At 29.8% G+C, this 288,358-nt stretch overlaps 3 protein-coding genes, 1 long non-coding RNA gene and 1 pseudogene across 7 annotated transcripts; 1 reads left to right on the top strand and 4 right to left on the bottom strand.

The window, feature by feature from the left end:
* Window positions 1–19,601: 19,601 nt before the first annotated feature.
* Window positions 19,602–25,888, bottom strand: LOC136976242 (uncharacterized). Of its 2 annotated transcripts, none has more exons than XR_010880900.1 (2): window positions 25,810–25,888; window positions 19,602–20,099 (listed from the first exon to the last, which is right to left on the bottom strand). It is a non-coding gene; the product is annotated as an uncharacterized lncRNA (long non-coding RNA). The 2 variants fall into 2 exon arrangements; XR_010880901.1 differs by lacking the exon at window positions 25,810–25,888 and adding an exon at window positions 20,175–20,457.
* A 30,493-nt stretch (window positions 25,889–56,381) lies between these two features.
* On the top strand, window positions 56,382–201,232 carry LOC136976235 (protein TMEPAI-like). 2 transcript variants are annotated; one of them, XM_067271459.1, is made up of 6 exons: window positions 56,382–56,574; window positions 56,729–56,761; window positions 87,784–87,813; window positions 153,112–153,492; window positions 196,096–196,316; window positions 198,132–201,232. In XM_067271459.1, exons 1-6 carry the CDS (start codon window positions 56,550–56,552, stop codon window positions 198,723–198,725), a joined length of 1,284 nt encoding a protein of 427 aa, XP_067127560.1. In that variant the 5' UTR covers window positions 56,382–56,549; the 3' UTR covers window positions 198,726–201,232. The 2 variants fall into 2 exon arrangements, with proteins under 2 accessions (XP_067127560.1, XP_067127559.1); XM_067271458.1 differs by having other exon boundaries at window positions 56,383–56,574; window positions 87,781–87,813.
* A 157-nt stretch (window positions 201,233–201,389) lies between these two features.
* Window positions 201,390–266,407, bottom strand: LOC136976233 (U3 small nucleolar RNA-associated protein 4 homolog). Of its 2 annotated transcripts, none has more exons than XM_067271456.1 (18): window positions 266,191–266,407; window positions 258,105–258,159; window positions 256,568–256,684; window positions 252,284–252,352; window positions 252,026–252,110; window positions 247,992–248,160; window positions 247,848–247,923; window positions 242,683–242,730; window positions 234,121–234,283; window positions 230,673–230,743; window positions 230,481–230,580; window positions 230,249–230,409; window positions 211,882–212,083; window positions 211,591–211,712; window positions 201,996–202,091; window positions 201,753–201,932; window positions 201,601–201,684; window positions 201,390–201,535 (listed from the first exon to the last, which is right to left on the bottom strand). In XM_067271456.1, exons 1-18 carry the CDS (start codon window positions 266,292–266,294, stop codon window positions 201,419–201,421), a joined length of 2,019 nt encoding a protein of 672 aa, XP_067127557.1. In that variant the 5' UTR covers window positions 266,295–266,407; the 3' UTR covers window positions 201,390–201,418. The 2 variants fall into 2 exon arrangements, with proteins under 2 accessions (XP_067127557.1, XP_067127558.1); XM_067271457.1 differs by having other exon boundaries at window positions 211,606–211,712.
* Window positions 253,524–255,138, bottom strand: LOC136976237 (uncharacterized; annotated as a pseudogene).
* A 7,446-nt stretch (window positions 266,408–273,853) lies between the features above and the next one.
* On the bottom strand, window positions 273,854–274,294 carry LOC136976356 (uncharacterized). Its single transcript, XM_067271603.1, has one exon. It carries the CDS (start codon window positions 274,292–274,294, stop codon window positions 273,854–273,856), a length of 441 nt encoding a protein of 146 aa, XP_067127704.1.
* Window positions 274,295–288,358: the final 14,064 nt, after the last annotated feature.

Genomic DNA, 288,358 nt, shown 5'->3' with positions numbered 1-288,358 from the left:
TCAGGCTGTCAACCGTCTTTAACATAGGAAGTTTAACATCAGTGGCCGGCTTTGCCAAGAGTTTGTTTGGCAACTGCATTATCATACAGCACAAAAACAAGTTCAAAATTGTTCAAAACCCAGATACAGGCTTGACTGTATAATATTTCATGTAGATGTGCAATTAAGTCAATACAAATAAAATTCTATTACTTCATGTTGTCTAATCAATCATTATTGAATTTATTTCTATATATACAAGTGTTTACAGATATTTGATGATGACTTTTATAAACCCATCTTCTGTAAGTGATAGTATAATAATAATAATTTTGTCATAACTTAAAAAATGTTGATTATTTTACAATATCTAAAACTCAAATAATAAAAAAAAAAGTAATTGGATTAGATTGCAGCCAAAAGAATTAATATACAGTACTAGGAAAGTCAACGAATATAAGACCAAAAATTTTATTTAGATTCATTTTACAATATTAATAAAAACATATTTAAATATAATTGAATATTTCATATTACAGTTTAAACTGGTTTTGTAGTCAGTCCTTTAATCATCCACCTTTACATAATGGCCAATTTTTGAAAGTACCAATTTCTTCTCCATTGACTTCAAGGAAAATGTTAGACAATGGTCGTAGTCAGTGATTTTCTGCACATTTTTTAAATTAGACATTAATTTAATGGTTAATTAATGTAAGGAAAAAATTTTAAATATTTCTAGAATATTGAAAAAGTGCAAATAATTGGCATATATCACAAAAAAAACCAGTTACAACTGGATGCACTTATTTCATATACTGTATATTAAAATTTACTATTAATGTTAGTTTATAGTAATCAGTTTAAAATGAGTAATAATTAAGTTAAAATGAGTAATATTAAATATAAATATTTATTTAAAAAATTTTAATATGAATAAAATTTGTTTTTGATTATCAACACACTCCACCCTTACACTACTGTTTGTACAAATTTATTCCCATATGTTTGTAGGTTATTCTAATCTGATTCGTAAACTGTATTAAAATGAATAATTATTACAATGTAACAATTATTATAAGTTATAATTATAATACACTGTAATAAATTTCACTTTGCATGATAGACACCATTCAATTTTGTTTTAGTTTCACTTTCATAAGTATTACAAAAACTTCTTTTTGTATTTTTTTACAAAAAATTTTTAAATTGAGTTTAGTACAAAACTTTAAAATCAATAACTTTCATTTTATTTTCTAAATTTAAACTCTAAAGGGAAATGTTAGAGAAATAGTGGCATGAGTAGAATTCAGATTAAAAATATCTTAAAGAATAAAGAAATGTCTATATTTGAATTTAGTAATCTTTTAATGCAAAAAATGATTATTTTATAAAATGGTAAGTTCAGAAATTAACAAATTAATATGGAAATGGCTTTGTGATCTAGAAATAGGATGATAAATTAGTAGTTTCAATGCTTAAATGTAAAGCTAAACAGTTTGTAGAAGAACTCAGAAATAGCAGTTTTGAAACTTCAAATGGATGACTCAAATAATGCAAAATGACAAATTGTTTTTGGATCAATATTTGACAAAGTTCTGAAAGTAAACTCAGATGTTATTTAGGATTGGTATGTAAGCTTCCTGTTTTAACCAAAGATTATAGACTAAATTTTATAATTTTGATGAAACTACACTTTTTTGTAGATCTATAATTTAAAAAAGCATTTAAAATTAAAAATGGGAATGCTGTTGGATAAAAAATGGATGTAGATTGTGTTACAATTTGTTTTTTGAGAAATGCACTTGTTATCATTATTGATCTGAGATTACCACCACTCCAAGTACTTACAAAAAAACCTTTTTTAAAATTAAAAAGTTAAACAGCAACAAATAAAACAGATATAAATTAGATTCATATAGTAATAAAGAATAAAAACAATTAACCATAGCACAAACAATGTATAAGTACATAAAATAAATTAGACATATTTTGTTTTGTATCCTAAGCTAGACACTGCAATATAAAATATATTTATAAAATTTCTTAAAATGTTTACAAATTATAAAAAAACAATCTTGTACTTCAGATATATTAGAGACATCATAAAACTAGATCTCCAGAAGACATACAATCTGTACAGCAAGGGCAAAGATAGGACATGTCCCAGGTAATACAACTAGGGACATGTAAAAAAATTTTGTCTGAAGGAGTAACACCGTGGAAATATTTAAAGGATAGGATACAAAATACTCCATTCTAGCCTTTAACAGAGGAAACCCCAACATTATAACCAAGAGCAAGAATAAGTATAAAGCACTGGCGTAAGAATTATTTGGCTGTTCATTTAAAGAGCTTCTGAATCTTGAAGGTCACAAACAAAGTATAAAAATTTTTTGTCTATGGATAAAATCATATACAAAACTCCTTTTAGTTGCCGAGAGAAATATTTAATTCAACACAGACATTTTCAGCCTAATTTACAGGCCATCTTCAGGCAAAACACGAGATTGGAACTAATACATTGCATAAATAGAATATAAAATTCAAATTAAAAATTTAAATAGCCAACGGAATAGAAATACGAATATAAATAAAATTAAGATAAAATACAAAAAATGAAATTAACCTAAAACCTGTAACAAAACTATTAATTATCACTGGTTACGATTCTTAGCAAATTTCTTAATCATGAATTTCCACGCCGAGGGGAGACTTTCGGCATCCCTAGCATTCAAACAGCCTTCTTCTAGCTTACTTTTATAAATTTGAATCTTCTCCGCGGTCATCGCTAATGTTGGAGAAGACAAGGGTTTGATAACGGTTGCCTCATTCCACTTCACCACAGATCCCTGTGCCTGTGCTATTTGTGATAAAATTGTTGCATTAGACTCCTTTCTGATATTATACTTATGTTCCTTGAGCCATAGCCCCAAGCTCCTGGTGGTGATGCCGATATAATGCTTTTTAACATCAAGTTGCAAGTTCTCATAGGGAATACTATAGACTCCTGCTTTCTCCTCTGCCTTTATGCTATCCTTATCGTTTCTCAGAATCTTGTATAAATTTGGGGCCCTTTTTATAACCATTCTTGATTCCTTTCGGTCCACAACCTCTTTCATAATACTATTCATACTCTCACTGTAGGTAAATTTCATGACTCTGGTGGGAACACTCTTAAATGCCCTATTCTTGATGTTTGCTTCATAGTTCCTAACTATTCCTATAATTGCGCTTCTTTGATAACCCAGGGTTTGGGCCATCTTAATTATCCTATCGACTTCATTATTTCTGTCTTGGACTCTGTTACAATATGCATATGCCCTTCTTATTAAAGCTCGGAAAGCTGCCATTTTATATCTATAGGGATCTTTGGATTGGGAGGGTATATACAATGGGCTATGTGATGGTTTAATATAGACGCTGGTGGGTAAATGGCCTTTGCTGAAGCGGAATAGTCAATCGTCCAAAACATTGTCCCCAACATTAGCGATGACTGCAGAGAAGATTCAAATTTATAAAAGTAAGCTAGAAGAAGGCTGTTTGAATGCTAGGGATGCCGAAAGTCTCCCCTCGGCGTGGAAATTCATGATTAAGAAATTTGCTAAGAATCATAACCAGTGATAATTAATAGTTTTGTTAGAGGTTTTAGGTTAATTTCACTTTTTGTATTTTATCTTAATTTTATTTATACTGTATTCATATTTCTATTCTGTTGGCTATTTAAATTTTTAATTTGAATTTTATATTCTATTTATTGAATGTATTAGTTCCAATCTCGTATTTTGCCTGAAGATGGCCTGTAAATTAGGCTGAAAGCATTTGTGTTGAATTAAATATTTCTCTCAGCAACTAAAAGGTGTTTTGTATATGTTTATCATTTTGCTGAGTTCTTTCTGATGTGGATAAAATCATTAAATGCACTACTCAAGAAAATGATGATGATTATCAGTTTGAAGAAATAAGAATATCACGAATTTCAGAAGTACAAGTCTATGTGGATAAAATTAAACATTTATAATTCATCATGGTCACTCAGTAATGATAAAAACATATTTTGATTTAAATAGCAAATTTCAGAAAGTAAAGCCACGATTGACATTTTGCCAGAAATCTTTATTAAGATATTTAAATAAATTGAAGTGAATAATTTTGATTTATATCAATGATACATTTCTACTTTCAAACTTTAAGAATTATTCTCAGTTTTTCAATTTGTTAATAAATTAAACAAAGTTCAAGCATAGGGAATGAAAGTTTTTTCATATTTGTATTATTATTATTATTATTGTTGTCCCTAGTGAACATCTATCATACAATTATAACTTCTGATATTATAAATATAATTACTTAAGTAATGTTAAAGTAGAGATGTTTTGTTTGGAAGTTTTTAGGATATAATTTTTTTCTGCAGAAAATACTTATTTTTCATTTATGTTGATAGATCTTTTAATTATACAAAAACATATTGTATAAAATAATACAATAAGTTTTTTAATATTGAATTCTATTATTTCAAAGCACTTAATAAGGTAATCTAATTGTCTTTAAATTTTAGAAAAGTTAAGTAAAGCGTGACAATTTAAATAAATAATGGAGATTTTACAAAGTTTTAAATGGGTGGAAAAATTAACTACTTTCATAAAACTAAAAGGTCATCTTTGGTACACACAAAAATATACCAAAGATGACCTTTTAAAGCAGTTTCCATTGCATTTTGTCATTTTTTTATTGATAGAATATTGATTTATGTACTTAAATTCCAAGTAAATAAACCTTGCTTAGAAACAACTTAAATATTTAAATTAATATTCTTTGTATATATTTATTAAATATATATTAAATAAAAAGTTAGATAACAAGTTTAAAGAATAAAAATGCTGTTTTTATTCTTCAAGCTTTATAAATAGATCATTCAACTATTCATTTTCAATTAATGGTGAAATGAGTCATTGAATTGGTCAATTTTTGCCAAACAGCAAATCTGATCCAAAATATTACCAATTTACTTTTATTCAAGTGAAAATCAAGTCAACCATACACTCAATATTTTTCCAGATTTGGATCAAAAAATTTTGAGAAATATCGAAGAATTGCTGGGTTGTGTCAATGAATATGTTTGACAATTCAAACAAGCTTATCAAATAATTCAACAAATCCTAACTTGCAACTCAAAATAAGATTGATTGCCACACCACAGAACTCAAGAAACTATTCTATCCCCACAATTAATGAAGTCACTGTATTATTTGATAGAAACCAAGCTGAAGAAAGAGATATTATTCTTAGAACAAGAGATGGAGGACTTCAAAGAATATCTCAAAATAACAAACTATACATGCCTTTGGTTTATCCATTATTATTTCCAGAGGCAGAGTTTTGTTGTGTTAAATATATCACTTACGCATTTACAGATGGAGAATAGGATACTTTACAAGTAAGTATAAATCATACCCAACTACTTTGATCCATTTCAAAGTCACACTGAACCAAAAAGTGGCAGGCTCGACAGAGACGCCACTCCATGGCTATTTATTCATTCAATAAAAAAAAATACAAACAAAACACAAATCATTGCGACACATAGGTAATGACGGGAGAGAAATTTAACAGGTTGGTATGGTGAATTACACACTGAAAACACACTAAAGACATCTATGCCAATGCATAATTACCAATTGCAAATAAGAGAAAATCAAAATAAATTGCACAAAATGGTTAAAATTTTTCAACAATATGTAGTTGACGCCTATACAGTTATGACTTTTACATATCTAGACTTTTTTTCTCAGATAACATCAGAACAAATTAAGAGCTGATTTATGTAATGGATTGTTGGATGCTATTGATGATAATATTTAACTGCAAAATATTGGTTCTCAATTCATTTTACCAAGTTCTTATACTAATCGACAAAGATATATGGTTCAGATATATCAGGATACCATGGCAATAGTCTGCAAATACAGCATGCCTGATTTATTTATTACAATGACCTGCAATTCTTAATGGCCTGAGATTCAAAATAATCTACTTCCTGGAAAATCAGCATACAATAGACCAGATCTATTGTATGTCGTTTGTTCAGGAAGCAGACTTTTTGTCTCCCAAAATTAAAGTGGTTTGACTCTCCAACAACTGCTCTCCCATTGCTCAACAAACAGATTTTTATGTTGCCTGGCAACATGTCTCCCACAAAAATTGCCTGGTTGTCACTATTGTTATTGGTTGTCACTATCAGTCTTAACCGATACTTTAGACTTTAATCATTGTTTATCATAGTGTAATAATTTAAATTGCTGGCATTTTGTTACTTCATTATACACTGGATGAATTACTATTAATTAATAATAAATTTTCAAGTTATATATTTTTAATTATTTTAACACATCCTTAACACATTAAAATGTAAGAGTCAATAAAATCAGAATTTCAACTAAATGTAATTTTAATGAATTACTCTGCTTAATATATCAGTCAGTTATTTCTACTAATATAGATGAGTCCCAAAGTGTACAATAAGCAAATTCTACTATGTTTATGTTAGTTGAGATATCGAAAAGATCCCTTATGATTTATTGTACAGTATCTTTTTTACTGTTTAGGAACACTTTCAGGTTAGAACTGGACAGTACAAATAAAAAAAAAATCACTTACGAATCTTAGGGTTAGTCCAATAATTAATGTATCATGTGTTTCTAACTTTTCAGTTAACTCCACAGACATTCATCAAGAAATAACCATTCCAAAATGGAATGTTCATATGCTATAACAGAATGTTCAAAGAACATCTGCACAAATTTGAAATACATATGTGCACACATTGAGGAATAAAATCTAAAATCTAAACTGCTGAAAAATTGAAGGAAGAACATACAATTGTCAAACTGGGATTAAAAAACATGAATGTCACCATGTTTTTTAAATCACAGTTTGGATAATAAAGAGAAGCATCAAAGCAGGCTTGCCATGCTATGATGCTTTTCTGTAACCATCTAGTCATCCAATTAGAGTCCTGAAATTTCTAGTGATACTCATGTTTTAAATCCCAGTTCAACAATTACACATTTTTCCTTCAATTATCCAGCAGTTCAAATTTTATTCCTTGACATGTGCATGTGCATATTTCAAATTAGAGCAGATATTCTTCAAACATTTTGTTATAGAATATGAGCATTCCATTTTGGAATGGCTATTTCCAGACGTAGGTGTGTGGAGTTTACCAAAAACGTTAGAAAAACACAATATATTCATTTGTTGGACTAACCCTAAAATTTGTGAGGTATTGTCCTAGTATCATTTCATTAAATTTTTATTGAAATTGCTCATATTTTGAATGATTTTTTTTTTTATAATCACTGATCTCTTTCTGTGATGTAATGATTTCAAATTCCAGGATGAATAGAAACAACAAAAATGGCCATTCCTATTCATCCCATGCAGTACAAGTCGTTTGAGATTTAAAGAAGTCTGACTTAGCTGTGAAATTTCTAAGTAGATCTATTGGTTTGTTTTGGTATATAAATAAAGATTTATAAAATGCAACAAAGAAGAGAAGAACATGGCAAGCGATATGAAAGGATGAGGTTGGATCAATAGAATTATTAAAAATATTAAATATTTATGTTGCTAGTGAAACTATGTTTAAAAATTATTTCATTCAGTTTAAAGATTCTTATTATAACATAAAACAAATAAACACTGAATGTGGATTTCAGAAAATAATTCTGAAATCCACATTCAGAAATTAACTTCTCAAAATAAAAACACTTTAATGGCCATATATTGTTTTCTATTTAGTCTTTCCAATTAAAAAATATTTACATTTATGAATGAATGTGTTTAATTTTCATATAAGAAATTCATAAAATTTCCTATATGAAAACTGTACACATTTTCATATAAGAAATATAAGTAAATTTTATCCAGCATTTTAATTTTTACTTACTGTATCAATGTCAATTCTCATATTCTAAAGATTTAATGAAAATTACTGTAACGATGATGATAATTTTTTTAACTTAAATTTTCAATATGCATAATTAATTTCTTGCCCAATTTTTATTTACCATGTTTAATATTCAACTCTTTTTAAAAATATTTCAGTTTTTATTGTTTACTTTTATTGCATACAGAAATAGAACATTTTTATTTTATTTTTTAAATATAATATATTTATTGATTTTAAAAATGATTAAAAAATAAAAAAATATATCAAAAAATATTTACATTCCATTTCTTTAACAGTTTCATTTTAGATTTTAAAACTGGTTTCTTTTTTAATAACAAACTTATTTAAATACCTTTTAAAGTTTTACTTCATTATAATACTTAAATTTAATATAAAATTTTTGAAAATTTCATTTTTATTATATTCAAATGAATATTAAAGTTAATTTGAAATATAAAAATTGTTTTTCAGCTTATTGCTAAAAAGAAAAATTTATTAGATTCCTCCTTCTCATTGAAAAATAAAATATATATATAATATGTATGTTTGTGTGTGTGTAAATTTTTTAATATACATAAACATATATTACTTTTTTAATATATTTAATAATTTAATAAAAATAAAGAAATTCAATTAAATAATTAATTGAATTTCTTTATTTTTCTCTTAATTTTTCACAAACTTTATACAATTTATATTTTGTAAACAGTTATTTTTTTAATTTTGAAGCTATGATTGTAAAATATGATAAATTTCAAGTTAAAATTTTAAATATGAGATACAAAACTGTAATGAAGCTTAAAATTAACTTTTCTAAAACTCAAATTTGGAATGTTTTTAGTTTAATATAGGAAAAAAGATTATCATTAATGATTAAATTAATTAGTGGCCTCTAATTGCTTCATTAATTTATTATTTCATTTTCTTAATGTCCAGGCTATTTTCACACAAACTGTTATTGTAAGAACATATGCAAAAAGTTAGAATTCATAATATGACCTGATCTGTTTATAACAAACTAATGTATTTGTGGATGATGATATTTTTATCATGCCATTTAGTTACATTATTTACTGAAGCAATATAAAAATGATATTTAAAAGTATCTCTGAAACTCAAAGATATCTTTGATCTAGAAGGGCATTTATGTTTAAGATATTGGGTGGCATGTTATTGAATTCAAATCAGCAATTTTGAAAGGATGCCCACCTTGTTAGATGATAAAGTTTTTATATCAGAATTGAATGTGGTATGATATTATATACCGGTGTAATTGGGCTGAAATTTGAAAAAATTGTAGACCTATTAATTCCCACTGTTGTCTGTCCATCTGTTCTTCTTAATCTCAAAAATGGAGTTAGATAGATGAAAGATGAAACAGATATAGAAAGCTTCTGGCATGATATTACAATAAATAATTTCTTGTTTTTTAAAATATTTTTTGAATCATTTAGAGTAGATGGACAAAATTTTACATAATTTTTTAACATTATCTTTTAATGACATAAACCACATATCATCCTAACCAATTAATCCAAACATAAATTACACAAAAGCAGTCATTTTACAGTGGTGCAAAATTATATGCCATTTTCTATTTATTCAATCACAAACAAAATAAATATTTATATATCAATCAATTTTTTTTGTTTGAAAATAATTGCAAATATATGCTTTGTCATTGAAATAATTATATGTTGTAAGTTCTTTAACATTGATTTTCTGCTACACTGATTTTGTGATGGCTAATTTCAATTCTCCAACTGTTTGGAATTGTCTTCCATTTTGATATAACTCTCCTAACCAAGATGCTCCGTACATTTTTGATACTGTTCAGGTCAGGACAGAGTTATGTCCAGTCAATTGCAATGATGTTTGATGCAAACCACTGTTTAATACTTACAGCAATATGCTTAGGAGCATTATCATGTTGGAATTTCCAATTTGCTCCTCCAATTTTTTTGCCAATAGAAAGATGTTTGCTAGCATTTTCTGATATGCTGTTACATTCATCCACTGATTTAGAAAGACAATTTCAGATTTTCCTTTCCATCCAAAAGCTGCTCAAATCATTACTGACCCATACTGTGGACACGCTTAGAATAAGCTTGCTCTTCTTTTCTGATGTCATGCCCAAAGTGTTGTAACCATCCAGACTATCCAAGTTGAATGTTTTTTCATCACTGAAAACAATTTCTAGTCAATCACTTGTCCAACTCATCTTTGTCTTTGCCCATTCAAATCTTGCTATTTTACAGTGATCTTTCAGAAACGGTTTGGGCTTCTTTTTTGAATATTTTAGATGAGAGGATGAGCAAAGCAATTTTTTAAGTGATCCATTTTGAAGCAGAATTCAGTTTGCAGTAATGTTTCTATTACTAGCAGCGTGTGAAATCATTCTTTTGTCAAGACTGGAGAATGAAGATGGCCTTCCACTTCATTTCTTACTGTGATTGATGTCAGGATTGTTGTATCTTTTAATGACATCTCTAGAGCATTGAATGGTAGCAGATATTTCACTTACTGACTTTCCATTTGAGTGTAAACCATCACTTGACTTCTTTCAAAATCAGTTTGTGCTTTTCCTTGAGGAAGTTAAAAAGTGCTCAAAGTTTAAGCTGCAACTTACACATTGTTTTTAACTAAAAACAAATGCAGTATTCACTTACCTAAATGCATTACAAATTTGTATATTCTTGTCATAGTAATCTATTTGCATATATCTGGTGTATAATTTTGCACCACTGTGAAATGAATGTTTTTGCGTAATTTATGTTTGTATTAATTGATCAGGATGATATTTGGTTTGTGTCATTACAAGATAACATTAAAAAATTATGTAAAATTTTGTTCATCCTAAATAATTCTAAATATTTAAAAAGAGTTATAGAATTATACTGGCATATAATTGTGTATCACACTGCATATAAAAAAGTATTCACTATATATATTAAATATATGATCTAGTCTATTTATAAATGGCAATATTTCTAGCAAGCCATTTTTTTCTTTGGTTATCTTATATACAAGTTGTTATCAGAAGAAAAACTCTGACTTTTGATGTTAAACTGATATGTATTGATGCACAAATTCACAAATTTTAAATTTACAGAATATGCAAGAACTTTCAAAAGCATTCATTTCTGTTATCTTTAGGCAAAAGCTTTTGAATGGTGTTTTTCAAAAATCAGATAGTTGAGAATGAATACGAATAGAATACTTAAGTTTAAATATATCAAAACATTTAACATTGAAAGTCAGAGTTCTTCTTTCAATAATCTTTACTGGTGTTCATTTTAAACAAGTTGTTGATGAAAAACACTGCTTTACAGTACAGTCTATATATAAATAGTCCATACCTAATAAAAATTGCAAATAAATACATTTTTTATTTTTAAGAATATTAAACTAAAATTATTAATTTTTACTTAATTATTACATTTTAAAAAAATAAAAGTTTAAATACTCTTAATTTTTGTTGAATATTAGGTTTTAATAAGTTTTTAAGTATTCTGAGCTTTAAAAAATAGCCTACATGATTTGCAGAAAAGTGATCATCAGAGAGAATTTTTAAACAATTTTTGTTTTATGAAATATAATAAAATATAGAATTATTTTTAAAATAATAATATTACTTTTAATGAAGATAAGAAACAATTTATCAAATTATGTATGATAAACCATTGATTTTTAAATCACAAAATCAATAGTACCATACATAATAAATTATCATCTACTTTTGAAAATATATGTGAATTAATCAAAATTAGTTATTGTAGCAGCAGAATATGTTAAAAAGTTATTCCTAGTTTAACAGACAGTAGGTTGAACTCTGCTTCAGTCATGAATAGCTGTATATGTATATGTTAGATTTTAATGATGATTGCTGTGTAGGGAAATTTATTATGCCTTCTGTGGTATGTGATATTGCATTCAATCAAAAACAAAACAATATAATACATTTATATGATATTAGAAATATAATATAAATAAGTTAAATTTAATATAAAATAATGTAAAAAAATAATTTAATATAAAATATAAATAATGAAAAGATAAATATTTAGCAAAACAAATATGGAAAAGTTTTAGCAGATTTTTGTATATTTAAATTGTAAATATAAAACTACATTTTTCAGTAAAATGAAGTAAATAAAAATATATTGAACATGTTTTATTAATTGTAGATGTATTTAAAAAATTCTATCTTATTTATAATTCATTTTCAGTTTTTTTTGTGTTAAATAAATATTTAGTTCTTGATAATAAATAATAATGAGATTTATAAAAGAAAATTCAATTGATGTGTTAAATTCTAATTAAATTATAATAAAGTAATTTAATTCCGAAAATATAAATAATTCTTAATTGCATTAAGAAAATAAAATTTGAAAAAAAGCAACTGTTATTTTTATGATGTTTTACAATATATTGTAATATAAATAAATAACAACTAACCCGTTTGTAAAGGTCGCCTTTGGCGGCCTGTGTCAAAGAAACCGCCCGACTGAGGTAATTGCTCCCACCTGGGGTCGGGGCCATAAACGGCCGGAAGGATCAAAGGTGTAGCGTCTCCACTTAAGGGACAATGTGTTGGCCACGTGCCGGCCAGCTTGAGAAAACAAGAATAAATAAAGCACGGACGCAAATGTGAGCTACGTCGGCGGGGGATAGGGCGGACGTCTTGGAAGGCTCTAAGAAGGGGAAGGAAGTGATTGGTCGCAGGAGGCAGTGCCAGAATCCCTTAAATTGGAAGGGTGGCAAAAAAGCGAGAGAGAAAGGGCGAGGGACCTGGTACGTGGCGGTCTCTAACAACAGGCAGACCTTTGAGGCGGATAGAGAGAGTGTTCTCCTCTTAGAAAGTCCTCTGGAGAAAGGTTGTTGTAGAGACGGACGGCCACGAGGTTAAGCCATCTCCGGAAGAGTGACTCGTGTTCCCAGGCCAGCTAAGTCGACGTGCTGCATCACAGCTTCGATACTGTAGTGTACGTAATGCTATTACATAGTGTATATCTTTGTAAATATTTGTAAATAAACTGTATATAACTAATTATCGAGTGTGGAGGTGTGACTTTCAACGGACCATCAAACGGACAATCTCGAGGCGTAAAGAACGACTCGGGACGGAACATTTGTAAAGATCACGAGACGAGTAAGAAGGATCTTCACTGGCGCAGTCTTCGACAGGATTATTCTTGCAAATCTTCAGGAGATTCTCGCAAGACGACAGGAAAGTACTGAGCCCACATTCGAGATTTGGATACTTACGGAAGGAAGAGTAGCCGGAAATCAAGGCGGAACAGAACTCAACATTGGTAAGTTGTTCTTGATTATTTGTATTCAGAATGCCGGGACGCGGAAGGACTCAAGGGTCAAAAAGGGGTATGCCATGTTCTGAGGATCAGGGAGGTCGGGCTGATCTTAGTCAATCCCAGGAAATGGATACGGAGCCGGAAAGGGAAATTTTGGACCCCGAGGTCGAGGTTACGAACAACCAGAATGAAATAGAGGGGCACGAGTCTGACGAGTTAGAGAAGTTACGCTTGCAGATTAGACTAGCCGAAATAGACTCTAAAAACAAGGAAATTGAAAGGGACATTAGAAAAAGCGAAATCGAAATGGAAATTAGAAAAAGCGAAATAGAGTTAGAAAGAGATCGTCTACGAAGTGAATCTAGGACTAGTAATAACTCTGAGCTGGGAGGTAACTTGGATAGCCTAGCTAGAAAAATCAGATGGGCGTTACCTAAAATGCCAGACAAGGAGGCGGAAGTACCGTCGTGGTTTCGGGCCGTAGAGGTAGTGTTACAAACGTACGATGTGCCGGAAGAACTTCAGGGGCAGCTAGTTTTAACGGTGCTATCGGAGAAATGTAAAACGGCGTTAAATAGGCTCACGGCAGACGAGATCAGGGATTACCAAACCTTAAAACAATTCCTACTAGACGAGCTGAGACTGTCTGCCGCTGAGTACCTCAAAGAGTTCACTTCCGCTGAAAAGGGAAGCAAAGAAACGTGGCCCCAATTTGCAGCTAGAATGGAGGATCTGTATCGGTATTATCTGAATAGTAGAGGCGTAGATTCTTTTGGGCAGCTAACAAAATTAGTGGTCTCGGATCACCTTAAGACTAAGTTAGATGCCGACACTAAGCGTTATGTTTTGTTGCAAGAAGGTAAAGGCTGGTTCCCACCGGAAGAGTTAGCCAGATACGCAGATAAGCATGCGGAGGCTGTGGAAAAGGGTGACGTTAGACTTATACCTGAACGCGAAAGGGATAGAACAGTCACTAGAACTGGAGGCATGAGCGCGAACAATGGAGGATCAAGAATGAGATGCTATGTCTGTGACCAAATGGGTCATCTCAGAAGGGATTGTCCTCGGAGAAATATTAAAGAGGAAGGACCAAAGCCTAAAGCAACGCGAGCGGTTAAAATAGACGAAACGGTAGAATCGGACGAGCAGCTAGTAGCTAGGGTAAAGGTGAACAGGGAAACGATCAGCGGAAACGTACCCGTTAGTGTAAACAAAAATCTCCTGCTCGCTTGTAAAGATAATAAATTTTCTGCAATAGTGGACACGGGGGTAGATATGACGGTTATTAGGAAGTCTGTAGTGCCTGTTTACGTGTCGCGGGCAGCGAGAAAGGTTAAGTTGATCAGCGCATTTGGGCAGCAGGTATCAGCAGTGTTAGCGACAATACCTGTAAGACTAGAAGGGAGGTCGAATAAAAAGAAAAATGATTACGCTCCAGCCTTGATAACTTGCGCATTAACTGACGAACTTAGCTGCGGTACAGATGCATTACTTTCGGCAGCCGATTATTGCGTTTTGAGGAGAGTCGAACGGACGAAAACGAATAGGCGACGGAAACCAGTCGCGAGGGTTACGGTTGCGAAAGAAAGCGGGGAAAATAGGACGAGCCCCACGACAAATAAAAAGAGCGATGCTAGAAAATATTGTAAGGCGGGTCATAGTCGGCAGGCAAGCGTTCCCCTTCGGCTAGTTGACCGCACGCCTCTTAAGGAACAATCGGTCCCTAGGGCATTGGTAGCGCGGGATAATAAGGCAAAAATCGCGCACAGAAGAGGGAAAAATCGTAATGAGATCGACGTACTATCCAGACGGGAAATCAGGAGCAATCCGGAACCCCCAGATCGTACAGACAAGGCAGTTTAGTTTCGGTATTAAGTCCTTCGGATAGATGTGATCAGTATCTACCAGGCGATTCTGAATGCAATGTGACGGGACAATTTGCCGAAGATGTTATTGACTGTGTAAAATATCTTTTTCTGTAAAATATTAAATACTGTATATTGTTAGTATAGTTTATTATTTGTAGTAACTTGATCCTTGTAATAAGAAAGGAGGAAGTGTAGTGTAACAAAATAATTTGTACGGTAAAGATTGCTGTGTGTCGCGGTAGTATTGTTTATGTCAAACAGGCTTTTGTTGAAGCGCAGTTTGAACCTTGTCGGTGGGAGGTGTAAAGGTCGCCTTTGGCGGCCTGTGTCAAAGAAACCGCCCGACTGAGGTAATTGCTCCCACCTGGGGTCGGGGCCATAAACGGCCGGAAGGATCAAAGGTGTAGCGTCTCCACTTAAGGGACAATGTGTTGGCCACGTGCCGGCCAGCTTGAGAAAACAAGAATAAATAAAGCACGGACGCAAATGTGAGCTACGTCGGCGGGGGATAGGGCGGACGTCTTGGAAGGCTCTAAGAAGGGGAAGGAAGTGATTGGTCGCAGGAGGCAGTGCCAGAATCCCTTAAATTGGAAGGGTGGCAAAAAAGCGAAGAGAAAGGGCGAGGGACCTGGTACGTGGCGGTCTCTAACAACAGGCAGACCTTTGAGGCGGATAGAGAGAGTGTTCTCCTCTTAGAAAGTCCTCTGGAGAAAGGTTGTTGTAGAGACGGACGGCCACGAGGTTAAGCCATCTCCGGAAGAGTGACTCGTGTTCCCAGGCCAGCTAAGTCGACGTGCTGCATCACAGCTTCGATACTGTAGTGTACGTAATGCTATTACATAGTGTATATCTTTGTAAATATTTGTAAATAAACTGTATATAACTAATTATCGAGTGTGGAGGTGTGACTTTCAACGGACCATCAAATGGACAGTCTCGAGGCGTAAAGAACGACTCGGGACGGAACATTTGTAAAGATCACGAGACGAGTAAGAAAGGATCTTCACTCTGTTACAAAGCTATACATCCACCAAAGCCGAATTATCGGTATTATTGTAAGCCATTAAAATAAGTGTTTGGTGATAATTTTTCAAGTTTAAATTTTATTTTTTATTATTGGAATACCATAATTTATTGTCTGTTCAAACTAAAAATATTTTTATTATAAAATATCTTTAAACAAACTTGTATTTTGAGACAGAAAAATTCACTTTGAATTATTTTGTAATTAAAAACAAATGTTAAATAAATTCAAAATATTTTACCACATGCCACTTACTACATATAATTCTTATTGTTACATTTTACAAATAAACTTTAGATATGTGTGTTTTAATATCTGAAACGTTAGATTTAAAATGATTTAAAAAAACATAATGTTCTTTGTAAAGTGATGCAGACAACAGAATGTAGTTGGCAGAAACTTTACTTGATTAAAGATTTAAAGTTGGAAACTATGAGTTTGATTTTCTCTCTCTTTATATAAATTTTGAGTTGATATTGTTGAAATTTGTAAAATTTTATTTAAAAAAAAATCTTCTAAATAAAGTTTTATAAAGTTTAAAATAAAATATCAACAGTTGCATTTTAAACAAAACATCATAGATACACATAAATTATCATTTTAAAAACTCAAAATTTTCTATTTATTTGTCTTCTGCAAAATAGTCAATAGAGAATTAAGTTCAGTTAATATTATTGTTTATAATTTATTTTGTTTCTGTAACTGAATTCAAATTTTAAAAATACATATTATTTAAAGGCAAAGAAAAATAAAAACTAATAGAATTTTTATTATTAATTAAAAGCTGAAGTTCCTACACAGATCATATTTCTATTTATTTCAAATTGAATTATATTATTTTTCATTTAATCCGTAAACTTTTAAATTTTATTTATTTATTTATTTATTTTTTATTTCATTAAATTCTGATATTTTAAATTCTAAAAGGTTTTAATTGTATTTTATTTAAAAAATTTTAATTTTTTTCTTTTTCAGAAAGCAATAAATATTTATATAACATTTTCAATTTAAATTACTTTTTAAATAAATATACTAAATTTATATCAAATATTTGTTTTGTGTTTTAACAACATAACTTTCTTCTTATCTATCAATTTAATAAATGCATTAAATATTAATCTTTTGCTATAATAAATATTCATGGAATATGTTACTCAAGTTTGACAATTCCATTTAATTCAACAAATTTATTAAAACTTAATTTATTTATACTTATTTTTAAAATTTTAATTACTAAATTTGTGACAGTTTACATTGAAATTCAGAAACCTTTATTTTAGTTGAAAGATTTAAATCAATATTTACTATTTTCGTTATGGCAAATAATCACATTAAAAGCTTTCCAACTCTTATTATGTATTTAGTGTATAAAATTTCTGGCGACGGTAAAACTTTACAAAGTTTTATGGGTAAAGAAAAAGTTATCTCTACTTAATCATTAATCACCGAGCATCCATACAAAAAGATGCAATAGATCTGGCGTAATTGCCATTTGATAAATCTCTTCTACCTTTAGGATTATCCTTCTAGCATCACGTGAACAAGGATGTAAAGATAAAATAGGAAAACAAATTACCAGTCTCTGTAGCACTTCACTCCATCAGTGCCATTTTATAGCTTTTCTGCTAAGGTAATCTGTAATCCTCCACTTACAATACAACAGTTGATTGGGAGGAATTAATTACTACTATAGTAGTATCAAACTTTTATACAACTTTGATCAGAAATTTGAACCGAAAGAGAATTTGCCGAATTTCCGACATAAAAATGAACATAAAAGCTGAAGACAATAAGTAGCCCACTTAAGAGACCCAAATTGTAGTAGAAGTTAATGGTGTGAATAACGATTCAATTTAAAGCTCGTTGTCGTTAATTTAACGTTCCAATCCCAACGATTTCCAGATAGAAATAAAATAGATGCGTCTATAACTTTGTTACAGCAGTAGCGTCTTTACTATTTTGTCTAGCCCTTTGATCAATTTGTAGTTTTATTTCTCTTGTGATAACGCTGCTAACTGTAAGTTATCTTCATTTGTTTCGTGTCGTGTCGCGTTTAAACTGTGTAATTAATTGATTTCCATTAAAAATAAAGCAATTTAATCAGATTACAGTACGTACAGTATTTAATAGCGAGCGCAAAACGAATAAAACGCTATTTGCACGAAGCGATGCGCGGGCGCGCGCACGTTTTAATCTCCATTAAAAGCAATTAAATCAAATTCTGCGTTGTTACCAGCAATTGATAAATAAACATGGATTAAACTAAATTCCCATCTAATTGTCAAGCTAATTTGAATTTTGAAAAGAAAAAAAATTACTTTTCTCACTAGATGGAGCCACGTTCTTTAGCTAATTTTGCTATTTCTTCCATTATCATTATTATTATTATTATTATTCCACAGTTGCGCGCGTCGCTTTTCAAATATGTCGCGTTTCGCGTCGTCTCGCAAACTCGACGCGCTTCGCGTCGCTCGAGCATATCGAATTTGTTTCACTTCTCCCAATGCGACGCGACGGACTTGCTATTACTTTCTAAGAACGGGCGAATAACTCGTATCAAAAAGGAAAAAAAAATTAGATTGGAGGACAAATTCCAATTATTTTATTCCAAGTTTAATGATTTTGTCTAGCATCCAAAGCATCCAGACAGAATAAACAACAATAGTAATAAAATCCAATTAGCGAAAACTGCATTATATAGTAAGGTGATTATTTAAAGGAGGTTTTTCTATAAATATAAAAAGCGCAAGAAACAAAAGAATCGAATAGAAGTTTTGTAATTCGATCTAAGAGATCCCTTTACTTAATAGAATAATAATTTTTAATTGACTAATTATTAATGTAATTTTATACTTAATGCTTTAATTAATTTCCTTTTAAATTTCTCTATTTCTCAGTTTTTCTTCCCTATTTTGTTTTTTATATAATGTTTAAACTACATTAAAAGGAAACTAATTATAATAATCGTTTATAAAATTAATAACTGTATTCGATAATTAATTAATTTAATTAAGAATAAAAGCCAATTACTTTGTTAAAATTAATTCATCAAACATTAATGAAAGTTTTCCCATTGTTTATTATTATTTTTTCTTCCCCTTTTTTATATTATGTCAATGGAAAAATATTAAAACTTTCGTGAAAAAAGTCCATTTTGACACATGTTTTTTTGAATTGGATTTCAATTGTTTCGTGATCGCGTCTGTGTGTCTGTCTGTGTAATGAAGTTTAATAAATATATACGATATGTCAAAATTGATATTTAATGTATTGAAAACAATGTATTAAAAAAAAAACTGTCGAGATCACGCGATCCTAGTTATTGGCGTGAGGATTTGAGACCGGATACGGAAATTAATTTTTTATACGAAAAAAAAACATTTTTGTCACAAAAAAAAGTTACCACATTTTCAAAATCTCTCGCGATACGTGAAATTTATTACTAAAAGAAAAGAAAAGCTACCCACTAAAACATTTAAAAATAGTTGCATTTATTTTAGCATTTAAAAAATCACAGAATATATGACATATATAAATAAATAAGTATATATTTACAAAATTAACACATCATAAATTATAAAAATACTCGGTGTTTTTTATATGAGACTAGCTGCTGAAACGATGCAGTTTGTTATTCATCGGAGAGGTTAGATCGAGTGAGAAATTCTTCTCGGATGGAGAGCGAAGAAACAAATGGCTATAGAAGCAATCAGTGGTGTTGCCGTTAAGAAATATTTCCTGGCAACTCCTGTAGTGTCGCTGTTGCACAATACCCAAGACAAACCCACTAATACTACCATTAACCCCATGAGTGGTTGCACAAATCTTTTCATCAAAATGTTCCATCCGTTCAGATAAAGTGTTTCCAGATTCCCAAATGTCATTTCTTCCGAAAAACAACGAATACTTCCATTTCTATTCTTTTCCGTTTCCATCTTGATATCTTCTAAGGAAACTGTATGATAAATCTGAAATATAAAAAGTTTAAAATTGCTGTTTTAAAAAAAATAATAAAAAAATTCATTCTAAATTCCCAGACTCACTCTGGTAAGTTCTAACGTTAAATGAACGGTTTTTAACTCCTACTCCAGTTTTAAATGGTTTTAAGCTGTTGCATAACCATAGTTACGCTTCCACGCTACGCATTGCACAATATTAAATATACGTCATTTGTGGAAAAAACAACCTTTGTGGAAATTTTGCGACACGATTTCGTACGAATTAACACTGACATTGCAACAGTTTCCTCTAAGTATAAAGGTCGTTCGTTCTAGTTTTTAATAGTCGAGGCGAGGAAAGTTCGCGGGCGTCATTAATACAGCTTTGTTTAAATGTACAGAGACTATATGAAGTGCGTGAGATCATTGTAATAATTATTTACTATTTATAGTTATTATAGTTTGTTATCGAAGATTTAATAGATGCGCTAACTTATTAATGATACAGATTTTGTGTAGCGAGGTATTAATTATTTAGATTAAAAGCCACGAATTGAAAGTGTCTATTTGTATTCGTATTTCCGTATTGGAATTATTTCTAATTGTAATAGGATTGTTGGAGAATTTTTATAATTAATGGACATTAAAGATTAATTCCAACTGTATCATTAGAATTATTTAATGTATTAAGGATTATTAGGAAATATTTGATTAAGGTAAGTATTAGGGCCTATTTACCAGTTACATTGTAACGATGCTTTTTAAGAAATTATTAGGGATTATTAGAAAACATTCGAACTATAATAGAGCTGGAAGGAAATTTTTTAACTGCATTAAGGAGTGTTATAACATGTAGCGGAATTATTAGGAATATTTTAATTACTTTTGACGAGAAAGCATTTATATTGGAGGTTTCTCTGTTACAATTGTTCTGTATTGTAGCCTGGTTTAATGTTTTTAAAACTATCTGATTTTAAAATCGCAAACAGTAAAAGAAAGTGCATTTTTTTAATGCATTGAATCATTTTTTATCCACTTTCAAATTTCAGAAATGAATTTATATGCTGTAATGCATCTTTTCTTAAAACGTGTATATTAGCCAGAAAAATAAAATTAGAGAAACATAATTACATCTTTCCAGTAATTCGCATTATCGAATTTAAACAGAGGAAAATGCTTTACTTGAAAATAATTAAAGCTTGGTTATTCGTATGACTCATCAAATAGTCTGAGTACGTCGGAGGCGACGAAGTGCGACAGACTGAGTGATTCACCCAAAAAAGGTCCTCTAGTACACGTAGAAGGGTTGATGCAGACGCGATGCTCTTCCGGCTAATAAAGTGACGTCACGCTGTTTTAATTATTCAAAAACATTTTATCTACATATTTTTCGTGGTCAATAAAAAAATTCTTAAAGCATATTTTTGCTGTTTTCTTACTCGAGAAGTTTTACAGTTAATTGAAAATTTCTCCTATATCAAATTTTATCTTTATCGTTATATATAGGCCTACATATATATATTTATATCAATTATATTTTAATTAGTCTGCATTTTATTATATTTAATTTAAAATAAACATAATAATAGTTAAGTTCTCTTTTTAATTGTGTAAGAAACTTTTTGATACATTAAAAAGTCTAGGCTATATACTATATTTTATAATATAATAGTACGCATGCATACATTCGTACATAGATACACATATAATTTTACTATTTATATATAAAAATATATAACTAATTCAAAGTTTCAATTAAATTATTAAATATAACTTTTATTAAAGTTTCTTTCAAAAATAGAGGGTGTTCCTATTACTCTCTATAACGGGTATTTTAAAAGATTCTTCTATCAATTATAGACTAAATATATTATGTTCTCGAAGTTGTTATCGATATCAAACAAGCATGTGAATAGATATAATAGATGTGTAGATAATTTAGTGTGTTCGAAACAGTTACAATCAGCCGGAAATGGGAAATCTGAATATCATGACAGTTATTTACATTATACAACAGTAATATATTTTATGCAATTTCAAAATATATAAATGCATGAATAGTTACGGAAATTTAAACAATTTAGCAATATGTAATGAATCACATTCACCATATTATAGCTAAAATGAAATATAATAAACAATTATAGGAAATTATTCCGCAAATAGTACAGATATACGGCTAGTTTATTCATAACAAAGTGCATTATTAATTTGATTCTAAATATTTTTAATTTCTATAATCGTTAGAATACAAGATTTCTAACGAGTGGTATATCATTAGAATTTCTTATGTATTCAAGTATAGAGTATGATATAGAAACATAAATGTTTACAAGCCTATAACTATGAGATTTATGATGAAGTATGATAGAAATTAGTATGTTTATAGTTATTCTAGCTATAAAACATGAGCATCTTTATAACAACTCATACTGTATCGGTATATTTACGAGTAAGAAAATGTCATATAAAGTGATATAAGAAGAGATAACATTAAACTGGGAGAACAGGTACTGTTGTTATTAAAATTTAATAGAATTCACTAAAGGTTTGCATTTCTTGTAAATTTTTCTTAAAAACAAACATAACTTTGACCTCCACATTTTTACACCCACAAATATATTTAAAAGTTTATTTGGCAACAACGCCTCTTTGTCAAACAAACAAATAGGAAGTTTTAATTAACACCTGGAAAGTTAAATACTTAAAATGCCAGAGACGGTTATAAATCGATTTGTTTTTTCCCCATTTTTTTTTTTTTTTATCTTTTTAAAACTTAGTAGAAACTTCCTTAATTGAATCAACTCTCTTCTCAAGCAGATGTAAGAAGGATTGATTTAGACGTCATCAGTCTACACTACATCTTTGACACATGCAGTTTGAAAGTTGCAAAATTACAATTTTCTAAATAGAGAAAAGTAGAAAGGATGTGGAAAAATTAGAAAAAAGAAAAGTATAATGTGCCATTTATTATTTAAATCATTGGCACTCAAATTCGTTAGACTTAATTTTTTATTTCTTTCCATCTGCATTTCAAAACTTCTCACTTCTGAAGTTGGAGTAAACATGATATACTGAAAGAATTATTGGATTAATATGTTCTTACTTTGTCGAGTCTCAAACGCAGACAGGTTTAAGTTAAATTCAACTTCAGTAAAATCAAAATTTTTAAGAATATTCGTGTTAAATTAACGCTTTTGAATGATCGAAATTGTTTAAAAAAAAAAAATATCTACTTTCCTTTTAAAGTAAAAATAATAATAATTTAATGTTAACATTTTCAAAATGTAAATGTACATTTTTCTCGTTTTTGTTATATAGTTCTTGCTAGGAATATTTTTAAAAACAGATTTGTAGTTTAAAGTAGCTATAAACTCTCGTATTTTCATGTAAAAGTACAGTTTATTTCGGTAGTGCCTGGGTTTGACATCTACCGTGTGGAAATTCAATTACTATAACTGCTTTAAGATATGGCTTTCAATAAAGAGAACGGGAGTTTTCAAACGTTAGAGCTTACAAACGGATTTTCCTGTCATTGGCAAACTTTGGATATTTCTGTCAAAAGCTCCATATCAAAGATGATTGAAACGTCAATTAGTATCGGAGGAAGGCAACTACATTAATTTCTCAATCAAACTAATGATTACGGTTTTCGTAACGTAAGATAAATGTTTCGTTTATGCCAACGTTTTCGGACAATTACTATAGTATGAAATATTGATTAGTCGTTTCTGATTGATTTTTATATTGTAGGCTATACGACCGTAACGCTAATTGGACAACTTTCTTCTTTATTAACTAACATATCGTTTAAGATTTGCTTCTAAAGTTGGTTAAAAGTTTTTAAAATTATGTATATATACATATGTAATTCTCATTTTGCATCCGTGTTAACACTTATAATGCTAGACGGTGGGTCAGTCTCGAAAACTATAGCCTACTTTTCTACCTAATATATATGCTATTTTATGACTACTTTTTAAAATATTTTAATGATTAATATGTTAGAAAATATTTCAAAAATTTTTCTTTGGAATAATTTCCAACAAAAGCAGATATCGTGAGAGGTAAAGGGTGTGTCAACTATCTGTAATGAAGTAATGCTATATTTCTATTGGCCTAAACGGCGTGACAAAATAGAGTCCAGCTGTCATTGCCTGACACGCAGCTTAAATTGTCTCAGGCATAACTTAACCAAGAGGTCATTCAGCAGGTTAGTTGCCCTACTTTTCTCTATGAAAATAGGTCAAAAAAAAAGTCTGTCGATTACATGTAACGCTAGGATTAGTCATGTGAGCAACAGGTAAAAAATACCTCGTTGTACGAATCTGGCTATAACTATAAATTTTTATATAACGAATTTATATCTATTTACGCTTTTATGAATGAATTTCTTTTTATAATACTACAGATTAGATTTTGTTTTGCGGTTGAATGACCTATTTAACGTTGATTTTTTATAGTTTATCTTTTCACTCGTGAATTAGTGTGATGTGGGTGTGTATTATTATTATTATTATACATAAACTTTTGTTTACTTTTTTTCTAGTTCTGATATATTATTTTCATTCCTAATAATGGTTCAGACGATGCATTGTTAGTCTTTCATCATTACACTGTTAATGTTTCAGACAAGAGCAACGTTCTTTTAATACAAAATGTAATAAAATGACCCAAATGTATAGGCCTATATAAACTTTTATCTTAAACACCATTTTATTTAAAAAAAAAAAAAATCTAAACTAAGCTACATCTAAAAATTAAAACTGAAAATTGAAGAAAGAAGGGGCTAAAACAATATATATATATAATATCACGAAAATCTAGCATCAACGATAAAACAAAAACATATCTTCTACAACTAACAAAAAAAATAGTTTTTGAAGCTTGATACGGAAAGAAATTGGTTAAATTTTCTAACAAAACTTTTTAAGAGAACAAAAACTTCAAAAACTGGAGTGTCTCTACGAGTGTGTGTAATTGGAGTTTTTGAAACTTTTCTGAAAAGCAACACTTAACATTTGGATTTGCAACTTTTTTCTTTTATCCTCCTGAAAATTGAAAATCATGATTAGTAGAATAAAAAGTCTAAAAATTTCATCGTCGTCTAAAAAATATACATAAGTAATTATAAATTTTTTGAACCTTTCTACGTAGAAAAGTTAATGTTTTGGTTTGTAAAATTTTATATCATTCTAAAAATCCTATATAATATCTTCTATATAAAAAACAATGTAAAAATATAATTTTTTTCTTTTCTTTCGGTACCTTATATATCTTTTAAGAAAAGTCTATAATTATTATAAAAGAGAGTAAGAATCAAAATTGATTGGGATGTCATACGACGAGGAGCAAAGAAAAAGAAACAAGAAGAAGAGAAAAAAAAGATGATAATAAATGAAAGAGAAAAATACAAAATGATATGTTAGAGACCAAGAATAAAGTAGTCTATTAGTTTCACTATGAATTCGTGCAGATTGCTTAGTTTTTTTTTTAAATTAAAAAAGCAACGTAAGATACATACGTACGAACTAAACATTGGAAGATATTTAATTATAATTTTTCTAAGAAATTAAATGGAGTTTAATTAGGAATAAAATAGTCACTTTTAAAAATTATTTTCAGATCGTTATACTTTTTTTGATGATTCGTTAACATTTTTTGTCCGATTTTCTTTATTTTTCTAGCTTTTTTTATGTTAAATTGAACTGAAAATATATGAAGAAAATGGCATGCTTACCAACTGTTACAGTCTTCTTTTTCTTTTTAATTTTTAATATAAAAAAGAATAAGTGATTTCAAAACTTTCCTGTTATAAATGCCGAACCGTGACGTCACTTACCGATGTCTGATAACGAATTACGTCATCCGCCCTCGCTGATAATGCATTTTCTGTCATTACCGGAACTTTAGGTTGTTCTGATAAGGATATTGTCTGTATGACGGAAGCCAAAAGTGAATTCCGGTGCGTATGCGACGATAAAATTGATCGAAAAATTAAATTTTCTTTTTGATAAAGATAATTTATAAATACGAAATTTGATTTTTCCAATTTTTTTTTTAATAAAAGAGGCGTAAAAAAAGAACAACTTTTGTCTCGATACCAGCGACGCGAAGCGACGCCATGGCGCGTCGTCTTCGCGTTGGCTGCCGCGTTATATTTTGCTGTTGTTTAATAATGATGTTCTCTCGCTCTATAATGATTGCGTAATTGTGATTTATGTACCGAAACGTATCGAAAGTTATTTCGATTTAATTTATTCGATGAAGACGGTCGAACGTTGTGACCTTTCGCTGACCTTTAGCCTTAATGACGCTCCAGAAGCGTCCCGACTGAAAATGCTCATCTACCTTTGGATTTATACGTCTCAAGGTTGCCTAGAATGATAAATTACTGAAGCATCGTTATTACCGAGCACTCACACAATAAAAAAGCTACCTTCATCCGGATCAAACTATTAATACCACATATTCAGACCTATTTCGACCATTATCCCCTTATAAAAGGGGATGAATAATGATTTTCTTGTGGTGAAGTAGGTACTGTTTATTCTAATTCTAGATTAAATTTTAGTAGGCAATTTTATATATAGAAGCTGATAATTTTATAGCTGAAATTATAATATTAGAGTGAATGTTTATATGTGTATATGAGCCCACTTTTTTACCTTGTATGTGAACAATTTTATTTTAATACATAAATTTAAAAGGTAATAAGATAAAGTGATTCAAAATTAGGAAATAAACTGCATTATTTAAGAAAATTTGGATAAAATTATTGAGAGGAGAGAAATAGTGCTAAAAATCAAACTTTCAATAAAGTAAAACAAATTATATATCATCAAATAAGGCTATAATACTAAAATCGCAAGTAGAAAAACAAAAATACGTCATTTAAGTTGCAAAAATATAAACTAAATGGTATTGATTATTGAGAGGAAAAATACTAAGGTAAATTAATATAGACTAACCAGAAACAATTAAAAGATAGTTACAGTATTATCAAAAAGGGCGTTGGGACTAAAATTAAACTTTAAATGAGACAACAAAAAACAATAGAAATGAAAAAAAGGCATTAAACCAAACGTATTTACAAATAAAATAATAACGAGAAATTATTTAAAAGCAGCCAGACTGGTTTAAAATGTTAAACCAAAATAAACTAAATTATCACAAAGAACGTAAAATCCGACTAATAACGTAAGATGAGTCATTATTTTTTAGAAAACGTTTCCCTTGATTTAGTCAGAATGAAATAAGGCATATTGAAAATTGATATTTGTTTTTAGGTAGAACGAACAGATAGAGTAATTATCATTCTGATGAACTGCCTTAAACGAATTTCAAATAGGATCAGAGTCCAAAATAAATTAAAGAAGTGAACAAAAGAATGTCAAGCGCTAATTAAATTATTTCTAAAACTAAAATAGATTCGCAGATAGATTCATGAGGGCACTTTTCAATGAAGCGGACCAATCGAAAATAGATAAATTACGTTTCCTTTCTTAAGTTAAAACGGCAGATAATATATAAACTTTATATTCCTGAACTACTTTAACATATTCTAAATAGGTTTACAATACAATGTTTGCCATTTTAATCGCGTTTCAACACTCATAAGAAAGTCTAAACATTTATATATTGTCCCATAAAATGACAAATTTGTATTCCGCTAATAAAAAAGTTTTAAACCTTATTCGTGACAAGAATCGAAATTAACTCAGATTAAAGATAAGTTGGAAGAATTACACTAGATTTATTAATACTGGAATTCTGTTTAAGTGTAAAAAAATGCAGATAAACAAGCATACTCCTACTAACCTTATCTTGAAATACGTCACAACTATGTCGGAAAAGATAATTTATAAATAAATAATTTTTAAAATAAATTTTACAAACGTCCTGCAATAATATTAGAAATGTTATTTTTGAGTTTTAATTACGTAAAAATTGTTTTATTAAGTTATTTAAAGTTATTATTTATATAATTTAATAAATAAAGTTATTGTAGAGTCTCTAGAGTTTTGGATAATTGTAAAAATATTCACTTGAGAATGAATAAACTTCTAAATTACTTATAAATAAATTTTAGCGATAGGAAAAATGAAATAAAACAAAATAAAAAGCTAAATGAAGTCATTTAAATTATCGCTAAACGTCGTATGTGATAGGCGAAGCGTACGTTCTTTTATTTATAAACATCCGCAAGATGAATAATTTCATACGTGAATATGACTTATTGTAAGACGTCTGTAAACCATTTTTCAAGAGTTTCTGTTGCCGCTGTGTTTTTTAAAAATATAACCTCTTAAATTTGTATACGGATCTTAAAAACTTAAAAAAATATATCATTAAATTAGTCTATACGATGTTTTATTTTCGATCTTACAGGATAAACTTTGTACCGATGAGAATTTTATTTATAAAAGAATATATTCTTTTCCATTATGATAAAAATACATTTTTTTAAAATGGTTATTATTTATATAGAAGGAAGTTTATTCTCTGAAGAAATCGGGATAATAGAACAAATAATTAATTTTTAAAAATAATTTTTCTTTCTATTTCTTAGGAAACACTCAAGCAAATGAGAGTTTTAATTTTTGAACCCTTCGAGAGAATGTATTTATTTTTCATAGTCTATAGTCAATAGAAACTTTCGTTAACGTGATTAAAATATCAAAAAGACAGAAAATTAATATTTTACAAAATGTCATTTATTGGAAAACAACTTTACAAAACACGTTTTTATATCCTGTTATTTATATTTATTTAATGTAAAATTAGTCTAAATATTTATCTACTGAAGAGACGTTTCTAGACAGTTGTAAATTCCTTATAAAGCATACATTTCTGTATATTATTAGTTTTTTGGCATCCCTATTACTTTCTGACGAGTGATACTTTTCTCTAAGGACCTATCCTGGCAGGATGACATTTTCTTATTTTTCCCAAGAAGTGTAATAGGAACGCTTCTTGGGAAATAAACATTCTAAGAAACATAGCTAGCAACAATTTCCCATTATACTTTCTCGAGAATAAATAGTTTTCTGGCATAATTTCGTAAACGGTAAGGTTTTTAAAACGAGAAACAAACGTACAGTGGGTGATCATATTATTACAGCCACTTGTTAAAACTGACAAATAATCAATAATACTGTAAACATTTCAATACAAAATTCATAATCAAGTCTTATTACAATTTTTTTCGTCCTAGCACATACAAGTTTCAAATTAGTTGATTATTTTATCGTTAGCAACAATAATCATTAATAGCACGCCATTTTGCGATAACGCTGTCATTCAACAGTTTGTCACCATCTGCTTAATTCGTAGTTTTTGTGTTTTAAAAACGTTGTTTTGTTGACTTGTTGTGGGGGTAATATTGTTGTTAAGGTATGTAATGTGTAATATGATGTTATAATGCTTTATATAAAAGTTGTTACAATTATGATGTTTTCATTATTTTTAGATTATTTTAGTCACGGGAAAAGTTAATGATCTCACCTCTGGGAAAATTAATAAAATTAAAACTCTCATTTTAAATACTGAGCGTTCAAATAGACAAATTGCATCAATTGCAAGCGTTTGAAGGGCTTCTGTTGATAGAATTAAGAAGAAACTCGACACTAATGTGGATTTAATTTCGAACCTAAAGGGGAAATGTGGCCGAAAAAAATTACTACACTCAGAGATAAGCATCAAATAAGAAATATCTGTATGGAGAACAGAAAGACACCTCTGCAATTGTTGGTAAAAAAGATTCAGGATGCTAATATAAATATATCACTAATGACGACTCGTCGTCGTCTTAAAGAACTTGGGCTTGCGTGTCGGCATCCATAAAAAAGCCGCGCTTACGCCTACTATGATGGCAAAGCGATTGCAATGGACAAAAGATCACAGAAACTGAACTGTTCAAGGTTGGGAAAAGGTAAACCTATGGTTTTGTACCAAATTATAAATTAAATGCCTTTTTTTAAATCATATTTTGAAGGTTTTAACGACTCTGCTGATTTTTTCATGTTTGTTTCTCTGACGAGTCTTCGATTCAGATTCTGTCTGATAAATCAGAGTTTGTAAGGAGACGAATTAGGGAGAAGTACCACGGTGACTGTATAGTAAGAAGAGTGAAACACCCTCTAAACATTATGGTGTGGTCTGTCGTCAATAGCCAAGGTACTGGCCACTTGTATAGTACATTGTAGAGGGCACAATGAGACAAGACCAATATATGGAGGTCTTAGACACCAAGATACTTCCCCAAGTTGAGGAATGGTATCTAAATGGTGACTTTTTGTTTATGCATGACTCTGCTCCTTGCCACAAGGCTAAAAAAGTCACAAAATACCTGGCAGATAAACAAATTGAAGTTTTGAAATGGCCTGGAAACTCCCCAGACCTTAATCCTACAGAAAACTTTTGGGAGTTGCTAAAGAGAGAAGTTTTCAGGGATCTTATCACCAGCAAGCGGCAATTGATAGAACGTTTAATAGAAGTGTGGCATAGGAATGAAGAAATAAAAACAAAATTGCTTGAAATGCATACAAAGTAATCCTAGAGAGTTGAAGCGGTGATTGCTGCAAAAGGCGGTTCAACAAACCATTAAACATATTTTTCTACATTTATTTTTAGTTCTAGAAATATAAACATAAACACCTGATTTGTATTTTTATTTTATCAATAAGACCCCTTAGAAAAAAGTAAATAAACAAATTTAGACATTTTTTTTAGTTTCGTGCTTTTATTATGATGTAAGTTGAAAAAATATATTTTTTACGTTGTGGCTCTAATAATATTATCACCCAATGTATATGCACTACTGGAATGCATCGTTTAGACCCACAACTAACAGAAATTTTGTTCCTTTATGCTAAATTATCCAGAAAACGGCATCGCTTACTATAAAACATCATTTTCTTTAGCTAGTAACATTTTTCTAATTCTTTTATTATAGAAAAAACAATTTTCCTTTCGAATCATTTTTTCTAGTTTCGAATTCCAACATATTTTTTATGTCTTGATACGTTTTTTATGTTAACTAGAACATTTTTCCTTGTCTACTAACAATTTTTTTAGTTTCTTAGGAGCAATTCCGATACATTTTTTTTATTCTAAAAAGATACACACACGATAGAATTTTTATATATATATAAATTCACCAAAGCAAATTATAGTAAAAAACGCAGACAGCATAAAACAACAACAGAAGTGACATGTGGATACTTTTCACTAGAAAAACGATCAGTAACTGGATAAAGAGCGAGTCAAGGTCAATGCCTTCAGACGGATCAATATCGACTTACAGAAGACTGTTGGGACTCACCTGAAATAACGGATTTCATTTCTGACAGTCTACTTCCATTTATGAATCTAGAAATGTTAAAATATAGAAATTTCTAGAGATTGATGATCCCTTCTCAAATTTTAAGCTTATTTCAACTTCACTGAACAAAACTTTTTGTATTCTTTTTAATTTTATTGTTATTATTATTATTATTATTGCTATATAATCTTAAATAACAACATTGAATTTATAGAAAAACCCTATATAATTTTTACTTTTTAAATACATATTTTAAACTTTTCTTGTTGTGTTAAACTGCTACTTTCAAAATAAATTAAATTAAACATTTTTTTTTTTTTTTTTTACAATTTAACATTAAAATATTTTATCTTTTGTATAAGATTGTAACTTATACCATTGTAAAAAGATTATTTCTCATTTTGAAATGTCACCTAACACAGAAAGGAAAAAAAATGTTCTTTTTTATAAATAATTAAAATGAGTAATAGGCCTATATAGAGGTTAAGGAAAAAGAACATTTGTGAAAAAGTTGTTAAGTGGAAATTTAACAAAAAAAAAGTTTTTCTACTCTGGTATGATTCCTAATTTTAATTAAAATTCCTCGAGTCAGAAAGATAGTGTATAAAAGTCTTGAAGGTTAAAAATCTCAGAAAAGACTCAAACTTGTGACCTCGAAATTCCCAGTCGTGCATGCAACCAGTATGTGCTGTTTAATTTCGAATTTCAACCATGTACTTTTTTTATTTTGTGTAAGTTCGCTTCGTGTCTGCAAGATAAACTACGTTATTTTGTTATTTCGATCTGGAAGCATGACGTCTTCTCTTCTGTGATTTATTGTTTTATCTGTAATGATGGTTCTGTCAAACTTTTGTTGATTGCTGTATTCAATCATTATATTTTAATGTACGTCCTTTTAATGTTCTTTGCGAAGTTCAACGTTCCTTCGATGTGCTTGAAAAGTCTAGAAAGGTGTGTTAGTCTGCTTTTTCAAGGTTGTTTAAAATCACGTTGTAGAATTCTACTGAGATACAAACCTACAAAATTAAGCACATTGTTTTTCCGATGGCTGATTTTTTAAGCTTTTGTGTAGCCTTTTTTATTTTTTATATATGGTTATAAATCTTTATTGTGAATAATTAATTAAATTATCTTCGAAACGGTTCGAATATTAAGCATTAGTTTTAATATTTAAACATTAATTGTGGAAAAAACTGCACGTGAGAATATCTATCTCTGCAATTATAGATACACAAGAAAAAGAATGTCAGTTTCTATAAATAAAAATTAACATTTGAATACATAGAAACGAAAAATATCAATTGTAATAATAAATAATAATGAAGATCTACGTGGAAACGAAGAACGTCAGTTCCAACAAATAAAAATTAACAATGGTAAATATATAGATATATATACAAAAACTAATATTAAGTTTTAAAATGGAAAAATATATTTTAAAAATTAAGAAAATTTATCTTAGTAATTAAAAAATAAGAATGAAAAATATAGATTTTTACATGGAAACTAGAATGATTAATTTTCGATAATTAAATTCGGCAATGGAAATATGAAAAACAATTTAACTGATAATTAATTTAAGTTTTCATTTTTGTGTAGAAATGACTTTACCAATAGAAATCATCTTTAAAATGAACAGAAAGAAGAGCTTAAGTTCCGACAAAAATTAGTAAGATTTTATATGAAACAAATTATTTTGTTAGAAAATAGTTTCACCATTTCTTTTTCAATTTTACATATTCTGCACAGGATGAAGTCTTACGTAGGCGCTGGCAAAGTAGGAAGAGATGTAAATAATAATGATAGGTGTTACTGATCTGTAGGAAAACATGGAAAAACATTTCATCTAAATTGTCTACAGTTTACGCCTTTAAGTAAACATGAGTGAGCCTACGCCAATTGTTTACAAATTTTTACCTTGAGAAAATTTCATTTGTTGTTGATATAATCATAAAAAAGTATTCAGAAATTATAAAACCCACATACTGTACTGTACAGTACGTGCTGTACACCAAAAATATTATTTCGACCGATAGTCGTATAATAGAAATTTTTTTAAAAATTTACTTTTTTGATTTTCTTTAAGTAAATGAGTTTAATTCATTGTTTTCCGTACGCAAAAGCACAGTTTAAACTTAAAAATAATCCAAGATCGGTTTAAATCTGTAAAATTTACATAAAGAAATGAAAATCCATTATAGAAAAATGGATTTGTTTATAAGTAAAACGCATCGATGCATTTATGGTTTTAACCTCATAAATGCAATTCTGTCTGCAAAAACCTATTTCTTCTTCTATCTAAACTTTCCAGACTCGATTGCCTAATTCCGTCTGGACATGAAAAGTTTGTACGATAGTTTAGTTGATCTTTACAGAAGAAAACTTCACTTTGACTAAATTTATTCTCGTGTCTGATATATTTTAAGCTTGATTTTTCTTTGTTGTTGTTGATCTTTCTAAAAGTTAACATCATTTGGGAATGTTCTTTCTACTATACAGACGTCTAAACTTTATATTGTGTGTGCATTTTATTAAAGCTACTTTTAAACTTTTAAATAAATAAAAAATAACAGCAATAATAATAATAAATATTAATAAAAAGAGACAGACTTTTCTAGACATAATAATTGTCTGATGGACTGAAAATTAGTATGATTTTATTATTTAAGTTTGAAAGCCATTTATTCATAAAGTCAGATATGATAAAATTTATGATCTGATCCATTTTTATCTTGAAGAATTTTAAATTACTATAATAAAAATTGACTTTTATGACTTGCTAAAAATTAAAAAAGATCACATTCTCATCTTTATTAAAAGCGTCTTTTAGAAAAGTCGTGTGTATTTATATATTTTAAGTGACAATTTTATTTTTTATTTTTACAAAGATCTAGTTTAAAGATTGCCTTATATTTATTTTTATTCAACAAAAATATTTTATTTTTTGTGTAGATTGACTGATAAAGTTGTAGTTCTACTACATTTGTAATTTATAGAATAGAATAAATAGTTTTACTGTAAATTTTGATAGAATTTATAAAAATAAAATATTTTTTATGAAGTTATGTAGTATTTTTCTTCCTAAATTAGTTTTTCACGATTTTACTATAGACTACATTTGACAGTGAATAAATATAAAATATTTAATTGCTTAGTTAAGCTTGATTATAGGATATCATAGTTCTCTTTAAATTGGATTATTATGCACCTTCACATGAATAATAGCATATGTGCCGATTTAAAAAAATGCATTCATAACAATTTTGTAAATTAATTTTTTTTCAAATAAATGTATATTTGCTTCTTTTTCTGCGTTTAAACAAAATGAAATTCGTCTTAAAGTAAGTTACATTGTAAAAAGTTAATTTTAGAATTAAGAAAAAAGCTTAGTTAAACAACTCTATAATAGTTAAGCATGCAATAAAAAAATACAAAGTTAACATTTTTGAACGTTTTAGTTTTTGTACAGATGTCATATTATATATCCTTTCTTTAAATATTATCACCCTTTTAAATTTGTGAAAAGAAACTTTTGTTGAATTAATCAGATCAAAAAATCTGCCGTTCTAGTTCCGGTTGAGGTCATGTTCAGTGGCAAGGTTGATGGTTTCTAGTCACAGGAGCAGCTGCCAAAATCTACTATAACGTGATCTTTTTAGGAGGCAGATCAAATCTCACGACACGACAATTAATGAAAAGAGGTTATTTTAACCAATTCATTTTTCATTTGGGCGGTCACTTCCTTTCTGTTCTAGCAATAGAGAAAAGAAAAGGCGGATTGTCTAATTCTTCAGGGTGAATACTTTATACTTTCCTTTATAGTAGTCCTTAAACAACCCATCTACAGTAAAACTATTTATATTCTAACGGGTGTGTGTGTGTTTGTATGTATCTTCTAGGATATATCTCTTTTTTTTTTACATAGAAACCATGTTACGCATATATAATATGTAACGTGGTATCTATCCAAAATATCAGAGAAAAATTGGCAAAATTTCACCAACATCGGATTTTTATATTGTTATCTATATCAATAGATAATATTCTAGGCAACTTCGATTTATTTTACCAGGAAAATAGTCAAAGGTTGTGATAAATGCCCCTTCAGCAACCGACAAAAGAAGTCGAATCTATAGGGACTTTTATCGACGTGTGACAAATACATCTGCGCACATTTAAATGTGTTTCCACGCTTTGGACTTCCATCCTTTCTGGATATACGCGCACCTCCAGGGGAGATCCCGACATAAGAGGTTGCATACACATCTGTCACGTGGGTGGTCCGGTGACTAATATCATTCGATGGGAAGAACGACCTTGGTAGAGCTCGCAAACAACTTTCTCTACTCAGACCCGGAAGTACGGTTTTGTCGTTTGGTTGTCCTTCGGTTTGGCTTTCTTATATGCATAACTAAACACTCCCCTATGAACTATAGCTCGTCTTTTCTAAATACAATCTCCTATAAATAAAATACAGGAAGAACTTTGACTTTAGTATTATTTATTTATAAAAGTTGTGTTATCGTCGGCAATAAAACTTAGTTACATTTCCGTCAACACTCCGATTGTAATCTGTCTGGCAAAACAGGATGATGAAGTAAAGATAACAATGAAACGTCGCGTCGCTTAACTTAGCTTTTTCTATGACGTATTTTACAATTTTTCTAATCCCTCACTCGCACTAAATCCTTCTTTTTCGCATGTTCCGCATAAGCATTCTAACAAGAAAACTGTCACCTTAAAGGTCTTATATATCAAACAGAGTCATCCCATAAGAGTTTTCTATCATTATCGAAAATAAAAACTCCCTTTGCTACCATTTCGTATGGCACCCATCTGCACATCGCGTTACGCCTTCTCTATCACGTTAAATAGATTATACCTCTTGACAATGATAAATTCTGTAAAATAAACGTGTCGGAATAACGACTCTATCGGGTACAGTTCTAATATTTTAAGATTTATTTGTTTTTTGCTGTTTTGCAAAATGGACGAGCGATCTTTTAACACGAAAGTTTAGTTTAATAGCGGTTTTTTAGGACAGAGGATACTTTTACGCCGAACTTGTTAGTGGAAAAAAGCAAAGTTTTTCTTATATTCTCTCCCACATCAGTAACTTCTGTTGCTTTTATCGATCTACCCAACTATTTCCTATAAAGATCGGCTATCTTAGTCTATTCCTTTCAAGTCAGCAGATCGTTTTTCCTTGGCATTTTCTATGTTTACAATACCAAGAAGCTAACATCTTTACTCCTTTATTGATCTTGATTTCGTACAGACTAAATCGTTAGCACTGCATACGACTTAACAACTATTCCATTCCTGTTTTAGTGGCCCACTATCCCCATTCCTGTTAATTTATAGTCTTCTTTCTACCACTTTTCCTCCTATCTCTATTACTTTTGCCAGCATTATATACTTTTATAAATCCTCCAAATGAGCAACTTAATTTTTTTCTTTATTCCGTACTATGGAATTCTCAACTTACATAAAAGAAAATGGGAAAAATATAACAGTAGTTTGATATTTAAACTTTCATTTAATGCATAAAAATAAAATAAAATTTCTTTATTTTTAAAGTTGAATAGAGTTAAAAACTTTACCATGTCTGATTTTATATTGAGACGTCTGGACAGAAGTTTCATAATGTTCTCGGTTTATATTTTAATAATAAAATACTATTAGTAGGTAGTACTGAACTTTTACAGTAAACGTCATTATCTAGTTTCTGTTCAATAATTCATCTTAACGAAGATCAACTATTCAAAAGTTTAAGTTAACAAATCATTCACCGTATATCTTTCTAGACGTTTGACAAACTTTTGTAAATAAATTACATACGAATAAAACGTTAAGGGAATACTTTTAAAAGGATTAAAAACTAAAACAACGCCGTTAAAACCCATTACAATAATAATAATAATTAGACTTGAATAATTAATTAATTTGTAAAAATAAAAAAAATTCCGACGTCAAATAGTCTGGTTTCTCGTTAAAAATAATGGTAAATTGCCAAAGTTCTTTTACTTTGCCAGAAGAAGAGAATAAAAAGATATCAAAGTATAAAAATTTATATAATTGTTACATTTTAGTAACAATGTTAATAAAAGTTACTAAAGATTCTTTAAGTAAATAATAGACTTTAATGTCCCACAAAGATAAACGTCTTTTTAATCTGAAATATTTTAAATTTTAATCAATTAAATATAGGCTATTATCTTTAAGTAAATTAGTCTTACAAAGATATTCATATATTTTTAATAACAAAATTTTAAAAAATTATACATTATTCTAAACTTTAAATAAATATCAAACCAATAATGCTATTATACTAATTAAATCAGGCAAAAATACAGTAAATGATATTGCGTGATTTAAATCATACCATTTTGAACACTAATTATGAATTATTTATATGCTAACAGCAATATAGATTTTTATACTGTCTAGATCTGTTCGCACTTAAAAATGGTTCCTGCTTTCAAAAAAACTAGATTGTGGTGGTCGAGATAATTTCTAAATCTATCACCGTCGGTGGCTTTAGTATTATTATATCTACACATTCGAGTGACTTAAATAAGGTTAATATCTGGAGTGTTCTTAAGTTGGATGACTTTAGACAGTTTCCTTTTATAAAATTTAAGAGTGCGGTTATTGTACCGACGCGCAAAAGTTGGGATGTTTAGAAAGGTTTTTGAAAATAAAGCTCAAGTTTTGAAAAAAAAACAAAAACAAATGTTACAAGAAACTAGAAAATGTTTAATTTTGTATTCTAAGTATAGGGGAAAGTCATAATAAAACACGTTTGACAAGACGAAGAGGCAAAGCGTGCGACTTGGCTACCTTGACAGCCATTATCTGTATCTACCACCAACACGACACATAACAGACATGTGTATTGTCTAGACATTTTAACGAGTCAGGACGTTATATAATAACATCGAGCTGGGTTATTTCCGGGTATTTTCTATCAGCATTGCTTATATTACTGGAACTCGGCTAATGAATTTAACGAAAAGTTAGTCAAACTAATTTGTTCTTGATTATAAAAAATAAACAAATAAAATAAACATTGGATCACTTCACTTTCAAAAATTAATAATTAATATATAAATATCTCTAAAATAATCAAAATGATATATTTTTTTTTAGAAAATTTGGTTTAGTGATCTATTGTTTAGAATATATAAATAGGTCTATACTAATACGCATCATTGGATCGGTATCAGTAATAATTTTAAAATATTTTGAACGTTACGTTTATCCGTGTACCGTACCGTATGTAATTGCACACGATGTTTTACTAAAAACGATTAAGATATTTTAAGTTTTGTTAGCAGAAAATGCGTTAAATAATTAAACAAAGTTTTTCGTATCTAGAAAACAAAGTCAGGAATATCAAAAAAAATTTAAGTAACGAAAAAACATATTATAAATTATTAGTGTTATTTAAATATTTTAAAAAAATGATACGTGACTATAAATTCAATCCATTAACGCGTATTAAATTTTGCATTCTATAAAATCTAATATGTGCCATTGGATCTTTATCCGCCATAAAAAAATTATATTATATTATATTAAAAATATATTATATAGACACACCTGAAAACAAGTATTTTACTTAAAATAAACAACATATTTTTATGTAGATACGAAAACTATGGTAAATAATCAAACAATAATATTTTATGTTGGAAAGTATACAGTTTGGAAAACAAAAATTCAAACAGACACATTTTCAATGTTAGAACTATAAATTTGACGTAAATAAGAATATTTTGATGGAAACCACTCTTCTGTTTCTTGACAGATCCGTTTTCTTCAAATACTTTTTTTTGCAATTCTCATTCGACCGAAAATATTTCCGACAAGACTTCAGTTTGTCAGATGAAAAGCTGACAGTTTACTGTTTGCATGTGTTTGCTTGGGAAGAAACAGAATTGAATAACTTGTCATATCAAATGATGTATGACTCCGAGAAGAGAAGGTTTGCCATAAATCAACAAATTTTCCAAATGCTGCATTTAAATGATAAAAAAATCTGTTATTATTTTATGAGAATTTCTACTTTCAATAGTGTTTTTATAAGCTGCATTTCTTCTATATGAAATTTTATAATTGTTTTTGCCTTTACGGAACTTCTAACAGAAGAAGAAGTTAAGCTAGAGAAATAAATATCATATTTATAGCTATTAATATATTTTTAAATTACAAAATTAAAAAATTTAAGTTATTAGTATAAGTATAATTTATGTTCAAAAGCATTTCTTGGTTATTAGCATATGTTAACACTTTTATGGTCATAAATATTGTTTAAAAATTTAATTTTATATCTTTAAGTGACTGTCATTTTATTTTATGACATAGTAAAATGAAAATAATTTATAGTATATGTACTGTACTGTACTTATGATATTATAAAAGAAAGAAAATTCTCAAATTTACTTTAAACTCTTGAAAATTTAAATATATTAAATTATGTGTAACAAAGGAATAAAATTACTTTCACTCGTTTCATTATAATTAAAAATGTCTATTTTGAAAAAATCTGCAAATTATGAAACCATAAATTTCTGTTTCATTAGCATTCACCATTTTGGAAAAATGGTTAATGTTAATGCTTATTCTTACAAATTATACAAATTAAAATGTCTTACTATTAACTTCAGTAGTTTCAGAAAGAAAAGACAGACTATTGAAAATGAGGAAATAATATAGCTTAAGTTATATTTTTGAAAATAAAAAGGAAATTTATGAATGCCATTTTTATCAATTATACAATATAAACACGCTATTTTATTATTATTGGTAAAGATTATTAAAGCAATTGCGACTTCATTTAAATGATTGTTAGTGTGGATTAATGTGTAAAGAAAAGAAACCGATTTGTACAAGTAGTTTATAACTTGTTAACATTGAAACAATGTCCGAAAAATTGTCTTTTGAGTATCGTTACAGTGGTTTTATTGTTCCTATTTTCTATCCAAGTGCTCTTGAATGCCCTATTTAATTGAAGAAAGGATATTATAACACGATTGAATACCAGTTTCATTTGATGAAATCTCGTGATTTTACCAAGAAGGCACATATCTAATCCAGTCAAAGGAGAAACATCCAACAGGATTTTTTTTTCTTTTAAACTTGTAGAGTTATTTAAAAGAGGAGGTCCACAGTGACATAGAGACCTGTATTTTGATGGACAAGTCGTGTACCGTGTAACTTTCTTCTTTCCGGATGTTAGCCAGCTAAAGTCAACACCAAAGCTTGACTAAGTCAGTAAAGGAGTGATTAATGAATAGATGCGTTAAAACTATTTTCGGTGTCAGCATCTTCAGTTAGCGTCAGGTTCATCTTTTGCAATTAATATAGTAGCTTCTCACCAACACTTATATCTAGATTGTCAACAACGATAATGGAAGATTGATAATGAAAGATTCCTCAATTTGAACATTTCTATATTTAAATGGAATCCTAAATATTTTAATTGTCTTGCAAGATTTAAATAAACTAAAAAATAATGTATTTTTTTAATTAAAGAAAAAACATTTTGACATACGCACATACAACGTATATGTAAACTATATAAAACATATAATTTTATAATTTAACTTAGTTCGATGTGGCATAAATTGTGATTTTAACAGAAATAGTTACTTCTGAAAATAGGTGCTTTTGTTCATTTTCTTTCAATAGTAAATTATTTCATTATATAGTGTACAGAAACTAAAGTTTTAAGACCGTGCTTTTAAATTAAAAACTGAAAAATAAAATTTCTAATTTAGAAATTTTCCACATTTATGACTATCATATTAGAACAAGCACACTTTTCAACCAGTCTTTACTAATTTTCTTTAGTTTCTATATCACAAAACAAATTCAAAAACAATCAGTTTTTATCATTCAAACATTCAACAGCTTGTAGTAAAGAAACAGAAGTTTGTCTTTCAATCTTCAATCTTCTTTTTTAGACAAAGCCCTGACAATAACTTCGATTTAGAAATGATGATAAAAAAATAAACTGATATTCGCATTTAGTTCAAAAAAGTTTTATAAGGGAACATCTCTGAGAAAAGTTCAATAATACTTTTCACGAGCAAAATGTCAATAAAGTTTCTATCCTCCAAGGACATCATCTAGATCGGGTTTCTTTTTCTTTATTCTGTTGGCGCCTATTATAGGATATCGCTCCTCTCACAGGACATCAAAAGTCATGATTTTCCAAAGAAAAATATAAAAAGTCTTTACAATATCTGATCTAAACCGAGTGGAAAATATTTGAAATCTCTTTAGAACAAGATGAAAAAGTTAGATTTACCAGGATTTGTCCATTGTTTTGGTCTTAAAATAAAACAACTTCGATTTCGAATTTATCCATCCTAAATAAGCAAATTCTATTCTTTGAGATGTGTCTATTCGATATAACGAGTTTCACTTTACAAAGACACGACTTAAATTCGATAATTTTTTTTTTTTTTTAAATTGCAGAAATATCTATATATAAAAATAGTTTTGAAAACATCTTCGAAGAAGAAAAGCAAAAGCTAAATCCGATTTATAACTGAAAATGTATTACATTATATCGGATGACATCCGTATAAGATCTAATCCTTTAATAGGCCATAATCTACGAAAAGAATTTTTTTCCTTAACTTTTAAAATATGAAGTAAATTTATAGTACAACATAATTAGGCTTATTACAAGGGTCTAAATTAAATTTAAAATATAGGAATATATTTTAATATAAAACTATAAAAAAAATAAGCTTTTTATCTGGATTTAACTATAAGTAGATTTATATGACAACAAAGATTATTGATGTTTTTAAAATAGGCTTTATTAACATACAATTAATCATTACAAACATTTAGACTAATAATTTAAATCGTTTAAACATTACATTAATAAAATATTTTTTTTTAAAATTAAAATATCAGTCAAAAATAAAATAAATTTACGTCCATGTGATTTAATTGGTTGCTTTTGTTTATTTTTAAGCATATATTCAAACGAACCATTTGACATCTTTTAATTTGATTTAAAGCATTCTTTAAATCGTATTATATATTAAATTTTAAACAGTAGAATTTTATCTTCGAAATCATAATCAAATACTGTATACTTAAACGGATGTAATCGCTTTATTTCTTATATATTGAAATTTACAATACGGTAATCCTGAGGAATTAAGCTTTGTTCGCCTAGACGCTTCTCTTCATCATTTGATCCTCTTCATCAAAACAATCACTCAAACGAAGAGATAAACTTTTGTTTATCCACTGATAAGGTCTTTGTGTTATTTCGAACATGTCTGAATTATCTAAAAGGAATTAAAAATTTATAGATTTTCTAAGTTTGAACGACTTCAAAGATTAAAGATTTGGATTTTAAAATAAAGATGATTAAATATATTGCTTTAAACATATAAATATATTTTCTTTAATTGTTAAGATTCTGAAATAAATTACACCCATTCTTATCTCATTGGTTAATTTATATATACTTAATCGCATTGGTTAAATTTTTTATAAGATAGTTTAAACACGCCCACATCTGGTAAAAAGTATATTTTTAATATTGTTTTTGTATTGATTAACTTAAACAAAGTATATTGAAGATTTAAAAGTTTATATAAAATATTTAATTTAAAAAATGATTCATTTAATATTAAAGAGTTAAATTATTATAAAGATATAATTAGTATCAATAATTATTTTTTTTTTTTTTATATACGCGAAACAAACCACGCCCTATTATTCCTGTTGGCGACGGAGTTTTTAAAATGACCAATCAACTGAAAGGAAGATTACATAGTGTTGTTGAATATTTTTAAAATTGTTTTTAACGATTTTTAATAAATAAAACGATAAATTATGGGTTACTTTTGAGAGATACGTCACCGAATTTCATCTATCAAATAATAATAAAGTCAAAACAGTCTAGAAAAGTTTTACAAAAAAAAATTTTTAACTAATTTATTTAATAGATCATCATTATGAGCTTGCGCTATATTTATAAATACTTTTAAGTTTTCCTTCATTTTAATGAGCTAATCGTTTAACCATGCAAACAGAGATATGGTTGAAGTTTACGTTATTTCCAGACAGTCTTTATGGCTTTTCTTTCTTTACGATGTTTCCAGACGTTGAATTTGTAATGATCTTCGTCCTTGAAATATTACAAGCATAATCACAAATGGCGTATTTTAATAACCTATCGTAATTAAAAAAACATTATTGGACTATCTCCGATATAGTCTACACTAGCATTTTTATCTACAGAAAATGGACATAAATCATTTTTATGCATTTATATTTTAACAACTTCAGAAAGACACTCTATCCTATTATTTATTAAGAAAAGTTATACAAAAGTTTTTGAGAGAAACTCATGAATTCATCTTTAATATCTGAAACTTTTATATGCAGACTTAATTATAGAATTTAACACAGACAATAAAATTATAAATTCTATCAGTAAGATTTTTCTGATTTTATTAAGTTGCGAGATATAAAATTCATTTTTTCTGATCAAGATATAAGCTAACAGTACTTCAAAGAAGTCTAGAAATCCTTAAGCTTCATAAATAGTCTATTTAAATCAGGGTCTCAAACTTAAACGCAGCAAAGAGCCGGTCAAATACATGTATATCAGAGACGGGCCGTATTCAATATTATTCGGAAAAACCAAAACATACTGTAAACTAAAAACAAGGCTCTAACAAAGGCCTTTTGTTTCCAGGTCTTTACGACTTATTTAACAGTTAGAAATTTGATTTTTTTTTCTGTTTTAGTCCCCGCAAGATATTAGAAACATTGGTTTTTAAAAAGAATCAACAAGGCCGTGGACCGCCAGATTGCGTTCCCTAATTTAAATGAATGAATGTATGCAAAATCTATGCATTAGATTTATAAGGGTTATTGCACTATATTAATCCACTCGAATGTTTCTTTAATGTCTTAATATATTGTAAGAGACGCTTCTAAATATTATAAAACTTAAAATTCCTTTGGATTAAGAAAGGAAAATTATAATTTCAGATTTATGTTGTTAATTTTTTCAGATTAAAATGAATCATTTTTAGTCTGAATATAAGCTTAAAAGACTTAAATTATTTGAAGCTCCATAGTCTTTAATAACTTTTAATTGATATAAGTTATTAAGAGACAAAAGAACAGTTCGAAATTTTATATTTTAAGTAGGTTAAATAAATCATATTTGAGAGCTCTATGAATTTTATTGGAATGAGAAAAACTATAATTTTAAGTCTGTATCAACTATATACAAAATAAAATATTGACAAAATAATAAATTTTATATATCTTGAAATTTTCCAATTAAAAGTTTATTGCTCAAGAGACAAATTACTCTTCACATTTACTTTTAGTCAGAGTGAGAGTATAAAATATCTGCAGCTTGACATCATTAACGTCTCAATAAAACAAGAGATGGAATGAAAATCACATTTCTAGCAATATAAATATTATCAAAGCAGCACATCATTGCTTTCGCGTTTTAAAATTAACTTCTCCTCTTTTGATTCCGATAGACAGATGGGAGGAACGGAAAGTATTTTTCACGATTCTAAAAGTGTACTTGACATCCGTCCACATAAACTTTAACTTGGACATCTCCTGCTTATTTTATCATCGTCTGTTTTGTCAACAGTTTGTAAAACTTCAAGCTAATTAGCTTTTCCTTTGTCCGATCAAGGAACCAGTCTGGCAACGATAAAGCACGTTTCTTTTCTTTCCCCATTTTACTCCCTGCCAAAACGTCTTTCGATCAATGGAACAGAGTGTACAGAATAAGGTAAAAAAATAAAATAAAACAAAAAATTGCACGTACGCTTGTATATATATATATATATATATAAAAGTCTTTTAAGAAAACTTAATAAGATGTTCTGTGATACCCTCCTTCATTTTTTTTCTTTTAAATCAAAGAGTATCTTTAAATACAGTAATAATAAATTAATTAGGATCAATAAGGAAGTCTTAAACAGGCTCAATTTGTATGAAAATAATTAAATTTTTAAGCTTAATATAAATTTCAAATATTTAGAAAATGTTTACAATTTCAGTTATTTAACACATTATTAGATTCTACACTCTAATAAACCTAAAAAATTATCTCTAATTAACAAAAATTTCAAAGGAAAACGTAATTCTTAATTTTTAAGTTAATTAACACATACATTTCTTAAAAAATATAAATATATTTTTTATTAAAATTATGTTTATTAGGCCTTTTTCATACGAGTTTGAATTGATCAAACATTAATATTCCGAATACAATATAAATCAACAATAATTTATGATTTATATAAAATATTTACTGTTAAAAATGTTCTTTGTTTCTATATTAAAAATATAGTAGGCCTATAATAGAAACTCTTTTATTATTATTATTAAAATTGACACTTAAGTCAACTTCAATCATAATTTTTATAATCTATATAATTTTCAAGATAATATAAAAATAAATCGACCATAATTCTTAAATTCAAGAACAATATTTAATATAGAAGACGATGATCTTCGTTTCTTTTTTCATGCTGTTTTATAATTGTCAAAATTTAATCTTATTTCAATTAAATGACGCATTTTTTTAGAATCTAAACAATATTCAAAACAATATGATTTAGCACAAAATTTTAAACAACATAAATCAAGACGCAGTCTGATATAAAATTCTGAACAATATAAATCTGAAGCAGTTTGTACTGCATAGCACGTATTGAATGAATACAGCTTATTATAAGTGAATAAGCGTATTAGTCAATTCATAAATATTAATTATAAGTTATTTTAATTTATGTGTGACTAAATTAATAAGTTAAAGAATAAATTAGAGCCCGTTTAATCAATTTAAAAATTATTTTTAGTCATCTATTCCTGGAAATTTATTAAATTATCAACATCTACATTCGATTTAAAGCTTTAAAAGTTTTAAATGCCTTTATATGATTTTGTCTAGACGTATATATATATTTATAGGATTCTTTATAATTTTATATTTTAAGAAAAAAGTAGTTAATGAATATTACACAGATGTACTGTACAGTACAACAGACGTGTATTTATATCTAATTATTATGGTTAATTCAAAGTTCTGAAGATTCAATTTCGCACATTAAATAAAATCTAAAATATTTTACAATTTTAAATAGTTATTTTTGTTTAAAATTCTCTAAAATCATTTAAAAATCTTTTAAAAAAATTAAATAAATATTCGCTGAAATAATAATAAAATAAGTGAAACTTAAATTTGATTTATAAATTAAGAAAATTAAAATTTCTAAACTAAACAATATGAAATTTTAGGTGTTTTTAAAATAAAACATTCAAAAGCTTATAAAATTTTCTTACATGTTTTTGTTGTATGATAAAAGATAAAGAATTTTTTTAAATGCTCAATCTTGTTCTAATTTCAAGTTTAACGGTTGAAAATATTAATTTAAAAATAAAGAAAGAATGACAGGAAACACTTAACCATTTCCTGTTTCACTCAATCTCAAAACCACATCTCCATCTTACAAAGTCAGTTTTCATGTAATATGAATAAATTTTCCAACAGAATAAATTAGAACAATGAAAATATAATCACACTTAATTTATTATGTTTATAGAAAATAATAAATAGAACTACAGAATCTAAAATTACTCTCTATAATAGGCAAATATCGTTTCTAACTTACATTCGACCTATTTTCTAGATCTTGATCTGAATCTGTTTAATTATCAGTTTTGCCCAAAGGATCGTTCTTTAGATTCATTATTTTCATCTTAAAGCTCACTCTTTGTTATTATCTCCTCCTTCAAATTTCATTCATTAAGCCGTTGTATGCAATCATTTATTACCCAGTTGTCATTTTGGGTTCGCTTCCAATAGTTAAAGTCACTTTTCTTTGTTTTTCTTAACATTAATCTTCTTTTTAAATTCTTTTTGTCTCCCTATTTTTTCTCTTCTTAACGATATATATATTCTATATAATACATAAGAAACAAATCTTCAATTAACTAACATTTTAACAACCAATTTTTATGGGCTAATAACTTAGATTACCATCGGCTGAAGATAAAAATTGAAAGTTTTAAGGATAGTTCCACCTCTTTTAATTGCATAACGAATTTGCTATTGTGAACAGTCTCATACATACGAAAATCTCTTCTATACTTTAAGAAAATCTTGTTATTTATGGCCTTATAAGAAGGAAAGAAAAAAGAGAAAGAGGAAGAGAGAAAGAAAATAGTTTTCTAAACTTAAAAGAATTGTTTATATAAATTTTTGCGGCACGATGAGATTTTTATCCACTTAACCCCTGTTTTGCAACCCCCTTTCTCTATTATTCGGGTCCAAATGAATTCAAAAGTGAGCATTGTAGCTTAAAATACAAAATTTTAAAACTTATTTTATCAGAACAATCCTTAAGGCGATGATAAATCTTCCGGAACATCAATTAATCAATGTTGACCATTTTCTTTCTATAATTTGACATCAAAGGATGTTTTGGTAATACAAATGGAACTAAATCGTTCCTTAGATGTCACGTTATTAATAACAGTTAAGATATACCATACTGAAATTCACTGATTTCTTTTTCTTATGTCTTAAAAAAACTTTCTTATGATACTTAATCCTTTTTTCTCCTAATTTCAAAAAATTAATCTTCATCTATTTTTGTTATTGTACAGTACATTATAATTTTTTTTACTCTTTCTATTTATTCTTATAAATAAAATTGTCATCAATTTTTAAATATGATACGATGCAAATTTATTTTTATTCTATTTTGATGTTTTTTAAAAGATGATATCTTAATCATATTCATTCGTAGTGAAATTTAATATACAAGATAGGTTTGAAAATTTGTAATTGGAACTCGAAATAAAAATCAAATATGATAAAAGTCAAATTGCATGCGTTCTATGTTTAATTTAGTAAGTTTAACGATGTTTTATTAAAGTTGATCTATCAGCTTATAAATCTAGCCTATATCCTGTCATTTTTATTTATTTTTTATGTATAACATGAGATTACTCGACACACACTTTTAGTTAATTTTGTATGAATTTATATAATATAGTTTTTATTGATTTAATGGCATTCTCTTAGTTATATGTATAACATAAATTCTTAATAACGCATTAGAAATCACGTGGACTAAAGCAGTTCTCTCGTTTACGTATGAATATGTTCCAAAATAACATGGCAAAATTAAGTAACTTTTATAACTTCTTTTTGTAGCTAAAAAGCTTATTCTTAAAAAATAAGACGCATATTTATATGAATCTAGAATTTGGAATTTATTAACAAATAATTTCCTTGTTCTTACATGAATTTTATTTGTTCAATAATAAAGTTAGGCGTTGAAATTTATATATTTTATTGTTTTAGACAATCCATGAGACATTTATAATAAGTTTTAACATCATTATTTTATAAATAAAATGAAGATCTTTTAAATGACTATAAAGTAAATTATCCATGAAGATATATACTGTATATGTATTACTCTTTATGTTATTGTTTTGTTATTGCTTTTCGTGAGCCATATATGAAGTTAGTTGTCATTAATTGTAATTTTATATCTTTGTAATTGTTATTTATATTATAAAATTTTATAACTTATAATTTATATAGATTTTTTCCTCATATTAAATATATTAATATACTTCAATAATTGTTTAATGTTATTTAGTTTATTGTTGTTAAATTGAAAGTTTGTTATTAATTGTTTTGAATATCGTTATCAATAAACGTTTTAATTGAAAATTCCAATTGTTATAATTAATAATATTGATTCATAAAGTTTTGGAATATTTATTGAGATCTGTTTTTAGTACTTTTGCTTTAATATGCTTCTCATTATTCTCATATAATAATTTTTATTCATTATTTATATATTTATAGGCCATATATTTTCATATAATTTTTATTCATTATTTATATTTTTATATATTTTATGCTCGTAAATATATGAACATATTTAGTTTTTATCAAAGATATTGGTGATTGAAGTTTAAATTTTTATATAAAATTTATGTGTATATTTTAATAAAAAGCCATAAATTTATGAAATATTTATTCAAATGGCATTAAGCCAGACAAAAGATAAATATGATGTAAAATATCATTATTTTCAAGAGATTCAATTTGTTGTTCGAAATAATTACAAAAATGATTAGATTTAATTAATGTTCCTTAGAATGGTCATTAAACAATATATTAGAATTGTAGAAACGTTAATAGGAATGTTAATGTGTTAATTTAGTTCCGGTATCTTTAATGAAAATGGCATTAAAGCTAGATTTGTATGAAAATCTAGAATTTTCTGTTCACTCCGATAAACTTTGCACAACAGTTTAATGATTGAAATGATGCAGAAAGTCACACAAAACTCGACAGTGATGCTTTTGCCATTATAGTAATGATCCAAACAACGATGCTAACTTTTCAAAGTTTGCAAACAACATAATTGTTGACCTTCAATGCCATATTTTTGCCATTATAAGGATCACACACCGTGTTAAACTTATTTCAAACCTCGGGCTATGCATTTTCTTACGCTCTTACATACATAATCTCCCAAAAAAATAAGAGTAAAAGACATCTCCACTACTCAATTTAAGCTAAACAAGTTTTGAAAATATTAAACAGGCATATATAATAAGAGTTTAAGTGCTTATTTAATCGTGATTAAAAGCATAGAAAGCCTTGTTAAGGTAAAAGAAAATTCATGAAGAGTTGCATATGTAATACGATGAAGCATAACTAATGATCCTATTTTAGAACGAATAAAAATAATTTCAATGAAAAATAGCTATTTTTAAAATAGCTAGAGGTCAAAATTTAATTATTATTATTTCTTCTCTAAAATATTATTATATTTTAATAGAGGAATTATCTTAAAAAGAACATTAAATTTCTCTAAAAGAAGATTCACGAAAGATTTTCTATAGATAACAAAATTTGGAAAAAATAGATAATATTTTGTTAGTATGTTTGTATGTCTGTCCGTGTTTGTAGATCTATATAAGAGTATTTGTCTTTGTTGTCTGTATTTATGTTTATGTCTTTATGTCTGTATAGGCTACAAAGCCTATATATCTATCTGTTTATGCGTATATTTTATATGTTTCTATTTGTGTTCAAGTGTAAACATCACAGAACAATTTATATACATAAATATAATTTAATATATTTAAAATTTAGCGTAATATCTAATAATTTATTTATACATTTTTACATGATTGCATAATTTTAAAAATTCTACAAACTTTGCAAATTGTAAAACTAAGCTTTAAAACATAAAAATGTATTATTCTTAAAATTTAAATTCGTTTAATTTACAGATTATAATTACAATAATAGTAATAATAATAATAAATCGAATTTCATACAAAAAAATAAGTAAAGTACTTCATTAATGAATAATAAAAATATAACATTTAACTTAACAATTGTTAAATGTTATACATATAACTTAACAATTGTTAACCGTTGTGCCGTATAATACAATATATATAAAAATATACATTAAATTATATTAAGATTTATAAAAGTTTATTTTTTAATATTTTAATAGATTAAAAATCAATAATAATTTTCCTATATTTATTAATCAGAGAAATATCATAATTACTTAAATAATTTATAACTATTTTATTTGAATTATTTAACAAAAATAATTAAAATTGCATCTAAATAATTATAAATTTATTATCTACATACATACATTATATTAAATAAATAATTTATAAATTTAAAATAGTTTATTTTATATGTTTAGTGAAAGAAAATATATTTTTTACATTTTAATTTTTATACTACAAAAATTGACAAAATTTATATTTTTGGGGAATATATTTATGATTTTATTTTCTGTTACATTCAGATGTTTTAACAATATCAGTATAAACAACAAAGATAAAAGATGTGACAAATAATTCTTTCTGATAGGAGTTTATTTATTCGTGAATGAAAAAAATAACTTTTAAAATTTTATAGTAAACAAGAGTTTTTAAAATGTTGAGAAAATAAAACAGGAGGGGGTAAAATAATTTTTTAAACTAAAATTCTAAATTTAAAAATTAAAATTACATTTTAAAATTTTATCAATTATTCATTTCCTTAAAAAAATGAATGATTTATCAAACAGGGGGAAAAAGCTTTTATTAAAACTTTTATTTAGTGTTTTAACATATAGTTAAAACACTAAATAAAAGTTTATGATTCTCAAATTTATTAGTAATTTTATAACTTATACTTTTTATTTAGCTATAAAAATATATTTATGTAAATATAAACATTTCTAAAAAAATTTTCATTTGGTTGAAATTATCCAATAGACTATTTTTTGGATAGAGTTTCGAACATATTTGTTGTGCAGGAATGACAAAATATGGATTATCTAGAAAATATTTTAGTTTAAACTTAATAATTGAGCATCCCTTCGGGACTTAATTTATATCTATATAGCCCATATGTATAATATTATGCCTATAGGCTATAAATTTTAAATATTTTTAGGTTAATTCTATATAAAAATTATATCATAGTTGAAGAAACATATAGCAATATAGCATAAATATAAATTTAATTGATTAATATATATAACTATAAATTATTTAAGTAACTTTAAAAATTACCCTGACAAATTAGTTAATAATATTCATAGACTAATATATTCAGACAACTTTGTTCAATGCGGTGCTACATAAAAAAAATGATAAATATTCTATTATAAACGTATCTTAAATAGATTTTAAAAAAACAAAGTATTGTTTAAAATTTGAATGTTTAATTGATTCGTGATATATTTTATAACATCTTCAATATAAAAATAAGATAAAAATTTTAAAAATGTATATCATTAACCTAACTAATTGAATTATCTCAATTTCAGGAATAATTTTTAATTTGGCGGTTTTCTAAGTTTTTAAAATTTCTGGAATTTAAAAAAACGTGTTTTAAAAATAGAAAAATAAAACAAATTTATTTACATTTTGATTTATACCAGTTTATTGTTGACTGAAATTGTTTTATTAATAAGAGAATCAGAAATTTTAAAATAGTGAAAAATTTGTATTCCTCCTAGAGAAGATAGTCTTTGTGTATTTAAATTGTTTACTTCACAGTTATGCAATAAAAATTAACCTAGTATCTAACCTAAATAAATAATCTAGTTTTAAAAAAAATGTTAAATTACAGAAAATTTATTAACGTTACGCTTCCATAAACGTGTAAAAATGACAACAAATGTGTCATATTCATAAACATAATTCTCATAAATATGTATGTATTATTATTATTTTTATTTATCTTAGCTGTTACCTTTTCGAGTATATTCGTAATGTTTTTTTAACTAATAAGAATTTAATTTTGTTATTTATAATTAAACAAAACTGTAACTTTGGTAAAGTACTTGGCAACTACTCGATTTTCTCCTATTTTTGAATAATTAAAGAGGAAAAGATGGTAAAACCACTTAGGAAGATTAATTTATAAATTATATTAATTTAAATTTTGTAATATTTGTATAATTTTTATTAGGATATGTAATTTAAATTATAAATTCAGGTTAAATAAATAAAAGAAATTCAATTTTCGTATTAAATTAAAAATTTATATAAGTTTAAATAGTATGTTGATTAGCTTATATTTTAATGGTATATAACCGTAATTAAATGTAAATATGTTAAAAATTGAAGTCTTGTCGTTTTATAAATTCACTTCTTATAAGAAATAACTTTATACTTTTGAATAATTTATGTTTTTGCTGTTATAATGTTCCTAATGAGGAAAAATGAATCATGAAATTATATTTTATATTAGTTTAAAATGTAAAATTTAATATAACATATTAACTGCATGCAATAAACAAGTTATGATGTTTATATTTTGATATTTTTCTTAAAGTAATGAATATAAATATTGTAATAGTTCAAAAAAGAAGAAAGCAAACGTAATTAATCTACAATTTTAGTGCCGAAGTTTTTAAAAAGAAATCGAGGAAATTAAGGTATTAAAAAAGGAAACCAAATCAGTAATGATGAAGCAATAAGTGTATCATGAGATTAGATTTTCATATTTTCTTAAGAATGATATAGAAAACTTCTGCTTATCATACGAAATTAGAAAAAAACAAAGTTTTTGATGTGTAGAAGATATAATAGATACTTAGTTCCCTAGTGAATTAGTTTATTTTCTGATAGCTTAAACGTAAAAGAGCGCTTCATGTATATGTGATGCGCTTATACATATAAAGAAGAAAATGTAAATTCTTTAATTCGCAAATAGTCAGAAATCTAAGAGTATCTAACCATTAAAAACATTCTAGTTTTATTATGGTTTGGGGCTGTTTCGAAAAGCGTTCGATGGCTTTACTTTGTGATCGGAACCACGAATTCGAACTAGTATGACAAGGTTTTGACGACACATCTCCTCCCATAGACTGTTCGTGACCATTTTCCAGATAAACCTTGAATTTTTCAACAAAAATTTGGCACCGTGCCACACATTCAAAATGCTAAGTAAAGGTTTTTTCATTTTATTTTGTATATATTCATTTTTATTCATTAACTAATATTTTATTTCTGTTATAGATCAAAAATGCTTTTACTTGTCTGTACGCATTAATATTGTGGTCAAAAAACCCATTAGATATGAAATTTACAAAAAATACTTGTTATACAAAATATGTAGTTAACAAGTAATGCGTATAAAATTAAAATATCAGTTGTTAAATAGTAATAGAATTTTAAAATTTTATTTCATTTTATTTTGAAATTTAACGATTTAATTTGTAGATTAATAAGTTAAATGACTTATTGTTTAGAAAAATGTAATATTAACATATTGACTACGGTAATATATCTCGTAAAAGTTTATTTTTATATAGTTTAATTCATATAAAAATTTATTGTTCAATTAATTACGCAAAATTATATGTATTTGCAACAAGTTTTGTAATTATATTTATAATGAATTATTTATTTCATTAAATTTTTAGAAAAATTGTTATTGTATAAATTTTATGCAAAGTTTTATTATTAAACTCGATTAAATTTAATAGTAGGCCTACTTCATATAATAATAAAATATAAATACACATATTTTATTTTATTTGGTAGTTATTAACAGTATTTTTTTTTTTTTGCCAGAAAATGTTAAATATTTACTTCTTTTATAAAAAAATATTTAACGCAGAGATTCAAAAATTCAACTAATTTAAAATTAATACAAAGCTACATCAAAAATATGAAAGGCGGCAGCAAATATTTATCTCATTCGAGTGCATTAACGAAGATATTTACATATAAAATTAATTAAAAGGATGTTTATAACGCTTTAAAACTTTATTTTGTAACAAAATTAAATTCTTTATTATAATTAAGTTGATCTCATAGACCGGAATTTATGATAAAAATAGTGTTAAATTGAAAAAATCGATCTTTTATATTTTTATATAGAATTATAGAATGAATATCAAAACTCGATTTAGACGAGTTAACTAATTACAAGTAAAGTATTTCAGTATAACCAGTTTGGAAATCGGTCATAAAAATTTCAATTTTTATTCTTCCTTCTTGAATAAATTAATGTGTAAGATTATATACATTGGATTCACCAATGATGTTCTCGAATATCTACTAGGAATTTAAATTTAATAAGCGAGTCAAAGACCTCTATAAATCTTTTCTTATTTTATTCTTTTAGCAATCTGATCATACAAAGAAACAAAATAGACCTACACTATATGCAAATAAAGTCGCTTATGTGGAATAAATTTAAAATTTCTAGTCTTAAATCTTAAAAAATTTATAGAGTATATAATTAAATATGTTTCTATTATTTTGAAGCTGCAAGAAATGTTTCGAATTCAATTTAATAAAGAAAATGTTTATATTTTTGTAAAGATTAGATTATTTTATATATATTCGATACAATTTTAGAATAGAAAACGTGATAAATATATCTAAAGTTACAGCTTATAAAAGGTTTTTGCGGCGATTGTTCCGCGATGAAACTGGACACCTTTTAAATCAGAAATTGCAAGGGGGGATCGTCCATTAACATGTAAATTCGAAATAAATTTTAATAATTAATTAAAGTAAAATATGGGAAAGTAAGAATAATTAATCTCATTCGTCTTTTAAATTTAATATACCTTTCAAAATTCTCTTTTATTTTTAGAGCCGATATTCTGATTCGTCTATGACGAATTGTTCGTGATCTTCAGACTGTAAACTACGTACGGCTTTCTTATTTCCGTAATGATTAAGCACCGTAACAGAAAATGTCTAGGCCCTTTATTAAGATAATATATATATATATATATATATATATATACGAGGCCCTTTAAATTGGCCTTGGAAGTCCCCTTTTATATAATTAGTTTAGCGTTTTACGTAAGTCTACTGTTCCCCGTTTCTAAGCGCCGTGGGAGCCGAGTGGGGGTGTGTTGTTACATCCCTGGCTAGACGGAATTAATCCTACGAGTTAAATATCGATATTTTCCAGATGAAAAAAAAGAGAAAAAATCAGACATTACGTCTTCCTCATTGCTACAAAAATTGCGTTAAAAAAAAGAATTTTTAAATATTTTATACTTTTTCCTAACGTGATAAATACTATATATAATTATAAAAGCTATTTATTAAACTTTGACCCAATAATTACATAAATAAAATTAATAATTCATATTCAGTATCTACGAATAATTTATTATTAATAAATTTTATTAAAATTAGACTCTATGCAATTTTTCCACACATCACATAGATTATTGAATCAAAAGATTAAAAAAAAAAAAAATAGTCAGAATTTAACATTAGAGATTTTTTATAAAATAAACTCGGTATATTAATTTAGGATCTATTTATTTTTTTTACAATTTTAAATTTCGAAATAATTTCCGTTTTTATTACGAATTATTTATCTTCGACAACACTTTCGATGTCTACATAGTCTAGACGAGACGCTGATTGTCTGCGCAGTTCGTCTGCGCATGGGAAGAGATGGCGGTGGACATGATATGGTTGTGTTGAGTTGTGCGAAAATTTGAACGTTTATATGAGTGTAAAACGGTTTCACGTTTTGTTCAGCACCACAACTGACTATTGGGGGAGTCGTTATTTACATCGAAATGCTATTGTGCTTTGGTTTAATAGGTAAGACGATCGTTCGCATAAATCGTCGTCTGTCTGAATCGCGACTTCCGGTGCAGACGATAGTTATCTTCCGGTAACCAAAAAGGTTTCATTTTTAGTAAGTTTTCAATGTAAAAAATCGTTGATTAATAATAATAATAATATTTCTTTCTAGCTATACTTTTGTGTGAAGCTGACTTTGCTTGTGGTGAGTACAATTTTTATTTTTTTCTATTCTCTCAGCCACGTCTTCAACTGCGTTTGTTAGGGTTAGTCAAGGAGACGTCCTTTCCCCTCTCGTCTGTCTCCTGCGCCCCCCTCCGGACAGACGAATCGATTGAGAGACGTTCCCTTTCTGCCCACGGGATCCACTCTGTTCTACAGCGTATAAGGCACACAAAAAATATTACATATATATATATATATATATTATATATAATACATAAAATAACTTTACATGCATATTTTTGATTATTGTTATTAAATGAAAATCCTTCTCGGTTTGTGTAATTTACATATTTTAAAATTCCCTCGTGGCACGTTAATAAGAGATGTACGAGAAATAACACGTGTGTAAAAAAAAATAATTATCATTTATGTTTGTATTTCGAATTTAATGTTAAAAAAATTGTTGAAATTTATATATAATTTTGAATTCATTAACAAATTTATCCTTGACAATATGACAATTGTGTTGAAAAATAAAATTTGAATTATTAGAAATTGACATAAATAAATTATCCTGTATTTTTTTCACATAAAGTTTATAATATAAAAGCTTAACATCTAAATTAAAAAAAAGTGGTTAATCATACATAATTTTTAAATACCGATTACATAAAAAAAATATTTTTATTAATCGCAGGAATTTCTGTTTTAAAGAATTATTTTAATAATAAATTTTTAATAAAAGAAATTTTTGTGTGAAAATTTAAAATGGGTTGTAAAATAAAAGAAATTTTTATTTATAAAATTAATAATAAACTGTTTAAAATAATTGAGAGTGAAAAAATGTAATTAGTTTCAATGCACGAATTTATTAGAAGTTTCCGTAATTAAAAATCTTAAAATTGATGACGACAATGTTTATTTAGTAAAACAGATTTATTTAATACTAATTGATTTTTCTGGAATTTATTAGAAATCAGACATGTGATATTCGATTTAAAAATTAGTAGGGTTTATGTGTGTGTACACACATATATATGAACACTACTAATTTGTATTTTTAATTGAGAATTATGAGTGTGTTTATTGTTTAAAATATAAAAAAATTTACAAAAATCAAAAATGATATGTTTTGTATTTATTATTTTTGTTTGTTGAAGATATTTTAGCATACTAAATACATTAAATTATTTAAATTTTTATTACTAGTAAATTATTTTTCTAGGATATTTATTATTCCATTTTAGTTTAAATGTCTGAAATATTGTATTGTTTATATAAGATAAATTACTTATGACACTTTAAATTTTAATATTAAACATATTCACATATCAAGATTTATTTTATACATTTATTGAGGATTAAAGTGTTTTTTTTTACCAATATTAATTTGATTTATGAGTTTAACACATTTTTCATTATAACTTAGTTTAAATGTTTAACAAAGTTTAAACTATTTGTATATATTTTATATTAAAGCATATTTGTTTATAATAAGGAAAATTTATCATTTTGTTAAAAATAAACTATAATTAAATTGTCAGAAGAAAATCATTGATTAGTAATCATTAGTGCCATTTAATTATTGTAACTTCTATTTTATAATAATAATTTTGAATTACAGAAAAGATTTTTGTAAATAAATGCCAGTGCATTATTGATTTTATGGTTTAAATATGCAAATAATAATTAGCTTAATGAATTTTAAATTAATTTTATTAGTTGTTTATTGACTTTGAAGCTACTAATAGAACTCCTCTTTAGTTTTGCAGCTGCAGAGATCTGTTTAGTGAAGTGACTAGCTCTATGCTAGGAGGGTCTGGGTCACATCCCAGTGGAGATTGTTCAATTTTCATACTTCCCCAAGCAGCTGTGTGGTCCATCCAGCTTTTCTTCAATAGTTAACTGGCATATCTAAAAGATAAAAGCTGGCTGGAGTAATGGCATTGACTATGTCATTTTTTTTCTTCCCTCTTTGACATCAGCCATGTTTTTAAGTTGGCTGAACCCTTTTCATTCTTGTCATCCTACATATCTAATTCTTTATTTTCATTTTTTTTATGTTTTATAATTTTCATTATTCTTAATCAAAATTTAAATTTAGATATTTTTGGTAATTTAGTTTATAAACAATTGACAAAAGAAATAGTAATTCATTTATGTTAAGATTAAAACTCAGCTATAGTAGTTTTCTTATTTCTTTAATATTTTAATTGTAAAATAAAAAAAGTTTTTGCAAGTGTGATTTTCATATAGTATGCAATTTATACAGTATTGCAATTTACAGGTTATTATTGATAAATACTTTAATATAATAATTTTAAAATTGATGTTTAATTTATAAGTTTTTTACTGTTTGCAGTAATTTAAAATGCATGAATGCATATAATATAACTCTTATTTTTATATTATTTAGTTTTTTTATTTTTATAGTGACAAATTTAAATTATTGATTTAATGTTTGTAAGATTTTCAATTACACATTGTTTGTTATGCTTATTCTTAAGTTGCTATTTTAATTTTTTAAAAGACAAATTCAATTTAACTAATAATACTTCATATAAACTTTGTGCTTTACATGTAATACAATTTATAATTTTTTAACATAGGTTATTAAACTTTAAACTTAAAATGTCTGTTCATATAATGGGATATTATACTAATGAAATAATATGTATTTTGTTTACATTAAAAATTACTACTATATTATTATAACTTCAGATTAAAATTTCAGTTTTTTTAAAATAGTGTATATTTTAATTGGAAATTTAGAATTATTTAAAATTGTAAAATTAAATATCATTATAAATAAAATATTTATTTATTGTCATTACTATTGATCATAAATTCTACCTATTTGAACCTGTAACCGGTGTGTATGAAGTTTATTCTTCCAAAACAAACGTTTTCCTAACCCCTTCTGGGTTCTTCAGGTAAAACTAGCTGGATCGAAATTGGAATAAGAAAATTTGAAATAATCCGAACGATGTTAGTTTTCGAATGTCCGGTTCGTTTGCATATTCAGTCACGTGACATGTTGAAGAAGAACCCAGAAGGAGTTAGGAAAACATTTGTTTTGGAAGAATAAACTTCATACGCACTGGTTACAGGTTCAAGTAGGTAGAATTTATGTTATTCAACCTGGTGTGCGGTTTCTGATTTGTACTATTGATCATTTTTGGATTATTAAAAAAAATGTTGACGACAAAAACTGAAAATATACACATTAAGTTTTATGGCCTTAGATTAAATCAAGCAATCTACAAGGGTAAACCCAAAAGTAAAGTCTCCTATTTTAAAAAAATATAAAGAAACGTTTATTTTCAATAATGTTCATATCATTTTAAAGTTTGAACATTTATTTATTTTTCTACATAATCGCCATCTCAGTCGGTGCATTTTTATAGGTGCTGTGGCAGTTTTTGTATGCCCATGTCATACCTACTCACTGCCATATCACAAGACCCATCTTGCGCACACCTTCCAATATTGCAACTTTTTCGTTAAAATCTTATGAATGGTGCTTTGGGAAACTCCAAGAACCAAAATGCAGTGATCATCCAGAGTGATTTTCTAATCTTCACACATGGTTTGCTCAACCTTTGTGACTGTCTCGTCGAAAATTGACGGTCTCCTGCTTCTTTCTTTATCATAAATTTCAGTACGATCAGCTGCAAACTCCCTACGTCACTTGAGGATGTTTTTGACATCTATGCATGACTCATCATACACTTCCGTCAATTGGTGATGAATTTCAATTGGTTTAACAGGATATGGTGGTGAGCTGGTATGACATGGTGTACCAAAATTGCTACAATGCATACAAAAATGCATCAACCAAAATGGTGATTATGTAAAAAAGTAGATAAATGTTCAAGCTTTAAAACGATATGAACATTATTGAAAATAAATGTTTCTTTGTATTTAAAAAAAATAGGAGACCTTTTGGGATTACCTTCGTATTAAATGAGTTTACTTGTTTCAGATTATTTTGGTAATTTTGCATTTTCAATATATGTAATAAATAGTATATTATGTTGCTTGATCAATATATAAATTAAAGTTTCATATATAACATTCTGTAATTTTATACAGATATTATGATGGCACATATCTCATAAAAAATTGCTGAAACAAATAAAACTTTTGCATAATTTGCCCCACTATATATGTCTGTGGAGCTTTCATTGAAAACATGACACTTATAAGTATGTGGCTTACAATATACCATCTCAAACATTACAGTGTTTGAAATGGTATAATCATTTAGGTGTAATTATAAAATAAGTGAAACAAAAAACATGGAGAAATTTTGATAGATGAAATTTAGGAAGATAGGTATCAACTGCCTGGAAAAAATTGTTGTTTGGTATAATATTTATTTTCTGTTTTTATTTATCAAATAATGATTGTTTAAAATAAACTGAAAAAAATTAAATAGAAAATAATTTTAATGTTCATAATATCTAATAGCATGTATTTGAGAGTTGATTACTCTGCTCTTATCTGCTGTAAACAACTGTAAGCTTAGTTCAGATAGATATTTACTAGCAAAAGAAAAAGGAAAATGCAAAAAATGATTTATCTTTGCATAGCATATTTGATTCCCAATACTATTTTGTAAAATGAGAAAACCAAATTTCTCATCATATGCAAATGATAGCAAATGTCATTAAAATAAGATGGATGCTGATAACATCAAAATGTTTTTATGCTTGTGTTGTCCTTTTATTTATTGAAAAGAAAATTTTGAAAATTATAATTGCAAAAGTGTAATAATTAGAAAATATATTTTTTTGTAGCAATTGTTTTTTAATTTCTCTCTTTTTCATAGATCTCTGGAAATTTGTTGTTCCAATTAGTCATGAATATTTTTTTCTAGCAGAAAGTTTAACATGTTAAAATATGATTGCAATTTGCAAAACAAAAAATTTGCTGCAAGGAAAATATTTACAGATGGTTCAAGGAGGGCAAAAGGAGTTTGTTATGGGATCATGTGGGATCATATGGAAGTGACTCATACATTCAATAAAGGAAGAATTAACGAGATTAGAAAGCTCCAGAAGGAGAAAGAACAAAAAATAGGGAAAGCTACTAAAAACTACAAAAACTACAAACTAACTAAAATATACTATGGTATACAGCCACAGAAGAAATTATGGCTTTACATTGATTATAACATTGAAAGGACATTAAATAACATCATACCATACCGGGATAAAGTTATTAACATATTCGCAACTAATAACCAGTGTGAAAATACAAATAAACAAACATTTTCAAACTTCTGAGTTTCATTAGAAGTTTGAAAAGTCAGAAGTTTCTTCATCAGGTTTTCCAACAGTTAATATGTGGAATATCTATAAGAATGGCCTGTTCTCTCAGGCCATACTCATCCTCTATATCCCCAAGTGGAGTGTCTGAAATGGTTAGAGGCAATGGAAATATTTTAAAATAATTTCACTTCATCATGCATAAATTTCAGGGAGATGGTTTTGTCGATGGCATGGCAGGCTCTGCTTGCAAGGTGGTTTAGCCTTTTCATTGAACCTTGATTAAACAGAGGAATATGCATGTGCAACTTTGGATTTTTGTATTTCGGAATAGCCCTTTGAATCCATCTTTGAATGTTATATTCCAAAAGCTTATAGACATTCCACATATTAACCATTGGAAAACTTGATGAAGAACTGAAGGAGTTTGAAAATGTTTGTTGTTTGTTTATTTGTATTTTTGCATTGTTTATTGGTTCTAAGTATGTTAATTGAAAGGACATGTTAAAACAATTTAAAAATGTATAACTTGAGACCTTACTTATTTAATTATTATTAATAATTCATCCAGTTAGTAGTTGGTAGTAGTAAAACTGGTAGTAGTAAAACTGTTTTACTACTAACTTCTAGAACAGCTAGCATAATATATAACAACAAACACAACCAAATATACAGTGTTACCTTGTATTTCACATTTAATTTGTTTCAGAGGATCATTCAAACTATGAATTGTTCAGTGTCTGAATTAATTTTCTCCATCAGAAATAATGGAAAGTAAATTTGATCCATTCCAAACAATACTCATTTTGATAAACTTAAACTGCTAGTACACATAATTTAAGGTAAAAAAAATAACACAATTAAATGTCCTAAATAATAAATAAAATATGTAAATACTGTATAATAAAATGAAAACTGTATTTATTATAACTTAGTATGGAGTTGTGATGTCTTGTTTCTTAAGGCCACTATGCAGCTTGCTTGGCTTTCTCACAAATAATTTCTCTTGAATTTAGCATTCAAACTCTGGAATGTTTGAAGTAGGAGGTACCACTGTATTAGTAATACCAAATGATCTGCCAGATTTTTATTAGACTATTAGCCTATATTAGCCTTAATATAGCTTAATAAAAATCCATTATATCATTTGATATAGCTAGCATAATAGCAGAAATTTTAAACTATTGTATTGTGAGAAAATAATAATTAAAACAATTAATTTAAAATACTGGTTAAGACTGATAACAATAACTTATAATGATTTCATGTCCTCAACCACATGTTGAAACTGCTAGAACAAAAAGAATACTTAAAAAAGGCCTATTTACCCTAAGATAATAAAAATAATTGAATTCTGATTACATTCAAAGTTTTTATCTAACTTGTCAGCTTTGGGACCTGCTAATCTCAATAACATTAAACAACTGATAACATTGTCCATGATTGTAATAAGTTGGCTCTACTGTATTTTGTGCTTTGTTTGTAATATGATGTTAAGTAATTGAACCATGTGAGTAGGAAAATTTTACTGATCAGATAGATTTTGGTCTGTTATAAATGAATAGATAAAGTTTATTTAACAAAAAGTAGTCATTGATCTCCATTTGGGATGAAAATATGGTTTCTAAAAAGTTGTATTGCATTTTTTCAAGTTATGTTAAAATGCATAAAAAATGAACAAACAACAAATGAACTTTTTCTTCATATATTGCTCAACAAAATTAATATGATAAATGCACTGGTCTTTTGATATGATATGCAGTCAAACCTTGATTTACTACCATTTGTTTGCCTCTGAAATAGGCACTAAATTGGGTGTAGTGCTAAACCAAAGAATATTGATTATATATAGTAATGGGTCTGTAAACAAGTTTGAGTTTGTAAGTTATGTGATTTGGTGGTGGTGATGTCATTTGTGATACAAAATCATACATTTAGTAATTTATAGTTACTGAAGGGTTATCTGTTTTCCCTAATACATATTATTTCTTGTTTAGTAGATACCTTGAGTGTACACTCAATTTACAAGGTTCTAAAGGCTGCAGTTTTGTATCTCCTGGGGCTGTTGGAGTTAGGTGATATGAAAGTAGCTCAGTATGTTGGCTTGCAATAGACTCTTGTAATTATTTTCTTATGTCTTGGCTCAATTTTCAGGTCTAAGTGGTGGACTTTTGTGTTGCTGAACTGATCTAAAGCAAGGGTTAAGTCATAGTTATTGCTAAATACTTGTAGGAGATCATCCAAATTAGGTTTGTTTTTCCAAGTAATAAAAATGTCTTCTATGTATCTCAGACAATCGTATGCATGGAAGGAAGTCCATTAGGATTTGCTGTTTGATGAAACATAACCAGTTTGCATAAATCTCCAGATAAGAGGCTTTCCATTGGGACTCCCTGCTTTTATATGTGTATTATATTGTTGAAAGCAAAAAGAGAGGAGTAACATAGTTAATGTGATAAATTCAGGATGTTCTGATGGTGTTTCTGTGTGTCCTGTACTATAGTGAATAGGACATCCCTTAGTGCAAAGAAGCATGCTTCAAAGTTTTATTGAAGGGTACAACAATGTGATGTCCAGCACTAAAAAGTGCTCTGTGCTTGATAATTTCATTGATTTTAACATGGATGTGAGTTCCAAAGAGTTGGCTGCAGTGTATTAGTGAACTCTGAGAAAATCTTGTAGCAGGAGATGGATTTTTCTTTTTAAATGGATTGTTGAAGGATGGGCATTGTCAACTATGGGTCTTAGCTGTTGGCCTGGTTTATGGGTTTTCCCAAAGGCAAAAAGCCTCAGGGTGTCTGGGGAGGAGATGTAGACCAGCGATTCTCAACCACTGTGCCGCGGCACTTTAGTGTGCCGCAAGATTTTTGAAGTGTGCCGCCATTGCAAATACCCATACATAAGCGACGTCAGACAAGTGGTTCAATTAGTTCTACCTACCAAGGACGCGTTTGGAAATTGTAACTGGTGTTACCGGTAACTGCCGGTAGTTACCAAGGAGTTTAGAAAACGTGACTTAAATAACCAACTGCGTTTAAAAATCAGTTATGACGTCATCATTTGTCCTGCGGTACTTACTGAAGTAACCGTGTGTGCCGCCAAATTTTTAAATTTTTAAAAGTGACCGTGATGGGAAAAAAAAGTTGAGAATCACTGATGTAGACAAATTTCAGGTCTAGTTTTCTTGCTAACATAGAATGTGCAAAAGTTCCCTTTACTCTGGAGCTTGTTGATGTATTCATGTTTAACTTCTGTGGACTCAATTCAGTGTTTTGAGAGTTTAACATACATGGATCACTTTAATAATACAACATTCCTATTTTTATCAGCCTTCATTAATGTAATATTAATTTCTTTGTGCCTCTTCCACCTTTTCACAATGTTATCCTATCATTTTCTATCTTTCTCATCACATACAGTTTTTCTTAAGATTAAATAACATATGTCAGCGGTTCCCAAAGTGTGCGCCGCGGTGCTCTAGGACGCTGCAACCTCCTCCTCACAGGGGTGCTGTGAAATGTTATAAAATTTTTATAATGTGTGGTATGACTTCATCTGTTGATTATGGGTAGTTCAGGGAGTATAAATATGTTGGCCACATGGTGATTACACTTTAGAGTAACTTTTAAAGAGTAATGTTCTATTATGATAGCATAAACCATCTGTAATCTAAAGTGTCAATTCTTATTAATTTGTCTAATGTATCAGTGTGAAATATATTCCATGTTATGTTTGTGTACTTTTGTATTTAAGGAAATGGTTGATTCAATACAAAGTAAAATAATAATACAGTAGAGAGTCGAAAATCGGAATCAATTGGGGACTGGGGTTGTTCCGATTAGTCATTTGTTCCGATTACCAATTATGTACGAAAAAATACATTAACCTGTCCGATGTTTAAATTTTTCTCCATTGCGTGTCGCTTCGTGTTGAATTTTCATCAATTTTAAGCTTAACGAAAATTTTTATAATAATAATCGAGGCTATCGTATCATTAAAAATTATTTCTGCATTTTGTACAAACAAAATAAATATATTGAAGAATATAAAAACATGAAAATTATACTTTAGAAGTAAATTTAGTATCAAAAACGTTCGATTCAGCACGACACAGTCTGACTGAAAATCGTGCCGATTACCGGCGATTCCGATTACCAGGGTTCCGATTAACGACTCTCTACTGTATTATGTTTGCTGTTATTATTTTTTATTTTTAATTAGTTTTGCACTTAAATCTAGCACTTAATAATTTCGGTTACTGATGAGGAGCCATAAAATGTAAGTTGGCTCAAAATGCATCTATTAGTGTATGTAATCAACCAAAATAAATATAATTAAACCCTATGTTTTAGATCATTGAATTACTGGTAGCATTCTTATACACCTGCAGATGCAGGATTATGAATTTTTAAGTATTATCAAATTGAAATATTGCCAGTGATCCTAACAACAAAGGAATTTTTTTTAAAATTCTTAATTTAATTTATATTATGTCATCAAAGTGTAGATTGCTCTGCATTTCAAATCTAACTTTGTTTGAATTTATGTAAAAACGTTTTTTTTTTTAAATTTCTTTTATCAAATATATATCTCATTTAAAAGTGTAAAAAAATTTTTTTTAATCCTGACTAGACCCCAAAATGGCCAAAAACATTTGTTTTCTTGTTTTTTTTTTCTAATGTTTATTAAACATTGGTGCTGGAAGTAGTATGCAAAACCATCTAGTGTATTTGTTGAACTGTTTTAGCTTTCGGAATTTAAATTTCCATTTGATTAGAATACTAATATTTGAAATATAAAGGAATGAAGTATTCTGTGAAATTTGCTCAAATTTTATGTAGACTCTGTAATTTGATCTTTACGGTTTTCATGAGAAAGGATCACATCTTGTTTGTAAATAAAATTTTATGAGCAAATTTTTTCTAAGTAACAATTATTGAAGAATATTGTTCTTTGATTATTGAGAAATATTTTCAGTTTGCATTCTATATTTTTAAATTTCAAAACAACATGGAAGTTATCTAGAAACATTTAAATACAAAAATGTTTTCTAAAACTTATATATTCAGATGATTTAGAATGAAAATTTATTTTATTGTATTGCCAGATTGCCAATAGCATTTTCTTTTATTTATTTATTTCTCTCTCTCTTGTCACTAAAGTACTCTGTTTTTTAGTGAGTCATTAAGGTAATAATCAACTGAAAGCATTTCAAAATAAATGTAAATACAGATAAACCGCTTAATTCAAAAAAGTTAAAAAACTAATGAATAAATATTCTAATGCTTTTGTTAAAAGAATGAAATTATTTTTAATATTGGCAGATTATATTCTATCAACTTAGTATTCGTGTTATATGTCATTGTCACAAAAATGATAATGATATTTATTCTTTCTCCAAAAATAAAATATATGACAATAATGATATTATGAGAATTTTGATGATTACGAGATTATGTGCAGATTATGATTACTGTTATGTTTTTTGATGAAAATAGGCTATTTTATAAAGTATTAATAAATTTTATAATAAAACAATAAATAGTTTATCTGTTCCAGTTTTTCTATTCAAATTTTAATGTATAACTCAGAAATGGGATTTCTGAGTTATAAAAAGAATTGCATAATGGGGATTCCCATTATGCAATTTTTTTTCTAAAAAATTTTTTTCCTGAAATTTTAACAGTATCTACAGAGTAGGATGACCAGACATTCCGCTTTACCTGTTTGTTCTGCTGGAATATCTAAATTTTCCATTTTTCAATCGGAGAATAAAAATACAAGACAACAAACTCGGCAAATAGACCTCATTGCCATCTGACAGTCCATCTATAATGTACACTTACATTTATGGAAGGCTATGTATAATAGTGGAAGTGTGTGCTGAAGTATATTGCCATGCCATGAAATTATGAGCTATAGTTAGCAGATTTCCAGAACAGTTTATTTCCATGCTGGGTGAGCAGTCTGTGCATGAGAAACTTGAAACTAAAGGTGTGTTCAGAAAACAGTGTGCAGGAACATTTTATATTTAATGCATGGGCAAGCCTGATATTTGCCAGAGGCCTCAAAAATGACATTATACAGCAAAACCATGTTAGGTAGGAAAGAATCACATGCAGGAACATCTTAAGTTGTTCAAATTCTGTGGTCCTATCATTTTACCCATAAGATATTTAAAAATTTCCTGATAAAATCACATGAGATGTTACAAAATATGTCCTATAAAGTAATTTTTACCCCTTAAAACAATCATGTCGGTGACCAGCAATGTTTCCAGAAGCTGCATGAACACAGATTCCATAGTTTTGAAAGAAGGGTGGCTAATGTTTGATATTACTAAAGTAAGGAATTAATGCCAAAATTTATGAAGTTTAATTAGTTTAACAGCCCAGTGTTAATGAACTTTAAAATTGAAAGTTTGAAAATTTAGATTACAAATGAAATTTGTTAAGTTTGATACCAGTTTCAACAGTCAAATGATTTATAAGTGATTTTCCCATCCATTTAATGTTTGGAAATTATGTTTTTTTTTTTTTTTGATTGACTGACAAATTTCAACTGTAACAGTTTTGAATTTGAAAATTATTCCTTCTCAAAATATTATTAAATTTATTAATGTGATTGGTTAGAAAAATATAGTCAGTTGACTAATGGTTGTTTTAAAAACAGTATAAATAAGCACTTTCCATTTGGTATCTTCTACTTTCTAACAAAGTTCTGCATTGTCTTATGTCTTATCATATTGTAAGCATATATATATATATATATATATATATATATTTTGTATACCATATTGGCCTGAATATTATGTAATGTTTTTCCTAGAATTTTGCAGGCTACTCTAGATCAGTACTTTTAAAACTTGTAGCCACTACATTTCATTGCATCTCTTCTGTAATCAATTATCTGGATTAAAAAAGTATTTTTACCATTTCTGCCTAAGATGTTTTCCTCTTATGACATTTTCCCAAGCCAGTCCTTTCAAAAATGTTTTAACAGGGTTTTACTATAATATGATGATTGATTGATGATGATAAATTCTATGATAACTTGTGCTAGTATTTACAAGAAGAGGACAATTTGAAAACATAAATAACTTCAGCTGGGTTGCTTTGAAAGAAACACTGACTTAAGGTTAGTTCACACTGAGCAAATAGTGAAAGTGAATCTAAATTGAATTATTATTAAATTATAAATAAAATATCAAAAAGAAAGACTGTTTAATATGCACATCATAGATTTAATGAAGGAATGGAAAAAGCCCAGCACTGTCAAGAAAGTTTAAAGTTTTAGAAATACAAATCAAAGAAGTTGTCTTTGAAAGCTTGACACCATATTTAGTTTAGAAGGTACTATTTGATATATTAGAATGACTGTTTTATTTTCATTTGCAGCTCATTATAAATATAAGATGATTGAAACAGAAAGATGGAAACTTAAATGTCAAAAATGCAAAATGGCTGTTGGATTATAATTTTTTTTATTGTATTACTCATTTGTTTTATTTAGCTAATAATAACAATAATGAATTCACACTCAACAACCTTTTAAAAAACCAGTAATAGCAATTGAAAACAAACGTTTTCGACCGTTAACTCGGTCTTCCTCAGGTTCCAAATATTGAGATTCGTTACAAGTTCAAAAGTCTTTCAGAACGCATTCAAATTTTCGAATAGAATAGCTGCGCGTTCGTGTTGCCATGGTATCATACGTGTTGTTGACAAACATAATACGTGTGGCGCAAAAACAAAATGTAATTACATTCCATATATAAACGAAGGGATAGGGATGTACTGTACATTAAATAGAGCTATGGGGAACGTCCCCTTCGTAACAAAACTTCCAAGCTTGAGAAATGTTACACGCATCTTTAGAATTGATGCAGGTTGTGCGCAGTCCAGCTTTGTATATTTTCAAAGTTTCCAGGGATCGCAGATGGTCCAATCGGTGGGAGAGTTTAATCAATTCCGCGTTTTGCAGATCAGCAGTTATGCCCGGGGTCGAGGCATACGCGGAGAGGGCAGTGGTGCTTCTGTTGCGGTCAATATCATACTTATGCTCGCGTAGACATTTGTCCAGCGACCGCTTCGCTGGACAAACATCTACGCGAAGCGGTCGCTCCCGCTACACTAAACCGAACACGTCCCGCTACACTAAACCGAACAGCATTGAACATGGAAATTTTACATGTGGTCGATGTTTGGCACATGATTTGGTTCCTTTTTTCATCTTCAAAAATCGTTCCAGTCAATTTTTTAACGTGAAGAAGAACCCAGGAGGGGTTTTGAAAACATTCGTAGTGACTGATATTGTATGTTACGCACCAGTTACGGGTTTTTCGTGAGTAACATTTTATTTTATACACCTGGTGTGAAGTTGTTCGTCATTAACTGTTTTCTATAATTAGTAAACATGTCTTCCACAGGCACAGTATAGAACAACCATTCTCAATCAGTAAAGTGTTTTCAAGCATGACTGCTTCAAAATGGGACACTAAAGGTTATAAGAAGACCATCAATACATCAATATTGTTGTACAGTACAACTTCCCATGTTTGACAACTAGAACTGAGGATAGCACTATTTAAGCTTTTAAAGCATTTTGCTTCATTAACAGCACTGCTATGTATTAATTTACTTCTGTATATTGGTCTGGCAATTTTTATTAGTTTTATTTCATTATGTACCCTGGTTGTTAAAAATTTTATAATTTTATATATTTCAATTGTGTTCCATACTTGTGCACAAGGAACAATTTTGAATAGTGTTCTTAACCATTTGTATTCCATTTTTCAAATAGTAGCATTCTGTTCTCTGTGAATGATGTTGCCTGAAGAGGATAGCTATAAACTGTCAAAAGTACTTGGGTAAATAAATCTTTTCTGTAATACCAATAGACAAATTGTGTGGTTAATTTGTATTATTTTTTGTTATAATAAGTTATACAACATCTTTCTTTTTTCTAGCAGTTTCTTTAATGTAACTAATGTTTTTGGCTATTTTAAATGGCCACCTTTGGGTTAAACAAAAATAGAACGTCAGTTATAATATAAATTAGAACATAAATGTCATGGTTTTATAGAAGATTTGAATAGAATAAATAAATACAGAAATAAACAAAAATAAAATTGTATGTTAAAATTAACAAGCTTAGTACAAAATAAAAAATAATAAACATCACTTAAAACATAAAATTTATAAAGACACATTTATAAATTCATAGTCACATGACATTCTTATAGGAATGAGTGAATTAATCCACTTCCTTTAGGGGATTGTCTAGGAGTGATTTCCAAGCTGTGGATAATGAGTTGGCATCCTTGCTATTAATGCAATTCTCTTTAAGAGATTTCACGAAGATTTCTAATGTTTCTGGTGTTCTTAGTTTGCCATTGTCATACGTTGGTATTATAATCTTAGCTTCTTCCCATTTGGCTGTTATTCCCGGATCACTTGCATATTAGGCTAGAATGATATTAAACTTATTGTTATAAGTATTGTACTTGTGCTCCACTATCCTTTTTGTTAACAATCTGTTTGTTGAGCCTATTGTTAACTTCCTGTTGGTATTAAACCTATTGTTGTCTAGTGGTACTGACTATGCTCAGGGTTTTCTGGCTTTGTTGCCTCTATCTTTGGCATTGGTAAGAAGTTTATATATCGATGGGTTACGTTTGTATGCTAAATCTGCATTGACCTTCTTGGCTATGATTTTATAAGTTTGGCTCAATCTAGGGTCAAAGTCCAACTACTATGCATTTTCTTTGTTGTTTTTAGAGATTTTGTATTTACTGCTCCCATTTCTATGTTGCCCTGTATCTTGTGAGTTAGCCTTTCTGTTAACTTACTGATATAACCATGGGCTATGGCAATGCATTTAATGTGTTTTATTTCTTGTAGTGCATCCTTGATGTTAAAGCAATGGGTAAAAATTCTTTGAAGCAGCGCTCTGTATGCTGATATTTTATAAATATATGGGTCGTTAGATGTTGAAGGGATGATAAAAAAAAGATTGTATGTTAGGTTTATGGTACACCTTTGTAGTTATGCAACTGTTTCTCAAATGTATTTGGAGGTCGAGGAAATGGACTGTCCTATCACTTTCTTCCTCTAACTTTAACATAAGCCAAATGGGTTGTTATTGAATGCCTGCAGTATTCTATCCATATCTGGCTTAGATCTCAAATAATAAGGATGCCATCGATGTAATGCATGTATAATATAATTTCTAAGTGAAGTTTTCTAAAACCTGGCTCTCTAACTTTCTAACTATTAATTCACAGATCTCCAGATAAAGGACTATGCATTGGGACTCCTCTTTTTTGAAGCTAGGTTTTCTTGTTGAAAGTAAAAAATGATGTGTAGCGCATTAGGTGGGCTAATTCCAGGATATGTTTGTGGTGTTTGGGTCTAGATAGTCAGGTACTGCCTGAAACAGGAAGTCTCTCAGGACACAAAAACATGGTTCCAATTTAATGAAGGGTACATTGCATCAAAATCAAGAATTGTAACACACAATCTGTTAAAGCAATACCTTCCAATTTAGCATTGAGTTCTCCAGTGTTCAAAACAGTGTAATCTTTTCTTTTAAATGGTCTATTAGGAGCTCATGCAAACTCTTTTCAATGGCTGGCGTTGGGGATCTTGATTTGTCTACAATGGGCTGTATTTGTTTGCCTGGTTTATGGGTTTTTGCATAGCCAAATAGCTTTGATATTTATACACTTTTGTGAGCTAATCCATGAATAAAGTGAATAAAGTCCGAGTTATCCATGCCTTGCTATTTGCCTTCCATTGTACAGGGAATTTGGACTTTATCACATTATTGCTCTTAAAGGCATGGGAATTTTCAGCATTGTAAGCTAAAAGTGGTTTGATTTTGAAGTCACCACTTGCATGAGTGCAAAATGAAAGTGGGAACCTGTCCTTCGTGGGCTTATGTCTGGATAGTGTTTTCTCTTGTTGGGTTATGTACTATACATTTGTCTAGGCATTTTTTTCCCCCAAAAAAGACCAGTTTCTTAAAGCCTTCCTATACCTTATGACACTATGAATGTTACTTTGTTGATGAAACCTATCAAACCAACCTCGGCCCACTTTAAAGTCCTGCCCATCTGCACTTGTACTGGGTGTCTGGGTCAACAAGTCACTGCATAAATTTTTAGCCTGTTCATAAATTATAGCTTCATTAATACTGTCTCCAGCAAGTTGCTTTTCATTGATCCTTATTAGAAGCAGTTTTTCAACTTCATCTAAAACTTTAGATCTTTGTTTTGATATCACATTCACTTCCTTAGCCAATTTGGCAGCCCTAAATGCTTTGTTCTTTTTAATAATTGTAGAGATAGTCAATTTTGCCACATATTTTTTAGCAATGTCAGAAACACAAATGCCATTCTCATGTTTTGCAATAATTTCTTTCTTTAATGCTACACTAAAACGTTTTCTGTTGCCACTATCACTTTTCTCTTTCTTGAGTGCCATATTGATTAAATATATAAATCACAAAACTGAAAGAAGAAGTTTAGCACAAACACTTGGAAAAGCAATGCTTATCTCATGCATGCCTAACAGCAATTAAAATTTGGCAGAAAAACTGTTATGTTCGTTATCTGAGACAAAATTTTTGCAAAATAAAAGTTTGTTAACGATTTGGTCATTAACTAGGGCATTTGTTAACCGAGGTTCCACTATAATATGTTTATAGCTGTGCAGATGTAATCTTATAACATTTTCTCTTCTTCAGTGAACACCAACCTTGATACATACTTTGGTGAATACAAAATGGTTTCCAATTCATCTTTGCCTTTGCTTTCTGCACATATCTAGGAAAAAAGATATCTTGAAAGTCAGTTGGCAATTCATTACTGTATTTAAGTTACTTTGACCAGGTAGAATGTGTTATATTATGTTAGCAATGTGAGACAGTTTTGCTGCTTCTAAAATAGGCATCTTATCATTTATCACAGCTCTGACAGCCTCCTTGATTCTGTTTACTAGTGTCATTCCAATGTTGGTCTTGCATTTTCTGTTTCTTGCCATATTTTCTGCAGAAAATCATAAATACATAGTTGATATTCCAAAAGCTACCATGGGCGATTCATAACTGGGGCACAGGGGGCATATTGTCCCGTGTCCCAGTTTTGAGTTGCCCACTGTGTCCCTTCTGATACTTAGGAGAATTGCACATAAAAATGATATTGGAGAATTGAACTTGTACTGAACCTGCACAATCACTATGATGTAAGAAATGTCTGCTCACCTTTTTACTATTCTCTTGCTGAGGATTTTATGCCCACACACTTCAGAATTGTTCATAAATATTGCAAGAAATCCATGACAAATGGTCAGCCACCATTCACTCCTCACATAACATGTTGGCCATACTGTCTTTAGCATCACCTGTTATATGGAGAAAGCATGCCACTTTCACAAGGATATGATAAGAATCCAAGCCAAAGGATTTTATATAATGTAAGGGAGACTGGGGCAGAGTGGGCAATCACTCTGTCCTAGTCTCCCTTAATGTTTGTCATTTAGTAATAAATTTAAGATTATAGCAGTGGCATGCTGTGACATTTGATGATAGGGAAGCTGTGTTTCTGTAAGAAGCCGACTTACAGGAGCAATCAATTAATTGTGTGTCAGGATCCGTTTGTATTCGTTTGTTTGATAAGCCAGTAAAAACCGAATACTTCTTTAAATGTATTTTTAATAGATTATCTGACGTACTTAATAAATAAGAAAGTTCAATATAATTACCTCTGTTATTAGATTCAATAAATTCCCTATGCCCTCTAAATGCCAATTCTTGCTTTGAGAAAAAACATATAACATCTATTAATTTAGATATACCTATTAATTGTAATTATCTCGTTATAATTTTCAATATTTATTTTATATTGTCTACCAATGTTAAATTCTATTCCTCTTTGATTTCCAAATTGCTTCAATTTTACGAAAGAATCGTCATTCATCATAAATTTTATCGTCAAAATGTCGAAATTTTCTGTTGACGAATTTATATTTAATTTAGGCATTGGTCTTTCTCTTTTAATAATGTTTTCTTTTTCATTATACGGTCTTGAGCCAAAACTTTTTTAAAATAAATTTTTGAATCACTAGCCACGATATAAGGGCTAAAATTAAAGTTATCAGAAAAACTTACTTGGTAAAACAAAATGTGTGATGAATATACATGCCTAGTACAAAAAATTCTTCAATTGTATGAATATATTAAAGAACTTATAATTAAATATAACTTTGTGAAGAAATGTACATAAAAATAACAAAATATTCTTTACTTTTTCAATCTTAAAACAATCCACTTAGTGAAATAGCTCCCTACGAGTGGCTAATGAATGGAATCAGAGACATCCTGGTATGTGTGCGGCGCGTGCATGCACGCGGTTGCCAAATCCCAAGGGTGCCGATACTGGTCAATGTTGTCAAATGCATCGCATCACTTGTCGCATCACTTGTATATCTCAAAGGACGTGACAGGGCTGTTGTGAATTTTAAACGTTTCTCACCATAGCTGTAAAAATCTAAATATGTTAAACTTAATAGTCATTTGTTTTCTAACTAATTCGTTTTAATACCAGGTGTACACGGAAATCAGTTCCCCACTGTACTGAGCTAGTGATCGGTTCGGTTAAGCTTTTCTTTAAGTAAAATTCTGGCTCTTTCAGCAGGGTTTTATTTATGTCCCCATTTCCTAATCTCTTAATTATTTAACTACTTCTTAGTAGAAATAAGTCAAAACCAGTTACTTTGTACTTGAATATCTGTAGTCTTGGGAAAACATTGGAAAGACAAATTTTTATGACAAACGGATATATAAATTGTAAATTTAAGGAAAATAAATTCTAGAGCTTTTTTTGTACCTTGTATGTCTCATTCATTAAATTTGGTTGTAAATGATGCTGCCAAAGTAACAGTTAATTTTTTAACATTGTACAAGAATTGTTCACGTTTTTTCTGCATTCCCTTACAGATGGGACATACTATAATCGTAATATCACCGGTTTAACATTAAAACCTGTAAGTAATATAAGATGGGAGAGCAGACTAAATGCAGAATAAATATATCAAATATTTTAATGGATTTTTTTTTTAACTCCTGTCAACTATACAGAACTATCATAAAAACATGCCAGTAAACTCCTATTGGTTGGGTTAAGTTATAAATCTAGTCTAGGGTGGGCAACCTTTTTTATAACATGGGCCAGAATAAATTTTACGTTTTTTCCACGGGCTGTAGAAGTTAATTGACGCCTTCTTGTGACTTGTAATTTTTTTAGTCTGCAAATATGAAATAAATAAATAAAAAGTTTACTACATTTATTTCTCTTATCGTTTTTGAAAATTACAAAGAATTGGAAAAATAACTAATTAATAGTTATTTTTTCAATTTAATAATCTATTAAAGATCTCGCGGGCCGGATAGAAACTATTTGCAAGCCATAGCTGGCCTGCGGGCCGGGGGTTGCCCGCCGTTGATCTAGTCTACTCATGATTCACATAATCGGGCGACGGCGGCCGAATATCTAGCAGGCAGGCTACAACCGGTCAGGGATATAAAATTGGATGCTTTATGCGTGTATTGTTTCTACCAGCTAAACCGGGTGAGGTTGGTGCTCTGTAAACCGCACGTGCCAATGCCTATATAATCTGGCTGATTGGAAACTGACCCGGTTTCGACATTCCTTCCGCCACTGAATTATTCGAATATACAATAGCAATCTTATCATTTTTTTTTCACATGTAGTATAGAAATTTGTAAAAGATACATAATGCAGTTATAAGAAAATATTAATTTTAATTAATTCAAAGTACGTTAAAATATGAAAATTTATATTTTATAAAATACAAGGGAAGGTCATTGGTAGGTGGAAGCGGCGCTTCCATCACTTCCAATGATGGCACGCCACTGGATTATAGCATGTGTGTATATGAAACTGATTTCTCTTTTCTATTGTGAATAACATCAAAATAGATATTTTATGTAAGGTTGTAATCATAAAGCCATTTAAGTGGTAATGGTTTTGAAAATGCTTCCTTGTTTATTTGAACTTTTTGGTTTGTTATTGTGCATAACAATAAATTATAAAAAATAAATAACAGATAAATTTTGGCACAAGTGGATCAATAAATAATTTTTAAAGAATTTTTTTTGTTTGTATATACAAAATGAAATGACAAAATCTTCTTACAATATGAAAAGAATATTTTAAAGAGGGGCTTGTTAAGTTTATAAATGAGCTTGTAATATTTTTCAAAGTAAAATAGATTCCTGAATAATTTTGAAAAAGTCTGTTTTATTTACAATTGTCAGTCTTACAGTTTTTAATAGTTAAATTTCAATAATAACTTACTTCAATTTCAGTTATTATTTGTTACAAGTTGAAGTTGGCCTGAACTGCTCTTAATAGAAATGCACTTGATGTTACTGTTCATTTTATACCTAGAAGTTATTATCAATAATGCATAATTTTATTTCATACAGTGATTCCAGTTTACCAGATTTTTAAAAATTTTAAATTATTTGGGTTGTGGAATTATTACAAATATATTGGGTCAATTGAGCAAAAAGTGAGAAATGCTGGGTAGGCCATCCAATAGCATGCTGAAATATTGCTTTGTTTATCCAATTACTATTTAGAAAATATTATGCAAAGATTTATTTTACTATTATATACCATATACACCTTATTGCTAAGAATCATTTAATACTTTAAACCCACTTGGGGGTCGCGATCCCAAGGAGGTCGTGAAAAACATTTGGAGGTTGCAGAAAAATTGATGACAGATCAATTTTTTTTTATAAATTTACTATGGATTCATGTTTAGAAATAGTAGAAATAAAAAATGTATAAAATAATTTTTACTTAAATAAATTGCACATATAAATAATAAAAATAATATGAATATTTTAATATGAGACTGAATATAACATTCAAAAATTTGTGTGCTATTCGGGAATCTCTCGAGCTTCCACTCCTCGCCTGAACTATGATAGAATGACGTTCGGAACTGAGTTTAGTAAGCAAACATTTGAATTCTTTTTGACTTAGTGTGAAAACAGAGTATCCACTACTACCTGAATTAGCAATGGTAGTTCTTTTACTATTTGCAACTACTTATTTATGCAAAATGGCATTTTCGGTAATGACCAACATCAAAACAAAGCAATGCTCTCGTCTTAGCAACATAGAAATCACTATGAGATCTGCACTGACTGATATTAAACCCAGGTTTAATTTATTGTGCCAAAATAAGCAGCCTCACCCATCACATTAAATTTAAAATATGTTTAACTTAATTAATTCAGTTTACTAATGTCGAAACATGTACGTAGAATATTTTGTTCAAATATGTACCAAAGATAAGTTATTAATTTTTAATAATACTTTTAGTATTATTTAGTATTATACTTTTAGTATTAAAAATGAATCTGCTATTAAAATTATGAGTGTTTCAATGCAATTAAACAAAAAAAAAATTAACTCCTTCTAAGTTTAAATTAATCTCCCCTCCAGGATGTTTTTCTACACATATGCATTTTTCAGGGGGTCCTTTGAAATTTTTAAGCGCAAAATGGAAGTCGCAGACCAAAAAGTTTGAGAAACACTGCTTTAAACTAATGTTTTCAACCTGATCAACAGACCATCAAAATTTATAAATCTAGCTTGACTGGCAAACATTTAAACTACAAGGATGCCACAGGCTTATCATCAGCATGGAAATATATAATCAAGAATAACTCGTAAAATCTGATGCATAGCGTGCCATTGATGTAATTTTATATCATATGTTATTATATTTGTATTTTATTTTATTTTATATTGTATTTTATTTTATTTATATTGTATTTTATTTTGTTCTACTCTATTTTGATTCATTCAGTTTATGTATTTAATGGATTAGTTATATTATTTATATTTTATTGTTCAAACCATTTTAAATTTAAATTTCGTATTGGTTCAATTGTAGAACAATTTAAACGTTCCAGTGATAACCTGATGATGGCTTGTTGATCAGGTTGAAAATGTTAGTTTAAAGCAGGGGTGAGCAACCTTTTTAATCAACGGGCCAATTTAAATTTTAAAATTTTTTGGTGGGCCACACATAAAGTAACACTTATTAATAATTTACAAAACTTTATTTATAATAAACATTAGAATAAAAAAATATAAAATTTAAAAAAAAGTAAAGATTTCATATACAAATTTTAATGCAAAATAAAAACAAACAAGAAAAGAACAGAAAAACGAATTTACTTGAAATTTTTAATGAGAAATTTGGCACTGTTTTTTTGATACAAGCTGATCAATATCAGCTGGAATTGATCAGGTAGCTACACGTATGCAGCTTTCTAATCGTGCATCACTCAGTTTTGATCGGTGGTTATTTTTGAGTAATTTCATGGTTGAAAATAATTGTTTGCAAACATACGTACTTCCGAACAGAGATATCATTTGCTTTGCATTTTTCGTCAAAAGTGGAAATTTCTCAGGGCTCACATAAGATTTATAAAAATTTTCGATGTTTACTGAGAAAAATACATTTTTTAAATCGGTATTATTCTGCATGTCAATCACTTCTATTTGAAAGTCTTTGGGAACTGTATCCACATCGATATTAAATGGCGAGGAAAACATTTTCGTGGAAACCGCTGTCTTCTCAGCTTTGAACATTTTGAATCGTAATTGAAATTCGTTGATTAAAATGTCTATATATTGTGCGTATTTTTGAGAAGTAGTAACGTTTTCTTTTTCTAAATGCGGAAAGTGAGACACATTATTCTGCAAAAGATGCTGTTTCCACAATTTTAATTTGCGCTCAAAGCCCTGAATTTTATCATACAAATTGTGAATAAACTGTCCTTTGCCTTGAAGTTCCACATTAAGATCATTGAGATGCTGAGTCATGTCGATAAGAAACCCAAAATCGCACATCCATTCTTTATTACCAAAATGAGGAAAGGCATATCCAAGAACAATTGTATTTCGCTTTTTAAGTTGTATACTCTTTTTAGCATTGCACCTCTACTAAGCCAACGTACTTCGGTATTAAAAACCACATCTCCATATTCAATTTCTAAATCTTTCAGGAATTCTTTAAATTCACGGTGATTTAACACGCGCGACTTTATAAAATTGATTAGTTTAATTATTGGTACTGTGACATTTGGCAAACTCAATCTTTTCGCGCACAAATTTTCCTGGTGAATTATGCAGTGGTTAACGAATATTTCCCTTCCTGTGACCTTCTTAATGTCTTGAAATAGCCTTCCCGATACTTTTACCTCCATGCTTGACATTGCTCGTGCTCCATCTGTCGATATACCAATAATCTTTTCTAATGAAATTGAAAAATTTTCCAACACAGACTTTAGTTCATCGTACAGGTCTTTGCCGGTTGTAGTCCCTTGCATTGGAATCAGTGTGAACAATTCGGTAATATTAAATTTGGTGTCAATACCACGTAAAAATATAGCCAGTTGTGCTGTATCGCTAATATCGCAACTCTCATCAAGTGCCAAAGAACAGTATTCGAATTTTGCAATGTGTTCACGAAGCGTTGTTGCTATGTTCTCGGACAAGTCTTCAATTCTCCTTGCAATGGTGAATCTTGATAAACTAATGTTTTGAAATAATATTTATTTTATCAGGAAATGCTATTTCTGCAACAGCAGTCAGACATTCTTTTATCATCTCTTCATCCGCAAAGGGTTTCCTTTTTTTTTTTGCCAGTATTTGACTGACAACAAAACTAGCCTTCACTGCCGTATTTGATAAAATAGCTTGATTTTTAAAAATAGCCTGTTGCTTTTCCAAGTTTTTCTCCATTTGATTAAACATATCTATCCGGAGTTGTCCTGTTAAGTTTTTATATTGTTGTTCATGTTTTGTATCGTAATGCCTTTTTATGTTATATTCTTTTAATGTCGACACAGTCTCTGAGCATATTAAGCATACAGCTTTATCTTTGACGAAAGTGAAAAAATAATCAAATTTCCACTTTTCTTGGAAATGCCTGTGCATCCGCAACCTTCCATTTTTTTGTTTGCTTTTCCGACATGCTATTATGGATTAAAAATTTGAAAGTTAAAAAAATTTGTAGGAAAACTTAATTTTGAATAAAAAAAAACTCTAATAGTACCTTTTTGACAATAATATTGCACTCACGCCTTTCAAGAAACACAAGAATTGCTAAAATTGCTAGTTAACAGCTTACCAGTCTGACTGATTGTGTGACAGAAGCAAACACAAACAAGCACAGACGCGGCGTGTTCGTATTGCATGTTTAAACAAGTTGCCGACAAGTGAGTAACTCGTCACAAAAAATTGTTTCGGTTTAGTATGTACTACCATTTTATTATAATTAATTTTATAATGATATATTGATGGGAGAAAGTCGATAAATAATTTCAATTTTAGAAATGCTTGATAAATAAATTCAATTTTAGAAATGCCGCATAAACATGTTTAACGGGCCGCAAGCGGCCCGTGGCCGTGTGTTGCTCATCCCTGGTTTAAAGTATTAAATGATTCTTAGCAATAAGGTATATATGGTATATAATATTCAATGAGTCTGAGTGTATGTGGAATTGATTTATTTTACTATTGTCTAATATAATTAATATAAAACAAATTTCTACTGGGACAGTGTAGAGATTAAATAATGAAGCAAATTTAAAAAAAAGGTAATGATGTCATCTTTTGTTTTGATTTTTATTAGCAAAATGGTTTAGCTGAATTGTCTGCCATCTGGGCTGGTTCTAACCTGACTATAAGAAAGTGTTGGGGCTACAGATATGTGAAAGCTCTAGATGCCCTAGACCAGTTCTCATTCTTTTTCCTATCTTCCTATTCTATCATTTTCCTATTTTGGGTAGGTACAGGGAAATTATTTTGAAAAACATTAAATTAAAAAGATACTTATGTTGTTTATTTAATTTGATCCTTATGGTTGATGTTTCACTGCTATGTTTTTAATATTTGGATATAAATTTGTAAGTTTTAGTCTTATGTCTGCTCAAATACATATATCAATTCTACTTCTTTCTTTTGTCACAATTTTATTGACTATACTAAATCGACATTCAACCAAATGTAAAGTTGGAAATCATAACAGTATTTTAGCCATTTCAGATCACATGTTCTAGCTGTATTTGATAGCCATAATCAGGGGTGGATCTACGTAGGGACTAGTAGGGACTAATAGGGCTTAAGCCCTGGGCCCCTGAGTGTCAAGGGCCCACAAAATTAAATTCTTTTTGTTAATAATATTTCTTTTTTTCTTATTTTTTTATATAAGATATAAAGTTTGTAATTCAACACCATTTCATAAATAAATATGTTTCAACTCTGATTTTGATGTTATTAAAAATGAATTTTAAACTCCAATTTAAAGATTCGTAATCTAACAAAAAATGGGGCCCCATTGGACTTCAATAAGCCCTAGATCCACTCCTGGCCATAATTCAGTTAGTCCACCTCTTTCAAATTTATATTTGTACTTATTATTACATTTTAATTCAATAATTTGTTCTTGGATATTTTCACTGATGGGATTCTATATCACAGCTGAAAGGATCCATTATCTGTGACTGAACAATGAAAATGAAAATAAATCTGAAAATTGGCTGCTTAGTTCTTTCAATTTCAATAAATATCGTGTGTGTTTTTTCTTATTAATTTGTTCTGAGAAATGCCCAATTATTTCTATTAACTTGGGACTTGCAGTTAAAATTCTTCTCCTTCATATTGATTTGAAACAACAAGCCTAGTTTTTCATTTTCAAACTAATAATAGAATAAACACACTTCTTCAAACATCTTCAAACTGATAGAATAAACACACACAACAAACCAATACCAGCGAATAAGAAATTAATAAATAAATTAATTTGATACCAATGAAACCGTGTTGTGATTTATGTTGCTTCATGCTGACACAATGAAGTGACTTTTTTTAAAACACTTGGCAGGTTATTCATCTTTATTTAGTTAGAACGCAAAGCTACAAATTGCGTTTCGGGCATTTGCCCCTCCTCAGCTAACTAAATATTAAATTAAAACATGAGAAAACATACATATATACACGCGAATTAAACATGCTAACATTGCATAATTAAAAGGTACATACCTTAAAAGTACAAATTACAGACTCACAGACAGCAGAAATAATGGATTACATTTAATACCATTGTTCACATGAAAAGTAAACCAATTGACAAATAATAAACTTGGCAACGTGACATTCAAACCTAGCAAACTTCAATGTTGAATAAATGACATATAAATGATATATAAAAAAAGGGGTCAAATTTATAAACAGTATATAACAGTAAATGTTTTACCTGTAATTTATATCCTAAATTATTGCCTAAAGTTACACAATGACTATCATAACATTTACAGACGTATCTCTCGTACATCTATCACGACGACGTAATCCGGTATGCTAATTTACATAAATATTGGGAATCAAATTCAAATTGTACAATAAAATTGTCTACATGTTGAACAACTATTGTTGTTCAACATTTGAACACCAAATTTATGATTGTAAAATTCCAAAGTATTGTAGGTAAATATTTCTGTTTGTAGACAATTTTGTCTTCTATATAATAATGTATCCTTTGCATATGTATATTTTCAATAGAAATTTAGTAAAATTGTTTTTTATAATAATCTTATTACCATCTCAGAGATTTTCTGATAGTGTTATGCTCAACATAAACAAATCCATTGGTACTCATTTATGTTGTTATAATTATGTTGGAAGAACAAAGAATAACAAAACATATGGACTAGCTCCAGGATATCTTTGTGAAGTTTCGATTCTTTGTGTTTATGTAATAAGAAATCTCTAAGAGTGAAGAAGCATGGTTGGAGGTTAATTGAGTGGTATAGAGCTGTAAAATCTAACACTGAAAAACATGAACCCTATTAGATAGTTGGTGTTTTTGTAATTCAACAATTAATTGTTCAGTGTTATTGATGGAGAAGCTGTAGGTTTTTAAATGTTCTTTAAAAAGGTTATGAATGGCAGTTTCTAAGATGAGCATGGTTGATTTGACCTTATTAATAATGACATGTATGTTGTTGCCTAGCAATTTAAAATTGAGAAATGACTTGCAGCAATGCATGAAACTGCACTTTCTTTCGAAATGACTTTTAAACATAAAATGACCCATGAGTTATTTGCAGAAAATTATTACGCTTTTGGGTAGAACTTTTTCATCTTTATGAATACTTAAATACTAGATGATGACTAATAAATAGTATCCCTGAAGATTATGTAGTTCTGTCCAAAAGTATTAGTAATAGTTCTTTTAAAATGAAGAGAGGTGAGTTTTGTCAAAAATCCTAAAAATTCTGTTAAGCAAATTAGGTATGCTGTATCAAATGGCAATATTTTAAACATCTAGTGTTTGCCAGAAATGGGATACCCAGGCTAAAAGTCAAATTTTTCAAATGAAACATGGTAATTTTTAATTTAGATTTAGATTAAACTTGAAGAAATAAGACAATTTTGTCTCAAACATTTTTTTCTGAAAACACCTCTAATGACTGTAAGATTGTTTTGAAAGTGTGATGCATGGAGAAAAATGATACTATGAAAATAAGAAAACATATTATGTTACAGAATATTTTCATTAATGTACTATTGGTGTAGGCAAAGCATAATTAAAATGTCACAATAATAATGTAATTGATGCTGAACTAACAAAATAGTATTTTTGTTCATATAAACTCCTTTTGTGCTAACCTATCCAATCTGCAAGAAAGAGTTTGTTGCTTGAAGAACTCTACAAGACATGGATACATAGATCACTATGACATGCTTTGATAAGTCTGTAACTGAAAACAAAAACTGATATCAAATGAAAATGTAAATTTGAGCATAATGTTTACATTTGTTGACACTGAATATTCAGCCAGCTGAAAAATATCGTGACAAAACAACATAAACTCTTCCTTGTAAAAGCTTATTTTATCACACTTTCAAGTTCATTTTATAGTCAAAGGAATGTTTTTAGAAAAAATGTTTGAGACAAAATTGTCTTATTTTTTTTTTACTTTAATTCAAATCTAAATTAAAAAATGCAATATGCCATTTAAAAAAAATTTGATTTTTGGCCCAGATAGCTGATTTCCATCCAGTATCAGAAGTTGAAAACATCACCATTTGATAGAGCATACCCAATTTACTTATCAAAAGTTTTAGTATTTTTGATGACACTAGCTTTCATTTTAAAGAGGATGTACAGACTGTCTGTGTTACTGTGTTTGGTATAATTGATTTCTGTTGATTCTAATAAAGCAGAATATTTAAAAATTTATTGTTTTTGATATGTAGAGTGTCATACTCCTATCATAATTATTGCTTAAATCAAGCTGATTGAGCTTGTATCAGGTGGGGACCCTATTTGCTTCTTTCCAGTAGACATCCATGCCCACAGAATACCTATAATGCTGTTATAATACAGTAGAGAGTCGTTAATCCGAACCTCAGTAATCCGAACGATTTTCAGTCAGACTGTGTCGTGCTGAATCGAACGTTTTTGATACTAGATTTACTTCTAAAGTATAATTGTCATGTTTTTATATTCTTCAATATATTTATTTTGTTTGTACAAAATAAAGAAATAATTTTTAACGATACAATAGCGTTGATTATTATTATAAAAATTTTTGTTAGGCTTAAAATCGACGAAAATTCAACACGAAGCGACATGCAACAAAGAAAAATTTGATCATCGGACATTTGAACGGACAGGTTAATATATTTTTTCATACGTAATTGGTTATCCGAACAAATCACTAATCCGAACAACCCCAGTCCCCAATTGATTCGGATTAATGACTCTCTACTGTATCAAAAGTAATTATTTTTTATGTTCTAAATATAAAGATTCCAATAAATATATTGAGTATATTCCTGAAATTGGTAAAATTCATCACTATTTTTATATATCATCTTAAATGGTTGTTATTTCATTTTTTAATATTGTAAATAAACAAGAAGAGTATGTATTAGTTTATCGGTTGTTAGAGATAAACATAACTGACATTTGGTTTTTTTTTTTTTTTTTTTAAAAATATTGATTTTTAAATGATTGAACATTAACTGTGGTTTTCATTTATTATATTAATTTATATGAAGATAAAAACAGTGATTTAAAGAGTAAAAAAAAATTGCATTAATGATGAAATCAGTCTTTGTAACTTTTAGAATTATCCTACATTTTTTTGATTAGATAAGGAGAATATTTCTAAAAAATTATTTGATGGATCAAATGTAACTATTAAAAAAGTATAATTTTTGCTTGTAATCAATTTTAAAATATTTTAGGAAAGAGAATAACTAATTTTGACATTATAAAATATGGTTTATCAGAAATTGATACATATTTCCTCAGTTAAATGCTAGGTTTCAAATAAACTCTGGTCTTTGACTAAATCCCAGGGAATAAAGGTGCTGTTAAATTAAACCCCAGGTTGAAAAGCATGGGAGGTATGTTGAAGTACTGCACTGCATAGTATAATGTAGTGACAGGTAAGGAATATAAGTAAAATTCTACTTATTAAAATTATCTAGAGTTGGATAACACTTTCTACTCCAAGGTTCATTGAAACAGTTTTGAAATAAAATTATAAATATTGCTGAATATTGAGCAGGGGAGAGTTGCAATTGAGTTTATAAGTCAAGAGCTTATCAGCTGAAGCTTAATTAGGAAAACTTGAATTGGAAAGAGAGAGAGAGAGAGTTTGAATGTGAAGATGGTACTCAGGATCTAGATTCTGCTCACACAACATACAACACATAAATACAGTTAATAGTTTGATAGTTTGGAAAATGTACAAGTAGTTAAAGGTATTTCTTTCAGTTTTTATTCACTTGTCTCCTGTTGCAAGAGGGCCTCAAAAAACCTAGGTCTTCAAATAATTCTCAGGGATTAAATGTTTTAAAAATAAACTTCAGGGTTTAATTGAGGAAATACAGTATGCCATAAATATAAGAATTTGTTATAATATAGTAACCAAAAAGGTTTTGAACCATTTAAACTTCTGTAATTAAAAATATTTTAAGTACAAATACTAAACTATGCTAAATATCAATTAGAACAAGAATGGCATATTCCAGCTAACATTTCTTTAATGTTGTTCTACGTTTTTGTGCTTTCTACATTCTGTTATTGTATAAGAAAAGGTAGTGGTTTAGATATGCTCCTATCATCTGTTGCAGTGATCATAAACTCGGATCACCAAAAAAAGAATTGGTTTTGAGAAACAAAGGCAGTTTTTGAGTCTAATAGCTGACCCTGAACATCACCGGCTGGAGAATATTTGCTGATAGATAGGACACATTATGTTCAATAACACATGTAATAATTAACTTTATCTTACTTATTAATGCAATACGTTACAAACTGATTTGTCTTATTACCCAAAATGAACATCAGTTGGGATATGCCCTTCTTGTTCTAAGCTCTCAACTGTATTCATGCCTATACAGTCCATATAAAAAGTTTTGAAAAATTTGGAATTGTTTCGTTCTTATAAAGTATGCTTTTATTTTCCTTATTTATATTTCATTTAACAGAAACAATGCTTTCTGGAACATAAACATAAATTTAATTCTTTTTATTGAATTACTAAAATTTATGTAAAATAAATTAGTTACACATGTATATAAAAACTATTAATTTGTGATTATTAAATTTACCAAAAGAAAATATACTAAAATTGATTTTTTCTTTTATAGCAGAAAACGATGCTAAAGAAGGGTCCTCTATCAGTAAGTTTCTTATCATATTTAATAATAGTATAATTATCATTTCAACAAGGGTATTTGAAAAATTAATTTTAAAGGTGTTTTATATATGTATAAATTATGAAATTATAATAAACGTCAAATAAAGTATTCTATAAAATTAATTTTGACATAAGTTACATGTGAAATAGGACACACAATATTTCAAGATTATATTAAAAATGTATTGTTAAATTATTTTTAAGTTTATGAAATGTTTAAAAAAATTATATTTAACATTCAAGAGATATAGATTTAGAATGTAATAATTAAAAAAAATAATATATATATAAACATCCCAAAGCCCAATGTATTAATACTAAGTGAAACAATTGCTGCAATTAATCATGCTACTTTTTGCTACAATTAATAATTAGAAATTAAGTAATTTGGTATGAGAGGTAGATGTTAAGTGCCATCTATTTATTAACTGTAGCAAAAAATAGTCTGATTAATTATGGCAATTGTTTGGTTTACTAAGAAAAAGCTGGGAATATATTGTCAAATACATAAATCAAAGCAAATACTTTTAAATTGTTTGTAAAATCAAGTTATAACATAAGTTATAAGTTTGCTATTAAATATGATGATTATGCCATTATGATCTTATATAAAAGTTATTTCTTGTATATTTAATATAATAGATTTATTAAAAATTATTATAGTAGGGTTATAAATTTAGTAATTAATATAATAATTCTTTGAAATAAACAACAAACACTAACATCAAAATCCAGCAGAAGAAAAAATTTTACTTTGAACAAATGTTTTCATCCAGCTAACTTCAAGTAGGCTGCTTCAATCTCTGTCTTGGAAAGTGTTGTTTGAGCTCACCACCAGCTACCATCATTCCATATCAGACATTTCCAATTCTCTGCATGCTCCACAAAAATTGTTCTGTTCTTTTAAAAACATTATGATAATTTAAACATTTAGTTTAACTTTACTTTTCTATTCTGTATTTACCATTTAAACCTGAGGATGTCTGTTATATATAAATGAAAATGTTAGGCCAAGAACACACATGCATAAAAATTCTGGTTGAATAGGAAACACCACTGCCACTAACAGTGCTACATTTTATTAATTTTTTTTTCTCTCATATATCTATCCCTTTGTACCTTCCATTTTTTCTCTGCTGCCTCTGCTATAATTTAGAAAATTTAAATTAATAGACTTGTATTCCGAATTGAAATAATGTGTGATCTAAATACTATATATTGATTCTACTAGATGTACCTGTTATTTGAAATTTAGCACCTATGGCTGTCCATACACTGTATTTAAACAAAGTTTCTTTATACATAACACTTTTTTGTCATAAAGACACTGATGTGGTTGAACAGATTCAATAAAGTCTTCTATTTCATTTATTTTTCATTTTTTGGAGACTTACAATTACAGGACTAACCATCATTATTAGAATTTTTACAAAAAAAATTTTACGTTCGTAAAAGGTAGAGACATGCTCTATTCTTTTTCAGTTATTTTTCAGCTAAAATTTCAGAAAAATTTTTATGTTTTCTGTTTTATGCTAGATTTTATGCATGTGTGTTCCTGGCCTTAGTTGTTTACAATAAAAATTTTTTTTCTGCTGGACTTTGGTGTTGGTGTGTGGTGTTCATTTGAATGTCTATCAGTTTTTTTCGATTGTCTGTAATAATTTTTGTTTGATACTCATGCAAAATATTTTACTTTTAGAAGATGCTTCATAATTGCAAAATATGAGTGATTATTAATTTGTCATTATTTGATTTAAGAGTGTATTCATTCCCAAATTTCATGAAAGTTGTATTCTGTAGAACTTTAATCAACTCAAATTTTATGTTATGTTGGAATTTTCCTAAGTGCTTATGCATCAGCACTTGGAAATATATACATTAAATTTGATTTGAAGAAGAAAATGTTTGATGAACATAAATTTAATTATTTATTTAACTTTGTTTACATTTTATATGCATGACAAGTTATAAAAATGTGATTAATGTAAAACAGACATGAATTACAACATGAAAACAATGAATGTTGTTAGTGCTTTTTTTAAACACTTTTTTGCTACTAATTGATGTAATTTTTTGCTATATCATGTGACCTTTGTTATAATATGCTGGTGATGCAATTTTTCATTAGATGTTGGAATCCTGAAGGTTCTTTGGACACTAGAAGTTTTTGGTAAACTGTGTGCATTTTATTTTTTTGGATGTTATTTATTACTACCTGAAAGTGTAAGAAACATGTTAAAGATTGTATTTTATTACTCAGTTTCTTACTTTTCCAGGACATATTTAATTATAATTGTTTTTCATTATTTATGCCTTGGATAGCTGGTGGTGTTGGGTTTATGCTGGTGACTCAATTTTGCATTATCACATATAATTCTAAAAACATTGCTTAAAATGAAAACAATCTTTTATTCTTAATTTGTGTATGAAAACAAAGATGAATTGGCATATTTAATTCAATTATTTCTTTTTCAATTGTGACTGCAAGAGTGTAAAGGAACATAGCTTATGGACTTTTGCTATCTGTTTTGCTGTCCTAGCTGGTTTTTTGTTTTCTGTGGGATTCAAAATATACACATCCACAAGAGCCGAATTATTGGGCTAGAGATAATCGGGCTAGAGCTCTAGCCCGATAATTCGGCTCTTGTGGATGTGTAGCTTTGTAACGGGTTAGTCGTTATTTATTTATATTCAAAATATATTTTCATGATTTAAGTTTGCACTGGACATCAGAAGTTTACGTAAAATTGAATTTATATAAATCAGAGAATAGCTATATTTTTAACAAACTTTTTACATTAATTGCAGACAAAAATACATTAGTACATACATGAAATGCATGGTATATCAGAAAATAGTAATTGAAATAAAAAAAAAAAGTTAATAATCTATTAGTATATGTGGAAAATTTCTAAGCAGCCACTTTACAATACACACAATAAATATCAAACATGGATAATGTATCTTAATAACTCCGTTAAGATGCAATTTGTAATTAATGTTTTTCATTGAACAAAATGATAAGGAAGAATTTAATAAACAAAAAAATAAAAACAATATTTTAAAAATAATGAAATATATTTTATTGAACAAAGAATATTTTCTAGTTAATTAGGAGATTTGGAAGAAAAAATATAGTTTGAATTAAACAAATTGGAATTAAACAAATTAAACAAATAATTTCAATTTGCAACCGTAAAATAAGGACAGTTAGTACTGACCGAGTGCAATCTCTCATTACTCTGACTACATGAAAGAAAAGTTCACTGTGACAGATGTTACCTCGTGTGTAGGATATTGTGTGCTCTCTGCTTTGTTGATATGAAAGCTTTCAATAAACTAATACTTAATTGTTAATATTGTAATTTTAATAATAAATTTTCTTATTAAATGTGGAAGAATCATTTTAAGAATCTGAAATTATGATGAGATATTCCTGATTCTGATTTCAATACCTGAAAAATGCCCGAGTTTTCTGATTTCAATTAATCATCCCATCACTAATTATATGTATTCATTTTTCAATGTAATCACTATAATGACACATTTTTCTAACCATTCAATCTATTTATTTTTGCATTTCAGGCATGAAAATCTTTCCAGTGTTTTATTGAACCATTTCTGTATAGCAGAATAAACTTTGGCTTTAGAGCAGGCATGTCAAAGATACATGAATTCAATAATGCTATTTGTTTATATTTTATCATCTTGATACCAAAGAAAATGTGATATTTTGTACTTAAACAAATAATACTTAATAAACAAAATTGTTGAACTCAATAATTATTGGTATTATTACTGTTTTTATTTTTATTTATTCATATTACTTAGAGTTATTTATTTTATTTGATTTATTTTTATGTTTAATTTTTTGTTTACATTATGTTTTCTTTATTTCATCTTTTGAATTTCAAATTAAAGTCTGTCTTCACAAGATCATTTATTACATAATTTGCACTATTTTGCATATAAAATGAGTGTTTTCGAAATATTAGTAAATTACAATTTATCCTTGTACTTTGAGTTTTTCAATCCTTATTTTCGGATCAGTGTACAGACCTGCTTCAGGCCTGTAAATTGGCCGAAAATGTTTGCTCTGTGATTAAAGTTATTGCTGGAAAAGTACAAATGGTGTTTTATTTTAATTTATTGTCAAATCTCGGGTTATTAAAAAAGAGTTTTTTGAGTCAGTATTTTTGGGCTACTTTTTAGAAAATTTTTGGCTACAAAAGCTAAAAACATTTGGCCTGCTGTCATACTCCAGACAAAAAATTGGCACTTAAGTTGTTTGAGTTTGACACCCCTGGCTTAGAGAGAATAGGAGTATTAATACAGTATTGTCATTCTTATTCTCTGTTTGTTAAGAAGTTTAAAGCTGTTCTCTCTTCTCAGATTATGTTGGTTTTTTTTGGATGAAACGAGTTGTTTACACAGAGTAGCTAGTAAAGGAAGAAATAATCAATTAAATGAAATGCATGAAATCTTTGTTAGTTAGAACTCTGATAGTTCAAAATCCTGTTAGTTCATAACTGTACTATTGTCTCAGCCGGGGATATAGAGATTTACATGTTAAAGAATTTGGTTAGTTTGAAATACGACTACTTCAAAATTTTAAGTGAAAATTCTGTTTGAACTGTGATATGCATATGTTAACTCGTTTGTTTAACTCATGCCTCCATGCTATAAGAGAACAATATACAACTCTAATCTGGTTTCTAAAATATATTACTGTAAAAGCAAAGCCATATTGCTTTTACAGTAACACATTTTTGGGTGTCACTTTACACATGGACTATCCTTTTTTTCTTTTATCTCATAAAATACAGCTGGTTTTCAGGATTGCAAGATTGGGCTACAAGTAGGAGATTAAGATATTTATATGGTCTAGGCCAGGGATGGCGAACCTATTGCATGCGTGCCCAAAGTGGCACGTCGGAGAAATCATCTGGCACGTAATGTATCATATGATTTCTGTCTTTTTCAATCATCCTTTCTGTTTATCACCTGACCATCCTTTTTTCAATCAGATTTTTTACATTTATTCGAATTAAAGTGTATTCTTTTATTTCTTTAAATATCATTCGAAGGCTAAGACTTTGGCACACATTAACATCTTTAAAGCTAAGTATGTTTACAATATGGCACACGAAATCAAAAAGGTTTGCCATCCCTGGTCTAGGCCACTAGATTTGGGTTACTTTAAAAATAATTTGGGCTACATTTCGAGGAATTCTGCTTACATTTTATAAAATCTATTTGGCAACTTGTGAGGTTCTCACTGGACACATGCTGTTTACCTGCAGTTTATTTATATTATTATTATTAATTATTAATTAACAAAAATAGCATTCTGTATATGTATCTGTACTCTGTTTGCTTAATAAATTACATTAATTACGTAACACTGGCAATTATACATAAATATATAAATATCTTGGATATTTAATCATCTACAGAATGAAAAACTAGATTTGACGAATGTTTTTGAACCTTCCGAGGTTCTTCTTCAGGTCGCGACGAATTTCCGTTAAAATGTTGTTAAGATCGAATATTACTTGAAATTCGAGTATGAACTGGGACATATTCAACGCATCGCTGCAGACCACAGGTACCCGAAAATTACCCGTAAATTAATACAAAAATTCCGCTTCCAGCAAACACTCCGAAGGCACCCCCATAATGAAGATCAACAGGAGGGGGAAGAAGAAAAAATCCCGGTCACTTTACAACCCTTATCTCCAACCTCTCTTTGCACAAATAGCCAAAAAAACACTGCATTCATATTACGTATAGACGATGTCCAACCATTTTTAACATCCTATGCAAGGGAAAGGACGTTCTTAAACAAGATAGACTACCAGGAGTCTACCACATCCCATTACAAGATCACAGATTCGATAGGGAGCTCGTGTACATCGGCTCCACGAAGCGCTCCTTGGGCATTAGAATTAAAGAACACGTCGCTGACATACAACACTCCAGGATCACCACAGCTCTTGCCACTTATGCCTGTGATCCTGATATAGAACCCGACTTTAACCAGGCAAGGATCATCTGCTACACACCTTACATTGAACACCTAAAGTGGTTTGAAGCACTGTATATTTACAAATTCAACAATATATGCATCAACAGCAAAGAGGAATTAAATCTCTCTGTGGTGTGGCAAGCGCTCGTAAATAAAGAGCTGTAAATTCTCCTCAACACTACGTATCTAGTGCACATGCCTTATAGAACCGCACGGAGTTTTACGTATTCGAATTTCAAGTAATATTCGATCTTAACGACATTTTAACGGAAATTTGTCACTACCTGAAGAAGAACCTTGGAAGGTTTGAAAATGTTCGTCAAATTTAGTTTTTTGTTCTGTAGGTGATTAAATATTCACTGGTAACAGGTTTTAGAGGTACATAATTGACTACTTTCCAGTGTTGAGTAAAGGGAAGTTATCTTGGGTAATTTGAAGCTTGATAACTCGAAATTGCAATTATTTTGTCCTTTAAATTTTGAATGAATGAAGATTTCCTGTATTGTGAAACTTTAAGACTATTCAAAAGGCCTATTTGTAGAGGGGCCAGAAATAACCATTTTTCTTCTTGCACCACACCAGTTGGGAGACAGGGAGACTGGAATAATATAGCAATAAACATGTCTATCAGAGAGTCTTAATTGAATTGTAGCAAGATTTAATTTAAAGTAAAACTTTTGAACTAACGTATAAAGGAAAAAACACCGGAGTGAAACTAAATTAGATTCAACAACTGAAGTGTCTTTGACCGGTGTGCTTCTTCTCTCTTTCTCTGTAAATCGCAAACGTTTTCGAACCTCATTGGGTTCTTCCTTAGGCGTAACGGAATTCTGTTCTACAAATTTAAATATCCCATCGAAGTTGACCATTGATTTAGAAAAAACTGCATTCTGGAACGCTGTCGCGTGTAGCCGATGTCTTCATATTAGACTTGCACGATGAGAGTGTAGTGCTACTTCAGGGATCTGCTAAGAAAGGCTTCCCAAGCTGATGATAAGTTGACTTCCTTTTTAAAATTGATACAGTGTGTATTGCTGCAGGTGTTGAGTAAGATGTATACAGCTTTGAGCCATTTGAGGTGATCTTGTCGAAACGTGGAGTGAATAATTCCGGCATGGGTGAAAAGAGGCTCTATCTCTGGGTCGGATGAATAGACTGCTAAGGCGGTATTTTGTCTATGGTGTAATATGTCTGCTTTGTGCTCATTAATCCACGTTTGTATGTTGCGTTTGGTGGATCCGATGTAGATGGCTTTGCTGTTATCTCTGTGGTCGGTGATGGGTACAGAGTATATTCCCGGAAGTCTGTTTCTATCCGGAGCGTCTTTTCCGTTCCTAAGCCACTCGAAAATAGTTGGGCATCTCCTGAAAGCTAAGCGGATATCCTTTTTCTTCGCTATTTGGTAGTATATGGACTTCAGTGCCGGATTGTAGGTGATTCAGTTTTTTCTAAATCAATGGTCAACTTCAACAGGATATTTAAATTTGTAGAACAGAATTCTGTTACGCCTGAGGAAGAACCCAACGAGGTTCGAAAACGTTTGTGATTTACAGAGAAAGAGAGTAGAAGCACACTGAACTAACATTCTTGATCTACAAATAGAGATCTTCAGGAATGCTTGAATAGAACTATAATGTTAAATTAAATTAAAAATATTTGATAGAACAATGATTTTTTTGAAAAATTAATCATTTCATCATCAAATATATGGACCTGAAGCTCTCCATTTGTAGATCAAAAAAGTTAGTCCAAAAGCATATACTTCTCTTGTAAACCTTGTCACCGGTGCTGCCAATATTTGTACTCTACGCTAACGTTTTCGGCCCTTCACTAGGTCCTTCTTCAAGCGAAAATTTATTCGATTTTCTTTTTGACCGTTAGATCGAAGAATATCCGCGTTTTGGATAAAATTTGAATTGTTCGATTCCGTATCTATGGAAATTACGTGTCAATAATATTCCAAATTTTACGCAAAATGATCACGCGCTTATTTTTGTGACGTAAACTATCAAAACGCAATCCAATCGCATCTTTTCCATGTCAGTTCCTTGCAACGGCCTCTTTAATCATTTTGCCTCCGTAGGTTCGAATCGGTGTCCCGAATTAGCGCCTGCCATGCCAAAGATAATTTTATCTCGTCCTTCGAATTGATCGGTTGGATGTATGAGAAGGCTTTACATATCTCCACTTGCTCTAGCCATCGAAGGCAGTCTGTGTGTCGCGTGGTGATGAGGAGTTTAGCGCTCGCGAAGTCTGCTGTTATTTCTTGATCTGAAGCGTAAACGGCAAGCGCAGTGTTGTTTCTATTATTTCTAATATCCTGCTGATGTTCTTTCCACCTAATTTCAACGGATCTTTTTGTGGTGCCAATGTACATTAAATCTCTGTTAAATCGATGGTCCTTTAAAGGGACCGCGTACACCCCTGGGAGTTTTTTCCTGTTCGGCCTATCCTTATCGTTCCGGAGGATTTGAAAAATCGATGGGCATCGTCTGTATGCGATGCGTATTTCTTGTTTCTTCGCGATTCTTCTATATAAGGATGCCAACTGGGGGTTGAAAGTTACCGGTACCATTCATTGTGTCGATTGTCCTGAGGTGTCATTAGTTGGTGGCGTCCAACGCGTACCGTCTTGATACTGCTTCTCTAGCTTCCATATTAATCGATGATATCCGTGTGTCTTTGCCACTTCTCGTATGTACTTTATTTCCTGTTCAAGTGCTTCCCGTGTCGAGCAGTGCGTGTACGCTCTTTTGAGCAGAGTGCTGAACGCCGACATTTTGTATTGGCGCGGGTCACAGGAATCCGCTGGTATGTATATCGGGAAATTATCTGTTTTGCGGTAAACGGAAGTACTTATGCCATTCTCCTTTAGCTCGATGCTCAGGTCCAGGAAATGTACCGCTGTCTCGCTATGTTGTTCCAGCTCAACATTGAGGCCATAACGGTTGTCGTTAAACTGTTCCACGAATACATTGACGTCTATGTCCGTTCTCCATAGTACCATGATGTCATCCACGTATCTTGTATATAAGCTTATGTTGTTACTGTATGATGGAATTATCTTCTCTTCCAGTTGCCGAATTACAAGCTCACAAAGGTCGCCTGATACCGCACTGCCCATGCCGATCCCTGTACCCATCCATTGAACTGCCGCCATGTTTTTGCGCGCTTAGAGACTTTTTATTCCAATACGTGAACGACGAGAGGATGCACAATCAGATTTTGGAATTGGCGCACTTAATATGTTACTGCTTGATTTTCCAATTTGGAGGAATCACTTACAAGCAGGGAAGAGGCGTACCCATGGGCAGTGCGGTCTCAGGCGACCTATGTGAGCTTGTAATTCGGCAACTGGAAGGGAAGATAATTCCACCATACAGTAACAACATAAGCTTATATACAAGATACGTGGATGACATCATGGTACTATGGAGAACAGAGATAGACGTCAATGTATTCGTGGAACAGTTTAACGACAACCGTTATGGTCTAAATGTTGAGCTGGAACAACATAGCGAGACAGCGGTACATTTCCTGGACCTGAACATCAAGCTAAAGGAGAATGGCATAAGTACTTTCGTTTACCGCAAAACAGATAATTTCCTGATATACATACCAGCGGATTCCTGTGACCCGCGCCAATACAAAATGTCGGCGTTCAGCACTCTGCTCAAAAGAGCGCACACGCACTGCTCGACACGGGAAGCGCTTGAACAGGAAATAAAGTACATACGAGAAGTGGTAAAGACACACGGATATCATCGATTAATATGGAAGCTAGAGAAGCAGTATCAAGACGGTACGCGTTGGACGCCACCAACTAATGACACCTCAGGACAATCGACACAACGAATGGTACCGGTAACTTTCAACCCCCAGTTGGCATCCTTATATAGAAGAATCACGAAGAAACAAGAAATACGCATCGCATACAGACGATGCCCATCGATTTTTCAAATCCTCCGGAACGATAAGGATAGGCCGAACAGGAAAAAACTCCCAGGGGTGTACGCGGTCCCTTTAAAGGACCATAGATTTAACAGAGATTTAATGTACATTGGCGCCACAAAAGATCCGTTGAAATTAGGTGGAAAGAACATCAGCAGGATATTAGAAATAACAGAAACAACACTGCGCTTGCCGTTTACGCTTCAGATCAAGAAATAACAGCAGACTTCGCGAGCGCTAAACTCCTAATCGCCACGCGACACACAGACTGCCTTCGATGGCTAGAGCAAGTGGAGATATGTAAAGCCTTCTCATACACCCAACCGATCAATTCGAAGGACGAGATAAAATTATCTTTGGCATGGCAGGCGCTAATTCGGGACACCGATTCGAACCTATGGAGGCAAAATGATTAAAGAGGCCGTTGCAAGGAACTGACATGGAAAAGATGCGATTGGATTGCGTTTTGATAGTTTACGTCACAAAAATAAGCGCGTGATCATTTTGCGTAAAATTTGGAATATTATTGACACGCGATTTCCATAGATACGGAATTGAACAATTCGAATTTTATCCAAAAAGCGGATATTCTTCGATCTAACGGTCAAAAAAGAAAATCGAATAAATTTTCGCTTGAAGAAGGACCTAGTGAAGGGCCGAAAACGTTAGCGTAGAGTACAAATATTGGCAGCACCGGTGACAAGGTTTACAAGAGAAGTATATGGTTTTCACCCTGGTGTGTATAGATGAACTGAATTGTTTCGTCCAAAAGTTTTATTTCAAATTAAATCTTACCAGAATTTAGTTAAGACTCTTTGATAGATGTGTTTACTGCACCACAACACATAAGATCATATTGTAAAGACATTTACAGGTTTTTCCTGGGGAGTTACAAGCTACTTTTGCATTCTCTTTGCAGTCCAAATCTGACACCTTTTTAGACTTCTGGTTATTTCCAAAATTATATGTGGTGTTGAAAGGTCAGCACTTTTTTTTTAAATCAGATATTGCAGTTGTTCTACAGGAAAGGTAACATCAGAAAGTTTGTTTTTTGATACAAGAAATACAAAAATAGATTGAGAATACAGAAAAATGTATTATTCTAAATGGTGATTATGTTGGAAAATTAATATGTATGATTAAAATAAATGCTTTTTTATTATTACAAAACCAGTCACATTATTCTATCTCTTTCCAAACTAATTTTATATAAATAGTTTGAGAGGATACTGAAATTTATCCAAATGTAAAAATGCAAAAGTCATAATATGAGAATAGTAGAGACTAGTAGTCATTACTAGAGTGCATAGCATATGCTGTAAGAATCCCGTACAATTGTTAGTTTGCTTGCTTTGATAATTTGAATTTGTGATGGCTACACTAAGACCAGAATTCAGCAGCATGTGTTCATTAACTTCTTGTTCCTGCAGAAGAAAAGAGTGAAGTGGATTCACTCTGAGATTATAGAAACTAACACAATTCATTGCTGGTGCTGCGGCTTTTTCAGCCTGATTGGTTACTATAGATGAAACATTACTTCATCACTATGATCCTGAGACAAAAGAACAATCAAAGGAATGAAATCATAGAAAATCTCCCTAGCCAAAGAAGTTTTTTGTCCAGAAATTGGCTGAAAAAATTATTGCCTCTGTGTTCTGGGATAAGGATGGAACCATCTGCCAAAGAACCAAAGGAATTGATGCTACTTATTACATGTTTTTATTGGATGAATTCCAAGAGGTTTTGAAGGAAAAACAGCATGAAAAATTGAGTCAAATCATGCTATTTCTGCAAGACAGTGCTCCTGCCTACATAGCACTCCAAACCATGCAAAACATCAAGGATTTGCTGTTTGAATTGTTGAACCATCCAGTCTATCACATGTCACTGCTTTGGATTAGCATCTTTTCCCAGTTTTAAAGAAATACCTGAAAGAAATGAGATTTTCTTTTGATTAGGAGGTTATTGAGGCTGCAGAGGATTGGGTTTTGAAACAGCCTAAGGAATTCTTTTTTTGTAGAAGCTATTACAATGTTCCTCCAATTTGTTTTTTTAAGTGTATAGAGTTGGGAAGTGATTATGTTGAATATAATATTTTCAGTACATCAAATTTCATTTTTCTAATAGGAAAAGTTGCAAAGCTTTCAGGGCCCCTTATACATGACAAACTGGATACTTATAAAGGTGTATTATATCAATAGAGTATGTTCAACAATTTAAAGATGGTGGTGTATTATAGAATGGAGACTTTATCAATTAATTTTTTTATATTATTTTTTTATCTTACTTTCAATACTTAACAAGCTTATTTTAAATTATTTGTTTCAAAAACTGTTTTGTAGACTAATAAATGTGTTCATTTTGCTATTAACTACAAATTAGCAAGGTTGAGGCCGAAGTTTTAAACGCGAAAACGTGTACGTCGGACATTCAGTGCCGCTTTCCTGTAAGCCTAGAAGTTTGACAATGGTGTTTGGAAAGTCAGTGGAATCATGCTCAACATTTCAAATGCCATTGTCAAACTTCTAGGCCTACAGGAAAGCGGCACTGAATGTCCAATGTACACGTTTTTGCGTTTAAAACTTCAGCCTCAACCTCGCTATTATTACTTTAATGATATTATCATACTGTTACATTAGCATTACTGATTGATATTGAAACATGAATGTATTTAATCTGTTTGAAAAAAACTAATAATTATCTGTATAACATATTAATATGGGAATTTTCTCAAATATAAATATAATGTAAATTTGTTTTCTTGGCTAATCCATATAACTGCAAAGCAAATAGGAATAATGATTTAGTTATTCAGATATTAAATTTTTCATTGTAATATAAATGCATGACTGTTTTTATAATTAAAGGAGAATAAAGAATGACATTTTAATTGGGAAAAAATATCTTAGTCAAATTTAAAATTAAAAATTATACCATAATTATTTTTAGTCTATTATCATGACCACCATTTCAAACAACAATATTTTTTTTAAAATGTTGAAACTAAAAAAAATCAAATAATTTGTAAACTTGGTACAATATTCAGATAAATAAACAAAATCTTCAAACCTGTTACTAGTATGTTCTCCCACAATTACAAAAAATGAAAAAGTAGTTTGTTACTAACGTTTTCGAACCTAACTGGTTACTGCATTCTGGTGTTGAGTTAGTGATGTTTTGATATTCCGATATCTTGAAAGTAACTGCCAAGTTACAGAAATCAAAATATTTATTTTTTTAGAAACATTTTTAGTATATTTTAGTCTAGCATCAGCATTTCAAGTAGAACTTTGATATAAATTCACAAAATAGAGTAAAAATTACAGTTGCTTGAAATAATTTTACATTTGAATTTTAGAATACAGTGGCCCTTGTTAAATACAGTGGATAGTGATAAAACAAATGTAATCAACAATTGGCATATAGTAATTATATCAACTTTAGCAAAGTCTTAGAAATAGCATTTTATCTCAGATTTAATAAGTTTATGTACAGATTATCAAAAGACACCTTTCATACTTTTTCCAGCACCATTGCTTTATTAAAACAAATGTTTTTGGCCTCTTTTAGGAGCCAGTACTAGTTTTAACGAATACAGTTTGAACATTAGTTAAACAAATGTTCAAATTATTAACAAATGTTCACAACCAGACAATCTGTTTGGTAATTTGGCAGATTGTCTAGTTGTGGTTAATTAAAAAATAGAATTATAGAGTTGTTTATATATATATGTATATATACATATCATGCCAGGGTAAACTTGATAACTGGCTTAGTGCCATGGAGGGAGTTACTAGCCTTGGGTGCTAAAGTCATCGAAGTTATCCCCAGTTGGCACTGGTAACCAGTATGTCTAAATTAATAATTTTGGAAGTGAAGATCAGACAGAGGTCCAGCTGGCATAACTGGCAATGCATCTGAACGGTATGCAAGAGTTATGGCTTAAAGTCCCACTCTGTGCTAGTTCTTTTCTTTCAGAAATTCTAAATTAAATGGTTATAACTATTAAGCCACCATTTCATATTAATTTTAACTGACTACCTCTAGACAAATTACTTATATCTAATTATTAAATTACCCTCTTAATAGCCTGATAATTTAGCAGATCATCTGGTTGTGAATAGTTAGAGATATATTGCAAAGTCATCAATGGCTACTTTGCAAGAATTCTTTGGCAATAGTCTTATTTCTAAAAATTTCATCTCCAGACTTTTCTTGGGGAAACTTGAAAGAGAAGGTGTATCTATGATCTAGAAGCACTGAAGGAGAACATCATCAAATGTATCAAAGTAATATTGTCCCATGCACACTACTGCATGTCAGAACAGCTGCTGCTGCATAAACTTGTCTCTCCAAGAAGGTATGGACATTCCAGCATCTTTTGTAATATGCTGATTTGTACATTACAGTCCAGAAAACAAAGCACAAGCCTTAGTAATTGTCATGTTGTTCATTTTTACAATAAAAACTTTTGACCACTTAATCCAGTTATTTAAAAAATTACCCTGTGTAAAACAAAATAATTATGATATAACTGGAGAAATAACCAAACAAAAGAAGCAGTACACCTTGTATAACTTCAGCTATATATTTAATTAACCAAAAACATTTTTGACTTGCTACTAAAGACAACCTTCAGTTAGAACATTGGACTTAAATGAAAAGAGAACAAAAAAGAAAATTCTAAAACACAACAGAAACATATTAAACATAACAGAAATAAATTAAAAAGAACAGGAAGAATGTTCTAAATCAATTTTTATAAATATATATATATATATATATATAGTCACCGACTTACTACATATGTACTGTACAGGAATCAGAGTTGAAGATTTCAGAGTTCAATTTTCCCACCCCCAAACATCTAAAAGAATTCTGAATATCTTGTTCAAAAGTTATTGTTTTCTTAGATAGTTGCAAAATTTCAAGATTTTCTACAAAGCAGTTGCTGAAATATAAGCAATTGAAAGTGCAAAAATCACCAAAAAAGCTGTATTTTTTTTCTTTTTCTTCATCTGGCAATGCAGACACTTTTAGAGAAAAACTACTCGGTGTAGAAAGCTCAATTTTAAACTTAAGTCTTTCTCATTTTCAGTTAGATCTTGTGAAACTTGCTGGGTCAATAGGTCAAAGTTTACGGGGGTTTCTCATAGAGCTATTTCAGTTTTATGACTTAATTTTATGTTTATAAAGATAAAATTGCATTGAAACAAATGAATTTTTATTCAAAACGTTTTACTGAGAATAACAAAAGCTTAAATTTATGCAAATTAAAACTTTTTATAACAATTTTTCTAAACAGTGTATTGAAAGTGCCAGTCAGCAACATGTTTGGTTGGCCTCGATTGAAATGAATGTTGAAATTGTATGATTGTCAGTGTGTTGGTCAGTGATGTGTTCAGTGGCACTGACTGAGTTGTACTTCATCATCTTATGTCTTGATGTAATAATATAATTATTAAACAAAATTCAATTGATATCCAAACAAAAACATTGAGATGTAAAAAAATTGTACCAAGTAAAAAACTTATGACAATTTAGACAACAGTCAAAATTTTTCTTAGTTCTTCTATGGTAGAGATAAGCTTGATGTTTTGAAGCAGTACCCAAGTCTATTATTGTTTTCTAGCCAAAATAGACATAGACACGAGAAACTTAAATGACAAAAGATAAAGTTATTATTTGGTGTCTTTTTAAACTATTTAAACCTAAATACACTAACTAGTTATCTTGATTTCAGTTAACTAATCTAGTTTGCTGAGCAGAAAACTAATTTTTTCTTTAAATTTCTAAATTTATCAAAATTGATTTTTGAGAATTTATTTGTATTTAATATAGATAATTTACAGACTACTAATAGTACTAGGTATTTTCTCAGAAAACAAAATTGAACTCTACAGCATAGGTTTTGCTGTTTCAGCTTGACACAAAAACAGAAATGTGGTGACACACATCTAACATTTTGTCTAAAGCAGTTTAAAACCCACAGATTCAAAGTAGGATGTGCATGTCCAACATAAACATAAAGAAACATTTAATCACTCAAATGTGTGGCCAGTGGCCTACCAAATCCAGCAACTGATTAAAATGCCATAATCACATGCGTGGCCGCAGGACACACAGGTTCCTTTTTTAAAAAATTGATTTTGTCACGACATTGTACATGTTAAATTCCTGTGGTAAAGATCAAAATAAAAATTTGTCATAGAGATTGATGTAAATTCATAGCAATTATAAACTCCATTGACATGTAGCACATGACCAGCATACAACTGGAACTTGAATATGACCTCAATTATCTCAACCCACAGATGGAATTTCAAAATTCCGACTTTTTCTTGACATTGGCCTTGCTGAGTTACACATACAGTCCATTTCAAAATGATAGAGCCACTGTGAAATAATGACATTAATGAAAAAATATTAAGCACATTACAAAACAATACAAGAGAATTGACTATTGGTTTATTATGACATCATTTTGCTTTCTGTTCCTACATACTATTCTTGGTAAGATACCAATCATGTTTTTCTATAGAATTAAGATCAAGAAAACATTTTGGCCAGCCCATAACATTCCCACTATTTACAAAAAACCAGTTTCAAGTTGATTTTGCATTATGAATCAGTGAATTATACTGTTGAAATTAGAAAAACTTCCTTCAGTTTTTTCTGCAAATGATATTACATGCATATCCCCAATACTTGCTGATATCTACAGCATTAATAATGACCCAAGATAAAAGTTAGATTTGTTTACTGCCCCATCGAAATGCACATTACCCGAGGGTTTCTCTAGTGGGATTCTAGCTGTTTTTTAATCTGGGAAATATTCTGGAAAATTCTTCTCCTCCAGAAAATCCTGCAAATTTCTTAAAAATTCACTTTTTTTCTTATCTTGTCTTAAGGTTGAGGAAATTTTGCAAATAGAAATTATAATTAATTCATAAACTATCAGAATACATTTGTATTTATTAATTTTAAGCCTGCTTAGTTTTTTTAAATTTTTGCTTGATATGGCATGTCACAGATTGTCAATATCAATATGTATATGTGGCAGGACTGAAAATTCTTTACTTGTCAGAACCTGTAATATCTTGAATAATTGCACTGATGCTATTTTAATTTTTAACCATGCCCAATAGCTTCAATAACTACATTATGCCAGGTTGTGTAAATGGGCAAGAACACAAACAAGTATGAAGTATGAAGTTTTTCCAAGTCTATGTTAATTTTATCAGCAAAACAGATGCTAGATTGTCTTTTTGGAGTACCTGCTGATTCTACCTACCAGGTGTTGCAAGCTCATCTGCAATGACTTTAGCTGAAAAGCTTGATGTCGTTATTAAAGCAGTCAAGGTAGACAAATCAAGAATACTAGCAGCAAAAGAAGTACTGCAATGCATCTCAAAACGAACTAGAAATCTTTGAGGCTACAGATGGAGAAACACAATATCTGTCTTCTCTTAAATGCATTAAAGACAATTCCACCCACATGAATTGAATCAGAAAGGGCATTCTTGGTATCAAGACTTTTTATTACTAAAATAAGAACCAGATTCAGTGATCAGAGTATTGACCATGTTTACTTTTTAAAATCTTATAAAAATTTACAATAATATTTTGTATTATATTTTATTTAAAAAACAAAAATTACCCATTAGAAGTTCAGTTTTTTCTTTAAATTTTCAACTCAATTCGAAGGCATTTTTTGTTGTAAGCTATTTCCAACAAACTTTATTAAATTTTTTCAGTGTGTGAAAATTTCTACGTAATTCAAAAATAATTTTTAATACATTTTACACAGTATCATTAATATTATTTTAGAGGTTGCAGGACATATTAAATTACTTAAAAAAATTAAAAATAATTATATCATTTGATTTCAAGATTTATTTTATATCTTAAAAATAATTAATTATATTCCGGGATCCTGGGAAACAGATCACTTTTTCTTGGAAATCCCAGGACAAGCAAAGGACTGGGAAATGAGAAATCCTACACTATACCATACTACTTCAAGCACCTTGCTACCATCTTGAGTGAATTAAAAAAAATGAAGTTAAAAATGAAATTATCTGAGATGATAACTTTTTCATATTTAATTTTAATGTAAACTAGCAGATAAGCCTGGTATTGCCCTGGCAAAAAGTAACAACAGTCATCAAAATGAAAACCATATAAAGAGTTTGGTTATTTTAGCTTACCATTGTCATGTTTTTTGTGATACTCAGATGATACGAAATGGCACAATTTCATTGGTCATGTTTACTCTTAATATTTTTAGTGAATGATATGCATGGTATCATTCATAGCCAAATATCAAATGATAATCTGACAGTGAATCAAATTTTGCAAAAAATGGACCAAATATTTAAACTTGGCACCCTGAAAACCCCCTTAAAATATAGTTTGTGCGCACTTGTAACTTTGTATTTTGTAGTTTTTGGCAACATGACACATGGGTGATCTGCTGAGGGAAATGTTTCCCAGGAGGAGTTATATGGGAAATGGCCCTTATTTAGGTGTTACTAACTTGAATAAAACATAGAAAACTACATAGCCAGCCCATGAACCCACGATCAACTACCAATGTACAACAGTTTTGACTTCATGCAAGTGAGTGCTATGTGCTAATCATCAAAGTAATAATATAGCATGTCTACTTTGCACTGTATCATTGTTCAGTACTTAAGTGAATATAATATTTGTCTTTTTTTTTTTTTTTTTAAATTATGACCTCTTTTGTACAAATTATATTTATTGTAGTTTATTAAAATTTTTTTGCCAACAGATAGCACTACATAAATTCAATGTAGACAAAAAATTAATTGATATATAAATATTCAATAAATATTTTGGGGTGATATAAAAGACATTATCTAAGTTAATAGTGTGTTAAGGGAACTGCTGAGTTTCATAGCAATTGGTCAAATGGCCTAGGAGTGCATAGCAAACAAACATTCTCATTTATAGATATAGATAATAAACAAGAGGGACATTAAGCCCCAAAATGCATATCTTTTTTATCAATAAACCAACCTTTTTCCACTAAAAGTGTTGCTGTGTGATTTGTTCTCAATGGCAACTTTATGCTAAGAAAATACATCATTGGATTTGCAAAGAACATTCCATTAACACATTCAAATTTAAAATTAAAACATTCTGCAATATATCTAAATATAAATAAATATTAGAATATACAGAGTAAATACATAAATGGATATATATCCTAGAAATTAAAGCCTTAAATTTATAAGGAATGTAAATGTGAATGGACTTCAGGGACACTTTGAAAGAGTTACACTTAGTTAAAGAGGTGATAAAAGCAAGTAGATTTTCACACAAGACTGCAGAGAGCCTTATAAGATCATTTAATAAAAAAAAAGCCACTAGAACAGCACACCCAGCAGCAGTCATATTCCTGTGGTCACATACAACATGCACCTCAACAGGACATACAGAGGAACAAGTAAAAAAAGAGGCATACAGGTTATCTACAAACATAACTCTAGCATATACAGCATCCTATAAAGTAGATGATCCTGTTGTCCTAAATGCCATACCAGGGAGTATATGAAATTCCTATCAGACTTGGCAATGAGAATCATGACAGCTGCTACATACAATACAGTCTGCAACCTCCTATCTAGAGTAAAAGAGCATGAATATGATACGAGAAAGGGAAAATATACCAAAGCTTTAACAGTCTTCAATACTAGAGAATATCCCATATTTTGAAAATTCCAGCTTGTGTATAGTATATCCAGAAACCAAGGAAAGAAAATCTTTTGACCATTATATCATGATTTTCATTGCTAAGTCCAATAGTAATTTCATAAACCCTGTGGTATGGTGTTTAGGTCAGAAGGATCTTTTAGTATTTCATAGGATGCTGTATATGCTAGTTATGTTTTTAGATAACCTGTATGCCTTTTTTTTTACTTCTTACCAAATTATCTTATAAACCTCTGTGGTTTTTTGACTATATCTGCTTGCTTTTGTTACCTCTTTAGAGAAACTTTAACTGAGTCTAATCTTTCAAAGTCCATACAATGTGACATGCCTTTATAAATTTAAGGCTTTAATTTCATGGCTATATATCCATTTATGTATTTATTCTGTATATTCTATATTTATTTATATTTAGATATATTGCAAAATGTTTTAATTTTAAATTTGAATATATTTATTAGATTTACAAAGAATTTTTTCCATTAGTCCACTAATTGATTTTTAGGGGATCCTGAAGATGGCTATACAGTAGGCTGTAAATGTTTTGATCTAATAAATATTATGCTGGTTAAGGTTAAAGTGTTATATTTTGCAATCATAAAGAATACCAGTTTGTGAATTATACAAGAAGGAAATAGCTACAAAGATTATGCTTTTTAATATTTTTATAAATGCAATGTGATGAAGCCCTTACATAGGAATTATATTTTTGTAATTTTACTGTATTTTTATAATTGTTATAATTAGTTTTGAAGTTTTCAATAAATAGATGGACAAAGTAAACATAAAAAATAATTTTCTGTTATCTATCATATTGTTCTAATGATGTTTGCTGTCATTCTCATACAATTACTCATTTTGATGTTCTTGTTTTGTGAAACGGTAGTAAGAATTGAACTTGCTACACAAAAAAAATTTTTTTCATTCTGTTTTTGTTTTTATTAGCAAATGTCTATTTGAACTAAGCTTAAGAGCTTCTTCACAGCAAATAAAAGCTCAGCAATCAATTTTATGAATTTTTGAATTATTTTATGAATGGATGTTATGGACATTATTGTTTTCTATTATTATTATGTTGCAAATTTCATGCTCAGCTGATACTGGTGCCAAGTGTTATGCAAGGCTAAAGTCAAGGCATAGCTATCCAAACAAGTGTTACATTAAGCTTCTATGTTATTGGTGCATGTCAACATCTAGAAACTTCCCAACAATGTGACATGTGTTCAGTATTCTAGCTTTTTGTAGTGCCATGTGTATGTTTTTATTAAGGTTTACTGTTTCTAGACTTTTTTGTAGTATATATGGTATGATACCAGTGGAAGAGAGGACAGGTACAATAAATATCTTACCATCCTCCATACCTGTCTTATTTTTTGAGTGATTGACATGTACTGTACTTGTTGATTATTTCTGTATGAGCAATTTTTATGTTGAGAGTGGAACAGAGATGTCTATTATATAAGTGATCTTACTTCATTTGTCAGTGAAAGTGATGTCAGGTCTATTCTGATGAATTGTTTTTTTCTGTGATTATGGATCTGTCATAATATATGTTGTGTGTTAATTTTCTAAAATAATGTCATGTTTAATAATCTCCGTTTGTATGGAAGCTTTTGGTGTATTGTATTTGCAATTTGATTATGCCTATGTAAATAGTGTGTTTGTGCTAAGAGCTTGCAACCAGAAGGTATATGTTGTATTATTTCTGGCAGAATGTGGTATTTTCTACAAGAGTCATTTGTTAGTGATATATTCTTCAGGATATATTTTTTACTGTTTATGACCTGATCTTGAATGGCAATCATAAACTTCTCAGTCTCTCCAAACAGATAGCTCCTAGTCAGCCAGTAGTTTGATGCAGTTGTACCAACACAATGCTGAGCTTAGGTCATAGGCATGTCTGCCATAAAGTGCTTTCAGGGCCCGTGACTGCTTAGTGGTGACTGTTATTTATGCATTGAGCTATGTCCAGTGCTTAAATTTTTCAAAGGTGTGAGGTTACTGTCTGCCAGAGTAATAGCTTTATGTAATACAGTAGACTCCCCCATAACATGGTAGATACATTCCGTGTTATAAGAATTCCGTGTTGTACAAGTCGCTTAGACTTTACAAATACATGAGCCATTTACAGCCAGGCACTTATGCAGTTTAGGGGTATGGCTGTTTGAAAGGTTTTCTTCCATAAAATTAATCGATTCTAGACTAATTTGACTTGAACATTTCCAAAACATGTATATTTTTTGGGAATAATCCATATAAACTATGCTATAAACAAAAAAAATTGTAGGAATACTTACCGAGTGCACACCATTCGAAGATGCCATTGCTTAAGCTTGTTTTCGTTGTGGAGTGGCTCATCGAACGGCAGACTTGTTTCCTGATAAGTTATTCTTTCTGCGAAAAATTTGCTGAACTTTGAAGACATCATTAATAGAAATATAATTTTTATGGCCATTAAATAATAAATGTTTTTTAGTAGGTCCACTGCTCATTTAAACTCAATGGTTTGTGCAATATCCACTATTGGTCCAGATTCGAGACACGAGTCGGCTATGACAATCTGTCTCATTCTTTTACCGTGTTATATGAACACAATCACAATTTTTCTGCTGTGTTATACGAATCCGTCTTATATGAACCCATGTTATAGGGGGGTCTACTGTATTGATGTTTCTTGTTTTTTGTGGAAAAACACTCGCAGTGTCAGAATTTGTTTGTAGTGCAGGTTAACTGTATTAGTTAGGCCAAGCCTCCTTTACGAAGAAGTTAGTCTTTCTGCAGATGATTTTGGATGATATTATTTATGCTTAGTGTTGTTCTTGTTTTCCTTTGGAGTTGCTTGAGATCTGTGCATATCTAGTGTATAACTCCAAAAAATAAGTGAGTACAGGAACAACATGTGCAGTAATAGCTTTAATAGTGTGTTTTGCATTTAGATGTGTTCTTAGTAGTGCAGGTAATCTGTTCTGGTATTTGAGTGTTAATCTTTGTTTTATCTGTGAATGTTCTGTAAGTTTGGCCTGTTGGAATTCTAAATATTAGTAAAACTCACCCTTTTCCATGGATTTGATGATATTTTCACTTCTGAATATAGTCTCCTTTTTTCAGAAGTCTTTTTTCAATGTGGAGTGTTTTGCTATTGTCTAAACCAAACTTCATTTGTATGTTGTGCGTTGTGTGTGTGTGTAGATTGTAAGAGATGATGAAGCTGATTCTATGTGAATGCATAAAGTTTGATTTCATTTATTATTATTATAAAGGGGTTTTAGACAGTCCAATGATGCTGCATGGTGCTGAAACTGCAGAGTTTCACTGTGTTTGCCCTTGTCTTCTTTGCTAGACATTGAATTATAAATGTACAGTACAGTAGACTTCTGATTGAACACACCCAACTTGATGACAAAAATTATAATTAAAACCTTTGTGCAAAATTTTTTTCATAAATAATCACAATTTTGTTATAATTTAAGAAATTTAACCTAACATGCATATAAAACTGTTATAGTTCATTAATAATTAACATAGTAACTCAGTGATTCCTAAACTTTTTTGAGCCATTGCTCCTTGGTTCCATAAATATACCCAATGTCCACCAACTGTACCCCAATTCCCCTTAACTCATTTACCCTTGTGTGAGAAAGGCTTGGAAATATTCTTAGAAAGACTTTTCTACGAACCTCACACTTACTGTACAATTTACTCACCTCCCACTTTGGGAACCACTGTAGTAACTAATATTTACTTTAAAAGATTTCTTAATTTTTTAAAATTTAAAAATTTGTAGTCTCAAATTTTAATTTTTCACTTTCATATTTCTAATATTTGGGGTTTTAACTGAAGAAATCCTGAATATTAAACAAAACATTTTATACAGGTAATCCTGCCTCTACAAGTTAATTGGTTACTGGAAGTTACTCATAAAGTAGAAACTAATTTTTCATACAAATATGTACAATTCATAATTATGTTCCTGCAAATGGGATTTTAGGTAGGAAAATGTTTAAAAACAACATCAACAAATATTTGACATCAAAATTTTTATTAATACAGTATTATATTTGTATTAACTTATAATGATGTTAAAAATATAAATTTAACATAAGTTTCTTTCTTTTCAAAGAAAAAATAAACAAAATTTTTTTCTTTAAGTATTTTTTGTCTGAATGCTTGTTTTTTTTCATAGTCCAACTAGATGCAGCAGTAGTATCTCTGTTGAGAAAATTCTCAAGATCATGCATTTTTAATTTCTTTGTACTAAACCAAATTATTGGCGTAATTAATCAGCAATCATTTGATTTAGTAATGCATTGGGCTTCAGGATGTTTGTTATATATATATTTCTTTGTACTATTTTGAAACAAAAAAAAATATTTAAAACAGTAGAAGTTAAAGATCTTTGCATCAAATATTCTCTAACAATGCTCCCAGCTTTATAGCTGCTTATAATTTTGTACTTGTTTTCTAAAGTTATTGATTTACAGTAGAGAGTCAAAAATCGGAATCAATTGGGGACTGGGGTTGTTCCGATTAGTCATTTGTTCCGATTACCCATTATGTACGAAAAAATACATTAACCTGTCCAATGTTCAAATTTTTCTCCATTGCGTGTCGCTTTGTGTTGAATTTTTTTCCGTTGCATGTCGCTTCGCGTTGAATTTTCGTCGATTTTAAGCCTAACGAAAATTTTTATAATAATAATCGAGGCTATCATATTGTTAAAAATTATTTCTTTATTTTGTACAAACAAAATAAATATATTAAAGAATATAAAAACATGAAAATTATATTTTAGAAGTAAATCTAGTTTCAAAAATGTTCGATTCAGCATGACACAGTCTGACTGAAAATCGTTCCGATTACCGGCCATTCCGATTACCGGCGTTCCGATTAACTACTCTCTACTGTACATTGTTTTTTGTTCTTCATATCAGTAATGTTAGACATGTTAAAAGAATACATGAAATACTTGAAAGCACAAAAATAATAAAGAACTTACACAGACTAGGTTTTATATTTATGTCAAGTATTATATCAAAAGCACAAAAATAATAAAAAACAAACTTATATACAGGCTACAAATAACAATACACTATCTACTCATAATGATGACTCATTAAGAAAACAATCATTTACTAACTCATGCCCATGGCAATGTTTCATTAATATCATCTCTCCAATATAGTAATGAGCCAAATTGTAAAACTGTGAACTCCTCATAAAGTGGAAACTACTGTACTTTTTTCTGTTTGAATATATTTATGAAATTTACAATTCTGAGAAATCTAAAAATCTGTAGCCACCGCTTGCTGTGCGGTGCACTACCAATTGCGCCACCCAGACCCCAAGCTAGTCATAGCTTCCAGACGTACTTAAATTAGTAACTGTGGAAGGTTATATCGAAATTTAAGTACGTCTAAAAATCTGTAAATACCAATGATTTTTAAACATTTCATGTAAATATTTATATTTAATTAAGGTAGAAAGTTTATACTAGAAAAAAATTTAATTACTTTCCCATTTTTGTATTGTTTCTTTATTGTTGAATTTGCATTGATTATATAAAATATTAACTTGTAAATTGTTATTACAAAATTATAGTTAGTATTATTTATTATAAGTTATTTTGGAAAATTAATAAAATATGTTTTATAAACATGATTGAAATTGAATGCCACATCATGCACAAGATTATACAAGATATTGCATTGAGTTGTAAGCTTTTAACACAAACTGATTATTTACAGTGAAATAACCAAATAGAAAATTTAATACATCAGAAACTTACATGCAAACACAACCTATTACACATGTTAGACAATTATAGAAAACAACATATGCAAAATATACTATGACAGCTATAATCACAACAATACATCACAACAGACCAGACATCACATTTATTGTCAAACAAAACAAAATCACATATATCATAAACGTAACAGTACCAAACACACAACATATAAAATACACTGAAAAAATTAGAAAATACTTAAAACTTTACCATGAAATTGAGAACAGTGAATAGATAACATTCTTATTGTGCTAATACCTATTTTGTACAGGCATAATACTACATACATTACACAATGGTCTAGAAACATTAGGGTTTCACAGTAGCATATGAGCCACACTATAGAAGATGCTGTATGTAAATGCATTCACATGAGAATATAAAAGAAACACTTCTAAGAAACCAAAAATCCAGCAAACAAGGAAACTTTAATGAGTAAAACACATTTTCAATTATATTCAATGGTTATCATCAGGTTTACATACTTAAAGATAGAATATAAATTAGAATTTACAAATTTTAAAAACAGATGATCTCTTTCAATGAGATTGTATTCCAAGAGCATCAAAGATGATCTTGATTTCTTTCAGTAAAGGTTATTAGAAAATTAAAAAAGAAGTCCTTTTATTTATTTATTTATTTTTTAATTTTCTAATAACCTTTACTGAAAGAGATCAAGATCATCTTTGATGCTCTTGATCTCTTTCAATGAGATTGTATTCCCTCTGTTTTTAAAATTTGTAAATTCCAATTTATATTCTATGTTTAAGTATGTAAACCTGATAATGACCATTGAATATATATATATTCTTTTATATATAATCTATATATATAAGCTTTGAAAAATGTCACATGTTGCTGATTAGAATCAGTGTTATCTTTTGCAAGTGATAGATTTTATAATTGGTAGAATATATAATTCAGAAAACTGGAAGTGCTGCCATTATTTGTCTCTTGCTTTGAAGATTAAATTGATGATTTCAAGAACTTACAGCACTCTGATTTAAAAGTTTGCTGTAATCTGCATACATTATAATAGTTATATATTTATTAAATACTTTCTTAATTAGCTTTATATTTATTGTTGTTTAAAATTAATATTATTGACTGGAATAGGAATTATTATGTCAATGCAGTCAGTTCTGTTATGGTGCCGTTTTATTGCCTTTTAAAATTTGCTTTCTTAATTTTTTAATTAAAATGTTTACATCATATAAATTTTTTCCTAAATATCCATCTCCTGCATAGCCACTCAGTGACATTAATTAAAAATACAGTAATTTTATTTTATTATCATATACCAATTTCTAAATATCCTTATGAATATATAACTATAATGAAAACAAATACTATTCACATTGCAACATAAAGAAATTTATAAAAATATGCTCTTTAATGACACCAACATTAGATTAAGAATAAGCCAAACTGTCTTTTAGCATTAAAGTTGTTTGTTTACAAAGTTTTTAATTACAGACAAGTATGTTTGACATTTTAAAATATCTTCAGGTTGAGCATACCATTCGAATTACAAGTTTTTAAAGAAACAGCACTTTTAAAATATTTAAAAGCACCTTGTACATACCTTGAAGCTCAAAATATTAAAATATTTTTATATATTTAATTAATAATGACCAAACAAACAATTTTGGGTCAATTTAAATCTTTATCTTTTTTTAAATTCCAGCCAGAGAGAGATAGTTAACAACTCAAAGATAAAATACAATTTTCTTTAAAAATGACTGATGATATGACATTAAAAATACACACTTTATACATTTCATGCCAATCTTTTCTTGTAGGAATTGATTCCAACAATACTATGTGTTGTTGAATGTTTCCTTGATATTTAAACTGATGGCTGCTATGTAGTTAAATTAATTTTAACATTGGTAGATATTGTTTAAACAATTTATTTACATTATTGTCATTGGATCTTTGAGTCCTGTATTGATTCTACCTGTCTGGCTGATAGTCCCCATGATTAATTGAAAGAATGATGTTTGTCAAGTACTTTTTCAAGAACTGAAAGAATATTATTGGTGAAAAACTGCTGAGTCAGACAGTTCTTTCCTACTATTTTTAAGAATGGTAATGAGCAGTGCTTTTTTCTACTGTTTAGAAGCAGTGTTGCACAAACTATAGCCTCTGGGCCAAGTCTGGCCCATGATGATAATCCAGCCTGCAAACTGGTGTTGCTACCTTTTCAAAATTGCTTACCCGGACGGCAGGTCAGGTTTGTTCGAACAGAAGTCCCTGACGCATGCACACTGTTATTTACCATGCAAAGAATAATGTGGTGCACACCAGTTCTAAACCAGTTAGGGACTTGTGTAGGAGCAATTTAAATTAAGAAATGAAATAAGTTAGCTTTAAAGAGCTGAAAAGCGAAAAAAAACAAAAAAAAGGTCAACAGGTTGTGACGTACGTCAGTGTAAGATGGCGAATTAACTTTCAGTGAGAGTGTGAAGTCTTTCGCTGTTAAAATAAAGTAAATTTATAAAAATATTTGCTAGTACTTTGTTTCGTCATAATTTCACAATTTCTTCAAAATCCCAGACAAAATTAATTGTTAACCCGGACAATGAATTAAAAACTGGACTGCCCAGGTAAAAACCAGATGGGTGGCAACACTACTGCAAATGTATATGATGACACATTTTGAAAATATATCTTGAAATAAATGTTAAGGAAATTGAATTGTTAAATATAAACTGTTTTGACAATAGTTTACAGTATTTGAGTTTCCCTGAATACTTACTGTATCACTGTTATAAATGATAGAAATAGACCTATGTTTTGTATAGTCCCTGCCAAAATTATTAGGACTATTTAAGAAATCAGAGTAAACTTAGACAAAAATCTTGATTTTTTTTAATTTGCATACAATTTTTATTACATAACTAAAAAGTTTGTAAAATCAAAACCATTCACACTTTCACACTGATTTGCAGCTTTGACACTTTTAAGCATATTTTCAATGCAACTCATACACATATCTTATGTAAGTGTTGACTATGATTTCACTGAAAAATCAATTTCTCAATAAGATTGTTATATTTTCTTTGCTATTTTTTTTTTCATTTTTATAATATATTTGCTGGTTTTTTTGTTTCATTACAATTGAAATGTTTTATTATAATAATTTGTACTTGATTTCCTGTTGTTTGTATTTTAACTGTTAGTAGTAAGCATAAGATTGCTTGAGAGAACAAATCACACAGGAACACACAATGAAGATAGATATATAAGGTTTATTAATTCTGAAGGATGTGCATTTTGGACAATATGTCCCTCATCAATCCTCTTTATTTTACATCAGTCTGGATACAGATTGATGTAAAATAAAGCACCTTACAGATGCTAAAGAAAATCAATCTTGATTTTCTTTAGCATCTGTAAGGTGTGACTGATAGAAATTGAGACTTAATATCAGATTTGAATAGCATTGAACTGTCTAGATATATTGATGTCAGAATTTGGTTGAGCTTAATTGAAGTTTTAGATGAGTTACATGCAGAATTTCAGTTAATTTTTTCTAATTTGTCAGAAGTTGTAACAATAAATGAACAAATGAACAACAGCAAAGATTACAATCTTGTGTGTTAAGACATCCAAAATGATATTTACATGAATGTGCAGAATATTTTACCTTGAGATTAGCAAAAATACTATATTATATTGGTAGAAATGGGCAGACTATCAAAAGTTCTGAGAGAATCGCTGCAAAGAAATTGAAAAGCAAAATCATGTGATTTCAATGAGTAGCTGAGGGATGGTTATGGTTACAAGCAAAAAGTAGTGGCTAATTTTTACATCAGTTATAGCTAGGTATCTGAATTTTTGGACAAAATTGCAGTTAGGTACAGAAAAAATGAGAGGCTCCAAAATCCATGCCTTAACAAGAACACTACCAGAGAGAAAGGGGGACTCAGCATCAGAAATAGTAAGCATATTATCTACAGTAATGAATCTTACTGTAAACTTTTTAGTAACAGTAATACTGGCTATTATTTGTCTAATCGTGATTTTGATTGATGTTTTCATGGATTAAAATCAGGATAATCAAGTTCTTGAAGAGAGAGAAGTATAAGAAGAAAAATTTTTTTAGGTTGCAATCTCAAAAAAGGCATCTCGTAGCCTTATTTCAAGTTTATAAATTATGTTATTAATGCTGAAATTTATAAGAGAATATATCAAAAGAGCCTGATGATTAACCCTCTTATTATGACATGGTTGGTTGTAATATACCCTTCAAAACAATGATCCAAATTGCAGTCAAAGTCACTCCACATATTTTATTTTAAAAATTCACCAAAAATTTTTATCATAGAGATACAAAAAAGTTATATATTTATTACTTTATGTTTGCAGTACAACAGTGTATAATAATTTAGAATAAAAATTACTTACAGAATAATGTTAAATTATGACCAAAATTTTTGACAATAACTAAAATTCTCTGATTCTGTTATTTGTAAAAACAAATAACAAAATGAAAGAGAACCATGAAAGAGAATATTGTTTTATACATGATGATATAAGATTTATGCATATTTATCTATTTTTTCATGAACAATATCACTTTATATGAAACAGTTTATATATGCTGATTTTCTATCTCTCTTTGATAAACTCTCTTAAATTAGTAGTGTTTTATTTTAGGCAGTTGGCAATTATCAGCAGTAAGCAGAAAATACAGAGATCATAAACGATAAAACATGCTACACAAAGTAAATTGATTAGTGAACATGTGTTAGATATATTTTATTTTCTCAAACAAATAACTTATAGGCAATAAGTGATAAATACCAAAATTGTACAACAATAAAATAACTACAGAAAAAAATTGACTAATGCATTGTGTTTCCTTTGTTTGAAAAATAAATAAATAAATAAAATTAAGACAAAAAAATTAGAAAAATGAATTAATAAAAAATATATATATAACTTACAGGCAGTGAGCAGTAATAAAATATCACCAAGTGTGAATGAAATGACACTGAAAATTTTTGGTTAAAATTGACTATATATAAAATGATGAAATATTGTCATTTCATATGTTTCAGCTAAAACTGATTTGACAATATACCAAATCGTGTCATTGTAAAAGGGTTAAATATTTCCTCATGGAGTGTCAAAACATTGAGAAATGCAAAAAATTTGGGGGATCAAAGTTTGACTGATCATCGTACTTTACCTATCTTATATTCTATAATAGCCAGGAAAGTAAAACTCTCCTAAAAAGGGCAATATCTCTTCTAGCCAGATTGTGCAACTTGCCATTAGTGAAACACTTTCAGTCTTCAGAGTATGTGTGTGTATATATACACACTAAATGCTAAACTATATATGGATAAATATTTATCATAAATTTCATGAATAATATAACACAAATTTATATTATAACTATTATTTTTGTATTAATTTAAGTAATATTGTGGACATTTAATTTACTTTAAATAAATGTGTAAGCACATTATACCATTACACAATAATTACATAATATTCTTGTAATATTCAGAACAAATTCAAGCAGACCTTTAAGGGAAAAGTTATAACAAAGCCATTGTGAATTTGAATGTTTACAATGTTTGCGATTTTAATTACCTGAAACAAATTGAATTATACAGATTTATTCCACTGTTTCATTTTCATTTTGTACATTATACTAATGGACAAAACTTAATTATTTAATTAATTTTATAGAAAGGTTTCTGCTTTAATTTCATTACATCATAAATGTGAATTGATAACACATAATAAAAGTGAAATCTTTAGAATTTTGTTAAATAATAAATTGTGCAAATATAATGAAAGTAAATAAATAATTATTTTGCTACAACAAATTGTTTGGAAAAACTTGTTTCAGAGTTGAATGGCTAAATAAGATCCATCTTATGATTATATTTTAACGAATTGCTTTAAGTATATATTCTATCTTTAATTGGATAACTATATATATAAGTTATGTTTTAAATTGTAAATAAAATAAACAAATTTAGGAAATGTTACTATTTACCCTTTATACCATTTGATTTTGAATTATTATTTATAACAAACTATGTAATTATTATACATACATCTTTTTACATCACATTTTATGAAGCTTCTTTATGTAATATTAAATTATTGGTTCAATAATTAGGCTGAAACTTGAAAAAATTGTAGCACTATAAATTCCTATTGTTGTCTGTCTGCTTGTCTTTCCTTAATCTCGAGAATGGTGTTAGATAAATGAAATTCAAGAGCAGATATGGAAACCTTAGGGGCAGGAGGAGACCCCAATAAACTAATATACAAACCTATATAAGAACTTCAATTGCAAACCAGAAATCATGATATTGCAATTTAAAAATTTTTTCCTGGAAGGATCTAGATAGATGACAAGAACAACTCCATTGCTAACAGAAAAGTATGATGTACAGTACAGAGGCAAAACACTACAGTACTAATTTGAGGTCGATAGCATATATTTTAACTTAAATAAATTAAAAATATGATTAAAAATTGCAGCACGGTGATGATGTCACAATAAATAATTGCCCATTATATTAAAAATTAGTTCTAAATGAAACATTTAGGATAATGGTTCAATGCTATTTTGTGACTTTCTGAATCATACATTTATATTTAATAAAAATATCAGGTCAGTCCATAAGTCCATGTGCATTTTTATGACCTTGAGAAAAATCTTGTTTTGCTGTTAAAAATGTCAGTCTAATGTGATAATTTTTACACTGAAGTGTTAAATTGGATCTCATTCATATAATACTGTTCAGAATTGTGAACATTTCAGTTGTTTATTTTCATTAAAATGGAAGTAACCGATGAATGTAAAAGACATGTTTTATACTTTTTATTTTTAAGTGGTAAGAATGCTACAAATGCAGCCAAAAAAATAAATACTGTACATAATCAAATTGTAATTAGTGCAAGGACTGCGCAGAAGTGGTTTGAAAGATTTAGAAACAATGATTTTAGTGTGGAAGATAAGGCTCGTACTGGAAGACCCATTGACTTTGATGATGATGCTCTCTCTGCACTAGTTGAAGCAGAACCATCTTTAACAGTTGATGAAATTATGGAACGTTTAAATTCATCCCATGGAACTGTTCATAGACACCTACAACAAATCAGAAAAGTTTCAAAGCTAGGAAAATGGATACCACATGAACTGTCAATAGCTAACCAACAACAACGTGTAAACATTTTCACGTCTCTTTTATCTCGCATTGCTTTAGAACCTTTTCTTGGTAGGCTGGTTACTGGAGACGAAAAATGGATCCTCTATAATAATGTGACGAGAAAAAGACAACGGATGGATCACGACAAGCAGTCAAAATCGACTGCAAAAGGTGGGTTGCATCAAAAAAAATTATTTTGTCTGTTTGGTGGATATGTCAGGTGTAATTCACTTTGAGCTGTTAGAACCTAATCAAACAATTACAGCTCAAATGTATTGTGAGAAATTAGAGCGTTTAAATGAAAAATTGAAAAAAAATCGACCGTCATTAGTGAACAGAAAGCAGGTTCTCTTGCAGCATAACAATGCCAGACCACACACTGCAAAAATAACTGTACAGAAACTTGATAGCTACAACTGGGAGATTTTACCTCATCCACCATATTTGCCAGATATTGCTCCCAGTGATTATCATCTTTTTTGCAGTTTGCAGAATTTTTTAAAAGGGAAAACTTTTGAGGATGAGAACAATGTAAAAAAGGCTATTTCTGAATATTTTGATTCAAAACCGAAATCATTTTACGAAGACGGGATTAAAAAGCTACCATCAAGATGGCAAGAAATTGTACAAAATAACGGTGAATACATTATAGATTGAAATAAAATTTAATTAAAATTTTATGCTGCTTTTTTTGTAGATAAAAATATGCACGAACTTATGGACTGACCTGATATATTAATTTAGACATGAAAAAAATGTTAAATGTACTTACCTTCATGTATTCTTGTTTTAAAGTGGTACTTAGAAAAAAAGAGTTGAGCTAATATTTTGCAAATAAAATCCCATCTCTGCAAGGAAATATTAACATGGAAAAATGAGAAATTTTATTATGGAAAAATAATTTAATATTCAGAGAAAGCTGGAAGTTACATTTAATTTAATAATAGTGGTAAAGAATTTTTTAAAATTTACCCTTTAGCTCGAATTACATCATTTACTGAATTTGGCACGGATTCTACAAGGTGCTGAAATGCTTCTAAGCCAATGCACACCAGGCATTCAGCAGACTTTCCTTTAGTTCACGTAGATTTGGCAAAAGTGAACTTTCCTGGCAGATCTGTCATTCTAACGTGTCTCGTATGTTCTTGATGAAGTTAAGATCTAGGCTCTGTGGTGGCCAGGATGGGTGGCAAAAGTCGTCTTCATGCTTGTTGAACCACTGCTCAACAATTCTTGCGCAATGGACAGTAGTATTGTCATCAAAGAAAGACAGTCACATGCAGACATACAACATTACAGGATGAACTTGATTGGTAACAATGTTGAGGTACTCATTGGAAGTCACCCAACCTTCCAGGAATATCAGCGGACCAGTTTTGTTCCAACAGAACATGCCCCATACCATAGCACCCCCACCAGAACCTTGATGAGTTAATGAGGCAAGCAGGGTCCATTGCTTCATAGAGCTCCCTCCAAACCTGCTGTCTACTGTTGGTACAGAATAAGGTGTACCGTGACTTGTCTGACTATATTACTTTTTTTCCAGTCCTCAGATGTCCAATCACGATGCTCTTGGCACCACTGTAGACCAACTTTCTGGTTCTTTTCAGAAATCAGTGGTTTTCGTATAGGCTGCAACTGTTCATACCAATTCTTTTCAGTTCCCTGCACATAATTTGGGTAAATATGGGTCAGGGATGGGATTCATTAAATTCTTACGTCAATTGCTGCATAGAGGAAGTCCTTTTTATCACACTAGCCTTTTCAGGCAACATTGGTCTCATTCCTGATGAAATGTTTTGGAGCTACAGTTACTACTTTTAGACATCAACTGCGGGTTATTTTTTCACCGATTGAACACTTGGGATATTTCACCTTTGGAAAAACCAGTCAGCTGTACAGTTCTTGATATCATGGCTCCAGTGAGACAGGCACCCACAATCAGCCTTTTTTGAAACTTTGTCAAGTTCTTTGCTTTTCCCTTTTTCATAAACTCAATGACCATACTGACCAACAGCATTCTTAAATAGAAGCTTATGAACATGTGGTAACTTACATGACTCAAGTGTTTTGCATATAAGCTGCAAAATTACACTTACTTAATATGCGTGGGAGTTTCTAATTCATTGGCCAGTGAGTGTAGGAAGAATAAATTTTTCAAAAATAAGGATTTAATATTTTATTTACAACAGAATTATTAATAATCTATTTCTCTGACAGCAAAAGTTTATCATCAGATTATGCAATGAATGATCTTTCTATATAAATTTTCAAAGAAGACTAAGCTTTAACATTTTTCAAAAGTAGTTTAATGTTTTCATGTTTGGTTTAAAAATTTTCATTTTTATATTCAAAATTATTTTCTGTATAATTTAAATTTAACTGTTTTAAATGATTTATTTAAACTTAATATATAATATACTGTTCTATATATATTTACAAATAATAAAGCAAATTTCAAAGTATCAATTATTATGCCTTTGTGTCCTTTATCATAGCTTAAATTTATTTAAGCTATGATAAAGGACACAAAGGACATACTTTGAAATTTGCTTAAATATTTAAGCAAATTTCAAAGTATGTTAATGAATTTAGATAATTTTGCAATGTTTTCATATATTCCCTTACATTATAACATTTATTTGAATATCTCATAATATAATTTTAAAGGCATTTTCAGACTGAAGATGCCTGTTTAACACAATCAAAAATATTTGCTTTCTCATAATTTTTCTGCCGGAAATTAGTTTAGTTAGCCTTGTTTATATTAGTATATGTTTAATTAAGATATTGTTTAAGTTGTCACAATTGTATGATCTATAGTTTTTATTTAATATATAGATTATTAGTAAATATTTACAAAATATATTTATAATTATTCCTATAAACTAACAAAGAGAAATTTTATCAAAATAAGCATTTGAAAAACCTTTTACTATTACAGTATTAATCTGTTCATTTTTTAATTTTTCAATTAATGTCTTAAATTCAATTAAAGTTTTATACTTGAGCCTTGGTGATTGGTGAATGAAAATAATTCATATGAATTAGTTTCTATTTTACATCATTAAAAACGTATTTACAAAATTTATGTAAAATTTTATTTAAAATTTATATTTTCTAAAAGTGTTGATTACATTGGGTGATAAAGTTCATTTTTGACTTTATCCAAATTAATTTCTTAATCTTATTAAATTCTTTTACACCAAAATCAATTTTATTATAATGAAAGCATTTTATTACTGGAATAATGTATATTATTTAGTAGTTCAGTTATTCTTAATCAAAATAAAATGCTTACATATATTCATTTTTGATGAACAAAAGTTTGTGTGTGGATAAAGAAGTATTCACAAATTTAACTTTATTTGTTAAAATTAAAATATCATCACATTGAAATATCTCAATATTTAATTTATATTTATGTTTATGTAAAAATATTATAAATAAACTGATTATTTTAGATAGTTTTAATTAAATCACGATACTTATATTAAAATAAACTAATTTGCCATTTTAAATATAATTTAAGAAAACCAAATTATTATTGATACAGGTATTTACTTTTTTCATTTAAACATCCATTTGGAACTATTCTGATATTTTTAGTAGTAAATAAAAAAATTATTTTATTTACACAGTAAAAATCAAATGGAAAATTTTTTAAAACTATTATTTCTAATCCTATACATTAGAATAGGATTAGAAATTTTATTTGAGCATGTGTTCATTTTGCTTTTAAAATTTGTTTTAATGATAGACGTGATATAAATTTTGTAAAATTTGTAATGTTTTAATTAGTTTCCTTATCTTTTCTTTTTTAATAGTAATAATTCATTATGTCTGTTTTCATGTATGTACCATACTTTCTTTGTTTAGTTTTCATACTTTCAAGAAATAATAGTGATGTTTAGTTAATAGATAAATTTTGCTCAAGTTAGCTAACAAAAATAAACATAAATATGTTTAAAAATAAACAAATAAAAAAATTTGAATTCAATTCTTGAATTTTATTAGTCTGCTAATTCTCTAACACATTTGCCCATCTTGTAAATATACTATATATCATTTTTCTGGAATTCGAATATTAACTAGATCTTGAATACCTCGAATAATTAGTTAATTACCTTATGTAACATAATTAATAATTTGTGTTATTTATTTCTTTATATTTATAAATTGATGACACAAACAAACAAGTAAAAATAATAACAATTTACTAAATTTTAAGTAATGAAACTTCAAACTTTTTATTTTGACTTCGAGTTTTATAGTACTCTTATCTTAACTATAATAAATTGATTAATGATTGATCTCATTTTCATTTACAAAAGAAGCATTGGAACACGTTTAGGATCTAGTCTGCTTCTTGTGGCAAATTAATGCAGATATGGGTTGCCAGATTGAAAATATTTTCCCCAAAATGAGAACTTTACTAGTCAACTGGGTAAAATGGGAAAGAAATATTAATGGGGAAATTTTGTGAGAAATTTTATATTCTTGAAGATGAAATTGGGGAATATATATAATTTTTATATAACAATAGTTTAAATTGCTTTTAAACTTTTTATTGCATTCCATGTATTATTGCCTAAATGAAGAAAATTCAAATTAAGTGTTAAAATATGTATAGTTTTATCGGGATGTTGTTTTATGAATTTATAACATCCCGGATCTTACTTTTTTACCTTTAGTTTAAGACAAAGCCAATTTGATCAAACTTTATCTCACATATTTCTTAATTCTGCTCATTTATTATATATATTTGTTTCTTTATTTTAATAGAAAATATCATTTTTTTAAGCAAAGAGTATTATTGAAATGTTCAGTTATGGTTAGTAAAATAAATAATAATCGTTTTGTAAAATTTTTTTGATTTTGCAAATTTTTAAAATTAAGAACTAATTTATAAATGATCATGCTCTTATTAAAATCAATTAATTAGAATTCTTCATCGCTTATTTAACGTGGATATGCAGAACTTTTATAGAATGTTTTGACATGTGCACAATTATAAACAGCCTGGTATCTGGTTCTTAATACATTGTTATCAACTAAAAATAATTGGAAGTGTCTGCATTTATAAATTATAATTCAAAGACTTTGTGAAGATAATAAACCCGGTGAAATTTAAGAATTTTTATATTCTTGCAGTATATTTAAAGCTTGCGAACACATGTAAGTAAATACAGTGGAACCTCGCATAACGAACAAATCGATTTTTTAAAACACTGACTCGCTTAACAAGCGAAGTTTCGCATAACGAGTGACGAGGAGAGGGAAGTCCCGGATTGTGCGCATGCTTCATCATGCTATTATCTTTTTTTTTTTTTTTTTGTTTTCTGCAAATCGAATTCGCATTCCAGGTTGGTTCATTCTGTGCTAGAAAAGATGATGATGATTCACGTTCCTTAACAATGTATATTGTATAATTTTCTTTGAATGAACGTTATACGTAAAATGCCGTATTTACAGGCGTATAAGACGATCTTGCAAATAGAACGAGGTGTGACTTTAAATCTAATTTTTTTTATTTTAATCTTTATTAATACAATTCTAATTTTATTTCGTTTAATCACAAATAAATTATCATCAAATGGACGTATTAATGCAAACAACCATGACGCTATCACCTGATACCCATGTAGCAAAACCAAGATTATAATGCACGTGACAGGAAAAAGTTTATTTTTAATGATTCAGAATGTACAAATATTCATTAAAAATACCAATTTAACAAATATGAAATAACTACATTTATAATCATTGCTAAGTGACCAGCTATTTTCGGATCATTCTTTAAAAGCGACATTCACCTTGACCTCGATAGCACTCGGCAGCATGAGCTAATACACGGTTCACAAAAATTATTGCAAAAACAGAAAGGATCCTTCGTACACGCGTATAGGACGACCTAGGTTTTTGAAGCAATGAAAAGTGAATGAAAACCTCGTTTTATACACAAGTAAATATGGTATTTGAGTATTTTTTTCGGCATGGAACGCGTTATCAAATTTTACATTAATTTCTATGAAAAAAATTGTTTCACTTAACGAGTTTTTCGTATTACGAGTAAGGTTCTGGAATGAACTATGCTCGTTAAGCGAGGTTCCACTGTGTAGTATTTGGTTTATCGTATGTACAGTACTGTACAGTAGTGAAAGAAAAGAGTATTACAGTGGTATTAGGATTTTAAAATGAAATACATAAAATTACTGTATTTTTAGTTTATATTATGTATTTCCTTAATTTATACAATATTAGGTATCTTACGTATTTTCAAAGTATGAAATCGAACATCTCAATTATGAAAATTCAATAAATAACTCTTCAAAAAAATCTTAATAAAAATTACGAGTATTGAAAATATTAAAATTGTATCTATAATATTGATGATACTATGGTGACTTAAATTTTCCCAAATTACGGAATTTTTGCAGACACTTTCAAGATAATTGACTCTGTCTATCTGGCAACCTTGGCTGAAGAGATGCTGTCTGTACATATTTCACGATATTAGAAGTATTCTTAGTACAGTGAAAACTGCTTAGGCGACCTCTTGCATTCGACCGGCACCTGTCAAACGGGCAAAAATTTCTGGCACGGAATAGTTTATACATAGAGTCTTCGTATAAGTTACCCGTATTAAACTACCACCCGTGTAACGCGACCGCGGGCATCGATTTTTGGTCCGAAACAACATACAACAACTGTAATAAGCGACCATATCTGGTCTAAACTATTGTTCGAACCCATTTCAACAACGTTTCCCCTCCTAATATAATGAATTAGTCTAAACTTTTGTTCGAACCCACTTCGGACACTTCTCTCACCCTTGAAATTAGGTGCAGGTGTTAATGAATTAGTCTAGCAACAAAGGAAATTCATTTCGGTTTGTTCGAAATTGTCCGAAAAACGAAAGAAATGCCAAGTGCTGTTGTTAGAAAATCGTATTAAAGTTATCAGAGAAAGTGAAAATGGTTTATCACAACGGCAATTTAGCTGCGAAGTTTAACTGTGGGAAAACGAAATTTATTTTACTGTAGATCTACAGTATTTTCCTTAGGGGTATAAAGTATTGTACACGATACAATTAATCGGCTGATCTCATCGTTTGATAAAATTTATTTTATTCATTTATTTTTTTTAACGCTCATATACAGTACGTGTGCGATAAATAGTTTGTGTCAACCTACTTTATTTCCACGATATTTTTAGAAAAATAATTTCCAAGTAATTTTCTCACGCAAAATATTCAAAAAACAATAAACGCATTAACGCAAAAATCAGTTTTACAGGCAACCTTCCTTTTTCGATTCCGCCGTTGTCATTGGACAATCGCGAAATATAATGAAATCGTATTATGAGAAAAATACCGGAAATAAAATCATTTTATTATTAATTAATAATTTTTCTTATTGTACTTAAGAAAATATTAAATATTTTTAAAAAATACAGCATTTTTAAAGTTAAAACAAGATTAAACTAACGAAAACCAAAACCAAAGTGATGGAGAGATACCAGGTGCTTGTATATCGATGACGTAATACACGTAACTGAGGAGCGAACGAAAAGAACCAAGTTGAATTAAGTCGGAAAAAAGAAAGTGTGCATTATAATCGAGAAAATGCGAGTAGTGTATTAATCTTTAAAATATTGGTATTAGATCTGTCTTATAAAATCAGGACGATTCAGGTAAATCGAGTTATCCGATAAGAATAAAATACAAAACCACTGTAGCTCTATCGTTGAAAAAATTCGCTTAGTTTTGCTTAGTAGAAATGGCTAAAAAGTGCGCAAAATACGTACGGAAGTATGGTATTACAGTACCACCTGTCTAAAAGACCACTTTTTAAAGGAACCGTGGGTGGTCGCCGTAGACAGGTTTTACTATATTCGAATTTTTTAAAAATCCGTGCCTACCCGTGGATACTCGAAAATATTGGCGTATTCACGGATAGTGTTTGCCTATTTCTAATAGATATGTTATGACTATAGCCCATGAATCGGATAAAGCTGGAACTAATCGGCTAATGCTAACTTTATCCAAGTCTTTTGATCAACAAAACAAGTAACAATCTATTTATTTCAATTTTATAAAGCGTGAAACTTAAAATTTGGGCTTTATACACTCCATTTTTGATAAAGCGAAGAGGAAATTTGGTTTTATTTTATTGGATAATCTGCGATCTTCCCGATGCAGGTCGTCGTTTTTTTTTATTTTTAACTCTTTTTGCCCTGTGGACCTCTTTTAATAAGCCCATTATGGGTTCGGCCAGACCCACAATGGGGCGGTCGGACCACCCCGAAAAATTTATGGGGATTTTTTTGACCCGTCCGGATTCGATTCCGGGTTCCTCAGGCTGCCACCTTGACCGCTCGGCCATCCGTCCTCTCCGATGCAAGTCGGCTGAATAAGGAAAGAATTTTATTTATTTTTTTTAGATAAATTAGAGCTTATTTTTCTATTGCATAAAAATGAAGTAAAAAATGTTTGCAGTTATTTCACTAAAATATGCCAGATTTAGCTAAAAGTAGATTTAAGCATAAAATTGTAGATTTAGCTTTAAAGTAACAATAAGTACTTTTACAGAATATCGTTAAGTGGCGTATACGAAGGGTTTATCACAATAATGAACACAGTTAAAAATAAAATAAAATCTAGTGAAGATTTTACTGTGTTGCAAAAATACAAAACGTTATCATATAAAAGGTAGTGATCCAGTGTGTTCTCACATGATTTCATTTGTGATCGAAAAGACTAAGACGTGTTTTTGTGTTTGTCTTCAATTATATTTATTAATATAATGTAGTCTTGGAGTTTACAATTTATCTTTAAGAAGTTTATCATAGGCATGAAAAAAGCACTGTTTGAAAAACTCTTTCCATATTATTAATTTTGGTTCGAAATCTGGCGATAGATTGTTAGATCTGACAATGTTGCCCTGTTCCTACTATCCACGCAATGGTTTTAAAACAAGTGCTTATACCCATAGAAAAGAAAACGTCTGTATTCAGCTTAACGACGCGTCGTTAAGAGTCTAACCACTGTCGCGACAGTGGTTAGACTACATATTATTCGGATAAAGCCCGAAATTTGTATTTTTCATCCATCAGTTTGGAAAATATCGGTTTTATCCGCTTGTGACTCGGACGAAGTTCACTTTACATGGATAAAGTTCGAAATGAATAGTGTTAGGTACTTGCTTTAACCAAAAAGATTTTGATAAGGTTAGAATTAGCCGGTTAATCCTAACTTTATCTGATTCACGACTTTATCCATAATATATATAAAACGATATGTATGTACTGTATACTTGGCCGGGCAATGTGAGGTACTCAGTGTTCTGAGTTTTATAAAGTTTAAGAACTCTTTTTTTTTTTTTTTTTTTTTGTAACGCACAGTGACCTTGTCACATATTCGGCACTCAATCGATTCTCTTCACTAAGTAAATAGACTAGTCCCTGCTACTGCGCATTTTTACAGCCAAACGAGATTCGTGGAACGAGCTGTATATAATATGAAATTTAACTTGTAACCAACTATGATTGATTCTCTAAACAAAATATTTTTATATATATAAATAATTTTGGATTAAGCTCAGATATTGTCATTATAAGAATTAGTGTTTTATTCAGTAGAATTAGATTTAGAAAAGAAATCTTCTATTAATTTATTGTTAATGTTGATAAAGAATGATTTATAATTGGTGAATGTAGTATTTCAAGTATTTAATTTATTTAGAAGGAATCATCATTGACACTAAGTAATAAATTACGTCAGAGTTTGATTAGTATAGATTCAGAGTTTCACCTTAGTTGTAAAATTTGCAACTAATCACATTGAGGAATAGTATAATGCTTTTAAGAAAACTACAGTTCCTCATTTAAATATATTTGTATTAATTAAAGCAACAGTCATAACATTTCAATGCAAATAGCTCTGTAGAGAATACAAAATCCACCGACCTAAATGATCAAAACATAGATTAAAATTAATCTAAGCATAATGAAACTTCATTGCTGTTTAAAAGCGATTCAAGATGCAGTGTCATTATTTTCTTTACAACTAGGACTTCTCGAAATGCACTGATTAATTAGATCATCTAACATCCTTATATATCGTATCTGCATTATTCTGTGTAGAAGGTTTTGTTTTACGCAATTTGTTTATGCTTAATTTATATACCTTATTTCAAATTATAAAGGTGCGATTTCTTAGTATTTTTGAATAAAGTCAATTGTCATCTTTGGCTAATTTTTCTGTTTCATCTTCAAATTATTATTAAACATAAATGTATACAAAATAATTGTATGACTTATACACGTGTATATTTAATGCGAAAGATTTGTTATAAATACAAAGGAATAAGGTTTCATTTTAAACTGATAAATCCATCATAATGAATAAACTCCAGATTAATACAATAATTACAGTTTTTCAGAAATATACATCAATGTCTGTTATGAATATACGAGTGCATACACGTACATAAAAAATGTATTTTTGAAATTAAAATAATTGTGTTCGTGATTAATCAAAATTTCTCGTCCCTCCCGGTTTGTCCGAAGTAGAAGTAAACTCTTCACTTCAGATCGACTTTAGTTGTATTAGCATATATTCTAAATATTAAACAATATTTTATGTTATCTTATAAGTTAACTTTTGGAGTTCTTAATATGATTTAGTTTTGTTGTAGTTTTTATATTTGGTCTAGCCATAGATCGAAAACCGTGCGTCTACAGTAACTGTCTGCGCTGTTCATGATCAAGCAACATACTCGACATCGAATCGATGAAGCTGTCTGGCCTAGTTCTCCCACCCCCGTCTCTCTCCTCCCTCTGCTTGTCTGGCTACGTCTGTTTCTGTCTCTCTATGTGTCGATTTGTACCGCACTCAACACACGGTCCCTTGCTTTCATAATATTTAAGTTCTGACGTCATTCTGTACAGATAGATTTTTGTGTCTTACGCTATCATTTTCCTGTGTACTTCTTACATTATTCATTCGAATCAATGGGGTTGATAAATAAAATAACTATATATAAATATTTACTTTTAAATAAATATTAGTTTTTATTCAAAAAGTCGGATTTAGAAGAAATTGTATTGCGAAATTAACTGTCCTCATGAAATTAAATGTTTTGTTTCATATATTCTACTCATGCTGATTTTTTATTTTTATCGAAAGAAATTGATGTTCCTGGATATAAGGGTCGTCTCCAAAATTCTTTTATTATACGAAATTCTTTTATATTTGACAAACTAACAAAAAGAAGATTGAAAAATCATCCATTTGTTTTATTTATACAAAATCCTATTAGTACAATTGTATTACAATTTAAACACAGTATTTTCTTAATGCTTACTTTACAATGAATATAAGCCTAATATATATACTCAGTAGGTTATTGTAATAAGTTAATTGATTACACAACAGTAGTATTTATTCGATAGACCTACATAATTCACGTACGAGCTTATTGTAATAAGTTGTACGAATCAAGAGTTTATTTCGAAAGTTAATGTAAAATATTTGCCTCTTTTAATATTTTTGCGTTTAATGTTGATTTCTTTCGCTAGATGGCATTACAGATTAATGTTTTGCAAGAGATTCTAAATATTTTTTGTGCGTTTTTTAGGATTTATTGTAGTTTGTTTTTTTTCTACTTCTACTGTAAAAAAACTAGTTAACAGTAAATTGATTTTTACTTTTATTTATTCTCAACGTAATCATATAATGCTATATATATATATAGCCTATATATAACAGACACGCGCTCAACGTTAATTTTTTTGGTATATATTAATATGTATAAAAAGATATGCGTAGTTATTTCTCCCATTTATGAAGTTTTTTTCTATCATTAAATAAAATTGAACACACACACACACTCAAGATTAACAGTTAAATGTTAGAACTGTGTAGATGCATTTGCTGAATTGCAGTGCGTTCGTCTGCATTTAATTCAGTCTGGATATTTTTCAATGTCAAAAAACACGTCGAACACACATTCCGCTGGCATGCAGTTGCTGCGACACCTGTCTAATGGCAGGCTAGATAACAGGAAACCCTGCTGCGGATTTCCTTGCTTTGCAGACAGAACACAAGGTCGCCGTATCTAATGAAGAGGATCAACTTATTTACTTGATGACTGAGACTTTAGAATTGAATTTTTGTTTCATATGTATTTCGTAGGAGATCGGAAATGATTTTTAAGGGATTTTTCTCTCTGTTCGTAATCTTTTAAATTACGCACTTAATAAATCGAAGTTGAGAAAATCTCATACATTGGTTATTAAAACTGTCTCATTTTGCTGTTTTGTCTGTCGTGTTTGTGTATAGACTTTTACTTCGGTTTCGTAATCATTAAATTAATTTTTGGCTAGACACAAAAAAATATTTCTTCTCCGTTTTACGATATTGGAAATCGATCTTTGTCCAGGAAAGGTGACTGAAAAAGTTGGAGAACTAAAATCTGTAAAAAGATTTTTTCCTCGTTTCTAAGAATATGTATGGCTTGTTTCAAAATTTGAAATTCATCTGCTGGAAAAAAGAAATGAATGAAATAAAATAAATGGGTTATTTAGAGACGAATATGTCATTTGGAAAGAATATCTCAAGATCCGCATCGATATTAGACAACAGCGAATTGCAAAAAGTCATAGCAAATGATGTATGCTTTGCAGGATGATAAAGAAATTGTGTAGTTGGAAGTACGTGAATGGAAGAGGTTAGATAAATAGATGTATGAAGAGAGAAGACGTTAGACTGATATTAATAGGCAAAGAAATGAATGACGCATAACTGATATTTCTTTTATCACAAGATGATGGCCGGAATTCGTGGAATAATGTAATATTTGTGATGAATGTGATGATATTTATGAGTGCTATGAAATTTTGTATCATTAGAAAATGGAAAAGTTCCCTTCTGATGAATGGACTGACTATTCCATAACTAGAGTTAAAATCGGGATATTAGCGAGAGATGAATGAGTTAGCAAATTGTATTTGAATGGATGCAATGTGTAAAAACTAAAAGAATGTTTAATCTACATTTCTATTTGCTTTTCTGATTTTATTTGTTAACAATTACTCCAGAGATAGCTAGGACGGTTAGATTTGTATTCTTTAATAAAGTTGCTTGAATCTTGTTTTTCAAAGCAGATTTTTCGATGTTTTATTTGAAATAATAATAATGTGTTTATTTAAAATGAAAATTAACGAATAATTTTTTGAAACAAATATATAAGAAATAATATTTAAATCAAGTAAAAAGGAAGTATGCAGTTTTTATAAATTAAACAGGAAATAATAATAATAATGGCCTAATGCATTAATGTGAAGTTAGCCAGAAGCACTTTTCTAAGAATGTTAACAGGTGTTTTGCTCATCTTGAAAATTCTCCGAAGAACATTTAATTTTTTTGTTATTATTATTATTATTTTTTTAATTTTTGTCGTGTTGATAGTTTGTCTTGCATATTACTGATAATAAATATTGACGAGAAATGTATAGTAAAACTTACTGCTATTAAATCATAAAATTTTAAACAAGCTTTTGAAATTCTCTCTTTTGTTTTAGTTTTACAACTAGGAATGAATTTATGAAGATTTGAAGTTTAGATGTTTGTTTATAAAAATAACTGTTAAATTGGAATAATTTAGACTTAATAAAGTTTTATGAATGCATAAAACGAATGGTTGTTTTAGAAGAAACCATTTTGTTTCATTCCGTAAAAATAGAAGCTTTAATATATCAACGTACATTATTGAATGCAGTAAAATTTTCAAATTAAGTATTAAAATTTTGATAAGGCAATAAAATTCTCATTGTATTAGTTTAGAATAATTAAAATGTACATATTTTATTTTATTTTTGTATTTATTAAACAATAAAATATTTGAAAAGTACATTTTATTTAAATTTCAGATTTCGTATTTTATAGCTATTTCTTTGGAAAAATTATTTTAAGTGATTAAATAAGTACTATACTTACATAAATAGAAATTAATCGTTGACAAAGACTCTATTAAAAATTTTTCTACTATAAAAGATATACGTATTATAGATAAGACACTACGGTTGGTTTTCAAGGTCATTAAATGATTAAAATTATTTTACAGAATTAAAAAATAAATATTATAAATTATGACCGTGAGAAATTTATTCATTATTATATTTCAAACTGATGAATAATGTCAATAAATGAATGCAATGATTTTTCTTGTTTAAAAGTGTGATTCAATGTATATCACTTCCTTTTTTGTATATAATATGCAGGCGACTAGTCAATTTAAAAGTAGTTTTCTGTTTAAATAACTTCCGTTAATTGTATACACCGCAGATCTTCACTTGGATAACCGTTAGTTTAGATTATTTATGTATATGTCTGCATTTTAAAAGACGAATACGATTTTTTAAGGATCGTACCGCATCTTTATGTAAGTAGGTTGTGTGGGGAACACTGCGTCATTTTGTCTGGCAGACTTCCTGTTGACCTCAACGAAGGGTGGGGCTCGTTAATTAATGTCGGTCGTCGCCGATCATTTAACTGGTAGATATCAGACAAATCGAAGACCACTACAAGGACGTCCAGCATATACGTGGCGGGAATGACGGAGCATGTTAGATCATTGGCCTTGACGCGTTAGGTCGACTTCCTCACTGATAGTCATCAGTGGCGTGTCGCACAACGGTCACTCACCCCCTTCACTCCCCTAGGTATCCTCTCTGTCACTTCATCCGTAGGCGGTTCCAATTACGAATATACTGTATACAACTGGTTACACAATAGTCGTGTAGGCCCGCCTTACTATCGATTAAGTTAGCTTTGTTTTTACTAAAGAATAGGAATTGTGATTAATAGCATAAGGTATTGTTATGTAAGATTTTTTTTCTATTTTCTGTTTATGCTTACAAGTATATTTAAAATTTTAAGTAATTGGATAAACAAAAGGAAATGAAGCTGGTTTGCAAAATTTTGCCTTGCATAAATTTTTTTCTGTATGTAAAAAGCAAGTAGTTGGGCTTCAATTTGGAAAAATTGTAGACCTAAAAATTTCCACTGTTGTCCGTCGGTTGTCTTTCCACAACGTCTAGAACGGAGTTAGATGAAAGACGAGACCATATATGGAAACTTTGGGGACAGGAGACCCCGATTAAATATATAAGAACTTCCGATGCAAACCGGAAGTCAAGTCATGTTATTTCAATTCAAAAATTATCTCCTGAAAGTTGTTAGATAGATGACAGGCACTACTCAATTTTTAAGGAAAAATATGATGTACAGGGGCAAGCCACTACTAATTTGAGGTGGAGAGCATATATTTTAAATTAACTAAATTAAAAATATGATTAAAAATGCTGGGCTGTAGCCCAGCATTGTGACAATGTCACAATAAATAATTGCTAGTTGAATATTTATTTCCAGTTATGTTGAATAAAAGTGAATGCACTTTATTCAACTCAAACATTCTGGATAATTTTGTGTGTCCTTCTCCATACAATGTGAAACTTATCTTAGAGATTACATTCTATTATATTTTGTGTCAATTTGTAGCTATGATATGCCAAAAAAATATTTATCATTTTTTTGACAATTTTAATGTTGGAGCTAATATAATGAATGTAAATCATTTATTATTTGGTATAATTGTTAATGTTTGCATCATAAATTTTACTAAACATTACAGAAGTTAATTTTTAATTATTAAATCTAATGTAAAATAATCCAAAAGACTTTTCAAATGAAAGAGTTTATATATACTGTTTAAATTCAGTTATAGAAAAATAGTTTTGAATCTTTTTATTGGTATTGTAGATTATTATTAATACTATATCTTTTGTGGTTTAGGTTTATATATAAAGCCATTAAATATTAAGTTCTGTTTTTCTTCTCATTGTTTGTTAGATTATTTTTCCTTACAAATATTACATGATTATTTTGTAAACTGTAATATGGTATTTAATATATATACATATTTGATGTATCATCAAACCAATTTATCAAAAATTTAACTTAAATTCATTTAGTAAACTAGCTTTTCATATTTTAAATAATCTTTAAGGAAATTGAAACAAAACAATTATTATTTTTTATATATTTTTTTTAAAGAATACTGAGAAGGTAGAGAGGAATTATATATTTCTGATTCATGAGTGCTTTCTTATTTTGTTTCTGGCAAGTTCTATAGTGGATCATATTGATTCAAGTTTTTAATTAGGTGAAACAATATTTATTTAAATATTGTTTTGCAGGATAAAAAATGAAATGTTTTTTGTTTTTTTCATTATCATTGAAGAACATATATTTATTTCCAAAATTTTACTTATAACATCCAATAAATATAATTTAAAATTGTGGGTTTATATATATATAAACACGCACACGCACACACATATATATGTGTGTTTTTTTAGTAAGTTCCAGATTTACAAGTTTTTCATTTTTTATTTCTGGGTAACTGCCATAAAAAATAAATTTTTTTCCTTCCTAGACAAGATAAAAAATTTATTTTATTGTTTAAGTACTCTTATGTTAGCCATAATTTCATTTTCTGGTATTTTTAACTGATAATATATAACATTGTTATTGTCTAAAATTCTGAGTCAATTGTTAGGTGTTACTATGTCAGTAATAGAAGATATTTTTCATCTTAGGGATTTGCTCTATTCAGGATTACAATTTGTAGAAAAAGTGAAGTTGTAATCTGAAATACAATCTTTTTGTACAAGATCTGTATTTCTTTTTCTGCCTTTTGGAACAAATTGCACAGGCACACTGATATTGCTTTCTTCATCAAACAGTCATATTCTCATCTCAACCTTTATTGAACACTGAAAATCTGCCATTCCCAACATTAGGATTAAATTTGTATTCATCTGGATTTAATGCCCTTGCCAGTTGCACCTGCCTTCCCAGCACTGTCTTGGATATACCAAACACTGCTCCCACATTGACACATGCTTTTCAGTAACCTCCTGGACTGTGATTTCCATGGTTGAGGTGCTTACTCTCATATCATTTGTTTTACTTTTGTATATGTGTGTCCTAATTGTACTCGTACAGAACATAGTATAGAATTTGTGCACAACCTATTTTAAATTATATTTATTGGATGTTATAATTATAAACACATAATGTTAGATGGTGTTTGTGCTTCCAAGCCCATTATATTGTAAAAATAAAACAAACATGGATGCCATTGATGCTTTCATTTTTTTCTCCTGGAGATATTTTAAATTTTATGTAAATTTATATATAAATAATAAACTCACCTCAAACTGTACAGGCATAAAATAGAATGAATATTCTGCCACAGCTCCTATTTGCTGCTTGTCTTGTCTTTATATACAACATTGAATACTTCTTATAGAAGTTTTAATCATTCTAATTCGGTAAATCTAAGTAGTTTTTTATATCAACTGTTAATTATGACCAATATAACTAAAACAACATTGCAAATGCACATACCAAAGCAAAAGCAATATGGCTGACAAACATCAACCGTGCTCTAATGTGGGCATGTATAACGATGATAATGCATTGACATTAATAAAGGATCAAATATTGGTTCTGCAATTTTATAAAATAAACATCTAACGTAAAATTTTTCTTATGCTTATACTGGTACATTATAAGAACGTCAATTATAACTTTATGCATAATGTAAAATATGTTGTGCACAAACCCTATAATAGTTCCTATTAAATCACAAAGGATTTATTTGCAACATCAATATCATCACAGTTAAACCATTAAGACCAAGGGCTGATTGGGAGTCACATCTAGCCCATAAATATTGTCCCATTTAGCCTTAGACAATGCACTTGTCATAATATGTAAATATTTTAAAAGGAAGTGTATGCACATCTATACTTATATACTCATATTATTCCCAACTCTTAGTTTTTCATGCCATATAATTATCAATTGCCCAATTCCAATAATACAAGATGAATCCAAAGAAATATACTTACTTTCAAATCACATCAGAAATGAGTGCAATGCAACCAGTGCCACCACTATTAGTCAGCTGGCAAGGATGGTTGAAACTATTATGGAAAAACAATGTCCCATTCATCCACCTTCTCCCCTATTGCATTCTAATGCATAAATTCAATCACAATTGTTTTGAACTTAAGTATTATTTGATAATTTTTTTTTTACAAAATGAGAAGAGGTAAAATATTAAATCCTGAGGAAATTGGTATAATATCAAAGCACAAGACCAAGGTGATGTCTCAAGATGGAAAATGGTACTTAGATTGAAAAGAAGCCATCACAAGGTGGTAATAAATTTTCTGAAAGATTTAGAGAATTACAGAAATGAAATAACTCTTGGTCACATGAACATTCTGACTCCACAAGATGAATAGCACATTTTAAAGATTACAAGCAACAGTTCAAAAGCAGTTAGTCAAATTGCTAAAAAATCTGGTGTAGATCATATTCGAACTGTTTGGTAGACAATCCAAAAAAACTTCACATTCACAACAAAAAAAAAAAAGTGAAGCAAAATTGCTACTGTCAATCAGTCACAAACAAACTAGATTAAACTTTTTTTTGTTTTTTGTGTTTTAGAAGTCAGTGGAAAGAAGAATAGAAAAATACATTTTCTGATGAAAAATGATTTAACCTTTATGGTCCTGAATGTTAACCTATGATATGTGTAAAAAGGAGATCATTCTATCGAAATGATAAATGGATGATGATATGGTATAGGATGGAAAACTTGAAATTATGTTTTGTTTTTCAAGAGAATTCTTAACATTACCAATTTGAAGCATTTGCTTCTCCAAGTTGAAAAATTTAGTGGATAGAATTACACATTTTAACAGGATAATGGTGCAGTCCATATCTCCAATTAAACTATGACTTGGTTAAGGAACATGTCATCAAAGTTATCAAGTTTACAATAAGGTGTTGAACTTCATGCAAATGTTTGACCACTTGAGGAATTCTTGCATAGCATGTTTATATATAATTATGACAGTATTTGACTGTTGAAACAAACCATTTAGCAAACATGGGAACAGTTTGACAATCAGAACTTTCATATCAGAATCTTTCGTAAAATTAATGAGTGTATGTTTTTAGTTTGCAGTTCAAATTGGGGGCATGCTCCTTATTAAGTTATAAAGAAACGTTACAAATTTTTGTTAATTAATAAAAATGAATATGTAATTTTTGTAGAACTATCATTTTGACAACTTGTTTAATTATTTTGTAAACTTAATTTTTTGTTTTCAAATTAAATAACCAAAAAAATGCTTTGTGATGCATTATATTCAGAATGTTATCTATTATGTTGGATAAAATTTTTACAACATTGAACAAATAGATCCACTTTAAACTTGAAAAGTATCTTTTTAACAAAAAGTGCAGACTTTGTCTACATAATGATATGAAAAGCTCTGTTTTAAAAATTTTCATATGTTGTTTTCATTAAAGCTTTTATGTTTCTTTTTATTCTCAATATTTTCAACAGATTGTTTTCATCAGAGACTACATTTATGTCAAGATAAATTTGTTCTGTGAATTTTGTTTTAGCACCAGCATAGTCTTCAATGACTGAAAGCTATCTCTCTCTCTCTCTCTCTCACACACACACACACACACACACCACACACACAAAGTATTTCTTTTTGTTTCATTATTAAAGTTTAAAAAATATATTATATTCTTCAGCAGTTTAATGTTAAATATCAGGAATTGAAGTTTTAAGACTTTTACTTATTAATTTTTAAGTTACAGAGATTTGTCTTAATTTTATTGAACACATAAATATGTAATATTTTTGCTGTGTTTTGATCCTTTTGGTACAATTTTTTTATCTGTTTGTATTTACTAATTTGTTTAAATAAGTTCAATTAATTAATATATTTTTTAAACATTAGTATTATGAATGAAAATTAAATTTTGAAACTCATTCATTCAAATTGGATTGGGAAAAGTTTATAAATATAAACTTAATTACTATGTGATTTTTATTTAATATTAATGTAGAAAATCACTAAGCACTTTTTCCTCCACACAACCATGGTAATTTTATATTGCTACAATTATATCAACAATGTAAATATTTTAAATTAAGCTAACAGTTACAAACAGGAACATAATATATATGGTTAAGATTACATTTTTCTAATTTAGCATTAAAATTATATCCATACATAATTAAATTTTGATATATTTGATGAAAAATATTTTAAAATATTTTTGTTTTTATATGTAGTGAATAACAAATTCATGTCTTATGTTATTAATTACTTTTCTGAATTTTCAGGAAAAGTGAACAATAGTAAATTATTGTTTCTATAAATTATGCATTTAACTCTATTTTTTGTTTCTAAATTAAATTATAAACCACAGCACCAGAAACAAAGGACATTTTACACAATGGTAAATTGAAATCAAAACTAATGACATTACTGGTATTAAACAGAAAATGTAAATTGTACGATCATTGTTGCACCATGCTTCAGCCAAAAGTGCACTACATTTCTTTAGTCACATGATTTTTGTATTTGTAAGCATTTTTATGGATGAAATACAGCTAAAAAGATTAAAAAAAAAAAAAGGTTTTGTTTTGGGGGTTGGGAATGAATTAATCCATTTTACATTGTTTCTTATGGGAAAATTTGTTTTGGTTTGAGAACAAATCAGTTTCTGAACAACTTTTAGGAACAAATTATGTTCATAAACCAAGGTTTGACTGCATGAGAATCTACTTATGCTATTTATTGCATATTGATTCAACAGTTATTTTAAAATCAGAAATTTTAACATGTTTAAACATTTTAGCAAGTGTTCTAAAATAAAAAAGTTACATGCATATGTACTTGTGCATATGCACCTACAAATACACCCACATATATGTATACACAAATACTTGTATCACAAACAGAAATAATTATTATATTTCTTCTGTTTATAATACAAGTATGTATGTGTGTGTGTGTGTATATATATATATATGTGTGTGTGTGTGTGTGTGTGTGTATATATAATATTCAGAAAATTAGAAAATTATGTATATTATTGTTCATTACATTATATCATTATATATATAAAATTTAAGGAGATTGAATTATGTTCCTCATTTCTTTTTGATATTCATTACTAGTTCTTAACTAGAACATAATTTTTTTTTCTCCTCAATTTTTCTAATGTATTTGTAGAAAAATACAATGTTGTTTTTGGATTAATATTTCTTAATACACATATATGAGAAATAAGAATGCATTATCTGGTTTTCATGATGTATAGATTTATTTAAATATGAGTTTAGAGTTTAGAAGTAGTTACTAAAATAAAACAGACAAAACAATTAACAAATTTAATAAACAACAAATTTACATTATTATTATTATTATTGTTATTGTTATTACTTTAATTTGATACCTGTCAAAATTTTAGAAGTCTTGAAAAACATTTGTCAAACATGTTTGTAAGCCTTATTTTATCTTTTGTAACCTAGATCTAAATGTTTTTGCAGGGTTTCCTTTTAGCTTTTAAACTTGTTTTCCTATTTTTCTGAATATTGTTTTTTTTTCCAAAATATTAGATTATTTAGTTATCAAAAATAAAGTTTAGGAATTTTCTACTTATCCCAATTCTATCTATCTTTGCAATGTTTATTCTGTTTTTAGAATTTTTTGACATTAATAGATTCTAATGATAAGAAGAAAGAGAAAAAGTAAGTTGTTATTTGATTATTTTATCATGTCTATTTTATTTTCATATATTCATTATAATAGAAGGTTTCTTATAAGAATTTTCAGTTTTTTAAACATTATAGATGATATAGGCTTACAGAGTTTTGTGCATGTTGTCTGGATTAAAAATTAAATGGAAGCTAATGTAGGCAAACTTGTTTTATATTTATGAAATTATATATGAAAATCAACTTAAATAACCTTTTTTATCTGTTCTATACAACTAACTGCTTAACATTATATTTCCACTGAAATTAATAGTTGTATTATCATCAATTATGAGTAATAATAATGAAGGTAGTTAAAATAGGATGATGTACATTTGATTATAATTTTTTAAATACTGTATATTGTTTATCTTAGATTTGTTTTAAATTCATGTAATATTGTTGTTATTATTACAGTGTTGGTGGAGTATGGTCTACATAGCATATATACCAATGCCTAGTGCTATGCTGGACCAAAGTGACAGTGTCACAATGCTGGGCTGCAATTTTTAATCATATTTTTAATTTATTTAATTTAAAATATATGCTCTCCACCTCAAAATAGTAGTGGCTTGCTCCTGTACATCATACTTTTCCTTTAACAATAGAGTTGTACTGGTTATCTATCTAACACCTTTCACGCAAAAATTCTTGAAATGAAATAACATTATTTCCGGTTGCATTGGAAGTTCGTATATAATTAATCAGGGCGTCCTGCCCCTAAGGTTTCCATATTTGGTCTCTTCTTTCATCTATCTAACTCTGTTTTCAAGATTAAGGAAAGACAGGCAGATGACAATGGGAATTTATGTCTACAATTTTTTCAAATTGCAGCCCAATAATAATAATAGGTCTTTATTATTAAACCATGATTATTATATAATATGGTTCAGATTTAATGGTGGAATCAATGAAATTGAAATAAACCTAAATAAAGTAAAATATTTACAATATAATACTTTCTTTTATTACGAAGTTTGATTAAATTTACTTGTACTGTAAATGTTATATTTTATAATATGACAAGAAATGGAAATTTTATTTTAAAAAAGTGTTTCAATAACAAATGCAATTTTATACTTTATTAGTAGAGTCAAGAAGCTTTTTTAGGTTATTGCATCTCATAATTGCTTTACTGTGGATCAAAAAAGCAGTAGGAAAGTGAAATTATTTAAATTGTCACTTACAGAAATTAGTATAAATGGGACCATTGAGAATGAGAAAAAGTCAGAGCTGTAGTCTTGGATTCTGGACTTGCACAGGGACCCAGGCCAAGATCTGTATAATTATAAAATCTGCAAAGTCAATTTATATAATTTAAAGCATAATGAAACATAAAAGAGAAATGCAATAATTCAAAGTGAGTCATATCAGAAGAAGGGATATAAGGGCTGGGAGACTCTAATTTCAGGATCTGTGATTGGTATTGAAAATCTTGGGTATAAATACATCTTTTGTATAGATCGTTCATATTCAGTGTCATATTAAAAATAAATTTCTGTTCTGTATAACATAACTTTTACAAAAAAAATTTACTTTTATAAGCTAGAATAATTTTAATATAATATAATAGTTTATATAGTTAAATGAAATAATTATTCTTATGTAATTTTGAATTACTGTATATTTTATATAACTTGCATTTTGCGTCATAATTTAGAAAAATAGGATTTTTCAAAAGGTATATACAATTATTTGAATTGAATATTTTTGTGATGCTACCTGTATATAAATTACGGTTAGCTGACCATAAGTACATCACAGTACAACTTTTAGAATTTTCTTATGTAAAATATAACAAAATAAAAATACAGTGATAACTGGATTATCCGAACTTGATGGGATAAGACAGGGATGGACAACCTTTTTCTATGTAAGGGCCGCATTTCAAAACTTTTGAATTGATGCAGGCCGCATACAAAAGAAAATAAAAAAAAATGTCGGTAAATCATAATTATTTATTCATATATAATTATAAATTATCATAGGTATACTTAATTTAGCTTCTGGAACTGATGTAAACTTAATATACTTGGTTAAATATTAGTCACTGCTAGTTTTAAATTAGCTTTGATGTGTCTGTTAGCCGGTTTCTTGTTTTAATTTTTACTAAATTCATTGCGGAAAAACTATTCATGTACATAAGTTGTAGAAAATAACGCTTTAATTTTTGCGGCATACTTCCTTAAGCTGGGAAATTGATATATTTATTCATATTTTATGCGAGGTGGGCTGCAAAAAATATTACTGCGGGCCACATGCAGCCCGAGGGCCGCGGGTTGTCAAATCCTGCGATAAGAGGTCTTTCAGATAATTCAGAAACTCATTTGTTATTGTGTTTAGGTACAGCATCAAGTCTTGTGCATTTAAAGTTTTATGAAATGTAAATACTGTAATGTGATTACTGTATTTGAAAGTAAATTAATTTACTCAAAATCCAACGTAATAGCGAGGTTGAGGCCGAAGTTTTAAATGCGAAAACATATACGTCGGACGTACAGCTCCGCTTTCCTATAAGCCTAGAAGTTTGACAATGGTGTTTGGAATGTCGAGCATGATTCCACTGACTTTCCAAACACCATTGTCAAACTTCTAGGCTTACAGGGTACGTCGGACACATGTTTTTGCGTTGAAAACGTTGGCCGCAATCTCTCTATTGAGACAGATGACACAGTGATTTCCAGTTTTAGGGAGAGTTTGGTCTGTGTTTTATATACACTTGGCATTTATAGTAAAACTTTTCCTAACCGTTTCGGATAATCAAGTTTTTATTTTATTTTCAAAGTTTTACAATGATTCAGTTTTTGAAGAGATTTAATTGTTTATGTATTTTTTACTTTTACAAAATTGTTAAATTTATATACAATAAATTTTATTTTTGTTTCACTTTTAAATTGCAATAATATAATTCTTGGATGAAAGGTAAGTCGTAAACTGAAAAATTAAAGACGAAAAATAAGATTAAAAAATTATTTAGTTTTTTCATTTATTAAATTTAATTTTTACCAGAGATACAGGTATTATCTTAGAAATGGATTATACAGTACTTATAAAATGTTTATTGTATAACTATCTTCGTAAAAATAATTTTAAAATAATTTATATATCAACTTACAAATAAGCTTTTGGAAATATGCATTTGGAAAACACGCTTATATCTTATCATATATCTCGTGGAGCGAAGGTTTATCATTTTAATAAAAATATCGAAATTATAAGTAATATTTATACATATGTATGCTATTCATTCGTAATAAATAAATAAATATATATTTAGAATGTTTTATTTTATTGAAACTTTTGAGAGTTCTAATTTAGAAAATCAATATTTACTTTTTCGATTGGTTTTCATTGGAAAAATATAGCATGTTAGAAATTAATAAAATTGTATAGATATTTTTCTTGTATATTAAATATATGACGAGGCGTAGAAAAGGACCTGTTCTTCCGTCTACTGAATAACAAGGCCAATCTCCTGTTGACAACATTCTATGTAAACAGTGGATGGAACTTGTTATGTCTATTTTCTGATCTCCGTTATCTACTGCAATCTACAAGCTTTCGACAACTCAAGGACTTGTTTATTTTTGGCTTCTACTCGCTGCATCATTGTACATGACCACAATAACATGAGCAAGATTAGTTTCGATCAAATTATGATTCACCCCTTACGTTCGCGGTTTGTATATCTTAACGCAAAATCGATCGTGTCTTTTCACAGATTTCGGAGAAGAAACAACTGAGTAGGTATATCGTGAGAATTTTTTTTGGTCTGAAATTGGACCACGAATGCTTATTTGCTGGAACTTGGAAACAAGATGTCAATTTTAAGAATAACATTAAGTATTACGGGGATTATAACTAAATATTTAGATAGCATTTAGTTATGTTATTTTATAAAAGTAACTTGCTAAATATTCAACATATTTGTTTTTCATAAATGATCGTTTTAACGGACAAAATAATCTTCAAATTAATTTCTGAGCAATTATTTCAATATTTTATACAGTATAAAGGTATACTTCATAATCGTTATTAAATATTCAAGAATTAGTTTTTTCTAAAAGATATGGAAGATATACTTTCTAAAAGAAATAATGAAATTTATTAGAAGGATATCATATAAAATACGAGTTATATAGGCTTATTTTCCAACTGTGCCTACTGGAACTTATTCGACCTGATTCGATCGTCAAATCGGATAACGAGTTCGAAACTGTTATATCCTAATTAATATTTAATGTTTGCTATATCAAATTATCATGCTGAATATTCAGTTCTGTTGAATTCAAATCCATCAGCAGAAAACTAGTATTATACGTGTTCGATTATTCTTTATTTTACATATTAAAAATTAACTTAAAACATACTAATATTAACATTTTAATAATGGTATTATAATTAAATAAAATATAATGAAATTTCTGTTTGAATGTTGATAAATGTTTAAATAATAAATATTTGTTCAATAACAAAACTTTAAGTAATAATTTTGAAATAGTTCACAAAGGAAGAGAGAGAAATTTTTAAAGTGCATTTTAAGGATCTATTTTATATTAAAATATAAATTAAATTTTAGTCTTACATATATAATTTGTCAATTGACAATTATTATTTACATATTTAGCCTAAATAAATTATTTTAAAAATGATTTTGGTCGAACTAAATATAAAGCCTGTATGTCTATATACTGTATAATCAAAACGCAATTAAATAATGAATTTACATTGAATAGCATTAATTTATTATAAATGTTTATGCAAATAATAAAAATATTGCTAATAAAAAGAAGTAATTGCTTCCTCCCTGCTGAAAACGATGACGACTTGCCTTAAAAATTTTCTTCATTATCTGTATTAAAGAAGTGAAATATTAAAAATGTTAATTATTTGATAATTAATAAGCTGATCAAATTCCAGTAAACAGTAAACTGAATAATAATATTTAGATGGTTTTTACAGATAAGGAGCTTGTGCAATCGGAAAATTCGAGTAAATGGGTTTTAGTTCTTAGAAATTGTAGATTTCTACACGAACTCGGTCAGTAGCTTGGTCAATTCTGGTTAATGAATTGGTAGAATAGTAAGTTTGTTTACTTACCAACAATGTGGAATCATAGCTTGTAAAATATATACATATGTATATGTATGTATGTATATATCATTTACATATACATTTTAGTATTTATTGTCATCACTAATTGTAAATAATGATAAAGATAGAAACAAATATCTGACTAGATATAGTGTGATTATTTCCGATAACGAGTTGGGATAATGTGATGCTTTGTTTTAGGAAAACAATTTAACTGTTATAAAAATATGAAATTGTTTTGGTTAAACCTACACAGGTCAGATTGTGTAGGTTGAATCAATCCAAACATCTTCATGGAGAAGGAACGTTTTATTTTCCTGTTTATGAAAATATTTAAACGAGTTTTGTAGTATATATCTTAACATTATTTCACCTTTTTAATTTTACTTTTTTTTAATAGATAAGAGAGAAAATATTATTAAAAGACAGTCTAATATTATTTCTTTCTATATATTCTGCTTGTTTTTATTTTCAAAGCCTATGGATTCTATAAATCAGAACAAATGTCTTATTCATTCTAATAATTGAATATTAAAACTTTTTTGTTTATTAGTACCGTTCATATTTAGGGTATATGGACTTAAACATTAATTAAAATTTCGATTTTTAATTCAGAATATATCGAAGTTAAGAAAGTAATAATTAGTACTAAACGCATTTGTTAAATACATAAAGTTCATATTTCAAAATGATAAAACTCAGAAACTAATCAGCAGAATATTATAATGTTTCAAGTAGAGACTTCTGTGGCGATGGAATTTTATTAAAAAGTTAGTTACAATACACACAGTAGCGGGCATTTTTGTAAGTTTTGAGAATTATATATATATTAATATATATTATAAAAAATGAAATTACTTCTTGTTTTTTAAAACACTAGTTTATAAAACTCGCCAACAGTATGACATAGTTTTACATTTTAAAAGTTTGCTAAAAATGAAAAAGAAATAAGGATTGGAAACTGTAACTTGTAGAATAATTTAATTATACAAACATTTCGTGTTGCGTTACATGGACGTTAAATAATATTTCTTAGAAATAAAACAGAACATTTGTTTTTTTCCTGATTCCAAAAATTTTTTGATAACGAAATTAATTTATTAAAAAATTATCAAATTCGTAGAAGTGTAGTTCATTGCTTAGAGTTTCATTTTAATTTTGATTACTTAAAGATGTGAAATAAATGAGAAGTAAAATTTATATGTATACATGTGGAACAACTACATTACGAATATAATACTGTATTAATCTTATTATCTTAAATTAATATGTTTTAATAAATTAATTGAAATGTAAATAAAATTATAAAAAGCTGTCTATTCAAATAATGAAGTACAATAAGTTATACGCTTATACATATAAAGATTACTTTAAAGGCATCTTACTGTTAGTGGGAATGAAACTGGTTTATTGTTAGAAGGAGTTTTAATTTTTGATTTGGAATGTACTCATCTTTTTAAAACATGACGATAAAACGTAATGAATCAAATATTATTTCATTTTATACGAAATTTCGCTGTAAATATAAATATAGTATCAAAATTTTTTAAAATATAGCTATTTCTAAAATAAAAGATAAGACATGAGATTTACATTCAAATTTTCTATTTAAAGAGAGAGAGAAATTCTAACATCATTCTATTACGTAATTTATTGATTTATGTAATATTAATTGTAAAATTTTGTATTATTTTTATTTTTAGTGTTTGAATGAATTTTATGATGTTTATTTGAGATTGTGATTTATGATGTTCATTTATAATATTAATATAGGCTTGTGCTTAACCTATATTCTCTGTCTTTCTATAGTTAATTATTATTATTCTTATAACAATACTTTCACTATGTTGTAAATATCCCATCCTATATATATATATGTACATATGTACATATATATACACACACATGTCGCATGTATATACGTGCTCTTCACAAGAAAATGAATTTTATTTAAATCTTACTATCTACACACGCTAATTTCTGTAACAACGTAAGCATGTAGTCGTTTTTTCCCATCAAAATACAATTGGAGGAAGTTTTATTGTGACCTTTTATTTCTTTACGTACCGTCAGATTTTTACTTTTAAATCTCAATTCTTGTAATAGGATATTAAACGCAATGGAACAACAAATATTGTCACGAAAGATCACTGACACAATACTACTACCAGGAAATATATCGTTGTGATTAGAACAAGCGATGCGTGGAACTGTGCTATAGATAACAGGTTAGACAGACAAGACTTGATAATGTTTTTTCCTGTCTAGACAAGCCGGACTGTCACGATTTTTGCCGTTATTGGAGTTTTAAGTGTTCTTTTCAAAATGGCAGATTTATTTTAGTGTTCGAAAATGCTTTCAGTAAATAGATATGTTTTTAATCTTCATTTCTTTTCGTTAATGATTAAAATAAATTTGTATGAGCGATAGAGGTTTTGCAAAATTTCGAATCAAATTTTATTCGTAAAATGTGTTGAGTGGCTTTTTATCTGTATATCCTTGCAGAACTGAAGGACTTTGCGTTTGATTTGATTGTTTATTAATTTCTCCTTTCCAAACATGAATATTGACAAATCAACCCTTTAACCTCGTTGTGTACTTGAAGGTAATCCACCTGACATTTACCTTCTGTTGCACTTTTTAAAGCTAAAAATTTGTCTACAGTGCACTCTCGTTACTCCGAATTAATAATTTATGGGATTGTTTGGATTAGCGGAGTTAAATACCATAAGTTTATATAGAAAAGAAGGTAGAAAGGATTAAGGAGGATACATATATTAGAAAAAATAAAATAAAACTTGTATTTGATGTATGTATTTATTTTATATATAAATTTTACATATACATAAATACATACGTACATTATTTTTTATAGGCTATACAATAGTCATGTTTTAAAAAAAATCTGATTTCTCTTTGGTTTTGAACGGAGCATTCAGCGAAAAAAATGGACAAATTCGATTCGGATTAGCGAGATATTGTTTTTATTTTAAATTTCAGTTAACTCACGATATATATATATATATATATATATGCAATTTATGTAATTGTCAAAAGTATATATTTTTTGTTTCAAATTAAAGAATATATTTTAGTTTTGATAGATTAATAAATTTTTAAAATATAACTTTTATTCCATAGATAAAAATTTTCAGCAAAAGAGATGAATTTAAGATTTAAGTTATTGTTTTAAAATTATAGAATATATATAACTTGCATGTATTATTACAAATAATGTCACCATCATCGACAGAATCATTTCTAAAAATAAATCTTAATATGTTAATATATCTAAACAAGACGGCTATTTACTTGATAATTGTTTAACCTCGGGCTATAAGTATTATTGAAATATTGATAATAGACTAGAGCTTAAACGCCGATCATTTATGGATATATAATGTGATGATCGCGTGTGTTGAATTTTTAATAGCATTGTTTATTTTTAATGCCAACTTCCGTTCGTGGAAATTTGGTAATAACGTACATTCTATTTTTTTTATTTTTTTTTATTTAAATAACAGTTCTTATTCTTACTGTAATCTGTCTAGCTGAAAGTTTAGAAGTTTTTAACATATTACAAGTTTTTTCTTTTTTTAACTTCGGAAAACAATAAAAACCACAGACATTTTCTATAAGTATATTCGTTCAAGAAAGGAATGTGGGTTTATTGTTCAGCACCCTATTTATCATAATTCTCTTTCTTCCAGATTTCTTCTCTTCTTTCATTTTTCATTTTCATTCTTTATCAATGGTCATCCTTCTTCCATTTTTTTATTATTGTTTTTAAACCCTCCACTTATTTTTGTTTTCTTTATTTCTTTTTTTAAAACCATTTTCGATCCGAATTCACCCAATCTCGTTTTCCTATCATCAATTTTTTTTTCTAGTTTGGTGTTTTTGTTTTTAATCATGCATTATTTTTTTACAGATTTTTCTGATAAGCCTTTCTCTAAATTTTACACTAGATTAATAGACGATAAATTCAAATGAATTTTCTCATTAATTTGAATTTTTATCAATAATATTGTTTAGATGAACTTCTATAATTTCCAGCCAACTTTGTTTTAACATAGTTTATTTAAAACCCTGCGAAGTAAAATGAATATTACTGTGTTTTCTCAAAATTCTAGCGCGACATTAATCTAATGCGCACCCGATGTTCGAGACGTCAAAACTCAAAAAAAACAAAAAAAAAAAAAAAAGATTGCGAATGTAATGCACGCCCTGTATCGAAAACGCAACAGCAAAAATGCATTTAAACAGTAATAAACTCATAATTTGAAAAGTATTTTATTTTCATGTTTACAGTGCTTCACGATGTCCACATTTTTTTAATGTATTCATTTATGACTCCATTATCAGGCACAGAGGATCTGTGGAGACGATTAGAATTAAAATTACAGTACGATCAACATTTTAACAGCGAGATTTCGTGTCGGTATGGAAAAGTATGAAATTTATCACATAAAATACTGAAATACCTGTTTAAATGTTCTTCAGCATAGTGGCTAACTCTGTTTAAATTCAACGTTATAGGTTTGTACTGGACATAGTTCAGTCGACTTGTTGCAGTTAACCCTCCCCCAATAAAATCAAAAACAAAATTAAAACTGAAGTAGTGACAGGGACGTGTATTATGTCTACACCGATGTCGTAATACACGTAAATTGCCTAGCAGAGTGAAGAACAAACGAGGCTGCATTAAGTCAATTTTGTGCTTGATTCTAATGCGCACCCCAATTATTGAGACGAGAAAAGTTCAAAAAAGGTGTGTATTAGAATCGTGAAAAACACGATATATCTATTGCTTTTATTAAAATAATTGACAAAAATTTGAGATTTTATTCATAAGTAAGACTATACAACTTAAAAAATCAATTTTTTATTTGCCGCTTTTGAATCTTATTATTTTACTTTAATTGTCTCATATTTCCTTATTAATATTATTGTTTTCATTTTATTATTTAATTCCTTGTGCCGATATACAGCACAAATCGAAGCTGTTTTCAAGAATTTCGTGATATTTTATGTAATATATACTTTTTTTTCTCAATATCTAATTTACAGAAAAAGTAATACTTTACATTTGTATAAAAGCAATTTCATAAACCTTGAAATTGTGCGCTCGAAACAATCTTCGCCATTTTCTTTTCGTTCTGTCACTTTAATATCACTTTCCAAGAGTATATATATATATATTTTCCTGTTGAAAACATTTTGAATACATTAGAAAATTCAGTATGAAATAAAGTTTTCGGACTTCACTTTGTTTTTAATCACTTTATTTTTATTTTGTTACATAAAACGTTTGGATTTTCTACTCGAGGTTTTGTCAGTTTTATTCTCGATTGTTATACAGAGTAGACTATTTTCTCATCCTTTCGTTATATACTTCGTTATGGTTTTACCTATAATAAGCTTCATTTTTTTCTCTTCTCTAATTTTACTTCCATTATTTCTTTGTTTTTCTAAATTAATTAGAAGAACATCAATTATTCAAATTTGTGATGTAATTCATAATAAAGATAAACTTTTCAGATAAGAAATTCTTGTAATAATTATTAAGCAGGTGTGAGTGTATAATACATATAAGAAATAAATTTTATTCTTATGAATATACCACTGAAACTTAATAAAAAAAAAATTAATTTTGAGAATTTAAGTTGTAGAATTATATGTAATGTAAAACAATTATAATTTCCTTCTGTTAATATAATTTGATTCGTTAACACGGTTGAAATACTTGATACTGCTTTAGCTGTTGATTTAATTTCAGCTGTGTGCAGTCAGACATATAGCGAAGCTCCAGGTATGATTGAAGCTACATCCAGTCGTTTCCATCATCAAGGTGATACTCAGTGTGAATACGTGATTCGTGGACCTACAGACATTTCGGTAACATTAAACTTTACTCGGCTTTATGAACTACGAAGCGAACCTGCACCTAATTGTCTCCCTGAAGTAAGGATAGCAGAACTACGACCAAGTGGTCACGAAAATCCTATGGAAGTCCTATGTCCAGCGCGTCATAACTTTCATGCTCCTCAAGTGTTTCATGCACAGACACATGTGCTCAAAGTAACATACATTTGGTCTCCTAATCAAGAGAGTGGATTTTCTCTCTATTTCAGCTTCCATAAAGCTCCTAGTAGATCAAGTGAGTATTAAATTTTATATTTTTCGCAGTTTTCATCATATGGAATTTGATTTATCATTTCGTTTTTAATGCTCAATGCATTTTCGATGTGTAAAAATTTACAGTTGTTTTACATAACAATGCTTATACAATAAATAATATACTATTGAATTTATTTTGACAAAGTAATTTTTAATAAGCAAATTATGTCCAAAATATAAACATTTATGTATGAATCACAGTAGTATTTTATATATGTAAAATTGTACAGGTATCCCTTGATTAACTCGATTAATTAATCCCTCGATGCTACCATGTATATCAAAATAGCGTTAATCAAATACAGTGGTACCTCGGTACTCGTCCAAATAATCATACCTGCTAGAACAAATTTTCGGTTAACAACAAATATTATTATTTTTATTTTGTCATCTAAGAAAAGTTATCTATGATAAAAATGAATAACTAATTTTAAAATAAAACGAAACCTTAGAACTGCATACCTTCGTAAGGCAAAATTATACTCTATTCAGTTTGAAGAAAAACTGAATACATGATGACCGACATGATGATTGCGTTTCGCATGCATTAAGTGAAGAAACTTAATGCATGCGAAACGCAATCATCATGTCGGTGACATACTGAGACTTTTTTAAAGTTCACTCGTCGATTTTTAACAATTACTTTCTGAAATATCTCCTCGTTAACGGTTTTTGAACGACCCGTACGTTTTCTATCCTTTAGTTCAAAATTTCTCGAATGAAACTTACAAAACCACATTTAACATGTCCGACGCTTAGGAGCATCTTCTCCATACACTACAAGTATTTTTTACTATTTGTATAGCGTTATATCCTTTTTGAAACTTAAAAAGCCTAGATATATATGCCTGATTTGCATTTTATCTGCAGACATTTCGATTTGATGTTACTCAAAGAAAATATGAAATACAGTTTTAAAATAAGCTTCTAAGTAAAGAATACAACCTCGTAATGTGTTAAATTTCACAACTATCGTAATTATCGTAACAACTGCATATCTATATCGGAAATCACCCTCGGATGAAAACAGCAAATTCACCAGCACCTTATTTGCTGAGAAAAGCATATCAGCTATGTTAAATAAAGACAGCTATTAAAGCTGTGTTAATTAAAACTTCTGCCGCGTATATAAAGGGATTGCCGCAATTAATTTTGCGCGTTAATCAAATTCCGCGTGGATACCTGCAAGCAGGGGGATACCTGTATACATACCCACTAATTATGGGAACCAAATTCAAACGAAAAATATAAAATCGTTTGTTAATGGAAATCTGATTATATTTTCGATAAGATTCAGAATCCTTTAGTTTCCGAAGCTACCGTTACGTATATCCCGTTTTACGAAGGCGTACTCACTAATACAGCGGATTAAGGACTAGATCACCGTCATAAAGCGAATCAACGTCTTTTTCACTTGCCAGTCTAAAAGTCTAAAAACATGTTTGTACTAGCATTTATTAAAGGTGCAATGACGATAGCCTATAAAAATGTTGAAAAAGTGTTATTAATGATTAATGTACCGAATGTACTGTAGTATATTCTGTATTGCTTGCCTTAAAACACTTTCGTTCTTTGCTTATAGTGAGTGACGAATGCAAACTTGAAAATTGCATATTTATTGTAGAAAGGCTGAAGGAAATAGTGGAATTTTATCATTCGAGTCTTCAACAAATTTTATTCATTTCGAAGATGGAAAGCTTGATAAAGATGCCCGAGGACTGTATCTGATGTTTAAGACTGTTCAATACTAGGCTGCGGTGATGATGACTGCGACAGTTCCTTGAAATATTACAACAAAAGTTTGCTTCATGCAATGATGTTTTCTTTCATTAAGTATTTTTTTATAACATGAAGTTCCATTCCACACTATTCTATTAAATACAGAACTTCTTTCAAAATTTGCGACAATCCATTCGAAACCTGCCTTTTTGATGAAGCTAACATATTTTAATTCTTTCGTTAGCATTTCACTGAAGCAAACTGGGCCTTTATGAGGAGCTGACTTCATTTCAAAAAAGCAATCTTTGTTGCTCTTAAACTATAAGCATCTATAATATAAATATTCATCTGTCAGAGACCAATTGTGAGATGCAAGTTATTCTGAAACATCTTTAGACATTCTTCCTGTTTTAATTTTCTTAGTCATCTCTGTAGCGTTTGCATTGATAAAAAGCCAAAAAACTATCTTAAGAGATGAGCAAGCACCAAAAACAATAAAATGAATATAATTGAAAAGCGCCGCATTAGCGAAGAGATATTAAACGGGGTACTCTGTAATATGACTTTTACATTACCTCATAAAGTATCAATTTTAAAAAGTAAATGTTTATTAAAATAAGTTGAGTGGCTGATCTATTAATAAACATACAACAAATTGCAAATCTTAATGTATGCATTACTGTATGTCTCTTCAAATAGAAATGATATTGAAGGATATGGATTCGGCTCTTAATCTGAGCCAAGTATGGATTTTCTGTTTTAATTTTCGTTTTTTTAAGTGAATTTATTTTGTTCTCAGGTTCACATTGTGGATATGTTTGTTAGCAGATCAGTCAAGTAATTTTAAATAGCTTATCATTTCGAAATTCTTTACTCTCCGATTTTTCTTTAGCTGTGGTTGAAAAACTGTAAATATTATTATTTTATGAAAATTAAAATTTGATGAACAAAGTGAAAGAAAACTATTTATCATAATTGTGTTGTTTAAAAAGTTTTTATTTAATACAGTAGTGTCCCGAAAAATCGGCCTAATGTGGACTGAAGGGTGGCCGAGTTTGTGAAAATGCCGGGTTATTGGGAATGGGGTTAAAAAAGAATAAGTACGAGTGTTTCTTCGGAAAATACTGTACTGTACTTGTATGTATTGTTTGCTTGAGAATACAACAGAGAATAAACTGCCCAAATACCCTTAAACAAAGGAAAAGTACGTACTTTATGAAGGCATAGAGCCTTTACTATATGAAAATGAAAATTAATGAATACACAGTGTACAGTAATTTATCTGATAAGACAGACCTCAGAAAAATACTTTGAGGCATAAAGCTGTCTATAATGAAAATTAACCAGCCGACTTTGCAAAAACTGGCTACTTTTTTGCTACTAAATGCGTAATGTCCTGTTGTCTTCTGCATTGCACTTTGCGTTTTGCTGCTTCATCACGAAGACGACGAAGGAATAGTAAATCCATTACCGACGCACCTTGTTGTTCAAAATACTGAAGGCGGTATCGACAGCCATTAGTTCTTCACTATGTGATATTTTAGGAGCTTGTACGGTGGAGTCCTCAACATCAACGTCTTTATCATTTTCCGGCATTTTTTCATTAACTGTGACAGCATCAATAATTTCTGCATTGGACGTAATCCGAGTTATCCGGACTGCCGGGTTATCGAAGACTCTACTGTATTAATTATAACTTAGATTTTGTACTCAAATTATTAGTTTCAGCTTAGTGTTTAAAAACGATTATCAAGTTGTAGGTTATTAAAGAGACTATAGTATTTAGTAGATACACTCATTTACAAAAATGTTATGCCCCAAGGTGTCGTTAGAACAGAATGAAACCGTATAAATGTAAACGTAATAACAATGGTAATACGTGATCACAATATCGATATCATTCCAAAAGAACAATTTCCTATGGAACAACAATACAATTTAAAGAAACTTTAGTGCCTTATAGAATCTCCTCTTTTCTGGAACTAGCGGCGATACGGTCATCATGGAGACATACAGACACCATATGCTGTCCAAACGTGGTCACGTTTGGAGAGCGATATGTATGTTACAATTTCTACTCCAGAACTCTCTCACGCGTAGACGGACCAATATGAAGCTGGAATACCATCTGGTATCATAAATTCCCGATGGGAAATATAAGTAAAGACGAAGTAGGCCAAGAAAATGTCACAATGTGACGGAGATATTCCTGGAGTGCTGTAGCCAAGTGTTATCTTGATAGAAAATAGCTGTTATCAGCCTTGTTATGAAACGAAACACATGAAGACACAAAATTTCCAGAACATTACTGCTGTGTCATCAATGTCCTCGCACTACTACTAGAGTGAGTGAGTGAGTGACTTATATGAGATTGTTTCCCAGACCAGCATGCTAGCATTGAGGCAATATGTCAGTCAAGTTTTAGCGGATTTGAAGCACCCATTACTGGTTTTCAACAGTAACGTTGCCATCTATTCCCACACAGAACCAGGATTCTTAGCTAAAGATGATGTTTCTGTCACGACACTATTGCAAACTGAATCGACAATGTTGGGGTCTATTGGCAGTATACATAGTGGTCATCGTCCACGTGTGTGCTTCAGTGTGCGTGAGCGTGCGTCCTCACATGCTCGCGCAACCTCAGAGACAAGCCGGAACAATTCAGATAGTGGAAAATCCGATGTTGCGACTTTTTTCAATTTTTGTCAACCTTTTGTACGCAATGTCTTTGAATACATCATACAGGCTGGACATTTGAAGATTTTCAAATAACAAGTATATTTAAAAATTCTGAACACAATGAATTCTGCGAGTTTTATAGGATTACTTGCGAGTCTTCTGATGGCATTATCTGGCATGCAATCGGACCACAACTGTAATAATTTACATATCTGTCTGAGACATAACTGTGTGCTGAGTTTTTCAGTAATTGAGAATTCTATCTGAGTGCATAACTTTTTGTCAATAAGTGTATTTTCTATTTTACGTTTGCAGATTGAAAATTTCTATATGAAAATAAGAATCAAAAAATTTCGTTTCGAATTCTTTCACAACACTGGTAATTTCTCTTCTTACACAGTTAATTTTACATCGGTAAAAACTAATATCTACTGTTTATCTAGCAGCTTTAATGAATAATCGCGGAATTGTGATTATTTATTCTTTATTTAATTTTAAATGACAGAAAGGTTCATGTCTCAGTAATACTATTAAGAGACACGAACCTTTCTACCGTTTAAAATTAAATAAACAAGAAATAATGGAAAGGAAAGAACTGAACAAGTTTTCCCATTATTATATGAAACAAAATTCTTTAAACGAGAATATAATAATAATAGATATTTTGATTGAACTTATTTATCAATTTGGCTTTTTTATGTGTATTTTTTGACTTAAAAAATTGAAATGATTTTTTTTCTTAATTCTAATTACAATATTTTATAAATAAATAAAATGTAATGAAAAATAACATTATTCATATATACTTTGGTCTTACTTAGGTTAGTCTCTACTTTGTATGTGCGTGTGTGGAACGTGTAGAATAATGATACTGAAGGTTTTCTTTTTTAACTTTTTCCATCCTGTAGGCACTAAGAATCTTTTTTCAGTTACATCATACGTTCGGTTTGATATATTAAGAGTACGGGTCAGGCCACTTAAGAAAATTTCTGACTCGACCTGTATTCGAAATTAATTAGATGATTTAGAAATTTAGAACAGTATGTAAGGTTTATTTTTTATTTCGTCATCGCGTTAGCACCATGGTTCTGATCTCTCGACTAGGTCTTGCGTTAGAGTCGGTTCCTTTATTGCCTTGGCTATTGGAAGTTAGTCTTATATAATTGATGAATAGTTTGGAATATGAATTTTAGTTCGTATAGAACTCTCTTAATGTTTCAGTTTTTTTTTAAACAGACTGTAAAGAAAATTAAACTATGTATTTTAACAAAGTGTAAAAATAGTTTATAGTTTTTGTGTTTCGTGTGCGCATATATAATTTGAGATTATATCATTTGAATTAAGAATAAATTGAAGATAAATAAAGATTATATTCGATTTAGTAACTAGTCTCTAATACTCTATTTTGGACTTCGTGATGAGCTATGTTCTTATATTGTTGTTGTATATGAATGGAATTCTTGTCTAAAAGAACAAATCTATTGTAATGTTCCGCTCGTGCAACTGACGAGGAATTAAGAGAATCAGAAATGCATTTTGTGTAGGGTAACACCATAGAGAAATAAAGTGTTTCGGTAAAACAATTAGTATGGTTGTTTTTGGAATAAAATTTACTTTAGTACAATAGTTTCCATCAATAATAGATATAAAACGTCGTAATCAGTAAAAAAATAAAAAGAGGTACACTCAAACCTGTTTTTGTGCGGTCTTTTTTGTGCGATTTTTTATTTGTGTGATTTGTTCTTGTGCAATTTTTTTGTGCAGTATACCAATTTGATGGAAATTCATATACCGCACAAAAAATCGCACAAAAAAAGACCGCACAAAAACAGGTTTGAGTGTAACATTGATAAATCATGAGTAAAAATTCAAAAATAATAAAATTGCAATGAAATGAATTGTTTATGACAAAATATTTAATTTTATTTTATATTTAGCCAAAATGTAATTTATTAATAGCAATTATGAATGAAATAACGTTTTATAAAGCGAAATTATCGGCGCTCGCATTAATGTTTGGCGAGAGTTTGAACAACTGTCACATAATTATTACTTTTCTTTTTTTTCAAAAGTGTTAGCGATAAAATTTAAATAATACATCCATACAAATAATGATTAACGTTTTCGAAAAACCCAATTTCGATGTGTTAGTTGGCGACGTTGTACAAGGTTTGACAATTAAGTAATGATTCAGACGTCATGAAATGAAAACATTGTGTATTTTATTCAAAGTAGCATTAGTGTAGTAAAGTGGCGAGTGGTATTGTTCAGTAAAAACTTGAAAGTCTATGGTATGGCATGTCACAGCCTTGGATATCTTTAATGTCTTAAAAATGATGGTACCCTTTCAGTAGTAACTTTAGTTTGGGAAACAGACAATAACTGCATCGAGATATATCTTGGGGTAGGATGGATGATTGAACACAAACATTTGTTTTCGAGCCAAGAATTCCTGAACCAGCACCATCCTGTGAGCCGGAGCTAGGGTTTCTCAAACGGCATCTCGGGATCCCGGTTGTTTTTTTTTAACCCGGGAAATATTCCGGGAAATCCCCCAAATTTCTTAAAAATTCACTTTTTTCTTATTTTATGTTAAGGTTGTGGATATTTTTCCAATAGAAAGTATAATTAACTCATAAACTGTCAGAATACATTTCTTTTTATTAATTTTAAATCTACTTATCAGTTTTTTAATATTTCCTCGTTATGGCATGTCACAAATGGTCAATAATCAATATGAAGCTTATTTGTGGCAGGACTCTGAAAATTCTTTACTTGTCAGAACCTGTAATATCTGGAATCATTGTGCTTATGCTGTTTTAATTTGTAACCATGCCCAGCAGCTTCAATAACTGCGTAACGCCAGGTTGTGCAAATTGGACAAGGATACAAACGAGTATGAAGTTTGCAAGTATGAAGTTTTTCTTCATAAACCTAATTATTGAAGCCAAACGAATTGCCGAATTATCGGGATATAAGCTTGATGCCGCTATTAAAGCAGCCGAAGTAGACAAATCAAGAATACTAGAGAGCGAAAGAAGTACTACAATCTCGAAAACGAACTAGAAATCTTCCAGGCTACGGGTGAAAAAATACATAACATCTATTTTCTCTTAAATGCATTAAGCACGATTCCACTCATATCAATTGAATTGGAAAGAACATTCTCGGTAGCGGGTCTTTTCATTACTAAAATAAGAATCAGATTGAGTGATGGGAGTATTGTGACCATCTTTGCTTTTTAAAATCTCAATACAAAATATTATTGTAAATTTTTATATGTTTTATTTAAATCACGAAAATTATCTTTTAAGTTCATTTTTTTTAAATTTTCAACTCAATTCAAAACATTTTTATTGTTGTTGTATGTAGTTTCCAGCATACTTTAATAAATTTTTTCTATTTGTGAAAATTTCTACGTAATTCAAAGGTAATTTTTAATATATATCTTACACAGCATTATTATTATGATTTTGGAGGTTGCAGAATGTATTAACTTACTTTAAAAAATGAAAAATAATTATATCATTTGATTTCAAGATATTATTTTACATTTTAAAAATAATTAATTTTATCCCGGGATCCCGGGGCAAGCAAAAGACCGGGAAATGAGAAACCCTAGCCGAAGCATTATCGTGAAGAAAGTACCAACTGCCTGATGACGAATACTCAGGGTGGACACTGACAATCCTCTTTCAGAAGGGTTCCAGAATACTCACGTAATAAATGCCAGTGACAGTTTGCCCTTCAGGAACAAATTCATGACGAATAATTCCTTTTCTGCCATAAAACACACCTTTTGACTTTCCTCTTGCAAAACGTGATTGTGCAACGTGAACGTGACATCCATTCAGAAGGAAGATTGATATTTAGTTAAAGGATCGTAACTATTAATGTCACTATCTCAGATTCCTTTTTTCGAATTTTAAAACAGAATTTACATTTACTGTCTGTTCCATGCCCTTTAGTGACAACACTCTTACACTATTATAGCAAAATTGCAGCAAATTTCTCATCGTGCTTAGTGTGGAACCATGTGATGATACAGGCTTTAGATTACAGAATACGCTAAGGAATGCATGAATTTCATGCAGCATAATATTTGTGTATTGTCAGTTTCACATCTATCTTATTATTTAGTTGTCAGAGTTTGTTAACATTACTACTAAATATATTGGCATGTCTCTTTCTGTTGTCTCTCAATGCACAAATTCTTGACGAGGGTGTACTTTATTGACTCTACGAAAAAAGTTAAAACAAAAAAAAAGCAAGAGATATAAGGTTTTATAAAAATAGTTACCAAAGATAAAATTCATGAGTTTTTCTCCAACTACCCCTCTCTGAAAAAAATTAGTAACAAAAAATCCTTTATACAGAGTAAGGGAAAATCAGGAAAAGTCAGTGAATAAGATTTCTAGCAGAAAAAGTCAGAGAAAGTTAGGGAATCCGCAAATACCGCGAAATCTGTCTGTCGTTTTCGTTCTCTTTTGATCGGAACTAGTCTTTAAATTCGGTTCGTTAAAGGGAGGTCTACGAAAACTGGAGCTATCAAATAAATGACAGGATTTGTTGCGCTTATATCTCGTAAACTAAATGATGATCTAACGATTTAAATTTTGTTAGATAGAAGATTTACGTCCATATTTAAAATTTTGGGTAGTGGGCATTGCCCCTGCAAAGCTGCACGCAGCTTTGCAGGAGTGGTGCTCACGAGCGGTTGCGCATGAACACAAAATGGCGATGCGATGCGTGTTTGGGCAGTACAACTTTAGATGGCGAAGAAATAAGACGTCGAAATTGGTGTCGATTTGCATAGAGTGACAGGATCTACAATATTATTTAGCAATAATAATCGACAAAATAGAATTTGTAAAGTCATAAGCCGATATCTGTGCTAGTGGAAGAAAATTTTCATAATGTGGAAGAAATTGAAAAGGAAATACGAACAGAAATGGAAGAAACCTATCTCATTGGAAAGAAACATTTAAAAGGAATTAGGAAAGTCCAAAGACTGATGCCGAACGATGCAGATTGTGTAGAAAACGTATGAAAACCGAGGGCGTCAACTCCGACGCGAATACTTCGAGTCCGTCGCCGCCCGAACCGATAGATATTGACTTGGAATATGATAACCAGCAAGACGATGTTCGTTAAAATCTTATTCTTTCTCTAATGACACACAGTCGGATTCTCGCCTTAAACAATTGCGATTGTGTTCCGTACACAACCCTTCCTATTTTTTTGACCTGCGTGACATTTTGTTAACTCATTGCAGTCAGTTGATGACGTGAGAGGTTTAACGGTATTGTATACGGGACATTTTGGGACGCGTGGCGGACCTCACGCAAATTATGTATTTTATTCGTTGTATTCTTCTCTGCTGGCCACATACAGTATGTGGAGATAATAACCCTGCCAATTTTGACGGATTGATGATCTGTGATGTCTTTTCTCTAAATGCAAATTTCCGCCTTCGGATGGCCCGCGTAATTTCGGAAGTCCACGTTTTTCGAGCGTATACTAAAATATCACCGTAGAGTTAAAATCGGGTTTTCAAAAACACCATCGACAAAGACCCGCTTTCCCGCCGAAACTCCGCCGCTCCCACTTTAATTTCAGGGAAGGATGTGAAGAAATGTAACGACCTTGAATAGGTCTGTGCTTCTGTTTAAATTATTTTGAATTTCCCGCCTCCTAGCTATAAGAAAATTCGATTTTACGAGGTGAATCTTTTTCTTATTTAAATAAAATTTACAAATTAATTCAAATTAAATAATTTTTTATAATACTTAGAAATGACGTAGCTAATTACGTAATCGATTTTACGCGAAGTTTTTGTTTTTTTTGTAAGTGAATAAAGTATTTGTAAATTCTAAAAATAGTATATTTTTAGAATTTACAAATAGTTTAAAATACTACCGATCCCATTGTGTTTTTCATTGAACAGCAATTATAGTGAATAAAGTGTTTTTTAATAAAAAATTTATATAATTGAGTGCAAAATGGGCTTAAATAGTGTTGGTCAAATATTACGTAATGGAAAGGGGAAATGCAGAAACGTTAATAAGTCAGGGAATCACAGATAGAATTACCTGTATATATACAATATTAAAATGTGTTAACGAAGAAGACGGTTTACCCAATTTTAAGTGTTCACTCTATAAATAATAATAATAACAATAGGTTATTATTAATGTGTTTGTGTGTTATGTTATTAGTAACATATTGTATAATAATAATAATAGGTTATTATTATTATTATTATTAATTAAGCTTAGCTCAGGATTATTGACAAAACTGCATCAAACTATTTGCTGACTAGGGACTGCCTATTTGGAGAGACAGAAGGTTTATGGTTGCCATTCAAGATCAGGTCATAAATACTAAAAATTACAGAAATTACATTCTAAAGGATACATCACTCACAAATGACTCTTACAGAAAATGCCACATTCTTCCAGAAACAAGACAGCATATAACCGTTGGTTGCAAGCTCTTAATGCAAACAGACTATTTACATAGTCATAATCAAATAGCAAATATAATACACCAAGAGCTTCCACACAAACACAGATTATTAAACATCTATGTAACATACTACAAATATACTCCACAAGCAGTACTAGAAAATGACACACACAAAATGTACTATGACAGAACCATAATCACAAATAAAACAATTCACAATCACTTTTATTGACAAATTCAATAAGATCGCTTATCTAACAGACGTCTTTATTCCAAACATTAATAACATGAAAAATCCTCACATTGAAAAAATCAACAATACACTCCATTCCAGTGGCATGTTGAAGCTTCATGTTGCCCAGACAAATCTGAATTAGGAGGTCCCATGTACACTTCACACATTTTTCTTTGGGAGACTATATATATTTTTTTATTATTATAAAAGATTTGTGGCCCCAGCCAATTGCCTTTTTTGCCTATAGGATAACACTCCACCACTATCGCACAAGAAATAAAATAGTTATGGAGGTTGGATAAGGTATTTATTGTGCCTATTGTCCTCTCTTCCACTGGTGTCATAATATTGTATACACTGCGCAAAAGTCTACAAACGCTAAACCTTAATAAACATGACACTTTCAGGTTATACACATCCACAGAGTACAAAGGGAATGTGGTATTTTGGCCCAAATCCGCAATCGAGCCGAAACTTTTCGTAGATCGCCCTGGCCCTAAATTACATCATACCAAATTTCAGCTTCTTATTCGCACGGGCTGCGGCGCGAAAATTTAAAAACTTTCTGCGGTTTTTCCGGGATATCTCGGAAAACCATTTTCCAATTTGGATAAAATAAAAACTATGTTATACAACTGCGGAAGGACTATATCTGTTATTTTTTTACAGATTTGTACACGAATGTTTACTATGTGAAACAACCAAAACAAGAATCGTTCGACTTTTTGCATCCCTTAGCGAAGCCTGTTACAAGCTGAAAAATATACTGTCGAAGTGTCCAATGTCCGATGTATGTCAGCAAAGTTTCATTACTTTATCTTGTTGGTAAGATACCGAGAAAAATTAACTAAAAAAGTATACGTTCAGTTTCCCATAGGATATAATGGCATTCCTATTTAAACTACATACTGTTTAAAACTGCCAAATTTAGAGGAAATATGGATCCTTTTTGGTACAAGTTGTTTCATTTTCAAAATTGTTACATACTTCTTGTATTTCACTCCTGTAGAAGATGTGCTGTCATGTCAGTCCACATATATCATTTTCATATTAAACTTATTATGTGGACTGACATGACAGCACATCTTCTACAGGAGTGAAATACAAGAAGTATGTAACAATTTTGAAAATGAAACAACTTGTACCAAAAAGGATCCATATTTCCTCTAAATTTGGCAGTTTTAAACAGTATGTAGTTTAAATAGGAATGCCATTATATCCTATGGGAAACTGAACGTATACTTTTTTAGTTAATTTTTCTCGGTATCTTACCAACAAGATAAAGTAATGAAACTTTGCTGACATACATCGGACATTGGACACTTCGACAGTATATTTTTCAGCTTGTAACAGGCTTCGCTAAGGGATGCAAAAAGTCGAACGATTCTTGTTTTGGTTGTTTCACATAGTAAACATTCGTGTACAAATCTGTAAAAAAATAACAGATATAGTCCTTCCGCAGTTGTATAACATAGTTTTTATTTTATCCAAATTGGCAAATGGTTTTCCGAGATATCCCGGAAAAACCGCAGAAAGTTTTTAAATTTTCGCGCCGCAGCCCGTGCGAATAAGAAGCTGAAATTTGGTATGATGTAATTTAGGGCCAGGGAGACCTACGAAAAGTTTCGGCCCGATTACGGATTTGAGCGGGAACACCACAGACTGTAATAATGCTCTTTTAGAACACATGCGCTTGGCGCTTACAAAATGTATAAATTAATAACACAATATAATAACAAAAAATTATATTAACTTTTGTTGTTATATTGTATTATTTAATTTATACATTTTGTAAGCGCCAAGTGCATGTGTTCTAAAAACTTGTATTCTGTGTTAGTTCGATTTGTGAAGCCTGAAGTTGGCCATTTACACTACCGAAATTTCCTTCTTTCGATTATAAATATTTAAACTGCTTAAAGGTTATGTTTTGATTAATTCATTTTTTATAAAATTTAATTTTCTATATTGAATAAAAAATTATAATTAAACAATAATTAATAGTTTCTGAAAATTTCCTCAATTTTAAGCATAAAATTATCATAATTTTTCTTTTCGGAAAAATAACGATAAAATTGTGAAATTTATTTGACTTTTCTAAATTAAAATAAACAAAATATGTAGTATAATTGAAAACTACAGCTATAATAAAAAAACTAATCCTAACAAAATGATTATTTTGTAACTTATAATAAACAACGTGATAGTATTAAGATAGTCATCTGAGAATTAAAGCTATAATGTATATGTAGTTGTTTTTAACTGTTGTTTATTAACGGCTTCATTTTACAATACACTTGTTTAGAGAACATGAACTTTGGAAGTGCGATATTTTCCACCAATCATCGGACAATATTAGAGAATGAATACTACTACCTGTTGTTTGGTTTATTGACAGTCGGTTTATTCTTAATTCGAATTATAATTATATTTAAACTATAAATTAAAGTATATGTCTGAGCATAATAACAAAAAATGTATTTTAATAGAAACATATTGTATTTTAAATAGAATCATTAACATTCCATCATACGGCTTTATTTATTAATGCGAGAGAAATTAAAAGAAAGAAAGAAAGAAAGAAAGAAGAAGAAAAAAAAAAACAGTTGAAATCCATGCAAATTCAAAAGATATTATTTTGATTTTACTTTAGATTTATTTTCTTGCTATTCTTTTTCAGGAAATAATTGTGATATTTATTATAGCCTATAAATGATTTTAGTATTTTAATATATACTTTAATTAATAAAGTTAAAATTTAGAATTTTCATTATTATTTTATTTAAAATATGAAAATTTAAAATAAACTGAATGTTTTTAAAATTAAATCTTACATTCTGAAATCGTTTACTATTGCAAATAACAATATTAAACATTTTTATGCCCGGAAATATTATACAACTAAATTTTTAATATAATAACGAAACAGTTTAAATTTTATTTTTCTGGTTAAATCTATTATTAATTTTTGAAATTTATCATGTAACAAGTTTTTACAAATTTTAATTAAGGTGACAAAAATTTAAATGATAAGAAAATTGGATGTCAAAATAGCGAATTTTCTCATTAAAATTATATAAATTAATTCTTAAACATAAAATTTATATTGACGGTATTTATTCTTTATGATAAATAAATTTACTCTTCGAAATTAAATGCTGTATTCTGTGTTTATGTTTTTGATAGAGAAAGTTAGAGTTAAAATATAATTTGAAGATTCATTTGGGAATTAAACAAACATCAACTGTAATTAATTTAAGAAAGAGAAGTCGAAAATAACATAAATGTCAGACAAAAATTATTTATTTGAATCAGTAAATAGTTTGAATTTGAATGCTGCATGGTTAATAGATGTTTATCGTTTTTACTATTTTAACAATTAATTTGTGTAGAATGGAAAAGTAGGATACTAATTAATTTCCTGTTTCATCCATCTCTTATGATTTTAGTAATTCTTATCAGTTCTGTATTCAACTTTTTTCCCTAATGAAATCATTTGCATAATATATTTATTATGAAAATAATTGAAATTCCGCTAATCACATCGATTTTTAACGTTAATTGATATTACGAAAGTTTTAATACAGTGCCGAAGTGGTAGCTTACTTGGGATTTATACTATTCTTGTGTGATGGAATCTAGTTTCAAGGATCTGTTATCATTTTCCGATAATAGCAGCTGTCGAGACAACTTTTTTAACTTCATATTTTGAACGGAAAAATCCAAATATTCTTTGAAAATTCGATTTTGTTTTAAAGAAATTAAATATTTAAAAATAACATTGCTTGTTTTAAAGAAAATTTTATATTTAAAGAAATGTAATTTTATAAAATAATAATTATTAATATGTGAGTTATAAATAGACTAGAGACAAGAATCACAGTAGATTAAAAGTAGTAGTCAAAAAAATCGAAAATATATAAATGCTCTCGCGAGTTATATTTAATTATTTGAATGTGTACCGGTTTATATACACAGGGAATACAAAATATCGTTAATTGATTATGTTCATCGACAAAAGTAGAATTCTTATCTGGAATTTATAATCCATTAATTAGTAAATGTATCAAAAGAATTCGATGCAAGAACGATCATATTGAAATCGATAATAACAAAAAATTAGAAACGATTTTTCGTCGTGACTGCCATTGTCCATTGCTTCCATTCCTCGGAGAACGTGATACTCTTGGAATATGATACATCTAGATCCATCACATGAAAGTGAAGGCAATGTTAGATTTCATGGCCGTCAACTGAGTAGAGGTATCTCGATATTTTCTAGCAGTATAGCCGAGAATAAATGGACGATTAGAAATTAGTCTTATATTCATTTTCAAAGTAAATAATAAAAAGTTAGAATAGTAACAATAATCCTAATTCCAACTATTATAAATTGTTATGAAATAGTTGGAATTAAAAATTAACTTTACGTAGTAACTAACTTTCTGCATATTAATGACTCTTACAGGAAAAATTAATAATTTATAGAAAAGTTATTATTATAGTATTATAATATTGACATTGTTTCATATGCTTGCTTGTATAATGTGTAAAACGCTAATTAAATTTGTATAATTATAAGCCTATGTGATTATTGAGAGAGATAAGAAATAATTAATACCTCATAAAAATTTCATAAATCGTTTATCGTCCATGGTTTTGTTAATATGAATTATTTTTGAAACATTTTTTAAGAAAATATCAAAATGATGATTTGTAAATATGTACAATGTGTATGTGTATATGTAAATTTAGTCTATAAACCGATTATTTAATTTGACATCGTTCTCTTTGTTACGGCTGAAAAATATACAGAATAATTCAAAACTTGTTTCAGAATATTGTTAATAATGAACGATTCTTCTTCCAGAAGCTAAAAATTTTAATTCTATGAGATTTTTTATAAACAAAAATGTAATATGTTTTTATTTTCATCCCGAATTTATTAATTGTAGTCTTTAAGTTAAAAAAGTAAAAATACTATCTTTAAAAGTGAAGATTAGCAAAAATAATCTTGTGCGATAAGATGACGGATCCTCTCTATGTGCAATTTACAGTAGGCGGCTATTTCAATGATGTGCAAATGGATACAGGTGTTTTAGACATTGATAAAAGAGTGCACTCGTCCATCTGCATTATTTCAGGTAAACATAGTTACTGTGCTTCGAAACAGGGAAAATTCTCTTATGGGCATTGTCGCGGTCATTTTATTTTTCTTTTTTATTTCCAAAGCCAAATTGGGCATGCTAATTTATAAGCTAGCTCTGTAAGTAACTAAGAATGTGAATTAAGATCTATTTATATTACATATTTTGATTATGTTAAGGCTACGTTAAATTGATTGTCTTTATTATTAATACATTGGGTTTTTAAGAATCAAATTCATTATAATTAATTTTAAAGTTGTTATATCATATTTATATTGCAGAAAAAATACAGTTAAATCATTTCGAATAAGTATCACCTTTGATTTGATTATTATGATCTTAAATTTTTGTATTTTAAGTGCTTAAATATGTTAGCAAAATACATTATAAATTTCTATTTTAATTGCAGTATAAGTTAATCTTAATTTTACTTTCGTGGTTTGTGCTGAATTACTACTTACATACGGCTGAAAAAATATAAAATTTAATTATATGTAGAAACGAAATAAGAAATTTATTTCTCCATACCAATAAAAATCGTTCTATTTAATTTACGAGCATCAGTATTAATTTTTTTCTTCATTTTTCCGTTCACTCTCTAATCTAGTACAAATTGAACCATTGACAGTAGTTGAATTCGTTCAACGGTTCTGTAATTAGTATTGTAAAGTTAATGAAGTACCTGAAATTTTATAAATGGGGTTTGGACGACGTGGAATTGTCTAATATTAGTCTGGAGGCCTTCATAATTGTCAATATCAACATTTTGCCCATATAACTGGTCGGGAAGGTTAAAGACCCCTGGAGTATATGCTATGATTGGCTGTTGACCTTCGACAGGTGGCGTAACGCGTCGTCTTCCCGTTAAGACCTCTGAAGATTAATTATCAAAATGTCAAAAGATGCATCGGACCATATACCGATTAAATAATGCATCCTGAAAGTTTTGACCTTAACCGGAAGCATTAATGGGCGGATGAAGCTTTATTCGAAAACTTATTTGAATGTTTTCGCATCAAAACCTTTTTTGAAATTTAACGATAATATCCACTTATAACGTGAGGAAATTAGATAAATTATCGAAACAAACGATTCGAAAGGATTCATTAAATTTTGAGGAAGTTGGAAAAGTTCCAGCGCCTACATTCCTACATATAGATTCAGACGTGACCTTGATCTCTGCTTTACTTCTCGCCAGGATGCACTTTCACTTGTACAATATAGCGGTTGTGAGTCAGTCTTATTACATAAAATGTCTGGTTTTAAGAATTAATATAAAAATTAACTTTATTTTAATATATAACTATACATAATCTTCCGAAGTTTCTTGAAAATAGACTGTAATTAAAACAAAACATAACTTTTGATACTCTCGTTTTCTTTCGTTGTATCAAGAGTGATCTAAGTATTGTTGTGGACAAAGTGTTCCTTTATTAAGAATTCGTAAACATCGATCCGCTATTGGTGAACAGGCTAAATTTTAAAAAGAATTTGCGATGTTTTCACAACGTAAAAGAATCATAATTGTCTAAAATATAAATTTTGCTTCGTTTGGGACGTAAAGAAATTATTTTTATCGAAATGATGTTATAACTGAAAATAACAGTTGGATGGAAATAAATAAATAAAAATGTTATGCCAATTTTCTTCTCTAGGGAGTAAATTAAACGATAAATATTTTGGAGGATTTTTTTATTGAGTGAGCACAAAGTCCATACCAAGAAAGTAAACGTCACTCATGCTACTTCTCAGGAGACTGCTTTCTCATTAATAATGCATGTCTGCTGCATCTCACGTTTAAAGGCCAATCTTGAATTTCGGGTTTGAAATGCTTCCAAATTGCATCGTTTCATTCTATAAAACCTGTAGAAAATATTATGTAATTTTGTTAATAATTTCCTTTTAGCAGAAGTCGTCTTACTATAGTTTGTTTTAAAGTTTCGTATATAGTCGTATTTTAAATAGATTGCAGCTTAATAATATATGGTGCTATATTCCAGAACTGTCCAACAAATATTTTTTACCACTAAAACATCAATAAACGAAAGTTTATTTTCTATCCTGGATGGTAGTTTCTAGATCAAACTGCAGTTCTTTATTCTTATGATTGCAGCTTACAACAGGATAACATCAATTCTCATACAATCGCAAAAGTTATGATTTTCTATGGAGAGGGGAAAAAGAAAAGCTTTCACTTTTCCGCTATTTTATAGCAGCTGGCAAGAAATAGCCTGTATTTTCCTCCTCAAAAAGATTTAGAACTTTATCCTCCAAATATTTGGAAGTTCCTTAAGGATAAAATGAAAAACTGGAATCCTTCAAGATATGATCAAAAAGGGGAACTTTTGATGAAACAGACTTTTGGAAATTTCAACCTTTTTAGGCACTTGTAAAATTTGTTAACTGTTTACACAGAGGAACGCAATAAAAATTTCGGCTGAATTAGTTGAGCGAGGAAATAAAGATTAAAATTTAGATTATTAATTATTATTTAACAATTTTTTACCCTAGTTATTATTTTAAAATTTAGATGTTTGAATGAAAAAATTTAAATATACAATATCTTATTACATGACATCAACGATTATTTTTGATATTTTATTTTTATATCTATTTTATTAAATACAAAATTTAAGTGTGCGAAAAGGCTCTTGTATTTTAATAATAATGTATTGTTTTATAAGAAATGATTCGTATTCAGAAAGATTCTAATATAGGCTTTTAAAAATTTCGAACCTATATTGTAAAAATTTTATATACAAAATTTGATTTTATTATGATAATTCTATTCATAATAAAAGAAATTGGTATATCATTCTTACTGTCTATAATGAGTGATTGACCAATTCTCTTCGTGCATAATTTATAATGTACATAAAGATTTAAACTTCACTTTACGGATGATATGCACACTGAGTGTATTTCATAATAATAATCATTATTAAAATAAAGCAATTATCTTTGTAAACTTTATTTCGTAAGTTAAATAATTTTTATTTATTTATTTAAAGGAAAGTCATATCTAGCATAGAAAGATTGAAATCTTTAGAACTAACTTTGTCTGTATTACTTTTATATTTAAATAATCATAAAGTGTAGAAAATATTTAGCAAGTTATTTTTAAACAGATAAAATAACATCATAAAGTTTTGAAAATATCAGTAGTATCTAGATTGTTGATGTTTTTCGTAGTTAAACATTACCTGTATTCTTAATAAATTGTTGCAGGAAAGATCAAATACAATAGTTTCAGCTGTCTATTGTATGATGCATACAATATATATATATAACCAGGTCATTTTTACAAAAATTTGATCATATTTATTATAAGTAAGAAAGCTTACATAGCATTATCGAATCTGTATTTTCATGTATTTTTAATAAATATTTTAAAAACCCAAAACTACTCATGTGACAGTTTATTTATGATACATTTTATTTTTTTATTATCTGACTTAATACATATTAATGAATTCAATTAATTTCTATATTATTTATTTTTAACTAATTTAATGTAGTCATTCTAATATAACTGTTAAATGAAACAGGAATTAACTACTGTGCCTTCAATTAAATTTATTTTTTAATGTTATGGATACACAAAGTACTATAGATAAACGTAAACCTATATTTCGCATTAAAGTAGGAGAAACTTAGTAATTTAAAAACCTGTGTACCTGATTATTATAAAATTTATAAAGAAAGAAGAATAGCCTAAGGAAAATAATTAAGAATTAACGCAATCTTACAAATTTTTTAAATATTAATAACATAATATCCAGTTTATTTCTGTTATTATTATTATTATTATTATTGTTATGTTTACTCAAACTATTATTTTGTGATAATTTTCCGTAAAATTTGATTATATAATATAATATTATGTGTGTATATTAAATAATCAAATTTTTCAGAAAAATTAATAATACACATTATTAATTTTTAATAATAAATTATTATTGAAATTCTTAAGAAAATAATAATAAAAATATTATTAAATAAATATTGAAATAAATAAAATTAATAATAAATCATAACTTTTTCAAATTTTTATAAAACAATCATATATGATTGTTTGTTTAGTAAAAATTTGTATATTTTGTATAATTTGTAAATTTTGTTTTTTTGAACATGTAGTATTAGAATTTTAAAAAGTTAATTAGAAAACTTATTTTCAGAAAGTAATATAAAACGAAAAACTTTTTAAGCGCATGAAAATATTTTAAATTAATTCGGTTTTAGCATTTTTATTTTAAATGTTGAATAACTATTTTGCATTAATAAATATCTTAGTTTTCGTTGATTAATTGGCTTAAATAAAAACAGTGAATGCTTCATTATTAATTATAGGAATATACATACTTTTTGACAAATTTCGCATGTTTCTGAAAATATATTTATTCTCGTAATTGTACAATATTTAACTTTAAGATATTTTATTTACAGAGATAATTTTAAACTTGGCTTTTTTTATTTGATATTTTTCCGTTTTTTTTGTAAATCCCTATTGTTTATTAGTATATTGTTTAACAGTTTACGTTTTACACTAAAGAAAGAAAATGCATAGACAAGCGTAAACTAATAAGTTAAATTTTTAGCTATTAATTTTAAGAAAACATTCATGGATGTTATAAAAAATATTTTAATGTTAAATACAAAAAATGTTTAAAACTGGAAGATTATTCGCCTAATTTGTATGAAATTCAGTTTTTCGAATGTTTTTTAAATTTAAGAAAACAATCAAAATTATAATTATAGTTTATTGTTTATAGATATAAGTTTGATTGTTTTTAAGGTAATCAATATCCTTGCTTATTTGTAAAATAAACACAAAGAATGAGAAATATTTATTTTATTAGATACATACATTTAATATTAATAAACTAAGTTTATTGAATATTTATAAACACCTTCGCATAGATTCATGTGTTTATAAACAAAAGATTGAAAATATATATATGCAAAGAGTAAATTATAATTTAAAAAAAATAAACCTATATTAATGATAAATCATCTCATCTTAATAATAAATAGAACTGCAATGTTTGCAATAATTTTTCCTGAATTGTATAAATACTTTTCTTCTATGCTGTGTGAAATTAGAACAACAAACTATGTACAGTATATAATTTGTTATTATAATTAACCAATTTAGATAAGAACATATTTTTTATTTATGCTGAAAATATCGTTTAAGGTAATTTAGAATATTAGATTCAAATTTTATTATCATCTAATTTATATCGTTTGTTGTATTATGTTTCTTATGAATTTGTTTAAATATTAAAAATAACTTGTGTGTGTGTGTGTGTGTTTGGTATGTATTCAAATAGAAATTGATTATATTTTTAAAGCTGAATTATTTATCTATTTTTTGAATTTACTTATTCATGCAAAAGATGGATATAAAAAACAATTTTACTTATAGTTTTGAAGTTTATAAATAGTGAATTCCTCATAAGTATTAGAAATGTGTTCATACAAGATTATAATTTGCCGAATTTTAGGACAATAGGTTTTCATATACTGGATAAATCCTGTATATACTGTAAAACATACCATATATTGGATATATGGTATGATATATCATATTTTATAATATTTCATCGATAAAGACTTTCAGGCATTTTTAAATAAAAATGATTCAATTTTATTTTTATCCGCTTGCATGTATTTTTGTAACAAATAACTTCGTTTAAAATTGCATTCATTTATCTTCTGCATCTTACAGATTTTTAAATTTCTATACATTATATAAAAATATATGTAAATTATTGCGAATATTAATATATATGAGCAAACTCGCAAGTCGATTAATATAATTGAACTGTTTGGAACGTATTATTATAAACGAGGTGTGACGAATTTGGTAGATACTGTATAGTTACTTAATGCTCGCAGAAAATGTTTCGTAGAAAAAACTTAAATTATTAGACTATTATATATAAAGTGAAAATGGTATGCACACGAAAAATTAATATAGTAATAATTTAAATATAATGATTAAAAGTTTTCACAATATAAGACTTTGGGTGACGATAACGAGAACACGATAACTTATTTTACCTGAGCATATTTGCATTATAAGGTTTATACGAACAGTTTGAATATACAGTGTGGTGGTTTCAGAACATTTAGTATATCTAGGAATTACGACGATTTCGGAGAAATGAAAGTGAGGAAATTAAAAAAGAATTGATGATGATATTCATCTATCCATGCAATTTGAGATACATCAACAGATATAATTTACTATTATATAACTCTTAAAAAATCATTAAATTTTGTTTATTTGATACATGTATAATTCACAATATATGTACTGTATCGTGTGTATATACGTCTGTATTTCGAGTTTACTATTTAATTTTACTTTCCCGGCTATTATAACAGAGGAAATGTATGGCGATCGGGCAAAAAATGACTTCTCCAGATTTTTACATTTTTGGACTCAGGACACCTTGAAACGTCGAGAAATGGGGGTAATTTCTGTATATATGGATGTTAGTGTGTGTATGTGTGTGTGGGCACGATTTTGTTTACCCTCATAACTCCCGTGCTTTTTGTCGAAAATTTCTGAAATTTTGCAGGGAGGTTTGTTTATTAGAGGATTGATGCTATTACATTTTGGTGGTTAAAGGTCGAGGGTGTGGAGAGATAATGGGGGTCGTGTGTATTTCCAGTAGGGTCGGACTTAATGACGATTTTACTCGTTATTAGCATTTACAATTTTTTATAAAACTCATCACTACCTTCGAAATCAAGGTTTTTGCCGTTTTATAATAGTTAAAAATATAAAAAGGTTTTAATAAAATATAATAACAGATGGCGACACCAAAATTTTGAATGTTGCGGGAACGTTGAGCAACACGTTGCTGGTTTTTTGATAATTATTATTTAAACTGACTTTTGTAAATTTTTCGCATATTCTATGAAGTACAGTACAATTGTAAATCTTATAGAAATATTTTAGAGCATATTGGATAAACTGAGTTGTTTTATTTAGACTATAAGCTACTAAATGTGTTTATACAAGTATATGGGCGTATATAGTGATATAGTTATTATATATATATATATATACACACACATACGCACATACAATGGTTACTGATAAATGGTAAGAATATAAGCTTAAAATCAGTGTTATAAAAATTAAGAACATTCCAAAGAAAAATAGAATAAAGCATTCGTGATGACATTTTTTTACATTTTATTTTCATTGTATTTTTTAGCTTCTATGTTTTTGAACCACTTTATAAGTCCTTTCTTTCAGGAAACTAACACTCTTTATTTTAATTCGGGATATGCATTTAGAGCTTACTATCTGCCCCCTCTTCATTTCCTTGTTTTATTAATTGGACCTTAATTTGAAATTATAAATTTCCATTGTCGTCCGTTTGTCTGTTTGTCTTTCCTTAATCTCGAGAACGGAGTTAGATAGATGAAAGCCGAGAGCAGATACGGAAAGCTCCAGGAGGTCCAGATTAACTATATGCGAACCTCCAATGCAAACCAGAAGTCATATTATTTCAGTTCAAAAATTTCCTCTGAAAGGAGTTAGATGACCGACACCACTTAATTGTTGAAGGAAAAGTATGATGTACAGGGGCAAGACATTATGAATTTGAAGGTGGAGAGCGTATATTTTAAATTAAATAAATTTAATGATTAAAAATTGCAGCCCGGTATTGTGACAATGTCAAATAAATATTTATTCGTTTCATTTACACTCTTATCTTTAAAAAAATTAAAGAAGATAAGAGTGTAAATGAATGAAATTAATAAAATAAGGAAATGAAAAGAGCGGATAGTAAGCCCGAAATGCATATACCGAATTAAATAAATGTGTATTGGCTGAGTGTGGCTTCCCGAAAGAAAGGACTTATAAAGTTGTTCAAAAACACAGAAGCTAAAAAATAAACTGAAAATAAAATGTAAAAAAAAATTTCATCACGAATGCTTTATTCTATTTTTCTTTGGAACGTTTTTAATTTTTATAACATTGATTTAAGCTTATATATTATTACCATTTATTGGTAATCTTTGTGTTGGTGCAATATATATATATAGTAAAACATCGATTATCCGAATACCGATCAACCGAAACAACCTAAACTGTAGGCCTGCTTTAATGTACAGTACTACTTTATGTAAGATATATGTATTTGTAAGACGTGTAATACAAAATGTATACAGTACAGTTTTGTGTTTAATATATTTTTCCGTAAACGATCGGTTATCCGAATAACCCCAGTTCCGAATTGTTTCAGATAATCGATGCTCTACTAATATATATATATATATATATATAATGTATATATATTACACAATCATTATATACGCCCATATACTTGTACAAGCACATATGAAATGCATATACCGAATAAAACAAGTGTGTGTTGGCTGAGTGTGGCTTCTTGAAAGGTCTTACAGATTAGTTCGAAAACATAAGTGATAATGATATTTTATGTGACAATCAAGTTTAAAAGTCATTTAAATAATCTTATGAAATTGAATAAAACTTATTTACTAAATTTTAAAACAGAATTTCATAATTGCAAAATTACAGGCTTATCATTTTACTCGTACTGTACAGTATATGCGTGTTCTCACTCGAAGGCTATTTTCACTTCATATAGTGAAATGGTTGTGATGATACTGTTATTAGCTAATTATAGGCTATATCGAACTGTAACTTTCTGCCTTTCGGTCTTTTCTTGTGTATCATGTAAATAGGTTATGCTATGATTAATTATCGAAACGCCATTAAGTGTAGAAATAATCATAATTACATATAAAATTTTTTTTAAAATTTACTGGAGAATGCATATAAAGAGTTATTTGTAATAAACGTTGTTCGTTATAAGCGATACGAACATTCACTGATTTCTTTTATAAATAGTTTTTTTTTTTATCCCCTTATACTTTTGTGGATATCTCCTTTTATTTTTTCAATAATAAATTTACATAATTGTTGCTGTTTTAAAAAAATACACTGTTTTTGTCGTAATGGTATCGTAAGACATAAATTGGCTGATACTTTAAAAATAAACCTGTGTCTCGATTTTGCTAAGAGAAACTGGTGTCAAACTTTTCTCCTACAACATATTTTTACTATTAGAAAACACCTGCTTTTAGCTTTTATTACAGTTCTTAGTGTCTAAGTATACTTTTGTGTATAACAAGCGATGCATTTATTAGTTAAATCGTCTAAGTGTTAAACAATAACATAAAAGGTAGCAATAAAACATCTGAAAAACTCTGTATCAAATTTGACATCACTGATTTTCTCCAAATTATTTTCAAATATCAGAATTAGTGGCAGTGATAAAAATGTAGGCCCTAACAGATTAGAAGTATATTTCATTTTAAGCGTTATAAAAATGACTTTTTAAATTTTATTAAAAAATTTCACTTATTGAATACTGTTTTTCTTTAATTATCACACGATCGAAACATTCATATATAGGCGAAATATCATTTTATTAATGTTTATTTCATTTTTTTCCTAATGATATTAGTCTAATTTTAATATTTGTAATAACTTTATTTCAAAGATCCTTAAAATTAATTCTTTCAGTAAGGAACTAATTCAATTTAATAAACTGTAAAATTTTATCTAGTTATATATTCTGTCGAATAAATATTTTAAAGAATATTTTCAATTTCTTATATTGAAATAAGTGTTTTTTAAATAAGAAAAATAGAGTTGCGATTTGATTTGTTTAGTTGAACATAATTTAGTTTTATCTACACGAGAAAACCTTAAATAAAACGATAAACAGTTTTTGTCTTGACAACTGGTATCCCAAATATTTTACTATTTTCATATATTCTGTTTGCTTGAAATCACTTTTATTACTTAGTCGTTATTTGTTTCGAAACGAGAAGAAATAACGCCGATTTTTTTTTTATCTGGCGAGAGATTAATTCATTTTAATATAATTAATTTTAAAGTTTCATTTTCATGTTTGATTTTAATTTTAAAACGGGATCTCATGTATTCAAACATCAATTTAAATTAGTAGCAACAATTATAATCAATGAATCCAACATTATGATGTTAGATTTGCTATACGCTCATACTAAACGTAGACTTAATAGCATCATTTCCTGTTCATGAGAAGAATGATTTAATGTTCTGGTAGATCTCTTACTTTTAGGCGTTTTCGACTATTCGTTCATAATAGGATTTCTCATCCTGAATGAAAGGCGGTTCAGCATAACTTACACGCAAATATACGTCGCGATATTATCGCGATGCATGGAAATTGTTTAGGAATAATTATTGTTTTAGTTTATTTTTTTAAGTTTAATTTGGAATTTTATGAAAATTACCATCGCCAAATTTAGATAATTGGCAGCTGAGTTATTTGTTTACTTATTTTTGTAATTTTAAATTGCGGATTTATATACAATTGCATATAGAAACGATTATACAGTATATTTGTATGCATTCGTATTTATCATAATTATTCGAATTTGGAAGAATTAGAATTATTTTAATTTTTATAATAATAATAATTTTATTGTCTTTTAATTCTTAATATGTTTAAAAATTAAAATTCAAAATACAATTAATTCTTTATTTAAAAAAAAAAAATATTAATCCTATTTAGAATATTTTTCGGGTAAAATTACATGTATTGTTAAATAGGATAAAAAGAACCTGAATGAATGGTAATATTATATAAAAGTGTAAATTACAATTTTTTGAATATAAATAAACAAAACTGATCTTAAATTAATAAAATAATTTGATTATCACATAACTTGGAAGCGAAAAACTTTTAAAACACTTAAAATTTTTAGAAATAATTTTCAATTCAGATTGTTTTTTCTTCTTAAATAGAAACATTAAAAAATTATCGAGTTATATCTCGTGACAATTAGATCCTATGAGACTAAATTTAATGTTTCCAAATTAACCTTGCGCATAAATCAAATAGGAATTTTTTTCTCCTTTCGTTTAGACACCAAAATTTAACGAACATACGTGTTTCGAGAGTGAGCTAGCTTTTTTTAAATTTCAGCTATTTCCGTGTATTTTATATAGGGAAAAAGAATAAAATGTAAATGAGTTGTTATTATTATTATTATTGAACTTTAATTAAACTCAAAATCTTCCTGTTAAAATTGAGCATTTTGGTAAATTTAATCTTAGGCGACTGGAATTGTCTGTTTTAGTTTCTCATAGAAATTTTGTTTTCTGTTTCTTCCGAACGACTGTCTGAGGGGTAGATGAATGAACAATCGTCTACGAACCAAGACCAGTTTGGCCTGGCTGCATTTATGACGTCAAACACAGCGCCAGGCCAACGATCTATCCCTATTTTCGGCCCCCTTCCGCACGTGTAGGCGCGGTGGCATTGTCTGCTTCGCCTGTCTGTGCGTCTCCCTCCCTCCACACTGCACAGCTTCCTTATTACCTACACGTGGAGAATATTGTCGAGAATGAAGATAACGTTACTATTAGTAAGTAGGTTTTTTACGTCACCAGAAAGGCCTTTCGTATTTTAAGTTCTTCGTAACAAATAAGCATAGTAATTGGCGTATAATTTTTTGTATGTTAATCTCGAACTATTTTCATATCTGATTAAATATTCTTTTTTTGGATTATCTCGATTGACTCACTCGCTAATTAATTCAGTCAAGTAACCTTTCCCATCTCGTTATCTGTCATTTATTAATACCAAATAACACAAGTGCAAATATTTGTCTACTATTTTGCAGGATTTTTACTGAACGGCAATGATTCTTTTTATAATTTGGGTTTTTTTTATACGCATCTATAGAAACAGAAAAGAAACGATCCATAGAAGAATATAAATCTTTATTTAATAATATCAAAAATCTAAACTTTCGGTAAAATTATTCTTTTTGTATTTTTTTTTTCCAAAAAGTTCTTCGTTTTTTATATGGTAGCATTACATTATTCACTTTGTAATTTATTATAATGGCAATTAAATAAAATTAGACATTAACATTGTAGAAAAATGATTTTAGTATCCTTGGAGAGTTACTAGAAATGTATTATATGATGCAGAATGTTCTATGATATGAAAATATCTGTTCTGTTTGTATTTATATTTGACTGGAAACAATTTTTATTTTAGATCTGTTTTGTCACATTCAAAGGCAATTTTATCAGATTTTGCAGATTGGTACGTTCGGTCGTAGATATATGTTGTAAATAGATATGTGATTAATAAAATTGTTTATCTTATTTTAGCATGTCCAAATTTTCGATGAGTGCTTACTATTTTTAACAGAATAATAATCTTATAAGAAAACATTTTCCAGATGTAAATTCCTAATTCTTTTTAGTTTTATGCGTCTTTAATAATTTATTGAGAAGGAAAAGTCACCCATCCCATTTTCATAACCTACATTTTTGTTTGTAAAAGATATGGAAAAAAACGATTTAAATAATAGTGTTCTATGATTAATCTGAAACAAGCATGGAATATATATATATAAAGATATAAAGCGTACATGTATACACACTTTTAAACAGAACGAACTTGATAACGATTTTTATTTCAGTCTTCTGACAGATGGCATAATGAGTTATAAGGCCATTTATATCATAAACATATTATTTAATAAACAGAATAATTATTTGTTGTTGGTCTACGACATGTGGATAACTCGGCTTTTTTTAGAAACGATATTCGCCGGGTCAGTGCAGAATGAGTTATGAAAGAGTGCACGTTTTGTCCTTAATAAGCAAAAATATGACTTAGCAGTAAGAAACAAATGGGTTGCTTGTTATTCTCAGAGAAAATAAAATCGAACCTGGTAGCTTTTTCTAAAATATATAAAGTTAACTAACATAAATGGGAGATTTTATTATATGCGAAACAGATTGGATCATTGTATTGTCCATACTCCTTCTCTCCGTTAGATTAATTGTGAAAGGGTTACTGCTACGTCCTCCCTCTTTATGTCTCGATCCGCTCGACCCTCGGTGTCCATGACCCGGTCCCTCCGCTTCACTTCTCCCTTCCTCAGTTAGATAATCGACTCGTTCCGACCAAACCAGCTGAAGGGAAAACCCAGACGTCTGTATTGATCCAACGTCAGTGACGGATCAGGTTTACGCACGTCCGTGTGCCGAGGACGTCTCTGTCGTCCGTCCTCTCGTCTGCTACTGACCGATACTTTATTTGGATGTATCTGTTCCGTTCTGTATAGCCGGACAATGTCTCCTAGGTGAGTAGAGAAAGATTTTTGTATATAATACGTTTCCGGTAGGATTTAAATGAGTCAGGCTGTTATCAGGAAGGAAGTCAGTACGATGTGCTAAGTGATTCATTTATAACGGCAGTAAAACTTACCTGGATTTAAATATAGAATTATTTTAAAACGGATCAGCTTATGCTTTCCTTCACATGCAATATGGTGTCGGTACTGCATATCCGGAAACGCCTTACTTTGATAATGATACGTAGTCAAGTAGAGATTCCATCTGCAGGAGGACAGAACGTCAAGCATTTACGTGTGAAAGTTTTGTGTGCTACTTGTTTGTCAGCGCAAAAAGGTTGTTGACCGACTGCTGGTGTGGCCGCGTGCCTGTCGGCCCTCCTACATTTTCTTTCACATTATCCTTTTCCTATTATTGGAGAAAAACTGAGATTATGCGAAACACTTCGTCAGCATAAATGCAATATAGCCGTAGTAGCTGCGAGTTTAATGTTAACGTAGAGGAAAGTCTGTCGATTGTGTAGGAAATAAGCCAAGAGGACAACTGTTACGTAAAGTTAGTCGAGGAGGAAAAATCTACTCAGCTCCAATGTAAATTTATTTTTAAAATGGCACTTAAGAATTTTTAAAACTAGTAAGATAGTCGCATTTAAATGTAAAATTATGGTTTTAAACATACAAACATTTAACAAAATTAGGTTTTATTATATTCTTGTTTGAAATATAAGATAGTATCTTTCACTTCGAAATTCATGTATTAGTTTTCTATCAATAAATACTGTGCAACAACTATTTCAGTAGATGATGATTACCCTACTAAATTTAGTAATTCTCGTGCGAGTCCGCGAAAAAGTGCAAATCCTCAAATGATTAAATACTCTTATTGAAATCTGCAGGTCAAAAATGATCGAGAAGCATCTGTTTATTCGATAGTTTAACGAATTTAATATAATAGTACAGTACTTTTCATTATTTTGTATAAATTTGGGATTAATTTGTAAATAAAATGGTATTCTGAATTCAAACAACTTTTATCATTAGTTTCTAAAAAACAGAAAGAAACGCCGAAAAAATATTATTTTGTTATTTGTATTTAAAAACATAAAAGTTAAAGTATCATATGATGAAAGTGAAAACTTCAGTTTCCTAGTTCCTCTTTTTACTTGTCAATAGTTTAGTCCATCAGAACCCCTCACTAAAAGCATCCGGACAGACAGTCTGAGAAAGAGAACATTAATGCCTCTACTATTAGGATTAGAACCACTTGACAACCACTCTTTTTCTCTTATTTCTTTTAGATTTTTTTTATTTTGTGGAGTGTCGAAAAGATGATGCGAGAGTACATTTCCTAGAGTCATGCTAAATGCAGTCGCTGTAACACATTTTAAGACGATTCTGTATCCCCCATTTTCTCTGTCTCTCTCCCCCCCCTATAATTATAATTCAAAAAATAGTATATCGTCGACATATAATATAGCATGTTCATGTTTAGTTTAGTATCTGTAATCAAATAATTTCTTTATTTAAATTGTACATATACAAAAAGTTATATTATTTGTTACAGTGCTATCATTCACAAGATTTTGCATTCTTATTAATACTTTACATATGTGATTATTTACAGTGTGTCGTAAATTAGATAAGCAAAATTCGATAAAGTTTGAGCCTGTCATGTATTCGTTTTTATTTATTCTGTTACTTTGATATCTGTTTATGTTCACCTTATCTCTGTCTAAACATGGTTTAATTACGTCAAAGTTAATATAAATCGGTGGTAAGCGTCACGCGACCTTCGAAACTTAATTTTTATCGTTAAATAAATCTTTTATATAATAAATGTAGATAGATAGAACTAAGAACAACCATTTAAGCATTTTTATTATATGGCAGATGTCTACGTTCTGTCGGTTTTTCTGGATGTCGCATAGTGCAGATCGCATTTTTGCTAGACTCAGACAGATAAGGGCTCGGGCATAGTGACGCAAGATGTTTAGTCTGTGTTGGTTGTCCTTTCAGGATATAATTTAGGTCACGAGCCTCGATCAATAATCGGTTCTAAGCGTTATTGCTGAACTGTTATTAGTAGACTTCTGTTCTAATTCTGTACGTATATATTTTAACCAGCGCTGAACTATCCTGGTTTTAGTCGATAAAAGAAAGGTTATGATAGCCAACGGTACGATGCACCTGTCTCGTCGTTTAAGCGCATGCCCAGTTTCATAATACCTCAGCTAACTACAGGGTACATCCTGCCTTATGCGACTCGAACTGGGTAGTGGACAAACTGGTCACCGGAAACCCTTTGGCTACGTTCTCCCCCTCTTTTTCCGTCTGCCAGGAGAGGGAACCAGACAGCTGGTTCCCTCCGTCTGCCCATCAGCTGGTTTCACCCCTCTTGGTGCCTCCAAGCGCAGACTGGTTTCCACTAAGCGATCTTCTTTTGTGAAAAAACATTCACCAAAAACTGCTTTGTATTAGATTTTTTTTGCGTTGTTTTTTCCTCGATATTTCCAGACGCGTTCAGAAAATTCTGATAAAGCAAGAAGAGTAAACATGAGGATTTAATATTAATTTTTAAAACTTTAAACTTCATTAAAACTTTCTTTGTTCGACTATCTTTCTCCTCTTTTCCACCGGTTTTGTTTAATGGGTTTACAACATTCGGGAAAAAAAGGAAACCGGGATTAAAATTTTGAAAGAATGCTTGTTGATTAATAATGTCTGGAGGCCACGCATTTGTCGGTTATTAATAAATATTAGAATAATTATTAAAAAGTATAGTGGTTACATGGGTTTATAAAGCAAGAAATTATAAACATTACTTAGTGAATATTATTTTCTAATGGCGGAAAGTACGAGATAAAAGCGAGAAGACTTTTCTGACTATATGGAAACGTCTGATTATAAATAATATATATATAATATATAAATAATATATATAATATATATATATATATATAATAAATAAATAAATATTTATTTATTTATTTATTTTTCAATGGTAAAGGTGTACTTTACACAATATTTATTATTATTATTATTTTAAATTTTAACCGATCTCATAAACTAAATCAGACGTTTCCATATAATCAGAAAAGTCTTCTCGCTTTTATTTCGTACTTTCCACCATTAGAAAGTAATATTCACTAAGTAATGTTTATAATTTCTTGCTTCATAAACCCCTTCTATATTATTATTATATATTATATATATACACACACACACACCTATAGGATGGAATAGATAATGAGAAAAACCGTTTATGAATTGTTCCATCTCGTTTTTTGAGTCAAATCTCATCCGAAAAACATAAATTTTGCTGATTGCAACCGTATCTCTTTTGCAATATCCATCTTATCAAGGAGAGGAAACGATGAAAATGCAAAAGTATAACGAAACAAATTGCAAAAAGAAAAATGGTATAAACACATTTTTCCGGATAAAAATATAATACAAGAATAGATTTTTCTATTTCAGACGTGCTAAAAGTTGATGATTCAAGATAACATAAGTGTTAAAATATATATATTTCCTTTTGATCATTTTAAAAATTTCGGAAACTATTACATTTAAATTTATTTAATCGAAATCGTGTTTTTGTAAGTATTATATACAGTACATACATACATATTATTTTTATATAGCATATAGAAAAACTTAAAATAGCATATAATACTCATAAAAATTATGAAATGAACATAAAAGTAACAGTTCAAATTTATAAAATTTTAATATTAAGCTACTTAATCTGTTAAGTAGATCTTGCTTACAAAATGCCGACTGGAGATGGAAAAGATTACGTTATCAAGTTATGAAAAAATTTAATGGCGCAAAGGTTGAATTGCCGTAATATGTAAATAATATATATTATACATGAAATACTGAATATCATCAGCTAAAAGTTTATCGATTATTTTTCGAAATTACTGCTGCTATTCGAGTTTCGGAATATTCTTGCTTAGAATCTATACTTGAAAATGGTATATAGAAACCTGTATTATATATGATTTAAGTACTGTATCAGTTTTAATGTTTTGGGAACGTAGCGAAATTTTATTTCGCTACGTTATAAAGATATTTCATATTGAAATCTATAAAATGGTGGATGAAACAAAAGAAAAATTTTAACATTTATTAGGAAAATTCCATAGTCGAGTATATCTTTGGCAGACGCAATAACCCTTTGAGAGGAAAATATCAGGTCAAACTACACGGAGCGGAAATCCATAGAACCTGCTTTATTTGTTCTTTACATAACTACCTGTTTGAAAAAATGTAGACTGGTCAAGGACGGAGAAATAGTAGGCCTACTGCTAGGTATGAAAGAAGTATAGAGGACAGAATCTATTAATTAAGTGTAAAGTTAATACGGTTATGAAAAATAGATTTAATTTAGGCAACCGTGCCATTACAGCCGTGTAATCATAACGCCGTAGTCAAGTTGAATATAATAATAATAATCTGCTACTCATAAATTTTTTCGCCCGATTTTAATTGAACAGTGTACTTATTTTATGCCTTATTGTTTCTCTGATCTGATACTATAGTTTGCAATTTGTCGTTGTCATAAAAGAATGACTAACAAAAGTAATTTGTTATGTGGATGTGAGACTTATTATTACTATTACTATTGAAACTGTTTTAAATTCAATAACTCATTTTGACAAAATTAATTTGTCTCGGAGAGATTTACAAAATTCGTCTATTAGCATCTGTATTTGAAACCGGTATTTTCCTTGGAACGTTTGGACTCTGTCGGCTTGAGAAATTTAAAAATTTTTAGATAAAAATTGCTTCTCCACTAGTATCAGATGTCAAAAGTCATAAAAGAAATTCGAGGAATTTCATGCAATTAAAGTTATTGGGAAGTAGAAATTATTCCAGTGTAGATGTAAAGGTGATAAATGAGATGTTAAAATGTGAAGTTAATGATGTTCTTGCATGGATGACCGATTCAAAACTAAGCGTGAATGTGCGTGCCGGATGATTTCTGAGACGCTGAGTGTGGAAGTAAATCTGCAGAAGAAAAGAATGGATAATAAAAGTTTGAATGAATCAAAAAAAATTTATATATATATACATACATACATACATACATATACACATTTGTAGTGTTTAAATTATTTTTCTTTCTTTAAAGTTTCTCTCTGAACGGACGTTTTCTAATTTAAAAATTTTTATTACTCGTGGAAAATTGGGCATAAACACAGAACTTGATATGTACTGTTAATTTTTTTTAACTTTTCATGTATGTAAAATACATGAAAAATATTGCGAATTGAATTAAATTTCTGATTCTTTTTACTCGAATTTAAGTTTGAAAAGTCCCTAAAAATATTACAGAATTGTCAGATTTGTTATAATATCACCGGCAACGAAACGATGAAGTTTGAATTTATAACAATACAAATCTAATAAAAATTATTCTTGTGGTAATAATAATAAATAATAATAATAATATACATTATATATATATAAGACATAAGTGATATGTCAGAATGGAATGTTGGGAGATTAATAGTCGACGCGATTTATCATCACATATATATTGTAGTATAGTATGTAAAATCTTATTTTATGCATCCATGGCTTTCGTACGTTATTTCGTAAAGACTTTTATACTTTCTTTTTAAAATTTCATTCAAATTGAATGTCATTGTCACTACTTAAATTGAAAAATAATCATCACTTCCGAATTAAAATGGCAATTTTTGTATTTGTAATATACTAAAAATTAAATGCATTAAATTATATGTTCATAGTATTGCGTAAAAGAAACAGTTTTTGGTGGGTTTTAAGCTGATAAAATATTAAAACTAAAATATTTACTATGCAGTATACTCACTAGTCATTGATAATGTTGTAATTTATAAACTACTTTAATACTCCAGTAATAAATCTATTATACAGTATATACATATATTCTTTTTGCATTTAAGAGTGTCCATTTTTATTCAACTTTTTTTCCATTGTAATGAAACAAGATAAAAAACCGAAAAGAATGTGTTCAGATAGAGGAGAAAGTTTCAATAAATGTTATAAATCAAAGATTTTTCTTAAACTTTTCGAAATGCGAAACAAATATTACATTTGATTATAGGGCAGAAAGATTAATAATTGTGATGATTATAATTTTATTTGAATAACTAACAAATTTGTATCTGGTAATATGATAGGAAAGCGAAATATTACATCGATCGGTTGTTGATCGTTAAAAATTGATTCATTCGTGATTATGTATATCGAAGAGTTTTAAAATGCTTTTAATTTTTACCAAACAAAAAAAAATATATTCATTTGTAATTGTTTGTTTGTTATTCCGTTCTCGTCTATATTAAGTTACATCATATTTATTTCCCGTACTACATCACGGGAAATATGTATAGTCAATATTTAGGGAAAAAGCAGTAATGCAAGTTTAGGAATAACTTCTATTATGATATTTATCATCTAGAAATTGAATTTTTACAATTACAGGAAATGAAATCAGATAAAATAATAACCTTGTTGTTTTTCCATAAATAACTTTGGTCGTAGAGGGAAACATTATAAAGATAATGTCTTGTACATATTATCATTTTGTGTCATGGCAAACAATTTTATTGTTTGAAAACTCAGGGTTTCCTCGACTGTCGAGTGTGTTTGGTCTTAATTACAATTCCAAAATGGTTCCTTACTGATTATTGACGTCTGGTATATTTTAATGTTTGTCCCATTATCGTTTTGTTTACTAAACACCTATCGAAACGTAGCTTATTTTCCATTTGCGTGCATTATGCATGTTCTGAGAACTGATTATATTTTCTATTACCAGACACAGTTTTTTTTCTCTTTCTCCTACTGTAATTGAGACAGAAGGAAGTAGATAATTATACAATGTAATGTTAAACTGTCCATTATCTGTTGAGCTAGTATCAATCCTGCTCTAATAGCGTGGGACACTAACATATATTGAAATTCTGTTCAATACATCAACATTAAATTCCAAACGACCTGTGTAATATACTGATAATGCTCGGTACACCAGTGCTAAATTTGGAATAAATCCTGTTAGGATCTAATGACCTCTTCTCATCAATAAACGCTTTTGTCCAAGTTTTAAATGAAATCTTTCAATTAGGAACGAACTCGAAATTTTGAAACAATGTTAAGTAAATGAAAGTTTTGATAAAGACCGCTTGTTGGCAGTATCTTAATAAAATTTTTCGAGAATTAAATTTTCATCTTGATCTTGCTGGAATATAAATGATCGAATTAAATGCTAACTGGGATTAATTTATTATAAGCGTGATAATTGCGCTCTGTCAAATGTACTGATGGAAGGAGAAAAATTTTTAAATTTAATATAATCTATCGCTTGAAATATTTTTGTTTTTTGATAAAGAACGAACTAAATTAATAACTTTTAAGAATCTTTACATTCTTATTCAGATATATTTTATTTAAACTTGGAGAAGAATTATTTCGACTAGATCATTTTATTTACTAAAATCCAACCCTGATTTTGTCTGTTTGGCTGGCAGACAATAAGATATGCATCTCCTTAGAATTAACTTTATTCTAAACTTTTAGAAATTACAACATCGGAATTTTCTTTGATAAAGAAAATTAAAGCTGTTAACATGATTTCATAGGATATATCTGTCTATCTATCTATATCTATATATATATATATATATATATATATATATATATATATATATAAAATACTATTTAGTTTATTTATTAATACAGGATAAATATTAATAAAATTATTATGAATTTTTGATTTTCACAATAGTTTGTTATTTAAAAAAATCAGTTTTTCAACAGATTTTTGATGTCCACGAGTTTATATTTGTATCCGTATAGACGAACTTTCTGGATAATTAGAGTAGTGTATTCTTGGCTAGTCACTCTTTATTTAGCGATTGTTCTCCTGTAAGGTTATATAAATAGATGAGAAAAACCATTTAAGAAGTCGAATTCTTCCATTGAAAGTTATTAATCCATTACGGTAGTATTATGGCTGGATTAATAACGTTTAGCGCGAATTGGGATTTACATCGATCTAAATTGAATTAAAAAATGCGAAATTTATATACTACTTACAACCTATTCACACACACACACATACACGTGTGTGTCTATGTATGTATATATATATAATGCTGTTGAAATTAAAATGAAATACGAGTTCTGCTCAGTTGAACAAAAACGATGACGTAGTCATTAAGTGGCGTATATAAAGTGACCTTGAGAGCCAGACGGTGGTTTATAGAACAGGAAAAAGTTTAGTCATGACCAAATAACAAAGATGTTTTACATCAACAAACCCAGCAACAATGGATAATATGCTGTATGTATATAAAAAGCCTATTGGAGGAAAGTCCAATAAAGATTAGGTGATAAATAACAAGGAATAACATAAATCGGGACAGAGGTTTGTTTATCTTTTTGAAATAATAATGTATAGATCAGATGAGAAAATATTGATTAATCTAAAATGCTAAGGTTTATAAGAATGTCAGGCTTTCCTTTTTAGAGAAGAGCGAGCAATCGATAACGAATATCAAAAATGAAGGGTGTTTTGGAAAGGAAAATGGATATTCAACAGTAAAGATATAGTGAAAGTTGGAATTAGGTAATAGAGTACGTATGAATATTAGATTTAAAATATTTAATAAAATTGAGTAGTGAATTTTTATAGCCTTGACTTCGTAGAGATTAAAGAATAACTTAAACTGACTTGAAATATCGAATAAAAAATAACATAATATATTTTATACAACTAAGTATGAAAATGTTGGAAAAGGAACCATAAAATGGCAATTCAGTTGCATGGAAAGTATTTAAGATGTTAGTGTCGTTGCAAATATCTATCAAATTGTTAACTTTTCCTGATTGGAGACGAATCAAGAAACAGTTTATCCTTTATCCAGACATGCTGACTACTTAACCGGTCTTACTTGTCTGTCGAGTCCAGTAAAAATGTTAGTCGAATACATTTCTTTCTAGGAATCGATTTTTAACCGTCATTACATTCTATAATCAGTCTGGCTTGCAGTATCCAATATTAGAGATTAGTGTGATTGCACCGACTTCCCAATTTGCGAGAGAAACACAATGCAGGTTTTACTAGATTGTGATTTGTATTCTTGCCTGGGGCAGACGTCACAACGACCGACTAACCGTGGAATCGATTCGATTGTCTGGGTTTCAGTAGTTCATGTGCCAGACGTATCGAGCTGTGGACAGCTGGTCTGCTGTTGTCTCCCCAGACTCGGTTTGACGACTTGATGCTTGCAGAGAGGGGGCCATATAGGAACAAAGCCCGCTTGTCTTTATTACTGCGAATTCATAGTAATAAAAATAATAATAAAAAATACTGTATGGTTTCTTTTCTTATCGATTTTTGTCTGTGATTTCTCCAATGGGGATTTTTCATTTTGGTAAGCTTTAAACAAATTTAACAATTTTAATCCACTGAAATTAAAAGCTGGAATTTTTATCTAACCTTATTTAAAAATTAACATTAACAATTGGTTAGTGAAGTAATTCAGTTTTAAACGAAAACTTCGTCATTATTATTTTAATTGATTGTGAAAATGCATTTTATTTCTTACGTTTTCTATAAAGATTTTTTTGTGGGGTTTTGTGATTTCATTTGTATATAATAATTTTCTGAATTTCCATTAAAAATACCATCAAACGATTCATTTTACTTATCAGGAAGATAATGAATAATATATTAAAAATTAATTTGGAATTTTTATCCGAGAAAACATCTTGAAGTTAAATTCTTAATATAAATTATATAAAAATATTTTATTATTTAAACTTCGTTTTAGAACGGAGTGTTTATATCTGTGAAGTTTGAATTGATGTCACATAAAATTTAATGGTGCAGCATTTATAGGAAAAATTCCTGTGGTCATGAACTTCAAACTAGGTTTCAAACTTTATGAAAAAAAAATCAATTATGTTAATTTAATAAGAATGTGTTACTAATCTTTGTGTTTTAATTGATGGCTGAGACAATTAAGGCATCAGCATACCTCTGAGAGACCTAGGATTGAATCCAGGTGGGATAATCCAGAAACTTTTCAGGGGCAATCTGTCCCAGATGTGTTGAGCCCTATGCCTCATACCTAGCCATTTGTTGGCCTGGCTTGGCTGTTCCCATGATGGGTATGAAAAAAAAGGCTTAATGTCCAAAAGGTAGAAAGAGTAAAAAAGAAAATCAGTTTCATTAATTTATTTCTTTGCTTACAAAACAATATAACAAAATTTAATGTCTCTTAAAATAGTATTATTGTTAATTGTCTACTTGGACTTTTAAAGTCCTATTAATAAGTAAAGTCAAAGTAGACAATTAACAATAATATTAGAATTTAAGGACAGTAAGGCTTTTACAATCTCTTAGGTTTACTTTTTCATTAAAAAATATTTTAAGTTATTAAAGAAATATTTGTTTAAATGTCTGTTTTGTTTGTTTGACATCCAGCTAAAAATCCAAACAAAATCTCACTACACAGTATGTTTAACTAATAAGTATTTAAAATGTTTCACATTTTATTTTTTAATCCTAACCAATACTTTAAGCAATAATTTTCACACTCAGAATATTAAAAAAATTTTACAAAATCTTTCATTAAATACTGAATATTAATATGTGTGTGTGTGTGTGTGTAGGTATATATCCAAATTGATTCTGCCATTTACTTAACTGCTATTTTTTTTACAGAAACTACACTCAGAATAATCGACAAAGATACATTACTTATAGATATTTATATTCAAGTATTGATTAATAGTAAAGTATATTGTTTGTGATTAATTTTTAAAATTTCATTTAAGATTTATCCAAATTTATATTGAATTATTACAGATATAAAAAAAGAATAAACCAATTTGATAATAAGTTAAAATTATATAGATTTCTTGTGTTTAATTCTTTTCATTTGCATGGTAATTATTTTGGAAACTGGTCAAAAATAAAGAGATTTGATGGACTAGAGTTAATGAAACTATAAACCAAATACATTATAGTCTAAAAGAACATTTACTAAATATAGGAAAACAAAAGAATATAAAATTTAAGAACAGATATGCCAAAAAATGAATGCATAAAAAGAAAAATATTTAAATTGTTCTAATTCTTAAAGTGTACTTGTATAGCTTTTGCTTTGATGCCAATTAGGAAACATCTGTTGCTCCTTGTTAGATTGTTATAACTGAAATTAGAAATCTATATCTCAAGTTCCTATAAAATCCATTATGACAACATATATTGTTTATAAAATATCCAAGTATAATAATTTTTTTTAAAGTGTAATTACATCAATTAAGATATTTTATTTGATTCATTACCTTAAAACTGGGAAAATTTCAAAACTTTGTTTTAGTGTTGTCAAAATATATTGATGAAACATTTGTTTGTCAAGTTATTAACCTGTTATTTTATTTTAATTATTACACTTACAAATGAAATTATTAGTTTTTAAAATTAGCTATGAAAATTATTATAAAATAAATTGACTGATTGAATTTATAATAATTATTATTATATAATAAGATTTTTCAATTAAAATTTAAAAACAATAAATTAAAAATAGATGCTATTGAAGTTTATTATTATTTAGTAGAAAGAGTAATTTTCATTTGTAAGTGTCATTTATTTTACTATTGAAAAATTTCTCACAATTTGGTTAGATTATACTTACTACTTAGATCATTGCAAATGTATTCACATATCTTTTGCTTGAAGTTATATTTGATGGTAGCGTTAATATTTACAAAAATATCTAGGATCATAAAAAGGAAAAAACATACATTTCTCTTGCAAAGTAGTTTATATAATTGTACAGTAAATTCAAATGTTTCCCTATTTTTGACTTATATCACTTTGATATATGTGCCAGTGATTATGAATTTAAACAAATAAAAGTTTATGAGATCAAAATGCATTTTACCAAAAATTTTACTCTGTACTTATGTTGTCTTAATATTCCTGCAACTCTACAGACACATGAATCTATTATACATTAAAATTTTTATTTTGTGAATTAAACATGTTAAACAACAGTACTAAATATATACTTGAACCATCCCAGAGAAATGTTAAGTATCAATAAAATTGAAACAAATTAGGTTCTAACATTAGTAAAATTATAATAATGTATTTATGTTAGACAAATGCAGAAATCATTCAAACTTGTTTTTAAAATATTTAACTTAATATATACTTTTTTCATTTATTTGAAATAGCCCAATATTTATTTCAAATGTACCATTCAGAATTAAGTTTTGTTAAAACCATAAATCTGCTGCAATATAAGTTGCAAAATGTCAAAATTTTGCATTTTTGACAGCATTGTTTAATTAAAAATGTAATTTATGGTAATGCAAAAATTACTCTCATATATTACTTATTAAATGTTATTGTGTTCTTAAGTTTTCTTAATATGCAGCTATAAGTAAAAATTATCTTTTAATTCTACTTGCAGATATAAATTTTATCTAAAAAGAAAAATATTTTCTATCAAATGATTTTTATCTAAGTATTTTGATTTTAAAGTTTCAAGATTTAAACACATTCATAAGTGGCAATAATTTCAATAAAAATTTATATTTAATTTTCTCTAATTATGTAAATGCAATTTTTCAATTTTCGTTTTTATGTATACAAATGTGTTTCATAGCATTTATAAATATTTGTCATGCATTTAACATATTGATTCTACTTTCACATTTAAAAAGCTGCTGCTATCTAAACAATACTATATCAATAAAGTGTCTATTTCTCCATTAAAAATAATAGTGTTTAGCTGCATGAAAATTTGTGGTGAAATAGTTTCAAAATTTTTTAATTTACGTTTTTAAAGGATTCTTTATTTATAAATTACATTGTTTAATTAATGATTTATAACTCATATTTTTAGTTTTTCTAGCCTTAATAATTGAACATACATAATTTAATTCATTCTCAGAACATTTTCATTTATGCATGCTTTAAATTTTTGTAACTGTCAAAGTCTAAAATACTTTATCTTCTTGATTTCAATCTACAATATATACTGATTTTTTCCACATTTAAAATTTTGAATTTTTATAAATTTTTTCGTAACTCTTATGCTTTTTATTTCAGTGTCTACGGTACAGATAATAATAATTGTGATAGCCATAATTTTAACATTAGGGCTAATCACATGTATCATTAGTCATTACAAAATGGGTGCAAGATCATGGAGTGAGAGAAGAAGCAGACCGCCAACTCAACCTCCATCAACTGGACTGCATAGACAACATTGTTTACAATCTAATCATCAACAGCAACAACATAGTCATGTCATTACTGTACCATCTTCTGTAAGTAAATTTTTTGCACGATTTTTTCTTATGTCATATTAGAGAATCAGTATCAAAATCAAAATCAAAATATATTTAGTTTCATCTGTTGTTCTAGAATATTTTTGGTCATTTCTAATTATTCTCAATTGTTTTTTTGTTCTACATTTTAAATTTACTTAAATTCTTTATTAAAAATTTATTTTCAATATAAAGCGAAAAATCAGCAATACTGCCAGATAAAATCACTTATTTTGGTAACCACTAAAAAGGGGTTTGTAGACAAATAACAAATTTGTTTATTTGTCTACAAACTGCTTTTTAGTGGTTACCAAAATAAATTTATTTTTCTTAAGAAAAGTGAAAAGCTACTAAAGTTCACTCTTTTCATAATTTGGTAGTCAAGACTAAATTAGACACATTTCAATATCTTGTGATATATTTAGTCTTTTAAGTAGTAATAAACATTCAAACATTGGAGATCGAAATAATTTTAAATTACAATAATGCAATTGTTGCACCCATTTTTTTGTTCTTAAACTTTCTAATTAATTATTTTGATAAAATTTATCACAATGCATTTCTAGAGCCATTTACATCAAAAGCTAAGCTATACAAACAGAGAATACAGTAAGACCCTGCTTAACATGGGGGATGTGTTCCTAGACGACAAAGCACTAAGCGAAACAGCATTAAATGAGGTCATTTTAACATAGAGTAATTACGGAAAGGGGAACACGCGACCAAAAATAAATAAATTTTACTATAATTTTAAGTTATATTACTATGCAAATTAATATAAAAATATGTTAAATAACACAAAAACAAATGCACATAGAAGTGTAAAGTTCATTTTTTGTGATGAAGGCCATGGCTCTTCTGAAGTTAGTGTAGTTTCATTTGTCGATTTTTTCTTTCCTTAAGCAAATGTCGATAGCAGAAGAATGCATCCAAAATGCCTCGTTTTGCTTTTACACTCCTTTCAAAATCTGGATCATTCACTACAATTTGATCAATGATTTCGGTTATCATTACCAAACTTTTACTAAGGAAACCTGTAGAGAAATTCTTTGGGTTCTTCGTTTTCAGAACCACTGTTTTCCAGTTCTATGTGAATTCCTTGTTCTGCCAGTTCTTGAAGGTCGTCATTGGTAAGGCTCTCACCAGTAACCTGCAGTAACTCTTCAATATCCTGCTTGTCTACATCTCTTAGTCCTGTTGTATCAATTAGGTTGACAATTTGGTCAACTTAATGATACAGTGATAGGCTCTTCTCATTGAGAATTCTTGGATACCTTCAGCCATAACTTCTTCCACACTTCATTCAGGCACTTACTAGTTAATTCTTGCCAAACGAAGTTGATATTTCCTGTGACATCCATGATGTGATATTTTTTCCAAAATTGCACAAAACAAACATAGATTTAAGGAAAGTACAGCACTGTGATGAATTACCACCTTTTGCTGATTGGTTCGTGTTCGTAAATAATCGTATTATATACAAATCAATGAAATGCCGCGATAATTTGAATCAGTGTAAATTTTGAGCATTTTTTTTAAGGCTTTGAGCAGACTGTGTTATATTGAATCAGCATTAAGTGGAATCTTGCTATACATTAATTTTAATTTTTGCCTAATGTAATCTATAATTGTTTAAATTTTACAAACAGAATTTGTTTTGCTTTAAGTTTTACGTTATATCACTGGAATGTCTAATATTATCTATTTTAAGACAAAAATTCAAAGTATAAAATATTTGGAACATGTTTTTCCTTTTCAAATTAAAACATTACATTACATAGCTGATCTAACTGAAATTTCTTTTTCACTTTATAGATGTATACACCTGCAAGTGTGCAGAAACGTCAACAATTAGAAATAGCAGCTCAACGTGATCGTCAAATCCGCCTTCAGTCAGTAGAAGTGGATTTGGCTCTTGATTTACCTTCTTCTGTAGCATTACCTGACGGAGAAGAACATCCTTATAGTAGCATGAAAAGTCTTCATCGCCGTGATCCAGAGCAAGAAAGTGAAATCTGTCGTGGGTGCATCAGGCCACCTCCAAATCGGACAGTATTAGATGGCGATACACTGCCTCCCTACAGGTCTAGTTCTGTGGGCCTCTTACATAAACCCAATACATCACCTTGTTTGATGAGGACCTTGGACGGTACTCCACTAGTCATGCGTTCACATAGCATGAGTGCTAGCTCTTCCCACAGTGGTCAATTGAGACAGTATACTCCACATCTACAGTTACCCTCTTTGGTCATCAGCCACAATAGCTCAGCAAATAGCAGGTTATGTGACTGCACAAGGGCACCAGCAAGTGAATTCAATCAATTGGATCCACCTCCATGTTATAGTGATGTAGTAGGCAATCGTGACTTGGACAGCATATTAAATAGGCCACCAGATAGTGGTGTTTGACCATAAACTCAGTTAAGTCTTTCACTTTTCCCTGGATTGATTGTGATAGCTTTGTCATCAATACCAGGGTACAGTAAAAGAGTGAATCTCACTCTGAATGTGGTTACTGGGGCAGGCGGCTATCCAGTGGCAGGAGCCCTGGTGGCATTAGGTAGCCCATGTTCACGGTGCCTCAGATTTTGTTGTGAATATTTTTGTTTACATATCATTATGAGTTTGTTTGCCAATGTTTTTTACTGTTATCAAATGTTTGGCTGCATGTGTTTTTAACGAAACACGTGTACACTATCAATAGACTTCTCCCTTCAAGGTGAGAATGCTGAACTGTAATTTCATCTGTCGTACCCTATTCCCCTTCCTCACTGTTCCCACTTGCTCCCAGTAAGACAACCATGGTGTCACAGACACCTTTCTTTGTGATAAAAAAAAAGTTAGCATTGTGGACAGGGGTGTTTGGGTGTGTGCTTGTGATCATTTCTGTATGTAACTTGCTACTGCCTGAGTGGATGCTATAAAATTGTTTCCCTCACTGCCCAGTTAACTGGGGGTGAATGTGTGTAGTAGTGAGGTATACAAAAAGTCATTGCCCTGAATTGGATTAGACAGGGTATGGTGCTATATCTGTTCCAGACAAAAAAGGAAAATCTTATTGTTAGGGGTATTGGTAAAATTAGATATAAAAACAATTTGCTTAAGGGGTTTGTCCCATTTATGGTTAAGGCATGGATTCATTGGACGTTGCTGGGTTTCATATTTAAGCTTTTATATTGTCTATGAATGTATATGTGGAACTGAATGGAAATTGTGTAAGCATATGTAAATGCCAATACTTGTATATACAAATATGTAGATATTACATTCTAAAATCAAATTTATGTAAGAAAATTAATTTAATTTCAACATGTACATAATTTCAAATTGCAATATTTTCTTTTCCGTATTAGAAAAAAATATTTAATTGTGAATGTTTCGAAACCCAGCTGTCGCTTCCATGTCATGCTTCAGCCATTGTGCAAATGGGATCCGTAAAGAATCTGGATTGGCCAAGTATTAAATGTTTTTCCTTAGCCGGTTATCTCCCGTAGAAATTATAATTTTGTAGATCCGACAATCATACAATGATAGAAATCAAAGCAGATGGGTTTAAACTAAAATTGAAAATTTGATATGTCATAGTTTTTTGTATCCAGCTCACCCATTCCCAATTCGTTATTTAGCGGCAGTCACAATACGAGGAAACGTCCATGTGTGAAAGAAAAGAATTGCATCGCCGACTAAACAAATCCTGGGTATTCGAAGACAATGGTTTTAGCACAATGTGAAAACAAAGTATTTGACTGCCATTGAACTATTAATGAAACTGACTTTTCAAATGATTATAGTCAATTTTTATTACAATACAGATGAAATATTGGAACATTAATATGTATATAAGGTAATTAATAAATTTATGTATTTAAATGTACTGAATTTTCATAAAAAATTATTAAAAAAAGTTTATAAACGGCAGAGTTCTTGACCTCAAGGACTCCCTTCTACTATCAGTGTGTTGGAGAGAAAAATTTGTTCATAAGATTTTTGCCCCTCATTAGGAGACAAGCATCCTTTTGATGCCAAAACCAATACCCCTTTGTGATGTATAAACACAGTTTGGATACAGCACATTAAAAAAAATCTCCCTAGCTCAAAAATTGTTGCTTCAGGCTTTAATTGCTGGATTTTGTAGAACAGATATTTACTCTACTGTCATCTCTGTATTGTCAGGCTGACACGTGCATTATAAATTTTGTATCAATCAAAACAATATAATCTGGCCATCTCGGGTTCCATTACCTCCAGTCCTGTGGACCAAGAGGTCAACCTATGAGGCGTGCCAAAACATGCACATTCTTCCAGTGTACATAACTGCTATCATCTGGTGTCAGTGCTATAGTCTGACTATAGCTGCCTCTTCTGTAGCCAATTGCCTGATGCAATGTATGGCCTTCAGGCATAGTACAGGCTTCACACTCTGCCTGCATTTGGTCTGTGATCTGCTTGACGACGGTCCTCCAACTTGTACATATGATGCTCCATAGGAGGACGTCTTATCCCAACGAACGTCAAGGACCCGGGAATCTTCTCGGAACCTTTCCGTTCTTCTTATATATATAAATATAATATATATAAAATTATATATAGATAACTTCTGTTTTCCAGACGATAGTCCAGTAGTTTGTACTTTGTTTCTCAGAAATACTCTAATATAATATGTGATATGTATTTTGTTGACGTGAACCAGAGGAGCTTAAAAGTATTTGATTACTAGGTACTCATCCTGTGCTAATTGTCGAGTTAAGTTTCCAGAATGTATGGCAGTACAATCTATTTCATTCCTTATTATCAGACTATTTATTCCGGTTAATAGCCTAAGGGCAAATTTTTCTGTAGGCAGAGTGTGAGCATCTGTAGTTAGATAGGACCTGTCCTATCCATACATGCTAAATAAAAATCTTGACATTTTATAATATGTTGTATGTTCATTGTCATCATTTTTCTTTTGTACATATATCACCAAATTCACTGAGAAATTTTAAATATTCTTTTCTTCTTTTCCATTCAAAAATTTTCACAGAGTTAAATATCAATATTTTTTTTCTAGAACACTTATTACAATGCCACATCTACAGTATATAAAAATATTTTATTAAATTTTAAGTTCCATATTTTTTTTGCCAAAGAGGAGGAGGTAAATTATTCATTATTTGGAGTGGGGTTATTGTGACTGCAACTAATTCTTCTCCTATCAGTGAATTCAGCAATAACATGTGCTGCAAAAAAATTTTAGTTAGAACTTGAAATGCTTTATATATATTTACATATTTAAAAAATTCACCTTGTGTCGTTTAATTATGGTAAGAGAAGCTTCTTTTGTTTCTTTTTCTTTGTTGCAGTGACGCTTAGATGTCTCTTTCATTGGCTGAATTGGATAAAAGTCATTTAAGATTAATTTAAAGGAAAAAAAAAATTATGTTAAAATTGTATTACCTCTGTTTTATTTATGACATATATTTGACTGTCATCATAAAGTAATATCAAGTTCTCGTTATTTGGCACAAACAACACTCCAGTTATTGAAGAATGTGAATCAACTCCTTGCATTTCCAGCAAATGGTATCGTTTTGAAAGTCTTGTATATTCCATTGCTTCCAATGAGTATTCTACAAACTGAATATGAAACACTCATTTACAAAATGAAATTCACAAAAGATGTTTTTTCTAAATTCTCACCTTTTGATCACTGTAAACTACAACCAAATTATTACTGTGATGATGAAACGATAATGCTGTTGCTTGACATTTGTGATGAGGAAGTACACTGTGAATCTGTGTGAAAATATAAAATTTGGATTATTTGTAATAATTTCTTACTTTTCATAACTTTAAAGTTCAATTAGTAAATGTGATAAAATGTTTCAAGAAAATTTCTATTTACTTATTTTGGCATCAGTTAAGTATCTATTCTGTACAAATACATGTGAACTAAAAGAACCAATACAGATACAAAAAAGTAGTTTATATATATATATAAAATCAATTTTTTATAAATTAAGTTGCAAAAATGTCAAGACATTTTTATTTACAGAAAATTCATTGTAATGTTTTTTGAGTATCCATTTCAAATAACAAACACAATAGTTGCCATTATAATCTTGTAGAAACACAGAAGGTCTATAGTAAAACAAATAAAAAATAATTTACCTATTCTATTATTCAAAAGACTATAGAATATAAAACAAAAATAATAAATGAAATAAAAAAACCTTAATTTTATTTTTATTGCATTACCTTTGTTCTTAAACAACAAGAAATGTCATTTTCTGATTCATTGAAACAAATATCTTGAATTTAATTATCATACAACAGAACTTTAAAATTTCTAAAAATTCTGATTTAGTAGAAAACAACAAAAATTCAAAAATTATTTTATTAAATTAACAGCAGTTCAAAAGAAGCTTGTAAAATAAATCTCAAGAATCAATGTTTCAAATATTTAAACTATCCATAAAAGTTTTGGTCACAGTCATAATAGCAAAATACATAAACTTTAAAAATTATTAATGCAACTTAAATATTGGATACTGTTGTGTGCAATTTAAATGAGTATTTGAATATGCTACTTATCAGATATAATAAAAAAATTTCTTTCTACATTTAAAAAAATAAATTTTGATATGAAAACACACGAAACTACTTTGAAAGTTTCAATTTTTAGACATTTGTAAATAATTTATACATTATCTTGTTTAACATTGTCAATAATATAAAATCGGATATGTTTTAAATGGTGCCTACCATCATTTAAACTCTTATGTTAGAGCAGATCCCCTGGGTCAGATTCATTTTGGCAAGTCTTCCAGTAAGAATTTAACCATGTATTCATTGTGACACTTTTCTTCTGGCTCCACCAAGTGTATAAAGTAAATCTAGTTACATTCACCGTTGATATGATCATAGCTAACATTGTACATTACATTATGCTAACTGAACTACAGTGATTCAGTCAGCTTTATCAATGACTCCTTAGAAATAAACCATCACTAAATAAGGATTGATCAATTCTACACAAAACATGCTGATTTATTTCAGCTTTAAAGAAGATAGTAGTTTTAGGAGAGAATCAATTTTATATTATTCACAGTCTTATGTGCGAGACAAATGAACAAAACACGGGTTACTGAGGTTGTGTGCGTATAAGTCTAAAACTAAGACAGTAGCTACTAGATTGAATTCTGTAATATTGCATTATAATTGTTATTGTAGGAATTATACATTAAAAACAAGGAAAATTTATTAACAAAATTCTAAAACTTTATCCATATTGAAAATATGCAGTGTAGTAATGCACACATGCATCATTTATCTCCTTTATCAACAATGTTTTGAATGAGTAAAATTTTATTAATGGTTAACAATTAAAACAATAATAATCAATGCTGCTGGATGATAGTCAAAATTTCATTTTATATGTTTTAGAAGTTTTGATATAAGAAAATTTAGCATAAATATACTAGCCAATAAACTACAAAACAGGACTAAAACTTCAGAAAGATATACAAGATAATTCATTTAGACCCAAACCCAAATTTATTATTATGAAACAAAACACACTAATCCAGAAGTTACCAACTTTTTTTGACTTGCATTCCCCTTAGCAACCCATTTTCCTAAGTTTTATTTTGTGTATTCGTCAAACAGTGGCACCTTGGTCAATTATACAGCTTTGTTTTTTACGTGTAATTGTACAATCTTTGATTAAAAATATCTTGAGAAAGGACACAGATAAATATAATAAAAATTTAATTGTTTTAGATAAAAAAAACTAAGCATCAAGTGCCATGACATTGCCAAAGGCCTCAATGCAGAATCCAAATATTCTTAAAGTATATCCTCCATTATTAATTTTTTTTCACATACCCCCAGTTGAAAATTAACTCCAATAAATAGATTAGAGCATCATGGTTCTTTACAGTGTTTTGTTTCATTTAATTACACTCCAGTATAGAGAAATCTTGGAAAGTTAAATGAATGAATGGAAACCAATGAGATTTTCATGAAGCATACCTCCATTTATGTTGAACACATTAAATGCTGGAACTGACTGATAGAGACAGAGTTGTGCCTCTCCTCTTTAGAGAAACACTGAACACAGCTGCAAGTGTATGAATTTTCAAAGAATTTGTTGAACAACCTGGTGATGCAGAATTGACACATGGTTACTTCCAGCAAGCTGGATCAACTTATCATACATTACAGGTGTCAATGTAATCCAGAGCTTTTTTGAAGACCATGTCATCTCCAAGAAGACTGTTAAGAATGGGTGCCACAGTCACCCATTCTTACCAGTCTTCTTTTTGTAGTGCTCTTTTAAGAAAAGAGTATACTTTAACAAACCACACATGACTAATATCTTAGAAGATGATATTATTATCAATGTTTTAGATCTCACTCCTAATGTAACATTGAGATGCATTATCAACATACTGCAACATGTCAACATGTGCCAGACAGAAGGTAGCAGCCACTTCTAATACTTACTGTGATGTGATGCGTTCAACATAAAGGAGGTATGCTTCCTGAAAATCTCATTAATTTCCATTCATTCAACTTTCAAAGATTTCTCTAGACTGGAGTGTATACGTATGAAACAATACACACTAAAGAACCATAATTAACTCCAGTAAATAGATTAGTGTGTTTTATTTCATTCGTTTAAGATTTATAATAATAAAATTTGAGTTTAGGTTTATATGAATCGCCCTATACAATTAACTTGTGATGTGCAATATCTACATTTTCTTCTAATCAACAAATAGTAAGTAGGTATTTATTATTATATACAATGCAATAACATAGTTTTTCTTTCAAATTAATACTGGGAATATTTGAAAACTAACTAATGTAATGTTATAATACAAAATCTATAGTAATATTAAATTGTCCAACTCACAATTTTTTATTCATCACCAGACTTTACTCACTATTGGTTACATAAAATCATTAAACTGAATTTATTTTAAGACTATTTAAATGTAATGATTTCTGAGGATATTCCAAAATGATTTGCAATTAGAGAGTTTTAGTTATGAAATGTTTATGTCAAAACTAAATAAAATACTTTGAATGTTTACATACTCATAATTATAGATGTTGCTAGACAACATTAAAACATTTTTTAAACACCTAAGTACTTGTTCAACATGCAGTAGATGCCTATATTTGGATGGATTAAAATACAATATATTAAAGTATGGAATATATAGGTTTATGCCATTGCAATTCTGAAATGATGCATCATTAGCAAATCAACATTAGATTCTGCATCAAACTTGGAAAAAGTTTACTGAAACATTTCATCTAATGTTTCTTTAATAAATGACATCATGTTATATACTCAAGTGTACAAAAAAGTAAGCATTTTAAAGAGGGACATCAATTAATAGATGATTGTCCCTATCCAGAAAGAGAACATCAGCAAGAAACAAGAAATCAGTGATCATAGAAAAATTGATAAATGTTTTGGTTGACATTTTCAGTTTCACATGGCTCTTTCAAGTCATTGTGAAGAATGGCATGTATAATTTGTCATGTCTATTCTCATTGTTCTAAGAAAGTTAACAGACAAGCAATATGAAGAACACGAACTCAGCAGAAACATATCAACAACCAGATGTGCTAAAAAAAAAAAGCAATTACTGGTAATGAAACCTAGTATTTCTTCTATGATCTGCATAACAAAAGTGCTCCATCAATACAAAATTCAGCCACTTCATCATGGCAGAAAAAATTTTATCTGGATCTAATAGAAAGGTAGTGCTTATGGCTTTTTATGTGAAAGACCCAAAGCATTATGAGTTTGTTAATGGGTTAACATTAGTAAACAAAGACTTCTATTTTGATATTCTTGGTTAGCTGTATAATACACTAACATGAAAATGCCTCATCTCTGGGAAGCAAAAAGCTGGGATCTCTATCATAGCATCTCATCACATCATTCACTCCCAATTAGTGAATTTCTGGAAAAATACCAGATGTCGAAAGTTTCCAGCCCAACTATATTTTAAACATGATAGGAATAAAATAATGATAACATCAGATAGTACCATCTGTATGTGGACTAATAAAACAGTTTTTCTTGTCAATTTGCATAAGCTGCTTGAAAACATGCAAATTAATGCAACAACTAAAATGAATCATATTCACCTCTTGCAGAACAATGCGCCAGTGCACACGGCTGCTACGGAGAGTGGGTTTGAGGAGCTCGACCATCCATCCTACAGCCTGGTCCTAGCTCCTAGCAACTATTATCTGTTTCCAAAACTCAAAAAAGACCTTCAAAAAAATGATGAAGAGTTGCAGGAGGCAGTTTATGAGCATTTTGCTGACAAAACTGCAGACTATTTTATCAAAGGTATTGAAATGCTATTTCCAAAATGTTGAACTACAAGGAGACACTATATTGAAAAATGACATCCTTGTTTTATACCTCTAACATCTAAAAAATAGGCTGGAAACTTTTGGTGCCTACCAAGTATATTTTCACAGTTGAGAAGCATATTACTCAGTGGACTTCATTCTCAGTAAAAAAAAAAAAAAAAAGCTGTATCAGTAGAAGAGGTGAAGTACTATAACAACTGCATTCAAAGATGTAATGCAAAATGGTCTGCAAGACTGATGCGATGTTAGGTAACCCAGACATTCAGAAAAATCTGAAACATTATGTGCAAGTAGAGTAATTCATTTGTAATGCAAAGCTATATTTTGTTCATGACATATTATGATTTGAGGGAGTGAGATCACCCGTTGTAAATGTCAGTTTCTTGTTTTTGCAGAAAAACTTTTTAAATAGCTCTCACTGATTGGCAGTTAAAGCAAAAGTTGCAAATCTTTTTTATGACTACAAAGCTTCATATAGATAAATACTGAAAAATTTGTGTGTTTTTTTGAATTATTCCCACCATCAATCCTTAAAATAGAGTTTTTTGTACTTTGTAAATTTATGTAAAAATACTCTTCTTCTCTACCTGCACTTAAAAATCAACAAACAATGAAAACCCTTTAAGATGCAGTCTTTTTAATTTAAACGGCTAACGTTTTTGATCAGTTGACTAACCTTCTTTGGGAAAGATTTATTAATTCCGATTTATAGAACGTTTTTAAGAATTGACTGATCGAAAACGTCAGAAATTTAAATTAAAAAGACTGCATCTTAAAGAGTTTTTGTTGTTTGTTTATGTAAAAATACTTCTCCATAACTTTTCATACAGCAACATAAATGCATAACTTAAAATGTTAGTTTTATTAGAATAATTTGCAAACTCATGATAAAATAGTTTTGTGCAAATATCTTATTTAAATGTTGTTGGGGGTAACTAGAAAAATAAATTTTTGATGACTTCTTTATGAGTTAAGTGGTATGAATATTGGCAGAAAGTGAGCAACTAGACCAGTTAATGCTCACTTAAGGTGAAGTTCAGGATTTATTAGATGCTATTTTTCTCTAATTAATAAGTTGTAACTTGGACATATGCTTAAAGTATGTTGTTTCGTGAAAAGAGGATGCAATCCAAAAATATCTGTGTGAAAATTAGGCATGATATTCTGAAGTCAGAAAAACTCAGTAAGTGGCCATACCACCTGATCACCCATTAATACAAAGCCATATACCAGACATGGGCAAATGCGGCTCTTTTTGAGTTACATGCGGCTCTTGCTGAAAGTGTTAATTTCTGCTTTTTATTATTATTATTATTACAATTTTATTTCCACAATTTTGTGAAAATATGTAATTATATATATCTAATATTTAGTAATTTATTTCCAAGTTGGTGCAATAAATTAAATTGACATTTCAAATCTATTCTTTTGAAACAAGTTCTCGACCCAGATGGGGAAAACCCTATCCTTCCCTGCCTTACCATACTATCTGCCACGACAGTACAGAACTGCGGCTCCCATGCATTTTTCAAAACCTACATTTCGGCTCCCACTGAACACTTGCTTGCCCACCTCTGCCATGTATGGTCATTTACGTAAAATATCTTAATACCGAAAGTTATAAATTTAAAACCAACAAATATACAAAAACCATGCAAGTACTATCAACAGCAGTTATCTGTACCATCGTCAGACATAGAACCAATTACAAAAATTCAATGATTGCAGTTTATGAGTAAATATGATGGTGGACCATATTATTCAATGAAATTTCTGCATAGATGCTGAAAAATTTCCATAAACTGTGTATTATTTACAGAGCCGTAACTAGGATTTTGGACGCCTATGGCCAAGAATAAAAATGGCGCCTTTTTAATTTTTATTATAAAAAAAATTTTATTCTAAAAAACGCTATTGTTAAAAAATTATCTAATGACATTCAAAATACTATATAAATATAAATATAAAAAATTTTTGTGTGTTATTAATTTTGAATACATATTCCAAAACCTTCTCATTGGCGCCTTTATTAAATCGACACCTATGGCGGGGACCACATTGGCCATACCCTAGTTACAGCTCTGATTATTTATATATACAGTCAATAAGAATGTAATATCATATACAAATTTAAATTCACCCTTGTGCTAGATTACATTAATTCTTGACACTACCAAAGTTAGCATTTTATAAACAGATGACCAGTGATCAGGAATGTCCAGAATAGAGCAATTATATGCAGTTAATGAGTATAGATTCCCACAAATAGAGCACACACTGATTTTTGCCTTGTTTGAGGAATCACATGTTGACCCAAAGAGCATCAAAATTAATGTCAATGCTAGCAGATAGCTCAGTGGTCTGTTTGCCTGTCTTATATCCCTTTGGTGTTCTTTGATACAGCATGCTTGTGTTCTGGCTATGGCCATGATACAGTATGTAGTAACATTGTTCTGTATATTTTTAAGAGCTATTGATAAATATCCAACTTTCATATAAAAAACTTTAGCATATACAAAATATAGATAACTTAAAAGCAAAATTGGTCAATAATTAAAACTAAGCTCTTTTGGACCACCATATTATTCTGATTTATAAAATATTGGATGCAAAATTAACTTTGTTAATATATGGTAGTTATTAATATAAGATAAACAAAGGGCATGGCTGTAGAAAAAACAATATAAAATAATTTTTATACATGTTATGCAATGTAATGTTGGCTGAACTTTTAATTGTTGATAGTTTAATTTCCCAAGATTTCCCAATATCATTTTAATTGTTGATTGTTTGATTTCTCAAGATTTGTTTTATATACATTTTTTTTATTTTGCAACTGAATTCAATGTTATTAGCATCATTAGTAGACAATTGGAGATATGAAACTGCATTTTTCTAATATAAACTTGAACTTGTCCTAATCAAGATCAGATGTAGGTCATTGAATCACATTGAATCATCTATTCAATACTTCAAAGATACAAGATTATTATTCTAGTAGTAAAGAATACCAGATTCAGGAAGAAAGAGGGTTTTTTCAGATTCTGAACATAGAGCAGTGTTAAAAAGAACAATTGTTGATAAAATAGACTAAGTATCATGAACTGGGGCATAAGTTTGGATACATCCATTACACAACTAAAAAGGAACTTTCAGTACAGAGGTTGAGAGGAAAGTCTGAAAGAAAACACTTAATATTATGGAAAACTAGCTGAGCACCAAGTAACCAAACTAAAATAACTTGCAAATGGCTGGCCAAGTTAAAAAGTATCATTGTTAACACAAATAATGGGTTGTATTTTACCCTGGAGGGCAATGAATGATGACCAAAGATCTACAATAATGGAATTCTATCTCTCAAATGAAAAATAATAATAATTAGCCAAATAGATTAAGTTTATGGATGAAAAGAACTTGAAAAAAATCTGACTCAAAATAAATCTCAATATCTTTGTTCTGATGTTTATACTTGGACCTACTTCGAAAACTAAGATGTCTATATTACAAAATGCTTCCTAGTATTGAAGAGATTCATTGAAGAAAAGCAGCATAACAACAGTATTGTGTTTTGACCATACTAAGGCTATAGTCATTGAATTAGGAAATCTGGGAATATATTTCATCATTGAAAGAGAAAATTCACTCAACATCCTACAGCTAAACCCAATAGAAGATTTTAGGCTATGTTACAAAGGAAAGTTTGTGTTAGTATAGTGGAACCTCACTCAACAAGCACCTTGCATAACGAACAAAACAAATTGTAAAAAATGAAACGAGTGATGAGAAGAGGGAAAGTCCTGGATTGTGCACATGCTACATCAGTCTCTGTTTAGCACTTGTTCTGCTAGCATCTTAGTGTCACTTATGATCACACATTTTTCCAAATGTGTGTTCAGACATATTACATATAAAACATCAACAACCATAGCCCGTTATATAATAAACATGCCAAACAATATGCCAAATTCTTTGGCTACGTAAAGGCTATAATTAAATATTAGAAATTAAATAATTTGACTAGAGGTAGGCAGTTATGCTGCCATCTCATATTAAATTTAATGACCAATTCCAAATTAAATTTAAATTTTTTTTGTTTTCTACAAATCGAATTCGAATTCCGGTTGGTTCATTCCGCACTAGAAGAAAAGACAATGATGATTCATGCTCCTTAACAATGTACTACAGTACATTGTATAATTTTCTTTGAATAAACATTATACATAAAATATTTGAGTATTTTTTCAGCATGGAACACATTATCATATTTTGCATTAATTTACATGGGAAAAATTGTTTCACTTAATGAGTGTTTTACATTATGAGTAAGATTCTGGAATGAATTATGCTCATTAAGCAAGGTTCCACTGTAGTTAAAAAGGAATCTGTAGCCTTATAACTCAAGAAAAAGATGAAAAATGTTTTAAATGACATTGAAAAATTCTCCAAAACATATCTGAAAAGCAGCCCAATCTGGTTCTAAGTTTTTATTGCTTAAACTTGAAAGTAAGCTAAATCTCAGTTCATAAATGTCTGAAGATAAACATCATTCATAACGTTTTTTTTCCTTTCCCTTCAAAAATTGTAATTTACCTTTAAAATGAAGTATTTCAGACAACAAGGATTATATACAGAACAGCTTAATCCTCAGTTTGAAAGCCAAATAATTTAATAACAACAACGTTGTTCATAATACAAAATCATATACATTTAGTAATTCACATATACTGAACGGTGTTCTATTAATATTTACAGAGTAAGATTCATTCACAATAATCTTTGGCACTACTTAAGAGTGTGTTATATAAAGATTTTTCCTCTGGGAATACATAATTTATAATTTAAAGTAAATTATATTTGAAACTTTTTAAAAGACAAGTTATGCCCTTACTTGAATTTTCCCTACCTTGCCTGTAGAAAAATTATATACAATGACATCTCCACCATTATCTGCGCAAGCAATGTAAGAACCATCCCTACTCACAGATAAGTGCGTATATCTATATTTGTTTTCTGTGAAAAAAAAGTGATTCAATTAACATTCCCGAATGTTACATAATGTTATTAATGAAATCTTATGTAATATAAACATTTAATACATTAAAATATATTAATAATAAATTAATTAGTATATTTAAGAAAGAATTTATATATTTCTATTTGTAAAACATAAAATACCAACCATTTGGCTTTGATATGTTATGAATTAACGTTGGCTGAATCAAATCCACTTTGACAACTTGCAGATTCTGCGAAGGTGTGATCATCACTAAGAACTTTCCCATTGGTGTGAAAGTCATCAACTGAACTGAACTGCATTCTTTTGGAAGTAAATGCACTTTATGAAAATTTGAATGAGATAATGCTGTAAATGTATCTTCTTCCTAAAATACAGTAAAAATAATTATATGTGACTGAATAATAAAATATAAATTCCCTTATAATGAAAATCCTCTTAATAATTATATTTTATCGTCAAAAATAAGTAACAAAAAGAAAAAAGCTGTTCATTTACAAGATCTTTCATATTTGTTTGCTATCGGAAGAAAATATTTAAGAATGTGACATCACATGCACCTACTCCATTTTGTGGCTTAAGAAGTAGGATTTTTTGGAAGAAAATTAGGATAACTAGGCAGTGGCATAGCGAGAGGGGTGCAAGGGGGTGTATCATGCCCCGGGCACCACTCGCAGAGGAGTGCCCAAATGATCTCCAAAACAAACTATATGTGTTTCTGGAGAAGGGAGGGGGTGCCAATAAAGTGTCGTGCCCCGGGTGCCAGTTATGTTCGCTACGCCACTGTAACTAGGAGAAATTTAAAAAACTGCCAAAATCGTCATTTACAGGTGGATGTTCAATAAAATACTATAACAAAAGCAATCTACAGTATATTTATTAAATAAAATATTTTCTCATTAACAAGGAAAGGAAAGATCAAATTAACTTAATATATACAGTGAAACTCTAATTATTGTGGAATTGCTAATATGGGGAGTGATAATCAAGATGGACAAGGGATTGAGAAGGTTATATGTGGGTGTGATAGGAGCTTACAAGATTTTCGCAATCTTGGAAGTTTGAGGTCGGTGGCAGTTTCTTGGTCTTCCCATCTTTTCCAAGATAGTCCCAATGAAGTACTCGATCCTGGTTTGCGAGCGAGTTCCTTTGACATCTCAATGACTCTAGGACAATATGGTTGACTTCCAGTAAAGGGAAGGTGTCAATTCGAGGAAGTGAGACAGAGATAGGCACGAGACACACAACAACTGGATCTATACTTGGAATTTTTGGGAGATGATGATGTGTTCCAGAAATTTGCAATTTTTATTATTTTCTGTCCTGATCATCCATTCTGATTGACATTTTTCCTCATTCTTGCTTTCTAAGTGGTTCCTCACTCATTACTAAGTGTAATGAGATCTTGACTTAGATTGCAAGAGAGGTCAAAATCGACGTTTAATCTGCTCTCAACCAGGAATGGATGGTCTCAGGACTTATTTTCTTCTATTGTTTATATGTTTGTGTTACATTTTTCATAGAAAAAAAATTATTTCTAGCTTTTTTTTCTTTCAAAAATATTTCAATGCAAATTTTAGTGACAGTTCAGACCTGCCCGAGCCTCACATTGTCGAAACCCTGATTAAAGCAATGCTCCACATTATTAGAGGTGAACCTCTAAGTGAATAAACATCTTTTCTCATAATTCAAAAACCTTTGTTATAAATTTTATTTAGTTATTTTTTTAATGTGGAAATTTTCTAACAAAAAGAAGTATCACTTTATAAGTTACTAGAATAATAATCCAGGATAGGTTATGGCCTTCATTTATCAATAACATTTACAATTAGTAAATATGAAAACAATTTAAAAAACAAATACATCATGACAAATGTTAACAATATCAAATTAACAATTATCTATTGTATGTTCTATCTTGTCAACATTCAATCAAAATTACCTTTGGGTTCTAATGCTTTAAAATTGAAATTTAATGTAAAATCAATAAACAATAAATTTAAGCCTAAATTTAAAATTGTTTTCATGTGGTATTAGTTGAAACTACTAAAAGTTAACATATAATGAGCGTAAAGTTAAGTAAAGGGATGTTAAAATAGGATTTCACAGAAAATGACAATAATAAACTCAGCTAATTTTCTGCTTTTATTACACCTAAAAGTATATAGAAAACCAAAATAGTTTAGTGCAAATAAAAGCAGAAAATTTACTGAATATATTGGTCCTGGAGTTAATGTTGATTAAATATCAGTAAACATTCTCCTAACTCAATGGAAAATTGCTACAGCTGCTTGAAAAACCTAATGCAAAAATCTTCCCTTCATGATTTTCACTGGGATTTGATTAAATACTAGAAAAACTGTTGTTGAAATTTACTGAAAAAAAAATTTTAAATTCTTTAAATTAAATATGTACCTTTGGAAAAAACTTTTAACTTTAACTTTAAAATTTTAAATTTGAACTGTGATTCAGAAGATCTTGCATTGCACATACAAATGTAGAAAGGAATAGCAGAGGCAGAAATATGCATTACACATGCTTTATTTAGAAAAAAAATTGATCCTGCATTATCACTTAAAGACAAAAATATGGCAATCAAGACTAACTGTTAAAAAGCAGGATATTTCTTGCCTTCCTACTAAAAAGTAGGATGAATACCAGACCTGTAAGCATATTTGCTGTTTCCATATTGCAATGTGATCTTTATTATTGTGTTGCAAGAAACAGAACCATTCTTTCTAGCATTACTCTACAAATATATCTCTTGAATGATTGTAAAGCTACTCCTTACTTCAATGAATTGATTGTGTTTCTCTTTGCAGATCATACTTTGCATAGAATGAAGAAAATGAATTCATGTTTAAACACTACACATTGTTATGCAACAACAAAAAATGACAAACTAAGACCGTGCATATATAGGTTGGGACGCACATTCTAACCTAACCTATTCTAATAATTTGGTTGCTAATAATTATGGTAATTTATTAGAATAGGTTGGATTAGAACGTGTGTCCTACTGTTTCCTTGCTGGAATCAGAAGAGCCGCCATCTTAGCACCAAGAATTACATTAACCAACATTTTATATTCAATAAAAAGTGTTATATTTTATTATATTTGTTAAATTTGTTAACATTTATATTTTTTAATTTTGTTAATTATATTAAAATCGAATATGTATTCTGAGTAAATAAATGTTTAATTTTTTACAGTATATAATTATCAAATAAACTAATGAACCCAACAAAATTTTTTTCGAAATGAAAGGGGCGATACTACGTAACGGTTTTATTGAAGGGGGTGACGATTCGTTAGAGGTTGAGAAACACTGATCTAGATAATATACATTAAAATGTTGGTAAAAAAGAAAGCAAGATGCACTACGAGTAATTTTTGAAAGAACAAATAATTTTTAAGAAATCAAACTTGTAACATTATGTCATATTTTTGATTGATATAATCAAAAATATCCTTTTCAATACAACTATTAAATTTTACAATAATGAAGAACCATATTTCATTTCTGATCATAGGCATTGCAATAATAATTGTTCATTATATTAACAGCAATATCATTGCTTCATAATCATGTAAATTTCAATATATTACTGTTAACAAGACATGACAACCAATTCTATGACAGAAATTTAAAATTATCATTTAAAAATATTCCTACTCATCCAACAATGACAACAGAACGTTTTCATAATTATATTTTATTAATTACTTTTGAGATTCAAAAGTTTTTAAAAAATCTAATTTAACATAATAATACTAATGCAAAATACACTGAATGTCCTAAATTTATAAATAAGTCTTTACAATATTAAAATAATTTTTACATGCTAAATGAATATACAGTAGAACCTCTATATTTGTAATATTTGATATTCGTCACATTTTGATGACTTTTTTTATTTTTCCATATTTGTCAGTATTTTCTGTGTTCGTCGTCATTTCCAACACCGGAAGTGGCACTACAATTGCCTGTCCGCACCAATCGGCTAGCTGTAGTTAATCAGTCTGCTTTGTGCGGTTGTCATATGTGTTGTTGAGTTATCGAAAAATAATCAATGCGAGAAACCAAGTTTCAATCGCTACAAAGTGGCACCCAAATGTTGCTATAGTCAACCAAATTACATTCAATGATAATGTAATTACCTACTTCAGAAAAGTTTTAAAAAACAGACAAAAATACACAGCATTGGACAAGTTCTTTATTAAATAGAGTCCTTCTGAATCATTTGCAAAACAGACCCCATGATCATAAATGGATTTACCTAATGTTCTAATTGATATGTCTTCTTCTAAACAATAATACTATATTAATAATACTGTTCTTCCCTTTCTACCACTGTACTGTATTTATTTAGTACAATAAAGATAGTTTTACAAACAACATAATTTTTATTCTTGTACCTTTTTTTCAGGACGGAAACAGATTAATTGAATATCAGTTATTTATTATGAGAAAAATTGTTTCTATATTCGTTAAGTCCTTTCGTTAAGTCCTTAGGAACAGATTAATGAAGAATATAGAGGTTCCACTGTATAAGGTTTAGGAAATTTTTGTTTTAAATCAAAATCTGCAAAAAACAATTTTGTATAGTAACTCTTGATTATATTTTGAATTATATGATGTTATTATATATTTTTATTAAATAGAAACAATTTGATGTAAATAAAAGTTGAGTGTTTAATAAATAATTTTTTATTCTTTGAACAAAAATCATCAAAATGATATATATGTACACAAGGGACATACAGAAAATTGAACTGCATAAAAAATGAGCATCTAGACTACTGTGCCATCAATACTATGTTTCTATATGAATTACAAGTACAATAGAACAGTGTTTCTCAAACTATTGGTCATGATCCAATTATTGGGGCATGTTAAAATTATAATGGGTTGCAAAATGATACTACCTTCCACAGAATTACTCATAATACTTGTAATTACTGAAATATTCTCTAAGAACTAGCAATAACAGATGCATCAGTTAAATACTGAAACTTTTTAACAACTTTTTCTTATAACTATTATCATCATTCAGTAATAAAATTAAGATTATAGAATGTGTGAAATTGATTTATCTTTTTTTATCTTTATTAGGTTATTCGTTAGGTTACTATTCATAAAATCATTTAAGTTGCAATGGTTTTGAAAATATTTCTTCAAATTTTTAGATATATTGTTATGCATAACAATAAATTAAAAAAATAAATAATGATTGAGTTCAAAGTAAAATAGACTACTGAATAATTCTGAAACAGTCTATTTTATTTACAATTGTCAGTCTTACATTTTTTAATAGTTAAATTTCAACAATAAAAACTGAAATTGAAATTAAGTTGTTTGTTATAAATCATTATATTTAAAAGACACCTAGTTGATAGGAAAGCTAGGACAAGAAAGAAAAAAATTGCACCATTAGTTTTCATCATGAAAGGCACAAAGCAAATTGAAAATTTTGATATTATAAAATCTGTGGGCAAATTTCAGACTATGCATGCTTACTAAAGTAACAGAGATTGCACTTAAAAGTTGTGAATGTTTGTATGGAGTTTTTGCCAAAGTCTCAAACTGTGTTAGAGGGAAACCAGAAACAGTGCTGTACAAGGATTTCCCCAATTTCTGAAACATGTTAGAGTGGAACTGTGTTATACACGGGATATCTATACATTTTTCTTGAAAGTGAGCTTGCTGAAACTGAAAATGCCAGAAAGTGATATTAAATATTTTTCTTCACTTGTTTTAAATAAAGTTGAAAGACTTTATAATTACAGTAGAGCGTCGTTTATCCGAATCAATTGGGGACTGGGGTTGTTCAAATAACCGATTATGTACAAAAAATATATTAACTTATCCGATGTTGAAATTTTTCTCCATTGCGTGTTGCTCCGTGTTGAATTTTCATCGATTTTAAGCCTAACGAAAATTTTTATAATAATAATCGAGGCTATTCTATTGTTAAAAATTATTTCTTTATTTTGTACAAACAAAATAAATATATTGAAAAATATAAAAACAAAAAAATTATACTTTAGAAGTTAATCTAGTATCAAAAATGTTCGATTCAGCGTGACACAGTCCAACTGGAAAGCTTTCGGTTGACTGGCTTTCGGATAAACGATGCTCTACTATATTTATTTTTTGTTTGGTCTTTATATCTATTGTCACAATATTGAAAATATTACATCTAAATGTCAAGGTCTCAAAGTAAGAAGTACGAATTTCTTAAAAATCAAACTGTTTTAGATCTTTTCATAAAAGCTTAAAAAATCTCAAAGTTTATAAAAGATACCTTATCAGATCATAGACTTTTTAACAATAATATAAACTTAAAATTTAAAAATATAACTTTTTTTAAAACCAAAATATGTTATTGTTCTTGTGATTCCTTTTAGAATTTTTCAGTTTTTATATACAATGTTATTACAGATGAATCATTGGATTTCAAGCAACTATTTCCAACAATAAATGATATCTTAAAAGAACTAGAAACTGTACGTTTGTGTTGTAGGACTACAGATGTTCTGTTTGTTCCTTTGGTAATACAATACAAATCCAAGCAGTAGTCCAGTTTGACCTTCTGCAGCATGTTTTCCTGGATGGTCACAACTGCAGCAGTAATGCAGTCCTGGAGCTCTGCCAGAGGTGCAGGTAATGGTGGCACATAAACTGTGTCCTTTACATATCATGACAGGAAAAACCTCATATGATGTGAGGTCCAAAGATGTGGAAGGCATTTGCACAGTGCTAAGTCATTGTTACGGCAATGCCCAAGTGTGAGAGTTCCACATTTGGGTATTGATGTACCGGTACCTCGGTATGTAAATGGGGTAGAGCCCCATTTTGCCGAAAGACAGTCATTGGAAATGACTTCTGCTGCATGGTTGCAATTTTGACAATGAATGTTGTGCTGCCACCCAGTGTGTCACAAAGAAATCTTTACATATGAGTTTCTCTTTGTTTCATGTCTAGTGTGGAAAACCTAGCTCAATACTTTGGAAGTTACAGGATTTTATGACTCAATGATTCATTTGTAATAATCATGTATAATGAATGCATCATTTCATAAATTTATTTTATGAAATGTTTCTGGTTTCACATATTTTTAATTACTTCCAAATAAAATGCTGGTTAATCTGAAAACAATTTAAAAATAAAAAATTTGACACAAACTGTTTCTTCTTGAATAAAGAATTTCACTCTCTAAAGAAGCAGTTATTTATTTTATTCATCATGCACAATTAAACATAAAATACTATATATGATTAACAAGTTACTATTAATAAACTATTACATTTTATTATAAATTTAACATAATAGCATCTACTTCTCCTATACTGAAAATAACTAACCAACCGATTAAAGTAAATAAGACTGTAGTTAATATAAATTCTTGGAATATCTGTACCAAAATCATTTGATTTATGAATTAAGATAAAAGTAAGAGAATACATTTATAATCCGAATCCCAGTAAAATAATTATTACTATATAATCATATAGAAATATGAGAAGAATGGCTAGAATTCAACAGCTGACTAAACAAATAGGACAATGCTGCATACACATAAACTACTTTAAATGCCATTCATTACATAATGTACTAAACAACTGAGAGTGTGATTCAAAATGCATTTATATTAGAGAGAGAACAAAAAATGTGCCAAGTGCTAGTATAGCTACTTGGGTTGCTGTACTTCTAGACAATTAAAATTTGAAATAGAATATACCAAAATTACTCAGTTTACAAATCAAGAAAGAAGTAAGAGAATATAAATTTTAGTTTCATTTGGTCCTTTTAATGGACATCTTAAAATAATTTTAAAATGTATAACATAAAAGATTTTTAAGTTGTAATAATTACACTACCAAAGATGATTTTTATCTCCAGGAAAATAAAGATGATTTCTTATCAATACTGATGTCTATATTTTGAAAAACAGCAAGAAAATGTCAAATCATGTCAGTTTTCAAATATTGAAGCCCTTATTATATCATGTATCTGTACATTTATCATCCATATTAGGAATTAATACCATGTGAAGCACATTTATTAAAGTAAAACAAAGCACTTGAAACATGTAACTGATATCTCAACTTCCCAAACTGAACATATTACTTAACTGCTCTAAAATGCTGGAACTGAACTTCATTACTAGGTTTTGGAACAGTTTGTTCAGATATACCGTGTTTCCCCAAAAATAAGACCTAGTAGAGGTTTTGCTGAATTGCTAAATATAAGGCCTTCCCAGAAAGTAAGACCTAGCAAAGTTTTCGTTTGGAAGCATGCCCGCTGAACAGAACATCAGAGCATGCAGCTGTGATTCTTTTTAGCCTGCCACCATTATCCCCTACCTTCACTGTCTGTTGCAGAGTAGTTGCATGCAGGACATGAAGACCGTCACCTACCACCAACCCTGATGTCCCCTTCTGCGGCCGTCACTTGTAAATGTGCAGGCAAGGCATCAAGAGGCCCGTCACCTGCCGCCATACCGTATGCTGTCCCTGCTGGGCTGTACGAGTGTGCTGTGGTGAGCTCCCCTGGTGGCCGGAAGCTGCCATACCATATGAAAAATAAGACATCCCTTGAAAATAAGACCTAGTGCATCTTTGGGAGCAAAAATTAATATAAGACACTGTCTTATTTTCGGGAAAACAGGGTAGATGACATTCAAATAAGAAATTTAATTTGTCAAGTATAAATGAAGATTTATCTGCAGAATTTAATAAAAATCTAGAGCAATCATAATTGGATGGATTACAGTAATTTTTGCCATTTGAAATGTCAGGTACAATTGACTGAAGTAAGAATCCACTTTCACTGATTTGTTAACTGCAAAAGTGTTGCATCTTTGAAGCAGAGTGTTACAAAGCTTCTTCTTTGAGGCTTACAAAACTGTGTTTGTTCTCAAAATCCACTTGATAGATTTTGATTAAACTTTGCCATTTTCTATTAATTGCAATGAGGAATCCAAAAATGTAATAAAAAATGGGGGTCCATGACTTCATTTTTGAGATATAAGGTTCTTTCATAAGCACGCACGACAAAGCAATATCGTGCAATTTTGTTGTGTGATGTTTTATGATCACTAGCACTCCTATGGGCTTATAAGTTCAAGTTGGTTCTCAATCCATGCAGTGTTAATATGGCTTAAATCCAACCATAAATTTTACATGGATATTATAATTTCTGAAGAAAATTTGGCAAGTCTACCATACATGGAAATATCTAAGATCAACTAGCACATGTGGAGATTACTGATCAACCAGATCCAGCTTTTGCATCTGAAGAAACTAATCCTGCAGACAAAATAATAATGACTGGACTACCTAGCATGATTTAAATATTACAGAAGAATCAAATCAAACATACAATAAACTGGCTAAGGGTCATTGGCCCTGTTGATGAGCGTACACCCAGCATCATCTGCATGACGTTTCCTTGCCTCTTACATTATGGCTTAGCAGATTTGAATGATACATCAAGTCCACAATCAATCATGCCACAAAATTACTTTTGATATTTATATACACATTCAAGCAAATAGTTTCAAAAAGATCTGAGATTTCAGATTTTAGCTTGTAATATAATACAAAGAAGAGTCATTGCAAAGAGATAAAATATTTGCAAGAAGACACGAGTTCAGTAGAACAATGGAACAATTACATAATAGACTACAATCAGATTCTTCATTTATTCAAAATATAATGTATTGATTGTCTCAAACTCCTGGATCACAAGCATTCTACTCGTGATCCAGCAAAATGCTCGTGACTGCAATTAAACCATTTTGGTTTAATTGCAGTCACAAGCATTTTGCTAGTCATAATTGCAGTCATGAGCCTGACTGGAACTGTCAGGAACTAGAAGCTATGATTGATCAAATTGGGCCACCAACAACATTTCTCATGTTATCTGCTGCAGTCCTGTGGTGGCCTGATCTAGTGCAATTATTAGATGTTAATCCTGAAACAGAACAAGCAGTCTCAGACTTTGACAAAACACAATTATGACAAAGACTTATATCAACTTACCCACTAATAGTTGATATTTTCTTTTATCATCATTTTCATATATATTTTAAGACACTTTTGAATTTGTATCTAAATGTAAAAGACTTCTGGTACAAGTTTGAGTACCAACATCATGGCTTGGTTCACGTACTGTACATATGCTTATATGGATAGAAAACACACCAGACATAACCAGATTATCAGATACATTTTATCATCAACAAGCAAAGAATTTTTACGATTGGACTGTTATGGATGTCCATCAAAATCCCTTGCAACTAAGATCTGAAATTCATCTCTCTGCCAAGCATGGATCAGAAGAGTTACATAGAATAAATAATGACTATGAATCACAAAACTGCTACCAGTTATATGATCCAAACCATACTGAGTATTGTAAAAAAATTTGAAATGGCCACATATATTGTCATTTTAATTTTCCAAAAGTTATTCAAAACAAGTCAACTTTAGAACAAGATGAGCATGGTTTTTGGAACTATAAACCCGTAAGAAATCATGCCTATCTAAATGATCACAATAAGTACCTGTTATTGTCTTGGTGAGCGAATATCGATCTACAAACTGTCACTAATACCAGAAAGATGAAAGAATACCTTGCAAAATATGGTAAAAATGAACAGCATTCTCTAACCCTTAGATATACACTTAGCGACACTTTAGCATTCATTAGTGAAGCTACCACAATGCCGAGTGCTGTATCTAAACTGTTCAATACAGTTATAGAGAAATGAGACATTAGTGCATGAGAAACAGTGTAAAGTACTTAATTTTAGTATCTTAGGAAACCGACTATAATTACGGTCGGTAAAACTTCCGTTAACCTAACGGGTACTTTACGCGGATTCGAGATTAATTTGCCAGGCCTGGGCTTTTAAGCGTGCACCGAAAAATTAGTAGTAATAACGATAAATATCAAGTCAGATCAAAAGTTCAAATATATTTAATTAGCAACTAGAACGTACTACGTACAAATGTCAATAATTCAAACAAAATTTATTAACGAAAATCAACAAGTCAACCCGACAATAAACTCAGCTACTTAGCTTAACTTAATATTAATTTCCCCTTTGAAATTCAACAATCAAATACTTAGAAACTATGAACAAAATCTCTTACTAATTAAACGTCTATCCGTCACCTCACTATACGAAGAAACTATTTCCTCAATCCTTTCGATATCGTCAAATCGTCAATCGAACTCCTCTTTAGCACCTTAGATCGTCCAATTATCAATCTGGACTTCTATCAGAAAATACTTCGCTTTCGAATTAACCTCTCTCTCAAAGTCGCCTCGATTTGGAATTCACCTCGGTTTGGAAATCACCTCGGTTTGGAAATCACCTCTCCTTCTTCGGTTAACATACGGGTTTTATACTGTGAGGTGACGTCACACTTGAGCTGGGTTACTCCTCTTATTTACATACTTAGTTGCTAACATTAACTGTCTGTTCTGGCAGCTTTAAGTTTCCGACAAAGCTTATAAACCGTTTACAAAATATTTATCATAATTTTCTGGGATGTTTAAGACGGTTTATCAAGTATTTCTCTACTAGTGATTGTGGGGACTCCCTCTCCATTTTTTTTCTGCGGACTATTACTTCTGCCGGGCAGCGCAAGAGTGCAAGATGTTTCCTATGGCGCTTATTTCTCCGTGAGTTGTTTTATCTTCATTTTTTCATTACTAACAAGAGAGTGGTGGGGAACCTTCGTCCTAAATAAACATAAACCCCAAACAAAAGATAATAAAACGGAAATAATAATAAAATAAAAATAACGTTCGGACTCAGTTCCTTACAACAGCACACCTTATATCAGGACTGGCACTGCACAGATAATCTTGTAAATTCAAAGTGGTGTCAATTACAATGAATGATATGGTAGAGATTGTTAACAATAATGACGTAAGTAAGCCTCAACCTGAGACTTTGCATCAAACAGACCTTGCAAAACCAGATGATTAGTTACAGAGAAAATTGTACATGTATTTCCTCAAGTAGACAACAGACATAATCATCAAGATGATTAGTGCTTCACTCTACTTGAAGAGATCTTAGAGAACTTAATGATGGCTTTGATAGTTGGATGGATGCTTATCTTAATCAAAGATTCTAATCAGAAAATTGAAGATAGTATGTTTGAGAAAAATAAAGTTTTTTCATACTATGAAAATATACCAGTCAAATATGATCCACAGGAATGGATGAAAAATCAGGCAATGACCCCAGACAGATTACCAGGTGATGTTCCTTTAGGCAAAAGAGAGATTGATTTGAATGCAAACTGGACTTCTGACTTTGAGGAATACTCTCCAATATAATCAATAATTTACACATAGTTGAAGAAGCAAAAAATCAAGATCTGCAACACATTAATGAGGATCAACGTGTACAAACCCATTTAAAATTTAATTTTGAACAAAGGAATGTGCTTCAATTTGTTGCTGAAAAACTTCAAGTTGATGCACCAAATGGTATTGCACTTATAATAAGACAAGCTGGAACTGGCAAGATGTGTCTGATTAATGAAGTTACACAAATTATTCATGAAAGATATGGACCACTGTCTCTTTGTCTAATGTCAGCTTTGCCCATCAATGCTGCAACTATTCACTCGGCCTTGAAAATATCTCCATATAGGAGGAATAAGTATTTAGGTGCTAATAAGGAATGTATTTTACAAGATGAATTTGAATATACAAAAGCCATTATCATCAATGAAATTTCTAATATGTCAATGATTAACTTGAGATTTCAACAAGCAAAAGCTGATAACTCTGATTTTGGTGGCCTACGCATTCTATTATTTAGTGATTTCTCGCAACTGCTACCAGTAATGGATTCACCTCTATATTCTGAGCCTAGCAAGAAAGGTAATCCTAATGTTGACACCTTAACAGGAGAATGGCTGTTTAAAAATATAAGTGTCATTTTCTTTTTGGATCAAGTAATGCACCAAATAGGAGATTATCAGGCTCACTTTTGAGATTCTCTTCATCATGTTTATAGAGGAGCATGCACAGAAGATGACCATGCTTTTATTTCTCGATGAAACATTCCAATATCATCAAATGGATCTTTTGATAATGCTGTGAGAATAAATAATCAAGTAAAGACATACAATTACAGAGCATTTCTTAAAGAAAACCATCCAGTAGCACTTATTGAAGCAAAGAACAATTGTATTGCATGTTGGGAAGGTTGCACTGAAGAGTCAGGATTAGAAAATGAATTAAATCTCTCCACTGGATGCAAAGTTATTCTTCGTAAGAATTTGTATGCCCAAGCTAAGTTATCAAATGGATCATCAGGAATTGTGAAAACAATAATTTATGATTCTTCAACAATCTGGGCTGAATACTTTCATATGCAACCTATCTGCATTTTGGTAGCCTTTCCAAGCTATATGGAACCAAAGTATTGTGGACTAGTTCCAATAATACCATACTCAGTTTCTTTTTGCAAGAACGATCAGAACTGTGTCAGAATTTCCAGTTTGTCTTGACTATGTAGTTACTGTCCAGCTAAGTCAAGGAATGACTCTTGATAAAGCGGTTGTCAGTATTGGCAATAAGGATTTCTCTGCTGGTCTTATGTATGTTGTATTGTCATGCATATGTATATTTGATGGTCTTATCATTTTGCCAGTTATCATATTGCTTATGTCACTAAACACATCATCTATGGCCTTATGGAAAAAAGGAATTAATAGACTAAGGATGATTGCGGTAGCTTGACAGCAACTGTTATACAGTTACATAACCACTTATCATCCATACTGATGCAACATCAGCAATACTTCCTTAAGCGAAAGTTTTGAAAAAGCTTGGATTAGACTTGGAGCCGACCAGAAGGGCTGGGTGGGGAGATTGTGTTGCTGCCTATTTCCCTCCCTATAAGCTTTTCATACCCATTATGGGCCATAAAACTGACCTTTTACAAGTGCTTAGTAACTCAATAATGTGTCTGACAGTTATCAAGTACACAAATAACTATCCTTTTAAGAACATTTGATGTCCCCATGATGAGCCTCATGGGGTTTCAAATAAAAATAAATTAAAAATTAAACAGATACATTTCATTACTTATCAATATACTTATAGGAAAGAGAAAATAATTTGTAATTACAAAAAATGCAACACCCTGCGTCAATTCTAGTGCAATACAACAAAGTTGCACAGTGTAAAGTCCTAGTTTAATTTATTCTTTTATTTTATCCAATTTTCATTTTACCATGTGTTATAAAACTTAGATACAAAGAAATATTAATATGAGTAAAGGTCACTTTTGGTGCAAGTCTTTTGATATCCTGCAGGTTCAAAATGTGGCTCCCCAATCTGATATATCTGCCAAGGTTCAAAATAATGTAAATAAAAAAACAAAAACACATTAAAATTGTGAGAATCGGGGGTTAAGCGACGAGGTCTAACCCGTTATCCGACAATGGGGAGGCGATTCCCGCTCACGTGGTCAATGGATGGCAGTTTAGGAGGGCAAAAATTGAGTGGGAGGTCGTGGGTAAGTCGATAAAGTGTTGGCCGCGTTTGAGTAATCACACCTATTTAAACATATTTAATAAGGATATTATATAAAAGATGCATACATTACTAAAAATGACAATAATGGTTATACTAATAATAATAGTTTAGACGCGACAATAATCCTTCATAAAATTATTAATGAGGCGGTTAGCGGGGGTTTGACGCTCGTACTTGCATTCAGAGAGATTTTTAACCCTTTCCTCTGTCTATTATTAACTAAACCTCAACCAACTGAGGGGAGAGAGAGATTTCCGTATAATAAATCAAAAATTACCTCGCTATCTGTAAGTCGTCGGCGTCAATTAGAGTTGAAGGCATGGAGGAAGGTTGTGGATTAATTCTATTCGAGATCCTTGACGTCACACCTCTAATGGGGGTGTGAACACATTTTATACCTAATTCAAGGGGTGTGAACACATTTTATACCTAATTCAAGGGGTGTGAACTGTCATATAGTCAGGATTTATTTGCACACCTGTTATTGTGTTCATGCCTGGATTTGGCTAGTACGGACACCGGAAATTGAGATCTTTGTTTAAATTACAGACCTAAGTGCTTCGCAGAGGTGAACTTAAGATATAAATTTCTATTGACATGACAGCTCTCACCCATCAATTAGCGTGTAGCTGACAATAACTATTGCAATCTTGTCTACAATTTCAATATTGTTTATGTCCAATGTCAGGTTCGATGATGATCTATGTGATTTATTGCTGCAGCCACGTGTCACGTGCAACAAAAAGGGGGATGAGAACATCGCTTATTCCCGTCTTGTTGATTCTATTGTCTATCGAGTTACTGTAATACAAATGATTATTTCCTTCTTGTTGATATATATTTTTAACAGCTATTTTGTAAAGATCGTTGCAGTTGTTAACCTTGGAAGGCCTCTTTAACTTTCTTACTTCACATTCTTCCGTAGAATTAAAGGTTTATAAAAAGAACGATACTATTCAACAAAAAAGGGGAAAGGAAGTGTTTCGGATCCTCGCAAAATGATTTTCACAGATATGTGTTTTATCCACATGCTATTCTTTTTGTGTATGATTATACAAAGATGAATTACCAAGTTCTACTCAAACTGGAATTATTAATTGACTTAAAATCCATCTTGCACACTTTTCTAGCTGTAAAACATTTCTTATACTCCAAAATTCCAGTCCAAGCAAATGTTTTTGGCTGTATTCAGGGCCTGCTTCAGGCTTACATCCACAGAAAAAAAAAAAAAAAATTAGAGCAAGCTGAGAATTCTATGTTCTATTTCCAGAATATGTTTTTTTGTAATCAGTATAATTGATACCCAGGCTCATTCATGTATTGGGCTAGCACAGTAGGTCTACTGTGCTAGCCCAATACATGAATGAGCCTGGGGAGCCTGGCCTTCCTACCAGTCAACCAGGAGGAAGTGAGATTAATTAAAATAAGTTTTAATGTACAAAAATTCAGAATACTAGAAGCTTGGAAAACCTTTAAGACTACAATCAAGAGAAATTACCTAAACAGCAAAGATGCCAAAAACTATATCTGCAGCTTGAAAATCTCTCAAAGATCATCACATCACATTAACACAATAATATAAAACAATGCTTTTTTTATGAGTGGATATGACAGACCATTAGAACTACTAGCAGTTATAATCTTCCTTTTGTTTCCATATTTATTTTGTATGAATTAATGATAAAATTTTTTGTGGAATTAACAACAAAAATTTTTGGTAACTAACTTTTTGATCAAGTCTGTTATAAAAATAATGCAAAAGAATGTATTTTAAAACAATCTGGAAATAAAACATAGAATTTTCTCTTTGCTCTAGTTTTTTCTTTCATCTTTTTTGTGTATAGATGTAAGCTGAAAGCAGGCCTGAAAATGTTTACTTAGACTAGAAGTTTAGACCAGTATACGAAACATTTTACAGTTGGAAATGTGTGCACAAGGTGGTTTATAAGTCTACACAAAGCTGTATCTATATCTTTTGATTGTTGTATGAGAGGAAACTTTGAAGACTATTTTTGAAATTGGGAATATTTTTTTCTAGGCAAATCATCTATTTTAATGATGGAGGTAAAAATAATTTTTTATTTGGTATTATTTGTTAGTATGCTGTTATTATTATTAATTAATAATACTTCATCCATTATATTGGATTGTTGCAAATGAAATGGCTGTTTTTTAAAATGAAAACTATCCAGCCTTGTAGTTCAACTTTTTTCCATGTCAACAATGCTGTATGTTTGCAATTGGAAGAGAATACACATAATATGTGAATTTAAAAATGTAATCTCAATTATATTGTGAATTTCAGATGTTTAAGAGTACTTTTTCTGACAGCATGGAAAAAGGAAATTGAATAATTTTCTTTTAGGAGTATAAGCAGGGACATAATGCACTGAAGCAACCTGAAATACTAATAAAATTTTTTGTGAAAATTCTGTGAGTGAGCAGGCCATCATTGGTTCAAAAAATTTCATTCTGGGAATACAAATCTCAAAAATCAGAATTGAAGAATATCATTAAAACAGAACATTACCTAACTTCTGGGAAATCATGGAAAAGGTGAACATACTGGATGTTATTCAATCATTTCTCAACACCTAAACATGTTAGGGAAAGTCAAGAAGCTTGATAACGAGTACCACACAAACTCAGTTATCATTTGGGTCTGCAGTTCTTTAATTATTCATCACAAAAATGAAAGTATTCAAATGAAATTCTTCTCCATTCACCTTATTCTCCAGACTTTTTTCCAACAGACTATCACCTTTTTTTTATACATTTAGACAGTTTTTTGGTAAGGAAAATCTTCAAGGTAGAGGATGCAAAAAAAGTACCTTCAATGATTTTTTGGCTACTCATTCTCATGATTCCTATCAAATTGGCATTAATGCATTTCTATTGCATTGGGAAAAGTGTGTTAATGCTGGTGAAGACAATTTTGATTGAATATGTAAGTTTTAAATTAAATTAATAAATGTTCAAAGTCAGAAATAAAAATCAGTCATTTCATTTGCAACAACTTAATATAACTGAAGTGAGAAATGCTAGCAATTTAAATCACTATATGACAAGTATATAAATTAATAATTAAAACAATTAACATTTATAAATATTATTAATAATAAAACAATAATTAAAACTGATAATAAATAATAACATGTAGCACCAAAAGATAGCTTAAAAATGCCTATTAATCTAAACAAAATAATAATAATAATAATCAGTTAAAACACTGAATAGAATAAACAATTTTAAATCTATTTTAACTGATGTTTGGGACAAGATATTTTGATAATATTGGATGACTCATCCAATCCGGTAGACTTCTTCACAGCAATAGCTGTGAAGAAGTCCACCGGATTTATTTATTCAGATTAAAGAGACATACATTCACAATACGTATAGACAGCTACCACATCTGACATTGAGAAGAATAAGTTAAGTTAGGTTAGAACGTGCGTCCCCACTTCCCTGTCTTCTGATCGCTGGAATAGGAGACAAGCTGTCACCGGGGACGCATGTTCTAACCTAACCTAACCTAGTCTAATAATTTGGTTGCTACTAGTTATGGTAATTTATTAGAATAGGTTAGGTTAGGTTAGAACGCACATCTCCACTGTTCTGTCTTCTGATTGCTGGACTCGGAGACGAGCCGCCACCTTCGATACGTAGGGTAACATTAACCCCATTTTTTTATAATTAAGTAGACTATGTTTGAATAAATATTGTTCATCTAATTGATTGTCTTTTAATTTTATTTGAACAATTAATATATTTAACCATTAATATACTTGAATAATAATTCTAAACTAGTTTGGCCTGACACACTTACGCCAAGCTAGTTTGGCCTAGGCAAAACTAGTTTGGCATAAAATCTGGTCTTGCCGGTAACATATATAATTTTTGCATTATAAATTCATTTTTAATCTAAAGAGTAAGATAATATTTACCAGAGAAAAATGATACAATTTCAATTTCTCTTTTGTGGAATATGCTAACCATCTTCCATCATCTGATAAGCAACAACAAATTATGGTTTCATTGTTTTTACAATTTAATTGCAAGATTTTCTTCTCTCTCGATACCAGAGGTAATATTTCACCATTATTTCCTGCAAGTGAACAATATAATTAAACAAAAATGTATTTTATCCAAAACAACATAAATAAATAAAAAATTTACCAGAATTAATGTCTGTATGGCCCAACTGCCACATTTCTAAAGAATTTGAATAATTTAATAATAAACAATGGGCTTTATTTGCTACAGAAACTTGACACTTCTGAAATCATACAGAAATATTAAATTCTTTATGCATAAAATCACTTAAATTTTTTAATCATCTTGTTTCATTAATGCTAACAATGTCTTTACCTTTAGAAAAGGAAAACATTTTATTTGTGTCTTAGGTGGATACTTGCTTAAAGTTAAACATACATCAATACCTAAAAAATAATAATTTACATTAGCATAAATTAATTTAAATTAACATTACACAAATTACAAATTTGTTAATAATATTTTATTATGAACATATAGTACACTTCACGTCAGTGTTTAGAAAATTAAATAACTGACACTTCTGTGTAGCGGCGTTACTAACAGCAATTTGATAAAATTCAGATGTACTCGCAAGTACTTTCAACAGCTTACAGCTGTCATCCTCAGGCGAAAATTGAATACATTTATTATCGAATTATCAGCTTTTTAATGGACTTTTCAAATTACATAATGCATGTGGATGGAATATAGAATAAAAATGTTTTATTCTATATTCCAGCTGTAAGCTATTGAAAGTACTTGCGAGTACATCTGAATTTTATCAAATCACTGTTAGTAATGCCTAGGGATTGCAATCCAGCAGTGTTTTCAATCCCGCTGGATCCAGCACAGATGTATTTTTGGTACAATAAAGTGTTATCTATCTATCTATCCAGCAATTTATGGTATTTTGTAAAGAAATAAAACATTTTTTTTAAATACTTAAGAAACTTTTATTATTTAGACTGGTCACTATAAATCAGTAAAACTTCTTACACATTTAGATAGTAAACTTAACTTTGGTTCGCTTTAACACTTGAGATAGAGATAATTAACTTTAAATATTTACTTAGATTATAATTATAATGTAATCTTTAAGTTAAATAATAGCAAAAGTAATTCTACTAGTTAATTTATATTAATATATTATAATAATGTAAGGACAGATAATCAGTGGCTAAGTGGCTATCAGTCTTACCAGTTTTCTTATATAGGCTCTACATATCAGTCAGTAGTTATTTATAACTAATTTAATTATACGTGTTAGTAAAGTAGTGAGTAAGTAGTAGTAGTCTAGTAGTTAGTTATTATTATCACAATCATGAATCACATACATTCATATCATCATATATCTAACATACTGATACTCATTAATTTAATTAACTATTTAACTAACTAAGCAGTCTCAGTTTCTTACTAATTTTCACAATAAAATTGCCTAGCTTAGTCCACTAACCACTTATAGAATAAAAGTTAAAAACTCTTACTTAATAGAATTAGAGTAGAAGTTATAAAATATTAGTCTTGTCTTGAATAAAATATTTTAAAGGATTAAATAAAATTAAATCAATCACTTCTGTTATTTTTTTGACTTTTCTGGAAGTAGGATCTCAAGAAACAAATGGTATTGATGGTGTTGTCTCCCAATCTACTTCTTAATGAACTGTATATATATCCTGCTGTGGAGAAGGCCCTTTCTGCCTCTACGTTAGTTGGTTTCAGGGTCATCAAATAATCATAAATCGCTCCGTCACGTGATTCACTGACGTCACAACCAACTGTAAATTAGAATTATGCACCAGGACTAGGAGAGGAGTTACTTATTTTATTTAGCACGAAGACACTTTATTTAGCAAGAGCAGAAAGTCAACTGGTAATTACATCAGCAGAAGCAAAAGGACGGACAGTGCAGTGTAGACGGGGTGTAGCATGTGCAGCATTGAACGGCAACATCACTCTCGCCGCCGAGCGATAGCACACGTAGCAAAGTGGCAACGCCGACAACGTAGACTTTTTCGCCATTATTTAGAAAGTTAATTGAGTATTGCAGATCCGCAGCACTGGATCCAGCAGGCCGAAGAATGCGCTGGATCCAGCTGGATTACTGGATGAGGAATCCAGCAATTGCAATCCCTAGTAACGCCGCTACACAAAAGTGTCATTTATTTAATTAATAGTTTATTATCATCATAATCATACAGATAACATTATACTAATAATAATTTGTTTTATATATACAAAATATATATTATATTTGTAGAAATTCCTTTCAAAACAATAACTTTATTTAAAATTTTTATTAGTACAGAAAAAACTAATAAAAAATATCAATATATATGTTAGGCTCAAAGACTGAAAACATCAACCACGTGTCTGGATGTAATAAATCAGATTTCTTACATTCAGAAACAACATAAATTTTGTGTCGTGGCATTTTCAAAAATGTGCACAATGCATTTTAGCATATTCAATAAGACCACAGAGCTAAATCTGTGTCAATATTCTTTGAATAATCAACTAAAATGTAATCTAGCATTGAGAAAATGCCACAACATATTGTGGATGCTTATTAATGCAGCCATGACATAATGTGATAAAAATATCTGTGCAAAAGTAACTAACAAATTTCTTTATTGTTTAGAATAAAATCAAATTCTAATCTACGTTGAGAATTATACTGAATAAACAGTTAGCCTCATTAATCTTATGTCTAAGCCTTAAATTTCTAGAATAAAAACTTCTACTTATTAGTTTTTACTAATATTGATATAAAAATTTCTTTGGAATTAATCTCTTTGTGAGAGTGTCATTATTAAAAACAAATTTGCAATTAACTGACAAAATGAGTTTTATTAATTTCATATAATCTTTTTAAAATATTCAATTCCAAAATTTCTAAATATATAAAAAAAAAAAAAAAAACATTAAATAGGATTAATTACAAAGTTGTATTTGCATTACTGTTTATAAAAATTACTATTATTTGAATAATACTTTAGTCTACTTGATATCTTTCTTACATCTAGACATTCAGATCTTGAAGCAGACTGAAATAATAAAAATCCAGCAATGAGCTGCATAACTTTCCTGGCCAAGCTTTAAAATTGTGTGTGGTGCCATCTGTTATGATATTTTATTTAAAAACTTTTTATATTATTAATTATTACGAAATGGCAAACAGCTTAATTTTGAGGGTACAGATAAATTTTATAAAAAAATTGCAAATGCTAATGCTAATTGTGAGTAAAATCTTCATTAAGTCTGCCCTCAAAATATGACACACAACCCCTCTATCTTCCCACCCCTTGATTATTAACCACCAAAATTTAACAGCATCAATCCTCCTAATATACAAACCTCCCTGCAAATTTTCAGAAATTTTTGTCATAAAGCACAGGAGTTATTAAGTTTTAAAGAGAGTGAACAAAATCGTGCCCCCCCCACACACTCTAACATCCATACACACAGAAAAAAACATTCAACTTTTTTGCACAAATGTTTCAAGATCCCGAATCCAAAAATTAAAAACCTCGAGGGGGTCATTTTTTTTATCAATCACCACACTTTCCCTCTGTTAAATATACATGGGAAAGTAAAAATATTGCTAATATTAACTATTAATTTGTAGGTTAAAATTAATTACAATTTATTCTGATGATTTGAACAATTTAAAAAAAAGAAATTGGTTCAATTATTATTAATTTCAAATATCTTGTAATATGACACAGAAGCATGATATCTATATTTTGCATTTTCTTCAATATTTAAAGTTATACCCTACCTCCAGATATAAGATATTCTTTAGCTAATGTCACTGCTGTAACATCATGTGTGTGTAATCTCCTTTGGACTGATTTTACCCATTTTTGTTTGTTTGTAGATTGTACTCTTACAAACTGTATTATGATTGGATCAACTCCGCTGACATACACAAAATTTTCATCCTGATAAAAAAGTTACAATTAATATATTTTATATAAAAAAAAAAGCATTACTGTATCAGTATTTTTTTAATAATAATAATTTCTGTGTACAAATATTTTAACCACTGATAAGATACTTGCATACTTACATTATAATTAATAAATACTTATTTATATATACAAAAGTTTAAAAGTTATAATGTGTTACAAGAGAAAATTAGGGACTTGGACAGATGTTAAAAAAATTCTGCACAAGTTTCATTAAAAAAAAAAAAAATTGTATCAATGTTGCACATGCCAACCGCATGCACTAAATTAAACAAACAAATTACATTGATAGACAATGTTGCATGCAGGTGCATCAAAATAAAAATAGCAAACAAAGAATTAGATTTTCAGCAATGCATCATCAAATACCTTATAGAATGTGTCAAATGTCAAAATAGCCTTTGACAAATCAAAGACTGTTTGGCATTTTATGGACAACAAGAAATCACTAAAAACAATTTATTCAAATAATTAAGATTTGTGTTATAGTGTCGAAAGACAAGCAGGTAGTAGCCACAAACCAGTGATATTTGCACCCAGAAACATCAATAAACTGACCAAATTTTCAACAACAATGGTAGCAATTTTCTTTGCCAGGCTGGATGTAAATTTGGAACTGATCATACAAATTAGAAACTAATACGATACAAACAAGCAATTATTTATTGTGACATCATCACAATGTTGACTACAATTTTTAATCATATTTTAAATTTATTTAATTTAAAATATAAGCTTTGATTTTAGTAGTGTCTTGCCCCAATACACCATACTTTTCCTGTTAAGAATAAAGTCATGCTAGTCATCTATCTAACTCCATTAAAACATATACATGTGCTCCCATACTTATGAACGATATGACTGTATGGCTAAAATTTAAATTTTGTGCTAATACTGAAGTTCTCATGTTGCTCACGAGGTGGCATTAAAGTCAGTTTTTGGCCAGCAATATATAGTAAATTTTTTGAAAATAATTAATGTGGGCTTAATTTTATTGTGTATCATCATTTTTCATTTTTGAGCAAATTCTGAGGATCCATTGCCACTCATGAAATGGTATCAAAGTTGGTAACATTGGAGTAATGGCATTTATTGTTGGCAATTTTTATAAACTTTTACAACTATTACTTCAAACATGCCTATAAAATGTAATAATAAATCTAGAAATGGAGATAAATGCAAGAAGTGTCATTCTATTACCATGGAAACTAAACTGATCATTATAAAACTAACACTACATGCAAGTCATGTAACACATAGTACTAACATTTATTTGGTAGATAAACATATGCTGTTTATCTATCATATTTCTCAATTTTCAATATTTTCATAAAAACGTAACACAGACTATTTGATGAGTGGAATGAAGGAGTAAAGCTGATTAGCCATGACATCATTATCTTATGTTTTGCCTTAATGCAATGATGTAACTGCTAATCAGTTTTACACCTTCACTCCGCTCATCAAATAGTTCACATTTTACTTACGTAAGAAAAAATAGAAATATTAGTATTAAGTACTACATGGTTTGCATGTAGCAACATTCTCCTTGCATGTTAGGTAAAAAAATTTGCATTTGTAACTAAGCAGTAACCAGTGGGTAAACAAGCATAATATATTCTATTGAATACATTGAAGGATCAAACACTAACAGTAAGTGGTCACTCTGTGTACAAATATAGTTTCTAGGTTAGTTTTCAACTTATGACAAAACCTTGGAAACCTAACAGGTTTGTAAGTAGGGGAACTCCTGTAAAATGCAAGGTGAAAACATTTTAACCAATTTATTTAATAATGTCAAAAAATATGTTTTAGGAAATTATATTAATAAATATTTATGATAAATCTATGTAAATTCAGTCATCTTTTATTTATGTTCAATCCCAAGAGCAACCCTATTACTTTACTAGCTAAGGACTGCTTTTAATTAAAGTTATTTAATGAAAATAACTTAACTAGTAAAGTTTGCTTTATTCTTATTCTATATTTAGCATTGTGAAGAGCATATTTATATACAGTAGACCTCCTCTATAACACGGGTTCGTATAACACGGATTCGTATAACATGGCAGAAAAATTGCGATCGTGTTTGTATAACATGCTAAAACAGGCTCGTATAACATGGTAAAAGAATGAGACAGATTGTCATGGCCGACTCATGTCTCGACAGGATTGGTCGAATCTGGACCAATAGTGGACATTGCACAAACAGTTGAGTTTAAATGAGCAGTGGACCCGCTAAAAAACATTTATTATTCAACAGCCATAAAAATAATATTTCTATTAATGATGTCTCCAAAGTTCAGTGAATTTTTTGCAGAAAGAATAACTTATCAGGAAACATGTCCCTCATTCAATGAGCCGCTCCATGACAAAAACAAGTTTAAGGAATGGCGTCTTCAAATGGTGCGCACTCAGTAAGTATTCCTACAATTTTTTGTTTATAGCATAGTTTAAATGGATTATTCCCAAAAAATTATACGTGATTTGGAAATGTTTGAGTCAAATTAGTCTAGAATCGATTAATTTTAAGGAAGAAAACCTTTCAAACAGCCGTATCCCCTAAACTGCACAAGTGCCAGGCTGTGAATGGCTCATGTATTTGTAAAATCTAAGTGACTCGTACAACACGAAATTCATATAACACAGAACGTATCTACTGTGTTATAGGGGGGTCTATTGTACTCTTTTATTACACCTCTGTGATCAAAAAATAGTTGTGGTTCAATAAAACACAGGATTTGAATTTATTCATCAAAATTTATTTTGTCCCCTTCAAAGTAATCCTTTCCCACTGCAATGCACTTATGCCAATGTTTTTCCAATCCTTGAAACATGCTGTAAAGTTATTTTCACAAAACCCCTTCAGAACTTGCAGCAAATTTTGTTTTATAGCATCAGTTGACTAAAAACAGTAAACATAAAGTAAAAATCTTAGTCAAGGAAACAGGAAAAAGCCACATGGTGCCATATCAGATGAATAAGGCTTGAAGAACTATTTTTGGCCAAAAATTCATGAACAAGAGCATTGTGGCAGCATATCATTGCATTACCATAGTGCAAAATCTACAAAATTTCTTGCCACAAATAAGGTTGTTTTCTTTAAATTTCTTCACACAAATGACACAAAATGCTCAAATAATATTCTTTGTTGACAGTTTGTCCAGTCAGAAGGAATTTGTGATGCATATCATCACAACAATCAACATGACTTTTATTTTTGACTGACTTTGAATGATCTTTTCAGTCTTGCTTCACCTTTCAAGCACTTAATTGAGCTGTGTGATTGTAAAGAGCAGGGATGGGCAATCTTTTTCTATGTAAGAGCCACATTTGAAACTTTTGAACTGATGCGGGCCACACATAAGAAAAAAGATAAAAAAAATATGGATAAATCACGAATATTTATTCATATATTCATAAATTAACATAGGGTATACAGTACTTAATGTGACTGCTGGAATTGATGTGAATGTAATATATCAGATATATTTGGCTGAATATTTGTCATCGCTAGTTTTAAATTATTTTTTACATGAGAATCTGTTAGCTGGTTTTTTGTTTCACTTTTCACTAAATTCATTGCAGAAAAAAACTGTTCACATACGTAAGTTATACAAAATAAGGACAGAATTTTTGCCGCATGCTTTCTTAAGTTAGGAAATTGATTTTCTTTAAAAGTTTTATAAAAGTCTACCAAGTTTTTTCTTTAAAAGTATCTTTCAAATCTAAATTACTTTGCAAGTCTATTATCTCCAATTGAAGTTCATTTGATATGTTTTCTATGTTTACTGAAAAAGGTGCTGTAATTATCCATATTTCGTTTTCTTGGCTAAGAAATTTTTTGAATCTATTTTTAAATTTGGTGCTTTGTAATAAAATGGGAAAAAAGTGACAATTTTTGTTACGCAACTGCGTGCTCCATAATTTCAGCTTGGATATAAATGCTTTTACAAATTTTATAAATTCAGAATGATTAGATTTTTTCCTTGCATTTTTATATTTAATTCTGACAAATACGTTGTAATATTGACAAAAAACGCAAGATCTGTCATCCATTCGCAGTCTGAAAGTTCTTTAACAGATTTTCCTTTCATTTCCATAAATAATTTTATTTCTGGTAAGACATTGTAAAATCTTTATAAAACTGAAGATTTGCTTAACCATCTGGCGTCTGTAAAATAAACGTCATATAAATAAACGACAAAAATTTTTTAAACGATGGTTCAATGCACCTCTCAGAAAGTTCACTGTGGATACTACTACATTCCATATTAACTTTCTTAGCACATAAATTGTCCACGTGCAAAACACAATGGCAACTAAATAAATAATTTGAATTTTCATTTTGTGATAATTTATTCGAGAGAATACCAATTAAACCGTGTTGCTCTCCTCTGAAAGACTGGGCACCATCAGTTGTAATTCCACTCAGTTTTAATAGTGAGAGTTCATTTTTTTGTAAGGTTTTTTCAAAAGCCCCATACATAATTTCTCCTATAGTATTTCCTTTCAGCCCAACTAAATCTAAAAATTCTTCAATAATGTTTAATTCTGAATCAACGCCTCAAACGAAAATTGCAAGCTGAACTGTATCTGTGATGTCGATGGATTTATCCAAACAAATGGAAAAATATTCAAAGGCTTTTACTTGTTTTTTTTAATGATTCGTCAACATTATCTGCCATTTCATCGATTCTTCTCACTACTGTTCACCGAGATAAACTAATATTAGCAAAAAGATTCTTCTAATCAGGACATATAATTTCACCTGCTTTTTCAATACATTCCTTTATAAACATTCCATCAGAATAACAATGAAGATTTTTTGCTAATAGATTACAAATTTCATAACTGGCTTTTGTAACAGATTCATTATTTGTTTTCATTAAGAATTCTTACTGGGAGGTTACAGCTTTTATCAGTTTTTCTACTTTCTGTTTTCTTAAGTCTCCAGTAAACTGGTCATTTATTGGAATGTTTAGTGGTGTAATGCATTTTAACGGTTATATTCCTTAAAAACTCTAATACTTTCCAAACAAATTAAACAAAGTTTTTTTTTCATAATGAATGAAAAAGTAATCATATTTCCACGATTCATTATAAATTCAGATTTCTTTCTTGTTGACATCTATAAATTGAGGATAAATAAAATGAATAAAATACTGCACTAATAAATATAGTAAAAGCTTGATTTAACGAATCACTATAAAATTGAAGATATTGGTTCATCACAATGAAAGTTTATTTTATCGCGATTACTCATCCGTTATATCAAACAATATATTATTTGAGTAGAATCATGTTAGAACGGGATCTTGATTGCATTGATTTTCAACTTTAGACTAAGTACCACCTATATCAAAATTGCCTACACGAAAAAAACAAATTATTGTTAGATTAAAGTGAAAAACGAAGAGTAAAAAGGCTGCTACTGCTGTACATTTCTTAATTTAAAATATTATCCTATTATGCAGCCTAAATTATATAAGACTAAGTAAAAGACTTAGAACTGTCATATTTAAGAAAAGTCTGTTGTTTTCCTCTCACTATCGAAATGTCTGAAGTTGTTTTGTTTATTCAAAGACATTTCTTTACCAACTTCAGCTGGATATTTTCCATCTTCAATCTAACAAAATATATCTATTTTTTTGTATTAAATCTAAAGCTTATTGTCTTCTTTTATGATCCATATCTTCACTTTACAAACAAATCCACGACACGTCAATCATGGCAAAATGAAACCAAAACTGAACAATGCTGGGCTGCAATTTTTAATCACATTTTCAATTAATCTAATTTAAGACATATGTTCTCCACCTCAAATTAGTAGTGACTTCCCCCGTACAGCATGCTTTTCCTATTAGCAATAGACTCGTGCTGGTCATTTATCTAACTCCTTTCAGGAGAAAATTTTTGAATTGAAATAACGTGACTTCAGTTTTAACCGGAAGTTCGTAAATAGTTAATTGGGGCCTCCTTCCCCTAGTTTAAGGTAGGACAGATAGACGGACAACAGTGGGAATTTATAGATCTGCAAATTTTTCAAATTTCAGCCCAAAAAAATCAAGTCAATCAGAAAATGAAACCAAAACTGAATGTAACATAAAAATCTACAGAAAATAAATGATTAAAATGAACTTTATATTATTTTTGTATTTAGTTTTGTCAAATTAAGTGAATAAAATGACTATGGTGAAATAAAATAATGACTTGACTAAATGAAACAGTGACTAAAAAGACTGTAATAACAATGGTCTGCGAGGCCTAAAAAATAATCCGAAGTAGCATGAGTCTGTTACAAGGAATAAGTTTTTTAAAAATAATTTTCCACTACTTTTGGCCAGACCGACATCAGCTGTCCATTATATCAAACTTTTATTGTACAAAACCACAAGGTCAGTCCAGCATTGAAAATAGTGCAAAGTTGAAACGTTTTCAAATGTGGGTTTTGTATTTATTACTGTCCAGTTCTAAGTCTGAATTGTTCTTAAAATATTAATAATTCTCTAGTTCAAACATTTTAAATTTCAATTTTGGAAATTAATAGTATCATTTGTTATTACACAGAAATACTAACTTCGATATTTAAAATTCAAAATTCCACATTAAAAATTTCAAATATTTAACATACTTTTTTCTATAATTCGAATAAACCACAGCAGATTAATAGTATATGATTAGCAAAAAACCAAAAAAATTAAATGCAACAATACAAAAGTTCATATAACCTTACAGCTCAATATGAAGTGTCAAGTGGTCAGGTTAAATTATCAGATATAGTTCTTGCAATTAGAGTTGGCCCTTGGGTGGTTTAGTTTTGTGTTTTTAAGGGGTGATAGAATTGTTTATGAACATTACTTCCTCGGGCTTCATTTAGTCTTGAAAAGGGATGGACAGTCTACTGTACATGTGGATTTGTAAACAATTCTATCACCCCTTAAAAATGCAAAAATAAACCAACCCAAGAGTTGTCTCTAGTTGCGTCGAATATATATATGAAGAGGGCTCTTGGTATTTAGTACGATTACAAACAACTAGATATCAGTATTGTAGTATTTATGAAACCGTGCCGGTACTTATTCTGCAACTTGAACACTAACTATATAGTGTATTTACTCGGACACATGGCAAATTTCATCACTAATTTTTATTCAGTTGATACGTGTATTAAGTTGTAGATATCAGTATTTTAAATTTTTATTTTATAGAGAATTATATTGTTTTGTAATATTTTCTGTGACACGGGCCACACAATATACTAATGCAGGCCGCAGGTTACCCATCTCTGGTCAAAAACATAGGTCTATGTTTCCTCATCAGTAATGATGTGTTTTAAGAATGATTCATCTTGAAAAAGTAATTGAACATGTTTTTAGAAAAAATTCTCAAGTCATCCCAAAAACATTGATATGACTTGAAAAGCAATGCACTGCAAACACAAATAATCTTTTAAAATTGCTTGACAAGATCCAAATGATACTGGAACACATTCAGTAATGTCCCTAATTGTTAAATGATGATCATTGAGCTCCACATCTGACTTGAGTGACATGATGTTATCAATTGAAGTAGATGGTCTACCAGAGCATGGTTCATCTTCAATGTGTTCTCTGCCTTCCTCAAAAAGTCATTTTTGATAGACTATCATCACCAAAGGTTTTTTGCAACATCTCCAACATTTTTGTAGCAGTAATTCTGTTGCAGAAACAAAATTTAATACACTTCTTTGCTCAATTACACTCAACATTTTGAAAAATTACTGGCACAAAATTCTTTACACGCACAACAAACATTTATTTGCAAATGAAAACATACAATGACATATGGATTGTTACTAGGTGTCGATGAAAGTCATACCAAAGAATAAAAAAGTTATGACAAAGTCTTCTTGCATAAGCACAGTTTGAATGAGCCATTTGATACTTCCTGACCACAATAGTATAATATCTTATGTTCAGATTGTTGTTTATTACTAATGTAAACTTGTAAATATCTTTATTGTTATCAATTGATATATTTTTCTGTCTGTGAAAATCATTCAGATTTTTTTAGTCTAGACAAAATGCATAATTTTTTCCTTTAAAACTAAGGCAATTTGCTTATTCATTTAACAACTTTTTGCTTTGTAACAAATTTTTCAGGAATGAATTAAAGTTGTTAAGCAAGGGTAGCTGCATATTAGGAAGGCCAGCATTAGTTAAAAGGATATTATATACTAAAAAAAAGAAACTTTAATAAAAGAAAATAGCAAACATATAATTTTATAAGGAAGGTTTAATATTTACTATTGAATAATTATAATACTGAAATTTATATATTTTAATTAAATTATGTTAAACAACTTAAATATTTGTAATAAATGTACTCACTTTACTGAGACAAAGTGTAAGAACATCAGCTTTATGAATTTTCATTGACTAAAAATAAAGAAAAACAATTATTATGTAACATTTGTGAATATTACAAATAAATTAAAGCATTTAGTTTGAATTTAATTATTATACATTTTATTTCAGTTTAAAATTGCTGCAAGTTCATAATGTGCAATATTTGCTATTTGTATTTTTCTCAGTATTAGTATCTAAGAATGTATTCACATATTTTAAATATAATTTTACCATTATATATAAATAATCAAGTTTCAACTTTATAATTACCAATTCATCAACTGCCTTAGTAGCCCAAATAACTAGCCCAAAGTTAATCCAGCAGTTATTCATTTGGTAATTTTACTGTTACCAATAATTTGTTATTTAATCTTCTTGTATCATAAATACAGAAACAGAAATACACAAAAAGAAATAACAAAACATGGTTTTTATGTCATGGTGTAAAGAACTGTAATCTTGAATAATCTATTGGTTAACAACAAACTTAATAAAGAACCAATTTTTAAAATTTTTTCCAGTTTCCTAGTCAATCCCAAAAATATTTAACAATATGATTTATTTTAGACTCTTGGAAGAAAACCTGATTTAATTTGATTTCCAATACTAATTGTTCCGTAGATATTTTGTGTTTTTTAAGATTTCTATATTAATAAAATTTTCAATTCTCATATACCGTATATCTCGGCAGATAAGACGATAGTTGAATCATAAAAAAAGGCCCCGAAAATCCAGGGTCATCTTATAGGACAGATACAAAAAATTAGATTGAAATTTATATAAATTAAAACCATTATAAAAAAACGAACAAACCGTAATTATTTACTAGTAGAGAGTAGGATATGTGCACAAAATAGAATAGCCCATACTACGTTTTGTGAATAGTCAAGGTCATTTACCAAATGCTGAATCAGTGCGAATGCTTGCAACAATCGCAAGGCAGTGCTGCCAGATGCAAGAAAATAAATTTGTTCATTTGAAAAATTATAAATAGGACATAATTCCATATACACTATACAGTATTATTATTCAGATGATGATTGCTGATCTAAACTACATTCATAGGCCGTTGATAGTTTGGGGTCGTCTTATAGGACAGATATAAGCTAAAACTATAAAACTTTGAGGAAAATTTATACCTCATCTTATCTGAAGGTCGTCTTATCCACCAAGATATACAGTATATATATACAGTGGGTGATTGGTTAACAAACAAATCGGATAACAAACAGTTTTGCGAAAGATTTTTGTTTGGATAACGAACACCTCACAGAACAAATACAAGAAGAAGCAACATAAAATAATGAATACCAATTGGTACCCCTGTCTTCAGGCAACAATTTGAAACTTTTCAGAGCACAGGAGATGTCAGCATCGACGGTCAACCCAGTATATACTGATTGGATAGTTTTCCTCCAAACTTTGAAACTCTCCTTGTAATAGAATATAATAGCAAAGATAGAGAGTGGGCAGAAGATATTTGATGTTGCTGGGCAGTATGGCTTGAACAGTCTATAGTAGGCCACAGTTCAAACCTAAGAAAGATACTGTATAATCAAGAAGATTCAAGCAGCTTAAGGAGTAACAATAATCACATCTGAGAAATGAAGAACGTTGAAGAGCTCATAATGGAACCTGAAACGGACCTGATGACAGAAGAATGCCAAGAACTCTAAGTGAAAAACGCCAAAAAACTCGGCGAGATATGTTTTCTTCTGAAAAAGAGGATTAATGCTGATATCGGCTATTAAACATCTTTGGAAGAAATGGGAGGATGTCAGAACAACGGTCTTAGAATGGCATCCAAACCAGGTTGAGGTTAATAGGTTTGGGGATCTCCACAATTACAATGCTATTGATTATTTCTGAAAAATCGTGAAGAGCGAAAAGCAATCGACATTTGACAGATTCTTTAACCCCCATAAACGGAAAAAACATGACTAATAAAAATGCAAGACTGTGTATATATGTATTTTTATTATTACATATAAATAAATGCAGTAAAAAAGTATACATTTTTTATTTTTTGAAGTTTCCAGAATGAATTAACCAAATTCCCATAAAAACCTATGGTAAATCGATAATCAGTTAACAAACAATTTGGATAGCAAAAAAAGTCTTGAAACAGATTATGTTCGTTGACCGATCACCCACTGTATATGAAAGCTTATCCCATAATGATTCCAATTAGAATTTAAAACAGGATAAACAAATTAAAAATAGGATTGATTCATTTACGGAAACTGATAAAAATTATTATAATAGTTCATATTATACAGGGTTATTCGTAATTCTGGACCTGATTTTAGTTAAGTACATGGCAACTGTTAGAAATACAGCCAAGAATAATACAATGTTTTAAAAGACATAAGCACAAGTTTTTAATGTACCAGAAATGTTTGATGTAGCTTTCTTTTGTGATCTTGCAAAAGTCAAAATGTTAATCCATCTCAGATCAAATCCTGGCATCAATTGTGTTGATGGCTGTGGTAATTAAGGATAATTCTGGCAAATCCTATGGTATGGGTGTCACAAAGACACTACCTTTTATGCACTCTCAAAGAAGTCATGCAGGTTAGATCTAAAGACACTGGAGATCAACAGAGGCAAAATATATCAGTTGGCACAATGTCCAATTTAACAAATGAGATACATTCATTCAGATAGGAACACATATCATAGTGGTAATGACTGGATTGACATCCATTTTTTAAAAAAAACTAATTTTCTTGTTCTAATAATAAGTAGCATGAACCAATTCTCAATCAAGTCTAAAAAACAAATTCAAGTGAATGTTTATTCTGCAAAGAAAAAAGAGCTGTAAACTTGGTTTTTCAAGGATAGCACAAAACACATTTTCAACTGTAGCATGAGAAGGATCAATTTATGTTATTCTAATGTGTTTTATTTTATCTAACAGATAGAGCACTGATTCATCATTGAGAATGAATTTCTCAGCAAACAATTTGCTTTCCACTTCCAACTTTGCTAATATTTTGGAAGCAAATTCACAGTGTTTCTTTGTCAGCCTCATTCGGATACTAGAGTAAATACAGTTTGTATGGCTTCATCCTTACATGTTTCCAAAAATATGCCATACTCCTTTATATGCCAGCTCTCCTTTTCAGCTGATAACATACATGAACTTGCCAGAAAGATCTGGTTCACAGTATCTAAGTTCTTGTCCAATGGGCAGATCTTCCTTGGCATATTGCAATGCATACCCTTTAATTTCAAAGTTGCAATTAATTTCAACCTATAGCATGCATGCCCAAAGTGGCACATAAGAGAAATCATCTGGTACGCGACGTATCATATGATTTTTGTCTTTTTCAATCATCCGTTCTGTTTATCACTTGATCATCCTTTTACCACTTGTTTATCACTTGATCATCAATCAGATTTTTTACATTTATTCAAATTAAAGTGCATTCATTTAATTTCTTTAAATATCATTATTCAAAGTCTAAGACTTTGGCACGCATTAACATCTTTAAAGATAAGTATGCTTACAATATGGCACGCAGACTCAAAAAGGTTTGCCATCCCTGCATTAGATGTTTGTGCCTGTCAAGGAGACCTATCATGTAGTGAAAACTAAGTCAAGTTTTCACTCGTTGGAGCATGTTTTCTGGAAAGAGTCGGTTGACAAGTCATCCTGGACAAGTTGAGACAGGTATGCCAACCAAGGTGGACCCAATAGAAAACTCAGCTCTGAATTGATCAGCCAACAGATCTAAAAGTTAGATATAAGGCAATGCAACCATTGGAACCAGGAGAAACAAGCCTGGCCTAAGACTATATTATGAGAAGCAAGCAAGAAGTATTGCTGTACATTTGTAAATAGTTGTCAAATAAACAAACTTAAACTGAGTTCAAAGAGTCATAAGGTGTTCTTTGTGATGGACCAGAAACTGGAGGACATTATTTGAATTTTACTGTGCCTACTTACAAAACTGTCCCAAACCTGCACAGAATCATTACAATGAAATTTGTCTTTGCAAACGCCAGCATACAGAATGCTTTCTCAAGTCTCATCACCATTTTCAGAAGTCTGCTTCTACCTACTGGACATTTGTAGAATTAAGTGTGAATTACACTTGTTTCTGAAACTTTGTTACAGCTATTCAGTATATTGATCTTGGTTGTATTTCTAACTGTGAACATGTAATTTATATACAGAATCATTCCAAAATTATAAATAAACCTGTACAGTACAGTCTTGTTTTACACAGGAATGATACATGCAGATTTGTGTCTGTGTGGATGGCAAATGATTAGGTTAACCCCACTCCTCAAGACAGACAGAATCTGACTCAAATCAGTAAACAATGTTTCTCCAACTTCTAACATTCCAGACATGTAGAATTACTCAATGCTACACACTATGACAAATACTTTGTTTGTATATATTTTTCTCAAGTAGTGTACTTAACACAGTATTATAAAATTTTGCTCTATACCTTCAAAATACATCAGACTAAAATATTATTTGTTATAGCAAAAATATTAAAATGTATTTAAAACATTTTACTTATGTTTTTCTGATAATTGTAAATGATTGTATAAGCATCTAAGCAAACATATGGGATTACTTAAGGTGGAGTACAAATTTACATAATTTTCATTTGACATCTACCTGCTGACACAAAACCCATGTCAAACAAGATCATATTGTATATTGTAAATATGAAAATCTTCGTAATATAATAATATATATTAATCAGTAACATCTGATATTTTTATACATAATGAAGTTTTAAACAAAAACAATATATTTATTTTCAAGAATCAAAATATCATATTTTATTTTTTATAGAGATACATTGTTTGTTTAATAATATTCATTAACTTACAATCACTATTTTTAAGTATCATACTTTCCGGCGTATAAGACGACCCCAACTTTTACAGTTAAAATATAGAGTTTGGGATATTCTTGCCGTATAAGACTACCCCTCTTCCAACGCACACCAAGTAAAAGTAAAAAACAAAATCAGATTTGATTTCAATATGGTAATGTTAATTCAAATGCTTATGACATGCAGGTACTTGGATTAAAAAGTTATCTTATACGTCAGAAAATACGGTATACAAAATATATTATATAATAAAAAACAATTTTATTAAATAAATAATTCACTTACATCAATTAATGTAGTTGTTTTTCCATCCCAGAAGGAAGTTCTACCCCAAGAATCACCACTTATTATAGTAAAATCACTGAAATACAATAATACTTATAAAAATCTAGTATGATAAAAACAAAGTTTCACTGTCAATAAATATACCTTGTAACAGCAATACACCAAACTATTGTTTCTTTTTTACGTTGTAAGCTTCCAACAATTATTCTCTCAGATGCATAACCAGATTTAACATTCCATATACGAATAACATCAATCGATCCAGAAACAATAATATCTCCAGTAGGATGCCATGCAATGCATATTATTCTACCTGAAAATATAAATAATTATATAAAGTTAATACTTAAATATTTTATGATTTGTCAATAATACATGAAATCAGTCAAAACAAACTATTTCATTTATTTTATGATTTAATTTAAATTAATGACAAAGATTATTATATAATTACAGTAGAGCAGGGCTTCTTAAACTATGGGTCACGACCCCATTTGGGGTCGCTTAGCGAAATCTCGGGGTCGCGAGATTTTAATGCAAAATATTGAAAATAATTTGTGAGAGTTTGAAAATATTCTTCTGCCATTCAACACCACATATTTATGTGAAATTACTTTTTCAGCTTTGCCCAATATTCTGTTTTATTTATGTTATTGCAAAAAATGCAGTTTTGATGAAAAATAGAGTATATAATTTTTGTAACTATAATAAATACAATTTTACAACTTTTTGTGCAATTTTTAATTTTATATTTTTGTATGTTTTTAAACAAATTCTAAAACTATATTTTTTCATATGTATATATATTGTTACCTAATCAATAAATCATCACAAAATATTTATATATCTTTATTTTATATTTTTTTTGGGTTGCGAAAAAAATCACAATCATAAATGGGGTTGTGAATAAAAAAGTTTAAGAAACCCTGAAGTAGAGCATCGATTATCCGACTCAATTGGGGACTGAGGTTGGTCGGATAACTGAAAAAACAGATAACCGAAAAGTATGAAAAAATACATTATTAGTATAGTATATTAGTATATCCCATGTAATAAGCATATTAGTATATCGCTATTAACCTACTTCGCATTGAATTTTCATCGATGTTAAGCCTAACAATTTTTTTCAAAAATAATAATCGTTAAATTATTTCTTTATTTTGCACAAAATAAATACAAAAATAGAAAATCAAGCCTGGTTTAAATACTGGCTTCCCTTTCATGGTCGAGCCATGTTGCCAGCTAAAACACGCAAAAATTTAACAAAAATAATATTAAAGAAGCCAAGACATAGCCAAATATTGCAGCACCACATCACTAGCAGACATTTGAATTTGCCGACTAGAACGTGGTCGGTTAACCGATGTGACGGTTGATCGGGGGTCGGATAATTGATGCTCTACTGTAGTTAATATTTTTATTATTCAAACCTTTCTTAAATTATAAAATTTTTAGACAGATTTTATTAGATTAATAATGGTTTAAGATAAATTTATATCAATTATCATCATAATTAAGAAAACATTTAATTCAAATAAACAGATTTTTGTTCTTATTTTGTGCCATATTAGTATTTTAATTCTTACATATAAACAAATAACTTCAATAATTTAAATACAGGGTTCCTACTCAAATTTTTGTTTTAATTTCCATGACTTTCCCTGACCCTCATGTCCTTACAGTATGGCACAATGACAAAATAAAACCCCATTTGACTTACTATGCACAAATGTTTTGCTTCTCCAACGTTTTAATTAGTTATTTTTTCTAATTAACAAATATATATTTTTTATAATGGCTGTATTATTAAAATTAAAAATAAAATGTATTATTAAAATTTTGTTATTCTGTTATTAATCCACAACCATAAATCTACATGGCTTTGAAAAAAAAAAATCAATTATTTTTTATTATTCATTAACAAATTCTATACAGGGTGTATTTTTTATCTTGAGACAATGAAATAACTTAATTGGATCTCATTATTTTGGGAAAAAAGTATAGACAAAAGTTGTAGGGTTTCTAAGGGCCAATCAACTAGTAACCTTGCCCTTGACCAAGGGCAAGGTTACTAATTGATTGGCCCCCTTGACCCTCAAGATTATTTGAGGGTCAAGTCTGTTTTTTTTTTTTTTCAATGGGAACACATATTTTTGACCCCAGCAATGGAAAGAGCGAGAAATTTCACAACTGAATATACCTTTAACCTTATGGTCTAGGTTAAAGGTCAAGATTATTTTAAGGTTTAAATTATAAGCTTTTTCTAATGGGAAACCATACTTTTTATTATTGGAATAGGCAGGGAGGTAAAAATTACATTTTTTCATGACCTTATTACTTTGAAGTTTAAAAGCATTCACTACTTTTAGCACTACCCAGGAGTAACAATGTGGACATAGTAGTTTTCGGATCCCTTTGAGATGCTTATTTTCAGCGAGTCCTCTTGCCTCTCACTATCGCAATGCTTGTTTTCGGTGAGTCACTTTACTTTTCACCATTGCTTGAGATGTTGGTTTTGGGAAAAATTTTATAACAAATGTTCAAAATGATGCCCTTCCACTTTGATGCATTTGTTGAGCCATGCTTAAAATTATCACGCTTGAGATGACCTTCAGAGATCAAATTTGAGGTATTCAAGGTATGGCTGATTGTGAAATTTCCTGCTCTTTCTATGTAAATGTAACTTTTACCTCTCTGCCTATTCCAGTAATAAAAAGTATGGTTTCTGATTAGAAAAAGCTTATAATTTAAACCTTAAAATAATCTTGACCTTTGACCTATACCATAAGGTCAAAGGTATATCTGGTTGTGAAATTTTCCTCTCTTTCCATTGCTGGGGTCAAAAATATGTGTTCCCACTGAAAAAACGGACTTGACCCTAAAATGATCTTGAAGGTCAAGGTCACATCCAAGGTCACCATTTGATTGGCCCCTTGAAACCCTACAATTTTTGTCTGTACCTTTTTCCCAAAATAATGAGATCCAATTAAGTTATTTCATTGTCTCAAGATAAAAATACACCCTGTATAATCCACAAACAAAAGTATTTATTTACTAAATTTATCTCTTAACAAATTTCATTAACTTTATAAAATATTAATAAACTGGGAAAAAAAGTGCACAGACTGGCAGATTTGCTGGATGGCCAGTCAGGACCTGTTTGCCATGGTATGTGACATCCAAAGCTACCTGTCACTGTCAACACGTGAAACTGTGTCCATCCAAACAATTCAAAATACGTTGCATAAAGGTGGGCTGCATGTCTGGCATGGTGTTGTCATCACCACAACTGGACCACTGAATGGCATCATATTGTTTATGGATGAATCCCACTTCTGTCTGCAGAGGAATGACGGTCATAAAGGATGTAGTGATATCCTAGAAAACACTACATTCCAGCCCTTTTTGCCAAGTATCACACTGGCCCCCACACCAAGCATCATGTTTGATCAGTAGACAGCCTTGGTGCACATTTCTGGTACTCTGACAGTAGAACAGTACATCACATGAATAGTGGGGCAGATCCTGTGGTTCAGTCACTGGTGCAGGCTGCACCCAGCATGGTGTTCCAGCAAGACAATGGCTGATCACACGTCGCATGGTGAACTCTCATCAGTCTGCATGGAATTTACATCCTTCCCAGGCCAGCAGTCTCACTGGATCTCTCTCCCATTGAAACTTGTAGGACTTCACCTGATATGAGATGCATTAAGGAACACATACTGTAAATGACATGCACACCGCAGTGGATGCAGCTTGGCAAGAAATACCGCAGACAACCATTAATTGCCTCATTGATAGTATGCCTTGTTGTATAGCAGCCTCTATAACTGCACAAAGATATGCAGCAGACATCTGTTTATTCATTACTGAATAAACAGATGTCTGCTGCATATCTTTGTTTGTTCTTTTAATCATTTGCATATCTGTCATCTCTACCAGTCCTGCAATGTGCACATGACTACACACATTCCTTCATGGTGTTGAAATTTCACTTTTGAAGAATGTAGTTTATAAAATGATGAGATAAGAAGCATAAATACAAAACTTAAACATAAATATAAAAAAAGACATAGAAAAGAATGAGAGCACTAAACCATTTTAGGTTTACAAACTCTTTTTAATTCTCTGAGAAGTAAATTATCTTTGACTTTATACTTTAAATTAAAAATTCTTACCTTCTTGTTTGCTTAATGTCTTTTCAAAATTCAAATCATTTGATGTTATTTTAAATATACAAATATAACCATTTTCTGTGCCAACCTGGTATGATAAATAAAAAAAATATAAAAAAATAAAATAATAATAATTAAAATTAGCAAAAATATTTTTAAATGAAGCATCAGTCATTTTTTTACTCCATTAATTTGACAAAGCAAAACAATTTTATATTTATTTCATAAATTTTTAATTAAAATTAAAATTCATATGCTTACAGCAATAGCAGCTTTTTTTGTATTTACAGCCATACAATGACAAGGACTGGAATGGACTGGAAAACTATACTAAAAGTAAAAAAGGTTTCAATATAACCATATGTACTGTACACGTGTTTTTCATACTTTTCATACTTCTATATTTAACAGTATATATCATTATAATTTAGAAAAATGATTAGAAAAATTAAACTTTTCGTATCTAAAATATCAAAGACATAATAATCTAAAATCATATTTTTTAACAATAATTTCATTGGACATTAAATTAGTTTTTTACTACATATTGATAAATAATTTATTTGTAAATGTAAAGATCTCAGGCCTCGGCGTGCCATTTTCCATCTGAAAAAGTGAAAAAAGTGAGTACAATAGTGACAAAACAAAGTGAAAACATGGAAGGAAAACTCAACAAAATAGCAGTAGAAGTTGTTTCTTTCTTTTTATTCTGTTATGGTTAAATACATCTAAAAATTTTCTGTACATACTGTAATATTTCCAGTAAAAACATGAATACTTAAGTCTTTGGCTTCTGTAAATAATCAATCATAAAAGATGACATTCTTTTATTCGGATTTTTCTGGATGTTTTCAGCTTCCTTCTTTTTTGCTTCCTCTTGCTTTTGAACACTTTTAACAATAACAAGCATGAAATGTGCTGCCCATATTGCATTCATGTTCTTGTTATTAATGACATTCTCCAGTTTTTGTTTGCTGCTTCTAACAAAACTTGACCTGTCTCATCTATTTCACTTTCTTCTAGTTTTTTCTGTTTTAAACTCTGCTGCAGTGCCACAATCTTTTCCATGTCACAAACAGCTTTCTTTTGTTGTTCTTCAAAATATTTCAGTGCTTCCTCTTTTGCTCTTTTTTCTGTTTCTCTTGTTATTTTAACTTCTTTTCATTTTCTAATTGTTCTTGATAATTTTTGTGTGCTGAGGCAGCTAATTTCAGTAGGTCCTTTGTAATAGGTATAAGGTGTGGGCTTTGGTCATACATGTTTACTCCCTCCTTAACAATCAAAAGGGAATTAAGCATACTTTCTGACCTTGTGCTCTATCAGGATGAAGTGCCTGGCATGAAATTGAAAACCCCTTTTCCACATCAGCATTGCCATGAGAGGGTCAAGGTCAATGCCGATTTCACCAACTAAAAATATTTACTTTCAAAATTCTAGTAACTAGCTTTAGAAGCAAGTCCCACAGCTTGCTGTACAGAAGATGTATTAAAGGTTCTTGTTCTCTTTGAAAAAATGATGCTTATTTTGTGAAAATTTCTGCACTTGAAATGCCTTGAAGTACTTCTGCTTTCATGGAAGGAATCTTCAACAAACAAGATACACTTCTGTACAAAGCATTTGACATTATGCTTTGTTTATTTGAAGGAGCATACTTTAAGAGATAGTAAGTTAACCCTCTCACTGCTCAATTAACCTTGATGCAGTATCATGAAATGTCAACCAATGTGTTGTTGAGTGTTTTATAAATCTATGCTTGGGCAACAGCTTTTCTTGCACACCTACATAACTTTCCCACAGAGCAAGCCATCAACCAAAAAATCTGTAAACTGCCACAATAAGTTCTGATGCATCTTCACCCAGTTCACTTAATGCTTTCAAATGTGTTATGAATAATATGAATCATGCATGTTCCAATGTTAACAAGGCTTTTCTTGTTAATTCCCAGTACATCTTCCTTAAAAAGTCTTAACATTTTTTGGTTAACATTTGGACCATCTGATCCTATCATCAAACGTTTGTGCAGTGACAGGTTGGCATCATCAATAACTTTGATAATGTGCGCATGCAATGTTTCTGCATTTACCCATCCAAGAAAAACTGTATTTAGGTGTCTGCAGACAACTTGTTCTTTTTGCCCAGACCAAAATATAATCATTACTCATAACTCTTACTTTCCACATTGCTGGTTTCATCATAACTAATTGTAAAGAATGAAGAAGTGTGGACTACTTCTAGCATTTGTTTTTGGAAATAAGGAGCCAATGCTTCAGTTATTAAATAGTACAATTTCTTCTCACTCACTGATATTCCTTCAGGAAGTTTAATTTTTGGAAGCATTGCCTATAGTTGTTGGAATCATATTATTAGAAGCAGCAAATGGGAAATTACTACGTATTGTTTTCATGGCCCATACAAGTTCTGCATGGATGCAGCATCTCTTGGACTATATAAACTCACAGTTACTGATCCTTCTCCAGTCACATTGTCAGTATTACTTGAAATTTCATCATTTTTTGATGGGCCTGGGAAACTATCACTTAGTGCAACCAATGTCAGTTTTAACTGTCTTGGACCATAAGCACAGGTAAATTTTTGTCTGTGCTTGGCAGTACCTCCATTATTAAAAAGTGCTTGGAAACGTTTTCATTTGTATTATGCAATTACACTCATTGAAAAATAAGTCAGCATCCGAACATACAGTTGCCCATAATCCTACTGTACAATCTGCCTTGTCCTTTTGTTTCAACCAATCAGTTCAAAATTTGCACTTTGGTGGTGGTGTCATATTGAGTGGATTCAAACCATTCCATCCATCACCTATACTCTAACTTGGACCCTGACGTAAACAAACACTTTGTTGATTATCATTCCATTGGAGACTTTTATTGGTCAATCACAATCAGAAGTGAGTAAATATGTGTTGACCATGTGCTCAATCACTTCTTTGCACGTGTTAAAATAGAACACAAGAATAAAAATTACCGATAAAATAAAGCAATACTTAGAAAATTATTTTTAGCATATTTTACCATTTTTATGTAACCATTTAAAATATTTAATTTTGATGAATTAAATATATATTTGTAAAAATTAACACTAAATATATATTATTTAGATCTACACAAAATATATTTATAATTCAATAGTTTAACATTTTTCAAAATTTTATTTGTATATAAATTTTCCATTTTTGTAATGTGACTATTATAATAATTTGAAATAAAATGAACAACTGTTATTATGAACAAATTCAAACAATAAGCAACAGAAAACGAAACTTTTCTGCAATTTTTTGTAGTTTTTCTTGTGTCACATGTGCATATAAAAGGCAAGTCACTTTCAGCTGGTCACATTAATGTCTGTGAAAAATGGTGAGAGGTAAGGTATTACCAGAACCAATTAGGGAAATTATTATCTAGAAGTATATAAAAAAATAAGCATCTCAATAAAGTATCATATGGAATATGGAGAAATCCATGGAATTATAAAATGTTTTCGAGAAAGGGGAGACACTTGTCCAGATAAAACTTTAGGAAGAAAACTTTCTCTCAGTTTCAGACAACTATAGTCCTTTTAATACTGTTTCCCAAAACAACCAAGTTTCCATAGAAGATTTGACAAAATGAGCAAAGGAATACTTTAATATCCCATTATCTGAATGCACAGTGGAGATATATCCAACAATGCAAATACAGGCTGAACAAATCCAGGGGAAAACCTCTCATAAATGAATCATGCAAACACAAAACACATCTGTGTTTGCATGAAATAATCTTCATTTGTGCTCATGCAATGAGCACAAAGGAAGTTGGAATTTGCATTCCTATGATGATGTGTGAACTCTGAAGCCTATATTCTAATCCTTCAGCTACATCTATTTGAATCAAAACATAAACTTTTCCAAAGATGAGCATGCTAGAAAAACCAAAGCCTGACCACATTCTAATTATGTATGCATATTCCTCTGGCCATCATCAAGGTCAGACCTGTCTCCAATAGAAAATGTATGGAGATTTTTAAAAAGAAAAATTACTCATTGCCATCCTTGCACATTAGAACAATTACTTATGTATTGAAGCAAAAAATGGGAAAAAATTCCCATGCAAGTGCTGCACAAGTTTGTATCTTCCATGCCTCAATGCCTTGCAACTCTTATAAAGTGAAAAGATGGTGCTATTCCATGATAATTACAGAATCTTAACACATTGAATGAAATTGAAAGAAACATGTTGCAAAGTCTGAGATTACAAATTACATATTTTCCCAAAATTTGAGTTTCTGACATGTTTGTATGATCACTTACAATAAATTACTTTTCGTTACAAAAATAAATATTTGTGCATTGTACTATGAATTATTTTAAGTTTTTATCAGTGAACAAAATTTATTACAAACAAGGTTGTAAATTATCTATTCATAGCAAAATTTTATTCTATTACAGTATCATCATTATATATCATCAGGTAATCCCAGATATCTAAGCTAGTATTAAATAAGTTTTAAAATCTATTACTGTACTAATAAATGGCAAATTAAAAATCCTACCTTAGAGGTAAGTTTAATCAAATCATATTCAGCAATCTCAGCATTCAATCCAACACTAAACAGACGACCATTATACCAAGCAAGAGATTCTACAGTATCTTCAGAGCAACTTATAATCTGAGAACAAAAATCAAAGAATTACAAACAAATGTCATGTAAGTAAATTAATAAAAGTTAACTGGTAAATATTGGGTTGCTCGGAAAGTTCATAGCAATTTTTAAGAGAAATAAAAGAAATTGTTTTAAAACTAAAAATATACTTTTATTCCATTGTGTATGCGCCATTGTTTTTAACGACATGTTGCCATCTATGAGGCAGCTTCACGATACCCTCTTTGTAGAACTTTCCAGTTTTTCCAGTGAAAAACTGATCCACGTGGTTTTTGCAAGCTTCCAACGTATCAAAGTTTTTATCATGAAGGGAATTTTGTAGAGAACGGAACAAATGGTAGTCCAATAGGGCAAGGTTGGGTGAGTAAGGGGGGCGCGGTAAAACATCCCAGCCTAGTTCCAATAATTTTTGACATGTTCATAAAGACGAGTGAGGTCTTGCATTATCTTGGTGAAACACAATGCCTTTTCTATTGGCCAGTTCTGGATGTTTTTCTTTAATTGCCATGTTCAGCTTATCCAATTGGGAACAATATTTATCAGAATCAATTGTTTGATTCTGTGGAAGCAGCTCGTAGTACAGGATTCCTTTCCAATCCCACCAGACAGTGAGCATGATCTTCTTTGGATGAAGACCGGCCTTTGGAGTTTTTAATGATGATTCATTTTTCTTACCCCATGATTGTTTTCGGCTGATGTTGTGATAAATGATCCACTTTTCATCACCTGTCACTAAACTCTTCAGAAAAGGGTCATTTTCATTTCATCTTTCAAGAGAATCACAAATGGAGATGCGATCCAGTAAGTTTTTTTCCGTTAAGTCGTGAGGTATCCAAATGTCGTAATGATTCATGTATCCGAGCTTCTTTAGATGTTGAAATACAGTACTGTTTGATGACTTCACTATGTCTGCAATCTCTCGAGTTGTGTAATGAGGGTTTTCATCCAATAATGCTTTGATCTGGTCCTCTTCAATAACAGGAGGTCTTCCTGAACGAGGAGCATCTTCAAGGCTGAAATTGCCCGTTTTAAATTTTGCAAACCACTTTCGAACAGTTGATTCTGATACAGCATTCCCACCATAAACATCACATATCTTTTTTGCTGTTTGTACAGCATTTTTGCCTTTACAAAAAAAGAAAAGAAACAAATGTCGATAATGCACGTTGTTTGCATCCATTTTTGCAATGAGACAAATTAAATGCTATTTGAATAATCTTAACGGTTTTTTGTAACGGACATGTCTCAAGGTCATTTATCGTAATATTCATTGGTTTATACAATTCTAATCATTTTTGCGTCAATCGGTGTCTCAACTGTCGGCTATCAAAAATTGCTACGAACTTTCCGAACAACCCAATACATATTGATATAAGAATTTAGTTTACTATAAGTAATTAGTTAAGAAAGGAAAAAACAAGCTTACAGCTTCTTGATAAGGAGCATATTTCAAATCCCATATTTCAATTGAAGAATCTGACCTATAAAAAATAATTTTATTTCTTTAGTTTCACTAAATAATTACTATTTAATTTACATTTTTTCAAAATATGAATTTAAGACTATTTACAAAAATTTTTACATTTTCGAGTCTATTTTTTAATCCTTTACACTACTCCAGAAGTAACAGTCACTATGGTTAAAGAACAAACTTCTTTTACAAAGGAAAAATAGGTAAAAATTCACAAAGTTAAAACGATCCAGTGTCAGCCTTTTATTTGAGGTTCTGACACCTTTCACTAAAATCACAAAGAATTCTTCTCACCATATTATCCTTTTCCAATATAACTGCTTCAAGCCCTCTGGTAGTAGATACAAGTTTTTCACATTAATTTTTATATAGTACAATTTCCAATGTTAACTCAGGATATTATTTCTTCAAAATATGAATTTAAGACTATTTACAAAAATTTTTTTTTTTTTTTTTTGTAAAAAAAATGTAAATGTAAAAACTTTTGTAAATAGTCTTAAATTCATATTTTGAAGAAATAATATCCTGAGTTAACATTGGAAATTACATTTTTTTGTTTTGATTAATTTTATTACTTAATAAATATTTGTTTTTAAATTGTTATTTAAAAACAAATAAATTTATAAGTTATTATTTGAAAATAAAGCTGTCAGAAAACTTTTGCTTTGCTATACAATTTTACTAGATACATGCAAATACAATATTTATACAGATGTAAAAATAAGAAAAAAACCCCCTATTAATAAAAATTTACCAGAACAATAAATATAGTTTTAAAAAATTCAGAAATTTAGAACAAACACCAGAAATTCTAAAGGCTTAAAGACTTAGAGTTGATACAAACACTAAAATGTCTTCACATTCTTTTCTTTATTATGCATCAGAAACTAACAGCCTCATAGTGGAGTCAAGTTTTTTCTTTAAGTTACTTGTACAATGATTTATGACATTCATTGTAAACTGGCTGGATTAGATCTACAGGATAGCAGTTATCAGAATACATAAGTTTTAAATTATAAATAGTTATTAATATATTTAATAAATATTTTAGCCGAGACATAAGTAAAAACTTTAATTTTTACTTATGTCACGGCAAAAATATTTTATATATTAAGTGTATAATTTTTAAAGTATGTATGCCACCGCCAGATAGAATTAATGTTTTGCACATTGAGGCGGGGAGCCTCTAAAGAAAGGTCATCTCTGCCTGTAAAATTGTTATTTCACCAGCAGAGATGACCTTCCTTCTGATAGTGTTTGAAGGGACAACAAAAGAGGACACTTATACAGTTAGTCCAAAGAAAAATTCATTTGTGAATTTTTAAAGCTATTAATAAATATATTTAATTTTGTACACAAAGTATGCCAGAAAATTCTTTTTGTATTTTATAGTTTGCTGTGAGCCAAAAAAAGTTTGAGAACTATTGATGCAGACAAAAACATTGTGCCTAGCTATATCTTGTTTTTGCTATGCATTAAGTATATACAAGAATATAGGAGTATAAGTAATTGGTAGTGGGCTATTCAATGGTATAGTTGCCTATCTCCTTTCTCATAAAGCCAAATCCTATCTCAGCTCCTATGAAAGATAGTGGGACAGTTTAAATTACAAAGTTGTAGAGTGCCTCAAAATTAATATGAGATATTTTTTTCTGATTAAAATATTTAAAGGGAACGTGGCTGAATGCTGTCAAAAACTGGGTAGGGGAAACTGAGGCTTCTTTGCATGGCCTCATATGCATGGTCATTAGGGATTGCAATCCAGCAGTGTTTTGAATCCAGCTGGATTTTTGCTGGATTGAAATCATTCCAGCTGGATCCAGTGCGGATGTATTTTTGGTGCAATAAAGTGTTATCTGTCTATCTATCTATCCTGCAATTTATGTTTTTTTTAAATGAAATAAAACATTTTTAAAAAATACTTAAGAAGCTTTTATTATTTAGACTGGTCACTATAAATCAGTAAAACTTCTTACACATTTAGATAGTAAACTTAACTTTGGTTTGGTTTAACACTTGAGATAGAGATAATTAACTTTAAATGTTTAGTTAGATTATAATTATAATGTAATCTTTAAGTTAAATAATAGCAAAGGTAATTCTACTGATTAATTTATATTAATATATTATAATAATGTAAGGATGGATAATCAGTGGCTAAGTGGCTATCAGTCTTACCAGTTTTCATATATAGGCTCTACATATTAGTCTGTAGTTATTTATAAGTATATAAAACTATGTACTGGAAGTAGAATAAGTTAAATAAACTACACCTTTACCAATCCAGCAAAATTTAATAAAATAATAACGTTTTCAATTGTTTTTAACGATCTTCCTCAGTTACAAAAAAAATAGAACATTAAATATAGAACATAAAATGTGTTTGGAATAAATATGAAAATTAACGGAAAACACCCAAACAGACACAATATAGATAAATAAACAAAATAAATAGCAGAAAAAATATATACAGGGTGTTTTTTTTAAACTGACAGTACTCAGAAACATCTGTAGAGCAATCTAACAGCCGGACTGTCGCCAAATTTGGGAGAGTGACTAAGGATGACATGGAAAAGAGATTCCGCGAAGAAAAATAGTAGTACCTAAATTCGCCGGTAGAGGAAGATTTGGTGCTGTTGTAGCAAAAAAGCTACCAGCACTTCACTGAAGAAAGGGTTTTCAGTCGCTTTTTTCCACTTGCATGGCTGCCTCGCTCCCCGGATCTAACCCCATGTTACTTTTTCCTGTGGGGTTACTTAAAGTCCAAGGTCTATCTTGGTAGTGTCCCAAACTTGATGACTTTGAAGGACAACATTTCTTGAACTGTGATGAACGTTCCTGCGGACATGTTACTTTTGGCCATAGAGAACACGGTGTTCAGGATGCAATGAGTTGTCCAGCAGAACGGTGATCACATTGAAGAAGGGAGAAGGTTATTTGCTGATTAATTAAACTTTCGTTATTACACTGGAACCTCTGTCTGATTATTCATTCATGTGTTTGTTAATTGCAGCTGAATTTTATGCAGATTCTTAGTTGTTTTGCTACAACAGCGCCAAATCCACCCCTATCAGCAAATATGGGTACTACTTTTTTCTTCGTGGAATCTCTTTCCCATGTTGTCCTTAGTCACTCTCCCAAATTTGGCGACAGTCTGGCTGTTAGATTGCTCTACAGATGTCTCTGAGTACCGTCAGTTTTTAAAAAAAACACCCTGTATATAAGATCCAACGAAACCAGTATTGTCCGTTAATAACATTAATTAATGTAAAAGGATCTCCACATGGTAGACAATGAGTCTGCATCTCTATGGTTTATACAACCAGTTGTCATGTGCGCCTTGCAGATTTCCAATCTCTCAAGATGTTTGACCATTTGCTTATTCGTCGTCGTTTTTATAATTGCCACTTGATCCCATTGGACATTAACATCCTTTTGTCTTGTGTATGATGCCAGCACAATGTTGTTAAGGTTCTTACTGATTGTATATTTGTGCTCTTGAGCCTTTGTTTTAAACTGCGCATCGTTGCACCCACATAAACAAGCTTGGAATTGAAACGTTGGTTGTGTAAAGGCACCGAATATATACCCATTGTTGAATTCTGATCCTCTTTCTTTTTATCGTTTCTTAAAAGTTTGAAAACAGTGGGATTACGTCGGTATACAATATGAAAATTATCAGACCTGAGGACCTATTCTGAGCTCTTCCGATAACTCAACGAAAGCAATACACGGGATATTCGATAAGTCCCCTTAGCGAAACGCAGTTAACAAACCTTAGACAAATCGCTATTCTGTGCTCCACGTTAAGTGGGTTTCGCTACGGGTAGTCGGTCGAGATGCGTCTGGGTTCCATGCTATCGATAGCTATTACGCTTTAACCAATCACAGTTTAGTTAACATTGTATTTTGTCACATGACTGAAACCCGTCATTTTCTAAGCAAAGCACGTGGTTTTAGCATTGTCGTGTATCAGCGCTGATGAAATAGTTTTGTTTTAAAATGACGAAGAAAGGACAACGAAGCCAGCAAACTACAAGTCGCCAGTTCGAGATGCTCGTTAATTTTATGGAAGACAACCATAAATTAATGTCAGGGAAGTTAGATGCTCCTTTTACCGTAAAAGATCGCCAGAAATTGTGGCAAGAAATAGCCAACCGTCTGAATTCCGATGGAGTCGGCTCAAAAAGATCCAGAAAGATGGCAAAAAGTAACTGATAGCTTTGAATATAAATATATGACTATCATTTTAATTTAAACATATGCAAATGAAACCTATTTCAGAAATAATGTTCATGCTATAGCTACTTTAAATTTTAATAAGAAGGCAATTACAATATTCATACAATATTCATAAACAGTTAAGGTAATTATTTTTAAGCAGTACAACAACATAGTTTATTAACTCTCTCTCCAATTGCTCATGAAGTAAAATCATTCTCACCAAAAGACGCCATGTTGTTTTCACTTTCGTTACGTTCCTAATGGCAGCTCGAGAGTGACTGATAACAAAAGCTTAGTTATTGCACGTGGCTATCGGCACCGAAAACGAAATATACAGCTCAGAATAGCATTTTCACAGTTGATTAAACACGAATCACATGGTTCCGATAGAAACTGGTTTTTATTGTATTCGTTAGCTTAACGATACTACTCAGAATAGGTCCCCTGGTAGTACATCTATGTATCTTGTTTAAAAAAAAATGGGATGTAATTAAGCACTATTCTTTTTATATTTATTCCAAACACATTTTATGTTCTATAGTTAACGTTGTATTTTTTTGTAACTGAGGAAGATCATTAAAAGCAATTGAATACGTTATTATTTTATTAAATTTTGCTGGATTGATTAAAGTATAGTTTATTTATAAGTAATTTAATTATTAGTGTTAGTAAAGTAGTGAGTAAGTAATTAGTAATAATTAGTAGCAGTCTAGTAGTTAGCAAAGTGGCAACGCAACAACGTAGACTTTTGAGCAATTATTTAGAAAGTTAATTAAGTATTTGCGGATCCGCAGCACTGGATCCAGCAGGTTGAAGAATGCGCTGGATCCAGCTGGATTGCTGGATGAGGGATCCAGCAATTGCAATCCCTAATGGTTATGCAAAAGAATAAAAACAAGGCAAATATCATTATAATTTTGTTGTCTTTCTTTAAAGAGATATATTTCTAAAGTAATCTTGTAGAGTACAACAATATATTCCAAGAAAAGTGAACGTCGTAGTGTGTACTTAATGAAACCTATTATGATATAGTCTATATTCATATAGTATAACCTACATGTAACATAATGATAAGTACTTATGTATCTAAACATGGAAAAAGAACAAGTGACTATGAATTTTTCAGTTCCATTACATGTTATGAAACCTCTGCAGTCTTCTTTTAAGTATAATGTTGTTAAACAATGCATGCCTGTTATTAAAAAAATCTGTTTTAACATTATTATAACTTTTTATGATGCATTACTAAGCTATTCTTTGCTAGAGAAAAAAAATTTAGTTTCAACTATATTAATTTTAGATTATAATACTAAAAATTAAAAAACTTTTAAAATATTTATTGTAAATATTCTAAAAAATCTTTTATATGTTATAGTTATATAAATTTGTGTCAGCATCATCAGTTTTACCAGTTGATAGTTCTACTGTAGTATCAACTGTTGGAAACAGCATATGGTGTAAAGTTCATCGATACTGAATTGTTATTATATTAATCTCTACAATAAATAAGATAATCAAACTAGTTTTAGTTCGAAATATAACAGCCTGTTAATGTTATAGCAAATGGTGCAAAGCAATTGTTTGGAGCACTATTTTACTTATTTACTATTCTGTGATAAAAGTTTGCATTTTATACCCATTATATAAGACCATTATATAGTTTTAGATTTTTTCAGGTTTAAAATGTTTACTTATCTGTTACCATGTATATAGTATTCAATTTTTTCAAATGGTTTTAGGAGTATTACTTTTATTTCTAAATTTTTTTTAAGCAAATAAATAATTTTTCGTGATTCTTATGCATTTTCAAGTTTTAAAAATTCAGCTAAAAAATGAAATTTTTACTAAATATAATTGTAAAATATATTCATATCATTTTATTGCCACAAGAATATAAGCCAAACAACAATGTCAAAAACTTTTTTAAATGAGTGTCAATCTGATGATGAGATATTCGTGTTTTAAAAATTGTTTCATCTCAATAAATATACCCTGCTGGCCAAGCAAAATGCATCATCACTAAGTAAACTTCCATTATGCTTGTAATTTGCATAAAGCATTGATCTTGGAGGGATATGCAAATGATTAGCAAAGCAGTGCATATTCAAATCATGTGCACCAATGGCACTACTAAAAAGCAAAATAAAAAGAGAACAGAAAGCTGGTTTTCAGTATTGAAAACTTAAGCCGGATGCACACATGCGGCGCGACAAGGAAAAGCGACAGAATGATGTCACTTTTTCTCGCCGCAGAGGTCTATTTCGTGCCGCTTTTCTCGTGACGCGAAAGTTGGTCAAATTCTATCTTTCGCGGCGGCCGCCGCTAAGACGCATTTCTATCAGCCAATAACAATTCGTCTGGCAGTCACGTGAGAAAATACAATCATCCGGTGTTTTAATGGCGGAAAGTTCGATGTGGTTAACTGGGATAACTAACGTCAGTATAAATAGAAAAAAATAATAAATTTAACACAAATTCTACACAAATACAGTAATCATATATTATTTAATTCAAAGAACAAAACAACCGAATCTTACTCAAAATCGTATTCTTTATCGAGAGATCTTAATCGAAGAATAAGCCTATTTTGTACTGTACATCAGTTCTTTATCGATCCAACAAAATATCTCGGCAAGATTTTTGCCAATATGATATCTCTAATCCAAAATCTTCATTCGAATTTTCGACGAACTCCCCTAGCTAAATAAAACAAGCCGTACCAAACAAAAATTTTAAACACGTGGATAGCGGCAGTGTCAGTATCGTTCGCCATCTTGAATACTGAACGCATGCGCCAAAATGTAAACGGATTGCCGCTTGTGTGGTTGTGCTGCCACGTGGCGAAGACGCGTTTGCGACACTGCTTTTCCTTGCTGCGCCACATGTGTGCATCCTCCTTTATTTGTATACTGAATTATGCCTTGTCATAAAGTATGGCAATCTTTCAAACATGTATCAGAGTTTGACAGAAAAATAGTGACCTATCAAGAATGCAGACTATCTTTCCAAGAAATCGGTTCATGTGTGAGATGTCATCAAGCCACAATGATGCTAATACGAAATCAATGGGCACTGGAAAGATCTAAAAGACACAAACAATTGTAGCAGCCACGTAAGATCACAACACGAGAGGACCGGCACATAGTGTGTATGGCTATGATGGATCACACTGCAACATCAGCAGCTATAGCACAATAACTGTGTCAGCATGTACCATCTGACACCATCTGTGGCAGTGAGAAATTTTTGCCAAGCATTCTTTGCTGTGATTGCTTTTGGCTCTGCATAACAGACGTATGCAGCTCATGGTAGTAGAATGCCACACCTGAAACCAAGAATGGCAGTTCATCTTCTGACAAATCAAAATTCTGTCTACAGTGCCACAACTGTTGACTCCATGTCTGGCAGCACTGTGGCAAGAGACCGTCTGACCCTTGCATTTTGCATTGCCAATAATGGTCCATAACCTGGCATTATGGTTTGGGTGCCATTTGTTTCTACTCCCAAACCCACCTAGTATGCATTGATGATACATTCAACAGCAAGCACTACATCACCAACATTTTGGATCCTATTATTTTCCCATATCTTCAGCTTGCCAGTGCCCATTTTTCAACAGGACAACGTGCGACCACACATTATACACAACATCCAACAATTCTTCAATAACTATATTATTTCGCGATTAATTCTTGAAAATTATTTAAGCGCGAGCTAAAATTCATCTAAATAACTAAATAATCGTTTCCTTGTATTAAAACATCAAGTTATAACGAAATCCAGAATACAATAATAAAAAATCAAGGCGATGTATTACCTTCCCACAGCCAATAATTCCGAATCTTCGTCGTACGCCAAGCATTGAATGGCTTTAGGTTGAAAGTGGAAAAACTGAACATTATGCAATTTAAATCGGTTCATTTGATCAGATATTCAACAACAATATTTAATGTTAATTTACGTGTAAAAATTATATTTAACAACACGATCGAATAACACGTGTTTCCAGAAAACAAAACCATACGTCCCAAAACATGTTTGTCGAGACAGTGCTGCCAGGTTTAAAAATCTTTCTTTTCTGAATAAAAAAAAATATTTTACTTTTATAAGAAATTTTATTTTTATAACTTTTTTTTTAAATCAGAAAAAGAAAATAATAATAATAAAATTAAATTAATGAAAACGACTTGAATTCAATCTTACGATATGTATGACATACATCGACATAGACGGCCGGATGGCCGAGCGGTCAAGGTGGCAACCTACCGCTCTGGGGAACCCGGAATCGTATCCGGACGGGTCGAAAAATCCCCAAAAAGTTTTCGGGAGGTGGTCCATCCAAATATGTCCCCTGTCCCTCACCAGCCGGCCGCCCCATTGTGGGCCTGACCGAACCCATAATGGGCTTGCTAAAACAAGGCTTTCTTAGTGCCCACAGGGCGGAAAGAATTAAAAAAAATACATCGGCATTTTTTTTATAAATTTATTTAAATATTCTATCTCGTGTTAACGTTTGAAAATAAGTTTTCGCATTCAAATCGAAATATTTTCACGTGTGCGGTTTGAAGAGTCGATACAATGAGTAACGCGGAAGTTTTACATCTTAAAATTTAATATAAAATTCAAATGTTCAATTTTTAATGGTATAATTTAACTTTAATCTTAACTGTTACCAAGTGACGGAAAACAAATAAGTTTCCCCGTCTATTTTTAATCGCCGACATATGTTCAATAAGATCTACATGAACATGAAATATATGAACGGAATTCAATTTCAAAATGTTACTTTGTTTTTTATATAAAATTTAAAATTTATTTATCTTAATAAACTTAAACAACTAAGTGTTGAAACAAAAAAAAAAAAAAAAAAGAAATTAATGTTGTTTCTATAGAAATTTTAAATCTAATCCTTATCATTAATACAGTTAAGTAAAAACCAACTGTCTACACTCTGATTATTGATTTAAAACATGATAAACTATGAAAAATACACATTGTTTTACAGTATTTTACTTTAAGTAATAAATGCAACTGACGCATTTATTATAATTTTAATATGTGAATCATAATTCAATTATATCATTCGAACAAATTTTCATAAATTTGCTATTTAAAAATTTTGAAAAAAAAAAAAAAAAAAAAAATTTGGAGTATATCAAATATTCAAGAAAAGTAACAATGTATCTAGGGTGTAAATACTTTATTAATTCTTAAACATATTCCCTATTGAAAAACTGCGAAAATGTTTTTGCTATTGAAAAAATGCGAAATGCGAAAAAACGCGCTATTGAAAAAATGCGAGAATATTGAATTAAAAGTTGTTTTTCATATCGTGACTTACTGCTCCACAATTTATTACTATTGTTAACTATATACACGCTAATCATAACCATTGTCTAGTCATTTCTTTACAGGTTACGATGAAGCTCTCGACTGTAATGAAAATTTTCTTTCTTTTAACATCTTTTTTTATTCGTTTATTTCTGATATCTGCAGGTAAGTTTTTCAAATTTTATTGTATACTAAATTCGAAATGGTTTTAAATTCGGTTTACAAAATGCAATTGTTTTTACTATTTTATAAGAACACTTAAAATTTTTCGTTTTATGGTAGCATGCGGGTCAAATTTCCCTCTGTAGAAACAAATATATTTAATATTTATTATATTATAATATATATATATATATATATTGCAAATCTGTAGATGATGACGATGACGATGGATCTATAACGCTAAGTTATATGCCTGTTAATAAGAAAAAAGACGCAATAAAGAATTGTGGAGATAAAAAGGAATTAATTTCGATTCCAAGCGAAGAAGTTTGGGAAAAAATAAAGAAAAAATTCAATAGCTTTAGTCTCCCTATGCCATTGTGGAATGGAGTAAAAGCAATTAGAAAAGGCTTTGGTGGTAAACCGGAAGAAATGGAATTTACTGACGGAGAAAAAATGAAAGATGGAGATTTTCCTTTATGGAAAGATGATCCAGATTGGGGATTTAGTAACGACTGTGTAATGTTCCAGGGAGGTCCATATGCAAAGACTGCTCCTTGTAGCGACAAAAACACTGTAGCACCTTACGTATGCCAACAAAAAGATAGCGGTGGTAAGTAATAATATTATATTTTATTTTTTCAAAAAATTTACAGGCAAGTCAATGAACTGCAAGAAAGAGTCATCATGCATCAGAACAAATAATATACAAATTAAAAAGGAAAAATGATGTAATAAAATACAAAATTATGAAGCGAATTTACGTACACAAAATGACAAAAAAACGACTGTACATAAGTTTAAAAAATAGTTCTTACATAAAGATGTTTTCTATAGATTTTTAAAATAATTATTGTAGCTAAGATAAAGATAACTTTTGATATTATCAATAGACCCGACAACCAAATGAAAAAAATAAAATAAATAAAATAAAATAATGAGAAAGACAATTGAATAGGTTGGATACATCTATTAAACGGCAGCGAATTACTACAAACATAATTAGAGAAAAGAAAACCATTAAAATATCAGAAGAAATATTAATTTATCTAAGTAAATGATTTCTTTAATATATTTCTTTTCTGCGTTAACAATCTTTCAAATTATTTAAAATGCCATACAAATTCAAGCTCTATTTCATTTTCTATTTCAGCAATTTGACTCCAGAATTTTTTTTTTTATTCTCATTTAGCGTGTAAAGATGGTTTCTCGAAATCAGGATCTCGATGTTTAAAATTCAAATATGAAATGAAAAAATATTCTGATATCAGATGTGGAAACGATGCTATTATAATGCCTGTAAAGACTGAAGATGATTACAATAATTTGTTCAATATTGTTCTTTGTATGTTTTTTCAATACTCGTGGGTAGGCGTGGAAAAGATAGATGGAGAATGGAAAAATTTAGATGGAAGCGATGTACCAGATTCGATTTGGGCTGAGGGAGAACCATCTGATAAAGGAGAATGTGGGTTGCTGTCATGCGAATACAGTTATAAATTAGTTGCTGAAAAATGTAATACAAAGGGAGGAGTTGTGTGTGTAAAGAAGGAAAAGAAAAGTACTACGTCTACTACTACGACTACGACTCCCCAGCCTACTACAACTACCACAACTCCTAAGCCTACTACCACAACTACGACCATTGCTCCAACTACGACCACAAAAGGTAAATTAAACAATTTCTTTCATTTATATAAACTAATTTTTAGCAGTTTTTGAGTCTTGATTAAAGTTTGGGTTATGATTAAATGTGAGTGTTGAAAATTAATTAAGGTTTATCTGGCAAAAAAGTAAGTATAATTTGAGTGAGCACGAAATGCTGTGTGAAAAAGTGATTTGAATGAGACTAATTTAAACAAACAGTTCAAATATATAAAAGTTATTAGCACCCAGCAATAAATTTATAGTAAAAACAGATTTAACACTTTATCATTTATCATAAGTTGATTTAAACTTATGAATTTTTTTAAATGAAAAATTCGTAATGAAAACAGATAGTGATAAACTTCTCATACAAAAATAATATAATAGATACTTATTTATAAATATTTTGGTTTCTACTATATAGGCCTATATATGTGTGTGTATATAGAATATACGGAAAAGATGTAATAAAATTTTTAAATATGTGTATATCATAAAAATATTTAAAATATGTAGGCTACAATTTGAGGACCAACATAGAGTGTACTGTACAAAGGACATGAGCATCCACGAAGCTGGCCGATGCTCATGTCACTTATATAAAATGGCGTAGTAGCTTATTTGCACATAATCTTCTCACATTCTTCCGTATACGTTAAATCATCTCTTGATTACTTATAATCAATCCAGAAACTGACTGTAAGGGTTAATTTGCAGGCCTAAATAGGTGGATCGAAATATTTGTTTCGCATTTGTAATCGAAAAAAAAAAAATTTAAATTATATTTGACATTGATATATCACAAGAATATGCAGGTATTTAAATCAAACTACATGTTGCCGTACAAATATTTTGGATCACATATTTATGCATTGCTTAATCACTTGTCGAGAGTAATGTCTTCATCAATAAATATTGAATTTTGAGTGTTGTTTCTATACCGTGTACACATTATTATTACAGTCAAATCCACTTGACAGAGCATCGAATAAAGAAATAGTTCGCTTAAAAGAACACTCTTTCACGCTCCCGATTTTCAATCTCTTTTACATTAGCGGAACTCCCGTTAACAGAGCGATCTGTTTAAATGAGTGCAGTGCCGACGACATGTTTAAAGCAGAAGTCTGCATACGAGAACATTATTTTAAAGAAAATTTATGAGGGTGTATCTTTAATCTTATAACCGATCATCACCGTCCATGAAGTACGACGACAGTGCTCTCTATACTACAATATTTGTTGAGGGCAGAATGACTGAGCTGTTAAGAAAGTAGCCTATTGTTCTGGGGGACCCTGGAATGAATAGGGACAAACCCCAAATTTTTTGGGACTAGTTCGTCCAGATATGTCGGGCTCCGTCCCTCACTACCCGGCTTCGTTTCATTGTGGGCTTGGTCGAACTCATAATAGACTTAACAAAATGGCAATCTTAGCACCCACAGAGAGAGAGACAGAGAGAGGTCGTTTTTAAAAAATAATTATTTATTGAGATTAATAAATAAACACACCTGATTTATATTCGCTGAGCTTATTGTTTTATTCCGAACGTTTTCAGCCTACTCTAAGAGGTATTTATTGAGATTTATTGAAATATGCGATATGGTTAAAAGAAAATGAATGAAAAAGTTGAATAGGTCAAACAAAACGAAGACGAAACTAAAATTGCTTACGAGTCAAAGAAAACTGGTTCTCATAAACAGGGGCGGATCTACATAGGGACTAATAGGGCTTAAGCCGTAGGCCCCCAAGTGTCAAGGGCCCACAAAAATTGAATTATTATCATAAATTTTTAACTTTTTCATTAACAATAAGCACTTATCATATAGTAAAAAAATAGTTAATCCTACCCTATCCTATCCATTTAGTCGTGTCCGATTCTCGATCACTCTCTATGCCTCTCTATCCTGCACAGCCTCCTTCAGTTCCGTTATAGATCATTCAGTGTCACTTTTGATTGTGTCGAGCCATCGAGTGCTTGGTCGGCCTCGTGCTCTTTTCTCGCTAATCATCCCCAGCATGAGAATTATTTCACACTATGACCGACTGGTCCGACTCCAAGTCGTGTTCCCATGGCAACAGTAGTCGATCCATCGACTGGTCGTTCCAGTCGGACAGATTTGGAAAGTTAAATATTTGTAAATCTGATCGGAACAGTCTGTGAGCTAAAGCCAATGAAAGCTTCGAAACTATAACCAATCAGACTGTAGATATACAAACTATCAAATCAATTAAACATAACTTTGCATTATATATATTTCTAATTTATTTAAATTTTCCCTTGTACCTTATTTCTTTCATAACCGCTTAAATTTTATATGGGAACACATATGACTTTAATACATATATATTAAAAAACATTATCAACGTAATGAGAAAAGATGGTAATATTTAGACTTTTCGGAAGAATTTATAAACAAAGAAGATAAGAAGATCATATCCGCAAAGTTTAACCAAGTACATTACAAAAATATTTTAAAAAATTAGAACAACTTAAAACGATTTCTAACGTCTGTTCCGATTGGTCCTTACGAATCGGCCACCGACATATAATCGTACTCAATGTGAATGCCTTTACTACTAGTCGGTTCGATTACAGGATCGGTAGGGTCGGACCGGTCGGTCCTGTCGGTCATAGTGTGAAATAGCCCTGACCGCCTTCTCAAGGGAGCGGGTTCTCATTAAATGACCAAAAAAGAAGACAATTTCTGTTTGATTAACTGGGCTTCCAGTGATATTTTCGGTTGGACTCTGTCTAAGACAGTTTTGTTAGTGATCCGAGCTGTCCATGGAATGCGTAAAAGTCGTCTCCAACACCACAGATCAGATCAGATTTTTATTAAATAAAACATACTTACAAACAGTATATACTTGGTGCCGCTTTCGCATAACCAAGTGTTGGCACAGAACAGGTGTACAGGATTTGAACAGTTGGTGTACAATGAATAAAAGTTACAATAAAAGAATTAATAAAACAAAGAGAATAAATGCAGAATTAAACTAAGACTAAAACTAATAAGCAGAACATGAAAACAATACATAAACATAAAAGACATAAAATACAAAAGAACAATGAAAGTATACAATATGTACAGGTACATGTCTAGCCCGTGGTTACAGGTAGAAGGGACGTGAATAGGACAGACTAAACAAAGTATACATGTAGATTACACTGCAAAACTAGTAGCCACTCACAGTGGTGCGGAGAAATACATAGAGATGAGGTTAAGGAAGGCTTCATAAGAGTCTTTGTCACGTAGGCAGGAGTCATGGTTGGTCCAGTTGTGCCCATGGGAGTCGATTGTCGTCCTTAGAAAATGACATTCTAGTTCGAGCAAGGAGCAGTCATAGATGTAATGTACACTACTGTCACTGACACCACAAAGAGAGCAGGTAGAGTTGTTTGCACCAGCAAATCTCCAACACCACAGTTCGAAAGCATCTATCTTCCTTCTGTCCGCTTTCTTTAGATTCCAAGTTTCACATCCATGTATGACCATAGGCAAAATAATCGCGCTAACTAAACTGCATTCAATTTGGAGGCAGATGTCGTTACTCTTCCAAAAGCTGTTCATGCTGATCATCGAGGTTCGTCCAAGGGCTATACGTCTTCTGATTTCTGGACTGCAATCGCCATTACGGTTGATTTTGGTCCCGAGAAATATGAAATCTTTCACTACCTCGATTTCTTCGCCGTTGATCACTATTTTGACTTCCGTATTCTGTGCAGTAGTCATTATTTTGGTTTTCTTGAAGTTAAGAAGCAGCCCTACCTTTGCACTTTCATGCTTGATTCTCAGAAGCAGCTGCTCTGGATCTTCCTGACTTTCCTCAGCAGCGTGATATCATCCGCATATCGGAGATTATTGATGTTCCTGCCTCCAATTTTCACGCCAATGTTAGATTCATTCAAATCTACTTTCCTCGTCGCCACCTTTTCATACAGATTGAATACTGATGGTGAAAGGATACAGCCCTGGCAGGTACCCCTTCTGATCTTGAACCAGTCTGTATCACCATATGGCATTCTTACAGTGGCTTCTTGTCTAGTATACGTATAACGATCGTATGAGCTGGGTGAGATGCAGTGAGATTCCCATTTCCTTGAGACACTTCCACAACTTGTCATCGAAAGCCTTTGAGTAATCAATGAAGCACACGTATAGATCTTTTTGGTATTCCCTTGTTGTTTCCATCATCCAACGGAGCGATATGAGCACAGTTATACGGGCATGTTTCCTTTTCGAAAACATGCCTGTATATCTGACATCTCTCTGTTCATGGTTGAGTACAGTACATACGCTGTTGAATGATCTTCAGTAGAATCTTATTAGCGTGTGAAATCAGAGCAATGTTGCAGTAGTTGGAACAATCTTTGGTATCACCCTTCTTTGGTACGGTGATGATAAAAATAGATCTTTTCTAATTCTTTGGCCATTACCATTCTTCCACACACTTCGGCACAGTGCTGTCAAAACTGTTAATGGTAAAGGTTTTAGTAACTCTGCTGGTATTCCATCGACTCCTGGGACCTTGTGGCTAGCCAGTTGTTTGAGTGCCCACGTCACCTCTTTTTCTAAGATGTCTGGCTCCAGCTCTGTCAGTTCTTTCTCTTCAATACCTTGGGTATCAACTTTCGTTTTACTGGTGTAAAGTTGTTCTGTGTATTCCTTCCATCTTTCTTTGATTGCGTGTTGATCATGTAATTTATGACCATCTTGACCATTGACCGCTGCCTTACGTGCGATAAATGGTGTTCGGGTTTTTTCACATAAGCGAAGCATTGTCTAATGAGGCCTTTCTGAGCTGCTGCTTCCATATTCCTGCACTGTTCTTCTCAGAATTTTCTCTTATCTTTCCTGGCTTATTTTTGGAACTTTGCGTTTAATCTTCGCATTTCCTCTCGGTTACCAATGATTTTTGCCTTTCTTCATTTTTCTGATACTTCTATCGTAGTTTTCGACATACATTTCGCCGATTTTGCCATCCTCTTGTATGGAATGAGTTGATGCGCTGCTTCATTGATATGTACTGTACTTTTATATTTTTTCATAGTTCTTCTGGTTCTCTTCTCTTAATAGTTAAAATAATTAATGGTATGGATAAATGGCGTAATGGTATATTTATATTTTAATTTATTTTATTATAAAATAAGATATAAAGTTTGTCATTCAACACCATTTCATAAATAAATATATTTTAACTCTTTGATGTTATAAAAATGAATTTTAAACACCAATTTAAAGATTCTTAATCTAACAAAAAAGGGGTCCCATTGGATTTCAATAAGCCCTAGGCCTTGGAAAACCTAGATCCGTCCCTGCTCATAGAGATTCACTATTTCATTTAAGCACGACGAGAAAATATTTGGAAGTTTTGCCGACTATAGTTATAATGCATTTTACGAGATCGAGGAAATGATTGAAAAGACAGCTTCGAGAAATTGTATTTAAAATAAAATTACGGACTTGATATTTATTTAGGTTGTTTATTGCATTAATACAACGAATACTGCATAATAGTGCACGTAGTTCACTTCCATATATGTAACTTTATCGTAATAAATTTGATAGAAAATAAATACAGTAGAGCGTCGATAAGTGGAACCAATTGGGGACTGGGGTCCTTCCAGTTAATGATTTGTTCCAGTTTCCGACTTTGTACGAAAAAATACATTAACCTGTCCGATGTTCAAATTTTTCTCTGTTGCGTATCGCTTCCTGTTGAATTTTTCTCCGTTGCGTGTCGCTTCGTGTTGAATTTTCGTCGATTTTAAGCCTAACGAAAATTTTTATAATACTCATCGAGGCTATCGTATCGTTAAAAATTATTTCTGCATTTTGTACAAACAAAATAAATATATTAAAGAATATAAAAAAAAACATGAAAATTATACTTTAGAAGTAAATTTAGTATCAAAAACATTCGATTCAGCACGACACAGTCCGACTGAAAATCGTTCCACTTTCCGACCATTCCACTTACCGACGTTCCACTTATCGACGCTCTACTGTAGTCCAGCAGTACTGTACTTATTTGTTTCTATAGAGACTTTTCAATAAAGATCATTCAGATATTTTGGAGCAAAGTTTGGGCTTTCTACTATATTTCTGGAATGAAGCGAAAGTAATGACTGGTAAATATACTGTATTCGATAATACGATAAAACTGATGATGTAATGATAGTAAATCAATAATGAAATAAATTTCGTGATAATGAATTTTAACGTTTTCAAGTGTGTTATAAGTTATATATAGAGCTCCTAAGACACGCGTTTCTCAAATAGCGTGATAGTTTGAGAAACACTGATTATGCTTTATTCTTTACTGTTGATTTTGTATTTTAGCTTTTATTGGGTTTGTTGAAATTTAGTGAGGGAGAAATAATCTTATGACGTTTGGGACTATCAATAGAATGCGTAAATAAATGATTTTCGAAAGTATATGTCATTAGAATTGATGCCTTATTTGTTCGTGACAGGCCATGAAATTATTTACTATGATTTATAAATATAATGTCAAGTATCCGAACCTTAATCACCGTAACAGTTAGAGATTTTCTCTGCGGACCGAATCAAAATTCAAAATAATATTATCATTATTTTTTCAAAATAAATGACTAAAAATCTTACGTAAAAGAGCTTAATCAGATTTAATTACTGGCGAATTAAGTGTCATATCAATCGTCGACGCCCATCTTCTCTCGCGGCTTGAGAAAGTCTGTAATTAGAAACAGGTGAGTCGCGAGGAGGAATATTCGAGACCAATTAGAATACGAGATCGATGGACCAAATCGATAAAAATTCATTTTGTGTAGTTACGAAGGAGAGCTTGCTTATTACATTTTTCATCCAGTCCGCTGCGCATTTCTCTCGGATAGTATCATTTCTTAGTCCCGCTGCTTCGCCGAAAATCCTCGGGGACGTGCATGCATCCGTCTTCAAGTTTCCCACTAAACTTTGGTGTGCATCGCATCGCTTCCGATACTCGGAGCCTTCTTCATTTGAAGGATGACCGAAGTTGCCTTTTTCGTCGGGATCTAGAAGAGAATACGTGAACTTACGTTCAAAAATTATATTGTTCTGAAGATCAGGTATTGTATCCGACGGGAATGTTTTTCTTAACAAATTCTTGTTTTCTTTTTTAGTAACGAGTACTTTTTCGTTTGTCTTCTGAACTCACTCTTCCACGTACAGTACCCGACTTATTTTCTGCTCGCGCCGTCCGGTCATGGCTTCTTTCGATCGAAATATCAAAATTTATACAGAATTATCCTTCGTTTCGATATAGGGCTGTGATTTACATCACGTAACCTCGCATGAATTAAAACTTTTAAATTGTTTTCGTTTCCTCGAATTCATTTTATCTTTGTAATAAGATGTTTTTAATGTTAATTGAATGTGAATTAAATTATATGTGAATACTAAAATTTAAATTGCATTATAGTTAGTATAATTTAAATTTTGGCATTATTTACTAATTATATTACAACTTTTAAACTTAAATTTCGAAGAAGAAATTTTTGTTTTCCCCTTAATTATTTTATGAGTATGTATCTGAAAATAATAAATAATTAACAAAGAAAGTTGGAAAATGTTTTTATGGAAGAGTAACCATGACGTTTTACAAACGGAAACAATAATTCAGTCGATAATTCGTGAGAAAAGAAACTGAAAGATTTATTGTCACTACTGAGCGAGTTCTGCATATATGACGTCTTTACGAATCATTAAATTTATTTTGAAACCATCTAAAATCCTTAAAAATTGACGAAAAAATATTTATTAAAAGTAAGTTAATATTTTTTCTAAGATTTATTGTATTTAAAATCAGTTATTACTCAATGTTATTTATTTATTTATTTTTCAGTGTTAAAAAGATTATTAATGGCCAGCTGTACTTAATATTACTGCACGGAAGTCAAACTGATAACTGATCACGTGTTGTTTGTGAGCAACGTTTCGACAGCAACGTTGTTCATAAATAATTCCGATCACTTCATATATTGATACTGAGATTGCCGCATGAATATTCTTTTCCGAATGAAAATTCGATATATTATCATTCTATATTCCACTTTTTATTTATGTACTGTTGGTAAGTTTTTCATTTGCAGTTTTACGCTACTCCTTTTATTTTTATAAATATTTATTTATTTTGAAAATATAGAAAACTAGCAGATGAGCCCGGCGGTGCTCGGAAAAAAATAACAACAGCAAAGATTAAGATTATTAGATTATTTCGTACTTCTAACTATATTATATTATAACTTAACCTTGTAAATATAAATCAAATAGTATCTTACGTAAGAATTTATCACGCCGAGTGCCCAATCTAATACGTTTTAAAGATTCTCTAGATTGTGTACAGTAGAAGAATAAAAATTTTTAAAATGTGTTAGATTGCTCACTCGGTGTGATAAACTTTTACGTAAGATAACCTTTATAGTTATATAGCTGATTTTATCCATTTTCACTGGGTACAAGAATTAGGCCCTCCTCTTCCGAGGCTAATTAGAGAATTTTTAAATGGGTCTAAAAATATGTTCGATTTCCTACAAAACGCAAAAAACCGCATCTAAAATAGTACAGTAGAAGCCGAGTTCTTCAGGGTAATCCTTAACCCTCTCCCTCTCCTCTGCGGGGAGAATTTCCAAAAATCTCTTGTTAGTGTACATTCTCATGGCGTACCCTAACTGTGTACCAAATTTCAACGTTCAACTCCTAACTGTTTGGGCTCTGCGCTTATTACTATTATTATTATTATCATCATCATCATCATCATCATCATAACCCATCTCAATTATAAGATAAGCACAATCTTTTACTATCATATAATAGTTATTTATAAGGGGGGTTATCAATATGTGATAACCCCATAGGGGCCTCACATAACTATTATATGATAATAAAAGATGGGTGGCATAATAGTGGAATATAATCTGAATAATTGATATAAAAAATAAGAAAAGTTTCGTATTCTATAGATTTTTAACATATCTTAAAATATACGGTATACTCGTATAATTACTTGAGTTAATGTAACAATTCTTAATCTTATGTAGATGGTGAAAACGATGAGTGTCACTTCGGGCGGTCATTCGTCTACAGTCACAACAATTTAAAATCCGCAATGGGATGCGGATCCGGTTCATCAGGATTCCGTATCATAGATGAAGAATCGATGGATATGATTAACCAAACAATTTATAATCATAAATTTAAAACACAATATTGGAATGGTTTCGAAGGAAAAACTGATAGCGCATTTTCGATGGAAGTAACCAGAATGGTTTTTTCTGACGAAACCGAAATAAACCCAGATGATTATACACTATGGGACGATAAGCCAGACTGGAATAACGGAAGATGCGGATGGTTTCAAGGAGAGAAATATTTATTAAAAACTAGCCAATGTAACAATAAAGACTACAAAGCTTCTTTCGTATGTCAGAAAGATCCAGTCGATGGGGGTGAGCTAAATATTATTATTACTTTTTTTTTCATTAAGTTATTAATATCAAAATTCTAATTATAATAATTAACAGAATGCGATACGAAACACGACTTCCATAAATATGATTCTTTCTGTCTAAGTTTCCGAGTTTCCGAATTCGTCTACGAAAAGAAAGTCGATGCAGAAAATAGGTGCAATAGTAATGAAAGAAAAGCTCATTTAGCTACAGTTAAAGACGAAGACGATCGCAGAAGATTCTATGACGAAATTCGTCACGGTACGTTTCTTCTAGTTTGGACAGACGCCATATTGAAAGATGGGGAATGGCAGAATTCGGATGGAAGTAAAATCCCGGCTTCGGCATGGGCTCCCGGAGAACCATCGGAAGGAAAATGTGGATTTATAGCGGGTCGAAAAGATTTCAAATTAGTATCTAAATCTTGTGATATAGTTACCTGGGCATTATGCGAAAAGGAAGGAGCCAGAAATAAAAAGACTACAACTACTTCCACAACCACCACGACTACTAAAGCACCAACTACAACTAAGAGTAAGTTACTCAATATGTTTATAATTCAAATTTTAGCATCAGATTTATCAAAAGTCCACATTAATAATTAAATTAAGTGTCTTAGTTGATTTGTTTCCTCATCCATCAAATAATGTGTTTTTTTTCCTATCGTGCATCTGAATTAATTACTCTTTAAAGATATATTTGATTTAGAATCGTTAATGGGTGATAATGACGTAAGTAACCTAAATCTATGTTATTTTGAATGAGAATAAATGAAACGAACGTCTGAATGTTTTAACCTAAAAATTAGTATGCCTGTAACAATTCAAATCAATACAATAAACAAACAAAATAACTTATAAAAGAAGATTAACATCAGAGAAAACTCGAGACTATTAAAAATGGTAAAATTTTTAATGGATTAAATTAATATTTTTTTAATTGCCAAATAATTTTCATTCTTTTTCAGAAAATATCTATTTTCCTTATGTTAATTAAGAAATTTTGCGTTACTTTCATGTTTCAGAGAATACATTTTAAAAGGAAATTATATTATTTTTGAATATAAATTTTTCTGTCCTGTGATCCTAAGAGGGCCTCTTTTAACAAGCCCAATATGGGTTCATCAGGCTCACAATGGAGCGACTGGGTGGTAAGAAAGTGAGGGACGGGACCCGACAGAGTTGACCTAAGATATGGAGGATTTCGACCAACCGTCTAGTATCCATCACTTGCTAGTCTATGAACCGGATCTTTGTTGCTGTTCAATCATCACTTTGCCATTGAAAATTCAGATGACTGACTTTCAGTTTCCGACCTCTGTCATCATATATGATGAAATAAGTTTTATGTAAACTCTTTTTCTCGTATGTGATCGGAAAATTAATGTATTTTCTTAGAAATCTGTTATATTAAATATCATAAATATATTTATAGATATAAGTGTGTGTTGGCTCCTCTCTATAGGGATTCACTCGACACTCATCTTTAAATGAAAGGTGTCACAATCGTTGAGATTTGCATGGGTCAACCACTCGGATCTGATCGCGTTTATGTATACTCAACCCAGCAAAACCTCACATAAACTTTCAAATAAAAAAATAAACAAAAATTCATAATAATACGAACAATTATTTACTGTAACATTGTCGCATTGCACGGCTGCAACCTTTAATCATCCATAGTTTATACTTGTATATAACTTTCCGTATTTGGTCTCGATTTTCATCTAGCTAACTCCGTAGTCAAGGTTAATGAAGGACAGACGGACAGATAAGTCCATCTGTCCTTAGTTGGAATGTATAGGTCTGCATTTAAAAATCGCAGCCCGATTACATGTTGAAAAATTTTTTATTTTAAAATCATGTATATGTATATATGAATATTTCACTCCTTGATTCATAATTAAATTTTGGAAGGTTTACATAATTAAAAAGTCAATTAAGAAGTTTGATGTGAAGTTCTATGCATAACTTTCGCTATAATGTATTAGAATGTATTATTACTTAATTACTACAATTAGGCTGCAATTTTTAAAAAAATTGTAGATCTATAAATTTTCGCTGTCTGCCTTTCCTTAATCTCGAGAATGGTGTTAGATAGATAAAATTTGAGACCAAATATGGAAACCTTAAGAGCAGAAGGTCCAATTAACTTTATACGAATGTTCCAGTTTGCACCAACTTCCAATGTTATTTGAATTCAAAAATTTTCCTCTGAAAGATGTAAAATAGATGACCGGCACGACTCCATTGCTAACAGGAAAAGTATGATGTACAGGGGCAAGACACTACTAATTTGAGATCGAGGGCATATACAGTATTTTAAATTAAATAAATTAAAAATATGATTAAAAATTGCAACCCGGCATTGTAAAGATGCCACAATAAATAATTACTCGTTGTAGATGTTTTATGACTACAAATAATCGCAAATAAATATTCAATAAACAGTATTACTCAAATATCAATATGAACAAAATGCACTTAAAGTAATTTAGAAATTCGATAGCTTCAGTGTGTAATACATATTTAAAAATATGTAATTATACTTTTACATCACTATAATGCCCTTAAACACACATCTGATACATTATTTACAAATATGATTACTGATTAAATTATATTTTTGGTAATGTTTTTTGAGAGTGGAGTAGAGGACGGTGAAAATGGAACCACTTCTCTAAAACATTATTAAAATACTATGTCATCAAACTTAGATATGTCTTTAAAGTTTCGACTTCCTATCTTAATTAGAAATGGATAAAATTTAAGTTGCAACATTTGAGAACATAATACAGAGCAATTTAAATAAGTGTTTATGATACACTTTACTGAATAATGCTGAATTAAGACCAAAAATAACAACGAATAAAAAATTGTGTGTGTAAATAATTATTTGAGGTTTCATGTAAAGAGTTTGTATTTATAATTATGATATAGGCCTAGTAAATTAATTTTAGTGTGAAGGACTGGAGACAGACAAAAAAAAAAAAAAAAAAACTCGAAATGCTTTTCCCAGAATAAAAAAGTATTGAATGCAGTTGGAGTGTGGCTTCTTCAAAAGAGAAGAAAAAATCTACCATATAAGTTTATTAAACAATAGAGAACTAAAATTTTATTAATACTTTATCTAGAAATCGCCATTATTTAGTACCAAATTAAGTCTGTTCGTTATAGAATCAATATGTTGTTCACATATGTTTTTAGAATTAATATTATTCCACTGCTAACAGATATTAGCTCTCATGTGGTCAGTAGTGGTTATAGAATTTGTTTTGTACATAGAATTCACATGTGACAGGAGAACCGGGTTCAAATTGAATGCTTTTGCTGGCTAGTCAATGATCTTAAGTGCTTCTAGATGTTGAAACTAAGTTTGTGTTAAGTGCAATGTACGCACAAATGGGATTGTGACAGAACCCAAATCACGTATATGTCCCTGGATGCAAGTGAATTTTCTAAAATGTCTACATATTGCGTAACAGGACAGAGACTGTAAAAAAAAACTTATATACACTCTGTTCTGTTACGCTAGAACAATATGCGGGGCATCTCCCAGTTACAACTTATAGAAATTAAAAATAGGCTATTACAGAATAATTTTTTAAAACTTATTTTTAATAAAGGTCCTTATAAATCTGTGAAATCCTTTTACGAAGAAAAGCATATAGATACAATTGAAGTGCTATTGTATACGTTAAAAAATTGATACTGATTATACAGATAAAGGCAGGGCTGTTCCTGTCGGGTATGCAAAAGGTACCCCCGCACTTGAGCGGCCAACTCTAGGGGCGGCTGCATACCGTGTATTATATGTAAAATTTTAACTAATAATAATAATTATCAAAAAAGTTTTAGTATTCTTAACTATTTAAAACATTGTATTGAATATATAAAAGTATGTATATACAAAAGTAAACACTGCATATCAAATTCTTAATTAAATAATAACTTAATAAGGACGGGAATATTGTTTTTGCACTTGGGTGGGTGGTCAACAATCCAGGAACGGTCCTGGATAAAATTTTTTCAGAAATATACAGGGTGATTTAAAAACTCTTCGACAAACTTTAAAGTTAGATCAGGAATACAAAAACAAGCCAATTTTACCTCGGAACATATAGCCGCAAACGCCACTCGGAGTTGCTGGAAGTACAGGAAGAATCATGCAGAAAAGAATACACATAAGGCGGTGGTTCTCAATCTTTTTGAAGTCGGGGAACACTAAACTTTCACATTGTTTTCCGCGGAACACTTACAATACATCAGCTTTAAAGCAGGGGTGGCAAACCTTTTTGAAATCAAGCCCACTCGGTCTAGTAGATAACGACATTGGCGTTTGCTAATTACATTCCCATGCAAAAATTATTTTACATTGTATTGATTTTTCTTTTGCAACAATTTTTAATTGTATATATGTTTTTTCGCGAAACACTTGAAGTGGCTTTACGGAGCACCCGTGTTCCGCGGACCACTGAAGTAAGGTATAAACGTGTTTATCAGAACACTGGTAAACTCCCTTAAAAGATCTCCAGTGAGGAATTCCCCTCGTTAGATCCTCCATGAATCGCGTTGCCGTAACTAAATAAACCTAAAATTAAACCTACTTTTAAAGTTTTTCTAAGATCTTTTTAATTATCCTGTATTATAGATATTAAATATGTGAGAATTATAAACACAGACTTAAAAAATTCATACTATAGATGAAATTATTAAATTATTGTAGTTGTTTTATTTTTGTCTGGGGAATCAGAAATAGCGTCCTATCAATGATTCTCCACTTGCATTTTTTCCTTTCGATTGCAATAAAATTATATTGTATTGGCTGGATGGTAAATGACCATCAAATACATACTAATTTACAAGTTCTGCTGTTGTCATCCAACTTTAAACACCTGAAAAAATGATAAGTTGTCAATAACCTCAATACCTTAGGTTCTGTTTAAATTTTTAAAAACACGTACAATACATCTAATAAAACATTATAATTAATGAATGTTCGCTAAATTAATTAAACGAACTAATGTTTAGTCTATATCGTAAGTACCAGGTGATCATAATTAAAGTTGACCTATTGAGATAACTCTAGCTCCAATCAATAAGCCGACTGATGCCAAAATTTGTGTACATGTTATTCAAAAGAGCGGAAAACTATTTTGAAAAGAAAAATTTTAGTTTAAAAATTTTAAATATGTAATAAATCACCTTGTAACCTTAAATTTTTAAATATCATGATAGATGGAGCCACCAAAAGTTACCAGGGAAAGTTAAGCAACTCGTTATTCTTTGGGCTTTTTTCGAAAATAACTTATTTAATAACCTTCAAAAATTTTCACGGCGCAGCAGTTGAAAATCTCTGCACTATTTCATGTAGTACCCCAAAATAATTACATAAAACATTCAGCAACGAGTTGCGTAATTTTTCCACTTTTAAAGTGTGTGTGCATCGCCATCTGTTATGAGATTTTATTTTAAAAAATAAATTTTATAATGTTAAATTTTATTAAATATAATAGAAAGGAAAAAGGCTTAATTTTGAGGGTAGAAATAAGTTTTTATTTGATAAACTAAAACGTTATACGAGTAAAAAATTACACAACTTGGAAGTTATTTTTTTCTTTTGAGATGTGGCCCTCACTCCCGTAATATCTCTCGAACCAGTAGTCCGATTTTGCTGAAAATTTCTGGAAACATTTTCTCCTCATACACAAACCTCACGTCAAAATTTCGAAGACTTTCAACAAAAGGTACAGGAGTTAAGCTTCAAAACGGATGAACAAAGACGTGTTCCCCCCACACACTAACATCCATACATACAAATAAAGCCGCCACTTGTTTTGCATTTCTCGACATTTCAAGGTTTACTGAGTTCAAAAACGTAAAAATTTTTGAGGGTGATGTTTTGACCGATCACCATACTTTTCCTCTGTTATATAACAGCCCGGAAAGTAAAACGTGAACATTAATTCATTCAAAACGTTGATTTTGTTTACCCAATGCTTCATTCACTCACGTCTTTAATTATTTATACTCATATACTTTTTAAATATTGGGATATTGTAATATGATAAACATATTAAAAGTATTTAAATGAAGGGACATTAAAAACTTGTGTTGAAATTAAATTAATTTTAAAATACTTATCAACTGAACAGCTACCATTTGCGTGTATGATGAATATATTTTCGATTAAATCTTTCTCTTTAAAGTCTCAAACAACCCGATAATCACTTTAAAACATTTTCTAATCTAAAAAAACAATAGCATTCCAATTATTGACACTCCAATGTTAGTATTGGTAGACAAGTCCAATTCTCTCCATCATATTTCTTGTTAAAATTTCCTCGCATGCTGCTCTCCTACTATGTAGATTGGAGTCCTATTTAAATAAAAATAACATTTTATTTAAATTATAGATTATAAGTAGTAGATACTAATTAAGTTACCAGTGTTATTCGAAGCATTTCATTCTTATGGAAGGATCAACTCTAGCCGGTTCTTAACTTTTATAATTTCTATTAAAAATAATTAACTAAATCACAACATATCGAACATTTCAAAAATGTAAATAAACATAAAAACACAAAGTCTACCGTAATTATTTCTAGTAGGTATTAGATAATGTTAAGCAGTTTAAGATTGATCATTCATACTTACCGTCTTTTAATTAACAGTTGGAACAGAAGCAGACAATTGAAATTCTTCTCAGAGATCTGCTGTGATTTTGAATGGCTGTTCAGTGTTACGTGATCCAAACTGTTCACCCAGATGTAATGATTCAAAGACGACGCAATAAGGCTTCCGGGAAAATATTTTCGCTTTCTCTGTACTTTATAAAATGTTCTTTTTCATATTTTACAAATACTTGAAATGCCTTTTATTGTCATTCTGTTCGCTTGCTTTCAATTATTAAAAGTTGTTTAATTTTGCTGAAGGCATTTTCAGAAGCAAAAACTTTTATTTCTTCAGATAAGCATTTCTGTCCCTGTTTCTAAGAAAACGATATTTTGGAAATCTTCCAATACAATTAGTGCTTGATGTGCTTAAAGCTAGGTTCATACTATCATACCAGTGGCGCACCCAGAGGGCTCTCTCTGGGTGCGCAACTGGCACACTCCAAAGAAAGAAGAAGAGAGAAAAAACCAGAAAACTTTCCAAAAATCTTTTCCTAATTAAAATTCATTGTTTTATTATTATATCTTGTCGTGTCTTCTATTTCTATACTAAAGAATTATCGGTTCATAGCATGGAGTTTTATTAAATTCACATTAAAAATTTTTATATCCGTTCAACTGGGCTCCCGCAAGATTAAATCCTAAGTGTGCCACTACTAACCACTAATTAAAACAAAATGTTCGCAACACAAGCTGAGTTAGAACATGATTGATCGAAAGAAGTTCGACAACAATTGAGATATTTTCAACTCCTTAGAAATGGGTTGTTCAGTTGCCTAAAGACACACTGCAAAATTTTATCTCGGCGAGATTGTGTTGCTCGCCTAGCCAGACTAAATGACAAAACGTTTCGTCGCTCTGCATAAGAATATCGAAGCAAACGTCGCCATTCATTTCCGAGATGGATCTTGTAGAAGTAGCAGTGATCAGTACTTTGAAAAATACGCCGTAGAAAATTAAAAAGAAAAAGGAATCTATTGGGTACATATAATATTAGATGATCGTCTGTTAAAAGGGAAATTTTAGACTTCATACGAAGAGCTACGAACTTATCCTACTAATATAGGGTATTTTTTAAATTTCCGAATAAATGCCAATAGTCTTGACGAATTATTACGTCTAGTGGGTCCTTCTATAAAACACAACTTCTAATTTACACAATTACGATTGACTATTCCAGTAAAAGAAAGACTGGCGGTGATAATAAGGTGAGATTTTTATTATTTTTTTGTGAACCCGTTGGTTGGATGGTGATATATATATAGTACATAATAATATATATATATATATATAGTTATTGGTACATTGCTACACCATCAACCAACAGGTTCACAAAAAAATAATAAAAATCTCACCTTATTATCACCGCCAGTCTTTCTTTTACTGGAATAATCAATCGTAATCGTAGTCAATCGTAATATATATATATATATATATTTATTTGACACTTTGAATCAACAAAAATTCTTGCTTCTTATCCTTACAAATTTATGGCCAGTAATAAATTAGGAATAAAAATAAAAGCAAAGTCATGCTAAATTATTCTTTATTTAGAATTAAAAGATGATAAAAAGAATTAAACTAATTAGATAAATAATTATTCTCCTGAATGCAAACCTTCTGAATAATAAATTAGATTCTGCCATATAAGAAATGCATGGCAGAATCTAATAATTATGCCATGTAATTGCTTACATATGAACACAATGAATCACTTGAAGCGCTCGGTGATTGTACTGCATTAGAAGACACTACCAGGGATGGTGCATGATAAGTGAAAGGTAAAAGGATAAATATTTTGATATGAATTGGATGTGATTGATGGAGTGTTCGGAAGCCATGATATCTTTTTAGAAGAAAACATGTAAACAGGTTTCTTTGATAAAATGAGAGATGACTTTTGAGAGGCTTGTAGTAGCAAAGACTGAGTTCGATATCCTGAATAATGAGGTTGTGAAAATTTAGTTAAACCAGCAAATATACAATCGGCACTTAGAGCTGAATTAAAAGAAACTCATTGGAATAATTACAAAGTTTGTATTTGTACCTGTAATTTTGTGGAAAGAAGGAAAGATTGCAGCAGTGGCACTAGGAACAAAGCAAAATTGGCTTTCCAATCTGTATCATATTTATTTAATGATCCTTTTAAAATGATCATTTTATCCTTCATTGTTTTCGAAATTTCTAACATTTTTTAACTCGTCGTAGACTGCATATCGTATTAAAACACTACACATATGCCACCTTATAAAATGCAGCCGTGTTTATTCGGTACGAACGTTTTCGGTCGTGTTAAACGACCTTCTTCAGGAAAATATCCAAAAAAGAAAAAGAAAAAATCGAACACATCGAAAATTTGCAAAAGCGAACAAACTTTGGAACGTTTTTAAAAATATTCTAAAGAGAATTGCATGCGCCATCTCTACATCGATGCGTATTAAATAACACATTACATGAGAATAAGATAAAAATAAAAATAAAGATAAATAACAGACAATGAAAAATAATATGCTCCTTGGAGACATTAAAAGTAAAGTACAAACATAAACTATGGTGCAAGCCGAACGGCGCACAAAACATCGGGAAGGAGAGGAGCTGTGCAGAGACAATAACTACGGTTTCTGACGTTTACATGTCGCCTGAGCGCCAGGCTGCAGATATTGTCTCTGCACAGCTCCTCTCCTTCCCGATGTTTTGTGCGCC

The sequence above is a fragment of the Centruroides vittatus genome, unplaced genomic scaffold (assembly GCF_030686945.1).
Source record: "Centruroides vittatus isolate TY-2023 unplaced genomic scaffold, ASM3068694v2 contig_4, whole genome shotgun sequence".
Classification (NCBI taxonomy): Eukaryota; Metazoa; Arthropoda; class Arachnida; order Scorpiones; family Buthidae; genus Centruroides; species Centruroides vittatus.
The sequence above is the reverse complement of the archived record's forward strand: the minus strand, read 5'-3'. Positions and strand labels throughout refer to the sequence as shown.

Bases quoted from the DNA above. Each gene is read 5' to 3' on its own strand.
- LOC136976235 (XM_067271458.1), top strand. From the start codon at position 56,550: ATGCTATTGTGCTTTGGTTTAATAG. The intron at 56,575-56,728 runs GTAAGACGATCG...ATTTCTTTCTAG, and splicing joins ATTGTGCTTTGGTTTAATAG to CTATACTTTTGTGTGAAGCT. The intron at 56,762-87,780 runs GTGAGTACAATT...TTTCTTTTATAG, and splicing joins TGAAGCTGACTTTGCTTGTG to CAGAAAACGATGCTAAAGAA.
- LOC136976233 (XM_067271456.1), bottom strand. From the start codon at position 266,294: ATGAACCGATTTAAATTGCATAATGTTCAGTTTTTCCACTTTCAACCT. The intron at 242,731-247,847 runs GTAAGTGAATTA...CTTTATTTTTAG, and splicing joins AAACAACTACATTAATTGAT to TCAATGAAAATTCATAAAGC. The intron at 230,744-234,120 runs GTAGGGTATAAC...ATTATTTTTTAG, and splicing joins AGAATATCTTATATCTGGAG to GTATTGATGTATGTTTAACT.
- LOC136976356 (XM_067271603.1), bottom strand. From the start codon at position 274,294: ATGCTTCGCTTATGTGAAAAAACCCGAACACCATTTATCGCACGTAAG.